This window comes from Vombatus ursinus, unplaced genomic scaffold (genome assembly GCF_900497805.2).
Source record: "Vombatus ursinus unplaced genomic scaffold, bare-nosed wombat genome assembly UNPS02014770.1, whole genome shotgun sequence".
NCBI lineage: Eukaryota > Metazoa > Chordata > Mammalia > Diprotodontia > Vombatidae > Vombatus > Vombatus ursinus.
Window position 1 is genome coordinate 40,116,213 of NW_020954548.1, and position 207,080 is coordinate 40,323,292.

General features: G+C 38.9%; 3 protein-coding genes across 5 annotated transcripts in view; 1 reads left to right on the forward strand and 2 right to left on the reverse strand.

Moving 5' to 3' along the window:
* The first annotated feature begins 5,269 nt into the window (after positions 1 to 5,269).
* Positions 5,270 to 165,237, forward strand: LOC114043686 (axin-1). 2 transcript variants are annotated; one of them, XM_027862772.1, is made up of 10 exons: positions 5,270 to 6,238; positions 110,301 to 110,441; positions 127,359 to 127,455; positions 133,056 to 133,193; positions 143,939 to 144,486; positions 146,586 to 146,762; positions 152,709 to 152,954; positions 157,656 to 157,763; positions 161,192 to 161,359; positions 164,779 to 165,237. In XM_027862772.1, the coding sequence occupies exons 1-10, from the start codon at positions 5,361 to 5,363 to the stop codon at positions 164,903 to 164,905; spliced, it is 2,628 nt and encodes an 875-aa protein (XP_027718573.1). In that variant the 5' UTR covers positions 5,270 to 5,360; the 3' UTR covers positions 164,906 to 165,237. The 2 variants fall into 2 exon arrangements, with proteins under 2 accessions (XP_027718573.1, XP_027718574.1); XM_027862773.1 differs by lacking the exon at positions 157,656 to 157,763.
* A 4,283-nt stretch (positions 165,238 to 169,520) lies between these two features.
* On the reverse strand, positions 169,521 to 178,422 carry LOC114043909 (protein disulfide-isomerase A2-like). Its single transcript, XM_027863154.1, has 11 exons — positions 178,182 to 178,422; positions 176,285 to 176,491; positions 174,025 to 174,158; positions 173,629 to 173,766; positions 173,353 to 173,469; positions 172,582 to 172,707; positions 172,285 to 172,479; positions 171,752 to 171,872; positions 171,367 to 171,548; positions 170,533 to 170,634; positions 169,521 to 169,654 (listed from the first exon to the last, which is right to left on the reverse strand). Exons 1-11 carry the CDS (start codon positions 178,420 to 178,422, stop codon positions 169,610 to 169,612), a joined length of 1,608 nt encoding a protein of 535 aa, XP_027718955.1. The 3' UTR covers positions 169,521 to 169,609.
* A 471-nt stretch (positions 178,423 to 178,893) lies between these two features.
* LOC114043905 (rho GDP-dissociation inhibitor 3-like) overlaps positions 178,894 to 207,080 on the reverse strand; it is a 30,450-nt gene continuing 2,263 nt past the window's right edge. The window contains exons 1-6 of one of the 2 annotated variants that reach the window (XM_027863150.1): positions 199,069 to 199,150; positions 187,322 to 187,501; positions 180,992 to 181,075; positions 180,655 to 180,731; positions 180,253 to 180,316; positions 178,894 to 179,943 (exon numbers count right to left, since the gene is read on the reverse strand). In XM_027863150.1, coding sequence (XP_027718951.1) covers positions 179,744 to 179,943; positions 180,253 to 180,316; positions 180,655 to 180,731; positions 180,992 to 181,075; positions 187,322 to 187,501; positions 199,069 to 199,141 — 678 coding nt within the window. In that variant the 5' untranslated portion in view covers positions 199,142 to 199,150 and the 3' untranslated portion in view covers positions 178,894 to 179,743. Of the gene's footprint in view, positions 179,944 to 180,252; positions 180,317 to 180,654; positions 180,732 to 180,991; positions 181,076 to 187,321; positions 187,502 to 199,068; positions 199,151 to 207,080 lie in introns of those variants that run through there. The other variant, XM_027863149.1, reaches the window with a different exon arrangement.

Here is a 207,080-nt window from a genome sequence, read left to right on the forward strand (position 1 = left end):
GGGGGGCTGGGGGTGCCTGAGAGGAGGAGAGGGGAGGGGACCCCTGGGATGCTTGAGAGAAGGGAAGGGGACCCCCTGGGGTGCCTGAGAAGAGGGGAGGGGAGCTGGGGGTGCCTGACATGAGGAGAAGGGAAGGGGACCCCCGGGGGTGCCAGAGAGGAGGAGAGGGAGAGGATCTGGGGTGCCAGAGAGGGGAGCTGGGGGTGCCTGAGGGAAGAGGGGAGGGGAGTTGGGGGTGCCTGAGAGAAGGAGGAAGGAAGGGGACCCCCCTGGGGGTGCCAGAGAGATGGAGAGGGAAGTGGATCTGGGGGTGCCTGAGAGGAGAGGGGAGGGGAGCTGGGAGTGCCTGAGAGAAGAAGAGGGGAAGGGAGGGGAGCTGGGGGTACCTGAGTGGACAGGGAAAGGGGACCCCTTGGGGTGCTTGAGAGGAGGAGAGGGAAGGGAGAGCTGGGGGTGCCTGAGAGGAGGGGAAGGGAGCTGGAGGTGTCAGAGGAGAAGGAAAGGGGGACTTGGGGGTGCCTGAGAGGAGAGGGAAGGGGGAACCTGGAAGTGCCTGAGAGGAGGAGAGGAAAGTGTCTGAACAGTATCTGGAGATGCCTGAGAACAGAGTGATGAGGAGACCTGGGGATGCTTGAGGAGTGAGGATAGAAAATGGTATTTGGGAGGAGTGTCAGGGGATGCTTAGGTAGACGAGGAGCTTAGGGTAGACTTGCTTATGAGTTTATGAGATCAGGATCTCGTGAAAATGTAGGTGAGTGTAAGAAGACTGAATGATGGATCTGGAGGTTAGTATGAGAATGTAGGGTAGAAAGGGAAAGGCTTTGGGGGCCTCAGGAAGAGAATGTGGCAGAGGTCAAAGCAGTTCATGAAGTATAGCTAGTTTATATATGTAAAATAGGATAGAGGAATTTATATGTGGAGGGCTATTTGAGCAGAAGGCTCTTAATTCACCCACCGCCAACCTTGTCCTTTGACACCCCCCCAAAAAAGTTTCCAGAGTGATGAAAATCTCAAGTTGTGAAGAAGGGAGAGAGATGGTTGAATGTATCTGCATTTAAATGTAGAGAAATGTGAAGAAAAGATGGTCCAAATAAGGAGACCTGAGAATAGAGTAGGGCGGGTATCAAATTAGAGTCAGTCTCATAGGTGGACTACTGGGTGGTCGGGTTGAAGAATACTACCATGTTGGAGATTGGTTAAATCGATTGTTAGAATCCCAGATTTAGACTTAAAGGAGGGGTATTAAGAGACTAAGGCATAGAAATACCCCCAAACAGAAAGACTATTGTTTTTCTGTACAACTTGTGCTACTAGATGTGGTTTGACCTCAGAATTCAGGGGTAGCGCCTTGCTTTTATAACCTTCCAAGATGATAGGTAACAAACCTATCTTTGTGGCCAAAGACTAAGCCTCACCTAGTGGTGATTTTTTTTTTTCTTTAGAAGTCACCCCCTCTTCCCCCCAAGGAAGCTTTAGGCAGTCTCAAAACCAGTGATGCAGAGAGTTGGTAAAACTTTAACTTCTGAAGACAAAAGAGTAAATACATCAATACTTTGGTGGTTTCATTTAGCCCAACTCTAAAATATTTTTACAAAGGGTTTTTATTGTGGAGATTAGCTTTTTTTTTTTTTTTTTTTTTGGCTGCACAATAAGGTTCTATGCTTCTCCCTGCAGGAAGTGTCTCAAGTTTACTTGGATCCCCAGCCTTCTACAGGAGTTCACATATAGTCTGGTTGGGTGGGAAACTGTACCTGACCTGAAACAATGTGTAAGAATAGCTCAGTTTCAATTCTAAGAAATTCAGCTGGGGGAAAAGGTTAGGATGTCACTTAAAAGACCATATTCCTGTTTGATTTTCAGTAGCTTTTGAATTGTCCTCCCTTGGTCTGGTTTGAAATAATGTTCTTGAGCTTTTTCTGTTGGGGGGAGAATCAAGTTAGTGATCACATCACTTTTTAAAGAGTCCAGACACATGGTGCTCAGGAAGGGAGCTTATGCAATCTTTAAATTATAAAGGCATATCAGACTTTTAAAAGCACATTCCTTTCAAGGAAGAACTTTGTTGTTGGAGGTTACAGGCTCTGGGCCAGGTTGCATATCTGTGGTCACTTTATTCTAGCGTGAATTAATTTCACTGCATTTATTTATTTATTTGTTGAGTGAGTGAGTGAGTGAGTGAGTGATGGGACTTTGTATTGGTTCACTTCTGTGTCGGAGACTGAGAATCAAAGAGTAGAGTATGTTTTACCAGTCTGCATGATTTGGCGGGAGGTGTTTCCCTTTTAGTGCTTGTAGAGATAGCAGGGGTCTCCTGTCATGTGTTAATTGACAACCTTTGTAGGTGGAAAGAATCTGAAATATTTCATTTGTGTGGGAAAAGATAAGTTTAACATGATCATAGAGCAGAAAAAGAAGGGGAAGGTGATCTAGTCCGACTCCCTCTTTTGACAGATGAGGAAACTGAAGCCCCAGGAGTTAAGTGCTTTGCCCAAGGTCACACAACTCAGGAGCGGTAACACCACCTATACAGCTTAAGTCTTCTGATTCCTAGTCTAGAGTTCATTCCATTATCCCATGCTTGTTTTGGTGTATTTGATAAACACATTTGATTAGTGCATTGATGTTTTAACAGCTTCAGCTTTGTAATGAAACATTTGATGCTAAATCATTAATACAAAGGAATATCCAAAGTTAAGCATTTCAGAAATTTCACTTAAAACAAATTAGTTGACAAATATTTGGTGAATATCAACTTTGTGCAAGACCCTGCTATATTGTAAATTAATAAGATTCATTGAGGACCTGTTAAATTCAGTGTATTGTGGGGCATAAATAGTAAACAGAAATATAAAACAAGATATGCACAAATTAAATTGCAATACGAGCTTTAGAAAACAACATAGAAAAGCAATATGTATAGTAGAAAAAACATTGGATTAGAAGTTGGGAAGCTTGGGTTCTAAGCTCTTTTGCTACCTGTTTGTGTCATGTTGGGCAAGTCATTTCATTTTTTTTGGTCCTCAGTTTCCTGATTTGTAAAGTGGAGATAATAATCCTGTCACTACCTACCTCACAGGGTTGTTGTGAGGATCAAATAAGATAATAGATATAAAACCTATAACCATAAAATGCTATTTTAAATTAGCTATCAGCAGTAATGTATTGAAAAAGGTGTTGTGAGGCAGCATACAATCATCAAACATTTTAGGAAGTAATTTAGCAATTACACTTTCAAAATTATTTTTGTTCAGGCATTTCTTGAGGATTGCAGCATGTCTAATATATTCCAATTCCGGGGTGGCTAATTGCCTTGATCTTCTTTCATAATATGGCATTGTGGACAACAATACATTACATATTGATAACCCAGTGAAATCTTTTGCACACAGGTGCTCAGTAAATGTGAACTGGTTGAAAAAATTAATTTTCAATTGAAGTGGTCTCAGAGCAGCTGGATACCAAAACATAGAGAGATTTGACCTTAAGAAATTGGCTGTCCCTGCTGAGATAGAGATTATAACACAGCCAATCATTTTTTAGAAATCATTAGCAACAGAAATGCCATTTGGGTCATATAATTGTGACCTAACTCACATTTATCAGTGGCACTCACTCCTAGCCATCTGTAAGCGCCCTGTTCTCTATCTCAGGCAAACAAAATGATACCCTCATAAATATAGATTCCCATGGAGAGCCATGCAAATGGATGAAAGAAGCAGAAGAAGAGACAGCACAGTATTGTGGAAAGAGCGCTGGACTTGGTTGTAGTCTTCGCTCTTTCTAGCTTTTTGACTTTAGACAAATTTCTTTATTTCTCGAATGTCAGTTTTTTTCTTCTGTCAAATGAGAATTAATAATACTTGTAATTCCTACCTCACAGGGTTGTTGTGAGGAAAATGATTTATAAACTGTAAACTGTTATAATTTTGTACTTGTTACCTAATTTTCTTTGGGCCAACCCTGATTTTTAAAGGTTCTGGCCATGGTTCATTTGCAAAGCTGCTTGAGATCTGCTTTGTAAAGCGATGATCTCTCTTTCAGCACTTGACCCACTTTAAATGTTTAAAATATGAGGTCAAACCACATGGGAATTTTACAAGTCATCAACCCAGTATTTGGCTTAACACCAGAGTAGGTGGCACTGGTGGACTGGGACTTAACTAGATGTCTCATGTGTGGATCAGGGAAGTAAGTACTTAAATCTTTAAAGAGTTTGTTAGCCACCTGCAAATAGCTCCAACTGGGAGACTACCTGAGAGGGAGTCTTTCCTAGCATCTTGGTCTATTACAGTTAATCAGATATTTAATAACACCTTGTTGTAAATCTAGTATATGATAATTGAGTTATCAAAATCCAGAGTGGGGTTATGAGAGACACTTCCTTAGCTAGCAGCCATAGCCTGATTTCACTGTAATGATATTTTTACCCTGTTTGAATTCTTCAGATTGCTTAGGGCCCTCAGTTGCTGACAATATACTTTTCTGGTAAGAAATATATTAAAAAGTGACTACTTTCTTTTCTGTGTTTCCTGCCACTAGCAGTTTTGGGTAGATCCCAAGTTATCACACATTTTTTTTTTTATTCTGTTGTTTTGAGCTTAGTGAAACTTATTGTAATTTAGAAGCTTCGTAAGTAATTCCAAGCAAAATTTATGTGATATATAGAGAATACATGGTATGTATTTGAGGGTATTACTGGCAAAGAATATTAAGCTTTGTCTCTTAAAAAAGAAAGTAAATATTCTATGGATTAAAAAAGTTTATATAAAAAAGCCAAGTGCTATGTTAAAAACCATGTTTAGTGGAGTTGGAATGGTGAAGATGAGTTTTGATGGGGTTAGGGGCATATTTTTGTAGTTGAGGGTTTCTTCCTTTTGATAAAAGTATTCCTCCAATCTTAAAACTGGCAGGCATGACTCTACCTTAGACCAAATTTCATGGCGTGTGTGTGTGTGTGTGTGTGTGTGTGTGTGTGTGTGTGTGTGTGTCTGTGTAAAATTTAATTGCAAGAATAATTTTATAATTAAGTTACCAAATTAGTTTATATATTGAGTTAAAGAAAGCATTGTATGTTCATTGTTCCAAATAGTGGAACAAAAATGGACAAACTAAAAAATAAATATTTTGCTGAAAACCTGAGAAATACTTTATTTTCAGTCCATGTGGTGGGAGGGCAGGGTACTGTAGTCTTGCCTTGTAAAAAACCTAAATAGCTGTATTTCTACAGGACTACTTTTCCTAATCCTTGTCCTCTTAATGGTTTCAACAGGACAGATTGATTCACTTTGGAACTATAAGTACTGGTGTACTGAGATTAGGGTGCTGCAATCATTATCCCTTGACGAACACAGAGCCCCAAAATGAATGTCCAAGAACAGGGTTTCCCCTTGGACCTTGGGGGGAGCTTCACTGAAGATGCTCCCAGGCCCCCAGTTCCTGGTGAGGAAGGTGAACTGGTTTCCACAGATCCCAGGCCAGTCAGCCACAGCTTTTATTTTGGGAAAGGCGATGGGATTAAAAGTGAAACTTCCATGGCCACCCCGAGGCGATCAGATCTGGATTTGGGGTATGAGCCTGAAGGAAGTGCCTCACCTACACCCCCATATTTGAAATGGGCTGAATCATTGCATTCTTTGCTGGATGATCAAGATGGAATAAATCTATTTAGGACTTTCTTGAAGCAAGAAGACTCTGCAGATTTGCTAGACTTCTGGTTTGCCTGCAGTGGCTTTAGGAAATTGGAGCCCTGTGACTCCAATGAAGAAAAGAGGCTTAAGTTGGCAAAAGCTATTTACAGAAAATATATTCTTGATAATAATGGGATCGTTTCTCGTCAAACTAAACCAGCTACAAAGAGCTTCATAAAAGATTGCATCATGAAACAGCACATTGATCCTGCCATGTTTGACCAGGCCCAAACTGAGGTCCAATCCATGATGGAGGATAACACCTACCCCTTGTTCCTTAAATCAGATATTTATTTGGAATACACGAGGACGGGTTTGGAAAGCCCTAAAATCTTTAGTGATCAGAGCCCTGGGTCAGGGACAGGGAAAGGTATACCTGGATATTTGCCCACTTTGAATGAGGATGAGGAATGGAAGTGTGACCAAGACACAGAAGAAGATAATGGCAGAGATTCAGCTCCATCTAGCAGGCTAACTCAGAAGTTACTCATGGAAACAGCACCCCAACGGGCCTCATCAAATAGGAGATACAATGAAAGCAGAGAATTCAGGTAAGTTGTAAATGTGATTTTCATGTTTTGTGCTGATTTCTGAATTCTAGGGAACAACTTGGGGAAAACCTCTTTTAGTTGATTGGGAACTGTTGGTGAATTTCAGCTCAAACTGAATTGTAGTACATTTATTTTTTGTAGTACATTTATTTTTTTTATCCTGATACTGAATGTTGTTTTCACTTCCTCAAATCTTATTGAAATGTTAAATATCTTGTTTGTAATTAAGAATTGAGTTAAAAAGTATGACTTACTGATGACAAAGAATTTTCATGTTGATAGTCATTTTAGTTACACATCAACACTGACATTAATAAATCAGTACTCATTTGTGTAGAAGATGGTAAGTTTCTGTGGTAAAAATAGCCTTTCTAACTTAGGGCAATTGGGAATGGATATTCCAGTGTGTATATATACTTAAGATTTTACATTGTTAATTCTGGTGTTGATTTTGGAATCTGAATTTACTTACTTTACTTTTTGGTACATTAAGATTCCCTTTCTTAGGAAAAGAATAGTTCTGAGGTTTCTGTGCGATGAGTTGATGATACATAAATATGGTACATTCAGTAAAAAACCATAACAGCTCTTTGGAGAACTTTCTGTCACAAAGAGCATTTCTATGGCTTCTGTTGCAGGGTTTGGAGGCAGAGAATTCATTTCTTTACCATCAAGATGTCTAAATATTGCTAAGTACTGTTGACAGTCTAAGATTAACAATGTTTAATCTTTGGTTAAGCTATCTTTTGTTTTTAAAACCATGATCTAAAAATCTCCCCTGGCAACTTGTGCCAGTAGATAAAACTGAATGTCTGATCATCAGGTTGGTGTAACTTTGGAAAAGCATTTCATTTCTGATGTTGTCCTTTTACTTAATCTCTGGAGTGGAAAGTTATTTTTGTTTGTGGAAAATAGTCTACTGAAGATATCGGAGTACTTTCATTTTCCTACTTATTTTCCTATAGATTATGAGGAAAGATTGTTGTTGTTTATGAAACTTTGAAAACTGGGAATTCATATGATACCCTGCTGGTTTAATCAAGAGTATGAAAAACAAATTCCCAAGTCCTTGGACTTTCTTGTGGAGTTAATAAAAAACCTTGATCAGTTCTTGAAGTATAGTTTGACAGGGAAATTGACTCCTTGTTAATATACATAGGATTAGTTATATCTAAGTGTTTAAACACACTTTTATTCAAAAGATACTTGTAAGATCAGTTGAAGTATAGTTTTGGTCCTTCCCTAATAGCAAAAGCCTATTTATTTAGCAAAATGCAGCAACTCTTTTAGGTTCAGAATATCTAGGAAAATAGCCCTCCTGGTTGAATTTGTCATGCTTTAAATTTTTTGCTAATTTGAAAAGCTTGAAAACTTTCAGAATTGATCAGAAAACTTTCAGATAAAGTGTGATTAAACATGCAGCACTCAATTCAGGAGAAACATTTGGTCATTCCCTGGCTTTTAGTTGTTTTGCTGTGTTTTGTGATCCATGGTCCATCATATTTGGTACGTTTTAAAATTCTTAGTCATGAATTAATTTTGCTTCTCTCTTCGAGTTAGGTGTAAACTAGCTGTGACAGGTAGTTTTGTTGTCAAGTTAGTAATACCTTTTTCTACTTAGAAACAGAGAAGCTTAGAATTGGAATGAATTTGAGAGATAATCAAGTCCAGAATCTCCGTTTTACTTTTAAAGAAACTAGAACCTAGGGATAGGATGTGACTTGCCCAGGATCACTACCTTGAGAAGGGAGTAACTAAATTGGACTAAAATTTAGGTTCTTTCTTATGAAGAGTCAAATGATGTTTCGAAAGTAATTAACAGTGGATAGAATACCTGCCCAGGAGTCAGGAGGACTTGAGTTCAAATTTGGCCTCAGATGCTTACTAGTTGTGAGACCTGGGCAAGTCCCTTAAGCCCAAAGTAATTAAAATTGAGAAAACATTTGAGTACCTACTCAGTGCATGCTTTCTGTGTTAAGCCTTGGAAAAGAAGGTCCTGAAGATTGTGAAGATGTGTTAAGATACAATCTCTACCCTAAGGTTAGTCTAGTAATAAACTAAGTAACATAACCCAGAAATTAGTTTATGAACTAATTTTTTCCTCCTTTGGTCATAATTTGATAGTAATTTTGTATCTTTGTGGTTTCAAAGAATCTAAAATGTTAAATTTATTTAATAAGCATTCATTGAATAGATTTAATGAAGTCTTTGAGCGAATGTCCTGCAAAAAAATAAATTTCAAAGAAAGTTTAAGCTATAGTGTTCAATTTTATATGAAGGGATGTAACCTTAACAGTTATATGTGATGCCACAAATATATTAATCATTTGGTCAATTAAAAAAAGTTTTGTTGATGCATTTTTTTCATTTCTTTCTTTCTAGTTTTACTCTCCCTCTTTCACCCCTCCATAGAATCCTCAGTTGTAACAAAGAAAAATGGTTGAGTAAAACCACTCAAAACAGCGACTATCTGAGAGTATATGCAGGTATTCTACACCCATTAAATCAAAAAGAGGGTAGATCCTTTTTTTATCTGTTCACTGGAACCAAGATTGGCCATTGAATTTAGTCCTAATTCATGCTTGTTTATAGTTTGCACTCGCACTGCTGTAGTCATCGTTATTATTCTCTTGGCTCTACTTTCTTTGCCCAGTATCAGATCAACAGATATTTTAATTTTATTCTGAATTGCTCGTATTTGTTTTTCCATGTGGCACAATGATATTCTGTTACATTCAGTATACTGAATTTTTTCCCAGCCATTCCCCAGTTGATGGGAATCTTTTTTGTTTTCAGTTTTTTGTTACCACTAAAAGTGCTGCTGTGAATGAATGTATTGGTGTACGTGAGGCATTTCTTTATTTGACCTAAAGGAGGGAAATTCTGTATATCGATTCACAGATTTTAAATTAGTAATAATTAGACTAAATTTTTTACTGATGACAGTAATGATGATGATGATGATGATGATGTTTTTAGAAACTGAGATGGGTCGAAAATGGAACTTTTCTCGGTAATCTTATGTATTTGGACATTTAAAAATGCTGGATTTTAATGATTTAATTAATTAATAAGATTTTAATGATTCCAGCTTGCTGTCTTAGAAGCTGATCTTTTTAACGTATATTCTCTTGGTGATGCTAGTTGTTGGAGAATTATGGAACATCACTTTCTCAACAAAATCAGAATTGCAGGTGACCCTGAGGACAGTGAATAGGTAGACAGACACATGTTGGGTGTAAGGAGGTGTAGCATCCTTATGTGACGATGAATGATAACAAACGGACAAACCTGAGTGACGCTGGTTTTCCCAAAACAGTAAAAGAACCAGAAGGCTTCTTTAGGTACATCTTTAAGGAATATTCACTAAAAGTCATAAGAACTGCATGGCATGAGAAAGCATCAAGAGGTTGTGAACTGCATTGGTGGAGGAAATACCCACCTATAGAAGATCACAAATCCATTGAAGTATTCCTTTCAAAAGAGATGACTCCTCATTATTAAGTATAACAGTGTTGGACCAAATACCACCAATTTCCCTTTTTTTTCTTTTTCTTTTTTTTGCTGCGTGTATTCCTTCCCTTTTTCCAATATTTAAATTCTTTCTAGGCACTGGGAGGTATATAGATAAAAATAAGACATAGTCTTTCCTTGCAAAGATCTCAGTCTAACCATTGACCTTAGACTTACAACTCAAATATACTGTAGTTGTCTGTTTATTTGTTTTCCCCTTTTGAACTTTCCCACTGTGATATCATGGTTAAATCACCTTAACTTCCCTGTGTCTTAACTCTCTTGTTTTAGATGAACAAATTGAATTGTGTTGTGTGATTATTAAGATTCTTTTCAGTTCTAAGATAGTTTGCTTCAATATGCTAAGGATTTTGCAGCATATGAACTTATTAAAATATTGCCCATTATTATGTAGTCTTGAAGATGAAATCCATTTATTAGAAGTGAATGAATTTCTGGAATCATGCCAAGCATTTCAAGTGGACATCTATTGGAAAGTCAAGCATTTTTTTGTATGAGATGATGGTAAAGAGGTGTGTTCAGATTAGTTAAAAATATAACTTTATTGCTTTATGACTTGTACAGTTGTGATATAGGCAAGCTTTCAAAATAAACACTATTATCAGAAAAAAATTTAAAAAGATGAAAGAAGAAAATAATAGTTATTAAATTAAGGATTAATAGGAAAAATAAAAGCATTAGTTCACTGTTACTAGAAAGATGTTTTTGTTTGCTTTAAAAAGAAATATTAAGGTGAATAAACTGCAGAAGACTCAGCCAGTTCCATAATGATAGTGACATATATTAAATGACTGTTTTTAATGGGTTATGTGTTTTCATTCTTTTTTTTAATAAAAGAGCAATGTGGATGAAGCCTTCCCATCTTTGAAGGCCCATCTTCTTGAAGCATTACTTCATTTCTGTCAGTTTTAAACTATAAAACTTATGGTTTGTATTACATTAGCACTATATTTACTGTCTACCATGGATTGGGTCAGGTGTGTTAGTCTTATCTCTCCAACTAGGTTTTTAAATCGTTTTTTGTTTTTTTGTTTTGGGCAATGGGGTTAAGTGACTTGCCCAGGGTCACACAGCTAGTGTTATGTGTCTGAGGCTGGATTTGAACTCAGGTCCTCCTGAATCCAGGGCCAATGCTCTATCCACTGTGCCACCTAGCTGCCCCGTAGGTTTTTAAATCTTTGAAGACAGGAATAATGGTTTATTAGTACGATCCTGTAGATCCTAGCACAGTATTTTAGTACATCATTACTTATTATTTGACTAATTTAACAGTTGTTGGAAAACAGAGCTTATCCTTTGTGTCTATAGCATGAGTAGAACATGGTAAAATGTATTTCCTATTGATTAAGAACTTCAAGGCAAGACAGAGCATCCACCCAAGTCTTATACAGGTTGTAGAAGAAGGTTAAGTCTCCTTTTTCTTGCTGTCATTACAGTTTAATGTGTAAAAAAATGGCCTCCAATAAAGTTTTGCTTGGTGTGGAGATGATCTTAGGTTCTTTTTTTTTTTTTTTTTTTTTTAGTAATTTACTGATGCCTTTTATTTTTATATAAGTCATTCCTACTTATACTTCTCTTCCTCTCAAAGCCTTCCCTTGAAACAAAGAAAAAGTTAAGTAAAACCAATTGGTGTAGTGATTGTCTGGCAGTGTAAGCAGTAATCTAATGCAATATAATTTTCCAAAGCTTCATTCTTTTTATTGCAAAGATACCACATTTAATTTTGATTTATTTATTTGCTTGTTTTATTGATATGTTTTGTTACGAGCATGTCCCAAGAAATACTCAAACCTTCATAACCTCAAAAATATTTAGTCAAATAAGTTTATTTTGTTTGTTTGTTTTAGGCAGTTGGGGTTAGGTGACTTGCCCAGGGTCACACAGCTAGTAAGTGTCAAGTGTTTGGTCTGAGGCCGGATTTGAACTCAGGTCCTCCAGACTTCAGGGCCAGTACTCTATCCACTGTAACACCTAGTTGCCCCTTCAAATAAGTTTAAACTACCTAATAATGTGATTGTTATTGATAGTACCTATCACTTTCTAGTTCTATAGTTGAGAGAATAGCAGAAAGGAAGTGTGTACTTTAATCTTGGTAAAATGTTACCAATTTTTTTTGTTTGACTTGAATTTTGTTGATTTTTTTGTTTTGTCCTTACATTGTAGTAATTTTTATTATTTAGGTTTGCTTTCTTCACATTGCATAACTTCATACAAGTCTTCTTATGTTCCTCATAGTTGTCATTGCATATGGCAGTTTATATTTCATTACATTCCTGTACTACTGTTCATCCATTCCCTGATTGTTGGATAAATTTTGTTTTTAGTTTTTTAAACATTACAATGAATAATTTCATGTTTTTTCTTATTCGTTCATATAAAGCTCTAAAAAACTCTAGTATTTGCCAAGCCTAAACCCGTCATGAAGAAACTGAGGCCCAGGGAGGTCATTACCTTGCCCAAGTTTGCCCACAGCTAATCAGTAGCAGAATTGTAACTCAGGTTCCTGTGCTCATTGCACTATACCATGCTGAGTGCTAATGGAATAGGTTAGCCAAGAACCTGATTATTGGCAGAGTTATTAGGTAAAAGCTTTAGTGTTTAGGGCTGTGGGATTCTGGAGAAGATAATTAAATCTTTGTTTTCAGACATCTTGCTCATTAACTTACATTTGTACTTGCCTCAGGTCTATTCTATGAAGTATGTTCTCATCCAGAAGTTCTTGGATAATACTGATTATGAGGTAGTGTTTCCTGGCCCAGAGTGTTTATAGTAGTGATTACTGTGAAAGCTGAAAACCTATTTCCATTCTACACTTCTTTTCTCACTTCTTCATAACTTTCTCAGATGTTTTCCCTTTGGGTGGAAATTTTTCATATTTGATTTCAACCCAGAAATGAATATTTGTTTGGAAAAAGTCTAAGACAAATCTTTTCCATTACTCTTGCATTAGATGAATGGGAGAAAAGTACTTTTCTGCTTAACCAATTTTTATATATTTTGGGAACTCTTCTGACAAACGGTAAGATTTCAAATCACCCAACTTGTTATCTCCCAGTGAAAGCTATTTGCTAAATTTGGGAAGAAATAATAATCTCAGTTGTAAATGAAATAAAAAAATCCATGTGAATTTTAAAAAATTTTCTACTGACTTAGTGAAAACAAGGAGTGTACTCTACTTTGAGGAAGCATGATTTACTAAATCTGAACCTATCATATTCATATTGGGATGTCATTGCCCATCACAGTGGAAGTGTAGACATCTATTTGACACCTGAATTGATGATCATGAGTACCCGATTTCTTCTATCTTTATTCAAAAATGGCTTTTCGATTACTGAGGTTTCAGCCTCAGTCAACTTTTTTGTGGTCCTGTGGCAACTAGTCAGACACAGCTATATGACCTTCCCCAGCATCTTATATAATAAGCTGCCTCTGGGATGCAGCTGCTCTAACCCAGCAGAGGCTGAGTTAAAGAGGAGTCTTGGCACATACCGTTTTCAAAAATTAGCACTTGTGTGGAAATGAGCTTAGAGGTACAGTCCAACCTTCCCTGTTATTTTATAGATGGGGGAACTGAACTAAGTAGGGGGAAAGAAAGAGAAGAGAATAAGCATTTATATAGTGCCTGGCACATAGTAGGTGCTTAATAAAAGTTTATTGATTGATTTCTTTGATCCTCATGACAAACCTGCAAAATAGGTACTGTTATCCCCATTTTACAGTTGAGGAAACAAGCAGACAGGGTAAATGACTTGACCAGAGTCACACAGCTAGCAAGTGCCTGAGGTTGGATTTGAACTCAGGTCTTCCTGACTCCTGACCCAGCACTCTGTGCACTGTAGAGCCACCAGCTGCCTCACCTAAGGAGGTAAGATGACTTACACAAAATCAATAGATAATGTGATAGCAGAATCTGGATTCAAAATTGAATGTCTTTGACCTAGTCTTGCACTCTTTCCAATGTGCCACGCAAACAGGTATAGTTTCTTTTTTTAAAGGCTTTATGTCATCAACTGAGTGGCACGGAAGATAAAACTGACCTATGCAATGTGCCCCTTCTGTCACAGAGAAGCTTCACGCACAGTTCTTTCCATTGCACACTAAGTGACTCTTCTGCGCTTTTTTTTGCCTTTTTTTGTAGACAGGCATTCTGATGCTTGTGATCTTGTGGATATCATTTGAAGCAAAACGTTTCTGCCTCGATCTTCATTAAACCTAATAATCAATACACATTTATTAAATACTTCCTGTCTTGTGTTGTGCCTTATCTTGTGGAGCATATGATCTCTGCCTTTGACGAGCTTATAGTCTCTTTGAGGAATTAAGGCTAGCACATCAAACAGCCCAAGAACAGTAATAACATCGGCCCACATATAGGACTGTCACAAGTATATAATCTCACTTTTTCAAGCTTGAGAAAATTTAAGCAATACACACATGTAGTCTATTATATGAAGCACTATTCCTTGCCACCCCCTGCCTTAAGTTTTCATTTATTTATTTAGGTCTAATACTGATTTTCATTGATGTTGGTGAGCCAACCTTCTCTACTAATGCAAATCAGCTACTGTTGTGTGACTTCTATTCTTAAGACAGTTACCTTGGCAATGAGAAGTTAAGGAATTTGTCTAGAGTCACACAACTAGTATGTGTCCTAGGCAGGACTTCAACCTAGTTTTCCCTCTTTCTTAGGGTTCTCTCTTTCTCTCTTCCATATTGCCTCTTCTCCCTTAAGGTTTTGCCTTCTGAGGCTGGAGCTTCTGTTGTATCATTGGTTAGTACAATTATTGTTTAGTAACCACTCCTAGCCATTTAACACTTATCTTTAGATATAAAACTTTTCAGTTTGCTTTGAACAAGATTGTCTGTTTCGCTTTTTGTTACTTATGCTTTAGCACAATGCTTGTCTGTAGGAGCTTGATAAATGCTCGTTAACTGACTTTATTCAACAAACATCTAATTAAGTGCCTTCCAGATAAGCCATCTGGAAAGCTGTAGATCAAGTTTCACCTCAGGTAGATACTCACTGTGGAGCCATGGACTCATCATTTAACTTCTCAGTGCCCTTTAACTTAAACTATATAAGTTATAGGCAAGTTATTGATTTGTACCAGTGGAGGGGGCAATTTCCAGACCATTCCCTGTGCTGATGAAATCACCTAATCCCTGGACCTTTCCCTCCCCATTCTCACTCTCCACCAGAGTGAAAAGTACCTTCAAAAAGGCATTGAAAGAGATGGGAATGTAAATAAGATACCATCTCCGGAAGTTTACAGGGTATTAGAAGAGATAAAACATACGGAGTTTAAGTGTGTAAGAGAAAATTGAGTTTACACAAATGGTATATTGGAATATAGACTAGAAAAAGTCCAGTAACCAGTATTCTTGTCCCTACTCTACCACTGTTACCACTGCATACTCTGTGACTTTTGGTGAGTCATTTAAGGCAAGGTTCCTAGTCTTCTTCCTTATATGTAACATGAAAATGATATGCTAGGCTGAATATTGCTTGACCCCCTAAAATGATATTTATTTCAGAGGAAAAAAAGTTTAAATATATATTAAAATATACAAAATATATTAAAATATATTCACTATGCAAAAGACTGTTGTTTATCTTTGCCATTGTCATCATTGTCACTTTGGTTGTTGTATTACTAAAGGTATCCTTGTGCTTTAATCAGATTTTTATACAAGCCAGATTTGGGGGAAAAATTGTGGTTTGTATATAATGGTAATTCTCTATCTTTGTCCTATGGGGTTGTTAGGAAGTTCAGATGAGTGAATGCTTTTTTTTTCCCTTTAATTTTTAAAAAATTCTAAACTTTACAGATGCCAAAAGAGAACATTTCCATATACAAAGTGGAACAGAAGAGGGTTATGTAAGAGAGATTACATAAGAACTCATTATATAAGAACTCTGTAATCTCTAGTACTTATAGCTTGCTTTAAAAAAAGGATGTCTTTTGTTTTTACATTGCCTAAAATTCTCTCTGTGTCCCTCTCCCCAGCAAATTTTTTTAAAAAGAAAATAAAGAGAAAAATCAGAATTGGCCAACATATCCAAAAAACATCTGATAATACATGTAGTGTTCCATACCTGTCTAATCTGCCCCCCTCCTCCCAAAGGAGTGAGAGGACAATGTTTTAACATCTCTTCTTTGGGGTCAAGCTTGTTCTTTGTGTTAAAGCAAACAGAACACCTAAAGATTTTCACCAGTTTTCAAAAGGTTTTAAAACATTCTCCAAGCTTTTCCACTGCATTTCTTCTCCAAGTGACCCAGGTAGAGTTTGGAAGCGTGTTTTGTTATTTAATTTTCCAGGACAACATAGGAATCATTATTGATATAGTGACCACACATAGAGTCTTATGTCTGCATGTACCAAGAGAATGGAAAAAGAAGCAGTATCCTTACTCTGTATTGATGAAAATAAAGCTAATTGGATTGTGAAATTGTTTTCTTTTTAAAAAGATCCAAAGCAAAAAAAAAAAAAGTGATTCCATAATACAAACTCGTGTTATATGAATTCAGAGTAAGAAACTGCTGCCCTGAGTATTAATGAGAGGTATCATGGAGGAGCTGGGTCTTGAAAGGGGCCTTATAAAACAAAATTTTGGTAGTGATCATTCATGTTTATAAACTAAACTTTACAAAAATTTCTTGTAAACAGTGAGCTCCACTAGTACATTAAAATGATTTCATTTACAAAAATCAAGTTTATACATAACTTTTCAGGAATACATTTGAAGGTATATCCCACCTAATGTTAATTGTTTTCACAGAAGCATGAGGCATGAGAATGATGTTAGAGAACAGTTAGTTCTGTAGAAAAATATTATAAAAGGCATAACAAGTTGACTCAATAGAGTTAATATGACTGAGGGCAAAGTTCTAGCTTGACTTGTTACTGATAATCTGATTTACATCTCTGGTATTTGGTCAAAATTATAATGGGTTTTCTAATGTAAAAATGAGCTTTGTTATAATTTTTTTATATCAACATTGGTTGGGGCAATGGTAACCGAGGTATGCCTCAACTATATAAATTAATATTCTTGTACTACAAGTTAGCTGAAATACTGAACTCATAGCTAAAATGTAGAACATTTTTTTCTCTTGTACAGTCTTGTGATTTTCTTATTCAGTCTTTTTGAGAACAGTTTGTTCATTTTTAAAAAGAAAGTTAATCTTTTTCTGTGCCGTGGAAATGTTATGTGATCATAGTGTACCTTAAGTTGAAAAGCAAGGAAAATGAATGGTGGATGGTGGAGAGACAAATGGCACACGTGAACCTAAAGAAAAAAATGGCATTAATCATAGTAAAATTCTGGAAAGAGTCTGTGTGTTAGACTCAGAAATAGTAGTTGGGATCTACTTCTGACACTAGTTGTGTGGTCAGGTTTAAGTCACTTAGCTTCTCTAAGCCTCAATTTCTTCCTTTGTAAAATAGGGATAATAACTTACCTTATGGATTGTTGCAAAGATCAAATGAGATTATGTAGTGTCTTATAAACCTTAAAGTGCTATATTAATGTTGGCTGTTACTGTTGTTATGTTTATTAGACATCAAATACTCCTTCCTAGTTTAAAAAATTTGACAGTGTGTCTAGTTTTCTACAAATAGATAAATAAAACAGTCTGCCCATTAAGAGGAACTAGTGGGACTGAGGTTTTTGAGAGCTTTGCTGTGATAATTTTTGAAGCTACTTCGGCAGGGCTGAGCTGGTCATTCTGTGTGAATTCTAGGTGTGACTGTAAAGTGATGATACTGGTTTTCGTATGTGGTTTATGGAACCAGCTTCGTTGTTTTATGGTCATGTCATGTACTTGGGAACCTCTTCTGCCTCTCTCTCTTCCTTCACTCCCTGTCTCTTCTTTATGAAAGCTTGCAGGTAAGGACTGTAGTGATGGATTCAGTTAGATTTTGAAGAGAGAGTCCCATTTACACGTTGCTTTTGTGATATATAAAAATATGTATGTGCACACACACAGAGTATTAGGCTTGGCTCTGATTATTTAATGGTACGTAAGTTCATATAGATCTTCCCATGAATTCTTTTGTTTCTGATTCTCTCTTGTCCAGGCTTCCCATTGATCTATCTCTATTTTTTAACAAATGCCAGATGGTTTTGTTGACTGGTGCTTTATAATATAGTTTGAGGTCTGGAAGTGATATTTTCCCTTCATCTCTGCTTCTTTTCATCATTTCCCTTGATGTTCTAGATCTTTCATTTTTCCAAATGAATTTTGTTACATTATCAAGTTCTATAAAACTCAGTAAACATTTATTAAGGACTTGCTACGTGTAGACATTGTGCCATTTTTATTGGGTGGTCACTTTGTGCACGATTGATGAAAAGACATGGACAAGAATTAGATAGTATAAGAAGGTGTGGATGGGTTTTAGCCTGTATCTTTATGAGGAATATCTATGTCATTGAGATCACAGATTTGATTTTATCAAAGTATTAAAGTAGGGTTCAGGTTGGAAAGAAGGGGAAGGAACAAATTCTAGATTTAGGGCACAACATGAACAAAGGCCCCAAAAGTATGAGCAAGTATAAGCTTACATTTTAAAACATGTATTTCTATATACATATTTCATTGTCCTCTTGTGTTTTCTTTGTATAATTTTATAAGTCTGTGTCCCAGTCTCCTTAGCTACTAGTGGCCTCTTCTCTGAGATTACTTTTTCTATCTACCCTGTACGTATGCTGTATGTACCTAGTTATTTTCATGTTTGTTTCCTCCATTAGAATGTGAGCTACTGGAGAACAGGGACTGATTTTGCCTTTCTTTTTATCTCTAGCACTTAGCATAGTGCCTGAAACACTGTAAGCACTTAATAAATGCTAATTGATTGACTATTCATGTTCCTTTATATGAAGATTTAGAGATGAAGGATATTAGGGGCCATCTAAGCTATCTCCTCTTTCGTTTTGCAGATTAGGAAGCTCAGGCTTAGAGACAGGGAAGTATCACTGTAGGAATCATTTGTGGGAACATCTACCACGTGAGAGTTTACCAGGGACCCTGTAGGTTCTTTTGATTTACACCTGGAGAATGGTACTGTTATATTTCTTTTAGTGATGATTCCATTAAAGACAGCCCCAAATGTGCATTGCTCCTTCTGCGAGCAGTAATGGGAACTAGTTGTTGGTCTTTTTGGCAAGTCCAGAGTCTTTTGGAGGCACTAGACTCTTGAGTCTTCAGTGTTAAAGTGTTTGGTGCCTCAGTTAAATTCCAAGAAATGCTCTAATCAATCAATAAGCATTTATTAAACACCTTCTATATGCCAGGCACTGTGCTATACAGTAGATAAGTCTTGGGAAGTTGCCTGATATACACAGAAGTTAAGTAACTTGCCCCAGGTCACATAGCTGATAAGTGTCAGAGGGAGGATTTGAATGCAGATTTCTTTTTGGTACTCCTAGCTTAGCATTCTGTCTTTTATATCACACTGCCTCTAAATTAGTAGGCGTAAGATTCTTTAGATAATTTCTCTTGAAGACCTCTTACTATTTCTTGGAGCTACTATATGAATATTATAACTGAAGTCAATCTTAGCTATGTATCTTGTGAAGGGAAAAAGGAATTTCTTAACATGAACATATTGACTTACGGCTCTCTAAACTTATCTGTCGGTAGTGGAGTTTAATGGAGAGCTCTTTTCTATATAGAGTAGTATTCAGACTATTTCTAATGACAGTTGAGTTTTAAGAAGTTTAAGTTACTGTTGACAGCAGTTATGGCCTAGTTGTTGTCCTTTGCATATGGGCTAAGCACATAGTCAGGTTCAGTAGGATTCTGGGAATCATCAATGAGAATCTTTCTTTTTGATAGATATCATCCTTACTTTATCCTATAACACAGAATATAACAAACCCTGCTGGGTGGCAGAGAAAGAAGTGAGGAATCATCCTGTGACGGTGCATAGCCTTGAAGAGCATTGTCGATTTGTGGTCATGCGTCTTCATGGTACTTGGATTTGGATGGGGAAGTGAACACAATTTGTAACTGGAATATTATTATATGCTAGATGCTCCATATAAAGATAAATAAGACATGATTCCTGGCTTCAAGGAATTTATCAAATGGGATAAAATATGAACACATACTATAATACAAAGCAGAATATGATAGGTGAATAGAAGAGGAATAAGAAGTGCAAAGTAATGTATAAAAAACTGAGGAAAGAGGTTACTTACAGCTGTAATAGAGTGCCTCATTGCAGTTAGATCTTGAGAGATGTGTGTTAGATTTCAGCAGGCAGAGTTTGGGTTGGAGGTTGGCCTTATGAATTCCAAGAATGAGGGAAGGAAGGAGCTAATGCAGAGAAGCAGAAGGGTGAGTAGTATAGTTGGGTAGGATCATTAAGGTAGTAGTTAAGAGTTTATGAGGGAAAGTATTATGAAATAAGGCTGGGAAGGTTAGGAAAGATTAGTTAGAGTCAGATTGTGGAAGACTTTGAATGTTGGGCTAAGGCATTTTAACTTTATTTGGAAGGCAGTGGAAAACCATTGAAGGTTTTTCAGAAGTGACATAAACAAAGCTGTGTGTAGAGTCCTTAGCTGTGTTTCAGTGTGAAGGTTGTATTGGAGGTAGAGAGACCAATTAGAAGGTAAAATGCAATATGATCCTGAATTTATTTGAGTGGTGGGAGTAGAAAAGGAGAGAATTAATATGCAAGAGATTTCAGAGGTAGAATTGACAGGACTTGGTTGCTGATTAGATACAGAAAGTGAGAGAGAAGGAAGAATAAAAAATGGAGGAAGAATTTTTAAAAATTTGATTTTGAAACCTAGTGATTAGAAAGATAGTGCTTCCATGAACAGAAATAGGAAAATTAAGAGAAGGGGAATGTTTAGGGAGAGTAATAGTTTTGGGTTTGAACGGACCTCTATTGAAGGAACATCTATATGCTTCCTTATATAGATAGTTGGAGGTAGGGAAATGGGTTTGGAGGCCTATGAATCCTCTACATAAAGGTGAAAGTTTAATAGTGGAAATAAATCATCTTAAAGAGAGACACAGATACAAAAGTGAATTACACCTACTGCTCTTTGATTCAAAGAGCTTTACTTAATAGAAGAAGTAGGGAGGCTTGCTTAGTCTGTCAAAATGATTGAGTCTTGAAAACCTTAAAAACTGTTGTTCAGAGATACAAAAATAAATTTAAGTGTAAAGTTACTCTGTTCTTTTCTTTTCCATTGAATAATATAATTTTCATTTCTCCTTCAGCTGATATTGAAACATTTTTTGGTTTCTAGAGATACAATTTAAATAAATTCATATTCTACTTTTGTGAAAACCTTGTTACTTTTCAATGACAATTTTCTTACTTAAATCTCTGAAGTAAGCAAGTTAGCAAACTACTTCACAGATCTGAAAATTCCAAGTTTGATAATTAGCCCTTTGTGTAGGTATCTGTGTCAGATTTATCTTCCATAAGACAGTTCGGTCCTTTTGTCTTTAACCTTAGTTCTCTTTCCTACATCCTTCTCTGTTCTTTTAAATTACTTTCCTTTTTCCTGTTTTGCCTCATATATTTTCTGCATGATCTCTGGCAGCTCAAAATCTTGTTTATGTAAGCACTTTATAGCCATGCCAGGGACTGTGTTGCTTTGATTGCTCATTTAGGACTCAGCCAATGACAATACAAGCTTTTATTCCCAGTCTTTGCTTTCATCCTATGTTCCAGCATCAACCTGAACAAACCAACCAGAGCAGGGTTCTTAACCTGGTCCCGTGAACTTGTTTCCTTTTTTATGTGTATACTTTGATAACTGTATTTTAATATAATCAGTTTTCTTTGTAATCATATACATTTTGTGCATTTAGAAACATTGTGAGAAGGGGTCCATAGGCCTCACCAGATTGCCAAGGTGGTCCGTGACACAAAAAAAATAATGATCCCTCTACCTAGATGAAGGAGCAGGACTTGTGCTATAAGTCAGCTCTTTTTCAAAGAACTGTAAGTGCAGTTAGTATTTTGAATGTGTCTTTATCCATTATTGCATAAGGTTGGTGGGCTTCAGTCTGGTACTTGGAAATCTTTTTGTCATTTAGTGATTTGAGTTGGCAATATGGAACTTGATGTATATTAGGGCCTTTGTGGTAGGCACAAAGTGTTGTGCTTTTTGGCTGTGTAGCATGGCTTTTGCTTGTTAATAATTGGAGCTTAGATGGTGATTTAGTAACCTTTGGATGACATGTCAATGTTTGATGTATATTGAAGCTGAAGTATGGAATTTCAAAAATGCTTCATGTGTAATTATTTTAAATCTTTATCTAAATTTTAAAGTGTTGATTTATTTAACACTGTAGAGAAAATTTCTAAAAACACTGACATTTAATACCTACAGTGTTTATACACCTGATGAAAAGACTGCTTCAGCAGTTTGGGACTGTTGAGTGTTTAGATCCAAATCATTTCCAAGGTAAGGATTATCTCTTTTCAGGATGGCTGTCAGATTACATTGTGTTGAGCTTAACCTTAACACTGTAGTAAACTAGTTTTTCAAGGCATCATCGTCCTTCCTTGAATCTCATGCATTCTTGTCCTCCCACCATTCATGCCCTACCAGTCCTTAACCCTGGGATGCCTTCACCATCTACCTTCTACCTTTTCTACTTCTTCCAAACTGCTGAATGTTGCTGGAGGAAGTCGTGCAACTGAATGTTTCCAATTTCATGTTGTCCAACTTCACCTGGTCCCTCACCTGTTATATAACAATCTTTATTCATCACTGATTGACTCTGAATCATTTTCCTGCAGCAGCTTTCCTAAAACTTTCCCTCTCCTCAGGTTCCCAGACAGTATGGTATAGTGCTGGACTTAAGAGTCAGGAGGACCTGAGTTCAGCTCTTGCCTCAGACACTAAGTAGCTCTGTGACCCCAGGGAAATCACCCCTTCTTGGTCTAAGTTTGTCTTCAGTACAATGAGGAGGTTGGACTGGGTAGTGTCTAAGTTCCCCTTCCTTCCAACTCTGAACCTATGATTTTGTGACTTTGAATTTTTTTTCAATAGAAGATCTTATCTCATATTTTATCAAGAAAATCTAGACTCTCAATCAGGGTAGCGCAGTATAGTAGAACGAGAGCCAGGCAGCTAAGTTCTAATCCTGTGTGACAGTGAACAAATCCCTGAACCATTCTGGGCCTCAGTATCTCATTTGTACAGTGAAGATGATTTCTAAGGCACCTTCTAGCTCTAAGTTTCATTGTGATCCCATGATCAATCCCTCATCTCTGTTCAATTCCTCAGAACCTGTCCACATCCTCACTGATCCTCTCTTCTTTTGTTCTGTTCTCAGAGGATAAAATGGTCCTTTTCATTGATTTCAAGGCTTTTTTTAAAACTGTTTTCCCCTTAATCACAATCCCTTCTTGTCTTTGGGAGCTTACCTCATCTGTCATTCTATTTCTTTTTGGTGATGTGCTGTTTGTTCCTTCTTCAGTGTTTATCCATGGAGTTATTCCTCCCCTGCTCCCCTACTGCCTAAACTCTTATCCACATACTTACATTAGAAGAAACTGAAAATGGGAACTTAGACTAATAAGTTGTGATTTTTGCAATATAGTCTTTACCATTCTTCTCTCCCCCACCCAAGTCTGGCTTGTATGAAACATGAGTGAGGGTCATAATTGTATTCTGGTTGACTTTTGTCCCTAACCTTCTATGGCAAGTGGCAGAGCCTATGTGTAATTTGTATTTTAATTTCTATTAAAATTGCCATTAAGATCTTGGAGCCCCTCTCCTTAGAGGCCCCTTCCCTACTTTTCTCCCTCAACTATATTGTGTCTTCACAGAAGGCATACTTTTTTCCCCCAGTAAATCAATAAACAAATATTTATTCATTACCTATTATGTTAGGCCCTGAGAATACAAAGACAGAAATGAAACAGTTGCTACTTTTAAGGAGCTTCCATTTTAATCAGGATAGATAACATGTACACGTATAATTGTAGGCCCTGACTAAAGGTTCAGATCAGCTCTCTGGACCATCTTACTGTTACAACACCTACCCTCTTACTGGTAGATCTCGCACTAGCAGTTCTGGCTTCCTAGAGAAGCACTGTAACACTTGACTATAACTCAAGCTGTCAGGGTCCTAGCAATAACCTCTGTGTGTGTGTGTGTGAGTGATACTCCATTTGCCACTGTAGCTCATGAGCCCATATAGATGTGCTTCTCCTATACATAAAATCAATCACAGTGATATCATTAGCTCTTAAACATAAAACATTTACTAAAGGATAAGGCAGAATAAATAGTATTTGTAACTTCGCAGTTACTCGATATAAGAGTAATGAAATAATATTACATTACAGTCCATACATGTATACAAACCTAGCAGAGAGGTACATTAGTGAAGAGAACCTATGTAGTCAGGACCATTCATAACCACATTGTAGGCCTTGATGCCTGTGTTCCTTTTAGGAAAAATCTGTTCCCCACAAAGCTCCTGCTCTGTTAGCTGCTCCTCTACTTGTCCTTATCACTCTCTTGTTGAACCAATTCCCCTTTTCTACTTTGAAAATGATGAAACTGTGACTGGCTCTTTTAACTCATAATTAGGCTTAAAAGGGGGCTGAGAAAATGTTATACTATTTTTTTTTTTTTGACAAGCAGTTCCATTATGCCAAGGAATTTCACAGTTTATTAGATTGGTTCTCTGGGTAATTCAAACAAGTGCATCCAGTTCCTTAGTCAGTTGGATTTTACATTGTCCAATCAGCTATCAGCTTCTTGTTACAACAGAACAGAGCTCCCTGAAGACTCCTTAGGTTGACACTCTGGCTAATATAAACAGCTAGTTTATACTCAACAGAATGCTACATTGTTGAATCATGTTCATAGCAAAGCCCCTGTAAATCTGTCTTTTCACTTTAAACCCTTTAAGAGTGTACAGCACAAACAAAACCAATGCAGCCAAAATTAGAAGGAAAGCAGAAAGCTGGGAAACAATCTTTACAGAAAGTATCTCTGATATAGGCCTCATTTCTCAAATATATAGGGAACTGAGTCAAATTTCTGAGAATACAAGTCATTCCCCAGTTGACAAATGGGGATAATAAACGGGGATAAATGATAAATCAAAGGATGTGAACAGGCAGTTTTCAGATGAAATTAAAACTATTTATAGTCATATGAAGTCTATTGATTAGAGAAATGCAAATTAAAACAACTCTGAGGTATCACCTCACTTATCAGATTGGCTAATATGACAGAAAAGGAAAATGATAAATGTTGGAGAAAATGTGGGAAAATTGGGACACTAAAGCATCAGCGGCAGAGTTGTGAACTGATCCACCCATTGTGAAGAGCAATTTTGAACTGTGCCAAAGGGCCGTCAAACTGTGCATACCCTTTGGTCCAGCAATACCACTATTAGGTCTGTATCCCAAAGAGATCATAAAAAAGGGAAAAAAACCCTATATACAAAAATGTTTATAGCAGTTCTTTTTGTGGTGTCGAAGAAAGAAAATTAAGGAGCTGTCCATCAATTGGGAAATGGCTGAACAAGCTGTGGTATATGAATATAATGGAATACTCTTGTGCTAGAAGAAATGATGAGCAGGTGAACTTCAGAAAAACCTGTAAAGACTTGATGAACTGATGCTGAGTGAAGTGAGCAGAACCAGGAGAACATTGTACACAGTAATGTGTACATTACTGTGATGTGGTTGATTATGTGATTATCAACTATGTGATTATGTGATGATCAACTATGATATGATAGACTTAGCTCTTCTCAGTAATACAGTGATCCAAGATAATTCCAAAAGACTCATGGTGGAAAATGCTGTCTACATCCTGAGAAAGAACTATGGAGTCTGAATGCATATTGAAGCATACTATTTTCATGATTTGTTGTTTTTTTTTTTTTTTTCGTGATTGTTCCCTTTTGTTCTTTTCATTCACAGCATGACTAATGTGGAAATATGTTAACATGATAACCTATATCATGCTGTCTTGGGGTGGGGGAGGGAGAAAAATTTGGAACTCAGTCTTATAAAAAATTAATGTTGAAAACTCTCTTTACATGTAGTTGGAAAAAAATTAAATACTATTTAAAAACAAAACAAAATAAAATAAAGTGCAGCAAAGAGCAACCAGGTACTCATGAGGAGCTTCATCTCTCAAACTGTAGATGGCCTTGAAGTCTGATAGTTGAAATTGCATTAGAGTATAATATCTCCTCCAGTCAACAAGCTCCTAGCCTTACCTTTAGCCAGTCCCTAAGTGATATTTCTCTTCTAATCAGAAACTTTCCATATAAAGCAAATGAAACCTTCCTGTCACCTCTTACTGTTAATGTCTTCTTAAATCCTCTGCTCTTGCCTTCTTAACTGTTCCTGTTATCTCCTCTCCTGCTGGAGGTCTTCACTTTTAGTTCCTAATGGCTCAAATCAGAGCCTCAGTGACTCATGAGAGAAATTCATGAAATCATCTTTCTTTTAATTTTGAAATCCACGAGCTCTGATTTAGTCTTCCCATAGTCTTGAAACACTTATTTGATTTAATACTTAGTGAGTTTTAACCTCTCAAGCTCTTAAATAAGTCATGTGAGGAAGCTGATAGACCACACAATTCCTTGCAGCCTCAATCATTTCTCTGCCTTTAAATAGTCCCTTTCAAGTTTTTTTACTTCCTTTTTCAGTCAACAGGCATTTATTTTCTCTTCCTTCCGCTCTTCTCTGCCCTCTTCCCCCCTGCCCCAGGAAAAAAACAAAATTCTTGTTACAGATATGTATAGTTAAGCAAAACAGATTCCCTCATTGGCAATACCCAAAAATGTATGTCTCATTCTACTTCTTGTGAATGGCACGCTTCATCATCAGTCTTCTGGAATTGTGGTTGGTGACTGCATTGATCAGAGGTCTTAATTCTTTCATTGTTATTTATCTTCACAATTTTCTTACTGAATAAATTATTTGCTTGATTCTGTTTACATTGCTGTGTGTCAGTTCATACAAGTCTTTCTAGGTTTCTATGAAACACTATCCCTTTTATCATGTCTTAGGGCACGATAATATTCCATTATACTAATTTACCTTAATTTGTTCTGCTGTTCCCCAGTTGATGGGAAACACCCATAGTTTTCAGTTCTTTGCCACTACAAAGAAAGCTGCTACACATGGTAATTTTGTGTGCTTATGCTTTTTTCTTTTTTTCTTTACTTTTTTCTTTTTTTAAAGACATTTCATTTTAGAGATACAGTCTGTATTGTGATGTATATAATACTACTTCTAAAGAGCAAATTGTAACTCATGTTTATATAGAACCTGAAGATCTATGAAGCACTTAATTCAAAACAATTCCAGGAAGTGCAAGTGGCATCCCCATTTGACACCCAAGGTAACTGAAATTTAGAAAAGTTGTATCTTGACAGTTACACAGTTAATTGAGATAATATAAGTGAAGTGCTTTGCAAATCTTAAATCATTATATAAATGTTAACTGTTGTTATTAATAATATAAAACAAATTGTTGTTATTGTTAAGTGGAAGAGAGTCTGAACTTAAGACCACTTTGTTTGACATCAAGTGAGTATTCTTTTTCACTGTACCATGCACCCTTTTGACAGTTACAGTGATATGATTTTTATCTTGGCTAGTGTTAATTATATGCTGGAAGAAAATCACTGTGTAGTCTTGTAAACTCTGACATTCATCTCTTGTGTCCTGTCTGTTTGAGGTAGATTTTTTTTCTTGACCTTGAATATAAGCTGGATGAATCCCATTTCCATATAATGACTGTGATTCAGGCTTCTATTAAAGAGATTGAATCTGACTCAGTAAAATTCATCATTTTGAAATCAAGGAGGAAGCATTCCTATATTCTTATGCAATAGAGGCTGGAGTAGAGATAGAAAAAGATGTCATCTGTGTAAATGACTCTAAATTACCTGCAATTTGTTGGGAGTTGCCATTTCTAAATAGTTACTGCAACAGTGAATATTTGAGGAAGCATTTGATTATCTTGAGCTTGTAAAATGTAATTGTCCATTTCTTAATTGGAAACCTTTGTAAAGATTGGTTAATTATTTGAAGCAGGTAGTACTTTGTCTGCTAGTGCTGTCTTTGAGTAAGGGGATTAAAATGGAAGTCTGAACTTTACAAGATGCTTGTGCACAATGATGATAAAAAGAATCATAAAATTCAGCACTGGGAGGACCTTTAAAGATCATTTAGTCCAATCCCCTTATTTCCTAGATGAGGAAACTGAGACCAAGAGGAGTGAAGTGACCTCTACCTAGGGTCACAAGCAGTAAAGCTGAGATTTGAACCTGGGGCCTAGTACCCTTTCTCCTATATGATATACTATCTAGTCCAACCATTTGAAAATTACTTACTGTACATAGCTCATGGCTGATGTGACATCATGTGTACTTATTTTGGGGTATTTCTTAAAATCCTCCCTTATAAAATTCTTCTCCATTGTAGTTCATGGAGACGACTTAGCTTTGGATGAAATCAGGCAGTGGACATATGGAAAGTGTGAGAGTTTTTGGGCAGTGAAGAAAAAAATTACAGTCTTTGGTTTTAAGATTGTCTTTTTCTCTCCCAAAGTTTCCTTCCTGTATTATGGAGGTGTCCCCTGTACAAAGTCCAACAGTGGGTTATAAACCTGGAAAGGTTGATTGGGGGAAGTTTCCGTGGGACCTTGAATACTATTTTAAGAAATATGAACTTTAATAATATAGGGAGTAATTTTTTTAACTAGACTATTGACGTGACAAAGTTGGTGTTTTATGAAGATTGATCTGATAGCAGTGTAGGCCATAAATGAGAAGGATGAGGGACTATAGAGACTGGAGGGCCCAGTTAGGAGTGTGCTGAATAAGGGTTCAGTAAGAAATTTGCTTTTTTTCCAGCTTTTCTGCATCTGTCACATCTTTTGAATTAGATGAAGTAAAAATGAATATTTATAAGCTTTGGTCACTTGACATGTAAAGTGTAGGTATTAAGTATTTGAAATAATGAAAACACAGAAACAGTTTCAGTTATTTTCATCCATGCAGTTACAGGCAGTTCTGTAATTTAACATGAGTCTAAAAGTCACCCAGCTATGCAAAATAGAAATAAAAACCACAGGACTTATGGGGAAAATGGGATTAGGGGAACAACATTCTAACAGGATCCAAGGGGAAGCCACCTGCAGCCATTTGACAAGGGGAACTCCCGCTGTGAGATCTGGGTCACGGGTCACCACCTATAATGCCAGCTATTCTACTGCTTCATGAGAGATGTAGGTGGCATCACCCAATGACCAGGAAACAGAAGACCTTTGGCACAGCCTCTTCTGTGAGGTGTCCCCCAGGGCACACACTATCTAGACCCATTTCCACTGAGGTGGGGCTTTTCCCTGGGCAAGTGACTGGGGGCAGTGAGCGTCAGAGGGTCCCCAGGTCATTGTTACATCTCTTCTGGGGTGGATGGGAGTGTATTGGGCATCCCCTTGTCATTCCTTCCCTTCCATGCCTGTCTCTCCAGGGCCCCCTGTCTCACTACCCAGAGCGTTATACCCTGTCCCCCAGTAGCTCTCACCACATCTAACTTTTTCCCTCTGTCTAAGGGAAAAACATCTCTCCTTCCCACAAGTCCCCTGCATGCTGTCACCTCTACTCTGTGGAGGTCACCTCTCCAACTCCATGCATGCCCTGCAAATCACGTATAAACAACCTTGAAACATGTGGTATGCTCATACTGTTCCCTAATATATCAATCACGTTAAAACAAATTGGTGTTTTCAAAACAAGTGTCAGAGTAACTGGACTTTTTTGCTTATAGTAGATGCTGTGATTTACCTCATTGGACAGTGACATTCATACTTCTCTCACCTACAAACAATAAATATTTAACAGATGAGAGAATGCAGACATGAAGATAAAATGAAATTTAAACAAGTATCAGTCTCTCCTGCTCTTGCCTTGTACCTTCCTTTTTCTTCCTTCCTTTCCCTTCCTTCCTTTCTTCTTCCTTGCTTCCTTTCCCTTCCTTTCTTCTTCCTCCCTTCTCTCTTCCCTTCCTTCCTTCCTTTCTTCTTCAGTCCCTTCCCGCTTCCCTTCTTCCATCCTTCCTTCCTCATCTTTTCTCTCCTAACTAGATAATCTCTGAAGTTCCTTCTACTTCTCCTGAATCTTGAGTTCCTGTTTTAGGCTTGTGTACCTACCAGATTGTGCTTTTTTAAACATGCAGATACTGTTGCTTTAGGTTAATATGTGATTTTGTCTTTAGTAGCATTGAATATCACTCAGGTTTTTGTTGTTGGCTTTTTAAAATTTCAATTTTTTTTGTTCCATTTTAAGTTCCAAACTGACTCCTTCCCTTCCTCCTTCTCTATCCCACACTAGAGAAGTCTACATTTAACACAGATATACACACACATGCTACATACTATGCATACTTCTATTTATCAATTATTTCTCTGGAAGTGGATTACATCTTCCTTTATAGGTCTTTTGTAGTTGATTTGACTATTTATAGCACTCAGAATAACTTAGTTGTTCATATTAATTCTTTGAACAATATTGCTGTCACTGTATACAACGTTTTCTTGGTTCTGCTCATTTCACTCTTCATTATTTCATGCAAGTCTTTGCATGTTTTTTGAAAATCAGCTTGCTCATCATTTATTATAGCACAGTACATGAACATTTTTACACATAGAACAGAACGAGAGGATTATATATGAAACTACAGATTTCTGTTACATGCAGCTTGGGTTTTTAAAAAATATATCATTTTCAGCAATTCTAAACCTATCTTGCTTTTGTCTGCTTTTGAACTTCCTTCTATTCTTTTCTATGCATTTTAAAAAAATGCTCCATTTGATTCTATTTTCTTTCTTTTCTTTTTTTTCCTTTTAGATCACTGTTGGAGCTTTTCTTTTTTTCATATCCTTCCACCCTCAAATATCCCTCCCTTGTAACAAATATACATAGTCAAATGAAATAAATATACAGGTTGGCCATATCTAAAAATGTATAGTCTCATTCTGCACCTCTAAGTCTGTCCGCCTCTCTGGCAAGAAGTGAGCAGCATACTTGCTTCATCATCAGTCTTCTGGAGTCATAATTGGTTTGAAAGTTATTTTTCTTTATAAAATTTAGCCATTGTAGAAATCATTCTCTTGGTTTCTTTCACTACACTCAGCATCAATTTATGTAAGTTTTAGGATTTTCTCAAAATTTCCAATTTGTCATTTCTTATGGCACAATAATATTCCTTTGCATCCATACTATAATTATTTTGCCATGCCATAATTGATGGATACCCCCTTAGTTTCCAGTTATTTGCTCAGTGAGTCAGTCAGTAAGCATTTATTAAGTGCCTACTATGTGCCATTCACTGTACTAAGTGCTGCGAATTAAAAAAAAAAAAGCAAAAGTCCCTACTCCTAAGGACCTCACAATCTAATAGGGGATACAACATGAAAACAACTATGTAAGAACATGATACGTATAGGATAAATTGGAGATGATCAGCAGAGGAAAAAAAAACTAGCATTAAGGGGGATCAGGAAAGGCTTCTTGTTCAATAGTACTCCATTGTACTCATATAATACAGCTTGTTCAGCCATTCCCCAATTGATAGGCATCCCCTCAATTTCTCATATTTTGCCACCATGAAAAGGGCTACTATAAATATTTTTGTACATCTGGGTCCTTTTCCCTTTTTTATGATCTCTTTGGGATTCATACCTAGTAGTAGTATTGCTGGATCAAAGAATATGCACAGTTTGACTGTCCTTTGGGTATAGTTCCAAATTGCTCTCCAGAATGATTGAATCAGTTCACAACTCTACCACCAGTGCATTAGTGTCCTAATTTTCCCACCTCCTTTCCAACATTTATCATTCTCCTTTTCTGTCATATTAGCCAATCTGATAGGTGTGAGGTGGTAGCTCAGAGTTGTTTTAATTTGCATTTCTTTAATCAGAAGTGATTTAGAGCACTTCTTCATATGCCTATAGATAGCTTTGATTTCTTCCTATGAAAACTGCCTGTTCATATCCTTTCACCATTTATCAATTAGGGAATGGATTGTATTCTTAGAAATTTGACTCAGTTCTCTGTATATTTGAGAAATGAGGCTCTTATCAGAGATTCTTGCTGTAAAGATTGATTCCCAGCTTTCTGCTTTCCTTAAATCTTGGTTGCATTGGTTTTGTTTGTGCAAAAGCTTTTTAATTTAATATAATCAAAATTATCTATTTTATATGTCAGAATGCTCTCTAATCTCATTTGGCTGTGAACCTGTAACTCACTTAGCTTCTCCTTTAAGAACTGGATGTTGTACCACTTGGTGCATTATATCTAGTACTGATATTATTTCATTGTTTATGGTAACTTTTAGCAAGATGTAGTTTCCTTCCTTATCTCTTTTAATTAGGTCTATTTTTGCTTTTGCTTTGTCTGAGATCAGGATTGCTACCCTTGTTTTTCTTTTTTTTTTTTTTCACTTCAGCTGAAGAATTACATTCTTCTCTAGCCCTTTACCTTTACTCTGTGTGTGTCTCTCTCCTTCAAGTTGTGTTTCTTGTAAACACCATATTTTTGGGGGCAGCTCGGTAGCACAGTGGATAGAGCTCCAGCCTTGGAGTCAGGAGGACCTGAGTTAAAATCCGGCTTCAGACACTTGACACTTACTACCTGTGTGACCCTGGGCAAGTCACTTGACCCCGATTGCCTCATCAAAAAAAGCAAAAACAAAACAAAACAGAAACATATTTTTGATCCATTCTTCTGTCTGCTTCTGTTTTATGGGACAGTTCACCCCATTCACATTCACAGTTATGATTACTAACTATATATTTCCCTCCATCCTATTTTTCCTTCAGTTTTCCTCTCTCTCCTTTTCCCTCCATGACAGTGTTTTGCTTCTACCACTTCCCTCGGTCTGCCCTCTTTTCTGTCAGTTTGCTCCACCCCCCCCCACCCCCACTTAATCTCCTCCCTTCCTTCTTTCCTTTTAGGTAAGATAGATTTCCATATTCAACTGACTGTTTATGTTATTCCCTCTTTGAGCCAGTGTTGATGAGAGTAAAATTCAAGGGATGCTTATTGCCCACCCTCCCATCTTTCCCTCCACTGTAATAGTTTTTCATGCTTCTTCATGTGAAATAATTTATCCCATTCTTCCTCTCCCTTCCTTGTGGATCCAGTGTATTCTTCTTTCTCATCCCTTAATTATTTTCATGTCATTCCCTCAAATTCACCTTATACCTGTGCTCTGTGTCTTATGTACATTCCTTCTAGTTGTACTATTAGTGGTACAGTTTTTAAGAATTACAGGTATCATCTTCCCATGGAGGGATATAAACAGTTCAGGCCCACTGAGTCCCTTATGTTTTCTTTTCCCTTTTTATCTTTTTAGGCTTCTCTAAAGTCTTGATATTGGAGATCCAATTTTTTGTTCAGTTCTGGTCCTTTCCTTGTAAAAGCTTGAAATACTTCTATTTCATTGAATGACCATTTTTTCCCTTGAAGTATTGTGCTTAATTTCGCTGGGTAGGTGATTCTTGGTTGTAGTCCTAACGCCTTTGCCTTCTGAAATATCATGTGCCATGACCTCTAGCTCTTTAATGTTGCAGCTGCTAAGTCCTGTATAATCCTGATTATGGCTTCTGACGTTTGAATTGTTTCTTTCTGGCCACTTGCAGTATTTTTTCCTTGACCTGATAGTTCTGTAATTTGGCTGTAGTGTTCCTTGGAGTTTTTATTTTGGGATCTTCTTCCTGAGGTGATCAGTGGATTCTTTCTTTCTTTTTTTTTTTGTGAGGCAATTGGGATTAAGTGACTTGGCTACAGCTAATGAGTGTTATGTGTCTGAGGCCGGATTTGAACTCAAGTCTCCTGACTCTGACTCCAGGGCCGGTGCTCTATCCACTGCGCCACCTAGCTGCTCCCAGTGGATTCTTTCAATGCCTATTTTGTCTCCCACTCCCAAGATATCAGGGCAGTTTTCCTTGATAACTTCTTGAAAGATGCCATCCAGGTCCTCTTTTTGAATATGACTTTCAGGCAGTCTGATTCTGACATTGTCTCTCTTGGATCAATTTTCCAGGTCAGCTGTTTTTCCAATTGAAGTATTTTACATTTCCTTCTATTTTTTCATTCTTTTGAATTTGTTTGATTGATTCTTAATATCTCATCGAGTCATTAGCTTCCACTTGCCCAATTCTAACTTTTAAGGAGTTGTTTTCCCCGGTCAGCTTTTGTACTTCCTTTTCCATTTGGCCAATTGTACTTTTTAAGCAGTTGTTTTCTTTTTCCAAGTTATTGGGGCAGCTAGATGATGCAGTGGATAGAGCTCTGGCCCTGGATTCAGGGAGACCTGAGTTCAAAGCTGGCCTCAGACACTTGACACGCACTAGCTGTGTGACCCTGGGCAAGTCACTTCACCCCATTGCCTGGGGAAAAAAACAAACAAACCACTCTATCCAAGTTATTGACTCTTTTTGTTTCATAATTCGCTTGCATCACTCTCTTTTCTTTTTCTTGAAGCTTCTTTTTGAGCTCTTCCATGAGTTCTTTCTGGGCTTGAGACCACCTTCCATTTTTCTTTGGGGTTTTGTTCATATGTGTTTTGACATTGTTGTCCTCCTCTGAGTTTGTATCTTGATCTTTCCTGTCACCAGAATAACTTTCTATGATCAGTTTCTTTTTTTGTTGTTGTTGTTTTTTGTTCATCTTTTCTTTGCCTTTTTCCATTCCTTTAAATTTGAACTCTGTTCCTGGGGTGGAAGGAGCACTGTCTCAAGCTTCTTGTGCCAGGGGCTGCACGCCTTGGCTGTTTACCTGGTGCTGCACTGAATCCTGAGGGGAACCTTTGTGTCTGTACTGCTGGTGGCAGTCTGTTTGTCCAGGGCTATGCTAAAGCACTTGGTGGTTTTTGGAGCTGGAGTCCACTCATTCCCCTGGCTATCCTGAGGCATGTGGGGGCATCCTGGTATTGGCATTTGCCTGCTGCACTGCACTGGGGCTTTGGATCTCCCACTGGTTTGCTGAGGTGGGACTTGATGCTGGCTTGCTGGGACACTTCCTGTTTTGGATTCCATGCCCCTTTTACCTGAGTAAGATAGACCTTTCTTGCTGATCTGCCAAGTTTCTTGGGCTAGAAGATTGTTTCGCCCTGCTCTGTGCTGGTTCTGCTGTTCCAGGATTTGTTTTGGGGCAGTATTTTATGGTTATTTGGAGGTGAATATGAGAGAGTTACGGTGATTTACTGCTTATTCCACCATCTTGGCTCCTGGAAGTCCCTGAAAGGCTTCTTGTAGAAAGGGAAATTTTAACTTGGACTTAAAGGAGACTGGGAGGTGGAGATGAAGAGGGAGATAATTCAAAGGAAGGGAAACAGTGAAAATGCCCTGAGTTTGGAGATGGAGTGTCTTGTGCAAGAAATAGCAAAGAGGCTGGGGCAGAACCCTTGGAGACACCCTGTTTTATGAATATCTTTTGTACATATGAGTCCTTTCCCTCTTCCTTTTGTCTCTTTGGAATATATGCTTAGTAGTACTATCAGTGAGTCAAAGGCTATGTATATTTTTGTGATTTTTTTTTTAAGGGTGTGGTTCCAAATTAAATTTAAGTCTTTATTTGTCCGCTCATTGTTTTGTTCATTGACTCTTAAGACTTAGAAGGCATCTAGACCACTCCCTCATTTAACATATGAGGAAACTGAAGCCCAACAAAGTGGTCTCACAAGTAGCAAAAAGAGGTCTAAAAGGGCCTCAGATTCCTCTAACTCCTGTTCTGTTTTACACAGTTGAGGTTACAAGACTTCATTTTGAACCAATGGGCAACCTTAAATTAAATCTTTCTTTCTCTTTGCTGTGCTTTCTATAAATGTTAGTAAAAGTTAACTGCTGAAACCTATGGCCCTATCTTGGATCTTGATTATCTGGTTGCCGTTGCTGCACCCAGGAGACAAGCCAATATACTGTAGAACACACAGTCACTCTTATCTTATTGTTTAATTTTGGTCATAAAGTGTCTTTGATGTGTTGTGCAATTCAAAGTTCACTCAGAGTGGGTGGGTGGGGTGCTACAGGGTATTATAAAAATAAAGAACATGTCTGGCAGTGGTTTGAAACCACTTGGTCAATCTTCTTTGTGGCAGATAACTTGATTGTGGAACAAAAAAGATCTTGCTTAATACCTAACTGGTAATTTATTTCTCCTTAAGCCTTTCATCTCCTAGCCCACTGAGTTTATCTCTGACTTCTAATCTGATTGTTTAGAGTGTGATCAAAGAAGCTATGAATATGTTTTATTTTCCCACCGTATGAATAGAATGTTGTTTGTTCAGCATATTACATCACCTGTTACTGCTACTCCTGAATTCTATACCAAATGTTTGTGTTATAAATAGAACTCATAATAGATTTGTAAGATGGGGGTTGGGGTTTTGAAATTCATTCCTCTTATGAGGTAAGCTTTACCCTAATCACTGGTCACTGCTCACAAGCATTTGATTGGAATTGTTAAACACTGTGGTGTTTGTTGCTTATAATTAGGGTAGAAGTAAATGTTTGACTTGAGAAAGGAAAAGATTCTGGGATTTCTTTCTAGCCTTCTGAAAATGAGACTTCAACTTCTTGAGCTTTTGGGTATAAAGTGAATCTGGTTTTAGTATAGTTTTGTTAGTCTTAGTACAGTTTTGTTTTAATAACATTAGTAACATCAATAATTTAATATTAATGATTTGATATTAATTTAATAAAATTAAGCTGAAAATGCACAAAGACTTTTGGGACACTATATTGTTTTGTGTTACAAGCAATAGTATCTATGGGGAAGGACACATCAACACATACACATTTGCATAAATAATAACTCAAAGGAGGAATATTAGTTTAAAATTATTTATGTTGTACTTTTGGCTTAGTGATTTGCATTTTATTTTAAGCAGGGCTTCTTAGGGGATCCATGAGGTTGGCTGGGGGGGAAATTATCCCCTTTATTATATATATAATTGATTTGTTTTATAACCCTATGCATTTTATGCATTTAAAAACTTTTTTTTCTGAGAATGAGACTATGGGTTTCACCAGACTGCCAAATGTGTCTGTGGCACAAAGGAAATTAAGAACTCTTGCTTTTAGGAATTGAGGCAGTTGTAAGTAATTTCAGACTAGGAGATTTTAATGGTAGCTATTGTAATGATTTTGTTTCAGTTTTTTTTGTTGTTGTTGTTAGGAATTTTGATACCTTTGTGAACTATACTGTAAGGAATGACTTTTGAAGTAGATTTTTTAATGTAAGTTGTTGGTCTGCATAATTTCATTAGGTAAAGTCTATAAGAGAAGTTTAAAATAAAGCTAATTTTGCAGTTGACTCTTCAGTACTTTTTTTCTGTCAGAAATTTGGAATGTTTTTCTGAAACATGGCTTAGATATTCTTTTGATTTATGTTTTTTTCCTTCCTTTCTCCTTGGAAATGCTTTGGGCTTTTAGGAACAGATGGCTCATCAGTACCCCGGCTTGGGCTATGGGAAAGATTAACCTTTAAAAAGGGTGACTGTTTGGATTTCAGGAAAGTACCAGGTGTTAGTTTGCTTGGGTTTGCCTTTATTGTATGATCACTCGATTTTATCAGACTAATTTATTTTATTATTAGATCATTTCTTAGAATCACAGAGTTTGAGAGTTAGAAGGGACATCTGTGCCATCTACTCCAACCAGTCCAACCCAATCAACACTTCTTAAATGCCTACTATGTGCCAGGCACTGTGTTAAACACTGAGGATACAATTAATAAAAAAAAGGAATCCCCAGTAATAAATAATGTACCTAGCAAGTGGTTGTTCATCTTGAAGTCATCTCCAAGGTGGAGGGAACTAGCCTGTTCCACTTTTGGACAACTCTACTTTTCTCTCTTCGTTTGTAGGTAGTAAGATGAATAAATTTGACATATTATAACATTTCCGGCAAAGCTGTGATATGCTTTGTACAAATTGCTATTTGCAAAGATATGTTCGTGTTTGTATGCCTCATACAGTAATTTGTGAGTTTTGGCCTTCTGGTCTTACAGATGTCTAATAACCTTTAGAAAAACATTTCTTGGATGTATCTAAGATCTTATGGATGTGGGCATTCCTGGTTATAAGTTGCTCTCCATCCACACCTTGTCATCCTGCTTAATTCTTGTCCATGCCTTTACGTGAGTCTTCCATAAAGAATCTGCCCAAAATGCTGGAGACTTAATTTGGTTCTTTTTCATGGATACCAGTGCAGTTCTTGGGCTATCTGTTACGTTCTCAGTTACTTTAGTCAAGTTTCTTTTTTTTTTTCTATAGGTAGAAGACTACTAGAACTCAGCATGTTTACAGTGGAACAGAGAAAGGTTAGAGCTATGAGGTTTGTGATTATACTCGAATACTTGAAAGGTTTTCATAAGTAAGAAAGATTAGAATTCTGTGTTCTAGTAGAAGCAACACGGTAGAACTAGAATCAGTATGTGGTAGAGAGGTAAATTTTGACTCCATATATGGAAAAACTTTGTAATGATCAGAGTTTCCTCCATGGAAATGGGAACATCCTGGTTAGGTAATGCTCATTGAGTCTCAACTTAAACAGATAGAGAATTCTGTACCTCCCATGGCAGTCCATTCCATTGTTGGATGTTGTTGTTCAGTCTTGTGACCCTTGTGACTCTTTGTGACCCCCTTTGGGGTTTTCTTGGTAAAGATTCTGGAATGGTTTGCCATTTCTTTCTCCAGTTCATTTTACAGATGAGGAACTGAGGCAAACAAAACAGAGTTAAGTGACTTATCCAGGGTCACACAGCAAGTATCAGAGGCCAGATTTGAACTCTGAAAGAGAAGTCTTCCTGACTCAAGGCCCAGCACCTAGCCACTGTGCCACCTAGCTGCCCCATTATTGGACAGATTTAGTTTTTAAGAAGCGTATGTATTGAACCAAAATTTGCTTCCCTATGACCTACTTGTTCTAGTGTTGACCTTTAGGCCCAACCAAAGGTCAATTTTTTTTTTAAAGTAAGAAAACCTTTTTAGTACTAGTTTAAATGAGAGGCATCTAGGTGGCTCAGTGTATAAAGTGCTTGGCCTCGGGTCAGGAAGACCTGAGTTCAGATGTGGCCTCAGACACTTGTTAGCTGTGTGACCCTGGGAAAAAGTCACTGAACCTCTGTTTGCCTTAATCCACTGGAGAAGGAAATGGCAAAGCATTCTAGTATCTTTACCAAGAAAACCCCATAGACAGTATGGTCCATGGGTCACAAAGAGTCAGATATGACTGAATGACAAATGAGTCTAAATGAAATGATTTCTGAGATTTGTTCCAACTCTGAAATTCTAGGGGGGAAAATTGTGTGTGTGTGTGTGTGTGTGTGTGTGTGTACACGTGCATGCGTGTTCCATACTTGTGACTTCATGGCTTAGTTTAGGGAGCTTCTAATGAGAAAACTCCCTATTTTGCAATTTATAATCTTAAAAGAATTGTCTGAGCAATGAGGTTTCAGTAGTTTATCTTAGTCACATAGCCAGTATTCATCAGAGGCATCAGAGAACCATAGAAAATGAGCCCCAATCCCTGAAGTCTTCCTAACTCAGAAGCCAGTGCTCTGTCTGCCATATCACATTGCTTCTCTCTGTGACATTTCTTTTTTTTTTTCTTTTTAATTTTTTAAGCTCTATTTTGCTTTTCTAGCTAGATTTACAAGAGCAAATTATCTGCTCGGTGCCAATTTTTTCAAAACTGCCTGCTACCCATTGACAAACCACCATATGATTACCTTCTAAAGTGTTGTGTTTTAAAGATTTTTTAACAGGCTTTGAAATAAAACCCTTAGTACCCATTAGCTCTAGCCATTTACTGTCTTCTCCAGACTGGATTATGAAAGCTTCTCATTGGATTTAAACTGTCAGAAATGAAGATAAGACAGTCTTTTCATTTCATTATTTAATTTAGGTCTTAAAGTGGCTTTGTATTTAATGCTTTTCACAAAGAATTGGCAAGTAATGCTGTCTTACTAGTTACAAACTTTTATTCTTTTAATTGGCTAGTCAAATAACATTATTTTCCTATACATTTGGTTCATTTTTCCTAATTTGCCATGAAATATCAAAATATACATTAAGGTTATGGTAAAGTTGTATCTTCCAAAGAAGACAAATGATTAGGTAGAAATCAAACAACTTTCTATCTAGATTCTTCTCCTGTGGCCACCCACCAAAGTTCTGCCTTTGAGCTTAGTGGGTGGGATGTTTACAATTAGATGGCATTGCAGCTGGTTCACAGAATAGTTTTGTTTAGGTTTACTCTGGTGGCCAAGACTGTGTTCACTAAGCAGTCTATCTCTGCTGTGGGCTTAGGGCTCTTTGCCCTTGTAAATAAAAGAGTATCAAAACCAGCCAACATTCACCTTTTAGCCCTTTACCTTGGCTGCCCATTCTCAGCTTGGCATCTAGACTTAAGATAAGGACATACAGAGTAAAGAATACTGGCTTTAGGATCAGAGTAGCTGGTGTTTAAATCAGGGTACCGCCACTAAGTAGCTATGTGATGTGGAGAAAGTTTTTCATCTCTCTGGGCTCTATTTTCCTCATCTGTACGGTGAAGGGGGTTGGCCTATATGATCTTTAAAATTGTGTTCTAAACCTATGAACCTAGGATCCTTTGACCTGGTAAAAGTTGAAATATAGCCAAGTCTAACAAAACAGGAAAATCACTAAGAAACTTGGGACATGAATAATTTATTCCTTTTTGACTTCTGCTTAGGTAAGGTGTTAAGGATGTGAGAGGAAAATTATTGGATTGATCTAGTAGGTTCTGACAAGAGAAAATATTCAGGGCTAGTTAGCTTGTGGAGATGAAAGGTTTAGTGTTCCAAACCTATATCTGTGGAGTAGGGTAGGAGATCAATTAATGATGAGTAAAAAAACTGCCTTGCTGCAGTGAGGGCCCAGTTGAGATTAGTTCATATAAATTAGCATACCCAGTGAGCTATTGCTCAGCAGTAGAAGACAAAGTATTTAACTAGCATTTATTTTATATTGAGTATGCCTATATTCAGAAACCTCATTTTAATGTCTTTCACATAAAATCTTTTGCTGGAGCTAAAAGCTTACAATAAAAATGTTATTTAGTGTTTTTTAATTCTTAAATGTTATACTTGAAGTCAGGAAGAAATGGGTTTTAATCCTGCTGCCTGTCTTTTTGAAAATAAGGTGTTTATTGATGTGTTTTGTTTTTGTGGTTCTTTTCTGTTGATGTTTTCATTGTTTATGTTGTTTTCTTGGCTCTGCTTATATTACTTCAGTTACTTTAGATCAGTTCATGTGGATCTTTCCATGCTTCTCTGTATTCATTCACATTCGTCATTTCTCATATTATAGTAATTTTTATATGTTCATGTACCACATTTTGTTTATCTGTTCCCCAGTCAGTGGACATCTAATTTGTTCTCATTCTTTGCTATCACAAAAAGTGACATTTAAAACATTTTGATGTATATGAGGACTTTCTTTTTATTAATGACCTCTTTTGAAATATAAGCCTGGTAATGGGATCTGTGGGACTAAGGATATGGACATTTTAGTCTTTATTTGCAACTTCCCAACACCTTTTCAAAATGGTTGTACTGATTCACAGTTCTCCCAGTAATGCACTAGTGTGCCTATTTTCCCCTCAACCCCATCAACATTGAATATTCCTATCTTTTTTATCTTTGCCAGTATGCAGCATATGAAGTAAAACCTGAATTATGTTTTGGATATCAATTATTTTGATTTGCATTTTTTTTTCTTTTTAACATGTGTTTTTAAAACTTTGGGTTACAAATTTTCTCCCTTCCTCCCTCCCCACCCACTCTCATTGAAAAGGCAAGCATCTCAATACAGGTTATAGATGTGCAGTCATGCAAAACACTTCCATAGTAGTCATGTTATGGAAAAGCTAAGTATATTTCCCTTTATCCTATCCTACCCCCATTTATTCTATTCTCTCTTTTGACCCTGTCCCTCCTCAGAAGTGTTTGCTTTTGATTATCCCCTCCCCCAATCTACCCTCCCCTCTCTCAACCCCCTGCTCTCTTGTCCCCTTCCCCCCTTATTTTGCTGTAGGATAAGATAGATTTCCATACCCCGTTGTGTATGTTATTCCCTCCTTAAGCCAAATCCTATGAGACTAAGATTCACTCATTCCCTCTCACCTTCCCCCATTTCCCCTCTACTATAAAAGCCTTTTCTTGTCTGTTTCATGTGAGATGATTTACCCCATTCTACTTCTCCCTTTTTCCTTCTCCCAGTGGAATCCTCTCTCACCCCTTAATTTTATTTTCCAGATATCACGCCTTCATCTTCAACTCACCCTGTGCGTTCTATCTATCTATCTATACACACGTATAATTTTTTTCCCTCCCACTACCCTAATACTGACAAAGGACTCATGAGTTACAAATATCATCTTTCCCTACAGGAATGTAAACAGTTCAACCTTAATAAGTCTCTTATGATTTCTCTTTCCTGTTTACCTCTTCCACGTTTCACTTGAGTCTTATATTTGAAGGTCAAATTTTCTATTCAGCTCTGGTCTTTTCCTCAGGAATGCTTGAAAGTCCCCTATTTCATTGAATGACCATTTTTTACTCTGAAGAATTATACTCAGTTTTGCTGGGTAGGTGATTCTTGGTTGTAGTCCTATCTCCTTTGCCCTCCGGAATATCATACTCCATGACCTCCAGGGGTCCCTGGAATGTAGAAGCTGCTAAATCTTGTGTTATACTGATTGTGTTTCCATAATACTTGAATTGTTTCTTTCTGGCTGCCTGCAATATCTTCTCCTTGACCTGGGAATTCTGGAATTTGGCTATAATATTCCTAGGAGTTTTCCTTTGGGGATCTCTTTCAGGAGGTGATTGGTAGATTCTTTCAATTTCTATTTTGCCCTCTGATTCTAAAATATCAGGGCAGTTTTCCTTGATAATTTCTTGAAAGATGATGTCTAGGCTCTTTTTTTGATTATGGCTTTCAGATAGTCCAATAATTTTTAAGTCCTTTCTCCTGGATCTGTTTTCCAGGTCAGTTGTTTTTCCAATGAGATATTTCACACTCTCTTCTATTTTTTCATTCCTTTGGATTAGTATTTCAGTGCCTTGATTTCTCAAATTATCACTAGCTTCCAGTTGCTCCATTCTAATTTTTAAGGAAGTATTTTCTTCAGTCAGCTTTTGGACTTCCTTTTCCACTTGGCCAGTTTTGCTTTTTAGGGCATTCTTCTCCTCATTGGCTTTTTGGACCTCTTTTGCCATTTGGGTTAGGCTATTTTTTAAGGTGCCATTTTCTTCAGTATTTTTTTGGGTCTCCTTTAGCATCACTCTCAGTTTTTCCTCTACTTCTCTTGCTTGCTTCTCAAAATCCTTTTTGAGCTCTTCCATGGCCTGGGACCAATTCATATTTTTATTGGAGGCTTTGGATGTAGGAGCTTTGGCTTCATTGTCTTCTTCTGGTTGTATGTTTTGATCTTCTTTGTCATCAAAGTAAGATAATATAGTCTGACGTTTTTTGTGCTGCTTGCTCCTGATCTTGGCCAATTATTTGAGTTATAAACTCTTTGTTAAGGTAGGAGTCTCTTTCCAGTGTGGAGAATGTACTGTCCCAAGCTTCAGGGGTTTTGTGCAGCTGTTTTCAGAGATACTTCAAGGGACCTGTAAATTTTCAGTTCTTCCAAGGTGTTATGATCAAGGGCAAGGTATTTACTCCTTTCCTGGCCTGTGCTCTGGTCTATGAGCACTCTTTTCTGTCTTGAAACTGTGAGGAGGGTTTCCTCTCCACAGCCACTACAAGCTCCACCACGCCAGCGCTCCTCCTCACCCCAGAACAGCCATCTAGAATTGTGACCCAGATCCAAGAACGGGCAAAGCAAGAGAATCCTGCACCAGCAGAGTCATCCCTGCAATCCCCCTTTGATCAGCCACTGAATTCCCCCTCAGTCTGTGGGCCAGAAGCTCAGGAGGCAGCTGCTGCCCCCAGGGCTGAGCTTGGGGAATGGGGCTGGAATCCCACCGAGCTTCTCTCAACACCACAGAAACAGATTTTTCCCACTGACCTTCTAAGTTGTCTTTGGCGTTCATGGGTTGAGAAGTCACAGCTGCCTGTGATTTAGTCCTCTGAGGCCTGCTCCAGGTTTGATGCAACCTGTGTGCCCACGCAGAACTGTGTTCCTCTCCCAGCCCGGCATGATATGCCTTTCCGATCAACCATCCAGGTTATCTTGGGCTGGAATTTTGTTTCACTTTGTCTTTTTGTGGGTTCTGCTGCTTTAGAATTTGTTTAGAGTCATTTTTTTCTAGGTATTTGGAGGGGTTTGGGGGAGAACTCAAGCACGTCACTGCTTTTACTCCGTCATCTTGCCTCCACTCCCCCATTTTTTCTTATTATTAGTGATTTAGAATGTTCTTTCATATGGTTGTTGGTAGGTTACCAGTCTTTTGGGAACTCTTTGTTCATAGCCTATGAGCACTTTGGGGAATGGCTTTGGGGGGGTGTATGTGTATGTATGTATGATTTAAATTCTTATTTAAAAATTTCGAAGTTTCACATTTGACCTTGGTGCATTAATTTTACTAATGCAGAAACTTTTCAGTTTCATGTAATAAATGTTATCTGTTTTATCTTATGTAATTGTATCTTTTGTTTGTTTAAGAATAGGTCTCTTATCTATAGTTAATAAGAAGTACATCTCTTATTTTTTTTAATAGTATGATCACATATCCAATTCATTCCTTGTGGAATATACTTTAAGCTATTGGTCTAACTCAAATTTCTGCCATATTGCTTTCTAGTTTTCCCAACAGTTTTTATCAATTGAGTCTTTTCCTAAGTAGTTCATTTTATACTTTACCTACCCTTGGGTTATTGAGTACCTTAGTTTCTGATTCTCCCTTATCTAGTACGTTAATTGATGTCTTGTATCTTTAACCAGTTTCAGATGGTTTTGATGCTTGCTGCCTTATAATATAGTTTGAGGTCTAGAAGAGCTATTCCCCTTTTATGTCTATGTTTTTTATTATTTGTCTTAATAATTCTATATCTTTTATTTTTCTCAATGAATTTTGTCATAATTTTATCAAGTACAGTAAAGTATCCCTTTGATAGCTTGATTGATGTAACATTAAAACTATAAATTATACTGTAAAAAGTTATAAAACTATAGCAATGGTAGCATTATTATTTTTATTATATTGGCATGGCCCCACCATGAACATTAAATTCCTCTAGCTATTTAAGTTGTTCTTTATTTCTTTAAGGAGCATTTTGTAATTCCATCTGTACAAGCATTTTGTGTGCTTTGGTAGATTGATTCTTAGATGCTTTATGCATTTTGTGTTAATTTGGAATGGGATTCCCCTTTTTATCATTGCATTTCAGATTTTGTTATTATGTAGAGATGTTAGTTATTGAGGTTAAAATTTGTATCCTGAAACCAAGCCATTGTCTCCACTAGTATTTTTTACTGATTTTCTAAGTCAGCCATCCTATCATCAACAAATACAAATAGTTTTACCTATCTTTACCAATCTTTATGCCTGTAATATCTTTGCCTTGCCCTGTTTCTATTGCTAGCATTCCTAGAACTATATAAAATAATAGTAAGAGTGTGAGCATCCTTGCTTTACTCTTGTATTTATAGGGAAAGGTTCTACAGTTATCTTTTCTGCATCCCAGTCGTTAGGAACATGGCATCCCTGTGAGCTAGGAAAATCCGCTTAAAATTTTTTGGCCCCTCTTCATACCAGAGAAGTCTGATTTTTTTCTTTTTCTTTTATGGGGTGTTTAGAGTACTTTATGTAAAATGTGAGTTGATATTATACAGTACTATACATGTATTTTATGCATTTCTGAGTTTCTGTACTTTTACTGTGTCATGTTCTGTCCTGTGTGTGTTGTCTGGATTTCTGCAAAACTCCCCCTAAATTCCCATTTAATTTCTTATGTTGATCCATAATGTATCAAAACTGTGATGGAAAAAATTGAGTTGTGGAAGGGACAACTGTAGTATATCTGTATTGCATATGATGCTTGCTTTTGGGTTTTGATATATACTTTTTTATGTTTAAAAAAAATTCTTCTATACCTACACTTTGTAGAGTTTTGTTTTTTTTTTTTTTTTTAGCATAAAGTAATATTTTACTTGTCTAAGGCTTTTCCCATATCTATTGATAATCATGTGGTTTTGAATGTTTTTCTTTTCAATATGATTAATTATGTTGTTTTCCTAATATTAAATCATTCTTTCATCTCTGGTATAAATCATGATGAATGATTTCTTGGATGAATCACTTTAAAAAGACAGGATTTTATTAAAAATTTTTGAATCAATATTCAATAGTGATCTTGGGCTGCTTCCCTGGTTTAGTAGTAATACTCTATTTGTCTCATAAAACGAAAATCTGGTAGATTACTTCCTCAATTTTTGAGAGTAATTTGTGTAGTATTGGTGCTAATTGTTCTTTGAAAATTTGATAGAATTCTGTAAATCCATCAGGACCAGGATTTTTCTCCCATTTGGTATTTCCTTTGCAGGTAGTTCTGTCTCTTTTTATGAAATTAGATTATTTAAGATCTCTATTTGTTCTTCTCCTAGTATAGATATTTACATTTTTGAAATTATTCCTTTTTTGTGTTTGTTCTTGTTTTGTTAACATATAATTATGCATAGTAGGAGCTGATAATTCTTTTTATTTTTTCTGATTTTGTTGCTATTTTGTTAACTTGATTTTCTGTCCTGATCTCTCTGTTATTTTGTGGTTGTCCTTGGTTGTTCTGTTTCTTTACCTTTCTTATATTTCTCATCTTGGGTGTTTGAAGAGCATATAATTTCTTTAGAACTGATTTTTTTTCTAGGATTGCTTCAGGTGCCTTTTTAAAACAATTGAACATTTATCTTTTTTTTTTTTCATTAATGGTTAGGCTTAGGTTTGTAGGTTATGCCATTTTAGGTTACTTCTTAAGTTCCTTTGACAGAACAAATTATTCTATTCTGTAGTTTCTATTGGGTACAAAATAGTCTTTTATTGTTTGAATTTTTTTGTTTGTTTGCAGAATCTGTTGTTTGTCAGATTGTTAAATTTAGCTACTATATGTCTGTGTTTTTAGGATAAGGTTTTTTTTGGAGGCAGTCTGTGGATTCATTTGATTGGGACTTTTTTTTTTAAACATGTTTAGAAGGTCTGGACAGTTTTATTATTTCTTGCATTAGGGATGATGTTCACGTTTTTTTAACTTGTTATATTTCTCTGGGAGATGTATAGTTCTTAAATTGTCTGTACAAATCTTGTCTTTGAGATCAGTTAGTAAATATTTATTAAATGCTTACTACATGTTAGGCACTGCACTAAGATCTGGAGATACAAACAAGAAAAAGATGATGGTGTCTGCCCTTAAACAATTTAAAATCTGATGAGGAAAGACAGTATAGCAAAGGAAGCTGAAAAGTGAGGATGAGGATGAAGAAGGTACCCATGTCTGGCATGGAGATATGTTGGAATCCAGTCCAGGTAGTATAACTGTGGGACATGATGTGTTGGCTGGCCTAGGAGCCTTCTTTAAATAAAGGATTTGGGAGGAGTTCTTTGCTCCTCATTCCAGATCTCCAATCAGGAGGGCAGAGAGTGCTGTGAGTACTTGTTCTTGTTGTTGTTTCCTTTCCTTTTTGAAGAGGACCAGGATAATGTCTTGGCTTGCTTTTGAATTGGATTTAAGTGAGGCGTAGTTGTGCAAAGTGGTCAGCCTCACTCTCTTCCAGAGTTATCAAAGTACAGTGGCAAGACAAAAGTCAAGATAACTGGTGGTGGCCTGAGAGGAAATGGATGATCTTGGGGTCTTCAAAGATAGATAAATAGATGAATGGACAAATTATGACATATGAGAAAGGAAAGGAGGATCTAAGCTGAGCTACAGAAGCTAGAGAGAATGAAGCAATTCATTTGAAATAGCTTATACTAGAGTACTGATAAGGTTGCGAATATAAAATCTGATATAATCTTAAAGGATGATGAGTTTCCTGGTGATGAGGATCCTTGGGGCATGATCATGATGGAATCTAGTCCAGAGTAGAGATGGTGGGAAAAAATCACAATACGTTTGGCTCATATGAAGATCATGTTTTCTTTTATTATTAATTGCTTTTTGTTTCTCTTCTTCCAGATTGTTCTTCACTTTTGTGTATTTGCAATTCTAATCAGTTATTCTCTCTATTTTATTGCTTTGATGAGACTTGCCTCTGCAGATTCAAGTTTTTCTCTTCTGCCAAGTTTTTCTGCTGTGCAGGTCATAAATTCTGCTTTCAGAATTCTTATTTTGTCTTTTCTACCATTTAGGAATATTCTACTATAGTTCCCTATTCTGTTGGTCTCATCAAGTGTTGATTCATTTTCCTTTGTCTTACGGTATTTATTTATAGATGTCGGAACTCTTTTAGCTGATTTGGAGGCCTTCTTCCCTTCTATTAAAATCTTCCCTGTTGGTTTATCTGTTCTTCCTGACAGTTTTGGTAGTTTCTGTATTTTTTCCTTATATTCACTTATTGCTAACTTTCTAACCTCTCCTTTCATCATGGTTTCCGTAGAGACTGGATCTGGAAGCCATCCTGGTTTTCTCCCAGGCAATTTATGTTTCTGGGCAATTCATATTTCTTGGACCTCACTTTCTTCCTCAAGTGACTTCTTGGGGCAGAACTGGCCCCTGATAAATGCTGATTTCTTTCTCTCCTCATGCTTAGTGCAGTGTCATACAGCCTTATACAGGCGTGCCTCTGTTCCTCAGTTCTCTGGCTCAGCTCTGTTACAGTACAGAGTGCTGCCATACTGCTGTCCAACCAACCAAATGTTTATTGAATTAAAATAATATTCTTTGCAAACCTTAAAATGCTATATAAATACCAATTGTGATTATTTCTTTTCTTCTTATTTTTTTTTAAATTTTGGAGCTGAGCTTGAATAACAAATTAATGTCCTACAAAAGATGCTCAGCTAGATACTAGTTGTACTCTGTAGCTCAGTGCCATCACCTGTGGTGCCACTTTATTTTGGAGGACCCAGGACTTGGACTCCTAACACAGGCTTGACGCTGTGCCTTGGATGATGTACTCTCAAGAAGGTTTGGGAAGGGTTGTGTCATTTCTTGCATTTCCTGCCCATGGGAAAACTGAGAGGATCCTAATTGAATTTAAAGCCTCCTGAAGATGCCTGAAGCATTTTAGAACTCCTGACGATTACCTTGATCCAGTTTCTCCTACTTCCTGATGAAAGCTTCAGAACTGGTTCAATTGAGAAATACTTTGAACCAAACATGACTGTATTTTTTATGCCTACTAAGTTAATTTGTTATTTGAGGTTTAGGTTAACCCTCCGTAGTGCTCAGCTGTTTCAGATATATTTTTTTATGAAGATGTGGTGTGATTGCCTATGAAGTTTATAAAAACCTAAGTTATTATAAAATTATTTTTACAAAAGTTTCATTACAGAGTTCTAGCAAACAGCACTTAGTATACATAAAATGTTGATTTAATATTATGTATCTAAAGTAGGGTATAGTGAAAAAATGATCAAAAGGTAGCCAGCTGGAAAGAGGAGAGATAATAGTATCTGGTTCATTATATCTTGAATTATGAATGAATTTGACAGCATTAGTGGCATAGGCCTAGGTCAGAACACTCTCCTCAGATTTTCTCGAAGACTCAACATTAGAACTGGGAAGCGAACCTTAAGAGCATGTTATCCAGCCCCACTTCGTTTTACAGATGATCAAATGCTATCATCCTGTTTTGATTCATAGAAATATTTTGAAAGGTTGTACGGTGATTGTATAATGAAATATATCTTACTAAGATGAATAAGGGAAACAATTTATTAGTAAGATAGAACTTGACTATTGTTTCCCAGTAAAATATTAGAAGGCAAGTAAGAGTCAACTATTGAACTGGTTAGGAAGCCCTGTTACAGGAGTGTTGTTTGCACTCACATTACACTGACATCTTTGGAATTTAGGGACATTGAAAAGAATGGTGAAATATCATTTTAACTGCTTGCAAAATTAGAGCATTTCAGCGTCAGCTGTTTTTTGTTTAAAACTTGGCAAATAATTTTCCAAATCTGGGTTACATTTACTGGCACTCATCAAATAAAAAATTATATAGTTTTAACTAGAATTTTTCATTTTAAACCTAGATATCAACAGGTGTTCAGTAGATATTGATATGTTGTGTCTTTGCATTTTGTATTTTATTCAGCAGATATTTATTAAAATGTTGAACCCCAAAGATTGTGTAACCCTACTGTATGGGGAGTCTGGGAACTTGGATTCTAGTGATTCTGTATTGCAATTCTATATTGTTCTGTATTGTACTATATTGTACTGTTGTTCTATATTGTAATGTTGGGCAAGTCATTTAAGTAAGCCTAGGTCTCAGTGTTTGATCTGTGTAATGAGGAGGTGAGACATGGTGATCTTCTAAGGTCAGTCCTGGTCCAGAATATTTGGAGTCTGGGGAAAGAAAAGTTATGAAGACGTATGAAATTGGAAAGATAAAGTATGCAAAATTAAAGATCCTTTTCCAGAAACATCGTTTTTCCCCTCACTCAGGTTTGAAACTCTGGTCATTTTTGTCTCTTTTCTCTCTCCTGCTATCCCCACTTGCCCCCCCATCTGTTGCCAAGCCCTTTTGATTCTAATGCCGTAATATTATGTCTTTCAACTCCTTTTTATTATGATTGCTTACTACCCTAGGGGATGCCCTCTTTATTTTTCCCTTGAACTACTATAATTGTCTGCTAGCCATATAACATTACCAGAAAGTTACTGGTGCTTAAAAAAAAAAATAGCTGCCGCGCCCCCCCACCCCCCTTTAAATCTCAAGAAGTTGAAAGTATTGCATACTTTCTCAAATGTAATCTAGCCTGCTCTTCTTCCCATTAAATTTTGAACCCAGCTTACTATCCAGTTGGCATTGCCTGTCCACAATACACATACTAATAGTTCAGTTCACTTGGTTATTCATCTACACTTCATGGTCTGAAGAAATAGGTAGTCTTCATTCAACATTTACCAAGTGCCAGATACTGAATTAGGTTCTGAGAATACTAAGGCAAAAATTAAATAGCCTTTATCTTCATTGAATTTAAATTATTCAATAGAGAAGACATATACACATATAAATACATACAAAAGTGTATAAAAATAAATACAATCTTTTTGAGGCAAGTTAGGGGAACACTATTAAGTAGAAGGAATGACTTTATGTAGAATGTGTTACATGAGTAACACATTTGGAGGAAATTAAGGATTCTAAGAGGCAGAGTGGCGGAGAGAGTGAATTCTAAACATGGGGAACAGCCAGTGAAAAATGTAGAGATGAGAGATGGAGTACCTTGTATGAAAAGCAGGGAAAAGATTAATTTGACTGGCCCACAGTTTATATGATGGGAAATAATATAATAAAACTGGAAAGGTATTTTTGAGCCAGGATGTGAAGGACTTTTAATTTCCAAAATGTAATTTGTCCTTCATCCCCGAGGAATTAAGAAGCTAAATATCAATAAACATTCAGTAGGTATTGCTATGTTGTATCTGCATTTTGCATTTCATTCATCAAATATCTGTTAAAATGTTAACCCCAAAAGACTGTGTGACCATGCTGTACTGGGAGTCTGGGAACAAGGATTTGGTGGTTCTGTGTTTTAACATTGGGCAAGTCTAGAGTTTATTGAGCAGAGAAGTAACATGGTCAGATCATATTTTAGGAATATCATTTTGTCAGCTATATGGAGAAGAGATTGGAGGAGTAATATTTGTTATACCAACTAATCTCTTGCTGCTACTGGCAATTGCTAATCCAGACCAGAGGTGATAAAGGTCTGAAAGGATGGTGACTGTGTGAGTGGAAATAAGAAAGCAAATGTGATTGTTGGTAAAAGGGACACAGTTTCACAACTTGTTGTGTATGGGGGTTAGGGAAAGGGATGAATCAAGGATAAGTGAGGTTATGAACCTAGATGACTAGGGAAGATTTTTGAGAATTGTCAGGTTTAGGAGGAAATGATAATGAGGTGTGTTTTGTACATATTGACTTTGAGATGGCAGCAAGACATCCAGGAGATGTGCAGATATTGAGCAGGCAGATGGCAATGAGGGACTGGAGCCCAGAAGAAAAATTAGAACTGTACATATAAGTTTGGGAATCATTTGCTTAGAAATCATATTTGTGCTTACAACTTAGAATGTCAGAGCTGGGATGTTACTAACATTTGTAGGATCATAGATTCAGAACTAGAAGAGACCTTAATGTGTTAGTTAAATGTATTTTAGTCTTCTGGTTCTGAATTTTTTGCTCTGTATTATTTCATAAAAATCTTTCAACATTTCTTTGTATTCCTCATATTTGTCCATCTTAATTGCAATGTAGTATTCATTACATTACTGTACCATGATTTATTTAACCATTTTCCTTTTGATCAACATTTAATGTGCTTGTGGTTGTTTACAAGTATATACAATGCTGGTATGAAAAATCTTAGAAAATACAGCTTTTTTATTTGTTTGTTTTATATTACTATCATGATATTTTCCCAATAATGGATTTATTAGGTCAAAGAATAAGATTTTTTAAAGTTTGGTAACTTTTACCACATACTGCCAGATTGTTTTCCAAAAAGATTCTTTAAGTTTTCATTTTAACAGCAATAAATTATTATATCTATTTCTTTATAAACTCAGCAGCATTAAATTCCATTTCTTCCTTCCTTCCTTCCTTCCTTCCTTTCTTTCTTTCTTTCTTTCTTCCTTTCTTGCAAATTTGACAAGTAGGAAATTGTATCTCAAAACTGTTTTCATTTTCATTTCTTTGATCAATGAGATTGAGCATTTTTCTAAATGATTAAAATTTTGTATTTCTTCTTGTAAAGATTGTTTATGTCTTTTGATTCTTTTATTCATTGTGAACTAGGTTCACTTTTTAACTTTTTGTTAAAAGGTTAAAGGTGTTAAAAGGTTGTGACTTTTTAACAGCTTCTTAAATATTATAGGTGTCAAGTTTTTAATCTGTTATATTATCTATTTTGTAATCTATTTTTCTTGTTTTAATGATATAATTTTTTGTTATGCAGAAATATTTTAATATAGCCAAAGTATGCCTGTTTTTTGTATATAGTAGTTCTATCTATTTGTTCCCTAGATAAGTTCACCTGCCTCTTCCGTTTTCCCCCTATTTTTCCTTTCTTCTTATAAGATCATCAGTGCTTATAGGAAAACTACTTTCTGCTCCCCTGTTTTATTTGACTCTCTATATAACCCCTGATGACATTAGAGTTTTGAAGGGACACTTTTCCTAGTTTTCTATTAGAATGTAAATAGTTCATCTTTGTAAACTCCCTTCTCATTGTTCTCTTGTATTGACTTTTTTTCTCTTTCTCTTGACTTCCATGTTAGTATTTAATAGTTTCTAGTCAGTTCATAAAATGCAGTATTTATAAAAAGCACTTGATGCAGTTCCTGGCACATAGTGAAATTTAAATGCTTTTCTCCTCCCCTCTTTTCCTTTCTTCAATTCAGTTCCAATCTTTTCTCTAGGAATACTTAGAAGGTCTCTGTTATATTGTATATTATTATATTATATTGAAAGTCTATTTTTTCACTTGTAGGATTGTATTCATCTTGCTAATTAAATAGGTCATTCTTGGTTAAAAGCCTCTGACTTTTTGCCTTTTCGAATGTCATTCCATGTTCTTCACTCTTTTGTGCTGGTAGCTACTAAATCTTGTATGATCCCTGACTGTGGTTCTTTGGTATATGAACTTTTTTGTTCCAACTGATTGCAGTATTTTTCCTTGTAGTCTCTATATTTTGACTGTGATATGCTTAAGAGTTTTCATTTTGGGAGTCCTTTCGGGAGAAGATTGGTTGGTTCTGTTTTCACTTTTCCCTCTTATTTCTCATATGTCTGGGTGGTTTTCTCCCATGATTTCTTGAAATAAGATATACAGACTCTTTTTAGTTCACCACCATTTAAATCAGCTCTTTGTCAGTTTTCTAGGTCAGCTTTTTCTTTTTTTAAAAGAGATACCTTATATTTTTTATATTTTCTTCAATTTTCATTCTTTTGGCTTTGTTTTTTTAATATTCTTGTCTTTGTGAAGTTACTAATTTTTGCTTACTCCATTCTAATTTTCAAGGAGTCTGTTACTTAGATAAAATTTTGTACTTCTTGTGCTAAGTTGTTAATTCACTTTCCAAGTTTCTCATCTGTAGCTCTCATTTCTTTTCCAATTCTTTCCTCTTATACTTTCATTTCATTTATAATATAATTTTTACCTCTTTAAAAAAAATTTCTTTTAGTAGTTAATCTTGTGGGTAAGCTGTGTGTTTGTTGGAGACTTTGTATACAGTTGTTTTGGAGTTTTTCTTCTAGGTTTGTGTGTTAGCCATCCTGGGTGTTGTAATGGCTTATTGTCTTTTTTGGTTTATTCATTGGATTGGCATTTTATGTTTGGGCTAAGCTTTATACACTTAGTTAGAATTGTAGTAGCCATGTCTTATTTGGTGTCCTACTTCTGGGGTCAGAGTGACATTGTGGTGGCCCTCTTCTGCTCCAGGAGTCAGGCTCCTAGGTCCCTTTCCTGCTTTGGAATGAAAACAAACCCTCTTTCTGTCCCAGGATCTGGATATGGATTCTCCTCCATGCAACTCAAGGTGATGTGTAAAACTGACTGTTACTGAGGCTAAGTACTATGACAAAACCATAAATTATCTATTGGACAAAACAAACATTAAACAAATCAAAAACATTAAATAAAACTAATCAGGTTTGTGATACTCATGTTTAATTTTACAGAAGTATACCAGGTCTTGATGCCATTTTGCAATTCTAGTAGAATGTTTGTATTGGAAAGATGGGCCTTTTGTTATAATGGGAAGCCTGGGGCTGGTAACAGTTCTTTGCAGTTTCCTAAAAGCAATTCAGTTGTCTTTCTTCTTCCTTTTCTGCACTGCTCCCAGCTTGATGTTCTTCTGTATTGTCTGTCCTAGATACACATACTATTGAACAAGCCCAATATATAAGTATAAAAGATGTCATCAAAGACTTGTATGACACAAAAGTAGTCTGGTAATGTAGCAACAGTAAGAAATGGCAGGTAGATATACAGAGTGCTCCATGGTACCCTCATGATGTGGGGTGAAATTAAGGAAGGTCTTCAGCATGTTGGGAGCACATGAATGAGAGCTACGCAAGATGGACAGGCATGGATGGTTTGTGATTTGTGTTGTTGAAAGGGACTCTCCAAACAATGAGATTATAGAGCCACTTGAGCGTCAAGTATTTGAGTATATTTCTTCTGTGTGTGTGTGTGTGTGTGTGTGTGTGTGTGTGTGTATACACACATACATACATACTTACATGTTTATGTGTATATATGTATATATTTATTCTGTAGAGTTGAGAACTCTTATCTTTTTCTAGAACTCTCCCCTTCCAAATATCCTTTTTACTGAGGAAACTATCTCCCTTCCAGGTTCATAATAGTAATCACTGACTTCCTTCTCTCTCACCTATATCCAACCAGTTGCCAGATCTTATTGATCTAATCTTCAGAACATCTTGCATCCTTCATCCTTGTTTAGGCCATGATCTATCTCTCCTATTTTACATCTATATGTTTATGTGTATATATGTATTCCGTATATACTTTTATTTATATGATTGTGTATATGTACATATTCTGTATATACCTTTGTTATGTGTGTATTTATATATTTATTCTGTATATACTTTTATTTATATATTTTGACTTCCTATCTTTTGTCATTTTGCTTGTTTGCTAGGTGTGAGGTAAAACCTAAAGATCATTTTGATTTGCATTTTTCTTATTAGTAAGTTAGAGCATTCTTTTGCTTGTTAATAATTTGTATTCTGATTTTGAGAGCTGTTTGTTCATGTCCTTTCACATTTATCTATTGGGAAATGACTTTTGGTTTTAACCTGTCACTGTTGTCTACATAGCCTATGTATCAGACTCTTTCAGAGATATTTGATACAAAGATTCTCTCCCCTCCTTTAACTGCTTCCTTTTTTATCCTAGTGCATTCCACTTTTCAATTTTATGTAGTCAAAATTATCCGTTTTAGCTTTTGTACTTACATCTATTAAAGGAATGCAAAGATGGTCAAACAATATTAAAACAATTAACACAATCGCATTAAAACCTTGAACACCCCAAATCACATGATTATAGCAATAGTTGTAGAAAAAGCTTTTGGCAGAAAGCAAGTCATTTATAAATGCTAAAATATAGGCATAAAGGGATATTTTTTTCAGTATGACAAAAATTGTCTATTGCAAACTGATAGCTAGCATTATATATAATGGAGAAGCACTAAAAGTTAAATATAAGAATAAAGTATGACCTCTTTTCCTGTTATTTGACAGTTCTAGAATGCAAGTAATAATAATATGACAAGAGAAGGAAATTAAAGGCACAAAGATAGGCAGAGAGGAGATAGAGTTTTGCTTATTATGTGATGGTTTACTTAGAAAATGCCAGGAAATCAGAAAAAGAAACACAACTAATTGAGACAGTAGCTTTAGTAAAGTTGCAGGCTACAAAATAAACCCACAAAACCCAACAGCATTTCTATGTAACAGTAACAAAACCAGAAGGCATTACCTCTGTTCAGATAACTATACATGTATATCTAGAAGTACCAAAGCATATTCAATACCTGTATAGATACAATTAGAAAATGTTCCTTAAAGAAATAAAGAACAACTTAAATAATTGGAGTAATATGCAGTACTTATGGCTGCCCTGTGCCAATAAAATTAAAAATAATAATGCCATCAAAGTTAATTTGCAAATTTAATGCTATACCAGTTAAACCACCAAACAGTTACTAACCAGAGGTAGACAAATAATAGAATTCCTTTGGAGGAACAAATAATATAGAATATTATGAGGAATAATGAAAAAAGTAAGAATTTAGGAATAGTTCTTCCAGACCTCAAACTATATTATAAAGCTGTGATTATTAAAGCTATTTGGTACTGGCTTTTGAAAAGAAATGTAGATCAATTTAACAGAATAGACAAGGGAAAATCAGAAATAATGGAAATCAATCCAATATTTGATAAACCCCAAAGCAGAAATTGCTTAGTTGAGAATTTCCTATATTACAAGGATTTCTGGGGAAACTGGAAAGCAATTTGACAGAAATTAGGTTTAGACTAACGTATTAGACTATGTACCACATAAATTCAGATATAGATACCTGACCTGAATATGCTCTTTAGAGCATAGCATAAATATTTCAGAAGAGAAGCAGACCCTTTCACACAGATATGGTTAGGGAGTAAATTCTTAACAAAGCAAGGATAAAGGTGATTATAAAAGAAAATAGATAATTCTTTTACATGAGATTATTGTCATTGTCATATGGATACCTCTCTCATGTGAATATTGAAGTGATATCTCCAAATCATTTACAGAAACCACACAAACAACTAACCATTAGAGAATAACTATTATTCACTTTCCTCTCTTCCAGGAAAAAAAGCACATCAGTAACACATTAAAGTGTGTGGGTGTTTGGTTCAGACTGATCTAGATCCAGAATCTTTTTGGCAGAGCTTCTTTAACATGCTGGAAATTGTCCTGAAAGAACTGGACAAATATTTAGCCTGTAGATTCCTAAGAAACCATGCCTTAACTTAAGATGAGAAATATCACATTGTTCAACAAACTGAAACAACCAGATGAAAGTTGTCACTGTCCCAGTTATACTTAGAATCCTCTATCCATTTAAATTATACAGCGTATGTAACAACTCTCTTTTAGAGATAATATGAAATATTTTAAGTATTATTTCATTTCATTCATTCTATTCATTAAGTTTTATTTCATTCCGTTTTAGTGGCTAACAGTTTGCAACTGATCATCCAGGTTTGTTGGTTTTTAGAAATCTTTTGCTTAGTAAGCTTTTCTTCATTCAGTCTCTGGGTTTGTTCCCTTTAGCTCAGCTGCTAGCCTTTGGCACCTTTTTGCCATGCTTTTTAGAAAGGATATAGGACAGGGGAACTACGAAGTGTCTTAAGCTTCAAGTTACTATCTGCACCAAGCAACATGGTGAAGTATGAAGAATGCTGGATTTCTAATCAAAGAACTTTGGTCCAAGCTCAGCTCTGCCACTTTATAACTGTTGGACTTGAGGCAGTCACCTCTGTGGGCTTTGCTTTCTTTCTGAACTTTAATGAGAAGTGATTGAGCTAGGTGACTACTATGTGATCTGTTAGCCTATGAATGCATGTCTCTGGCCTACCAGCCATAGGAAGGAATGCACATAACTCATTTTGTGTGTTGTAGCAAGTAACTGTGCAATAGTCGTGATCATTTTCCTTAGAACATAACTTAGCAGATTTATCATAGTTAGCCACTTGATTAAAAAAAAAAGTTTTGCTAAAAAAGCCCATTGGTTTCATTTACAGAATAGAGTCATAGTAATAGTATCTTGACCAGAACCATTGGCTTTCCTTAAAACCAGCAACTGCAGGGAAATGACCTAAATTCCAGAGTCCCAGTTTTTTAATTGACATACAGCTTTGTTTCTCAATAAAAAAAGTGACTTTAGAGAAAAAAAGACTAGAGAATTCTCATTTTTCTTTCCCAATGTCTAACTTATTTTTCTCAGTGTTTGTCTGAGTGCCTAAGTCTGGTGCTAGGCACCACAAAAATACATAGATCATTTCACCTCCTGTGCATGTTGCCTTAATTATATTCTTAAAGAAGGGAGGGACTCTGTGGGACTCAAAATGTTCCTGTTCATCTTTGAGCTTGTTGAGCTGTAACATGTTTTGACTTCCACACCCTACTTTTGTGCCTTGGAATTGCTGTTTATTAACATCCTTATTTCCTGCGTCATCATCCAAGCAATCTGTACTGGTGACAACAGTCACAAAAAAGGTTTAACAGGTAACATTTTTCTTTGAATTCATTGCTATTCCTGGCATGGTCACTGCCTTTCAGAAAAGGGGGAAAAAAAGAAAAAGAAAAAAGTTTGCCTACCACAATAACTGTAGTTATTTAAACTAAATAAAGAGACATTTCCCTGCATGGTTTTAAACAGAACCATCTAAAATATTCTTTTAATCATAGAATGGTCTTTGAGAGTGGAATATATGACTCAGATCTATTCTTTAATGCAGCATATAGATACTGTTATTTATATTTTCATCTGCTGTAATGTATTCCAGACGAAATGACATTATAGAATTTCTTAAAGCAGACACACATCTGACTGGTGTAGTATGTAAGGGCAGAAACACTTATGGAAAAAAAAATGTAAAATGAACTATCAAAAATAGAAACTTGGAAGCAAGAAAATTTCAAGAGAGCCTGCCATTTCTTGGAGAACAAAAGGCCTGGAGAAATGGTGGAGACAGAAGAGAGATGAGGAAGGAATGTTGGTTTTGACTTGGGTTTAGCATACTCTAGCCTGAGTTCTGAGTTCTTTAAGGGGACTGATGGTTCTTTATTAACTGGATGACTTAACTGAAGATAGTGAGAGGAACTTTACTTTATTTCCACAGTGGCTAAACCAGCAGTTCTCAAAAGTGTGGACCAAAGTTCCCAAGGGGTCCTCAAGGAACTTTTAAGGAGTCTGCAAAGTTAAAGCTATTTTCATAATACTTGCCTATTAAATATTCCCTTTTCCAACCTACATCTCTGTTTAAGAACAGATTTTTATTCACATGCTTAAAATAAAACAACATATTGTAAACAGATTGAATGCAGAAGCAGATATGAGAATCCAGCTGTCTTCTATTAAGCCAGACATTAAAGAGATTCCCAAAAATATGTAATACAATGCCACTCTTCTCACTAATTTTTGTTTTGTTTTGGAAAATAGTTATTCATAAAAATGTTTGTTAACATATAATGAATTTATTGTTATTTTTAAATGAATTGATATATTTTAAATGTATAAGTTTTAATTTCTAATACAGTAAATATAGGTAGAAATAACTCACATAAGCAAAGCTCTTTTGGGTCTTCAGTAATTTTTAAGAGTATAAAAGAGTCTTGAGGCCAAAAATGTGTGAGAGCCTCTGGATTAAATATTTTTTTTTCTGTCTGTCATCCCTCCATAGAACCTAGTAACACTGAAATAATTTGTTTTTCCTTGATCAACCAGTGAAGACATCTGTTGAGCCATTTTTTATACTTTTATTTGATACATTTAAATTGATGAGTAACTTTACATATTTAATTTCTCTTTAAAATAAATTTTTATTAATATCTCTTGTTTTCATATCACCTAGATTTCTCCTTGTATTATATTCCCTTCACCTCCCAGAGAACTATCTCCTTACAACAGTTTTGTTTTTTTTAAATAAAAAGAGGAAAAGGAAAAAAGATATTCAGCATAACCAAAAAATACATTGAAAAATATCTAACATTCAGGTTTCCCATGGATGTCCCACTTCCCTAGAAAGTTGTGGGAGATAACATATCCCTTCTTTGGAACAAAACTTGTTCTTTATAATTTTGCAATATTCGTTTTCAGTTATTTTGCAGTTCTTTCCATTTATATTCTTATAGTCTTACATTATTATATTATTTTTTAGCTCTGCTTACTCCATTTTATATCAGTTCAAATAAATCTTTCTAGGCTTACCTATTTTCATAATTTCTTATAGCATTGTAATATTCCATTACCTTCATGTACTATAATCTGATTAATCATAGCCCAAGTGATAGTTGTTTTTTTCCTGTTCTGTGCTGCCAGTAAAAGTGGTTCTCTCTCTCTCTGTCTCTCTTTCTCTCTCTCTCTCTATATATACATATATATATACACACATATATATAATTAATATTTTATACATACATAATATATATTTTACTATAAATATTACTTAGAAACAAACTCCCTAGTTAATAAGAACTGTTGGGAAGTATATATGTGTAAATGGAGTCTTTCTTTTTTTGTCATCTCCTTGGTGGGTGTGTGGGGGTGTGTGTGCACGCACCTAGCAATGGAATCTCTGAGTCACAGGGTTTGAACATTTTAGCCACTTTATTTGCACAGTTCCAAATTGCTTTCCAAAATAGTTGTACTAATTCACAGTTTCACCAACAGTTCTTATTGAAGAATGGCTCTTGGTCTTGATATAGTTCTGTTAATTGCCTATATATAGCAATCTCTTACAAAAAATATTCAGTGCACATTTTCCCCCAGTCGACCATATCCCTTTTTATCCTCGATGTATGAGTTTTATTTGTGCAAAAAAAATTCAATTTTATATAATCAGAATTAATCAGTTTTATCTTTTGTAATTGCTTCTTTCCCCTTTTTGGTTAAGAATCCATCCCCCTACCATAGCTGTGAGTATACGGTTTGCTTCTGTTACAATTTTTTAGGATATGGTCTTTTAATATTCAGGTGATGTGTCCATTTTTAATCCGTTGTGCAACATGGTGCAAGAGGTTGGTCTAAGACTAATTTCTGCTGAACTCCAGTTTTCCCAGAATTTTTCATCAAAAAATTCATAAGCAATTTATGTTTTGGGATTTATCACACACTGGGTTAATAAGTTCTATTATTTCTGATTCTCTTGTCTAGTCTGTTTTATTGATCAGTTCTTCTCATTTTTAACCAGTGCTAAATGGATTCAATCATTGTTGCTTTATTAAGACAATTTGAATTCTGGCATATTTAAATTATAATGGAAAATGTTGGAAGTCTTAAGTCTGTGTAGGACCGTGGTGGAGAGTGAGGAAAAAAAAATTTTCTTGGTTTGTATGTGGAAGCAGCACAGTTTTTAAAATGGAAAGGATTTTGGTTTTTAAGCCTTGATACTATCACATGCATTGTATAATGGTTGGACCTCGTAATAATTTTTGTGTTAGCATAGGTAATTCCTAGTCAGGAAAATGCCTCCACTGGTGTAGATCTGTACTCTCTGCAAGTCATGATCTTATCAAGTTGCCAGCATGTCCTGGCTGTCAGTGTCTCTTCATCCGCTACTCCATGCTTTATATCATGTATCTTTAATTTTCTGTGGAGGATAGAAGCTATAGTTCCGTAATCGTGGGGAAAATTTAATTCTGTTTATTCTAGGATCTTACCAGACTCTTTTTGAAATAAAATTTTTGTTGTTTTTGCTGACCTGTGGAGTTTATCTACTGGAGAGAGTGCCCTTGAATTCCTTTTCTTCATCTAAGGCTTAATTTAAGTGCTATTTTCCCCATGAAACCTTCCCTGAAATACAAACTCAGTTCTGTTTGACATTTAAAACCCTTCACCATCTGGGTCCAGCTTACCTTTCCAGGCTTGTTACACATTTCTCATTTTCACACACTTTTTATTCCAGTCCAACTGGCTTCTTTGTTCCTTGTGTAGGTCAAACCATCTAATTCTGACTATTTCCATCTAATTTTTGCCCTTTTTTGTATCCCCAGTGCTTAACACACAGTTCCTGACACATAGTAGGTGCTTAAATGTTTTTTCATTGCCTGACACTTGTGTTGCCTATCTTCCTTCCTCTAAAACATACACCCTTTTAGCTTCCCTCAAAGTACATGATGCTTTTCTAGACCTTCCCCCACAACTCCCCTTACTGAAAACAACAACAATAAAAAAAAAAAAAACTACTTTAAATATAGAGGGTGAAAAATCAAATAAATAAATAAATGTAAAGGGTGTTCCAAAAGTCTTAGTACAGTTTTAAGCTCTCAGAACTTTGAGAAGTTAGAGCTTAAAACTGCACTAAGACCGAACACACTGTACATGTACCTTATTTACCTCCCCAATAGAAGGCAAGGTCCTAGAGAGTATGGACTGTTTAATTTTTTGTCTTTTTGTCGCAAGTACTTGGCATGTAAATAGGTGCTAATTGATTAATTGCTTGGTTCGTTCCCTAGACCTTCCACTCTTCTGGAATTCTGTAGAACCTAAGATCATAGGAACATTGTTTTAAAGGTGGAAAGGGACCTTAGAGGTTATGTAGTCCAACTCCCTCATTTTACTCAGGAAGAAACTGAGGCCCAGAGAGGTTTTGAATCACCCTAGGATATATAGGAGATAATTAGCAGACTCAGGATTGCAACCTTAGTTCTCTTGATTCCAAATCCTTTTTATTATTCCATGCTAAGGCATTTGGAGCCTAATCTAACAAGTCCTAATTAAGCAGTTAGCACAGTGCCTTGCACATGGTGGGTTTATGGTTAGTGTTTGTAGAATAACTTGAATGAAAACTTGCATTATAGTTATTTCTGTATAAATCTTATATGCCCCTTAAGTTGAAAACTCTCTAAGTGCAAGGAATTTGTCTTTTTAAGATTATCTCTCTTCTCTTGCACATAAATAATAGGCACTTGCTACATGTTGATTAAATTGAAATTGATTATTTTTGGATTTTATTTAATTTTTTTTCTCTTTTCAAAATATTATTTATTTTTTTAACATTCTTTTCTTTTCAGATTTTGAGTGTCAGATTCTTCCTCTCCTCTTAGGCCTCCTCCACCCACTGAGAAGGCAAATAATATGATATCAGATAAACATGTGAAATCATGCAGAACATTTCCACATTAGCCATAATGCAAAAAAAAAAAAAAAGCGAGAAGATTATACTTCAGTTTACACTCAAAGTTCAGCAGTTCTCTCTCTGGAGTTAAAAAGCATTTTTTTTGTCATGAGTCCTTTGGAAGTATCTTAGATCACTGTATTGATCAGAATAACTAAGCCTTTCAGTGTGGGTCATCATTACAACATTACTATTACTGTGCACAATAATCTCCCAGTTCTCATTGCTGGGCTTTGCATTATTAGTTCATATAGGTGTTTCTATGTTTTTTTTTTTTCCTGAAACCATCCCCTTCATCATTTCTTCTAGCACAACAGTACTCCATCACAGTCATAAACCACAACTTGTTCAGCCAATTCTCCCATTGATGAGCATCTCTTCAATATCTTATTCTTTGTCACCACAAAAAGAGCTGCTAATGAATATTTTTGTACATATAGGTCCTTTTCCTTTTTCTTTTATGTCTTTGGGGTATAAATCTGCTAGTGAGTGGTATTGCAGGATCAAAGGATATGCACAGTTTTATAGCCCTTTGGGCATAGTTCATTCAGATTGTTCTCCAGAATGGTTGCACCAGTTCACTATTCCACCAACAGCTCATTATTGTACCTCTTTTCCCTCATCTCCTCCTTTAGCATTTTTCATTTCTGATAGGTGTGAGGTGGTACCTTGGAGTTGTTTTAATTTGCTTTTCTCTAATCAGTGGTGATTTAGAATATTTTTTAATATTACTGTAGATAGCTTTGATTTCTCTTTCTGAAAATTGCCTGTTTGTGTCCTTTGACCATATATCAGTTGGGGAATGGCTTTCAGTTTTATAAATTTGACTCAGTTCCCTATGTATTTGAGAAGTGAGGCCTTTATCAGAGAAACTTGCTGTAAAATTTTTTGATATTACTTATTGTCTATGGCAGCACTTTTTTTAATAAAAGCACAGAACATATTATTAGAAAAAAATTAATGGGCTATAAATAATGGTGTGCACACCGATTATTAGACTTCAATCTGGACTTAATTTAAATATATTTATAAGACTCTGGCATAGCCATTGGCCCTAGTTGTGCCTAATGTACATTTCAAGACATCTGTAAAAAACTCATTATGGAAATGTTAAGAATGATAGAATGTATGTGACCTTTGCTTCTCTATAACTGGGAATGCTACCTAAGCAATTGGATTCTATGTGAGAAATTGATAATAATGTAATTTTGAAAAAGAAAATGTTAAATTGAATAGTTTTTATATTATGTTCATTGTAAAAACACATGCTACATTTTATATAGCTGATTTCCCTAGCTCCTGAAAACCCCAATATCCAGTTTCCCCTGGATTAGGTATTAATGTTCTTTCATATTTGAAAGTCTCTGGGACAAAATGGCAGAAATTTAACTATTCACTGTTCCCCCATGGAGTCTTGAAGACCATCAAAAACTCATTTTAGGTTTGTATAACAAAGTATATATCCATGGCAATATGTTCAATAATATCCCAGACAAGAAGGGTAGAAAATTCACAGTCTGTGCCCCTCATGGGTTCTCATTGAACTATAATTATACCCACTTAAAGGACAAATTCATTATCACAGAGCTGTGGATATTTAAAGAAACCGAAGGCAGCTATTCAGTCATGTGTAGGTATCAGCTCATACGTGGAAACTCCTACACAAGCTTTTGAACAGCTACACAGGTAGAACATGGGTCTGCTATATGGCAGCTATATGGGTCGTAACCCCCAATTTAAAAAGTGCTGAATGAGTTGTGAGTGAAAAAAGTTTAAGAAGCCCTGGTCTGTGGTACCTTTTAGCAAAATGTAGTTTCCCTGATTCTCTTCTAATTAGGTCTAATTTTGCTTTATCTTTGTCTGAAATCAAGATTGCCACTCTTGGCCTCTTCAATTCAACTGAAGTATAATAGATTTAACCCTAGCCCTTCATTGCAACTCTGTGTGTGTCTTTCAATTTTAAGTGTATCTCTCTCTCTCTTTTTTTTTTAAAAGGCAATTGGGGTTAAGTGACTTGCCCAGGGTCACACAGCTAGTAAGTGTCAAGTGCCTGAGGCTGAATTTGAACTCAGGTCCTCCTGACTCCAAGGCTGGAGCTTTATCCACTGCACCATCTAGCTGCCCCATAAGTACATCTCTTGTATGTAACATATTGTTGGATTCTGTTTCTGATCTGCTTCCATTCTAAAGTTTAGCTTATCCCTTTCACATTTGTAATTATGATCACTCACTATGCATTTCCCTCCATCCCATTTTCCTCTTTCTCTCTTTTTTTTAATCCTGTCCCTTCTCAAAAGTCTGTCTTGCTTTGGACCACCACTTCCCCCAATCTGCCCTCCTTTCTGTCAGTCCTCCAAATCACTCCCCATCTTCTTCCCCTTTTATTGTCTTCCCCTCCTGCTTCACTGGAAGGTAAGGTAAATTTCTATAACCAGCTGACTGTGTGTGTTATTCCTTCTTTGAGCCAGTTCCAGTGAGAGTAAAGTTCTTCCCCTTCACTGTAAAAGCTCTTTGGTGTCTTTTATGTGAGATAATTTATCCTTTCCCTTCACCTCTGTCCCAGTGAAGCCCTCTTTTTCTCCCCCTAATTTTATTTTTTTAGATATCATCCCCTCATAATCAATTCACACCTGTGCCCACCGACTATGTATACTGCTTCTAACTGCCTTAATAATGATAAAATTTGGGAGCCAAGATGGCAGAGTAAGAGGTGAATCTCTCTTACCCTCCCTTATTAACCCCTGAAAGCCCAGAAAATATCACCCCAGGAAAAACCCTGGAACAGCTGAAGCAGAAGAAAGATGGGGTGCAGCAGTCCAGTAGCCCAGGTAGCTTGAGAGATTAACTGGAAAGGCCCCTCTTACCTTGGGGGAAGGGGAGCAGTACAGAACGGGAGGCATCCGGCAAGCTACTGGAACACCCCACCTCAGCATACCAGGAGGAGCTCCTGAAGCCCAGGTGGTGGAGCAGGCAAACACCAACACGTGGACCCCCGAGTGCCTCATTTAGGGTGGAGGAACCAGTGGAAACCAGCTCAGAAAATCACCAGGTGCCTTGGCATTCTACAGCAACCAGCTCTCCCAATGCCTCAGCAAAACTAAGGGAAGCAGCACTCCAAGGGGCCCCAGGCAGATAAACACCCTACAACATCCATCTGAAAGGAGCTAAAGAAAGCAAAAGGAAGGAAAGGCCTGAGTAATCAGGAATCTCCAGGAACCACACTACCCAATCCTATCCCTGGAGTTCCAGTATTGCTGTTTCCAGCCCAACACTAGGTAAGCTGCCAGAATCCTACAGCCTCCAACTGCCAACATTGGAGGGCCCAGCACACAAAGCCATTGACCAGGCCCTAGATTCCCAACACAAGAAGCTTGGGTCAGTGCCCTCTGCTCCCCGGCAGGAGAGCCCAATCTCTTTAAAGGCCAGGAAATAAGCAAACACCATGAGCAAAAAGAAACGTACGATAGATTCTTATTATGGGAAGAGTGAAGATCAAGGCAGAAATTGTGAAGAGGACAACATTGTCAACAAACCCACATCAGGAACCTCAAAAGGGAATATGAACTGGTCTGAAGCCCAAAAAGCCTTCTTAAAAGAACTCAAGAAGGATTTTAAAAGTCAAATGAGAGAGGTAGAAGAAAAAATGGGAAAAGAAATGAGAGGTATACAAGAGAGAGTCAGTAGCTTGGAAAAGGAAGGACAAAAATTAACTGTAGAAGACAAGTCCTTAAAAAATACAATTGGCCAACTGGAAAAAAAAAGTACACTGAAGAAAACAAGTCCCTAAAAAATATTGACTAACTAGAAAAAAAAGTACATTGAAGTGTGAGGGACTGTCTGATGTTGGCAGCTGCCAGTCGGGTACTGTGGCATGGGTAAGGTAAGATCTGGGTATTTTGGAAGTCGAGGCAGGGACTGTGGTAGGCAGAGTCGTGTGTACTGGGATGAGCTGGATTCGGAGAAGCCATGAGGCAATTGGGCAATGCTATGAGATAAGCTGGGTGCAAGGAAGTAGCCGAGCCTGTGCTCCTGAGGCAAGGGGCGGTGCCACGTGGGAGTGGGATGGCAGAGGACTGAGTTCCCTCTGCTTAGTCCCCTCCCTATATGCAACGTCATCCCCAGATGCCTCTTGTGACCTTCCTGACTTTGTGCAGCACTGACCCAGTCCCCTCCTGAGTCTGACTTCCTAGGTCATGTACTCTTGTCTATGCGTCAATCCCAGATGCCTCCTTCCTGTATCCAATCCTGGCCTCCTACGTCACTCTCCCCCACCTTGGTGTGCTAAACTCAGACAGCCCCTTCCGGTATCTGACCCTACAATCATTGGCTAGTAGCGGGCTGGGGAGGAGGGGCTAAGTAGGTACTTAGGAACAAGCGTGGTCAGAACACACGTGCGCTCTCCCCTGGCTCCTGCCTGTTGCTCTGGCCTTGCTGCTTGGGCTTGCTATGATGGTTTGCTGTGTTGGCCTCTGAATAAAACTCTGGTGTTGGTGCCTTCCGATGGCTTGTCTCTGTGTGGTGATCCGGCTGAGTACCGAAGACCCGGGAATGGGTAAGACTCTGGCGGTGCTCTTCTCTTAGGAGAAGTGGGTACTGGCGCACGACTGGCAGAGGGTCAGCGTGCGGCCCGTATATTGAAGAAAACAAGTCCCTAAAAAATACAATTGGACAAATGGGGAAGGAGCAAGAAGTAAACAATTTGTTAAAAATTAAAATTGAGCAAGTAGAAGCCAGTGACTCTATGATAGGGCAAGAGTAAGTCAAAAACAAAAGAATAAAAAAATAGATGAAAATGTGAAATATCTCATTGGTAAAACAACTGACCTGGAAAATCGATCCAAGAGAGACAATTTAAAAATTATTGGTCTACCTGAAAATCATGATGAAAAAAAGAGCCTGGACAGTATCTTTCAGGAAATCATAAAGCAAAACTGCCCTGAGGTCCTAGAACCAGAGGGCAAAATAGCCATAGAAAGAATATACCAATCACCTCCTGAAAGAGATCCCGAATTGAAAACACAAGGAATGTAGTAGCCAAATTCCAAAATTACCAGGTCAAAGAGAAAATACTGCAAGCAACCAGAAAGAAACAATTTAAATATCATGGAATCATAGTCAGGATTACACAGGGCCTTGCAGCTTCTACATTAAAAGACTGTAGGGCTATGAAATATGATATTCCATTAGGCAAAGGAGCTTGGATTACAACCAAGGATCAACTACCCAGCGAAAATGAGCATGATCTTTCAGGGAAGGAGATAGATATTCAATGAAATAAGGGACTTCCAAACCTTCCTGATCAAAAAACCAGAGCTCAGCAGAAAATTTGATCTTCAAGTACAAGACTCAAGAGAGACATTAAAAGATAAATGAAATAGAAGGAAACAACATGTTATTAATAAGGACAAACTCTTTACATCCCTACAAGGGAAGATGACACTTGTAACTCTTAAGAACTGTATTGTTATTACACCATGTTAAAGGGATATATGTAAAGGGGGTGGGTATGAATTAACTTTGATGTAATGATGAAAAAAATCTAATCAAGTGGGTTAAATGGATCCAAGTAAGGGAATTAATCTGATCTAACTAAGAAAATGTACTGAGAGAAAAGGAAAGGAGGAGGCAGACTAGGGTAAATTACTGCTGGGTAGATGATTCTTGGTTGTAATAATAGCTCCTTTGCCCTCCAGAATATCATATTCCAAGCTTTCTGATCCTTTAATGTAGAAGCTGCTAAATCTTGTGTAAACCTGACTGTGGCTCCATGATATTTGAATGCTTTCTTTCTGGCTGCTTGCAGTATTTTCTCTTTGACCTGGAAGTTCTGAAATTTGGCTATCGTTGTTCTGGGAATTTTCATTTTGGGCTCTTTTTCAGAAAGTGATCAGTAGATTCATTCATTTTCTATTTTGCCCTCTGAATCTAAGATATTGGGTCAGTCTTCCTTTAAAATTTTTTGAAATATAATGTCTAGAATCTTTTTTTATCATACTTTTCAGGTAGTCCAAAAATTCTTAAATCATCTCTCCTAGATCTATTTTCCAAGTCAGTTGTTTTTTCCAGCGAGCTATTTCACATTTTTTTCTATTTTTTTTTTCATTATTTTGCTTTTTTTTGTTGTTGTTTCTTGAAGGCTCATGGCATCATGAACTTGTACTTGCCCAAATTTTAATTTTTAAGGAGTTTCTTCTTTTTTTTATTTTTTAAAATTAATTAATTTATTTTTAGTTTTCAACGTTCACTTCCATAAGATTTTGAGTTCCAAATTTTCCCCCATCTCTCCCCTCCCCACACCCCAAGACGGCGTGCATTCTGAATCCCTCTTCTTTGAATCTGCCCTCTCTTATATCACCTCCACCTTCTCTTATCCCTTTCCCTTCTGTTTTCCTGTAGGGCAGGACAGATTTCTATACCCCATTGCTTGTATATCTTATTTCCCAGTTGCATGTAAAAATAATTTTAACATTCATTTTTAAAATTTTAAGTTCCATATTCTCTCTTTCTTCCTCCCAATCCATCCTTATTGAGAAGGCAAGCAATTTGATATAGGTTATACATGTGTAGTCATGCAAAACACTTCCATAATAGTTATGTTATGAAAGATAAATGTAATTCCCTCCATCCTATCCTGCTTACCCATGTATTCTGTTCTCTCCTTTGACCCTGTCCCTCCTCAAAAGTGTTTGCTTCTGATCACCCCCCTCCACCAGTTTGCCCTCCCTTCTATCATCCACCCCTCTCTTATCCCCTTTCCCCCTATTTTTCTTTAGAGTAAGATAGATTTCCATACCCAATTGAGTGTGTATATTATTCCCTCCTTAAGCCAAATCTGATGATAGTAAGATTAATTTATTCTCTCTACCTCCTCCTCTTCTCCTCCACTGTAAAAGCTTTTTCTTTCCTCTTTTATGTGAGATAATTTACCCTATTCTATCTCTTCCTTCCTCCTCCCAGTACAATTCTCTCACCCCTTAATTTTATTTTTTACATATCATCCCTTCATATTCAACTCACCCTATGCCCTCTGTCTACACACACACACACACACACACACACACACACACACACACACACACTCCCTACAACTACCTTAATACTGAGAAAGGTCTCATGAGTTGCAAATACCATCTTTCCATGTAGGAATGTAAACAGTTCAACTCTAGTAAGTCTCTTAGGATTTCTCTTTCTTGTTTACCTTTTCAAGCTTCTCTTGAGTCTTGCATTTGAAAGTCAGATTTTCTATTCAGCTCTGGTCTTTTCATCAAGAATGCCTGAAAGTCCTTTATTTCATTGAATGTCTATTTTTTCCCCTGAAGGGTTATACTCAGTTTTGCTAGGTAGGTGATTCTTGGTTTTAATCCTAGCTCCTTTGACCTTCAGAATGTCATAATCCAAGCCCTCTGATCCCTTAATGTGGAAGCTGCTAAATCTTGTTTTATCCTGATTGTGTTTCCACAATACTTGAATTGTTTCTTTCTGGCTGCTTGCAATATTTTCTCCTTGACCTGGGAACTCTGGAATTTGACTATAATATTCCTAGGAGTTTTCCTTTGGGGATCTCTTTCAGGAGGTGATTGGTGGATTCTTTCCATTTCTATTTTACCCTCTGGTTCTAGGATATCAGGGCATTTTTCTTTGATAATTTCTTGAAAGATGATATCTAGGTTCTTTTTTTGATCATGGCTTTCAAATAGTCCACTACATTTTAAATTATTATTCCTGGATCTGTTTTCTAGATCAGTTGTTTTTCTAATGAGATATTTCACATTGTCTTCTATTTTTTCATTCTTTTGGTTTTGTTTTATAATTTCTTGATTTCTCAAAGAGTCATTAGCTTCCATTTGCTTCCGTTCTAATTTTTAGATTATTTTCTTCAGTGAGCTTTTGGACCTCCTTTTTCATTTGGCCAATTCTGCCTTTTAAGGCATTCTCCTCATTGGCTTTTTGGACCTCTTTTGCCATTTGGGTTAGTCTATTTTTAAGGTGTTATTTTCTTTAGTACTTTTTGGAGTCTCCTTTAGCAAGCTGTTGACTTTTTTTTCATGATTTTCTTGCATCATTCTCATTTCTCTTCCCAGTTTTTCCTCTACTTCTCTTACTTATTTTTCTTTTTTTTATTAACTTATTTTGATTTATTAACCATCACTTCCAGAAGCTTTTGAGTTTTAAATTTTTCTTCTCCTCTCTTCCCCCTTCCCTCCCCAAGACGATGCGTGATCTGATACAGGCTATACATATACATTCCTATTAAACATATTTTCATATTAGTGATGTTTCTTACTTTTTCAAAATCCTTTTTGAGCTCTTCCATGGGCTGAGACCAATTTATATTTTTCTTGGAGGTTTTGGATGTAGGAGCCTTGACTTTGTTGTCTTCTTCTGGTTATATATTTTGATCTTCTTTGTCACCGAAGTAAGATTCTATAGTCTGAGTTTTTTACTTGGCTTTTAAACAAGGACACAGGCATCTTCCCATGTTTGTGTTGGGGAAGGAGAGAGAGGAGGAAAGCAAATAGTGAAAACAACATGATGTTCTTGGTTAAGGAGTTGAAGAGATGTGGAATGGATTTAGAGTAGAGGAAAATTTGCTCATAATGAAGTAGATTTTTGAAGATATTCAAATAGTAATGGATATGGGGTTAATGGCTTAGAGTGAGGACAACAGGAATGAGAAACTTGGGTCTCATATGTGTGTATGTGAAACAGGAATGAAAGAAGGCCACTGTGATGAAAGGCAGAATGGAGGTACATGTTCAAGAAGTAAGGAAGAATGAGGTGATGGGATGCTGTTTCTCATAGAGCAAGGCAGATGGAAAAATTATTGGACCACCAGGTACATGAGAAGAATGAAGAAGACATTTCATTATTCAGATAATCTTCAAATGTACATGTTGGGATCTTGTATTTTCCACAACTTTCAGTTATTTGCTTTGTTATAAAGTTGTTGTTTTTTGTGAAATATTGCTTTTGAAAGCCTGCCAGTTCTCTTTTCATGTCCTCATTGTGTATAGATTGTTCTCATAAGGATTTTAGATAGATAGGAAAGTAGGCATATTTGGGTCAGTAATTATGTGTAGTCAAACAAAACAGATTATTTCCATGTTGACTAGGTCCAAAAAGGGTCTTATTTTGTACTCGTAGTCTTTTCCTTCTCTGTCAGCAGATGACTAACATGTTTCATCATTAGTCCCCTGGGATTGTAGTTGGTCATTAAGATGATCAGAGTTCTTGAGTCTTTCAAAGTTATTTGACTTTACGATTTTGTTCTTTTTTGTATAAATTGTTCTCCTGACTCTGCTCTCTTCCTAGGTTTTTCTGAAACCATCCCCTTCACTGTTCCTTATGGTACAATTGTATTTCATCACATTGTAAGCTATTCTCCATTTGCCACTGCAAAATAAGCTATAAATATTTCTGTGCATCCTCAGTAAGTTTGTTTTACTTAGGAATATTACTTCTTTCTTATTCTCCCCACTTTCTAATTTCCCCTTTCCCTTCTATTTCCTTGTTGAGTGAAATGTATTTCTGTACCCAACTCTGTGTGTGTGTCCATCCCTTTCTCCTTTTTTGTATAAGATTTACACTGTTATATCCCAGTTATGTGATGTAATTTTCACTAACTTTCCCTCCATCCCCCACCACTAGTGTATTTCTTTTTCTCCACTTTTCCATTCTTCTTTTAAGATCATCCAGATACAACAGAACCATTTCCAAGTTTTCTGTCAGTTATACTATGATCCCTGATGAAAATAGAGTTCAGAGGTGACACATGTATCATCTCCCCTTATTAGAATGGAAGCTGTTTATCCATGTTTTATTCCTCATGGTTGGTGCTCATTCATGTTTCCCTTTTTATATTTTTCTGACTCCTGTGTTTGGACTTAAAAGTTTTTACTCAGGTGTTGTCATCAAGAACTCTTGGAAGTCCTATATTTCATTAAGGGTCCATTTTTTTCTCCTTTATGATTATACTCAGTTTTGCTGGGTAAATTATTCTTTTCTTTTCTTTTTGGTAAGGCAATTGGGGTTAAGTGACTTGCCCAGAGTCACACAGCTAGTAAGTGTTATGTTTCTGAGGCTGGATTCGAACTCGGGTCCTCCTGACTCCAGGGCCAGTGTCCTATCCACTTCGCCACCTAGTGGCCTCCAAAGGTAAGTTATTCTTGGTTGTATGCCTATATCCTTTGCCTCTAAGATGTCAAAACTGAGGCCCATTACAGTAATTCTGGACGAGATTAAGATGTACTTGCAAAATGCTTAACAAAATGGGGTAGCCAGGTGGCGCAGTGGAAAGAGCACCAGCCTTGGAGTCATGAGGTCCTGAGTTCAAGTCCGGCCTAAGACACATAACACTTACTAGCTGTGTGACCCTGGGCAAGTCACTTAACCCCATTGCCTAGCTCCCTCCCAAAAAAAAAATACTTAACAAAATAAATAAAAATACAATACAACATCAATAATGTTAATTTGTGGTTTTCTAAGTCACTGTGCAGCTGCATGGATCTATTTGTATTTGAATTTTGTACCCGCTGTTCTAAGTTCTCTGTTTATTTTGTAGTGATGTGTGCTGCTAAATCAATGTGTGATTCTGACTATCTCCTTGGTACTTGAATTCTTTCTTTTTGGCTGTGTATTTTTTTATTTGACTGGAAAACTCTAAATTTTATCTCTAATGTTCCTGAGAGTTTTCATTTTGGAGTCTCTTTCAAGCAAAGAACAGTGGTTTCTTTCTGTTTCTCATTTGCCCTTAAGGTCTGAAAGTTCTTTACATTTTTCTTCTATGTTGTCCAGGCTCCTTTTTTTTGTACATGGATTTAAGATAATCCTTGCATTTTCTCTTTGATTTGTTCTCCAGATCAGTTTTTGCTGTGAGATAACTCAGTTTTCTTCTGTTTGTTTTTTCAATCTTTTGATTTTGTTTTAATATTTCTTACTGTCTTATAGAATCATTGACTTCTGTTGGTACATTCTAGTTTTCAGTTTGCTTTATAATTTTTTCTTTATTAGCTCTCGTTTCTTTTCCAATTTTTTTTATCTAGAGCTCTCATTTCATTGAAAAATATTTCTTAACTCTTTTTTTTTTCTTTTAACTTCAACTCTTCCAAGAAATCTAGTTAAATTGTGCTCAACCTGTGTTTTTCTTTGAGGCTGTGTAGACATTTTGGAGTCATTATTTTCTTCTGAGTTTATATCCTGTGTGTCCCTGTCACTGTAGTTGAATTGTATGGTAGGATTCTTTTTAGTTTGTTTACTCATTCTTCCATCCTACTCCTGATTTCAAAATTCATGTTGGGGCCAAGCTCTCAACAGTTTCTGGAGCAAATGTCTGGTCTGATCCTTCTTCTTTCTTGGTCCAAAGCAAAATCTGATTGCTGCCCCCTTCCTCCTCTGCTATCTTGGCTCTGCTTCTCAACAAGCATTTTTTGAGTGCTTATTTTGTATGATGATCCATGCTAAATACTGGAATACTTACCAATTTGTTGTACTTTGAAAATCAGTTGTTTGGTTTTTTGGTTTTGGGGTTTTTTTTTTTTGCTTTTATTAATTTATTTATTTTTAGTTTTCAACATTCACTTCCATAAGATTTTGAGTTTTAAATTTTCTCTCCCTTTCTCTCCTCCCTCCTCCCCAAGACAGTATGCAATCTGATATAGGCTCTATTTAAACATTCATATTAAGTATATTTTCACATTAGTCATGATGTAAAGAAGAGTTAGGACTAATGGGAGGAAACATTAGAAAGAAGAAACAAAATAAAATAAAGCAGTACAAGAAAACGAGAGCAAATAGTTTGCTTTGATCTGCATTCAGACTCCATACTTCTTTCTTTGGATGTGGATAGCATTTTCCATCATGAGTCTTTTGGAGATGTCTTAGATCCTTGCATTGCTGAGAAGAGCTAAGTCTATCAAAGTCGGCTGTTACTATGTACAATGTTCTCCTGATTCTGCTCATTTCACTCAGCATCAGTTCATATAAGTCTTTCCAGGTTTTTCTGAAGTCTACCTGCTCATCATTTCTTATAGCACAATAGTATTCCATCACATTCATATACCACAAGTTGTTCAGCCATTCCCCAGTTGATGGGCATCCTCTCAGTTTCCAATTTTTTGCCACCACAGAAAGAACTGCTATAAATATTTTTGTTCATGTGGGTTCTTTTCTCGTTTTTATGATCTCTTTGGGATATAGGCCTAGAAGTGGTATTGCTGGGTCAAAGGATATGCATATTTTTATAGTCCTTTGGGCATAGTTCCAAATTGCTCTTCAGAATGGTTGGATCACTTCACAATTCCACCAACAATGCATTAGTGTTCCAATTTTCCCACATCTTCTCCAATATTTATCATGAAAATAAGTTGTCTTGTGCCATCAAAATTTTACCATCTCCAGCGCAGGCCTCTCCTGCATATGGATAGTCCAGGTGCTTTTTACCATCCTTGTTTTTCTTTAGCACAATTTATGCCTGCTAACACATCTTGGGACTGTGATGTTATGATGAAGAGTTGCTATAAAAATCTTGTTATCTGGGCAACTAGGTGGTGCAGTGGATAGAGCACCAGTCCTGGAGTCAGGAGGACTTAAGTTCAAATTCGGTCTCAGACTGGACAATTGACACTTACTGGCTGTGTGACCCTGGGCAAGTCACTTAACCCCATTGCCTAGCCCCCCCCCAAAAAAAATCTTGTTATCTTTCCCATTTTTGTTGCCTTCCTTCCACTTTCAGCCTGAGAGAACTGTAGGTTGGGTATTAGTAACAAGCTCTCAAATTGGATTAAGGATTTTACATATAAAATTGCATTGATAATTGTAAAGAAAGTAAAATTATTTTCCCATTTTAAAGTGTCTCATAAAAGACAGAAGTGTTCATTTAACAAATCGGACTCATGAATTTTTTTTTTTAATTTTTATATCAGATACAGGGTTTAGGTCAAGTGAGAAATGAAATTTCAGGTTTAGAAAACCAAATTTAGGAGTTGCACTTGTTGTTAAGTTGTTTTTCAGTCATGTCTAACTCTTCTTGATCCCATTTGGGGTTTTCTTGGCAAAGATGCTGGAGTGGTTTGCTATTTCCTTCTCCAGCTCATTTTAAAGTTGAAGAAACTAAGGTAAACAGGGTTAAGTGACTTACCCAGGGTCATATAGCTAGTAAGTGTCTGAGGCTGGATTTGGACTCAGGAAAGGCCCAGCACTTTATCCATAGCGCTACCCAGCTTCCCTGCTAGCAGTTGTACTAAATTGTATTAGGTCTTGTTACTGGCAAATTGTAGCAGAATTATCTAAGGATTTCTGCAAATGATTTGGAACTAGAGAAACAGAACCCTCTTCAGAGTTGACCTGAAAATGAGGCCTATTCCAGAATGTTCAAGAGAAAATATTTCCAGGGACCAGATGACCACAAGAGACATCTGGGACTCAGGACAAAAATTTGATGATTAAATGGACATTAGGAATGGGTGACTAGGACACAATGGGACTTGATGTTATTTCATATTGATGGATCATCATTGTATCGCTTTGGCATTTTGTTTCATGGTGTTTGTATTTGCTGAGTATTCACAAAAGTAGTCCACTGTGAGACCTCTAAGCAGTTTAATCTGTAGCCTGACTTAATATGCTTAGACAGTCTATTTAACAAGGTTTGTATATCATCATTACTGTTCTTCAGACCTGTGTGAGCTGTTGTACTGAGCTAGGTGACAGAATGCTTCCCAGTGATCTTTTCTTCGTATGTAATGTTGATGTGAGCACAAGCACATTAAAAATCTTATAAATTTGGCTTATAAGTAAGTGATCTGTGGGAGAAGTGGGTTGATCTCTTCCCTTATGAATCAAAGTGGGGGAACTGAGACAATTAGGGAAATTATGTGAACCAAATTGACTCCATTGTGGAAAACTGACTCCATTTTGAGACCTAAGTGTAATTTTCCTGTAAATTGCACCTGCTTGCTAATGGTGGGAATTGAGTGACATCCTGCTTCACATCTGGAAAAGGCCACCTGCTCACTCTTACCCCCTCCCAACTCTTTTTTTGGCTAGGCAATGGGGTTAAGTGACTTGCCCAGGATCACATAGTTAGTATCAAGTGTCTGAGGCCGGATTTGAACTGAGGTCCTCCTGACTCTAGGTGCTCTATCCAATGCGCCACCTAGCTGCCCTCGCCCCTCCCAACTCTTGAAACTCACTTATCCCTCTCCCAATTCAGAAAGCCCCTAATCTTTCCTCCAATTAGAAATCAGATCACCCGATCTCATATCCTGGTTTATATCCCGTTAATTGTTTTCTTTTATTGCATAAAAAATCTGTCTTCCCCTATATTTGGGGTCCAATGCCAAACTGAAGAGGCCTGCTCCCAATTTGTTATGCAGTTGGCATGCATTGCTTAATAAATCAATATGCTTGGACACTTGAACCTTTGTTTCCTCAGTTATTTCAGATTTCACTCATCACAAGCCTTAAATACATTTGGAAAAACTTTATTTAGTTGGGTCTCTCACTAAGCTTTGTTTTTTTAAAAATCTATTTTAAATTTTTGTTTATTTTCTTTTTTCTCTCTTATTTTTTCCCAATTACATGTACAGTTTTTTTAAACATTCATTCTTAAAATTTTGAGCTGCAAATTCTTTCCATGCCTCCCTCCCTTTCCCCCTCTTTGAGAAGACAAGCAATTTGCTATAGATTATACATGTGCAGTCATGCAAAAATGTATTTTCATATTAGCTATGTCATCAAGGCAAACAGAACCCCCTCCCCCCAAAAAAGGGGGGGGGGAGTAAAAGTTTCAATCTTCATTCAGACTCCATCGATTCTTTCTCCGGAGGTGGGAAGTATTTTTCATCATAAGTCCATCAGAATTGTCTGAGATCATTGTGTTGCTCAGAATAGCTAAGTCATTCACAATTGATCATCATACAGTATTCTGTTCCTGTGTACAGTGTTCTGGTCTGCTCACTTCAGTTTGCATTAGTTCATGTAAGTCTTCCCAGGTTTTTCAGAAGGCATCCTACTCACCATTTTTTCTGGCACCGTAGTATTCCATCACAATCATATACCACAGCTTGTTTAGCCATTCCCCACCTGATGGAATCCCATCAATTTCCAATTCTTGGCCACCACAAAAAGAGCTGCTATAAATATTTTTGTAGGTATAGGTCCTTTTCCTTTTTCTTTGATCTATTTGGCACACACACCTAGTAGTGGTATTGTTGGGTCAAAGGGTATGCACAATTTTATAGCCCTTTGGACATAGTTTCAAATTGCTCTACACAGTAGTTGAATCGGTTTACAACTCCACCATTGATACTTTAATGTCCCACTTTTCCCACATCTTCTGCAACATTTATCATTTTCCTTTTCTGTCATATTAGCCAATCTGATAAGTATGAAGTGGTACCTCAGAGTTGTTTTAATTTGCATTTATCTAATCAATAGTGATTTAGAACTTTTTTTTTCATATAACTATAGATAGCTTTGATTTCTTCTTTTGAAAACTGCCTGTTCATATCCTTTGACTATTTATCAGTTGGGGCATGATTTGTCTTATAAATTTGACTCAATTCTCTATGTATTTGAGAATAAGGCCTTTATCAGAAAAACTGTAAATTTTTTTTTCTGTAGTTTCCTGCTTTCCTTCTAATCTTTGCAGCATTGGTTTTGTTTATGCAAAACCTTTGTAATTTAATGTAATCAAAATTATCCATTTTATGTCCCATAATGCTCTCTATATCTTGGTTTGTCAAAAATTCTTCCCTTAGGGAAGAATTAGGGGAGCAAGGAAAATTTTCCATGCTTTTTTTCCCGTGCTCCTCTAATTTACTTATGATAATCACCCTGTATGTCTAAATTATGTGCCCCTTTTGGCCATATTTTGGTATACAATGTGAAAGGTTGTTCTATACCTAGTTTCTACCAAACTGCTTTCCAGTTTTCCCAGCAGTTTTAGTCGGATAGTGAGTTATTGTCCCAAAAGCTTGAATCTTTGGATTTATCAAACATTTGATTATTATTGTCATTTAGTACTGTGTGTTATGTACTTAATCTATTCCACTGATCCATCACTCTGATTCTTAGCCAGAACAAGATTGTTTTGATGATTACTGCTTTGTAATGTAGTTTGAGATCTGGTGTTATTAGGCCACTTTCCTTGACATTTTAAAAAACTGACTCCCTGGGACAGCTCAGTGGCGCAGTGAATAGAGTTGTGGCCTTGGAGTCAAGAGTTCAAATCCGACCTCACACACTTGACATTTACTAGCTGTGTGACCCTGGGCAAGTCATTTAACCCCATTGCCTAGCAAAAAATAAAAACAAATGTAAAAAAAAAAATTGATTCCCTTGATATTCTGTCTTGACCTTTTGTTCTTCCAGATGAATTTTTTAAATTTTTATTAATTTATTTTGATTTATCAACAATCACTTCCATATGCTTTTGAGTTTAAAATTTTTCTCCCCACCACCTTCCCCATGACGGTGCACAGTCTGATATAGGCTATACATATACATCCAGATGAATTTTTACAATTATTTTTCCTAGCTCTATAAAATAATTTTTTGGTAGTTTGGCACTAAATAAGTAAATTAATTTAGATAGAATTGTCATTTTTATTATATTGGATCAGTCTACCTATGAACAGTTAATGTCTCTCCAGTTAATTAGTTGTGACTATTTGTTTGAAAAGTGTTTTGTAGTTGTGTTCATCTAGTTCCTGGGTTTGTGTTGGCAGGTAGATTTCTAAGTGTTTTTTATTGTCTGCACTTCTTTTAAATGGGATTTCTCTTTTTACTCTTCCTTCTGGACTTTGTTGGTAATATATAAAAATGCTGGTGATTTATGTGGGGTTATTTTATATCCTACAACTTTGCTAAAATTGTTAATTATTTCAACTAATTTTTTAGTTGATTCTGTAAGTGTTTTATCATATCATCTGCAAAGAGTGATACTGTGTTTCCTTATTGCATATTCTTATCCCTTCAATTTTTTTTTCTTCTCTTACTGCTCTAGCTAGCATTTCTAGTACAATAGTAAATTATAGTGGTGATAATGAGCATCCTTGCTTTACCCCGATCTTCTTAGGAAGGCTTCTAGCTTATTCCCATTACAGATAATTCTTTCTGGTGGTTTTAGATAAATACTACTTATCCTTTTGAGGAACGCTTCATTTATTCCTGTGCTTTTAGCGTTTTTAGTAAGAATGAGCTTTGTATTTTATCAAAAGCTTTTTCTTCAACTATTGAGATAATCATATGATTTTTGTTGACTAAGCTTTCTTTAAACTTGTTTTTCTCTCCTCTGACTCTTGCTGCAGGATAGTGTTCATAATCTTCTACCATTCTTCTGTAATACTAGCAAACAAATTTATGTTTTAAACCAGCATTGTCCTTGGTGCTACCATAGGTCTGTACTATACAAGGAGATTATTGGCTGACTGAGGCAATTTCTAGACTCATTTGATATCAATCTTACGGCAGTTGATTTCCATCAGAATATCAATTAAATTTCTGTTTCAAACTGTTTTGTCTTGACATCTTTTTCATTTCCTATTGTTATATCATTACCTAATTTAAGTAGGTCAGTTTAAAGTTAGCATGGTGCTTGGCACATAATAAGCAATGAATAAATTCTTATTGACTTATTTTAATTGCACACCATATTTTTAAAATTTTTTATTAAGAGACTGAACCCAAAGTAATCCTTCTTTTGGTGGCAACCTTCTGGTGACAGACATTTCCAAACTTAGCTGAGTTCTTTCTCAGACCAGTTTTTCCAGCTTCCAACTGCACCAAACCTGCTATAGCTTACATTCCATCAGCATTGCCTTTAAGAACCTAGAGCCCCTTCTAAACTGCAATGGGATGTTGATGTATGACTTGAGTGGAGTTTGATTTGAGTGAACCACGGGAAAGGTATTCTTAGTATCTTAAGTTTTACTGCACAGCCAATACCATCTTAATCAATCTCTGAATATTGACCTTTTTAATTTTCTTATGCAGCATAGGCACACCAGCTCTATCCAGGACATTGATACTTAAATTCATATTTTTTTACGTGGTTTAGCTATTAAATTTGATAGTTCAATAAATTTGATAATTAGAGATGTAAAGTCTAACCATTTTAGAAAAATTATTCTCTCTCTCTCCTGTGTGTATATATCTGTATGTATATCTATCTATCTATATTTTTTTTAACTGCCCAGTAGGCTTTTTTTAGTCTAGGAGGACTCATTCTTTAGGCCCTTCAGGATAGATGAAGTGTTAAAGAAGGGTGTTAGTGTTACGGAAGATACAAGTGAAGATTTAGGAAAAAAAAATCTCATTTCTTCTTAGGTGATTCTTTCCTCTAGCAAAATAAAGTCAGATTCCTTGAAGAAAACTTCTTCGCTAATGTAGAATGTCTTCATTATGACTCAAACATCTGGAAATACTGATCCTTCTTTCTGCATATTTAATATATTAAAGGGGACATCTTTAAAAGTCCAGTATATTTCTTAAAATAGATTTAACTTATTTACTTTCCATTATGTGTAATAGATTCTTCCAATTTGGAAATAAACTCCTTCATTGCCCGAGGGGAGTATTAGAAGGGAAAAGACTAAGTGGAAAATTAAATTATTTTTTTTTCTTTTGCCATGTAAGTAAATAGACTTTCATTTACTTTTTTCCTCCTTCAGTGATCATTCAGTATTAAAGAGTTGATTGGCTTTTAGGAGAAAGCAACATCACAGATTACTTCCCTATATGCCTTGCAAATACTGTAGCTCATATTTAGAGCAGTACTTCTTGAAAGTTTTCTTTCTGTAGCAACTTACATTTCTGTTGTGCTTTAAGATCCCTAATAACAAAGGTAAATAGTACAGGTAGTTATCCTTATTTTAGATGTAAGAAAACTGAAGTTCATAGAGTTTTGTCATTTGCTTAATCACTCAGCAACTAACAGACCCATAATTTGAAAAAAGTCTCCCAAGTCTAGCATTCTGCATTACACCTAGATAATACTTGTCAGCTTAGTTGTATTATTCTCACCGTCCTAGCCATCATTCTATCCATTCAAGCTGTCGTCATTGTCCTACTCATACTACCCATATACCAAAGCCACCTTTGTGTTATGTATCCAGTCCTAAATCTCTGACTCTTTGCTTTTAGAAAAATAATTTGGAGTATATTCTTTTGCTAGTAGATAGTAGGATCATATATTTAGGCCTGGAAGGGACTTCAGGCCAATTAGTCTAAAATCTTCTTTTTACTGATAAGGCATCCAGTACCCAAAAAGTTTAAGTTATTTGCCCAGTTACACATATAGGAAATAGCAGAGCTGTGAGTTGTAACCAGATATTCTAACTCCAGAGATACTCCATGAATTTAGGTTTATAATTTGGCCTCCAGTCCATTGCTTTTTATGTTGTTTCTTTCATTATCCTCATTTTACTATTTTTGTCAGGTTTCTCTACCTCTCTTAAATTTTGCTGTTAAATTTAGAATTGTACACCATCTAACTAAGGGATCTGAAGAATCAGACTTTTATTTTAGAAGTTAAAAAAAATTTAGTGATATTTTATTTTTATGTGACCCACATTTCCCTCTATCTCCCCCTGCCTTTCTAGAGAGCCATCCTTTATAACATAGAATAAAAGAGGAAAAAAAAATTCAACATAACTAACACATGAAAAAAAAATCTGACCTTATATTCAATATTCCACTCAAAGTCCCACACATTTCCAAAGTGGGAGAGAAGGACTTCTCATTTCCTCTTTGGGTCCAGGTTTGGTCATTATGATTTTTAATTATTTTCAATTACCAAGTATTTATTTTTCTCCCACTTCTCCCACAACGAAGAAAGAAAAAGAAAACTCTTAACAGCAAATAGATACACAACTGTGTGTTTGTGTGTTTATGACCAAGTAAGATAATTTCCTGTATTGACAATGTCCAAAAAATGTGCGTCTCTTTCTGCAAATTTAGTCTAGATTTGTTCCTTATCATTTTACAGCACTGAGTTTCAATTTTTTTATTGTTATGCTGTTCTTTCCTTTTTTCATAGAAGCAATCTTTGTGTGAGATGTTCCTGATTCTGCTTGCTGTACTTCGCATCAGTTCATGGAAGACTTACCATCCTTCTTTATATTCATAATTTTTATAATGTATTATAGTATTATTCCTTTACATTCATGTATTAAAATTTGAATCAATAAAAAGAAATGGGAAGGTAAGGGGCCTAGTAATATCAGATCTCAAACTATACTACCAACCTGTAATCATCAAAATTATTGGTACTGGATAAGAAATAAAGAGGTTGATCAGTAAAACTGTTTAGGTACACAATTTATAGAAACAAATGCGCACAGAAACTTAGTGTTTGATAAACCTAAAGATCCTAGCTATTGGGGCAAGGACAGCTTGGAAAACTAGAAAATAGCCTTACAGAAACTGGGCATTAGGGTCTCATACTATACTAAAATAAGTTCAGAAAGGGTACAGGATTTACACAAAGGGTAAAAACATATTTTTCTTTCTTTTTTTTCTTGTCCCACCCCACCTTCCCCTCAGGACAATGTCAGTGTGGAAATGTTTTGCATGACATGTGTAATGGGCATTGTATTTCTTGCCTTATAGGGGTTAGGGAGTGGTGAGGGGAGGAAGAGAATTTGGAACTGAAAATGAAATTGAATAAAAATAAATAGGAAGGAAGGAAAGAAAAAGGAAGAAACTAAAAAGCACCAGTTTTAGAGTAAGAAGACCCCTCCAGTTTTATTCCTGTCTCCACTACCTATCTTGGTGACAAACAGTGTAGGTGTCCAGTGGTTAGGGAATGGTAAAAACAAGTCCTGCCCCCCTACTTCTAACTCCGTCCCCTGAATTAGCGACATTCCTCCCCCCACCCCACCCCCCCAAAAAAAGGAAAAAGAAAAAGAGAAAAATTGCTTCAGTTTGTACTCTGATTCGATCAGTTATCTATCTGAAGGTAGAAAGCAATTGCATCAGCAGCCTTTTGGAATTTTAGTGGATTGTTATGTTGATCAGAGTTACCAGGTCTTTCGCAATTGATTATCTTTACAATATTGCTTTGCTTTGTAAATTGTTCTCCTGCTTGTGTTCACTTCATTTTGAATCAGTTCATGTAAGCCTTCCTAGGTCTTTCTGAAATAATCCCTTTCACTCTTTCTTACAGTACCAAAGTATTCCATCACATTCGTATACCATAATTTGTTCAGCCCGATGGGCGTCTCCTCAGTTTCCAGTTCTTTGCCACCACAAAAAGAGCTTCTTTAAATATTTCTGTACATATGGGTTCTTTTCTTTTTCCTTTGTTCTCTTTTTGGGGTTAAGACATAGTAGTGGTGTTGCTGAGTCTATGCATAGTTTAATAGTATTTAGGTCATAGTTCCAAATTGTTTTCCAGAATGGTTAGATTTTTCACAGCTCCACTGACAGTTCATTAGTGTATCTATTTTTCTCACACCCTCCAGCATGTCATTTTCCTTTTCTGTCATCTTAGCCAATCTGATGGATGTGAAATAGTACCTCAGGTTTTATTTCTTCCTCTGCAGATGTTCATTTATATCACTTGACTATTTATTAATTGGGGAATAGCTCTTATTCTTATAAATTTGGCTCAGTTCCCTCTATGTTTGAGAAATGAGACCTTTATCAGAGAAACTTGCTGCAGTTTTTCTACCCCAGTTTCCTGCTTTTCTTCCAATTTTGGCTGCGTTGGTGCATTTGCATTTGTGCAAAACATTTATAACTTGATATAATCAGACATCCATTTTATCTCCAGTGAACCTCTCTATCTCTAGTTTAATCATGAACTCTTCACTTATCCATAGATCAGGTAATTTCTTTCATGCTCCACTAATTTGCAAATCATATACCCTTTTTGAGCTTGTCCTGGTATACAGTGTGAGTTGCCAATGCCTAGTTTCTGTGAGGCTGTTTTCTAGTTGTCCAAGCAGTTGTTGTCAAACATTGAGTTCTTGCTAGGATCTTTAGGTTTACCAAACACTAGGTTTCTGTGCACATTTATTTCTATAAATTGCATACCTAAACTGTTCCATTGATTGACTTCTCTATTTACTCAGTGTCAAATTGTTTCGATGATTACAACTTTGTAGTATTCTTTGAGATTTGGTACTGCTAGGGCCCCTAACTTTACATTTTTTTCATTGATTCCCTTGATCTGCATGATCTTTTATTCCTCCAAATGAATTTTATTATTTTTTCTAACTCTGTAAAATAATTCTTTGGCAACTTAACTGGCACGTAACTGAATAAGTAAATTGTTAGTATTGTCATTTTTATTGTAATATCTCTCTATTTATATTTGTCTTTATTTATTTGAAGAGTGTTTTGTAATTGTGTTCATATAGTTCCTGTGTGTGCCTTGGCAGGTAGTCTCCCAAGTATTTTACACTGTCTGCAGATATTTTAAATGGAATTTCTCTTTGTATCTCTTCCTGCTGGATTTTGTTGGTAATATATAGAAATGCTCATGGGTTGTATGAGTTTATTTTATATCCTGCAACTTTGCTGAAGTTGTTAATTGTTTCACCTAGATTTTTGGTTGAAAGTAAACCATCATATCATCTTCAAAAAGTGACAGTTTTGTTTCCTCATTGCCCAAACTCATTCCTTTTTTTTTTTCTTGTCTTATTGTTACAGCTAGCACTTCTAGTATAATATTGAATAATAATGGTGATAATGCATAATTGCTTTGCCTCTAATCTTACAGGACAGGGTTCTAGTTTATTCCTGTAAGTTAATTCTTGCTCTTGGTTTTAGATAGATACTACTTATCATTTTAAGAAAAATTCCATTTATTCTGTGCCTTCTAGTGTTTTTAATAGGCATGGATATTTTATTTTGTCATAAGCCTTTCTTGCGTCTCTTAAAATAATCATGATTTTTGTTGTTTTTGTTACTGATATGTTCAGTTATGCTCATAGTTTTCCTAATATTGAACTAGCCCTGCAACTGATGCATTCTGACTACAACTCTTTGAATGTATATACCCATACCCCCCTTTTTGAATTTGTATAAGTCAATCTTTTTACCTCATAGCCTCATTGAAAAAAAGTAAAATAAAATAGTGGGTAATTTAGGAATTGTTGGTCTTAGGTGGAACTAGGTAGATTCTGAATTATAAAACATAATATTAGAGGTGGAAAAGACCTTGGAAATAAGCTACTCCAAATCTCTCTTTGTAGTAACAATTTCCATTCTGGAGCCACAGCCTTATAAATAGGGAACTTTTCTTTGTAGTCTCTGTTTTCTGAGAAGACTGCTATTATAGTTATTCTTTTTTTAATTAAATTTTTTTTTCAATTAACAAAAATCTGTCCTCTCTCCTCACCTCTCCCTCCCTGCATAAAAAAAAAGAACTTTTCTAACAAATATACACAGTAAAGCAAAACAAATTGCCACATCAGCCATGTTCAAAAAATGTCTTACTCTGCATCCTGAGTCCATCACCTCTCGGTCAACAGGTAGATACCATGTTTAGTCATTGGGCCTCTGTGATCATGGTTGGTGATTACATTATAACAGCTATTCCTAAAGCCTTCAGAAACATTTTAAGACCATGTAAAATTCCTCTTCAAACTTTAAAGAATGGTATGGTTAGAATTAGAATTATCTATGTCAAAAAAGGCTGGACTTGTTCTTTTAAGATGTAAATCTATCAGAGTCAGTGTAGGAGTTAAATATCATGGCACTCCTGTAGGAAAAGGATGCTATTATCCATGGGACATTAGGTAACTTATTTACATATCTGAAAAACCTGGATCCTGTTAAGAAGGTTCCTCTCTGTCTGGAAAACAAAGTGCTTGCTTGCCTGGTTTAGTCATTAAATGAATCTGTGGCTTGGTTAAAGCTAACAGTAATCAGGAAAAGCTGTTGAAATTCTGGGCTTAATTTTATAGTTTGGTAGTACTGGTATTTGTAAGCAAAATACCTTTTTTCTGTGGAGTGAAAGTTAACCAGGTAGAGGTCTGCTCTCCAACCCCTCATCTCTGTCCTCCTCCCAGCCTGGTACCTATTTTCACCATACTGGGCGTGAGGCAACTGGCATTTAGAATTAATTCATTTGGGGGAAAACTTACTCTTATCCTCCTTCTTCTTTCCCCCCTTCCTTTTAGTACTCTTTGCTACAAGCTGGCACAAGAAGCCTAGCTTATTTCCCTGTACAAAATCTGACAACAAGAAGTCACTTCCATCCTTATGTTTGATCTGAGTAGAGCTGTCCAATCCCAAATGACACATAAGAGTGGCAGAAGAATTTATCCATTCTATCACACCAGTCTGCTGCTGGGAGAGAGCACAATTCCATCTTGATCTTCTGCCTTTCCTGAGTTGCTTAAGTTCTGAAAGGACTCCATCCTGAGGCCAAAAACCCTATAGACATTGAAAATCTACCTAAAATCTTCCCTTTGTTATTAATAAACTTTTCTCATCCCAGTGATTCTGAACCCCATGAGTCATCATTCAGACCCATTCTCCACCTTGTTTCCCTTCCTATCCCTTATTCCCATTCCCCTCAATCCACTCCTCCCTGCAGTGTCCTACTCCAAAGCTTCCCATTTCTTCCACTGTGGTATCTGGAATTCATGTTATATAGTCAATAAACTTGCTTTCATCTTAATCCTCTCTTTCCTACTCCTTGCATCTTCTGGTTCTCACTAAGACCTGGCTCCTTCCTGATGACATTACTTGCTTATCTTCCCCCTACCCTGCTCTCTCTCCTCCCACTTAGTGGTCAAGGTAGGGGAATCAGAATATTCCTCATCCCCATTGTCTCTTTAAAGTTTTCCCTCTATCAGCTTTGCTCAGTAACCTCTCCTCCCTTGAGGTTCATTCAATCCTTATCTACCACACAGTGGAGGTCAGAAGAAGCAATACAAGAATATAATACATAAACAAAGTCTCTTTGAAGAACTTTAGAATTGATTGTGAAACATGGAAGACACTGGCACAGGACCTTCCAGCCTGGCATGGCCACATCCAAGAAAGTGGTGTGCTCTATTAGCAATTGCAGAAGCTCAAAAGAAATGTGAGATATGCAAATTTAGAAATACTTCCACTCCAAATGTTCATATGGACTATTTGTGCCCTGTCTGTGTTAGAACCTTCCAAATTTATATTGATCTGATCAGACACTGACACATTGTACCTTGACCCCAACATAGTGATCAATCAGAATTCTGGTAGCTAGTTGTTCTCTACTGACCTTCAAGACTTTTTTCTTTCCTAGTTGAATTCAGTACCTGAATTACAATCTTTCTTCCCTACCTTCTGCCCTCAAACTAGGAGACTTCCACAAAATATTGATAACTCCTCAAACAACCTAAATTCCCAGTTCCTCAAATTACACATTTTACATGACTCATTTTACACTCACTCTACCACACCTCAGCCAAACACAAAGATAGTCATACCCTTGATCTTACTTATCACCCACTGTACCACTTCCCTCTTCACAAACTCTGAAATTCCCTTATCTGATCACAGTTTATTGGCATTCCTCCTCTGCCTCTCCCTTCCTACCACAAGCTTTGTCCTTCATTCGGACATTAATCTCTAGTCCCTCCACCCCTCAGTTCTCTCCCAGGCCATCACCTCTGCACTAGCTAAACTCTCCTCCCTTCTTGACTCCTTTGTGAACTAGTTCAACTTTACACTGTCCTGATCTTTTTTACTCCTCATCATCTTGGTGGTCTTTCCCTGCCAAGCCTCAGCCTTGGATCATTCCCATTATCTACTGCCTTTGTTCCTATGCACTTGCTATTTGAGTGGAGTTGGAGAAAATTATGAAGTCATGCTAACTGGGTGGGGTCAACTAAGAGTTTGTGTTGCATAATCTCATCTGGGCCCTCAAGGCAACAAGGCAATTCATCTAAATCTTTCAAGACCTCTGTATAGCCTTTGACACTATCACACCTTGATTCTGTCTTGGTTTTCATGACATCGCTCTATCCTGGTTCTCTTCCTTTTCAGTTTGTTTAGCTGTAACTTCATCCAGATCATGACCTCACAACCAAGGGTGTCCCATTGTGCTGTATTCTGGGCCCTCTTCTCTTCCCCCCCCCCAATATGTTTAACTTAATGGTCTCATTAGCTCATGGGTTCAATTATCCCTATACTAATTATTCTCAAATCTACTTCTCTTGTCCTAACCTCTCTGCTAACCTCTAGACTCATATCTCCAATGTCCTGTCATATATCTTGAACTGTGTGTCCTATAGACCTCTCAAACTCAGCATTGCCAAAACTGAACTGATTATTTTCCTCTCAAACCTTCCCCCGTATCCAAATTTCATGATTGTGGAGGCTACCACCTAGAGTCCCAGGGCTTGAAACCCAGCAATGTCAAACTCAACCCCCTCATTCTCTCTTACCTTCATCCCTTACATTCAGTTTGTTGTCAGCACCTGTCTAGTTTACCCTTATAACTTTATAATTTACCTTTATAACAAATTTACCTTTATTTTCTGGAATACTCTTGCTTTTCTTCCTTTGATACTGCCACCATCCTGGTGCAGGCCTTCAATCACCTCATTTCTTGATTATTGCAATGGCACAAGTCCCTCCCACTCCAGTCTATCTTTCACTCAACTGTTAAAGTGATTTTCCTAAAGCATGTATCTGATTGTGTCACCCCTCACTCAATAAACTTCAGTGCCTACCTGTTCTCTCCAGGATCAAATATGAAGTCTTTTGTTTGGCATTCACAGTCCCTCATTCCCCTCCCCCACCCACCCAGTACCTTTTTCCAATCTTGTTATAGGTTACTTTTACTCTTCAGTCCATTAACACTGGCTTCCTTGCTATTCCTATTACAAAACTACTCCATCTCCTGCCCTTCCCCAACCCTTTAAGTCCACTGAACAAGTCACTAAAGTAACCACTAAAAGTTAATGCCTTTGTGAAGAAAACTCCTGTCAAACATCTGAGATTACATTATCTGCCAACTTTTGTTTGGCACAGATAGGAGTCTAGGTAGCTTAAATGGAATTGGTTTTAGACATACTAAATTTTTAATTGAGTATTGAGTGACCTATCCATACACATGGAAGTAAAGATCTCTAAACTTGAGATAGAGAGATAAAGAAAGTTGTTAAGGAAACAAAATATTAACAGATCTTATGATTTCATGTAAAATGAAGAGAGAAAAGAATACATCTGCTGACCAAAGTAAAGTAGATAGGGATGGCATGCACAGGAGTGTGTATGTATATCTATACATATGTATTTACCTGCATGTATGTGAATATGCGTCTGTATACATACATACACATAAACAGGGAGTAGTTTACTAAGGGAAATTTGTCCAGACAAGACCTAGAGGAAAAAAAGATGTGAGGCAAAAGATGCACGTCAATGTACTTTGTAGCCATCAAGTGCTATGTGAACATGGGCTGTCCTAGCACTGAGGCTTACACATAAGTGCTTAATTCTTGTAAAATTGAACATAATTAAGAAGAGGTGCTAATAAGGGTGCCCCGGTTTTGCCCTCTGCGGCCAACCAGAATAAGTCTAATGCTTTCATACAAAAACCCAACTAGATGAACTCTGAGGTTCTTTACAACTCTGAGTCTGTGAAATAAATTCTATTTGTAAATTATACTTTGCTTTTGTATATCCACCATGATCCCCTATGCTTAGTGCATGTTTCTCGAAGCTGCCCACTATCTATTCAAAAATCACCATATATTTACTCACTCTTTGAAGTATTCTTTCATGTTGTTCCCAACAGTGTTAGAAATAGCTAGCATTTATATAGCACTTTAAGGTTTACACAGCACTTTACATGTTATCTCATTTAATCCTCATAACAGTATTGTAAGTTAGTTGCTATTATTCTCTCCATTTTACAGATAAGGAAACTAAGATGAGAAGAGAAGTTATCATTTCAGCTAGTGTCTGAGACATATCCTCTAAGTCATCAGAACCCTAGTACTCACTGCCTCATGATGCATTCTTCCTAAGACTGATGTGAGAAAATATTTCATTGGGTTTTAAATATATATGAAGATAAGATATCCCTGTGATTTTATTGTTTAATCTGTGAAGCAAAATGATTTTGTATTTGAAGTTAGTATAAAGAATTGGTCAGTAATTGCTGTTTTATATTTTACCAGTCACAAGCCCTCATTCTGTAATTGGTATTGAATTATTTTTGTCTTATTAATCAGTTTGTCTACTTGCTAAGTTAACAACATGTACTAAATATTTTCTTTACCCTAACTTTGTGGGTATTACAAGAATTATCAGACCTCTTTGTAAAATAGGGAAACAGCCTTAGAGAAGAGCACAAGTGAACAAATGAGAAAGCATTTATTAAATGTTTACTTTGTATGTAGCACTGTGCTAATCAATGGAGATAAAAATAGAAAGTCAATACAATCTCTGTTCTCAAGGGGCTCACATTCTAATAGCAGAAGACAACATATAGATTTCAACTGCAAGTGAGACCTAATTGTAGATTGTAGCAATGGCAAAATAGATGGCAATGAATCTTCTTTAATGTCACCCATTGATAAAAAATCATTTATATTTCTAATATTGAACCATTTAAAAATATGAGGGGTAGTAGGGTGAGAACTTTTTTTTTTCTGGTAATTTAGTAGTTGTGCCTTCTGAGGAGGAAGGGCCTGTAGCATTTGCAGAGGAAATTAGTTGAAATATTGAATTTGCAAGGGAGTTACACTCCTGGATATTGGCTGTTGGGCCAGACTGCTAGTAGGGTAGGTGGGGATGAAAGGGAAAAGACTGCTTTTTCCTTGAGATCTTGGGTTTACCTGCCTATCAGTGGCAGTTTGCTGATGGTTAATGTTGGGGTGGCAGTCATGGCTGTGTGTGTCAGGCTAGAAGCAAGATTGTGAACTGAGAGACACAGTTATTCCTGGGCTTTTGGGCCTCCAGGTTGTCTCTACCAAGGTCCACGGTGAGTTAGTAGCAATAGTTTAACCTGCCTGGCCCATGCTGCTTTCAATCTCTCTCTTAGTATGTCTTGTTGCTTCTCCTAGCTTGGCTTCATTGCCCTGTGTGTAGCAGGGTTTTATTCATTCATTCATTCATTCATTCATCTATTTGTTTTGAGGTAGGAGACATGTGAGGAGGGAGATGGTGGGACCGCTTTTCCAAAGGGTTTCCTGCCCCTGGATGATGGCTGTGGGTGCCAGAGTTAGAAGCAAGGATAATGGTCTACAGAATGATGCTATTCCTAGGGTTTACACATTGCCCCATGGCTGGTTAATATTTTAGTTATGACTATTTGACTATTTGAGCTCAGTGGCCACAGCCCAATGGATAAGAGCTGTACCTGTAGTCAGGAAGACTCATCTTTTTTTTTGTTGTTTGTTTGTTTTTGTTTTTGTTTTTGTGAGGCAGTTGGGGTTAAGTGACTTGACCAGAGTCACATAACTAGTGTGACATATAACATAGGTTATGTGTCTAAGGCCACATTTGAACTCAGGTCCTCCTGACTCCAGGGCCGGTGCCCTATCCACTGCACCACCTAGCTGCCCCAGGAAGACTCATCTTCCTGAGCTCTTATATGGCCTCAAACACTAACTGTGTGACCCTGGGCAAGTCATTCAAGTTTCTTCAACTGTAAAATGAGCTGGAGAAGGAAATGGCAAACCGCTCCAATATCTTTGCCAAGAAAGCTCCAAATGGGTAACAAAGAGTCAAACACGACTCAAAAATGACAATAACAACAAATGGTTAGAATCCAAATCTCCAGATCCATTGCTTCATACTTACATATGATCTGAGCTGGATGTGGATGTTGAGATAGAATTTGGATAAGAATTTGGATAATTATAAAGGAGAAGGAGGAAAGTCATTACCTTCTGCATAAAATATCTATTCCTCTAGTTTTATAGATGAGAGTCTGTTTTTCATGTACTCTGTCTTCTGTTACTACCCAAGTAGATGCCTTTATGTCTTTGGTTTTTCTAATGAGGAAAAAAATACTAAAGAGTAGGCTCTACTGATTTGAGGAAGAATGACTCAAAAGCCTGTCTCCGTTTATTTACGCCTTGGTAAGAAATAGCCTAAGATCAAAGCAGAAGAGAAAAGGAGAGCCTCACTGAAGACTTCATAGCAGATGGGATTGGTTAGCATATTAATTAAGCAGACATTGGGATAAAATGACCTCTGTAGTTCCATCCAGCTTTAACATTCAGTTCAGCAAACATTGAATGCCTACTATGTGCAAATCATTGTGCTAGTTACTGGAAGTATAAAGATAAAAACAAAGCAATCCCTGACCTCAAGGGACTTACATTTTACTTTGGAGGTAGAGGGAGGTAAAACAAACAAACAAACAAACAAATATAAATACATGAAAGATAATTTATGGAAGGAGAGAATACTAACAACTTGGGCAGAATGAGGAAAGTCTTCAAGGAATAGGTAGCACTTGAACTTTGAAGGTAGGAGATTCAAAGAGGCAGAGATAGTGAGGGGGTACATTCAAGGCACCTTTGTTCATAGACCTGGGAGATGGAATGCCAAGTTTAAGGAAAAACTGGTAGGCTTTTTAGTTGAAATGGAGAGTGTTTGAGAGGGACTAATATGAAATAAATCTGGAAAGGTAAGTTGGAGCCATATTGTGGAGAATTTAAATGCCTTATTACTGAATTTCTATTTATCTTAGTGGTAACAGAAAGCTACTGAAGATTTTTCAGCAGCAAAGTGACATGTTCATACTTTGGTTTTAAGAATATTAATTTCGGGACAGCTAAGTGGCGCAGTGGGTAGAGCTCTGGCCCTGAAGTTAGGAGGACCTGAGTTCAAATCCAGCCTCAGACCAAACACTTGACACTGACTAGCTGTGTGACCCTGGGCAAGTCACTTAACCCCAATTGCCCCCCCCCCCCCAAAAAAGATTCTTTGGTTCCTCAGTGCCTGTCAAAAAAATCTAACCTCCTGATTGTGACATTCAAGGTGCCTTTGCAGCCTTATCTCATAACATTCCATTTCATGTTCTAGACAACCTAGTCTACTCCTCCTCATCCCCTTTTCTTGTTCTGGTCTCTTATCTCCTTGTCTATGTTTACACTTTCATCCAACCCTAGAATTGAACTTCCCCAACCCCATTCCCAACATCCCCCCACCAGCTTCAGGTCCTTCCTTCTTCAAAAGCTCATAGTCTCTAGGTGTCTCCTACTCCAGAAAGTCTCCTGTTCTTCCTGGTAAAAATGATCCTTACATTTTTCATAGCATTTCACATCTCTTTCTCTTCCTTGAGTCATAGTTATCTGTATATCTGTCTTTCCTCCCATTAGTCCCATAAGTCCTTGAGGGCAGGGTCTCTGTCCTATCTGTAGTATCCACCAATGCCCATCATTGTGTCTTGGGTATGGTAGGTTCTATTTAATATATGTTTGATGAAGTAATTTGAATTGGAAAATGCAACCCACAATATAAAATTTGTACAGGTTCTCAAGGAGCTTAAAATCTAGTACAATAAAGTAGAGGTATCAAACTCCCCAGTGCAGTCCCATCCAGATTAAATGTAATTGGGAAATATTTAACAAAATAAAAATACAATAGACTAGAGATGATGTTAATATGTCGTTTTTAAAGTCAATAAAGTCAAGGTATCCTTATGTAGGGTTTTGTGGTTGTTGGGTTTCGTTTTTCTTTTATTAGTTTAGTATCACCATAATAAAGGGTCATCTTCCCTGCTTTTTTTTTAATTGACTCAAAATACAGACCTTAGACAAAGATTGACAAAGGTTCTGTTAAATTTTGTTGAAATTTTAAAAGACAGGACAAACTTAGTGGAAAATATAGAATCAAAGAATAACATTACCTACTCAAGACTATAAACTCCTTTAGAGAAGGACCTAAATTTTATCAGACTTCACAGAGTCATCACTTTTAGGTACATAAAAAATTTATGTTGGTGAAAAAAAGGTTGACTATGAGTACCTTCAATAACTATATAAAATATACTCTCTAGCCAACTGTACTTTCTCTACCATTATCTACAAACTTTATTAGAATTGGTAATGATCAGTAAATTATTTCTTGGACAATGCTGCTTGAACCTTACAGGTTTACAAGTGTATAAAATGTATATTCCATTGGCTGATCTTAAGATCTAAAGAATATTCCAAATAGTTAATAATAACTATCTCAACTAAGTAGCAGCATAAAGTGGAAGATATACAACTCAAAGATGATAATACTTTCACTAGTATTGTGATTAACTATTATTATTCAAGTGTGTTGTTTAAACTCTGGTTAGACAAAGAATAAATACTTTGGTATTTACACTGCATGACTAATTTAAATTGTAATCATTCACTTCCTATTGGCAAAAGGCCTAATAGCAGGCTTTCATAAAGGCCCAGGATTCATATTAACCATAGCGGGTATACAGTTTCAGATCAGGCTTTAAAAAATTTTGCCTACCCCTTTCAAAACTCACAACCTATTAGAGTTTCCCTTTGGCTACTTTAGAATCATAGAATAACAGAATGTTAGAGTTGGAAGAAACCTTAGGGATCATCTAGTCTAAGAAACAGAGACCAGGGATGTTGAAAACAACATGGCCCATTCAGAGAAAGGTAGAACTGGGATAAGAACCCTGATTTTTGAGTGCTTTGTCCAGTGCTCTTTCAAGTATACCACACAAACTAAAAGGCTATTTCCTGCTCTTCCTCTGCCCCCTAACCTTCCCAAACCACCTGACGTTAGCATACAGCCTCCACATTAGCATGTGTTAAGTTTTGAATCTTTAGTGCAAAGTACATTCAAAAAGGCATTGAAAGAGATGGTGGGGAGTGAGAACGGGGAGGGAAAGGTCCAGGGATTAGGACTGGTGATTTCATCAGCACAGGGAATGGTCTGGAAATTGCCCCCTCCACTGGTACAAATCAATAACTTGTCTATATCTTATGTAGTTTAAGTTAAAGGGCACTGAGAAGTTAAATGATGAGTCCGTGGCTCCACAATCAGTATCTGCCTGAGGTGAAACTTGATCTTGGGCTGGGTCCAGATTAGGAACAGGGACATGCCTAATGGTGATCAAGAGCTGAGCTGTAGCATTGATGCCATGAATCTAGACAGAGGTAGTAGTAGATCCCAGCATCTCTGCTGATGATGTTGGTTGACTTGAACCAGACACTTGGCAGCCTGTTCTGGAATCTTAGCCAGGGATCAGACAAGATAATATATGTCAAGTGTTTTTTTTAATCTTACATTTTTATTGATATATTTGGTTTTTACAATTACCTTCATTTTCATAAGTATCCCTATCCCTCTTCACTCCCCAAAGAGTTATTCTTATAACAAAGAAGAAAAAAGAGGAGAAAAAAAATCATCAAAATTTGCCATGTCAACCAAGTCTGACAGCATTGCATTGTTCCATGCCTGTATTCTTCGACCTCTTCAAAGAAAGGAGGGAAGTACATTTTATTATCTCTTCTTGGGGTCCAAACTTGGTCATTGTAATTACACAACATTCATTTAATTTTTTTTCTTTCTATTTGTATTGTTGCAGTTATTGTGTATATATCACAGCTGTGGCTGAGGGAGAATTCTTAACCAAACAGTGATAACTGCAATCACAAAAAGTAAAGCAGTATTCATTTTGATTATGTGTAACTGAAAAGCTTTTGCACAAACTACATTGGTGCAGCTAAGATAAGAAAGGAAGCTGTTGATTGTGGGGGGAGATTTTTACATTAGATATCTATTAAGAAATATCCAGACTGTATCCAAAGGGCTATAAAACTATGTATACCCTTTGACCCAGTAACACCACTACTAGGTCTGTATCCCAAAGAGATTTTTTTTTAAGGGAAAAAAAAAAGGAAAAGAACCTATATGCTGAAGAATATTTATAGCAGCTCTTTTTGTGGTGGCAAAGAATCGGAGATTGAGGGGGTGCCCATCAATTGGGAAGTGGCTGAACAAGTTGTGGAATATGATTATAATGGAATACTATTGTGCTATAAGAAATGATGAACAGAATGCTTTCAGAAAAATCTGGGAAGACTTACGCGAACTAATGCAAAGTGAAACAAGTAGAACCAGAACATTGTATGCAGTAACAGCAATATTATAAGATGATCAGTTGGGAATGATTTAGCTTTTTCTGAGCAATATAGTGATCCATGACAATGCCAAAGGACTTATGAAAAATACTTTCTCCTCCAGAAAAAATTGATGGAGTCTGAATGCACATTGAGGCATACTTTTAAATTTTTCTTTATTTTTCTTGAGGTTTTTTATCTGTTTTCTTTTGCAATTTGGCTAATATGGAAATATGTTTTGCATTAGTGCACATGTATAATCTACATCAAATTGCTTACCTTCTCAAGGAGGGGGAGAAAGGGGCTTGAAATTTTAAAAAATAATTGTTTTTACATGCAATTGAAAAAATATATTAAAAAAGATACCCAAGAATTATGGGAAACTAAAATATATAAAACCAAGGTCAGTTTCCCAGTGGATAAATAGTCAAATGATACAAAGAATTTTCAAAAAAATAAATTGTGAACTATTAATAACACTATGAAAGACTTATCCAAGTAACTAATAATAAGAGAAAGGCAAATCAGAACAATTAGGAAGTTTTACTTCATACCTACCCAGGTGACAAAGATGGCAAAATTTGGAGAGGGTCAGTGTTGTAGGGCAGTGGGAGGATGGATACATTAATTAATATTCTATTGGTAGAGCTGTGAAGTTGTCCAACCATCTTGGAAAGCAGTTTGGAATTGCAGTTAAAAAAAGTGACCATTACCCATAATTATGTGCACAGTGGTCACACAACTAAGCTGTTCAGTACAGTCCTATGGGGTAGGTCGAACAGATAATATTCCCATTTTATAAATGAGGAAATTGAGGCTTAACAAGCTTCAGTGACTTGCCAAAGGTCATAGAGGTAACTAATGTTGAATCCAGGAGAAAACCTACATTTCGTTATAATCTTGGCTCTAACTTGTTCAGTAGTCAAGCATTTGTTGTCTTTTATGAGCCAGACACCATGCTACTTGCTGAGAATACAAAGAAACAAATGACTGATCCCAGTCCTCAAAGAGCTTACATTCTATATGGGGAGAACATCATTATAACATTTATACATATAAGTGTATACAAAATAAAAAGTAACTTGAAGTACCTGGTAAGATCATGTAAGCTGAGCTTGGAAGGACACTGAGGATTCAAAGTGGAGGTGAGGATGTGTTGAATTCAAGTAAGCTTGGCTGAGAGGGGGTGGGGATGGAGGGACGAACGGACAGCGCAACCTGTGAAAAGGTATGGAGATACGGTGTTGTATATAAGAAAATTTGGGGAGATGAGTCTGCCCATACCATAGAGAATGGAGATAATGTGTAGTAAGTTTAGAAAAGTAAGTTGGAGCCAGGTTGGGTAGGTCTTTAAATGACAGAAAGAGAAGTTTATATTTTACTCTAGAAGTAATACATATCTTTTGGAGTTTATTGATCAGGAATCAGTGACGCAATCAGACTTGTGTTTTGGGATTATTATTTTGGAAGCTGAGTGGAAGATGTGAGCCTGTGAGACCAATTAGGAGGCTCTGCCACTAGACCAGTTGAAAGGTGATGAGGACCTAGTGTGGATTGAGAAGAGAACAAATGTGAGAGACTGTTGATAGATGGTATTACCAAGGCTGCACAGACATCTAAAGCATTAACGGCAGAGTTGTGAACTGATCCAACCACTCTGGAGAGTGATTTGGAATTATGCTCAAAGGACTATAAAACTGTGCATACTCTTTGACCTAGCAATACCACTTCTAGGTCTGTATCCCAAAGAAATCTTAAAAATGGGAAAAGAACCAGCATGTACAAAAATATTTATAGCAGCTCTTTTTGGTGGTGATCAATAATTGGAAGTTGAGGGGATGCCCATCAATTGGGAAATGGCTAAACAAGTTGTATGGGAATATGAACTGGAAAGACTTGTATGGATTGATACTGAGTGAAATGAGCAGAACCAGGAGAACATTGTGCACAGTAACATCAACATTGTGCGATGACTAACTTTGATAGACTTAGCTCTTCTCAGCAATGCAAGGATCTGAGACTACTCCAAAAGACTCATGATGGAAAATGCTATACTCATCCAGAAAAAGAACTATCGAGTCTGAATGCAGATGAAATCATAATACTATTTGCTCTCTTTTTTTTTTTGTTGTTGTTGTTGTTTCTTCTTTCTCATGGTTCCTCTCATTGGTTCTAATTCTTCTTTACAACATGACTAATGTGAAAATATGTTTAATATGAATGTATATGTGTAGCCTGTATCAGATTGCATGCCATCTTAGGGAGGAGAGAAGGGAGGGAGGGGGAAAAATTTAGAACTGAAAATCTTAATGAAGTAACTGTTGAAAACTAAAAATAAATGAAATAGCAATGTATGAAGGGAATTAGGATTAATTAAAATCCTGTTAACATGTGGAAAGAGCCATGGATTTGAAATCAGAGTACATTGTTTTCCAATTCTGCTATTTAATATGCTGATCACCTTGGACAAGTCACTCAACCTCTCGGATTTCTCATCCCTATAATCAGGGGATTGGATTGAAGATCTCTTTCATCCCTAAATCTGTGTTCCAGTTGTCTTCTCCCTCTGTAATTTTTCTGTGTTGGGAAGCTTTGCCCTCCTCACCTCTTAGAACCCTTCATGATTCAGCTCAAGTGCCACCTCCTACCAAAGACCTTTCTTTCGTTCCCTAATTTTTTACTCTCCCCCACTATCCACCCTCAACTCTGTGACTTTTTTATATTTGGTCATCTGTGCATGTTTCCTTTAAGTAGAATGTATCTAAGTTTTTTGACAGTTAAGCCTTTTTTTTTTTAAATCTTTGTATCCCCTGTGCTTCTCATAGTAGGAATTTAATAAATGCTTGTTGAATTGAATTCAATTGCCTACCTTGTACAAAGTGCTGTGCTTGGCTGAGAATGTGAATACAAAAACAAAACAGACTGCTCTTAACCGAGCTTAGGTTCTACCAAACCTGTGAATACAAGGTACTATTAGGAGGAAAAGAGAAAAAGAGACTGATCAAGACAGGACCTCAAATGAAGGGGTTTGATTTGAGTCCAGTTTTTAAAAAGATAAAGATTTTGAAAGTCTGTTTTGTTTTTCTCTTTGTATTGCAGTGCCAAGGACACCACCTTCTACATGGTAAGCAGTTCAATTCAACAAGCATTTATTAAGCTCCTACAAGGTGTCAGGCTTTGTGAAAGTAATTAATGGGATGGAGGGCCCTTCTTCCTTGCTTCTTATAAACATGCCCATGTTTATCTCATCCTTAAAAACTCCTTAATTGGCCCCACTCAAGTTATTTCCATTTCCCTTTGAAAGCCGTAGTAAAAGCTACCTGCATTTTGCCTACAGTTCATCACCTCATTTCTCAGTGTCTTTCAGTTGAGAACCTGATGTCATCAATCAGTTTAAATTATTCCCTTCAAAATTATTAATGATCTCATAATTGCCAGCTCTCAACTTCCTTTTTAACTTCTATGGAACATTTGTTACTGTCGACTAGCCTAGCTTACCTCTCTTCTTTGGGTTTTCTCTATTTTAGTAGTTAGTATCTTTTCTTTTCTTTTTCTTTTTTTTTTAGGCAATTGGGGTTAAGTGACTTGCCCAGGGTCACGTAGCTAGTAAGTGTCAAGTGTTTGGTCTGAGGCCAGATTTGAACTCAGGTATTCCTGACTTCAGGGCCGGTGCTCTATCCAGTGTGCCACCTAGCTGCCCCAGTTGGTATCTTTTCCAGGGAAAATAAAATTCATTGCCATGAATAATTACTCCTTAATCCTGCTACTAAGAAAGAATCTTATTATTAGGTCTTTAACTTGGTGTCATAAGGAGTGTCAGTCGGTAACATTTGCTGAGTAGTAACACACATCAATATACCAGGTACTAGGCAGTTACCAAGGGAGCAGAAGAAATTTGACTTTGTCTAATATGCTTACATCTTAATGGGGGGGGGGGGGGAGAAGCTTAAAACAAAGAAAATATGAGATATAGACATGTACCTTTGTGCTTCCTCACATGAATCACTTTATCATAATACTTGGTTGATAAATCATTAATCTTAAGTCTTCTCAAAACAGATTTATTCCAGAATATTGGACATACTGATGTAACTGCCACACAAAGTACTTCTAATTTCTGGTCTTTAATGGTGATACTTTAGTGAGTACAGTATTATAAATTGATTTTTCCAGATTTAATATTAGTAGGCATTCCTGGAAAATGTTAAGATTATCTCAGTAATTTTGACATTATGTTAAATTTGGGCTTTAGCATTTATGCATGAGCTAAACTGTTCTAAAATAAATGCTTGTTAATTCCTAGTAGCTGGGCTAAATAATAACTGAAAAGATAGTGGACAATTAGAGAAGACTCCATGGAAGAGCCTTCCCTACTTTGAATAGGGAAGTAGTTAAACAGAATTTTAACAGATGACACTTTTTTTAGTGATAATCTTAGCCAAGCATCATTAACAAAACAGATTTTTTTCAAAGTTGATAAGTGTCATATTTAGGAATTATTATGGTGCCATATTCGGCATAGCATGGTAGTGCTTCTTGGGATAACACAGCCCCCAAATATGTCTGTTTTTCCACAAGGCTTTTTTTATTTCCAGAGTACTTCAAATTTTATGAGTCAGTTCTTTTTATTTATCAGCATCTAATACTGTGGAGCTTGGCAACATGAGATAACATAACTACATATTAGCAAAAAGGAAATGTGATAGCACCGTCCATAGGCGTGTAACTTGTATGTCTGAACTGGAGGGGACCTTATTGATGATCTTATCCAGCCCCTTCAGTTAGGAGGTAAGGAAGCTGAGGCATAGAGAGGTAAAAGGAGTTGCCTGAGATCATATATCTCTAGAATGTAGCAAAGCCAGGAGGTGATTTTAGGCCTTCAGAATCCAGTAAAGTTCTCTTGCCATTACACTTTCTTGTCATTTTCTGCACTTTTCATTGTGGCATAGATACCATTCTGCCCCAAAGAATACCTACCCCATAGCATAATCGTTTGGAAACCATGGTATTTGGTCTAGATCCCAGAAGCAATATTAGGGCGAAGTTCTAAAATTTTTATTACATGTTGTCATGTACACATTAGTAATACTATCAACCTTTCTACCTAGGTTGTTATTTATAAGTGAAGATCAATTTAAAGGGTGTTTTTTCCGCCTGTGCACATATTCTATATATGTTGTGCAGATTTCATTCGTGTGTATACTCTTCATTAAATTCATCACCACAAAACTATGTTTGAAGGTAAAGAGAAATTGCTGTTTTGTGCACAGTTTACATTTTCATCCTGAAACATTCAGAAGGTTCTGTTCAGAAACTTGCTGTCATTCAGGGTTACATTTCAGTGGGATTATTTACAAAGCCTAATCTACAAGGAAGGCTTGACATTTGAAGTAAGATTTTCTGAAATGCTAATGGCATTGTATTCTTATGAAAACTCTGCACTCCCATTTTCCATCTTTCCTCCTTTACTTTCCCCCAATTACACTGCAGTATTCAGAATGAAAGTAGCTATGCATCAATAGCCTGTCAGAAAATAGAGACAGCACATAAAGAGACCTTGCATGCAAAATTCTGTCATAGTCAGTGGATGAGCATAACAGCTGTCTTGGAAGGGAAAAGGATGCCTTCACTGATAGAGAGGTAAGATTGAGTATGAGCCATTTTATGTCCAACAACAGATATACTAGAACTTGGTTCGTGATTTACCATTTTATAGGAGAGAACTTCAAATGTAAAGTACTCCTTGAAATTATGTCTGTGAGTGGAATTTGAATAAAAATGAGCTGGCCAGCGCGTTATCTATGTTTAATTTGCAGTTTAGAAGAGGCAGAGTGGTGTACTGAATTTACAGTTTGGAAGACCTAGCATTTAGTTCCATTTCTAAAGTTAAACTTGTCATGTACTCTTAGCAATTCAATTAACAAAAACTCGGTTTTTGCTTCTATAAAGTAGAAATAAAAGGCTATACTACTTGCACAGCCAGCTTGACCAATTTGTGAGGAAAGTACTTTGTAAGTTAGGAAGTACTATAGAAATGTTAGTTATTTTCTGGTCCTTCGTGTAGTACTAAAGCTCTATCTCCTACAAAAGTAGTACAGGGTACTACTCCATAGCAAACATCATTTCACAGATTAAAGCTTTCTTAGAGTTACTAACGTATTTGGAGGAGAACTCTCTAAAATTATATCTAATTGCTTATGTCAATCCTATGATTGCTGGTATTGTTTATAGTTACTATAGTAAATGTACTGTTCCAGGCTATGAGACATTAAGGTCTTTGTCTCTAAACAGTATGTCCATCCATTCAGTTTAAGAAGAATTAAAAGGACTATTGAGAATTTATTTTAACAGACAGCCTTTTATCAGCTATACCTGGTATACTTTTCATTATTCTCTTTCCTCCATCATTTATTCTGTAGTTCCTCACCATTACAAGTGTTGAAGTTTGCACACAGATTAGAATTCTTTACATATTCGATTTTGCTGTAGATTGGAACCTCATTTTCTCACCACTAATCACCTCTGAGGTACATCATTTAGAAATGCAGAAACCATGTAAGGGTAATATACAAATTAAGAATGCAAACAGACAAGAAATGCAAAAATTAAAGGTTTTTGTAGCATCATTAGCTCAGATCCATTTTGTGTGACTTTTGTTACTTGATGGCTCTTCAGTTTAAACTATACTGGTGAGTAAGATGAAATACAAGTGATGCAATATTGAAATGGTTAGCTCTGAAGAAATGAACATTGTATTTTGTTTGATAGAGTTTCTGTTCATTGGATTTAGTTTTGGACAATAATTTCCTCTTCTATTTTGGTTTTAATATATCTTTTTAAATTCAGCTTTCTTTTAGTAGTCTTTTAGCATTTGAACATGACCATCATAGAATTTTAGGGCTAGACTTAATCATTCTACAACCATTTATTAATTGCCTACGTTGCAAAACAATATACTAGATAGTGAGAGTTATAGAGATGATTAACACATGATTCCTGATTTCACAGAGCTCACAGTTTGGCAGAGGGTGAACATGACCTATATACATCATGATAGCTCTCTTTTCAGGTATTTGGAAAGCTGTTATGTGCACAAGAGATTGTTTTGCCCTAGAGAACAGAACAAGGAGGAATATATGGAAGGTAGATTTCAGCTTAATATAAGGAAAAAACTTTATGATAATTAGAGCTATTCAAAAGTAGAATGGGATGGATGCCTTGGAAAGTATCAGACCCCTCTTCACAAGAAGTTTTCAAAGTCTGGTTGAGCACTTCTTGGGATGTTGTAGAGGGATTCTTATTCAGATATTGGGAAGATGGCTTCTGAGGAACCTTCCAATTCTGAGATCTGTGGAGTCTCTACTATGTAATATTATACAACAAACATACAATAAATGAATTTGGATAATTGAATGATTCTCTAAGAAAAGCTTGAGATTGTTGTTTAAGGTCCAAAGAAAGAAGATAATTTTTGACTTGGGAATGGACAAGTACATATAGACTTAAGAGAAGAGATGGTTTTTGAGCTAAGCTTTGAAGGACAGGTTGTGTTTCAAGACAGAGATGGGAGGGGGGTGAGAAGGGGGTAGAGGGCCTTAATGAATTCCAGGAATAAGCTAACCCATGGTGGTAGACTGCAGAAATGGTAACAGTTATGGTACTATATTGATAATTTAGATATTTGACAATTTAACATTGACTTTATTTTTTTTTAGCTCCATAGGTATAAATAGTATATTTTTTTAAAAAAATAAAGCATCATTGTTTTGTAACTAAAGCAGTGTTTTTGAAATTGCCACCCAGTAGTTTTCTAATCAGTATAGTTATCAGTTATTACATAGAATGGGAGCCAGCACCAATTACGTGATCCAGTAGACCAAAATTGTCAGTATTTTCGGAAAAACTATTTTGGGTAAATGTCACTTTAAATTTACATCCTGTTGGATAGACCAGAAACACAGAAATTTCCAGCTGCCAGTATGCCCAAGTGTCCTGTCTCTACATAGATGTCTCACTTGAATTTTGTGGATGCACAGTAATTGCTTCCCAAGCTTATCACTACTATCCAACAGTCCTTTCAAATCAACAATGACACTTCAGTATCATTCCCTATTGTTTTGGCTAGAGATAATCTCTGAGATTACTTACTATGAATTTATTTTAATAAAATTTGTGGTTTCATTAACGTGGATATTGCCTTTTTCAATGCAGACTGTCCCTCCAAGATGTTTCATGAGTTACTGTGGCTTAAAAAATTAGTCAGAAAGATAGATACATAAAGCAGTCATGTTATGTGCTGGGCATTGCATTATGCTAAGAGGGTTTTAAATAAAAAGCAATCAAGACAGTCCTTGCCCTCGAGTTGCTTGCTTTCCAAGGAGCAAAGATACCACCTAAAGGGGAGTTAGAAAAGGGAGGTGTGGATGCTACATGGAGTGGAGATGGTGGGGAGTGGAGATGGTGGGAAGTAGCCCAGAATTCTAGTTCTCAGCATGATGAGTAGAAAGCTCACATCTCAGAGCTGGTCATCCCAGGACAGAATCTAAAGTTCTGGTGGGGTGAGATTGGTTTGATAGCCAGAGTGAAATCAGCATAGTCAGAAGACAGAAGACTAGGAATCCTTTAGCATCTCTGAATTTAGCTGCTCTGTTGCTCATTCCATATAAAAGCTTTTTCCAGCTTGATAGAACCTGCAAAAATTTGAACTTTGCCTTTGAGAATGCACAGCTGCTTCTTTCACCATGAGGCTTGAGAGTAAAGCGGTGTTATAAACAATAGAATAAAAGAATTATGAAGCTCTCATTTAACATTTTTATGATTTGTTATCACAGAAACAGTAATACCATAGTTACTTCAAAATGTTTGTCTCATTACTACCTTCTAATATGCTTTTTGAGAGTGTACATCCAATTCACCATATATGTGTAATTTTAAGATTCTGGTTGGTAACAATCATAGCTTTCATCTTTGTATCCCCAGAACAGTGCCTTCACATACTAAGCCCATAATAAAGTATTTGTTGAATAGAATTTAATGTTCAGAATTAAAGAATACTATGGCTAGGAAGGATCTTAATAGTTATCTTGGCTAGCCTTATCACCTTATAGAAGGGGAAACTGAAATCCCAGAGAGATTCAATGATTTGTCCAAGGTAAGATAGCTAATTAGTGGTGACAGACATAGGACTTTTATTTATTGATGGTGTAGGTACTACTTCTTGCAACAGCAAGTAGTAAAAAACCACAAAAATTATGTATACTATAAACTGAGACTATATATAAATAACTGGAGCCTTTTTTAAAAAATAGATTTTTATTAAAAATTTTTGCCTTTACATTGCCAGAATTTCCCCATGTATTCTTTCTTCTCTCTCCGAGAGAGCTATCCCATAACAAAGAATGAAAAGGAAAAAAATAATTAACGTCAAAAAAGTTTGATATTATATAAAGTGTGCTGTACTTTTACTCTCCTCCTCTGAAAAGAATTGGGTTTAAGCACCTTCTCATATCTCTTCTTTTGGGCTAAGCACGACCGATATGATTCTTTCAGTTTCATTTGCTTTGTTATTTTTCTTTCCATGTACGTAATTGTAATAGTTATGTATATTTTCTTAATTCTTCTTACTTCAGTTTGCATCAATTCATTTGAATCTTCCTGTACTTCTCTGTAATGTCATATTCATTGTTTCTTATAGCACAGTAATATTCCATAATTGGAATATTTTAAAAAGTTTTCTTAACTGCACAGTATTACTTAAATGGCTTCATGTTTATGTCTCAGAGCTTTGTTTATTGTTTTTATCACTGTCACTTTCCAATGTCTTCTGTTCCCCCATACATGCCTCTCTTGTAATAAATTAAATATAATTAAAAACAACAACTATGAATTGTTCCCAAATGAAAATATTTGTCTCGTTCCACATTTATTTCAATTTATTACATATTTCATGTATATATGTATTTTAATTTATCATGGCTTAATAATTATGTCACAATTATATACCATGTATCATATGCCACAGTGTATTCAGCTATTCCCTAGCAATGGGAACCCACTTTCATTCCAGTACTTTGCAATTAAAAATATTTTTGTAAATCATATTAAAAACAAAAACATCAGGGCAGTTAGAGTTAGATAGTTAAATATGGCAGTGGATAGAGCACCAGCCCTGTATTCAGGAAGACCTGAGTTCAAATGTGGCCTCATACACTTGACACTTACTAGTTGTGTGACCATGGGTAAGTCACTTCACCCCATTGCCTCACAAAAAACAAACAAGCAAACCAAAAATAAAAACAAAAACTTCCAGAACTACATTATTATCTCAACAGGTGCAAACAAACTGTTTGACTAAGTATAATACTAATTAATGCTAAATATACTACAAAGTGTAGACAGAGGGAACTTTTTGAATGTAATAAAAAACTATTTAAAACCAAAATCAATCACCATTTGCAGAGGGGATATAATAGAAACTTTCCCAGGATAAAGTAAAGATACCTGTTCTTTCTCCTGTTCTTTGATGTAGTTCTAGAAATGCTAACTTTAGCATTAAGGCAAATAAACGAAATTAAAGGCAAATAATAATAAACACACAAAAATGAGACAAAATTATTCCTATTTGCTGATGACATAATGGTTTACTTAAAAAAAGCAGGAGATAAATGAGAAAATTTATAGTACTAACAAAATTGGAAGCTTCAAAATAAACCCTCAAAAAATATTTTTATAGAATAACAAAGTCCCAAAAGCAGTAATTAAAGGGGAAATCTTAATCAAAATAACTACAAAATGCCTAAAATATTAAAAAAAAAATACCAAACCATACAAAATGTCTGTTGATTCAATTATAGAGTGAACTTTAAAAAAATAAAGAACAACTCAGCTGGAAGAATAATGCCATTATAATAAAAATGGCACATCACCAAAGATAATTTATAATTTTCATACTGTATCAATCAGGCTGTCAAAGGGATACTGAATAGAACTTGACAAAGTAATAAAATTAACTTGGAGTGAAAGATCTGAAATGAAATATCAAGAGAAATAGTGAGAAAAAAGGAGATTAAGGGGTAGCATCAGATCTCAAAGTATATTATAGAGTGACAGTCATAAAAACCATTTGATATGGGTTAAAAAATAGAGAGATTAGTGGAACATAGTAGACAAGGGAGAATTAAAAACGAGACTCAACACCAGATTTGATAAACCTCAAAACACAAATTACATAGGAAAGAACTCCCTGTTTAAAAGAAAACTGGAAAACATTCTGGCGAAAATTAAGCTTAAAACTACATATTGCATAATAAAATTCAAAATGGACATATGACCTTAATATTAAAGATCACACCATTAAAAAAATTGAAAGGAGCAGATCATATGTGCCTTTTACAACTGAAGGTAAGAAATGGATTCTTAACCAAACAAGGGATAGAAGTGATTGATTACAAAAGGTAAAATAAACTAACTTTGATTACATGAAATTGAAAACCTTATATACAAATAAAATCAATGCATCTAGAATAAGAAGGAAAGTGGTTAAATGCGAAAAATGCCTTTGTATTAAATTTCTCTGATGAGAATTTTGTAGCCAAGATATATAAACCATTAATAGATACGTAAAACTAATAGCCTTTCCTCAATAGATAAGTGATGAGAGGATGTGAACAAACAGTTCTCAAAAGAATTTTAAGCTGTTGGGGCAGCTAGGTGGCGCAGTGGATAGAGCACCAGCCTTGGAGTCAGAGGGACCTGAGTTCAAATCTGCCCTCAGACACATAATACTTACTAGTGGTGTGACTCCAGGCAAGTCACTTAACCCCGGATTGCCTCACTCCCCCCCCCCAAAAAAGAATTATAAACTGTTAACACTTATATGAAAGAATGTTCCAGGTCACTAATAATAAGAAAAATGCAAATCAAAACAACCCTGAGGTTTTATTTCACCCTGAAAATTGGCAAAGATAACAAAAGATAGAAACAGTCAATTCTGGAGGAGCTTTGGGAGGGTAGGCATGCTAGTACATTGTTGATAGAGCTGTGAATTGGTACATTTTGGAAAGCAGCTTGCAATTATGTAAATAAAGTGATGAAAATATCCAAATCCTTCGACTCAGAGATTCTGCTACTAGGTTTATACGCTAAGGAAGTCATTAATAAAAAGAAAGTCGTCTTACATACCAAATATTTATAGTACTTCTCTTTGTGAATTAGAAACTATATAGATTCCTATCAACTGGTAAATGGCTAAACTAATTGCAGCACATTAATATAATGGAATATTACTGTATTATAATAAATGATCAATAGGATAAATACAAATAAACATGAAAAGACTTACAAGACATGATACAGAGCCAAGAAAACAATACGCACAATTACTATAGCAATATAAATGGAAAGAACACAAAATATTAAAAGTGAGTATTGCCCAAAGAAAAGATAAAAGAAGATAACCTCATCTCACTCCTTAGCAGAGGTGGTAAGTACCTGAGTACAGAATATTGCATATATTTTTAGACTTTTAATCAATTTGCTGGTTTTTTTCCCTCTTCTTCCTCTTTGTATTAAAAATATTATTTATATATGGGAAATCTGGACAGGGCAGGGTAAAAGGATACTGAGAGAAATTCTGGTGATGTTTAAAAAATATATCAATAAGATTTTTTTTTGTGTATGTGTGTATGTATATGGCACCATTCCCTGTACCTTTGACATCCTTATAGATTTCCCTCTTGGTCACTTGTAAAACTACCAATATTTGTACAAAGTGTTACTCTTTGTTGCTTATTAATTACTGGAAGATTATTGTGGCAGGTATGATTCTTGGAAAGTTCTCAAAGTTAGGATGACTAAATTTCAAATTTTTCTTTTACAGGCATGGTTCATGGAGGGAACCTGTCAACCCTTACTATGTCAATTCTGGTTATGCCCTAGCACCAGCCACCAGTGCTAATGACAGCGAACAGCAGAGTATGTCTAGCGATGCCGACACAATGTCCCTCACTGACAGCAGTGTGTAAGTCGTTTTGATTTCTTTTGGAAATGAGATAATATCAAAATCTCATTAAAGTTACCATATTTTAATAATGATATCATGTGTATATTTGTGAACATATTCTATTTGATTAATGAAGAGTCAGATTTAAATTCTTGTATTATGTATTTCATTGTTACCATTATATGATCCTTTTTAGCTACGCTTTGATCTAGTAAGTACACTTTAGTATATTTCCAACATTTGTTCTTCATTATGAAATTTCAAGGCACTTTCCTAGGTAAATCATTACATTTTATTAGAAACTACTGACATTTCAGAACATAAACCTAAAGGAATTTGTCCCAAGCTACTAAATACAGCAGTACTTATCCACCTAAGGAATTGCTTAAAATCACACTCTCTCCTACTGATCAAACTGCTTTACCAAGTTATCTTGTACCTTAAAGTCCCTTTATTTTGAAGGAAATTTATTTGGTAGTAAAAGTCTTCTCAATGAGCCTCTTAACACTCTTTTTAAAGGAAACACTTTCCTAAATAGTAGCATTCAAAAAAGTTAAAGTCTTTCCTTGAAATTTCCACATTACCAGATTCCCACGACAGATTTCTGCCAAGCACAAGGATTGCATGTAGGCCTAGAAATACCAAGGAAGCTAGGTGGCACCTTGGATTGAGCACTAGACTTGGAGTCAGGAAGACGCAGATTCAAATGGACTGCAGCATTCCCAGCTGTGTGACCATGAGCAAGTTTCTTAAACTCTGTCTGCCTCGATTTCTTCTTCTGTAAAATAAGCATAATACTCCAACTCCCAAGATTGTTGTAAGGATAAAATAAGATCATATTTGTAGGGTGCTTTGCAAATCTTAAAGAACTATATGAATGTGAAATGTGAAAAAATTATTCATATTCAAGAGAAACACTCTGTACCTTTACTTCTCATTTGGGGTTAAAGATAGTTTCGTTTAATGGGCACAGTATTTGGCCATGAGATTTAATGGGAACATGGCTGTTCCATTCAGTAGAACTATACTTTTTACATTGTCTTTTCAAGCATGGTTTCCTCATCCTCAAGGGTGTATGAAATTTTTATGTGTATAATTACCAGTGAATAATAAACATAAATAACTTGGTGACTCTAAGCCTGTTTAAGAATCTTTATTAAGTATACTTGAAAGCATTGGTTTCTTTTTACAATCCCTACTCCTTGCTAAATGCTATAGCTTTTTCCCCCATGGAAGCTGCTTTTTATGGTTCTGTTACATTGATCTTCTTATTTTCAGCAGTAGCTAAAAAAAGATCAAGCCTGTAGAATCAGTTTTGCTAAAGGGCATTCTTTGCTCATTTGACCACATAACTTTTATTATGGTTTGGCTCAAAGAAAGAAAATACTTTCTTAGACATATTAATGGTGGCTTTTTAATGCAGACTAGAAAAATCATCCAGCTGCTTATCTGGGTAAATGCAGGAGCTACCAGTCAATAATATATCCAGCCCCCAGAATCCCAGAGAATTTCCTCTTCTACTTAATAACAAGCACAAATGTAGAACAACATTCTGGGCTTTAATTAGAGTTTAAACTTTTTTAAAAGATGGCTAAATATTTTGTTCTTTTATCCCAAGTTAACATGCCAGTTCCTCAAAATGTCTGGATTTTATTTTATATTATAAAAGGACAGATGCCACATAAATACTGATACTGTGTCAGAATCATAGTCTGCCATGACCAAGTAGGAATAATGCATCAAAATAAGACACCCTTATTGGAAGGGGAAGAGAGGGGAGTTTATTCTAATAAATAATAGACAGATTCATGGGTAGTTTTTAGAATCACTGATTGTTAAGAGCAAGATAATCTAGTCCTATCTATTTGTTTTACAGGTGAGGAAACTGAGCCCCAGAGAAAGGGAAGTGACCTAAGGATCACATTGTTAGCTAATGTCAGAATTGATATTTAAGACTCAGTTCTTCTAACTCCCAATCTAGGGTTCCTTCCACTTTACCACAACTGTGTCAGCTCAATTTTTCTCTTTTTAGGTACTTGGAAATTATTGGAATAGTGACAGCAAAAGTACCTTTTTTCCTCCCTCTTTTATAGTCATATCAGACAAACTAATCTAAGTTTCAGGCATTCTGCTGAAACTAACCAGTTTAATGGTTCTTCGAAAGAGTTAACATTATTAATATTATTAAAAAGTTTCAGCTCTAATTATTTATTGATATTAATAATTGATTACATTTATAGAGGACTGATAGTTTCTACAGGAAGTAGAACTGTGTCAAAATGAGCCTGCCTTCTGACGATGATTTTTAATTCAGGAGACCCATAGGGTCTTCTGGGCAGATGTGCCTTGTTTATTGATAATAAATATATTTATAATGAAGAGTTAGCTGAGCCCATAATTGAACAGGAGGATAAAGAGATTGGGCTGACTTAAACATGATAAATTATTCAGAGCTTTCAAGATTGCAAATTTTTCACTGCCACAAGTCTAGCTTTTTAATATCAATGTTTTGCTGGTGCTATGGCAGTGAATCATAGTAATACTGTAACCTTAGAAGAATTAACCTACAACTTAACTGAAAGAACTTCAAGAAGTGACATTAAATATATTCAAGAAATATAGGTGGTTTAGCCTTCTAACAAGAAAGTGAACAACATATAATCAGTCTGAATGGAATGTTCGTACACCAGAGATACCTTTCTTTCTTCCTTTCCCTTCCGTACACTGGACATATATTTATGGGGAAACATGAACAATAATTCCACTAGATGAAAAGATATGGAAGAATTTTAGCCTGTATTGTTGGAAGGAATACACATATGCATGAAATCATGTGTGAATCCATTAAAATACAGTGAAAGGTTCATATCATTTACAAGTTAGCTTTTTATTCATTGGATCATGCGCTGGAGGACTCTTCTTCAAAAAGTCCTTTTAATCATCTTCTAATTCACCTGTTGTACAAGTCTGACGTACTTAGAGGCAGTGGATAGAACACTGCATTTGGACACTTGGTAGTTGTGTGGCCTTAGAGAAGTCTCTCAAACTCTGTTTACTTCCATTTCTTCAGCTGTAAAATAGAGATAACAATGGCACCTACCTTCCAGGTTTGTTGTGAGGATCCAGTGAGGTATATTTGTAAAATTCTCTGCAACGTTCCTGGCATATTGTAGGCACTATACAAATGCTAGCAATTATCATCATCATCGTTATTACTTTAATACTGCTTGCACAGAGGTGATAGAAAACAAGTTTATTCCATTTCTCAAGAAATTATGTGTTGCAACATGATGAATGTGGAAATATGTTTAACATGATTGTACATGTATAACCTGTATCAGATTGCTTGCTGTCTTGAGGAGGGAGGAGGGAAAGAGGAAAATTTGGAACTCAAAATCTTACAAAAATGAATATTGAAAACTATCTTTACGTGTAACTGGAAAAAAAATAAAATACCACTAAGTACAAAAAAACTACACATTGGATAGTAAGAAGCATCTTTAGTTCCACCTAGAATCTCTTCACTTTCTGGGCCTCTGGGGTTTAATTTTTGATATATTTATAAGAAGTATATGAATGATGGGGAAGCTTATCCGCAAGTGATGGACAAGAGTGACTGTGTACAATAGCACCTTTATCTCTTTCTGCACTGATTAGGAGTTGGTACTAGTAGTTTTCACATTCTTTTGTTGGAGTAGACAGAGATATGCATATTAATGATTCCTTTCTGCCTCTGCATTCAGAAGATAATTTAGTATCAAAGTGAGAACCTGTAAGAAAGAATTTTATTTATTGCAAATACTAAAAGTCATTTAGGCATAACTCCTTCTTTGCCGTCCTTAGCACTTCTTCGTTTCATCTGTGTCAGTGTGATGTAGTAGTAAAAAAGAACACTTGATTTGAAGCCAAGGGACAGGAGTTCAAGTCCTGATTCTAACACTTAATAAGCTGAGTGACCTTGGTCAAGCTGTCTAGGTTTACATTTAAATAATTATTACTTGTGTAATTGACTTCCTCAGGTTGTTAATGAGGATCACATAAACTACCTACCATATTTGACCAAATGTATGACCACACTTGAACCCTCTTGCCTTCTCCCATCCCAATTTGGATCACATAAAACCTAAACACGGACAATAACTGTTATTTTAGTATCATTAGACACAACTTAAACCTCACTGATCTTCCTGTGAACACCATAAGGAATAGCAACAATTTCCTCATTATCCCCTATGCACAGACACACTAGAAATCTCAGCCAAATGCCCTTGCTGGCATTGCAAACTTCAAATGACTGTCTTGCATTTCTACTCCAGTCTCATCAATCTCACTGGAAAGTTTTAATGTGAGAGTGGTTTTTACCCCTCATGAAAACTCCTGGGTTAAGAGACAGAAAGAGATCATTAGAATAATTTTACCACCAGTAGGAGTATGCACTTTGCTTCTTGATTTGAGATCCATTTTCCAGTTATAGATAGAAATAGATGATTGCAGAACTTCTGCTTGCAACTGCAGAGTTGGGTTCCTTGAAGTTCATTTTTAAATGTTACAACAGTTTGTGACATGATAGTGGATCCCCCAGAGTGGTTGTTGTTTTCCAAGCTTGGTAACCAAACTAGCTAAGCCACCTAAGGAATAGAATGAAAGAGGTAGGGTACTGGGAAGCAGGGCCCAAGGTAGAGTTAGCCATCCACATTAACTTCTTTCTCAACTTCCAAAAGTCTGTTTAAATTCTTGGGTTTGAATAGGCTCAGCTTCCAAAATAGAGTAGGAGTGAATGCATACACACATAGCTTAGGAATGCAGTCTATATTCAAAACAATACTATATTATTATTGAGAGGTAGTGTCTTGTAATAAAAAGAATACTAACTTGAATTTCAAAGACTTGGTTTCAAGTCCTAGATGTACTGTTTATCAGTTCTGAAGCCTGTGGACAGATTTTAACACCTGTCATTTAAATCACACACTAAATATTTCATAGAGTTGTGAAGAAAGTGTTTTGTAAGTTGTGAAATATTATAAAAGTATGGTTAGTTATTAGTATTAGCTATTCTCCGGAAGACAGTTCTTAATTTTTTTTTATTGCTTAAAAACTTAGAGATACAAACAAAAGAGAGAAAGCTAAAAGATAGCATCTGAAGAGCACTGTAAAATTGTTCAGTGGAGAGTTTTCAGTCAGCACATTTCCAAGTTTTTCAAATTTCTTGCTATTAAAGATAACTAAGAGAAAGTTACCTGAAAAGTTAGGAGAACTTTGTGTTACACTAGTTTCATTTTTTCTTTCCTGCCACCAGCTTTCTTTTCAGTGCAGTTTAGTGGGGATGAAATTAAAGTGCTTATCTTTGAATTTGCTTCCTCTGGTTGAGTTGGCATTGAGCTTTGAATGAAGGAATGTTCCAAGTTCAGAGGTGGCACTAGGGAATCTAGTTAAAGTCACATCAAAGGGAGCTCAGCAGGGCTGAACATGTGTTTTGAAGCTGGATAGATTACAGGCCATTATCAGTCTTTCACTACTGTGCTCTGAACAAAAGTCTGGTCTTTCCACCCAGACTGAAGGTACAGAGAATTTATTATTTTAAAAAAGAAATAAAGAAAAAAACTTAGCAGCACCCTACCTACCAACAAAAACTGCTTTTCCGGTGAATATGCAATTGGTCCAGATATACAAATTGCCCCCTTTGATTCACTTCCAGCCCATATATATGTTAGCAATAGTACTTTTATTTGGTAACTCTAATAAATGAAATAATTCTTTTGTGAAAATTGTAAAAATTTCATTACATTACATTTCATTGGCCATTGTTGTCATGCATTCAGTAGAGAATTATTGTTGTGATTTTATGTTGCATTAATGTTTTCTTTAAATAAAACTTTTGATAAGAAATAATGTCACTTTGGTAGCCAAAGTTGTCCTTGGTTCAGTCGTTTTTCAGTCATGTCCAACTCTTCATGACCCCGTTTGGGGTTTTCCTAGGCAAAAATACTGGAGTGGGTTGCCATTTCCTTCTTCAGCTCATTTTATAGATGAGGAAGCTGAGGCAAACAGGGGAAAGTGACTTCCCCAGGGTCACACAGCTAGTCATTGTCTGAGGCCATATTAGAGCTCAGATCTTCCTGACTGCAAGCCTGGAAGTCTATCCACTGTGCCACTTTGCTGCCCCTAAATCCTCTGACCCTTCTATTATTCTAATAACACCTTAATAATTAATAACAGCTCAAAGTTTATGTTTTGCAAAGTTCCTTCTTTACAACATGAAGTCAGTAATTCATGTTTTATCCTAATTTTACAGATTAAAAACATGAGGCTCAGAATCATAAGTACTCCTGGAATCAGTCATTTGGCTAGTAAGTGACTGAAGACAACATCCAAGCTCAGGAGCTCTTCACTCCTATTTCTGCCTCTCTCTGTCCCCTTTTTTAACACTTGTTCTTTCTCCCTCTTTGAGTTAGTACGTAGAAGTTTATTTGGCCTACATCCCACCATTTGAAAAAAGTATCCTTCAGACACCATATTAATGATATTATTATTATTATTAAGGGTCTTTTAAAATAAGGCTAATTTTGTTTTACTAGGTAGCTATTTCTGCAGCATTAATTTCTTATTATTAGTGATATTTTTTCCTAGAAGTGCATGTTTGCTCTAACATTTATTGATTTAAAACTAACCATTTGAGATTGTCTGCAGATAGAATTTCCCCTCCCTCCCCTCCCCTCCCCCCTTGGAAAGAAAAATAGCACACTGAGAAAAATATGTTCTGGCAGAATTTCGCTGGAAAGACAAAATGCACCTGAATGACACTCTAGGCATTATGCAATGATGATTTAGTAACTGCCTTAAACAGCATTCCAAATAGGGTGCTCTTTTGTTCTTCACATAGTTTTAGAAATGGTTTTCGGATTTTATTAATTCTGAGGGGGTCTTTTGATGGGCTCATGCAATTTATTTATCCATCTGTTTATTTTTTTTAAGATGTGGTATATATAGTATTGGTAAACCTTTCATTGGCAACGTGAAATCTTTTTACCATATTCTCTAAATGCTGCACCTTGAATGGTGTCATTGCTTAAGGGACAGTTTTTATTTATATTTGTGCAGAAACATATTTTGTTTAAAAAAATTCTACATTCAATGACATATACTTAATTATCTTCCTTATGATTCACAAGAAGAAAAATTTCATTCATAGAAATTTCCGTCAAATAGTTTTCAAAGGAATTTAGATGGGTTTTGGATACAATATCAAAATTCCGTCTTTTGATGTCATTTGGTTTCCTGAATTAATTTTCTATTTAAATTTATGCCTTAGTTTTCAAAATATCTTTAATGTCCCAACCATTTAAATGCCGCAATTTCTACAAATCTTTCCTTTCCTGATTTCTTTTTTTCTTTTGTCTGATAGATTTTTATCAGTATCTTTTTACATTGCCTGGACATAAAAACCCATATACCTCTCCCTCTATGATAACCATCTCTTAGATCAAAGAAGAGAGAAAGAGAGGAGGGTGATGGGGAAGGGGGAAATCAGCAAAATCAATAAATATATTAAAATAATCCAAAATATATGTGATATTCCATACTTGTGGATCCACACCTCTGCAAGGAAGCCGGAGGGGGGATCTTCTTATATCTCTTCTTTGTGGACAACCTTGTTCTTTATAATTTTGCATCATTCACCTTCATTTGTTTTGTGGTTGTTGTACCTTCGATTTACATTGTTGTAGTTATATTATCTATTATTTTCTTGATTCTGCCTACTTCACTTTGCATCAGTTCATGTTAGTTTTTCTATGCTTCTCTTTACTCTTACAAGGAATCAGTAGGAATATTATTTCTTCACTCGATTGTATTTCTTGTAGCACCTGATATTCCATAATGTTTGTGTACCATGATTTGTTTAGCCATTCCCCAGTATGTCTGTCAAGAAGCATTTTTTAAATTGCTTGCTATGTGCTTGCTGTGTCCTTAAAAGTAGGCAATCAAAAGACAAGGAAAAAGACAATCCTTGCCCTTAAGGAGTTTACATTCTAATGGGGTAAAACCATGCACAAAAGGGAGCTAAAAATACAGGAGGTAGGAAGATACAGTTGGTCATGACAGTCAGAAGCAAAGCTGAGAAAGGAATGAAGGATGGCTAGCTTAAGGCCTCCCTCCAAAATGGAGGCCCCAGGAAGAATTTACCAGTGTGAGAAAGGTACCCTAAGGGATTAAAGGATATGCCAAAGTGAAAGGCAACTAAGGCACATAGGCAAAGTCTAGAGAATCCAGTCAGTGGACAGCCATCTGCTTAGGTTCCAGTTCCTTTCTACCACAAAAGTGCTGCTATAAATATTTTGGTACAAATGGAAACTTTTGTTTTGTCAATGACTTCTAGCAACCTCAACTGATTTCTTCTTAACTTATACCCCTCATATTGCTTATTCAAACTTGTATTAACCTCTGTTACTGAACTATGAAGTCCTTAGGGGCTAGAATGGGTCTCTCTTTGTCTCTCCATAGTATACTTTGCACATATAGACATTTAATAAACTTGTGTTAAATTGAAAAAGGTATTGAAGGTGACTCAACACAGAAAATTAATCATTTTTGGGGCAGAGCCAAGATGGCGGAGTAAAAGCAGTGACTTAAAAAAAAATAAAAAAATAAAAAGCAGTGACTTGCATGAGCTTTCCCCCAAACCCTTCCAAATACCTATAAAAAATGGCTCTAAACAAATTCTAAAGCAGCAAAAACCACAAAAAGTCAGAGTGAAACAAATTTCCAGCCAAAGACAGCCTGGATGGTTGATCAGAAAGGTATATCGTGCCGGCCGGGGAGAGGAGTGCAGTTTGACATAGCTGCGTAGGCCTCAGAGGACTGAATCACAGGCAGCTGTGGTGGTTTCCAGACTTCTCAACCCATGAACGCCAAAGACAACTTAGAAGGTCAGTGGGAAAAGTCTGTTTCTGTGGTGCTGAGAGAGGACAGTGGGGTTCCAGCCCCATTCCTGGGGTGGCGGCTGCCTCCTGAGCTTCTGGCCCACAGACTGAGGGGGAATTGAGTGGCTGATCAGAGGGGGATTGCAGGGATCTCTCTGCTGGTGCAGGATTCTCTTGTTTTGCCCGTGCTTGGATCTGGGTCACAGTTCTAGATGGCTGTCCTGGGGTGAGGAGGAGCGCTGGCATGGTGGAGCTTGTAGTGGCTGTGGAGAGGAAACCCTCCTCACAGTTCCAAGACAGAAAAGAGTGCTCATAGACCAGAGCACAGGCCAGGAAAGGAGTAAATACCTTGCCTTTGATCATAGCACCTTGGAAGAACTGAAAATTTACAGGTCCCTTGAAGTATCTCTGAAAACAGCTGCACAAAACCCCTGAAGCTTGGGACAGTACATTCTCCACACTGGAAACAGACTCCTACCTTAACAAAGAGTTTATAACTCAAATAATTGGCCAAGATCAGGAGCAAGCAGCACAAAAAACATCAGACTATATTATCTTACTTTGATGACAAAGAAGATCAAAACATACAACCAGAAGGAAGACAATGAAGCCAAAGCTCCTATATCCAAAGCCTCCAATAAAAATATGAATTGGTCCCAGGCCATGGAAGAGCTCAAAAAGGATTTTGAGAAGCAAGTAAGAGAAGTAGAGGAAAAACTGAGAGTGATGCTAAAGGAGACCCAAAAAAATACTGAAGAAAATGGCACCTTAAAAAATAGCCTAACCCAAATGGCAAAAGAGGTCCAAAAAGCCAATGAGGAGAAGAATGCCCTAAAAAGCAAAACTGGCCAAGTGGAAAAGGAAGTCCAAAAGCTGACTGAAAAAAATACTTCCTTAAAAATTAGAATGGAGAAATTGGAAGCTAGTGACAATTTGAGAAATCAAGGCACTGTAACACTAATCCAAAGGAATGAAAAAATAGAAGAGAATGTGAAATATCTCATTGGAAAAAACAACTGACCTGGAAAATAGATCCAGGAGAGAGAACTTAAAAATTATTGAACTATCTGAAAGCCATGATCAGGAAAAAGAGCCTAGACATCATCTTTCAAGAAATTATCAAGGAAAACTGCCCTGATATTTTAGAACCAGAGGGCAAAATAGAAATTGAAAGAATCCACCAATCACCTCCTGAAAGAGATCCCCAAAGGAGAACTCCTAGGAATGTTGTAGCCAAATTCCAGAACTCCCAGGTCACGGAGAAGATATTGCAAGCAGCCAGAAGGAAACAATTCAAGTATTGTGGAAACACAGTCAGGATAACACAAGATTTAGCAGCTTTTACATTCCAGGGACCCCTGGAGGGCATGGAGTATGATATTCCGGAGGGCAAAGGAGATAGGACTACAACCTAGAATCACCTACCCAGCAAAACTTGAGTATAATTCTTCATGGTAAGAAATGGTCATTCAATGAAATAGGGGACTTTCAAGCATTCCTGAGGAAAAGACCAGAGCTGAACAGAAAATTTGACCTTCAAATACAAGACTCAAGTGAAACATGGAAGATGTAAACAGGAAATTTGACCTTCAAATACAAGACTCAAGTGAAACATGGAAGACGTAAACAGGAAAGAGAAATTATAAGAGACTTATTGAGGTTGAACTGTTTACATTCCTGCAGGGAAAGATGATATTTGTAACTCATGAGTCCTTTGTCAGTATTAGGGTAGTGGGAGGGAAAAAATTATATGTTTGTATAGATAGAGGACACAGGGTGAGTTGAAGATGAAGGGGTGATATCTGGAAAATAAAATTAAGGGATGAGAGAGGATTCTACTGGGAGAAGGAGAAAGGGAGAAGTAGAATGAGCTAAAATATCTCACATGAAACAGATAAGAAGAGGCTTTTACAGTGGAGGGGAAATGGGGAAAGGTGAGAGGGAATGAGTGAATCTTATTCTCATAGGAGGGAATAACATACACAATAAGGTATGGAAATCTATCTTACTCTATAGGAAAATAAGGGGGGAAGGGGACAAGAGAGCAGGGGATTGAGGGAGGGGATAATCAAAAGCAAACACTTCTGAGGAGGGACAGGGTCAAAAGAGAGAGTAGAATAAATGGGGGGGTAGGATAGGATAAAGGGAAATATACTTAGTTTTTCTACAACATGACTACTATGGAAGTGTTCTGCATGACTACACATCTATAACTTGTATCGAGATGCTTGCCTTTTCAATGAGGTTGGCTGGGGAGGGAGGAAAGGAGAAAATTTGTAACCCAAAGTTTTAAAAACACATGTTAAAAATTTTAAAAAATTTTAAAAAAGAAAGAAAATTAATCATTTTTGTAGCCATGAAGTCTGATTAACGTTTATACCTGGCCTTAATTACTCTCAGATACATGTGGTATTCCCTCTAACGATGAAAATCAAAACCCATCCACTGGCCTCCATCCTCTGCACCTCTTGTCTTTGTCCTCCTGGAAGTTTATCACAAGAAATCCATGCAGTGTGACCGGGGATGGGGAGGTAGAGAAGATTTGTCTTCCTTTTTTTTTTTATTGCATATATACATATATGTATGTATATATGTGTGTACACACACACACACACACACACACACACACACAGCACACAGTCTGTCTAGTGGTTATTATTCCTTGCTATCACCTCCTGACCAACCTATATTTTTTGCTCAGGGAGTTCTTTGATGACATCCTTTACTCTACTTCCTTGTAATTCCTTGTTTTTAATGTGTTGCAGGCTTTTCATGCCTAATACATATTTCTAAATGATAATTTTATCATTTAAAAAATTTTGATAGCTTTTGTTTTTACAGACCTGATTTCCCAATATATTCTTCCTCCTTCCCTTTAGAGCACCTTTTATATTAAAAAATAACAAAAGGGAAAAAACCCAGCAAAATAAAACTAACCTACACATCAGCCAAGTCTAACAGTCTTTTTCTTGTTCTACAACAGAAGTGGGCATCTGGCCCACTGCTTTTTTCCTAAGGCCCACAAGCTGTGAATGATTTTTATGTTTGTGAGTTAAGTTTTATTGTATTTAAAAATGTGAAAAACATTCTTAGTTTTCAGATAGTACAAAAATAGGCTGGGGTGCAGGGGAACAGTTTGCCTTCCCCTTTTTTATACTCATAGCCCTCACCTCTGCAAATAACAGAGGTTTATTCTTATATGTCCTTAGGACAGAACTTGATCATTTAAACTTCACAGTATTCAGGATCCTTTTTTTTTATTTTGTTATAGTCATTATGCATATTGTTTGCCTGGTTCTCTTTAACGTTTTGCGTCATATCATCCAAACCTTCTCGTGTCTCAGTATAGTCTTCATTTAGCTTATTTCTTATTCTGTGCTGTTATATCCATGTACCACAATTTGTTTAGCTATTCCTCATTCAGTTAGCACGTACTTTGTTTCCCCTTCTTTGTTACTTCAAAAACCTGATGCTGTAAATATTTCAGTTTATATGAGGCCATTCTTTCTATCTTCAGCGTCCCTGTAACATATGCTTAACAGTACTGTCTCTGGATCAAAGGTATGGACGTTCTAGTTACTTTCTTAGCATAATTCCTAATTGCTTTCCAGACTAATTAATAGTGTTTTGCAAGATTTTGAATTTTATTGCTTTGGACACTATATTGTTCCATGATTTGTAGCCATACAGTATCCCCAGATTATTTGTATTAAAAATTAAGGCCTTCATTTCAAAGACAATGTTGGAGTCATTTTAAAAACTGTATAATTTCCCATAGGTTATTTAGCCCACACTCCCTTTCTGGTGTTGGTTTCTGAGCCCAACTCATTTTCCATTTGCAGATTTGGCCATGGTAAGTATATGCTATTGAATGAGCTCTGTAGTTTCTCCATCCGCTTGTATATCATGGTCTAGAGAAGTATTCTTTTCACTTGTTGTTTCCTACGTGGAGAATTAGACCAAACTGTTTAGCATGATTTTGGAGCTCATTCATTAGGCTGTGTAGTATTTTAAGGTCTTATTTGATTCCACAAGCACAGTGCCATCTGCAAACAAACAGAAACTTTCTGCAAGATATCACCTATAGAGAATCTCCATGACATCTTTGGCAAGCATGTATCCCTTTGATGTTAATGATTTCAAAACAAAGCATTTTGCATAATTTTGAGTAGAGGTTCTTAAGGGTAGACCTCTTTTTGAAGGAGAGACTTGAAGACTTTTAAGGAGAGACTATTAAATCAGTTGTATTCTTCTTTTTTTGACAGTCATGAAGCAAAAAGCATAGTAGGATTTTACTTTATGTCAACTGTGTTATTCTAATGATGTCTACTGTGGAATATCTCTTGGCAAAAAACCAACTTCCCTTCTAATAATCTAATCAAGGCACGCTTTACTACCCATATAGTTTATTCTCAAAATAGTTTTGGGATACATTGTAAAGCATTCTATAAATATTACCTGATTTTATTATTTCTTAAACATATCCATATATTGATCTCTACACATTGAATTTCTGTACATCTATCATATTTTTTTAAATTTTCCTAACAAGGGCTGATACAGGAGGCATTATTGAACTTGCTGTCTATGTATAGTGAGATCACTGACTTGTCAGAGCAAAGATCAAAATTAATACAAAGCTAGAATAGTAAAAGACAAAAGGACAAAAAGAGGGCGTTCATTTTGGAGAATTCTACCCTAACGTATTTAAGCAAGGTTTTTTCTTCAAAAATTGAGAAATGGATAGAGAAAAAGACATAAACAGAAACTACAATAATTTTGCAAAGAAGTTTGACCAATATGCCACTTTTTAAGTCAGAACACCACATCAGACAGCAAACACTTAACTCAGCCAAGCAGAGACATGGCAGCCAGTAGCAACGCTGATTTTGAATACAAATTCATTTGTAAAACTTTATGGAAATAGAAGTGGAAGATTACGAACAGTGTCACTTCATAAAACTGAAGTCAAAGAAATAACCAGCTTAAAGAAAACTTAATAAGAAACCTAAAAAGTGATCCTTCGAATATTTAAGGGCAAAATTGGCACAGGAATGACAAACAGACAACAGGAAAGATCTGAAAAGAAAAAAATTTTATGACAAACTCTTTTCAATATCAAAGACTGTGGAGTCATCAGAGTCCTGAAGGTTTGAACAGAGAACATCACAGTCCCAAATGTGTATAAAGGATGTGGAAGAGGTACTGAAGAAAACAAAGATGGGAAAGGCAGCTCAACCAAATCCAGTATATACAATGAAAATGGAAAGAACAACCACAAAACAATCAAAAGTGAATGATACAAAATTGTAAAGAACAAGTATGGCCCCAAGAAGAGTTTCAAAAAGACAGTCCCACCCCAGACTTTTGCAATTGTAGGAGGTCCATGAATGTGGAATGTTGCATATATTTTTTACACTTTTTCTACGTATTGACCAGTTTTGTTGATTTTGTTTTGTTTTGTTTTGTTTTTTTAGAAAATAGTGTGTCTCAAAAGTTTAGTACAGTTTTAAGGTATTATTAAAGTTGGTACTTTTTTTAAGGTATTAGAGCTTAAAAGTACACTAAAACTTTTGTTACATCCTGTATTTTTTATATGAAAAAGTTCTCCCTGGGAGAGGGAAGAATACTGGGAGAAAACCCCAAAAAGTATAAAATATTCAAAACTACAAAGATATTTAAAAACAAAGTTTGTGCATATTGGTTAGTTTTATCAAACTGCTTTTTTCCCTTTTAAAATTTCTGATGCAGGGAATGACTCACTTGGTGAGGGTGGGAAGAATATTTTCAGAAATGATTGTCAAATAAAGATAAACTATATCAATACAAATAAGGTGGGGTTTAAAATTTTTTTTTAAAAGGAAAGTTCAGTGTTATCAGGAAAAATACCACAAGACTGGAAGTGGGCATATGTCCTAATTTTCAAAAGAGTGAAGTTAAGTCTACAAGCTTTGGAGGTTATCATCACCTATTGAGAATAGAGCAAACTAGACTAATGAACTTGACTTGAATTTCTAGCAAAATTCTGAAGCATATTATTAAAAGACTGATTATGGTGTAGTGGAAAGAGCACTGAACTTGAAACCGCAGGACTGAGGTTCAAATTCTGACTCTTCCTCTTGTTGTGTGCACTTGAACAAGTCACTTAATCTTTCTGGGCCTTGATTTCCTCATGTATATAATGAAATGGTTAGACTAGTTAATCTCTAATCCAACTTTCAGCTATAGAGGATCCCATATTCTAGAAAAGAAAGTGACAATCGCAAAGTGCCAGCATAATTTCATCAGGATCACTGATACCAAACCAACTTCATTTTCTTGTTTTACAGAGCTAATCCACTGATAGGTCAGGGGAATGTGATAGACATACTTTGCTTAGATTTTATCAAAGAGTTTGGAAAAACTCATATTATTCTTATAGACAAGATAGAAAGATGTGGGCTTATATAATAGCAGATTTCGAATTGGCTGAGTGGTTGGACCTGAAAAGTAATTGTTAATGGTTAAATATCAATTTGGAATGAAGTATCTAATGGTATGGCACAAAAATCCTTGCTTGACTGTGTATTATTTGACACCTTTATCAGTGACCTGAATAAAGATGGCATGCTAATCAGATTTTGCAGATGACATAAAACTAGGAGTGATAACTAATTCATTCAGTTGTGTGTGTGTGTGTTTATGTGGGTGGGTGGGTGGGTGGGTGGAGAGAGACAGGCAGAGACAGACACTACAGTATTGGGCCAAATCTACTGAGATAAAAATTTTAAAAATATATTTATTATATCTTTTAACATCACTTTGATTCCCCCATTTTCCTTTCCCCTCCCTAAGAACCACCCTTATAACAGAGAATTATTTAAAAAGAGGAAAAAGAGCAAGGTGGGGTAGAGATGGTTCAAAAAATCAGCTTCCCAATTACAAGATGGGAAAACATAGAGAGATGACAGCTTGATTTTAAAAGATCTTTATGGATTTTGTCAGGCTATAATGCTCAATATGAGTCAACAGTGTGATGTAATCACCAAAAAATTTAATCCTATCTTATACTGCATTAGGAGAGTTAGGGTGTCCAGGTCTGTGATAGTCCTACTGGACCATAGTAAGGCATCAAACCCACATCTGGAATATTTTGTTCAGTTATGAATACCACATTTTAGGAAGGACATTGCTAAGCTGACGGATATCTGAAGGAAGGTGATCGGAATGGTGAAGGAACTTCAAGATCTTGCCACGTAGGTTAAAAAAGCAAAGAATGTTCATAGAGAAACCAAGATTTGGGAGGGACAAGTATTTGAAGGGCTTGTGTGTGTTAAAGGGATTAGATTTGTTCTTCTTTGCCCCAGAAAACAGAACCAGAAACAATAGGTAGAAGTTTCAGAGAAGCAAATTTTAAGTTGACCTAAAGAAAAAAAATTCCTAATGATTACAGCTATCCAAAAGTGGGATGGCCTGCCTAGGTATATAGTGAGTGGGTTACAGAAGTCATCAAGAAAAGGTTGGATAACCACTTGGCAGATATGCTAGAGAGGGGATTCTTGTTTAGGTATAGGTCACAGTAGATGACCTCTGAGGTTCTTCTCAACTCTGAGATTTGTGATTGTGTAAAATTACTTTTACCTTGACAGTGAAATGTAGTATTGTATGCCTTTCACCTTCTTCTGAAATATTGACTGTGTGACCCTAGGCAAGTCATTTAACCTCTTAAGGTTCTCAGCAATTCTCCAAGACTATAAGATGCATAATTCGTGCCAGCCTTCATTAGTAGAGAGAATTTCCTCATCTGGGAGTTCCCTATGTCAATGAAATCACACACCTAGTCCTTTTCACTTTTTTTTTTATGTTCATTTAATCTAGAGGATAAAATGATTTCCCCCTGAATCGTTGCTGGAGAGATTTTAAACATCATATGTCTGTGTTGGTTGGCCATAGATCAGTATCTAGGGATCAGTTCCAGTATATATCATTTGATTTCATTTCTCATTTGAGTTAATGGATTTATGCTTCCTCCCGATAGAGATGGAGTACCACCTTATAGAACCCGAAAGCAACATCGAAGAGAGATGCAGGAAAGCGTCAAAGCCAATGGACGGGTACCACTACCTCACATTCCTGTAAGTAGCAGAACTTTTTGTGAAATGCAGTGTGGTGGGGAAATGTTTTGGATTTGGAGCCAGAGAACCTGGGTTCAAATTCTAGCTATGCCAGTTTTACTCCCTTTATAACCTTAGGCAAGTCTTAATCTCTCTCACTTTGAGTTTCTTTATAAAATGAGGAATTGGACCCTAAGTGATCTCTAAAGACCCTACCAGCTCTTAAACTTATAATCCAATTATGCTATGAAGCTAATTTCCACAGCACTGTCTCAACTCATATTCTCTCCCCACCCCTCCCCAACGATTTTCAAACCATTTAAAATCCATCATGGAGCCAGTTGTTTTCTTTGATACTTCTTACTCCGCACCACTCACCCTTATTCCTAGTAGACTGTGTTGACTTTAGCCACCATATTGATTGACTCTTTCCTTAAATGGAGAGATGTTTCCCTAGGATTCCAGTGAACTCTGCCTATCTCCAATATAAGAAATCACTGTTTCAATTTAAGCTTATGACTTGGCAGTACATCTGTGCTGTTAATCATGTTAAGTTTTCTCATTCCTGAAACCTGGAATGAAAAGTAGTACAGGTGACATTTAGAACTCAGATGAAAATAAGGAAGATTTCTTTTTCTTTGAATAGCTGAACTCTAACATAGTCAATTAAGAACTTCCATTTGCCTCCTTCAGAGAAAAGGCTATTCAGCTTTTCATTTCTTGCCTATTTATATGTAAAGTTTAAGCAGAGTCACTCTTATTTTAAGATTTTCAAAAATTTGTTTTGCCTGCTAAATTAGATTATCTTTCTTGAGATTCAAAAAGCCTTTATTGCTTTTATCATCCAATTGTGTGTAAAGCTCTGGTTATGGAAACTTGCTAGCCCTGGTTGCTCAGCCTTACTTACTCGGTTGCTTTTACTTTGTGGTTGCTGTAGAAAAGGCTGTCTGGGTGCCTTTTTATTTCTCTCAGTACCATTTTTGCTATAATCATTGCTTTGTTAGAGATGAAATTTGAAGGATTGGCCTCTTTTTGTTGCTGAACAGTGGGAGCCACCACGTAAATATTCAGTGACTTCAAAGGCTGTCAGTAGCTTCACCTCTTAGATAAAAATAATAGTAGTTTTCTATTGATCATGGTACTGACAAGCCTTCCCTGAACTATAGGTTACAAACTCTGAAATTGAAACATAAAATATGTATAGCGAGCTCTGTTTTAACTATTTTCCACCCACAAATAATTTATTCTGTTGAGTTGAATTAAGCCAGTCTTACAGTGGATACTTATAAAAGAATTAGTTTCCCTTTGTGTTATATAGTAACTTTGAGGGGGAAAGGATTCAGGGTATCATGAGGAAGAAGTCATGAGGAAGCTTGAATTCACTACTATCATTATTGCCATTAGAATAATATGCTTACAAAGCTGAAACAACTTCTGCACCAGCAAACTGGAAATTTCTCTTAGTCTTTACATATCTATTTCATAAGAATTTCTTAAATTTCTTTCCTTCCTCACTTTAATTTACAGAAAATAACTACATTTTTTATTACATATATCAGAAGTAAATTTGTTCTATCTCCTGAGACTAGAATAATCCCATGTATTTTGACACTTCATGTCAGCCCAACTATGGAGATAGATTTGACTTAAACTGTAGACTTATACCTAGTTAGCAGAAAGTAAATATTTTGCTCATCTTTGTAAAATTAGAGTAGTGAGACCTGCAATTGCTGAAAATGGATCTGCTTTTGAAATAGCTCCAGGAGGCTAACTTGCCTTCATAGCTCTCCTGGGTAGTCAATGGTGAACATTTTCTCCATATTTTTTATGTTAATAAACTTATGCCTAAAAAGGCCTGGAACTGGTGTTTCCTTGTAAATACCTTAAATCTCTTTGTAATACATTAGCTTAGTTAATCATTTTTATACTGTTGCACTACTTCAGACTTTTTTTTAAATTGTCTAAGGAGTTCATCTTATGGATACCAAAGGCTTTTCAGCATAGTGTCTTTTTTCCTTGATGTTTTTGTGTGACCTATGGATACACAGCAGCTCTCCCTTCACATCCCATATGTATGATCACAAGAAAGACCTCTGTTTATATGTTCTGCTCTTTTACTATGAGAGCAGCAGCTGTTTGCTGCACATATGCTAGGTCTAAACAGGGGCAGGGAAGCAAAAGCTGTAAAAATCCAGCTGACAAACAAAGTGGTTAAAGGGTAGTCTCGTGTAAAATGAGGTTGACCTCGTTTTTAAAAAAAAAAAAGTGCTTGCATGCTCTACCTAAAAGCAGCACATGACATGATGAAAAATCTTAGGGAAATAATTAAGGAATTTGGCTAAATTCACCAAAACATGCTGTATTCTAAGTATTAGCAGCTGCATAAAGAAGTTAAAATTTGTTTGACAAGCTTCATAGGAAAATAATTCCAGATTCAAGGGTAGAATCTCTGTAGACTGCAAATGAATATCATACCACAGTGAAATAGGGGAGTCTGGTGAATATTATTTCTTCTCTAAATATCCCTCACCTTCCTGTTCAATCCAATCGTCAAACAAGGAGAAAAGAGAGGTGATGGAGCAGAAAAAGCTTAGGACCTGAAATCAGAAAGCACTTGGCTCCATGCCTTATGTGATGACAAAGAGATGAGGGATTCTACCTCTACCTTAGCTTTTTCATTTATGAGATGGAAATAATTTCTGTCCCATCTGCCTTAGAAGGTTGTTGGAAGATCAAATAAGATAATACATGTCAAAGCACAATACAGTAGAAGTTATTTGTATAGGGGAGATAAAGTATGATCACATATATGCTGCCTTAAAGTATAAGCTTTTTAAAGGCAGAAGTCTGGTCCCAACTATCTTCTTTTGAACATTTAATCAGCATCATAGCATCTGATTCTAAAGAATTATAAATTTCAGGATAACATAGTAGTATTGGGCAAAGAGCAATACATTTGGAATCACAGAATAGCTGTTACTTAACCTTCGTGACCATAGGCAAGTCATTTAACAACTATTGGCATCGTTTTCCTTATCTATAAAAAATGAAAGGGTTAGACTTATTGGTCTCTAACATCCTCTTTAGCTCCAAATCAAATAGGACTGTGAAACAATTACTCATCCCCCTAACCCCCACCCCCAAAAAAAATTTTCAGTAAAAGAGTTGAGTGTGTGTGTGTGTGTGTGTGTGTGTGTGTGTGTGTGTGTGTGTCTGTTATTTTACACCCCTCAGGGGAGGTAAGCCACCTCTGCTAATGAATGTTTTGTACTTCTTTGCTGACTAGAAAGAATTTCAGACATCATCCTGGAGATAATGTTTAAGTATATGCAAAATATAGAAAGAATCAGTACAAAGTAGGTAAGGTAATTTGGGAGGGAAGGCACTAGCATTTGGGATGATCAGGAAAGACTTCACATAGAAGATTATTTTATAGCTACATATTGAAAGATCCTATGAGGTGGAGTAAGGAGGGAGTACGTTCTAGGCCAGGGGGATGAACAATGAAAAGGTGTAGAGAGGGGACTGTTGTGTATGAGGAACAGAGAGGAGTCTAGTTTGGTTGGATTGAAGGGATGGGGTAATGTACAACCTCATAGGTTGAAAAAGATAGGTTGCTAGATTGTGAAGTTCTTTAAAAGCTAAACAGACGAGCTTATATGTGATCTTAGAGTCAGTGGGAAGTCATTGAAGTTTATTTAGTAGGAAGAATGACCTAGTTAGTTCTGTACTTAAGGAAAATCACATTGGGAATTGTTTAGAATGTACTAGAATGGGGACATTTGAGTTGGAGAGATCAATTAGGAGGCTGTTAAAATAATATACAGAGGAAGTGATGAAGGCCTTGAACTAAGGTGTGTCTGTATGAATAGAGGAAAGGGTGAGATGTGAGACACATGAAGGGAATATGATATGGTTGGTTAGCCAGCAAAGGAGACTTAGAAGGTATAATCAAACAGGTAAGAGGAGAACCAAGGAAGAGTAGTGTCATGAAAACTCAAAGAGAGAAAGTATACAGGAAGAGAGGGTGGTAAGCATTTATTACACTATTTGGAATAAATTGAATAGAGGTGTAATTGAGTTATGGCAAGTTAAATAATGCAGTTGTCTTACTCTTCTTTTGAAGCAGACAGGAAATATGGGTCTTCATTTCTATACATTTGTTCTATGGTAGCTCTAATTGAATTTATTAAATTGGAGAGGATGGATTCACACAGGAAGGGAAAATAAAGGTAAAAAGTATCTCTTTCAAAAGCCTGCTTTGTACTAGGCACTGTGCTAAGTGCTTTACAAATATTATCTCATTTGATCCTGTAAGTGAAAAAGTAAATGTTGCTGTTGTTTGGCATCCTGTGCTCAACTTGGTGGTTCTCTAGCAAGCAGATGAACAGAAGGGGAACAAGTAGGACACATAATCCTCACTAGACTCAAGCTGTGTTAGATTTTCCCTATAAGATGGCGTAAGAAATTTAGAATCAAAATTGTCCGACTCAGAAACAGTGGGAGGAGCTTCAAGTCAAGTAACTTTCAGAGCCAGAGATCCAGAACAGCTCCTGTAGGAGAGCCACAGTTCTGCTATCCCCCTGTGAGCTTCTTCTGGTTACAGAATATTATTCTTTTACTGCCTTGGGTCAGATCCTTTTGCTTTTTCCTTGAGAAATACTAGTGAGCAACTTAGAGGTAATTTTCTCCGGAGATAATACAAACTGCATCTCTCTTAAAGAGACAGGAATACAACAAATTGAGCAATGATTAATATCCTAGGCCAGGCTACCAGAAAACTTTTTACGTGATTCAGAAGCAGATTACTCCATTTTTGTCGTAGAGTAGAGGGACCCCAAAGGTCCCTTCTAGCCTAACTGTTGACTTTTTTTTTTTTTTTTGAAGGAGCACCTGTTACAAGTGTACTCAACCTGGTTTATACCCCTAGCAAAGTAATAAGGCAAGAGTCCTTTGCAAAATGCAGCAAAATTGCTGAAAACAGGAATTAGGAGCAAAAACTTTAGCCACTTAGCTGTCTTCTTTGACCTAAAACCAAGACATCTTGCTTTTCCTGTATCACATTCATGCTGCATTGTGTTTCATATTACATGTGAAGTTTTAGTAGAAAATCTTCCTTTTGCTTTGTTCTTTGCCCACTGCAGACCATTCATAACCATAAGGTTTCATTCGTTTATATATCATGTTTACATGCTAATATCCCAGGATACCTTATTTGATAGTGCAGCAGCAGTTAATTCATCCACTGTTCATCTTTATTCACTGTTGTTCTGATGTGACACTAGCATTCTTATTGTTGCCTGTCCTTCAAACCATATCTTTTCTGAAACTGTTAATCTATTTGTCTTCCATAACCAGAGCAATTTGCTATTTTGAACTGAACATGGATTTATTACAGAAAAGAAATTTATGAGTGGCTTTATGAATGGAAGAGGAGAGTTATATAATTTTGAGGTTGAAGGGGCTTCAGAGATCATCTTCTAATTTATTTTACAAATGAGAAAACAAGCAAATTTAGCAAGAGAAAGGAAGAGTGCACCTGACATAGAGAGGTGATCAGTCAGTAAGTGGGGTGGTATATAAAACTTCAACTGTGGTTAATCCATCTTTTTACCTTCTAGCGCACTTACCGAATGCCAAAGGAAATCCGTGTTGAACCACAAAAGTTTGCAGCGGAGCTTATCAATCGCTTGGAGGCTGTCCAGCGGACGCGAGAAGCAGAGGAGAAATTAGAGGAGCGTCTAAAACGTGTCCGAGCAGTAAGTAGACTGGCATATCTCACTGAATGTGTTAGACTAACCAACCAATAAGTTGTAAAACTTTACTGTTCTGCTAATAATCAACTACCATCAGAAGTCCTATGTAGAGCCCACCCTGGGGAACTCTTACACTGTGAGTCCTGAGCACAACATAAGCTCAGGAAGCTGGTTCAGGTTATAGACATTTTTAAGTTGTGTGGAGTACAAAAGATAAACATGTCATTAGGCACATAGGTACAAGATACATAGATAGAGTCTTATTACTGAAATTAGCTTACTGTAACTAAATATGTTATTCTGACTCGTAACGATTCTAACCCAGATCCTCCACCAACCAGTTTAGTCCATTATCCCTGAACACATGGTCAGGTTTGAGAATCTTATACTATTAAGCCTCAATTTCCTTATTTGTAAAATGAAGTTAATAATTCTTCACTACCTACTTTTTCATGGTTGTTGTGAGGTAGAAAATTTTGTAAACTTAAATACTGTGTATCAGAGGATCTTAACTTTGTTTTTGTCACAGAACCCTTTGGTAGTTTGGTGAAGCCTATGGACACCTCCAAATAATGTTTTAAAAATGCATAAAATAAAATAATTAGAATTACAAAGAAAGCAAATTATAAATAAAGTTATCAAACTATTAAAACAAAAACATAAGTTCACAGCCCCCGCCCCAGGGTGAGAACCCATGCTCTGTGGACAGCTAGTTGGCACAGTGTATAGAGTAAAGAGTCATGAAGATCCGAGTTCAAATCCCATGTGACTCTGGGCAAGTTACATAACCTCTCTGTGCCTCAGATTTCTCATCTGTAAAATAGGAATAAAAATAGCACCTACCTCCTAGAATTGTTGTGGGGATCGAATGAGATAATAGGCAAAGTATTCTATAAGCCATAAAGTGCTATATAAATGTTAGATATTATAGGAATGTGTAGATGAGAAACAATAATTGTTTTTTGTTGCCATTGTCTTTTCTTACTGGACATTAGATTCAGCTTTCTGGTTCTAGATAGAAAATACTCTTTTGTAGCCCCCTTACATCATAACACAGTAGTTTTTTATCCTTCCTCTGAATTATTTCACCTATCATCTTGTTATCACATCTCCTTTCTCTAAGCCCTTTTTGTCTGCCCCAAGAAAAGTTTCTTAATAATAGCTAGCATTTATGTAGTATTTTAGGGTTTGCAGAATGCTTTGCATTTGATATCTCATTTGCTCTTCATGATAAGCCTGTGAGGTATGTGTTCTCTTGCTTTTAAAAATCTATCATTTATTTATTTATTTTGAGAATTCATTTTTTAAAAAATATTGAGTTCCCAATTCTCTGTCTTCCTCCATCCCCTCTCCTTACCCTTTGAGAGGGCAAGCAGTATGATATCAGTTGTTATACCTGTGAAGTCATACAAAGCATTTCCACATTAGCCATGTTGCCCAAAAAAATAAAGAAAGAAAGTGAAAAATTGATTCTTCAATTCTCACTCAGTTCATCAGTTCTCTCTCTGGAGGTGAATAGCATTTTTTATCATGACTCCTTCAGAATTCTCTTGGATCACTGTAGTGATCAGAGTAGCTAAGTCTTTCACAGTTTATCATTATAGTATAGCTGTGACTTTGTACAGTGTTCTCCTGGTTCTGCTTACTTCACTTTGCATCAGTTCATGTAACTTCTCAGATTTTTCTGAAACTACCCCCCTTGTCACTTCTTATAGCACAATAATAATCCACCACGATTATATACTACAACTTGTTTAGCCATTCCCCAATTGGTGGGCATTCCCTCAATTTCCAATTTTTTGCCACCGCAAAAAGAGCTGCTATTTTTGTCTATATAGATTCTGTTCCTTTTTCTTTGATCTCTTTGGGATACAGGTTTAGTAGTAGTGTTGCTGGGTCAAAGGGTATGCACAGTTTTATAGCCTTTTGCACATAGTTCCAAATTGTTCTTCAGAATGGTTAGACCAGTTCACAACTCCACCAAGAGTGCATTAGTGTTCCTATTATCCTACATCCCCTCCAGCATTTATCATTTTGCTTTTCTATCATGTTACCCAATCTTATAGGTGTGAGATGGTACCTCAGAGTTGTTTTAATTAGTGTTTCTCTAGTCAATAGTGATTTAGAGGATTTTTTCATGTAAGTATAGATAGCTTTGATTTCTTCTGAAAACTGCTTGTTCATATCTTTTGACCATTTGTCAATTGAGGAATGGCTCTGATTTTTATAGATTTGATTCTGTTCCCTATATATTTGAGAAATAAGGCCTTTATCAAAAAAACTTTATGTAAATTTTTTTTCCCAGTTTCCCTACTTTTGGCTGCATTAATTTTGTTTGTACAAAACCTTTTTAATTCAATATAATCAAAATTATTCATTGTGCTTCCTGTGATCCTCTCTCTCTTCTTTGGTCATAAACTCTTCCTTTATCCATAGATCTGACATTTTCCATGTGACCCTAATTTGCTTATGATGTGTAAGTCTTACCCATTTTGACATTATTTTGGTATACAGTGTGAGATGTTGGTCTGTGCCTAGTTTCTACCAAATTGCTTTCCAGTTTTCCCAGTAATTTTTGTCATATAATGAGTTCTTGCCCCAAAAGTTTGGATCTTTGGGTTTATCAAATACTAGATTACTATGGTCATTTATTACAGTGTATTGTGTACTTAATCTATTCTACAGATTCACTGCTCTGTTTCTTAGCCACTACTAGATTTTGATGATTATTGCTTTATTTTGTGGTTTGAAATCTGGTACTGCTAGGCCACTTTCCTTCTCATTATTTTCACTAATGCCCTTGATATTCTTGACCTTTTGTTCTTCAAATGAATTTTGTTATTTTTTCTAGAGCTATAAAATAATTCTTTGGTAGTTTGATTGGTATGGCACTAAATAAGTAAATTAGTTTAGGTAGCATTGTCATTTTTTATTATTTTAGCTCAGTCTTCCCATGAAAAACTAATATTTCTCCAGTTTTTTAGATCTGCCTTTATTTATGTGAAAAGTGTTTTGTAATTGTGTTCAGATAGTTCCTGGATTTGTCATGGCAGGTAGACTCCCAAGTATTTTATATTATCTGCAGTTATGGAAATTTTCTATCTCTTCCTTCTGTGTTTTGTAAGTTATATATAGAAATACTGATATGTGTGTTTATTTTATATTCTGCAACTTTGCTGAAGTTATTTCAACTAATTTTTCAGTTGATTCTCTGTGGTTTTTTTAGGCCTACCATTGTATCATCTGTAAAGAGAGATAGTTTTTTTTTTCTTGTTGCCTATTTTTATTCCTTCAACATCTTTTTCTTGTCTTATTGCTATAGCTTGCATTTCTAGAACAATATTGAATAATAGTGGTAATGATGGACATCCTTGCTTCACCCTTATCTTATTGGGAAGGCTTCTAGCATATTCCCATTACAGATCATGCTTACTCTTGGTTTTAAGTAGATACTACTTATCATTTTAATAAAGACTCTATTCCAGCGCTTTCTAGTGTTTTTAATAAGAATTGGAATTATATTTTGTCAAAAGCTTTTTCTGCATCTATCGGTGCATGATCATATGATTTTTGTTGGTTTTTTTTATTGATATGGTCAGTTACGCTTATCGTTTTCCTAATAGCGTACCAGCCCTACATTCCTGGTGCATATCCCACCTGGTCATAGTATATGCTCTTTGTGATATATTGCTATAATTTCCTTGCTAGTATTTTATTTAAAATTTTTGCATTAATATTCACTAGAGGAAATTGGTCTGTGGTTTTTGTTCTCTGTTTTTGCTGTCTCTGGTTTAGGTATCAAAACCATATTTGTGTCATAGAAGGAATTTGTTAGGACTCCTTCTAATTGCCCTAATCATGACAGAGTTCTTAAGAATTACTTAAATTATCTTCCCTTATAGGAATATAAGCAGTTTAACCTTATTAAGACCCTTAAGATTTCTTGTTCATGTTTACCTTTTTGTGTTTCTCTTTGAGTCTTGTGTTTGAATGTTGAATTTTCTATTCAGCTCTGGTCTTTTCATCAGGAATGCTTGAAAGCCCTGTATTTCATTAAATGTTCATTTCTCCACTGAACGATTATGATCACTTTTGCTGGATGGCTTATTCTTGGTTATAATCTTAGCTCCTTTGCCTGCTGGAATATCATATTCCAAGCCCTTTACTTCTTTAATGTGGAAGCTGCAAAATTTTGTGTGATCCTGATAATATTTTCCCCTTGACCTGGGAGCTCTAAAATTTGTCTACAGTGTTTCTGGGATTTTTCATTTTGGAATTTTTGTCAGTAGGTAGATTCTTTCTATTTCTATTTTACTTTCTGGTTCTAAGATATCAGGGCAGTGTTCCTTTATAAATTTCTTGAAAGATGATGTCTAGGTTCTTTTTTTGCTCATGATTTTCAGGTAGTCTAGTAATTCTTGAATTGTCTCCTCAATCTGGTTCCAGGTTCATTATTTTTCCAATGAGATATTTCACATTTTCTTCTATTTTTTCATTCTTTTTGACTTTGTTTTATTTCTTGCTGTCTCTTAGAGTCATTAGCTTCTATTTGCCCAATTTTAATTTTTAGGGAATCATTAAGTTAATTTTGGGGTTTCTTTTACCATTTGGGCAACTCTGTTTTTTAGAATGTTATTTTCTTCAGTATTTTTGTGCTTCTTTTACCAAGTCATTAATTCTCTTTTCATAATTTTCTTGCATAGCTGTCATTTCTTTTCTCAGTTTTTCTTCTGCCACTCTTACTTGATTCATTGATTGCAATTTTTTTAGTTCTTCCAAGAATTCTTGGATTTGTATCTAATTTGCGTTTTAAGGCTTTTCTTATAGCTGTTTTCATGTTGATGTTTTTTTGGAATTTGTGTCTTGATCTTGCCTGTCACTGTAGTAGCTTTTTATGATCAAGTTCTTTTCTGTTGTTTGCTTATTTTTCCAGCCTATTTCTTTACTTTGAACTGTATATTAAAGTTGTGCTTTTCTCACTTATGTGGGAGGGTGGGAGGCACTTTCCCAAGCTTTAGGCTTTTTCATGCTGCTGATGGTATAATCCAGGGAGAGATGTGTCTGTGCTCTTCTGGTCTACACTATGGTCTTTACCCAGGAAAGACCCTTGCTCCATTGCAGCCACAGGCACTCCTCTCTGCCCTAGAACTGTGCATGAGCAATGGAGTTGCCAACAGCACCTGGTCCTGTACCCAGTGCCAGCCAAAAGGTCCCCTGTAAAGTCTTTCTGACCAGTTGCCTGATCCCATTACCATATCTAGGTTGAGAGTTCCTGAAGCTGCTGCTGCTGCTGCTGCTGCTGCTGCTGGCTCCACCTCCAAGACTCACCCCGGTATTGCTGCTGTGTTTTCTCTAGACCAGCCTTCACACCTGTGTCACAGACCTCTTCTTCTGGCCTCCTAAGTTGTCTTAGCCTGGAAAAATGTCTTATCCTGACTTTTTCTTGTCTCTGATGCTCCAGAATTCAATTTGAAGCATTATTTTAATATATTTGTAGGGTAATGTTAGGAGAACTTGGCAGATTTGCTGCCTCTATTCTGCCTCTTGATTCTGCCCCATATGTGTACTTATTATCCCTATTTTAGAGATGGGGAAACTGGAGCTGTGAGCAGTTAAATGATTCGCCCAGAATCACGTACGGGTTTTGAACTCAATCTTCCTAACTGTAAGTCTAGCATTTTTTACACTCTGCCACCTAAATACCTTAACAACTGCTTAGTGATTTTGAGCCTTTTCAATAGCTGCCCTCAACCTTGCATCAGTCAGTTAATTGTTTTAACTTCAGTGTCTCTAAAGGGCATTCCTTTTCATTCCTGCCTCTGTTTCAAACATCTAACCCTCACAAGTGAGCTTGTCACATAATTTTCCCTTAATATAAACATTAACGTATCTGAAACACACATTTATGTTACAAGCAGAACTAGCCATGTTTTGCCAAGCTGTTGTTTCACACATTCCTGTGGTATCCTCATGAAATGATGAGCCTAGGATTTGTTAAGGTTATTTTTGGTGAGGATAGTGCGAAATGGTGGTTGGGCAAGTGGTATTATATAGAATTATTCAGTATTACATGGAGTATTCCGTCTCCCTAGTTTTTGATGTGTCTCAGACCATAGGGGATCAGTGAGAAGTGATTGAAGGCATTAGACAGAAGGGTTGCAGTGGATGTACAGAACCTAGAAGCATTTGACTCTTCAGATGTAGTCAGAGTCTTTGAGATAGCATTTAGCCACTAGCATCTGGTCTGCTGCTTTTGTCAAGAAGGGTGTATAAGTACTGAAATTCATGAAGGTTTTGTTTTTATGTCCCAAATTCCTGGGACAGGAAATATAGCTGACTAACAAACCATTTCCTAGTGTCATTGATTGTCTCCTAAATTAAGTACCTGTATCACAAGAACGAAAGTTCCTTAACCCTAGATAGTTTTATTGACATCTTAGTAAAAAAAAAAGAGAGAGAGAGAGAGAAAGGCCTTGAAAATTTTCCCTGAATACCTTTAGGGTTCAGCTTTGTTTTAATGGTATAGCCTGTCAGCTAAAAGTACATAACATCATCTTTTATCTGCTCCTCCCTGTTGTTGTATTTTCCTCTTGTTAATCTCATTTGATGGAGCAGAGGGAGCAAGTGGAATCTCACTGATACCTGTAATTTTAGATATTTCAAAATCTTTCTCCCTATCATGAATTGTCAGCTGATAAAAAGATACTTTGTCCTCATCATTATAGGTATTACATGGGTATCATTTTACCAGTTTTATTTTACTTTTATTCAAAAACTATTCTGCTTCATGCATCTAAAATATTGTTCATTCATTTCAGTCATGTCCAGCTCTTCCTGACCCCATTTGGAGGGGTTTTTTTGGCAAAGATACCGGAGTGGTTTGCCATTTCCTTCTCCAGCTTATTTTACAGATGAGGAAACTGAGGCAAACAGGCTTAACTGACTTGCCCAGGGTCACATAACTAGTCAGTGTCCGAGGCCAGATTGGAACTCTTCCTAATTCCAAGACCAGTGCGCTATCTACTGTGCCGCCTGACTGCCCACAATAGTACTTAGCTGGTGAAGTTGGACTCTTTATGCTGGGAAATTTACTCACAGAGATAGTTAGGGTTGTACATTGTAATAGCAGACTTCTCTTTGTTTTCAGCTGTATACGTATTCCATCTTTTTGGAGTTATTTTACATGTTGTCTTCTAGATTGCAGATACTGTTGCTCCTTTCTGCACTACATATAGAACTTCCTTTATTTTTATCTTGGGCACATGGTTTCCTTGTTTTCTCTTTCATGGTTTTCAGATTTCATCTTGGCATCATTCAAAAGCCATCTATCATTCTGTGTAAACATTTTATGACAAAATTTGCCACTCCCAAATATTTGATGACCTTTCTGCAAAATTCAAAAGAAAGGAGATACCTTAGCTACACTTAATTGATATCCTTTTCTGCTCCATAGAATCCTAGAAACAGAAAGGACCTTGAGTACCGTTTAGTACAGTTCCTATCTGAAGCATGATTTCTCAACAATTTTTGAGGAAAATAAGTTTTTCTTTTATATATTATATATAATCTATGAAACTAAAGCAGGTAGGAATCGTTTCTTATCTTTTTTTAAAATCTTCCATAGTGCCCAGAAGAGCACCTTGCTCATATTCAACATGTTTGTTGAATGAACTGTTCTAAAAAGTGAAATCCAAAATTCTAAATTCTCAGAAGAACTTTGATAATGTGATAATTATGCCCCACCTAGTGGCCAATGTTCAGTTCTCTATGAGAAGTTCTGTCTCCAGTTTTAGTACATTTATCATTAAATAAATGATCAAGAACATATTTTTCACCTTTGGAAAGAAAAAATAGGAACATCATTATGGAATGCAAAATTTGTATTTGACATAGTAGAATCTTAATTTTTGTCCTAAATTAAAGTCGCCTCATGAATTTTTCAAGTCAACAGATTTTCTCAAAACTTAAAATGAACACTACCATATATGCCTGTAGCACTGTGATGAATAACTAAATATGTTTTCTTGAAAATTCTTTGCAAAAGAAGCAAATAATGTGCAAAAGGTACAATAGCCTTTTCTGTGCTTCAGCAAGAAACTGGATGCATCAGATAGAGATGTCTGGAAAAATAGAGAAGCCTTCTCAAATCTCTTAAATTCTTACCTATCTCTTAAATTCTGTGATTCGAAATTCTCGTGAGGAACCATGAAGAAAAACTGTTATGAAAGAAAATTGGGTAAAAAGGACTCAGTCCAAAGATTCTGACTGTGTGTTTGAATATCCATTTATGGGACTACAAAGTTACGTAACTTATCCTTTGACTGAGCCACTTTGTTACTCTTTGGAATTGCTTCTAGTGATCAGGAAAGGATCTTAGCTAAGGGCTACTGTCCTGCCATAGTTTCCTGGGTCCTAAAACCACAGTTGGATGCCTATTGCTCCAAAGTCTAGTAGGTCCTATCAATTTGCAATAAGGTTTCAGTGATAGACTGTTGTTGTTCACGGACTGACCAGAGCTTCATCACCAGTTAGCTACATAGTAATTATTTTGTTAGCCCTAATTACTAGTCTGGAAAACCATCTACTGAGTTTAGGACAGATATGATTTAGTCCAAATTAGTACATCACATTCAAGATTAAAATGAAATGAGACTCTCACTCCTACCATATAAGTTATAGAGGAGTTACTATCTGTATTGGTAGGTGGAGTAGCCACAACATTGAGAGACAGATGATGTGGTGGATAGGGCCCTGGCTTTGGAGTCATACTAGGTTTGAATTTGTCTCAGACATGATACCCAAATGGTTGGCTTTGATTAACTCAAATATCTCTCAGCTCTGAGTTTATGATCAATTTATGAGCAAAAGAATCATAAATCTTTGTACATTTGTAGTAATATGTTTACTTAGTATCATCAGGTTTGGCATGTAAGTATAAATATTTATGAAATTGAAAAAATAGCTGTTGCTCATTTGAGGAGAAATAATATTGCTATGCCTTGTCAGAACCACAGATTCACTATTTTTGTAATTGTATGATGCTCCTTTCCACTATGACCACTAGATGGTGTTTTATTCTCCCCTTACTCCCAGTCCGACTTATGTAATTGATGATCATCAAACATTTATTGACTATCCATAGGGATAAATAGTACTTACTATATTCCTCCAGTTTCCCACCCCACTGGCCTTCATGTCTTTGCTCATATTGATCCGTAGACGATATGTTAGACAGATTTTTCTTTGAGAGTCAATGTGCCATTGTAGGTAAAGTGCTGGACTTGGAGTAAGAAAGACCTGGATTCAAGTCGTCTTTCTGATACCTACTAGCTGTGTGACCACAGAGAGGACCCTTAACCTCTCTGAGCCTCAGTTTTCTTGTTTGTAAAATGTGGATAATAATGCCTGTAGAATACCTTCTCACAGGGTTATTATGTAGCTCAAATGAAATAATATGTTTAACTCAACTTTACAAACTTTAAAGTGCTATATAAATGTCAGCTGTTATTATTCTTCTCTCCCTCTACCATGTCTATTAAAATTTTGTCCATCCTTCAAGACCCTACTTCAAATGATGCCTTCCCTGTTAAGCCTTCTTTTATTCTGCTATTGCCACCAAGATGGGACACTCACAGCACTTCATTACCTCTCTTATGTAGTTGTGTTCTGTTATGTGTTGAAACTATCTTTTTTCTGCTCTACTAGACTTTATCTTATTTTCCTTTGTATATCCCTCAACATATTACATATTTAAAATTTAATCCATGATTACCAGTCTCTGTAAACGTATAGAATAGAAAATAGATATGGTTTCTGACTGTACCATATGAGAATCTACTCGTATTTCAAGAATTTAGAGTTCTGTACTATGCAGTGTGTCCCAGAAGTCTTAGTGCAGTGTTAAGCTTTAATAGTTTAAATGAAGGGATTGACCTTGATAATCTCACAGATACCTTTCAGCTCAGAATTTATGATCGAAATTAAGCTTACACTGCTTAAAATTTCACCAAGAGTTGTGGGACATCCTGAACAATTGTCATCATATTTGTTGAAGGACAGTAATTTATGAAAAAAAATTTTACAGAGTAATATTAGGAAAATTTTAAGTGGTAATTTTTTTAAAAAGGCAAACATATTTGCCGGTATGATTTAGACAGTCTGCAGCCTGCAAAAGTTTCTTTGTTACCAGTAAAGTTACATGTGTGTATATATCTATATAGATATCTATATATCTATATATATTATATATATAGATATATATATCTTTCCTTCCTTCATTCTTCCTTTTCCCTGCTGTTCTTACTAGGCCAAGAGTACTAGTACCTGGGCATATGTGTGCTGTACCACCCTTAATACTTCTCAATCAACGTGAACTCCCTCAGATACTCAACAGCCAAGTAATAAAGGAGAGACATATCCAGAGGTTATTGACTTTCCCTGTGCACCTTGGGCACATGCTAATTTTCTTGGTAGTATGGCACTGTCTTTGAAATGTTTCCTCTTCTCCTTTCCTCATGCTGTTTTACCACCTATGCTGTGACAATTTCAGCAGGCAGCCTCAGCATTAACACATCAGAAAACACTCTGGAAACTTTGTCTGTTTTTTGTAGAAATATCTTCAGAAAAATTAAGCAATCAGTTAAGCAAGCCCTCCCCTTCCTATTTTTCATTTGGTTTGGTGTTCTAATGAAACAAAAATGAACTTGAAATAAATTGCTTAAGTTGCACTATTTTACCCTTCCTAATAGGAAGAAGAAGGTGAGGATGCAAACATCTCTTCTGGTCCTTCAGTAGTTAGTCACAAGCTGCCTTCTGCGCAGACCTTGCACCATTTCCCTCCCCGTTATGCAGAAATGGGCTGCACTGGGATCCGAGATGTCCACGAGGAAAATCCTGAGAGCATCCTTGATGAGCATGTACAGAGGGTCATGAAGACGCCAGGTTGCCAGTCCCCAGGACCTGGCCACCATTCCCCAAAGCCACGCTCCCCAGACAATGGTCATGCAGCTAAGATTCCAGGGACACTGGGTTCAGGACCTCCTGGGCATAGCAAGCACAGTACAAAATCAGGAATGAAACTAGATGCAGCTAATTTATACCATCACAAACATGTCTACCACCATATTCATCACCACAGTGTGATGAAACCAAAAGAGCAGATTGAGGCTGAAGCCACTCAGAGGGTTCAGAACAGCTTTGCTTGGAATTCAGAGTCACATAACTATGCAACCAAATCTCGAAATTATAATGAAAGCATGGGGCTAACTTCAAATCCAGTGGATGGATTGGGCTACAGGTAAGTGTCCCAGAGAATGATTGGACAACGAAAAACTGAGTTTTTGTCTTGAGTTGGCAGGTTTGAAACCATACCCCATTGTGTTAATTAGATTGGCCGTTGTCCTTCATCTCTGTCGCTGTGCCTGCTTTAGGTAGAATCAAGAAGAAAGAGTTTGGAAAGAGGGGCTTGAGACTGTCTTCCTTTGTAGAAGAGTGAGTCACATGGTGTGAAATTGTTATCTGTGGATTTTGAAAGTATTTCTAAATTGAAACTCTGCATTTTAAAAATGATATGTAATCCACAAAGAATAATCACTCTAACAGAGGATCATTATTTTAAAAAAAAAAAACAAAAAGCAAAACCAAGGATTTCACTACCGAGAGGTACTGAGTTCACAGTACCAGGGAAAGTGGATCCGACTCTAGGCCTAAACGAGCCCTGCTGACGAGAATTACACCGTCCTCTGAGAGTGACCTGGAAAATCACAGCCCGAGTGACCTTCACGTTAGACACACTGCTCCCTCTTTCTCAGTCTCAGTTCAGCCATTAAGTGCGAGGGATGGGGCAAAACTCTACAGTGGCATACAGAATGGAACAGAAATTGGAAAAGTGCTCAAAATTTTGAAAACAGGAGAGCCTAGAGCCAGAAAACCAGTGAGGATCCCATCTCTTCATTATCTAGAGAACTGACTGTTACTTCATAGGTCACTTAACATTGATTGGGCAGCCGGTGGCTTTACTTTCATGTTGCTACCCATGTTTCCTCTCCTGCCTGCTCATTCAGACCCAAATGCCTGTTCTGCCAGCAGTGAATCTGTCTACACACTTAGAGAAAATCAACAATGATATTTACAGTTGAGCATTCAGATAAAGTAGTTGTTTTTGTAACTGCTGAGCACATTATAACTTTTACCTCTCCTGAAGTGCTAGATGCCCACCAGGAATAAAAGCTGGGTTCCTGTATTTCTTTTACATACCTTGAAAGGCCACAGTTCCACTGAAGAAGGGTAAGTGTGATTGGCCATGTATCACACTTCATCAAAGCTTTCCCAGGTAGAAAGTCGTTGCTTTCCTGGCACAAGAGTTCTTAACCTTTTTGTTTCATGGGCCCTGTTAGCAGTCTAAAGCCTTTGGACCCCTTCTCAGAATTTTTTTTTGATGCATAAAATAAAAATCCACAGGATTAGAAAAGTAACAACTAATTATTGAGATATAAAATATCAAAAAAAATTTTTTTAATTCCCTCTGGTTGAAAACCTCTGGCCTAAGAAATAAGTATAAAGCAAGAGCATTGGGATAAAGGGTTCCATAGAAATTTGGCTTTTCCCTTCCCACTGTCTCCAGGAAGGTACTGTCATCAAACCCAGTTTAACAGTCATCTTCAACTACAATATAATGAAGCTGTGTCTAAACCTTTCTTTAAGTTGCGCTTCTGGAGAGCTGATATCTCCCATCTCTTTTTTCTCTGAGGATAATGGATCAAACAAACAACAGGTTACATGATCCCTATGATCAGTCATGCAAAAATTGGAAATCAGGTAGCCAAAACATCCCAATTTAACTTAAAAAAAAAACAAAAACAAAAAAAACCAGGGTTTTTTGTTTTTGGGGTTTTTTTTGTTTTTTGGTTTGTTTTTTTTTTTCATCTATCAGAGAAACATTTTTCTGGCTATACTTTTCTCTCAGGCTACTGTTTACTATGTAAATATTTCCTGAGCATTACCAAGTGAGTATGATCTCATGCAGAGATGATGGTAGAAAGCCACTGTTTACATTTTAGTTGAAGAATCTGTATCTCTAGTGATGGTGCCTTAAAGATAAAGATGAAATTAGTTATATGGAAGAGGAATCATATTTGTTCTAACTTACCTGAGAGAACAAAACCAGGAGCAGTGGATAGTCGTTATAGCATCAGATTTTGGCACATTAGGAAAATTTTCTAAAAATAGAAACTGCAAAAAAATGGAATGATTAGTCTCAGGATGCAGTGGCTGCCCCATCCACAGACATCACATGAGGAATTGGTACTTTTCTGCTATCCTAAAGAGGAGATTTCTGCCTTCCAAGTTGTGTGATTCTGTGAGGAAAAATTAACCTCTAAAATTTTGTTCTTTCAGTGGCAAAACCAGTATGCTCTCAAAAAGAATTTCAAAGAAGGCTGATTCAGGGAAAAGTGCTGGTCCCAACTATGAAATGCCTGGGTCTCCAGAAGATGTGGAAAAGAACCAGAAAATCATGCAGTGGATAATAGAAGGAGAAAAGGAAATCAGCAGGCATAAAAAAACTAACCATGGGTAAGTAACTATGGAGTGGAAAGTCTGTGAGAATATTTATTTTAACTAGTTATAAAAGTAATTCTGCCTTTATGGTAGGAAGTTAGAAAAGCGTACCCGAAGAAAGAATGGCAGTGGAGTGGAGATGGCCTCCTGCAGAGGAAGCGGGAAGTAACTGGGCTTCTGCCTTTCTCCAGGCCTCCTCCTACACGGGGGGGTCTGAAGACATGCTTTTCGATTGTTCTCCAATTTGATCACATTATGTGATGTCGTTTTAGAGAAGTTATGACCAGCATCAATGGAAAGAGTATTCACGCAGAGAAAATTACAGGCAGGACCTAGAAAAAAGTATTGAAGTTGTTAACCAGTAAACACCATCTCATTGAAAATAAAAACACTCTCTGTTATTATATTAATTCAGATACATTGTGTCAGGTCAGGCCTTCTACCAGACATAATCACCACATTTAACAAACTCCATGTGACTCAGCTGAGCCTTTAAGGTGAATGGTAAGACATCTACATTATGAAGGGCATTCTTGTTCTTTCACATCCTATGTAATAATAATTCTTCATATTTCAGTAGTGCTGTATTTAGGAATGGGGACTAAACCTGTGATTCATTGGTATACGTAGGTGAAGGTGAAGATGAAGGTGAAAACTATCGATTCACTTTGCCATCTCCTCTGCAGCTTATCAACTCATAGTTGTCTAGGGCGGTGAGAGTTTAAGGACCTTGAACCCTGCTCCTCTTGGCTTCAGGATGCTATGCTTAACTGAGTTTTCTGCTTTATTTGCAGTTTACAAAATTCTTTCCTCGTCACAACTCTATAAGGTTACCAACGATTTATCCAGAATCACACATTTAGTAAGGATAACAGCCAAAGCTGAAACCTAGGTCTTCTGACTCCCAGGCCAGCACCTGGGATTCTTGCTATTGCATCATACATACCACCTCCTGTGGTACCTTTCCTTTGTGGTTGTCATTGACATAAGTCAAAGATTTTTAAGGTACTGTGGTGGGAAGGATAAACTGCACTGAACACTTTTTTTTTTAAGAGTACTAATAATAATTAGCCTTGAGTAAATATCAGCCAAGTGCCTACCAGATTGATGCCATATCCCACCTTTAAATTAGGATTAATTCACATAATGTTGTATCCTCGGTTCAGATCCTCTTTTTCTCTCCATATCAGACAAACCCATGGAGCAGCAAACCTGGAAAGAATATGGAAAATTAATGGTGAAAAAGACCTGTTGTTAGGTCATTTCTGTTTTCCAGCAAGCACTGTGGTACTGCTCTCACATGGTTATTTCTGGGGGTGGTAATGACTTCATCTGAGAATGATCTAAGTATTTTAGGAGTTTACCACCTGATTGTCACTTAAAAGACAAAAGTGAATCAGAGTCTGACAGAAACACCCTGGATACCCTGTTTTAGCATCTGGTCATTTTCACTGCCACTACCCAAAGGGGATTAGGGAATGTTCCCTTTAATTTGCAACCTTGAAACTCACTGCTTAACCTCTGGTCTTCATTTTCCTGGTTTATAAAATATACTTCTTATAATGAGTAAATTTTAAAGTCCCTTCCAGCTTTAACGTTCTTTGGCAGTAGCTGTAGCCTAGTTCCTTTTAACTCTCTTAATCCTCTCCTGTAGTAAGTCATCATGCTGTTGGAGTGCAAAGCTATTCACTCAACTGCAGTGTGATGAAATCTCCAGGTAAAATGTATACAAGTAGGTAAATTACACATACACAGTTTGGTTATTTAGTCCAATGTTGTAACAACACATCTTATTTTTACGATTCCCTTAGGTTGTCCAGCTGATACTTAGCCCCAACCTTTGGGAGTGCTCGATCCTTTATTGCTGGACTTTAGCTCCAACCCTGGTTCCAGCTGTAACCTAAGCCAGTTATCCAGAAGCAGCTGGATGGCTCAGTGGATAGAGCTCTGGCTGCTCCTGGGGTCAGGAAGACCTGCATTCAAATGTGGCCCTAGATGCTTACTGGCTGTACAACTTGGGCAAGTCACACTCTGTTCGCCTTATTCCCCTGGAGAAGGAAATGGCAAACCCTTCTAGTATCTTTGCCAAGAAAACCTCATGGACAGTATGGTCCACGGGGTCACAAAGAGTTGGACATAACTCAACAACAACCACAAGCCAGTTGTCTGCTTCCCCGGAACAGTGCTGAGCCCTTCCTCTTTGTGGCAGGAGACGCGGTGCTAATTTACTAGGGGCTGTGGGAAAGTTAAAGAACACTAGTGATATATTGACTATGTTCTGGTTGCAGGGGGTAGGGTGGGAATGCATCTGATTTATAGTCAGGAGAAGAGCTGAAATGAATACTAGTCTCTGACTCAGAATCGAAGGCAGGAAAAGTAGTATCATTCTCTGACCAATAATTCTCATGGCTCATATCAGCATGGCAACATTTAACCAGTCCCAGTGCCAAACAAAATTGAACTTTGTGCTATCTCTGGCGCATATGTTAGGGGTTTCCACTGCTGGAGCCTCTCATTGATCAGTCATCTCTTTCTTCCACTTTCTCTCGTTCATATTTAAAAGAAATCTTTTCTAAATACGGCTACTTCCTCCCTCCCAATTTGGATCAAATAATCTTTCTAATCCTTCTTGTTTCTATTAACGCTTCCTCTACTGAGGTCCCATTTCCCACTTCATCATGTTGTCTCTTTTGTCCTGCAATAAAACTAGAATGCCCACCTTCACATTCAGCATTGTTAAAAAGCATTCAAACAAGGATATTAATCATGTGGAGGTTATTTTGTATATTGAGTGCCAAGCAGCTAATTCCAAAAGTTCCTAATACGCATTTATCTCTCTCCCATTTATCTCCTTTAGAATCCATTTAGCTTAGCCATATTGTTGGGTAAGGAATTAATTCAATAAATATTAATTAAGTTCCATACCCAAGGCACTGTTCTAGGCATTAGAGAAAAAACAGAAAAGAAAAAAAAAATAACATTGTTCCTGACCTCAAAGAATTTATACCCTAAATGGAGATAAGACATATATAATGATAAATTAAACACTAATTAGAATATGATAAATGTATATGAGTTTTTAAAAGTACTGTGAAACTAAATGGGGAGAAATCCCTGGAATGGTCTAGGGTTGAGAGGGAAGGAATAAGATGTGGAAGCATTTGAGCTGAATCTTAAAGGAAGAATAAGATGTTAGTTTCTCTCCTCACTTTGTTCTCCCCAGTGTCAAACAGATATTCTGAAGCCACCTCCCCATAACTTAGTGTGGTCTCCAAACCTATATGCTCATTCTTCCCTTCTCCTGATCCTCCACCTCCACAACTGGACCTCATTGCTGATTCTATGCCCCATTCATAGATTTATATCCTGCCAGCTCTGGCTTCTCCTCTGTGTGCTCTGGGGGAATGAGGCAACAGATTATCCATAGTTCGCTTGGCCTTGAGGAAGCCAACCATGCTATGACCACTGAGGCCAAAGGTGATAAGGAAAGGGAAAGGGCAGACTAAGCACAGACTCTTCAGAGCCTGGGACTAGAGCAGTAACTTTATTTGGTTTTCTCAGATGTTAGAGGAATAAGCAACTAAGAATAGTCTTCGTTTGTAGCCTCTCTTGGGAAAGGGTCAGCAGAGACTTCTTTTGAAAGGTTTAGTGCCTTTCAGATGTGTCAGAAACCAGAAGGAAACATGCTATCAATAGGATCAGGATCAGGTTATTCTTTAAAATAAGAGCAAGGCCCATAGGAACATGGAACAGAATTATTCTTTTTTATTCATACTGTCTTTTGAATGAAATGCGCTGAATACGTAACCCATAGAGACCAGAGACCCTATGTTCCTTGTCATGGGTTCAGCTAGGTTCACATTTGGATGATGTTGCCTCCCTATATTCCTCCTTTGGTACTTTTGCTCTTCTTACTGTAGTGAATCGCTGTATTGTATATATAAACACACACATCCCTCTGCCCAAGGAAGTGAGAAGTGTCAGTTGTTTTTCTAAAACCCAACTTTACACAGGCTTTGGGACCCTTCCAAGAGAGGTCTCAGCATGGTATGCATACTTGGTTAAATTCAAACTAATACTGTAGATTTCTAAGATATAAATCATATGCACTCACCCCCATCTTCCTTTGATCTTGGAAATTGAATTGATTCTAGTTTTTACCTTAAGTAATTTACAAATAGGGCTAAAGCACACTGGTATAAAAAGGTTACAGTTTCTTCTTGATGGGACATTACAAACATGGTAGTGACTATAGTGTAATTCTTTTTTTTAATCTTAGGTCAGTCATGTCATCTCTCTGAGCTTCAGTTTCTTAATCTCTAAAATGGAAATGATCATATTTGCACTGCCTCCCTTCAGGAATTGTGAGGAAGTGCTTTGCACACTGTAAAAGACTATGTATAAGAACTAGTGATCATTGTCTGAGTTTTACTAAATTATCAGTTATTCAGGAGAATTGTTTAAAAATACATTTGTAAGGTGCTTTAAGAAGCTAATTTTATTATAGAGCGTGTAATCTAAAAGTATCTCTGTTCCACATGGTATATCATGACTTTCCTTTACAGATCTGTCACCTGGCAATTCTAAATGTCTGTCAGACAAGCTTTTCAGTGGAGAAGGTTTTTTGAAGCTGGTCAAATAAAATTTAGGGTTCTCAAGTTTGTGTTTTCTGCCCTACTTCAGGAAATGTCACTAGTTCTCTCTCCCCTGGCTAGATCAGGAAGACCTGAGTTCAAATCCAACCTCAGACACTCTTACTAGCTGTATGACTCTGGGCAAATCACATCACCTGTGCCTGCCTCAGTTTCCTCATCTGTAAAATGGAGATAATAATAGCATTTATAATTGGTGTGAAGATCAGATGAGATATTTGTAAAGCACTTAACATGGTGCCTACGATATAGTAGGACCTTTAAAATTCCCCCTTTATTGTACTGGGAGAAGAGGAAACGGGAAGCAGAATAGGGTAAATTACATCATATGAAGAGGCACAAAGACCTGTTACAGTAGAGGGAAAGAAGGGAGGGAGGCCAGCATTGTTTGAGCCTTAATATCATTGAATTTGGCTCAAATATGGAATAACATACATATTCAATTAGGTAATCCAATCTATCTTACCCTATAGCAAAGTAGGAGGAGAAAGGGGAAAAATTCCCTCCTTTCTTTCCTTCTTGCCTTCCTTCCTGAAATTTTGTACAAAATACTGATATAGTTGTCACCCAAGAATATTCTTTGAATTAACTTGAGAAAATTGCCAACAGATTCTGCTCAGATACATTTTTGGGTTTAAAATTGAATTACAGCATACACTTCAGCATTCCATATGTCTAGTAGAGACAGCCATACCAAGTCACCAGGAATTAAAGCTGATCCATTTTATACTGTAGCCATATATAGCAAAATTATTGTTCTGTGCATCTTTTACCAGCAATTAGCTCTGTTAAGACTACTGTGTGAAGTCTTAATTTTTTTAAAGTAATTACATTTCTGTGTCTAGAATGAGTTTAAAGTAGATACTGAAAATAAAGTAGCTAAATAAATTATTTTAGATAAATTGGTGTTGACAGTGTGTCCTGTTTGGTTTTGGGAGTATGATGTAAGCTTAAGGACCTGCTTGCATGAATGTCTTCCCAATCATGAAAATCTGTGAAGTATTCTGTCACTACACAGAGTTGAGGGAAAAGAGAGTAATGACTCCTGTGTGGCTGGTGACCAAGTTTGTTTGCTCCCTTAAAGATCTGTGTTGTGGAAATGTGTTTTTCATGATTACACATGTATAACCTATGTCAAATTGCTTGCCTTCTCAATTGGGGGGGGGAGGGAGAGAATTTGGAACTCAAAATTTGAAAAAAGAATGTTAATGTTGTTCTTACATGTAATTGGCAAAAAATAAAATGTTAAATTGAAGGAAAAAAAAGATCTATGTTGACTGAGTCTTACCTTTATTTTATTTTAAAACAGGTCTTCAGGGACTAAGAAGCAGCTGGGCCATGATAGTTCCAGACCCCTTTCCATTGAGCGTCCTGGTGCTGTTCATCCGTGGGTGAGCGCTCAGCTCCGAAATGTTGTCCAACCTTCTCATCTTTTCATCCAAGACCCCACAATGCCACCTAACCCAGCCCCAAACCCCCTGACTCAGCTGGAGGAAGCCCGAAGGCGCCTGGAAGAAGAAGAGAAAAGAGCTGGAAAACTCCCTACCAAGCAGAGGTAGGGCCTGGTTTCAATTGATTGGAGTTTCAGAGAAAATTAATGTTTTAAGAATGATGAGGTAAGCGTTGATTATTATGGTATCTCACTTTGTGGAATTCCAAAATAAGTAAATTTGGTGAGCTGTGAGTTTTGAAATACCCTATTCAAGAAAATGACATAAGTATAGAGGCCTTTGGTTTTTACTTTAAATTGATGCCATCTGCTTGTGTTTCAGTCCCTCCTCACCCAATCTAATTACATTAAGTGGTATCTACTTTATCTTGGTGAGTCCTTTAAAAACATTTTCCTGAGATCCACAGCAGAGAGCCTTTGAGCATGACAGCCCAGTTTAGTTAACTACATTTATTGGTACCTCTAGGGATTAAGGCAGGAGGCTGGACCACTCCCACGAATAGTTACCCCAGCCTCCTCAATCAGAAGAGAAGGACAACACAATAAGCTCCATAGCCCTGAGTGCTCTGATAAAGGGCCAAAAGGAGTGGAAGGTGTTTGATTAAACTGCAGGGTGCTGGCTATCCTGAGTCATTCTGAAAGGAAATTAAATAGAATTATTCATCCAGTGCCTAATCAGTGTTCTGGATCACTAACAGTGGCATTGGTCACTTTGAAAAGATGTTTTAAAAGAGAGACTTGTCTTTGTCTTTTAGTGTGAGAGATGACAATGTTTCCCCAGCGTGATTCAGAATAACACAAAAAAGTAGTTTCAGGCAAAGTAGGCTTAAGTACCAAAATGAAGACTTTTCAGTGAGAGCTTTAAAAAGTTTTATTTACAGCTACATTAAGGAAATAAACCTCAAAATTGGATCAACTTTGTGTACTTCATAGGTGTAACATAAACTCTGTAGAATCTCTAATATCAAAATTCTATCTTATAGACATCTAACCCCTAGTTTTCATAAATTAGTATGCAAGACTGCCAGGAAAGTCTAAATTATACTGCAGAATTATGCATCTGTGTTGTGAGAATACTGATGTTGTATGATCAGTAATTCCATTTCTTAACTAAATTGTATTTTAATTTGTATCCTTATTGTAGGGTTAATGTAAATACTACATGTTATGATTTTATTTATTTTTCTTTTAAAAAAATAACCCTTGCTACCATATATGTACATTTGACTAAATCAGTAGATTCAATGCAAATGATATTTCACTTGTTCTATCATGCTGGAGGCATACCACCTCAGTGTTTCTGATAAATAGATTTCTGTAAGCCCTTATAACCATAAAACATTGCACACCAGTTTAATTTAACCATATAAGGTGCAGCCACAAGAATTACCCACCTACTTCTGGCTATATCTTTCATTCCGAGGCTCAAGTGCTGTCTTTGGGACATAGAGGATAGGCAGAGCTTTGCAGCAGTCATCTTATCAGCGACTCCCCAATAACAGATCACAGGATTATAGATTTAGAGTTGGAAGGAACCTAAGATGTCAAGTCCACCCCCCTCATAGAACACATGTCTGCTGGGGACCTAGGATAATATATTAAGAGGGTAAAAGGTAGAAGAAGGATACTCCAGGAACCTACTGTTAATTTCCCTGGCAAAGGAACTTTTCCCTTAAGCCACACTTTCTCTTTAATTTTGATGAAATGGAAATTTAGCACCTTTGACCTTTCCCTACAAGGACAACTTGGTCCCAAGTTGAGATACATGAAGTGTTATTATTTAAGAAGATTCCATTTTCTCACTGACAGTGCTTCCACAGAGAGTGGGTACTATAAAATGTGTTGAGTGTTAGACTGCAGCAATTTAAATTGAATTTGGCTCTTGTGTGATGGAAATCACTTGCCTTCTCAGGATGTCAGCTCCTTCACCTGACAAATAAAGACTTTAGATATCAGGGGTGAGGAACCTGCGGTCTCAAGGCCACATGTGGCCCTCTAGGTCCCCAAATGCAGCCCTTTGACTGAATCCAAACTTCACAGAACACTTCTCCTTAATAAAAGGATTTGTTCTGTAAAATTTGGACTCAGTTAAAAGGCTGCACCCAAGGACCTAGAAGAAGGCCACATGTAGCCTTGAGGCTGCAGGTTCCCACCACTGGATTAGATGATCTCTTAAGGTCCCTTCCAGCTTTTAAAACTCTCTGATTTTTTTTCAGATAAATCTTCCTGCAGGTTAACCATCTTACACCTTGATAGATAGAACTGTAGAACTGGGTTTATTTGTTTCTTTAAGCATTCAGGAAGGAGTAGGATCACAGACTAATTGATATTCTTAAAGTTATTCAGATATATAGATGTGAAAGATAATTGAGTAGAAAAATAGTTGACAACATATTGGCAGCAAGAATTTTTTAGGATTAGGCAATTAAAACTTGTGACAAAATTGTTTCCTTTCTTGATGTAGCTGAAGTGCTTTGTCCAAGTGAAGCAGGGCTTCTTATCTTCAGCTTTGCTGAAGTTTTAGAGAAGAGCAAACCACTCTTCCTTATTTCCCAATTTCCACCTTGTTCTCCCTACTCCTCCTAACTATAAACTGCTGACCACATTCACATATACAAAAGAAAAGTAATAATGACAGCTAAAGTTATAATTTTGCCTTCTCTATATAAATAACCCAGCTCTATTGTCCCACCTAATCAGATATTTTATTATATGCATGCAAAGTGGCAGCTATGTTGTGAATTAGTAGATATTTCTTAACTCCTCTTACTAGCGTTAGGACATAAAAATGATGACAATTATTTAGAACCCCAAAGACCGACTGTTGTTCCATCAACTGTTCTCATATCCCATAGCCTTCTCATTCCTAAGGCTAGCACAAGCTTAAGAGGTCATCAAGTTTTTCCTCTTGTAACCCTTCCCATCTTGTCGGAAGTAGACACATTCTCATCAGCAAGGCCCCTGACACTTAGATGGGTTTATTTCTCTGTCTGTATCCCCTGTTGAAAGATCAGTTCACAAGTCCTTCAAGTTGGAAGACCAGCAGAAGACCGCACCTGGGCAGTCAGTGTTGATGTTCAGGAGCTAGTTTCTTATCTTTACTGAGAGAGCTTACATGAGTCCCTGGTTTCCTATGTTTTTCCTATTTTTAACAGTTTCTTGGCTTATTATTGCAATAGATTTGGGGGTTTTCCCCCAAAAAAATTGTATGTCTTATCTCCACTTTCACTCAGAATCTCCTTAAAGTTAGAGCTGTATCTTAGAATTCTTTTGCAGTGTAGGTTCAGTTGTTCTGCATGAAGTGGTGCTGGAAATTAATAAAGTAAATATTAAAACTCAGTGAAAGCCATTTTCTCCATGCCCCTTTGCATCCTGCCTTCTTGCTCCCAGGTTTCCCCAAAATGAAGTTAAGCTTTTACAGATGACTCTTAAGGAAGAAGAAAAGCTATTGGCTTGAGTTTCTTGATATAGGAGTAATTTTGTTGGTTTGGTTTGGTTTTATAAGCAGCTGCTGATTTTGTAATGAAAGACCCAGGGGTTGAAGAATTGGGAAGGGGAGAGATAGTGAATTTTTTTAAAATTCAGTTTTATTACATCTTCAGTTTGAAATTATCTCCTTCCCAGCCCATTAAAAAGGCAAGAAAAACAAAACTCAAATATGTGTGGTCATGCAAAACAGATTTCCATATTAGCCATATCCTCCCCCTATAGAGAGAGAAAAAGAAGAAAATACGATTCAATCTGTACTATTTTAGTTCATTAGTTCTCTTTCTGGAGGTGGATAACATACAAATTGTTCTCCTGGTTCTACTCACTTCACTTTGCATCAGTTGACACAGATCTTCCCGGGTTTTTCTGAGACCTTCATCCCCATCATTTCTTACAGCACAACAGTATTCCATCACATTTAAATACCATAATTTTGTTCAAACATTTCCCAAGTAATGGGTATCCCCTCAGTTTCCAGTTCTTTGCCACCACAAAAGGAGTTACTATAAATATTTTTGTGCATATGGGTCCTGAGATACGGAATTATTGTCTACAATGACCCATTTTTTACGATTCTTTGCCTTGAAATATTTTCTTAGTTTTTGGCTTCTTCATATTAACAGTGTGTCGTTTATCAATAAAGAAAGTGTATTATACTGAATTGTACAGAATTATGCCCAGAAATATATACATTTCATTGATGTAGAGAAAGGGTATCATTTATAACTAATCTAGGAAGAAAAGCAGATTAATATAAATTGATAATAAGAATTTTGCTCTTTGAGATCTTCCAAAGAAAGGTGATGATGTTATTAATATTAAAGTGAAAATATATGGAAGTGTGTTCTTAAAGGCCTCTTTCCAAGCTTTTCCAGATTTTTAAAAGTGTATGTTGTCTGGAGAAAGAACTGGTGAAAGAACAATTGACTGGTAACCCTATTACACAGAAAGAGTGAGGAATGTTTATTCTCTAGGTGCTAAAGAGTAGCTTGTCTGCAGAATTCTTCCTGGCTTACAGTGCAGAGGCAAAATGGTGCCATTATGGATCAACTGACAAATTCCCATCTTCTTAAGTACAAGCCATTGTCTAAAGCTATCTATTTATTAGGCTTTGGGAAATTCAATTCATTTTTCTTGGGTTATAAGATTCATTGTATTTTCTCCGCTTTACTATCTTCCAAGAAGCTTGTAGACAATGGGTGAAGTGAACAAAGGATTTAAGGTTTTGTTCCTTGAAAGGTTAGCTTTATGACTGGTGTTGGATCATAGAAATGGGGGTAAACCTGCCACATCTAATATATAAAGATTATTCTTTAGGTATGTGCAAGAGGTTATCCAGCGGGGTCGTTCTTCTGTCAGGCCAGCTTGTATGCCAATGCTGAATGTGGTACCAGCTGTCTCCGACATGGACCTCTCCGAGTCTGAGTAGGTGCCACTACGCTTCATGTGTTCTCTATACATCTAGGAACCAAGGCCCCAGGGGCCTGCTGTTGTAGACCACAAAAATCACTAGCTATTGAATAATTTATCCATTTATTCATTCTATCCCTCACCCCACAATTAGGGAGCTCCCACACTACAGAACCAGCTTGACCTTGGAAATGGACAGGGCCTAAGAAGGTAGAGATAGAGCCAGAGCCTGTGCTTTTTTTTATGACATACAGCCTTCTGTCCGCAGTCTTTTAAAGGGAGACATTTTGATATTGGTATAGCTAGGGAAAGCATTCAGGTTTGCAGAGAGTTGTTGGCCCATACATATATTTTGAGTCCATGATCAATTAAACAGTAGAAGGTTGTTGCCATATTTTCCTAAACGGGGCCTTGGAACTATGTGTGTTTTATAGCAACCCAACTTCTATATACCTTTTTTGCTCCACCCCCCTTCCCCTTTTGTTTTTTTGGGGTTTTGTTTGTTTGTTTGTTTGTTTGTTTGTTTTGTTAGGCAGTGGGGTTAAGTGACTTCCCCCAGGGTCACACAGCTAGTAAGTGTTATGTGTCTGAGACCAGATTTGAACTCAGATCCTCCTGACTCCAAGGCCGGAGATCTATCCACTGCGCCACTTAGCTGCCCCACTGCCTTCCCCTTTTTAAAGCGTCCCATCTGAACTTTGGAATTCAGTTCTCCAAGAGTGGCTCATTTATAACCTAGTTGAAAAAAACAGATTTCTTGAAAAAAAAGCTTTGAGTTAATTAAAATTATTAATATAAAAGTATCTGTGGTGAATGTAGTATCAGTCTGCTCGTTGTGAATCTGTATGCTCAAAAAATTCTGATACTCTTAGATGAAATGACAACTATAGAAAATATTCATGTGAATGACTACTTAGTCAAGACCCTAGAAATCAGAAATGACCCCACACTTTCCAATATATCCATACCTTCTGGCCAAAATCCTTTTGAAGTAGGTGGTACAAAAGAATGAGAATGTGGTTTGTAAACAAAATAAAAATCACCATATTCTGAAGCACCTGCTGTGTTAAATATCAGAACCAATGTGTTCCCTGCAAATTGTGTGTGTTAAGGAAGGAATTGGTCCTAAAGCCGCAGCTCCTTGCTTAGACGTCATCTTAAAAGCCTTTGCCAGTTTCTCAGTTGAATTGAAAAGCTTCTCACCCAGTGGCTAAAAGAAACTATCTCTTTTTGAAAGAATTACTGAAGAATTGTTTTCTGTTTCCTTTTCCTGCTATTACCAGAGACAGTAAGAGTAAGTAAGCAAAAGTAGTCCATACCCCAGCTGATAAATAAGTTGTATTCTTTTTCCATTTTGTGGAGCCTTAACACCAAAGGAGTCCCATTTCCAGAAAGGTAGATTAGAGGAAAGAGAGCATGATCTGACCAGGCAAGCTTCCTGTGTGGCCACAAGAATACTGCCTCTGTTTGTAGATCATAATCCCAACTGAAGCTCTGTGAAAAGGCAGTGCCATGAGGACTTAGAGATTGAACTAGAGAACTTCAAAAGCTCCTTCCAACTCCTTAAGATTCTGTAGTGCATATATTGAGTGGGACGTAGATACTGAGTTCTGAATGGGAGCCCTCTTTCTAGATAGCCTCAGATATTAGGTTAGAGTTTCCCTAGCAGGAACTTCGTGATCACATGAACTCCTTGCTCCTAGGCATCCTAGCTGCTCCACTGGGGTGTGGGGGCATCTGGCATCAAAGCCTCTCTATTCTGCTCATGAATTGTGGTGCCAGAGACTAACCGACGTTGCTGGTGGTGTGCCTCAGCCTCACTCATAATCTCCCTGAGTGTATGGTGGACTGCTGTCGCTTCCAGACACTGCCTGAAGAACATTATAAAGGCTTCTGGAGAAACCATGAGCCCCAATTCAGGCAGTTGCAAACTCCATTCTGGGTAGTTGACTCCTACTAAAGTGTTGTTAGAGAACAGGAGTTTTCATTTGAAGCTCAGGGCCGTATAGCTCAAAGTAGGTGTCGTGTCAGAACAGCTTAAAGGGGTTAGCAGAACTGTGGGGCCTCAGATAGTGGTGCCATACTTATTGGGCTCCCTGAAAACCTGCCTGACACCCGCAAGATGCTTTTTATACTACTTGGTTCTGCTTTTCTAGCAGGGAGGAGGAGGAATAGAGGTAATTCATTGAACATTTAAAATCAATGTAACTCATAACTTTTAGGTGCTTTCTGATTAGGTTAGAACCCTGATAGGGCGTGTCCCAGAAGTAGATTCAGTTAAGATAAGCAATATAAGCCACCTGTCTCCTTGAACAATATAATTGTCCGCTTCTCACCAACCCCACTCCCCAAAAAAAGATTTGAAAATGTAATTCTATGGCATCCCAACTGTAGGATCTGATTTAGTGTGGGATTGAGTACAGAAATTCACTACTTACAGCCCTTTAAGAAACCCAAGCTTTGTCATAACATTCAGCTGATAAAAGGACACAGTGACCACAGACACAGGGAAAACCCTCCTGGTTGTTAACCAACCTTGTGCGAAGGATTTCCCCGAGGTCCACCAGTGGCCGTGGGGGTAATGTATCATTGTATGTGCAGGGACCCCGGTTAACAGCAGTAACAGCTGGAATTTACATAGCACTTACAAGTTTGCAAAGCACTTTACATATGTTACTTGATCCTCATGACAACTCTTCTGAGAAGGAAGTGCTATTATCCTCATTTTATAGATGAGGAAACTAAGGCTGAGAGGTATTAATTGACTTGCCCAGGGTCACACAATTAGTGTGATTAGTGACAAATATCTTGAGGGAGAATTTGAACTGAGGTCTTCCTCATTCCAGGTACAGCACACGATCCATATGAGGCCAGTTTCAGGCAGTACATACCACCAACCTATGAACTACACAAATACTGTTTAAGGCAGTTGATGAGAAAAGGAGTGCATGGGAAGAATACCAAATTTCTGCTTTTACAAACCTTAGTATTAGAATTTGTCTTTGATTGGTAACGGAACACTTCTATTTCTGTGGTGCCTCTGGGGTAAAACCTTAGGGCTGGAGATTGCTGTGAATAAACTCTTAATTGATAGAGGAGAGTAAGCAGGTTGGTAGGTCAGCGCTATGGATGTCTGCATGTTAGGGTTTTTTGATTGACTGGAGAATAGGATGCAGACCCTTTAGGCCTATTCCAGCTCTTCTTTAAGTACCAGGGCTTTAGCTGGCCTGCAGCAGTACCAGCAGTACCCACTGTGTGGGTCACAACTGAGCACTAGTCACAGCTTTTAGTGTGTGCATGTGTGTGTACATGCATGTGTACATGTATACACTGTGCACCTGTTCCACAGGATACAAACCTTTTGTGGGTTCATGTTAGGAAATGCTTTATTGTATTGCTCTTCTACAAAAAGTAACCAACTCTGTTTTGTTTTTGAATCCCAGGGCAAAGCTACAAAAGAAACTGGGGAATAGCAGTGCTCCACCATGCGATACCATTGTGGTAGCTTACTACTTCTGTGGAGAGCCAATCCCTTACAGGACCTTGGTCAAGGGGCGTGTGGTCACCCTGGGTCAATTCAAAGAGCTCCTGACCAAGAAAGGAAACTACAGGTAAGAGCAGAAATGTCTGGACTGGTAGTACTCACACAGGAAACTTAGTTACAACCTGGAGGCCTAGAGAAGCACCAGCACGAGCCTCGTTCTTCATTATAATTTCTCCGGGTCTTTGTTCTCAGAGATTTCTTACCTAGGAGTTTTGGGAGAAGTATTTCTCCTTGCCTCCACAATGTGTTTGTCAGTGATGTGCTACCAGCCTACCAAGTTTGTTTGGCATGGCCCAGGTTTCCCTCTCAGCTCTTTTCAGGTTGCCTCATGGATTGTGAAGTAGCTACAAAAGCTTAACCACCAAATGATGGCATTTTCTTTCAGCTTCTCTTTCCCTTTATACCTTTGGAAGAAGAGGCATAACAAATCAGATAGTAAACTCTGAAGATCTGTATTTTTGATGTAAATTTTTAAAGAAATAACCCAGTCACCTTCCATGAGAGGCTGTGGATCAGGTGGGTGACTAAAAGGCCTAGTTACTGCCACTAACTTTTGTAGAAGTTATATTCCGTAATAATGGAAGTAGATTTTCTTCTTTTAGTCTAATCAGTTATCTGTACTTCATACTTTAGAATTCCTATGTATATTTCATTATTTGTACTGGCAACATAAGCCCCTTTTTCATTGTATTAGAGAAACAGAAACAAACTGTGAGAAGAATGCCTAAATTAAAGGACAAGACTTTTTTTTTCTTTTTGGTGAGGCAATCCAGGTTAAGTGACTTGCCCAGGGTCACACAGCTAGTACGTGTCAGGTGTCTGAGGCCGGATTTGAACTCAGGTTCTCCTGACTTCAAGGCTAGAGCTCTCTCAACTGCGCCACCTCACTGCCCCAAAGGGCAATAGATAAAAGCTCTGAAAGGCAGCAGAGAAGGACTTGACTGTTGTCTCTTCTAGGATGGTACCAGGAAAGAGTCAGAGACCTGGATTCAAGTTCTAGTTTACTCCACTGACCAAGTCTGTGACTTTGGGCAAATCATCTACCCTCTGTGATCTCTTAAATTCACTCCATAAAGTGAAACTCAGTGATCCCTTCACTCTGATATTCAGTAATTCTATCCATTATGTCCATGTCCACTTTCACACCAAGCCAGGCTGTGTTCACATAGCATGTTCTCCAGTCCTTGCACGTGAAACTGATGGAAGAGCCCTTTCCTTCCCAGTTGTAAGTGACATGACCTTCCTCTCCATTATGCTCAGCAACAGCTCAGAAAATAGTGGAAACGTAGATCAGAGGAGAGAGGGAAGCAGATGGTCCCCACCCCTCCCTATCCCTACGTCTCATTCAGCTCAACAGTACTCTGGTGGTGGGTTTACCTTTCCCCTCATAGTGCTTCTAGGAAGGCAAGCATGCCCATGGTGCTAAGAGAGAACAGACAATGTGTCATTTGTTCCTCCTCTGCTGTCCCTGTGCGTACTTTCCACACTGTCTGTCCTCATGCTGCACAGGGGCAAAGACAGCAGAGGCCCCAGTAGAGACAGCAACAGAGGCTCGAGTGAAGCAGTTAGCCCTTGTGACAGGAAAAACAAGCACTTAGCACGCGCGCACGCATTCACGCGCACGCACACCCAGAAAGAAGCTAAGTGTGGATCTCCAACCTTGGAGGGAGGAGGAGGTGAAGGGTCATTAACGACCTCCTTTCAAAGCAGGCAGTCCCAGCCCTTGGGTCCCCCAGAAATCCTGTTCCAGGCATCTCATCTTAGATCTTTTTCCAGGGCTTCTGCTAGCGACGCTTCCCTTGTCTTATACCAGCTACTTTAGCAATTTTATCATGGAAACGTGTTAATAAAAAGTCTGGGAAAATCTTACCCTGTGAGCTCATTTTAAGGGTGTGACCTGTTGGAGAAAATCAACAGCTCTACAAGAGACCCAACTACTGCTCTGCTCTCCACATCATTCCCTTCCCCCCTACACATAGAAACACACTGTTCCCCCACTTACAATCTCTCCATTGGCCCCAGCCTAGAGGTTAAGTCTACAGCTGTTGTTCGGGGATTTAGGGTGGAGGATAAGCAGAACTGTGTTGCTTCCTCATTTATAAACATGCTCAAGTTATTTCCAGCCCGTGGGCTTCAACATGCAGCCAGCCCACAGGGTGGAAACCAGCTCTGGAGGGTCTCCCAGTAAAGGTTACAACCAATGATTCATTGTTACCGAAGTGGTTCTTCTTGGGAATTACATTTCAGGAGAGGAGAAGTCCTCTGTCCTGCCAGCCATGTCGGTAAGGCACAGCCCAGCCTAGCCTTCCTGGTTAACTTGTCCCATGTGGGCAATCAGCCAGGAGCAGGGTCCTCTCTGCTCAAACCTACAATAAGGGGTATTTGTATCAGCAAAGTTGGGGGAAGGAGTGGTTATCTCATCCAGCTCCCAGGCTCCTGGCAGAAAACTCATGAAACAGTGCCCAGCTAACATATAACAAGTGCTCATTTACATACTTGTGTAACTGAGTTGAACCATTGGAGACTGAGATAGACATCGATGTGAGTAAAGAAGTTGAGAGTGAAAGCCGAATCAATCAGTGTCCATATGAGTGTTTGTTACTGGCCTAAGGGTATCCCAGGACCCTCAGTTGCCCCCTGATACATAATCATCCCTTATTCCTGTATTCATTCAGAAGATGTTTATTGAGCAGAGCCTGTAGCTGCAGAAACCTGGAAATAGTTACAGAGCAGTGAGTATGAGCTGAGGCAGTATGGACTACAGAGGATTTAAGACAAAGGAGACCTGAGAATGGAGGGTGGTGAGTTAGAAAGGACTTCTTAGAAAAGATGAGTTTTGAACCTGATTTTGAAAGAAATGATAAATGGAGAGGCAAAAAGATTGTAGGTAGGGAGAAGAGGGCTGAATAGAGACAGGAATCCGTGAGAAACTTGTATTCTAGATATGGTGAAAAAACTGGAGCAGAGACTTTACGAGATAGGATTGAAGAGGTTGAGAGCTGGGCATGGGTCCCTTCAGTCATTGTGCAGGCATAGACTTAATGACTATGAATCCTGGGGGCTCCACTCTGTCTCCTTGCTGATGTCTCCCACACCAGTTGTAGCCCGGATTTTTTGGAGTACATGTTAACTCTAGGGAAGAATCATAATTGACCATCAGATACCATATTCCTTAGGAGGCAGCATGATGTAGAGGATAGAGCACTTGTTTTGAAATCTAGGAAGACCTGGGCTTATGTACTGCCTCAAAAACTTACTAGGTTTGTGACCTTGGAGAGGTCACTTAACTGCTCAGCCTCAGTTTCCTCATCTGTAAAACAGGGATAACAGCACCTGCCTCACAGGGATGTTGTAGTATATAAGATACTATATGGAAAGCATCATTGATCAGGGAGATTAAAATAAAGGTCTAATTGTGACTTCTTATATTATTCCAATTCCCCTTCTTGTCAACTCTCCCTTACCCAATTTCCTTCTGTCTTGCAGATACTACTTCAAGAAAGTGAGTGATGAATTTGACTGTGGGGTAGTGTTTGAGGAAGTTCGAGAAGATGATGCCATCTTGCCCATTTTTGAAGAGAAGATCATTGGGAAAGTGGAGAAAGTGGATTAATCCCCTAGACTTCCCATCTCCCACACTCTTCCAGGTTGGGCACCACTGCCGAGGGATTCAGAAACAGAGAGCAGTGCCAGACTAGCAGCATCCTGCTCAGCTCTCTATCCCAAAGGGCATCACACAGGCCCCATAGGGTTGTAACCTCCTGTGGACCCTCCCCAGTCGGCATTGTCCACCAGGGGTTGAGGATTCCCCTTTGAGAACTTGCCTACATGCAAAATATTCTATGTAATGTAGTGTTGTACAGTTGTACTAGAAAGTATATGACCTTGTTTACTAAAGCTCATATTTTTGATATATTGTAATAAAGGAAGATATTTCCAGTGTCACAGTGCTCTTATGTAAATGTCAGACATATAGGTACTTTGGAAATTGCCAAATGTGTACAGATCTAATGATCTGTCCCATCTAAATACCCTTCCCTCTACCTGCAAACCCCCAGCCCCATATCTTCTATCTGGGTGATTTTATTTCATTCTCTCACATTATCTTTGTGTATGCTTCTAGGTGGGGGGGGGGGGGGTCAGTCTTTGAAAACCTATCAGTGCAGATGCTGAGGAGGAAAGAGATCCCACCCATGAGTTAAACCCCCAGAGCAATCAATATCCTTTGAGACCCGTATACCTACACACATTCTTCTTGGGAGTCTAGCCAAGGCAGCCTTGCCTCTTTCTGTGGGAACAAGCCATTGATCACTTACTATTTAATGTTCTCTCTAACATAATTTGACCCAACCCTCCATGGAGGAAACTTGCCCAGATCAAAGAGGTCAGAGCTATAGCAGGATGCTTTGAAGGCTGAATTGCTGTCAAACAGCAGATTTCCTATGGCAGAGGTTTCAAATACGTAGCCCAGGGTCACATGTGGCCCTCAACGCTCTCCCAAGTGTGGCCTGAACCAGATTAAGATGTAATTGAGAAATATTTAACAAAATAAATGGAAAAAATAAAATGTAGATAATATTACATTTTAAAACCAAGTCAGTAGGTGGCCCACAGGAATCCTCGTGTACAGATTGGTGGTCCCTATTTCTATTGATACCACTGCCCTAGAGTATCACTGAGTTGATCTTGGCACTGAGAGAGATCAGGCCTCTCTCCCACCACTCCCACCCCTCTCTGTAACTTAAGGCCTGTCCTCAGAGGGGAACTTGCCCTCACTGCTGCTAACTACATATAATGTCCGCTGTGGTTTTCTAACTGTCCTTCCCTGATCTGTCTGAGCAAACTGTTGGTCCCTAAGCTTCTATCTCAGTCAGATCAGGATGGGACATCGACGGGTCATCTAGCCTGGGCCCACTGGAAAGGCGAGGGATCAGCCTCCTCTCCAGCAACGTCGAGAGTGACCAGGCCTCTCTCCTCACCTGTGGCTCCCCTGCTGCTCTCCCTTCAGCATGGCCCCACTCATGCCCACATCTCACTGACTGGGACCCCAGCCCTAGGTGGGCACAACAATGCCCTGGGAAGGAGGGCAGGGGCCTCCAATACTGTAGATGTCACCGAGTGCCTTGAAACGCAGTCTTGTCATTTGCCTGCCACTGTGTGAACCCCAGCAAATGAGAACTTGTCTTCATCCAGGGAACTAACTGCATTTGACTCTTCAATCTTTTTAAAGTTCTAATTGTTATCCGCTGTCCAGTGAGATGTTTTCTTGTGGCCTGACCATAGCCCTTTTTCATTTCCCTGTTTCTAAAGGGTCTCATTGTAAATATGTACATTTTCTAAGGCCAGCTTAGCTGCCCCAGACCATTTTTCATGCTCTGACTTGTACAATTATCTTTTCAAAGGTACTTGGATAATAATGAAATTAAATAAAATTTTAAAAAACACTCTACTCTGTGGTTTGCATGGAACTGAAACAGGTGGGGATGGGGTTAGGGAACAAGGGCAGGAGAGGTCTATTTCCCTAGAGAGGTTACCTTGTCTCCGCCTTTGCTTCCAGCTACTCCATTGGTAAGATCTCCAGGTTTTATTTGTTTATTTTAGAGCTCTCTCAAGCACTCCACAACCTCCTTCTTATTAGGCTGCCTGACAGCCCTAGCTATGACAGCTGACCTGAGGACATCAGGTGAAGGAACACTTCCTGGTACAGATAGACCTTGGCATTTTTCAGCTCTGCCTCTCACAGATGCTAGAGACTGCAACAACTTGTAAATGTGAATGCTTTGGCAAAGAAACAGTAACCAAAGACTGCTGTAGGCCAGTCTTTCTCAGATGTAGAAGACCAGCATGCTGCCAAACCCACCCACCCACCCACCTACCTACCCCAGAGCTATCAACTCACAGCCCTCCCTACCACCACCACCACCACCACGTGAACCTGGCTACTCTATATCACCATAACTGTCTCCAAATACCACCCATTGGCCTTCCCCACCCCTCAAAGTGGTATCTAGTGGAGGTAGAAGGAAGTGCTAGTCAAAAGAATTGGGGTCCAAGGTCTTCAGAGCTTTTTTATTAAAAGAGGAAGAGTTGAGTCTGGTGTTGGGGCTACTGAAGAGATCATTTACCTGACCTTGCCTCATGAAACAGCAGCAAAAACTAGTCTGTATCTTCTGCTAGAAGTGGAAGATGATTTCAGAACGAAAGACTTATCAAGCCTGGCATATAATGTGCTAGCCTGTGGCACAAAAGGAAGGAAGTGGTGTAAATGGACTCACTGTTTCCCTCCAGTACCGACAGAAATCCGCCATCTTGTCCATCGGGGAGACAATCCTTTAAGAGAAAGGTCATGTCTGATAAAACCTTTGGAGAGACCCAAGTGTCACATTGGATGGTTGTGATTTTTTGGAATGTTGGGGGTAATTTCTATACTCTCTCTTTAGTCAGTGGGAGGGGACTATTGATCACATGGTGGAAATAATCCTACAATAATAAAGGCTATGCCAATGCTGACAAACCCTACCACTGTAGAAAAGCCATTAAGCACAGGCTTAGAGTCACTGTGTTCCTGTCCAGCCCGTTAAATTTGGAGAAGCTCATTATAGGGTCAGTGATCAATTTTTTTGGCCACGGTCATCCCTCTCGACTTGAAGGGATTGCAATCGGTAGAGGGAATCATCAATATATGACAAGGATCTGTGATTTTATCAATCAGAGAGGCAGAGTGGTTTTCAATCTTCCTTTGCCTTTGTGTGCCATCTATGAATTTTAGAGTTTCCTGAGGCTAAGGTTAAGTGACTTGTTCAAAGCCGTACAGCTAATGTCAGAGGTAGGGATAGAAATTACCCACTTAGCCAGGCTACCTTACCAAATAAGTATCCACACTTAAATCTTTGAAGTACTGCATTTGTGGTGCACTAAAAACCTGACATGTCAAACGTTACCTAATTTTCCTCTCTATGGCACTTTATAATCCTCTGGCCAAACTGTCTTGCTTGCTATTTCCACACCGTTTCCCATTTCCATGCCTTCGTACTGGCTGTCCTTCGTGCCTCAAATGCCCTACCTCCTCACCACCCCTTATAATTTAGTGTCCTTCAAAACTCAGTTCGAATGCCACCTCTACATGAAGCCTCTGCTGATTTCCTACACCACCTTCTATGCCCTGTCTCCCAAAACTTCTTGATAGTCGTTTATATATTAATATACAGGTATATACATATGAATATGAACACCAGGGCCAGGGTGTTCTGGGACTGAACCTTTAAGCAGAATTCTGGCCTAGAGGGAATCAGAACTGGCCAAGCTTGCTCCTGGACCTTTAGCTCAGAAATAGTTTTGAAATTAAGAACAACCTAGTCTGAAATTAGCACTTCTAATTTCTTTACCCTGGTATATTATTTCTGAATTGTAAGTTCTCTTTTCCCATGTAAATAAGGCCTAGAAAACATTCAAGCATGTAGAGAGGAGACATAGAAGGGGAAGAAGTGAATGCTACCCTAGGGAATCTGGTTACAAAGAGAATGGAGTAATTTTACGAAGTAGTAAAAAGTTAAATCCACGAAGCCGAAGAAAGCCCCTCATATTGGTTCAAAATGGAGAACCTGGTTCCCACGAATTTGTTACAGTTCAGTGAGGCCTAAGGCCCAAGACTGCATCCTTTACACACAGCTCCTCCCATGAATAAAACAGTAGGAGTGTCTCCTCACAATCCCATCTCATGGGAAAATAACCTTTACAATCCTGCCAGAACTCAGCTGCACAAAGCCGTCCCAACTAAAGCGGAAGGGTCTGTGTAGATCAGAAGGGAATCAGCTAATGTCTAAATTCTCCACCTCAAGGTCTCCAGTTCCCATGGATGAAGGTCTGTCCCTTGACAAGAAGCAGAGAAAAAACAAGCCTGAGGGAACTGGACCAGAGTTGTCCTGACAACACCCGAACCAACCTCCACTGATAGGCCTCTCCTTTCCCTTCTCTCCCCACCTCCCCGCCACACCCCAAGCGTCAGGGATAATCTTGGGCTCAAAACCTTTATTATGGAAGCCCCAATGGCTTCAAATTATCTTGGTATTATCTGTTCTCCACTCGATCAGACTTCTCCCCCATTACTCACATCTCTGCCTGCTTCTCGCCCCTAGAACCCTACCCAAAATACCAAGAGGTGGGGAAGGGATCAGGATAAATGAAGAGATGTTAGGCGCCTGAGAGAATGAGGAGAGGGAAAAGCAGAATGAAGTCAAGGGCCAAAGTGATTTAATTTAAAAGTTCTGAATTCTCCAGGACCTCTGGGATGAGTGGCTGAGGATAGGGAAAGAGCCAACTACAATTCGTCTTTGTGCTCTCTGCTGTCATTGGTTCCAGCCTCCTGGTAAGAAAAAAAGTGTCAGTCAGTCAACCAGCATTTATTAATTTAATAGCACCTACTATGTGTCAGGCACTGTGCTAAATTTTGGTGATTAAATAGGCGAAAAAACAAACAGCAAAAAACCATGCCAGCTGTCCAGGAGCTCACAGTCTAATGAGTGAAACAACATGCAGACAACTATGTACAAAGAAGATATGTGTGACGACCTATAAAATAGATGTAGAATATATAAAAAATAATATGAATATAATGTAGGATAAAATAAGATATATATCACATAAATATATGTGGTAGATATAGAATTTGTATAAAGAAAAATATAGAATAAAATAAAAAGATATATAGTATAAAAATAAAGATACGTATGGTATATATATTGGAGGTAATCTTGAAGGGAAGACTGAAATTAAGGAAGACTGGGAAAGGCTCCTTGCAGAATGTGGGAATTTAGCTGAGACTGGAAGGGACCTTAGAGATCATCTGATCCTTCCCTTCCCAGTTCTATAGATGAGGAAATTCAGCCCCAAAGAAAGGAAGAGACAAGGTCACATAGGTAGTAAATTGCAGAGCTGGGATTTATACCCAAATATGCTGACTCAAAATGCAGTGTTCTTTCCATTAGGGCACAGTCTCCAAGGTCCTGTTCCTAAGGGTTTTATCCTTTTTCTGTCACCCCACCTCCAGAGCACAGAATGTCTAAGGTTAAAGATCATCTAGTTCAACCTTCTTATTTTACAGACTGAGGAAACCAAATAGAGGAAATGACTAAGGTCATTGTTCTTTGCCTGAGTCCCCTGACCCCAAGAGAGCAGACCCCAGGCATCTTGGGGAGAGGAAAGAAGAGGAAAAGGAAGGGGATATTAGGAAGGAGCACCCACCGGGACAGGGATCTCAGGTTCCTCTGGCTCCGGCAGGACACCACCATTGTCTAAGAATTTGGAGAAGGTCTCCAAGTCCCTGGCACTTTTATACTCGATCACCTGCCAGAGAGAATGAGTTGGAGGTATGAGGAGGAAACCTCCCGAGCTGAGCGTAATCCCGCAAACCACTGCCTCTCCACTTAGAGCAGAAGAGCCTGCGTTCTCCCACACATCGTGTGGAGAGACCAGATTCTCTGAGGGACTTGCCCACCAGTTAAGTCTATCCTTTCTGCCTCTGCCACCATCCCAAGACCCCAGCTTGACTGTGCTCCAAGTAAAAGAACCCTAGTTATGGCTCTAGGCACACAGGCAGCTGGACCCACTTTCAACCAGTCCTAATAATATAGTACTTTAAGGATCAAAAGGTGTTTTCCTGGGGCAGATGTTGTTGGGAGGGGGAGGAGGGATTGGAGCACAACCTGTGGAGTTAGGCATATGCATATGTGCAGCTTTCACATGCCATGTGCGCCATTTTACAGATGAGGAAAACTATGCTCAGAAGTGACTTGCCAGGTTCTTACATCAAGCCCGGCTCTCCGGACTCCACGTCTCAGGTGCTTTCCACCATGGCCTTTTGTGAGGGGAGTCGAGAAGGCTACTAAAGGGAGCTGCTAGATTTTCGAGCTCACCGGGACTCTTCTCACTGGGCAGGATGGGACGGTTGATGGAGGAAAAGGCTGGTTTCACTCTAGCCTCCCAAGCCCCAGTTTAATCAACTAAGCATTTATTAAGCACCCATTGTATACCAGGAACCAGCAGTATGCCAACCTCTGGCTCTCCCCAGAGTCTCACCTTACGGCCTGGCCCAGCTGGGAAATATTTAAGGGTGGGGAAGCCCCGGACAGTAAAGGCCTCCAGCTCATTAGCTGTGGAGTCAAGTTCAGCAATGATGATGTCCTCATGGTCCTTGTATTTCTCTGCTAGGTCCTCCCAGGTCTGGGCCATCTCCTTACAGTGTGTACACCATGGGGCATCTGAGGCAGGAAGGTGGACACGTGTAGAGAGTCCTTACCACCCAAGACATTGCCCCCCACAAGTCTGATGCCCTTACCCCCAATGGAGGACCCTACGACCAGGCTCCCAGAGCCCTAGAGGGAAAGCACACTATTGAGGTCTGAAGCTGCTGGGGTCCCTAAGACGCCCTCTACCGGCTTACCTGTCCCTCAGTGATACTCACAGAACTTCACAAACACGTTCTTCGACTCATCAAAGGCTACTTGCTCAAAGTTCTTCCCTACAAGAACCTTGACAGGTTTCTGGTCCCAGTCTGCTGGGATCTCCTGACTCCGGAGATGGGGCTGTTGGGAAGGGACAGGAAAGCAACTGTCTGTATGTACTGGGGAAGGGAAAAGGTATCTGGATTGGCTCTGGCCCCGTCTCTACCCTCCTGAGGACAGAAACAGAGTCACGGGGAATGGGAATCTACTGGACTGCTGTATTTACTCCCCAGGGATTTGTATGGTGGATCTGGGCCGGTAGAAGCTGTGGGCTGGTAGCCCTGGGATTAAGGCTACTCTGACTTCTACCCAGCCTTCCTGATGATAACACTTGAGATGGGGACCTGGTATGCTCCCATTTGTGAAACAGGTACACTAATAGGCTGAGAGCTAGAGCAGAGTACTCGGGGTTCCCTCCCCTACACGTTTTTCTCAAACCCTAGGAGGAGCAAAGAAAAACCTGACGCGATGAGGAGATTTGTGAGGGGCTGACCTTGACTTTGCCACTAAGGATGTCTTGGCAGAAGGTGGTGACAGAGGCAGCCGTGATCTCCCCGGTGGTTGGCAAATACTTCTTGGTGGTCTCAATATTGATAAAGCGCAGAGCTGGGGCATCTGTGGCATTCATGCCAAAGTACTGCAGCACATGGTCATTCTCTCCAGCCACATCTACCACAACAAACAAGACCTGGGGGACAGACCAGGCCAGGCCAGGCCATCAGTCAGTGGGAACAGGGAAAGGCCAGCCCTGTCAGCCCACATCTCCCTCATCCCTTCCTCCCCAACATACTTCTCCCCTGAAAGGACGGGCAGCCTCCTGGAAATCAGCCAGAAGCTCCTTGTGTGGGGTAAGTGTCTGGTTGATGAAGAGCAGAAGGTGATTGAGGATCTTGGCCCTAAAGATCTTGGAGGACGTCTTTGGGAGAGAGGGAAGAATGAGCCGGAGCCAAGGGTCCCCATCAACATCCCTCCCTGACGCCACCTTCACTTGCTCTCTCTCCAATGTTTCCTCTCCTCTGTATCTCTACCTCACCCACAGCACCTCACCCTATAATAAATGTCCCAAGTATATCTCCTTAAGTGTCTCTCACACAATGCTTACTTGTGTGCATTTTATTTCTGACCTCCCTCCCAACCCTCAATATAATTTAAGCTCCTTGTGATCAAGGATTCCTTTGACTTTGTAGCCAAGTTCCCAGCCCAATGCAAAGCATATAATAAATACTTACTAAACGCTTGCTGAATTAATAAACAAAAGAATGGATGGATGGATGGATATACCCCTTTTTTACCCAATTAGTTTGGGTGTGAGGGATTCTGTTGACAAAATCACTTCTTCGGGGCAGCTAAGTGGCTTAGTGAATAGAGCTCTGGCATGGAGTCAGGAGGACCTGAGTTCAAATCCAGCCTCAGACACTTAACACTTACTAGTTGTATGACTCTGGGTAAGTCACTTAACTCCTATCACCTCACCAAAAAAAAAAAAAAATCACTTCTGACCCTCACTGTCCCCCTCAATTCTTATGACCAGAGGAGTTAGGGACACGGCCTGGAGCATTACCTTACTGTTGAATTCTGTGACCAGGTGCATGCTATGTATGATAAGGAAACGGGAGAGATCTGCTTGGTCCAATCCTAGCTCCTCATCCACTGGATAATCTGCACGGCCCTCATCAAACTGGAACAGCCACACCAGGGCCAGAAAGGAACAGGGGAAAGGGAGAAATCAGGACCAGGGTGGCCTGAGGTCAGAGGCTGAGTCTCAGCCTCCAATCTCCCACTGGCATTTGAAGTCCCCTCCCTAACCCATCCTCTCCTCTTGCCTTTCCTTATTTACCTTCTTGAAGAGGACCACCGTGTCCTGGCTCAGGCCATATTTCTGGAAGAGCTCTGGTCGGTCAGTGAAGCCAAAGGTCAGATCAACAGCATCCTCTGCAGTGGCCAAAAATCCAGCCGTATCTTCATCCTGGAGGTCCTGTGTCCATGCTTAGACATGAATCCAGGGACAACACGGCCCTCTTCCCAACACCTCCCATATACCTCAGCTCTTCCATAGTTCACAGACTATAGAATGTCAGAACTGGAAGGAACCATAGATTATACAACATCAGAGTTGGTAGGGCCCTTGGAAATCATCTGGTTGGAATGCCTTCATTTTACAGATGAGAAAATTGAGTCCCCGGGGATGGAGAAGGGGGTGATTATGAGACCCATACTCAATCTCCAAGCTCACCTTGAAGAACCCAATGATAACAATGTCCTGTGAATCAATGAGTTGTGTGGTTTCAGCCTCAGTCTCCAGTTGAGTGGCAGCAGGACCTAAGCGTCGCTTTAGCCAACGAACAATGCCTTCCGCCTCCCGTGGGCCTGCAATGCAACCCCAAATGCCAAATCCCAGAGTTAGAAGAGACCTTAGGGCTATCTAATCCAACCCATTCCCGAATTAGAAGGCCCAGTCCAACATACCTGGTAAGCCATCCTCCCAAATTTGTTTGAAGACCTCAAATGAGGGGAGCCCACCACTTCCCCAAATGGGCCATTCTACTTTGGGGTAGCTCTAATTCTTAGGAAAGTCTTCCCAACATCAAGCCTAAATTTGTTTTTCTACAATTTCCACCCAACTCTCCTCTTTCTGCCCTGCAGACTTCCATATAAGCTCTTCCCTCTTCTCTTGTCATATTCCCTCCCATATATCCTCTTCCACGTAAGCTTCCTCCAAATAATTGAAGATATTTATCGTGTCATTTCCCCCCATCCCTTGCAAGTAGTCTTTTCTTCTCCAGACTAAACATTCCCATTTTTCTGCAACTGACTCTCATATGACTTAATCTCAGAACACTTCCTTCCCCAACCTGATCATTTTCCTCTGGCCTTTCTCCAGGTTTCCAGTATCCTTCCTGAAATGTGCCCAGGACCAAACACAATTCTCCAGATGCAGTCTGCCCAGGGCAGAGGACAGTGGCACCATCACCCCCTTAGTGCTGGATGGTGTACCTCTGTGAATGCCAGCGAATACTGCATTCAGCTTGTCTTTTTTGGCCACCATGTTACACTGTTGTCTCAGATAGAGATTGCAGTCCACCAAAATCTCAGATATTTTTCAAATAAACGTTTATCTGCCCAAATTTCCCTTCTCCCTTACCTTACACTCATGAAGTTGATTTTTTGAACCCAAGCATTAGATTCTACATTTATCCTTATTAGATTTCATCTTTTTTAGATTTGACCCAATGTTCTAGCAAGAACTAACTCTCTCAGCTTTATACCATCTGCAAATTTAGTTAGTATGCCATGTACAGCTTTATTTTTGTGTGTATATTTCGTTGATGCCTTTTGTCTTTATCATCTATACCTTTATCAACATCGTTGGTTAAAAAATTAAATAGGTCCACATATTTCATTTAATATTAATATTTAATTAAATTAAATAGGTCCAAAGAGAGATCTCAGGAGCACTCCACAAGAGACCTCCTTTCAAACTGACCTAGAGCTATCAGTGCTTTTGATGCAGACACTCAATCAGTGCTAAATCCACCTGATTAGGCTATTTTCCAGTCTACACATCTGCCATATCTTCAGGAATAGCAAGGGAAACTTGATCCTATCTCCTCCCCTTTGGGGTCAGGGCCCCAGCTTCCCCTTGGCCCTTGGAATAAAGCCAGGGACAGCAGAATGAGAAGTAACCCCGAGTTCCCTCCCTTCTCCCTCCTCCCCCACTGCCACCTGGGTCTCATTTCTGGGAATGGTTCAAGGCTACCAGGCAAGAATCAACAGGGCCAGAATGAGTCAGGACTTCTGGTTTTTCTGGCTCCCATATGGACTTTTTTGAAAGGATGGTTTGGGACAAGTCTTAGAATGTTAGCACCTTCAGAAGGGCCCTGAGAGGTCGTCTAGTTTAGGAGTTGTTAACCTTTTTCATGTTATAGCCCCCTTGGGCAGTCTGGTGAAGCCCCTGGACCCCTTCTCAAAATAATATTTTTTTTATTTTGGGGGGGAAGGGTGAGGCAATTGGGGTTAAGTGACTTGCCTAGGGTCATATAGCTAGTGGTATGTGTTTGAGGTCAGATTTGAACTCAGGTCCTCCTGACTCCAGTGCCGGTGCTCTATCTACTGTGTCACCTGGCTGCCCCTCAAAATAATATTTTTAAACGTATAAAATAAAGTACTTGAGATTACAAAGAAACCAATTATACTGAAATGCAGTTATCAAAATATTTTTGAAAACAGGTTCACAGCCCCCAGATAGATTCTAGACCAACCCCCTCATTTTATAGGTAAGAAAAAAAGACAGAAGGTGACCAGCCCAAGGCCATGCAATTTCGTGAGGAAGCCAGAGGTAAAACCAGGCCTTCTGACTCTCAGGCTCCTCCTACTACTCCACGCCGCCCGGATCTTGATTAAATTGTTCACTGCTCCCTGTTGACATTCCCATTTGAGAAACTTCTCTTGCCCCCACAAAAGTCCCACCCTGCCACCCTAGGCCCCTTCCCCACCTGTAAACTCCACAGGCTGGGATCTGTCCCCATCTCGAAAGAACTTGAGGGCAGGGTACCCATTCACCCCAAACTCTTCCACCAGCTTCATTTCCGCAGGGCCATCCACTTTGGCCAGCTTCAGCTCTGAGGATTCATTCTTCAACAGGGATGCTGCCTTTGCATACTCAGGGGCCAGAGACCTGCAGTGCCCACACCAGGGAGCATCTGGGTAGTGGGTGGAGAGCTCAGTGAGTAAGGCCCCACTTCCAACTTTCCAGCCTTCCTTCATCCACTATTTTTGTCTTGTCTCTCACAGAAACTTTCTTTGGCACCTTTGTTTTTAGCGGGGTTATTCAGCCCAGCCACCAAGTGCTGCCAGGCAGGTCAACACCTGAATTGTCCATTCCTGGCCAAGAATCCTCTCTTGGGAGCCTGCCTTGGTATCCTCTCATTCTCAGGGGCTGACCACCCTTTGCGAGTTTAACTGAAGTGTCTCACTGTCATCTGACTCATCAGATAGTAGGATGGAGAGTCAGAAGGGATGTCAGTGAAACTCTGGTCCAAAGCCTGCATTTTACAGATGAGAACAACAGACCCAATGAGAGAGTAGTCACTTGTATTAGATCACACAGGCAAGTAAAATAGCTGATTCAGGCTTTGAACCCTGGGCCTTTTGAAGATCCTTGTCCATCTCCTCCACAATGAAGGATCTGAGGAAGAGGGTGGACCTTCACCTGAATGGATCCTTCCTTCTCTTCCAGTCCCTGATGGCTCCCCAAGAGCTTCCTGGGGAGTATCCCAGGTGCTCTGGGATTCCTCAAACACAGTTGTGTTCCCTGGGCACCCTCTCCTATGCCAGGCCCCTTCTGTGGAAAGCATCTCTTGATGACCCACCAGGAGCTGGAAGGATGCTGGGTTTCTGTGTCTTGGAAGACCAAGGCCAGCCATCGGATCATGCAGAGGTATATGTGTGTCCATGCAGCTCATGCTGTATGTGTCCCTGCCTATCTGTGTGTGTGTGTCCATGGGTGTATTTGTATGTCAGAGGCTCTTCCTGCCTGAATGTGCCTCTGGAAGCTCACATCTCTTTGTTATATTGATTCAATGCTTCCCCATTAATTTTCTGTTCTTGGTTTCTGGGTCTCCCAACCTGACCTACAAAGGGATATAAAGGAAATAGCCAGGGAGCCCTGTGAGGGGGCCAGGCTGGACTTTACTCTCCTACCCCTGCCCAAACTCACTGGGTTGGGGGGGAAGGACAGGGTGTCCCTTTGTGTTGGGTGGGGCCTAGTGAAGAGGAGGCAAAAGGTGGCGCTGTTTTCCAGCACTTTAATGGTTAACTCTGCAGTGTGAAAAGGTACAGCTGAGCCCAGGGACTCTGGCCTCCTCTGCTCCCATCTGTTCCCCAGAGCAGAAGTGGGACAGGGCAAGAGCTGGAAAGGGTCACAGAGGTCAAAGAACCATAGAATGAATGTCTGAGCTGGAGGCCACCTTAGACGTCAGAGAGTCCAAGGGGCTCATTTTCCAAGGAGGAAAGAGAAGTCTAGAAGTGGAGGGGGGAGGTGTGTGACTTATTCAAGGTTTCTCAGGAATTCAGTTGCAGGTTGGGGACTTGAATTTAGGGCTTAGAATGTCCAGCATCTCCTAGTTGGATGAGACAAAGGTCTGGTGCAAATCATACCAGAGCAGGAAGTCCCTCTATGTCTCTCCCCAACCCACAGCACTACTGCACAAGACCTCAATCTAATTGTTCTCAGTCTAAAGCCCCACCTTTCTCAAGGCCTGCCGAATGACTCTTTGGACCTGCCTTCTCTCCTTGAGCCTCAACTCCTCATTCCCTCCCCCAAACTCAGAGTGTGTTGGGGTGGGGGGGGGGTCTCCTGGGGGCGGCCATCCCCCCATTCCCTGCACTCACAGAACTCCACCAGCAGGTAGCGGTGCTCTCGGAGAGCCCGATCAAAGTTGTGTTGGGTGAGGACCAATATGTTGTCCTCTTCCAGAAGTTCATCAGAGGGGGGTCCTGGGGTGGTCTCTTCAGGAGCCTTGGCCTCCTCCTCCTCCTGCTCCTCCTCCTCCTCCTCCCCTCCCTCCTCCCCATCCAGGGCCCAGGCCCATGCAGTAAGCAGAAGGAGCAGCAGGAATGAGTGAAGTCTCATTGTTGGGAGCAAATGACGGCTGGTGTCTGTGCCCTGGGAAGGGGGGGTGGGGGAAGATAACAAAGGGGGAGACCAAGGACCTGCTGCCACGTGGCAGCTCCTGGGCCTCTGTACCAGGTGCGGGCTGGAAAGATAAGGCAGGGCCATAGAGGAATTGGTTGGAGCTGGGGCCAGGCTCTGGGATTAAGTGGGGCTGGACAGGGGGGCAGCCAAGAGCTTTGGAACAATCTCTACTAGCTGTACCTTGTCAGCTAGGTTCTAAATAGCCTCTGACCTTAATAAAGAGGGAAGATGACTTAGCGCAGTGGGGAGGAACACTCCCTCCTTCTAGGACCTATCCAGGGTCTCTCGGCCCCAGTCCCGCCTCTCCTATACAGAGAGGCACTGAGACAACCTCTAAGGTCCTTTCCAGCTGGGGAGCTATGTACTGATGGCCCAGAGTCCAGGGTGGGGAAAAGAAACACACCTGAGTCAAGAGACAGAAATCACTGAAGTTTAATGGGAACAGTTGAGAACACAGACAGCAGGGAACTGGGGGCAAGGACAGGAACCCCACAGCCTGGGGGGTGGGGACAGGCAGGAGCACAGCCCCTCCTTCTCAGGCAGCCCAGCCCCAGCCACGCTGGGGCCACCACAGGAATGTGATGGGGTAGGGCAAGGGACACAAGGCAATTCTGATGAGCTTTGGTTACAGACACAAGCCCCTGGCAGGTGGGGAGGGATGGCTGAAGATGCTCCCCACCTGTTCCACCCCACTCTATTCCTGCCTGTCCCTGGAAGCCTCCTCCAGGAAGATGACTGTTGGACCCTGAGTGGGGAGGACCAGGGTAAGGGGATGATGAGAGTCAGGGTTTGTATAACCTGGTACAGACACAAAAGGGTCTTTTGATGGGGTTGAGGGAAAGAATTATGGAACTGCCCCTTCCTACTGAGCTTGGATGGCTAGGAGAGTTATGTAGTAGAGGAAGAGGATCAGGTCAGGTGCTTTGGAATCCCTATTGGGGGAGGGGAATTGTGCTGGGTCCCCAGGAGGGAGACCTCCAAGGAGAAGGAAGGGATTAGGCATGGGTGGGAGCTGGAGGGGGAAGAAGTTGGATGCAGCCCCTTCCCGGGCTAAGGGTGTTGCTGGAGGCCAGAGGAAGGCCCCGAAATGAGGGGGATAAAGGAAGGGGGACCCGCACCTAGTGCTCCAATTATGGGCTCTCAGCCCCACTAGCAAGGTCCCTGCCAGCCTGGCCCCAGGGTGACCCTAGACCCCAATGGAGGCTGAGGCAGGTGCAGGTGGGATAGGGATTAGAGGGGTTAGATAGGGGAGTGGGGGTCAGTCCTTCCAGTCTTTCTTTATGTTGAGGTCCCACTCCCAGGACAGATGGTCTGTTTTGTCATCATCCGTGAAGAAGGACTTGATGTGGTAGGTGCCTCGAACGAGCAGACCCTTGGGGGCTTCCTCCATGGGTGTCAGAAACTCGTACTCCTCTGTCCTTGGCCCATAACTCCCCACCATGTACACGGCCTTGTCCACTGTGGGTAAGATAAGGTCAGGAGCTGTCTATGGAGACTGCCCTGCCTCCCCGCTTCAGACTTGGGGCTCCCAGAAGGCAGGGACCATCCCCCCCATTCAGTACAAGTGCTCCCCAATGGTAGGGGCTCTCTCCTTGGACTGGCAGGATCCTGAGGTTGGGGACCATGCTTTCTCCCCTTTCTCCCTCTAGGGTCCAGTAGAGGGCTCCTCCCCCACGAAATTCTAAGGACAGCAAGGATGGTAGTAATGGATGCCAGAATCCTGAGACCCCCTCCAGCCCCCACTGCAGTGCCTGAGGCCGGCCTCACCTCGTAGCCCTTTGCGGTAGGTGTGATGCAGATACTTCAAGCCACAGACAATCTCCTTGTTGACCTGCAGGTAAGTTAGAGTGTGGTCTAAGTCAAAGAAAAGGGGTCTTTGCCCCATGTGTGTGGGACTGGAAATGGACTAGAGTTAAGATTTCCCCCTAGGACAATAGACAGGAGTACAGCCCAAGCCACTTGGAAAGTCTGAAACCAAAGAGGGTGGATATCTGGGCACTCCCCACACTAGCAACATGCCTGGAAACCAAGGACCCCCAAGGCTGGGCTTAAGGGGAAAGGACTCAGAAAGGATCAATCGCTTCTGGGGTACTGTGGCAGAGTTCGAGGGGGAACACCCATTACAACCCACATCCAGGAGTGAGGCAGGGGATCTGAGTCGGGTCTTACCTTAAAGGAAATCTTCACTTTGTAATCCACACCTTCCTTCAGCACAAACACCTGATTCTTGAGAGATTCCAGGTCCCCTGTGTAGGTGAGAGAAACAGGGTTGGGAGTCAGGCTGCCCTTTGCTGGGCCTTAGGGGACGGATGGGGGTTTCCATGGTGATAGGGGTGAGAGGACCTCACTGCCCAGGGACTAGAGGCGGGATAAGGAGGCAGAGGGTGCTCTGGGGTATTTGTTTCCTAGATTCATTGGAAGCTTCCTGGAAGGCAATTCAGGGGTCTTTTTCACTCCTATTTCTCTCCCTTATAACACCCAACACAAAATGGGAGGAAAAGATCACCTGTCAGGTCCATGGTGATGGGTCCAGGGGCTTGTTCACATACCAGCGTCAGCCGTGTCACCTGCACATTGGGGAGGCTGGGATCTGAGGAACAGAAAGAGCAGGGTAGTTGGGAACAGAGGTTATATGCGAGGGGAGAATATTATAGCCTGCAGTCCCTTAATGACCCCTTTCCTATCACCAGTCTTTTTGCTGTTCCTGAACTATTACTCCAATTCAGAATATGCTTATCCCTCCTCCTCTGGTTGTCCACATCCTTCAGGGCCCAGGTGAGGTCCCCCTATTCCAGGAAACCTCCCAATCCCCATTTGCTCTCCATCTTCTGGACCCCCTCAGCCTCCACTGTTCTGTATTAGAGTTATCTTTTTCTGTGGGTCTCTGGTCGCCCAGACCAGAAGCTCCCTGAAAGACATGGATTTTGTCTCCTACTGTGCCCAACAAAAAAGGAAGGGGTGTCAGTTGTGAACTTGGGATGGGGGGCAGGGAGGGGGAGTCAAGTGGTTCGATTTTTATTTTTTAGGTGAGGAAAAATCCTGTCTGAACAAGCAGTACTTTTAATTTTCCCTGGATAGCAGAAGGGAGCTACTACCTAATTAGCTAAGGGATAGCATCATAATATAAAGGGCAGAGCACCACCCCCAGTCATGCCATCAAGAGGATTCTGGGAATGAAAAAATAGAACAATTGTTTAAATGCAGTAAGTCTAAGTAGGTGAATTCTAAAACTGGCTTTTCAAGGGAGGTTACTGTTCTCACTAGGGACCATGAAGCAGTCAGATGGGCCGAACTTCAGATCATGACAGCTGGGCCTAGAGAAATTAAGCTAGATATGATATCAAGGGAAGTTTGGGACTAGGTAGATTTCTGTTAGTCACATGTCTAATTGCCTTCCTTTCAATTCATTTAAATTCAAATCAACAAGTATTTGTCAAATGTCAAATGTGGGGAGGAGAGATAAAAATGAACCCGTCCCTGCCCTCAAGGAACTTACATTTCACTGGAGTTTATATTCCTTAGATGTATCATTTCAGAATTTATATATTTTCTTTTCTTTGTGAAAATTTTTTGGTCTAGACCAGAGGTCAAACCCTTCAACCTGGCAGCATTACAGACCTTGACTGTATTAAAATGCAATTGGGAAATATTTAACCAAAAAAAATACAAATACAATAGAACACAGATAATGTTAATACAGGGTTTTCTAAGTCAGCATGCACATGGGAATCCTTATGTATGCTTTGCAGATCCCTTTTCTATTTGAATTTGAAATCCCTTGCCTAGACTAGGAATACCTAGAACTCTGTGATCTAGAACTGTCTCCACTAAAGAGAGGCAGAGCTACAACTTAATAGTCTTAGACCAGTTTTCACACAAATAAAGTCAGATCTAAATAATTGGAAAAATATCAGTTGCTCATGGGTAGGCTGAGCTAATATCACAAAAATGACAATTCTACCTAAGTTAATTTACTTATTCATTACCATGCCAATCAAACTACCAAAAATTATTTTATAGAGCTAGAAAAAACAACAAGATTTGGAAAAACAAGAGGTCCAGAATATCAAGGGAACTAATGAAAAGAAATGCTAGGGAAGGTGGCCTCGACATTCCAGATCTTAAATTATATTATAAGGCAGCAATAATCAAAAGTACTTGGTACTGGCTAAGAAATGGAGTGGTGGATAAGTGGAATAGGTTAGGCATGCAAGACACAGTAGTTAATAACTGTAGTACTCTACTGTTTGAAAAACCCGAAGACCCCAGCTTCTGGGATAAGAATGAATTATTTGACAAAAACTGCTGGGAAAAATGGAAAAGAGTATGGCAGAAACTAGGCATAGACCAAACCTTACACCATATCCCAAAATAAAGTCAAAATGGCTACATGATTTAGATATAAAGGCTGATACTATAAGCAAACTGGGAGAGCAAGGAATAGTTTACCTGTCAGATTTATGGAGAAGAAAAGAATTTATGACCAAACAAGACAAATGCAAAATGGATAATTTTGATTACATTAAATTGAAAAGTTTTTGCACAAACAAAGCCAATGCAACCAAGATTAGGAAGGAAGCAGAAAACTGGCACAGAATTTTTACAACTGGTGTCTCTGATAAGGGCTCATTTCTGAAGTATATAGAGAACTAAGTCAATTCTATAAGAATACAAGTCATTCCCCAATTGATAAATGATCAAAGGATATGAACAGGCAGTTCTCAGATGAAGAAATTAAAGCTATCTATAGTCATATGTAAAAATGTTCTAAATCACTATTGATTAGAGACATGCAAATCAAAACAACTCTGAGGCACCACATCATACCTATCAGATTGGCTAACATGAAAAAACAGGAAAATGATAAATGTTGGAGAAGATGTGGGGCAACTGTAACACTAGTGCATTGTTGGTGGAGTTGTGAACTGATCCAAACATTTTGAAGAGCAATTTGGAACTATGCCCACAGGGCTATAAAAATGTGCATACCCTTTACCCCAGCAATAGCACTTCTAGGGCTGTATCCCAGAGAGATCATAAAAATGGGAAATGTACGAAAATATTTAGAGCAGCTCTTTCTGTGGTGGCAAAGAATTGGAAATTCAGGCGATGCCCATCAATTGGGGAACGGCTGAGCAAGTTATGGTATATGAACGTAATGGAACATTATTGTGCTATGAGAAATGATGAGCAGGCAGACTTCAGAAAAACCTGGAAAGACTTGTATGGACTGATGCTGAGTGAAGTGAGCAGAACCAAGAGAACGTTGTACACAGTAACAGTCACACTATGTGATGACTAACTTTGATAGACTTAGCTCTTCTCAGCAATGCAAGGATCTAAGACATCTCCAAAAGTCTCATGATGAAAAATGCTATCCACACCCAGAGAAAAAACTATGGAGTTTGAATGCAGATTGAAGCATACTATTTACTCTTTTTTTCCTTCTGTTTTGTTTTGTTTCCTCTTTCTTGTGGTTCCTCCTATTGGTTCTAATTCTTCTTTACAACATGACTAATGTGAAAATATATTTAATAGGAATGGATATGTTGAGCCTATATCAGATTGCATGCATTCTTGAGAGGGAGGTGGGAATGAAGGAGGAGAAAATTTAAAACTCAAAAGCATGTGGAAGTGATTGTTGAAAACTAAAAATAAATTAATTTTTTAAAAAAGAGTCCTAGGGGGCAGCTAGGTGGCGCAGTGGATAGAGCACCGGCCCTGAAGTCAGGAGGACCTGAGTTCAAATCCGGCCTCAGACCAAACACTTGACACTTACTAGCTGTGTGACGAGTCACTTAACTCCAACTGAGTTAAAAAAAAAAAAAAAAAGAGTCTTAGACCAGGGAACCTTCATTTTTTTTGTATCCTGGATGCCCTGGGCAATCTGGTGAAGCCTAGGGACTCCTTCTCAGAATCATGGTTTTAAATTAAGAAGATAAAATAAATAGAATTACAAAGAAAATCAATTCCATTGAAATAAAGATGTACTTTTTTTTCCCATCTAAGTTTGTGGATTCCCTGAAATCTATCCACCACCCACTCAGAAGGGTCCATGAACCCTAACTTAAGAACTTCTGTCTTAGCTGCCTGAGGTCCTGAAGAAGTAAGGAAGAAAACAAATATTTATTAAGTGCCTACAATGTTCCAGGCACCTTACAAATATTATCTCAGTTGATCTTCACAATAACCCTGACAGGTAGATGCTTTTATTGACCTCATTTTACAATTGAGGAAACTGAGGCATATAGCAGTCAATTTGTCCAGGATCACACACCAAATAAGTGTCTCAGGCTGCATTTAAACTCAGATCTTCTCTACCCTGGGCCCAGCATTCTATTCACTGCTACCTAGCTGCCTCTAGCTGAGGGATTAGGTAACTCGCTTGTGGCACACAGGTAGTATATGTCAGAGTCAGGATCCGAATTCATGCCTTCCTGACTTCAAAGCCAGTCCTCTATCCACTATACCACAATGCTTCTCTTCAACTTGAAGAACTCTTCAACTAGAAAATGAGCCTAGAAAAATGACTACTATGGAGGCAGCTAGGTGGTGAAGTGCATAGAGCACTGGCCCTGAAGTCAGGAGGACCTGAGTTCAAATGTGGCCTCAGACCACTCACTAGCTGTGTGACCCTGGGCAAGTCACTTAATCCCAATTGCCTAAAAAACAAACAAACAAATGACTACTATGGTCTGGAAGGTGCTGAAACAGGAAGAAGGGAAAGGGGGGATGCTTGAAACAGATATCCAAAAAATGACAATTGCAGGGGTGTTGGGAAGGTCATTAAGGTTTGAATGGTATGACTACAACTGGTCTCTGAGAGAGATTCTGGAGAGAGAGAAGGGGACAGGCCTGGGACTGTGGTTCAGTGGTCAGGAAAATTTAGTAAGTGAAAACCCTGGTTCTGAGTACAAAAATCAGAGCAGTATGACAAATATTTAGTAAGACCCTACTGTGTGCAAAGGAACCTGGACTGGTTCCAGGACCCAGGAAACCTACACAAGGCAGTGAGGACTAAGGTCCAGGACTGGACACACTGGGTGGCTCAATCAATGTTTCCTGGCCTAGTGGACTGAATTCATCCTGATGAATCCGTTCTGTCACACTGGTCAGTCAGTCAATCAATAAACCTTAAGTGCCTACTTGATGCCAGGCCCTGTGCTAAGCTCTGAGAATACAAAAAGAGGCAGAAAACAGTTCCTGCCCTCGTGGAGCTCACAATCTAACGTTTATCCGGAGGGGCCTCTTCTCTGTCCTTTTGGTCACATCCTGGCCCCTGGCCCCTAGGGAGATAGTTTCTTCTTCTCCAAGTGCTGTTAAGAAGACAGGCTCTTCATAAAGAACTATGTATGTGTTTGGATGGGGGAGCAGAGCCCTCCACAGAAGTGTCTAAGAAAGCTGGACAGAGCTCAGGAGCTGGGGGCAGAGGCTCTAAGAGTTTGCAGCTTGTGAACCCTGAGACCCCAGAGACCCCCCCCCCAGCCCAACCTGTACCTGAGCAGGAATCCCCTCAGCAACATCTCCACCAAGTGGTCATACAGCCTTTGCCTGAAGCCCTCTAGTGATGGGGAGCTCAATACTTTGCCAAGCACCTGGTTCCATTTTTGTATTGTTTTAATTGTTGGGAATTGTTTTCTTTATATGGAGCTGAAATCTTGCCTTTCTGTTGCTTCTACCTACTGCCCCCAGTTTTGTCTTCCAGGGCCAAGTAGAGCAGATCTGATCTCTCTCTTCTATGTGATTTAATAATAATAATAATAATAATAATAATAATAATAATGACAATAACAGCTAGCAATTATATAGTGCTTTAAGGCTGGCAAAACACTTTACAAATATTTGATCTTCACAACAACCCTGGGGGGTAGGTGTTATTATTATTATCCCCATTTTACTGTGGAGGAAACTAAGACAGACAGAGGTTAAGTGATTTGCCCAAGGTCACTCTGAGGCTGGATTTGAACTCAGGTCTTCCTGAATCCAGGCCCAACACTGTGCCACCTAGTTTCCTCGACCTCCCATAAAACATCTTTTCTCTAGGCTAAATAAAGCCTCATCCTGCCCCCCACGAGTCCCCAAGTTGCCCAAGGTGAATCAAGAGGCCACCAGATTCCAGGATCAGGGTCTCATTCCTGCCTCTGGTTCGAGTCATTTCTGACCTAGGCTTGGCCAGCCTAGGTGCGTTACAGGCGAATAGAGGTGGGTCTGGACCTGGTGCCTATTTCGTTTAGGTATTAATGTACAGTATAGTGAATGAAAAACAAGTGTTGAGTCAGAAGAATTGAGTTTGAATGTGACTCTCCTATTTCCTGTGTAGCCTTGGAGAAATCATTCTCTGTGCTTCAGTTTCCTTATTTATAAAATAAAAGCACTAAGACTAAATGATATTCAAGGTTCTTCCACCTTCTAAATCCTAGGACACTATAGGTATGTTGGGGGTGGGGGAGGGGAGAGGGAAAGCCCTTCTTCATGAACTGGAGAGGGGGGGGAAGAGCTAGGGGTAAGACCAAGAAGTTGTGGTTTTAGTTACTGGGCCTGGAGGGGTTTCCCGATGCCCCATCTCCAAAATCTACCCAGCTACCTGATTTCCCACCTGCTAGCCTGATATTTGGTGCTCTGGACTCCTTTGTCCCCAACCCCTGCACTCTGCCATGCCCTGTGCCCCTGAACCTCTGGTCCCTCAGGCAGGTGTGCCCCCCCAGCCCTGGCGCCCCCCCCCAGCCCCGGCGCCCCCGAGCCTCTGGTCCCTCAGGCAGGTGGGCCCCCCCAGCCCTGGCGCCCCTGAGCCTATGGTCCCTCAGGCCGGTGGGCCCCCCCAGCCCCAGCCTCCTACCCACAGCCTCAGGAATGGGCCCCAACAGGGCCTGCTTGTACTTGGTTAGACTCTCATCGTCTTGGTCCAGCTGCTGGATCTCCTGCAGAGTCTTCTTCTCTGGAGCCTTGTAGTTCAAGTCCACCTCATCCAGGTCTTCCTCATGGGCAGCCCGGATGCCCTCCTTGTCCGCCATGAAATCTGTTTGGGAGAAGAAGAGGAAGACTGCCAGGCAGGGAGGAGAGACCCTGGGAGGACCATCAGATCTTGGCATTCAAGGCCTTCTGCATCCACAGCCCCTCCTACCTACCCAATCAACCCACAAGCATTTATCAAGTACCTACTACGTGCCAGGCACTGTGATGGGTGCAGGGGGACACAACACCAAAACTTGCTCTCAAGGAGTTTATATTCTAGCTCTCGCACATATGTAGGTATATGACAATAACTAGCACTTATGTGGTATTTCAAGGTTTGCAAAATGTTATCTCCTTTGATTCTTAAAATTTTGGGAGACAGATGCTACAATAATTCCTATTTTACAGAAGAGGAAACTGAGGCTGAGAAGTTAAGTAACTTGCCCTTTGTCATAGAGATAAGGAAATGTCTGAGGCAGCATTTGAACTCAGGACTTGTTGTCTCCAATGTCTAACACTCTAAGCACTGCCTCACTGCCTGTCTGCATGTGTGTATATGTATAAATATATATGTGTGTGTTTATATGGGTGTATATATATGTGTACATATATGTATACATACACACAAAATAATACAAGGTGATCTGGGGAGAGGGCACTAGCATCTGAGGGTGAGGGGGGAGCAGAAAGTTTTCTTGTAGAAGATGGCACCTCAAATGAGTGCCAGTGAGAGTCAACGAGGGCCTGAACCAAGGGTGGTGGAGAGAAGGGGGCAGTGGAGAGACAGAGCGATTAAATCTTCCACTGATCTCCAGCCTGATGTCACCTCAACATTCCCTGAGTTGTTTTCGCCTCCCTCGTTCTCCTGCCCTCTACTCTTTACTTCCGTCACACAGTTAACCTCTTTCAGAAAGCCTTCCCAGGTTAACACTGAGTGCCTCTCTTTCTCTAAACCAGGGGTGGGGAACCTGCAGCCTCAAGGCCAATGTGGCCCTCTAGGTCCTCAAGTGTGGCAAAGTGGGTCCCCAAGTCCTCAAAGGGATTTGTTCTGTGAAGTTCGGATTCATTCAAAGGGCCACACTTGAGGACCTAGAGGGCCACACGTGGCCTCGAGGCTGCAGGTTCCCCACCCCTGCAGTCTAAACTCCTATAAAGCCATCTCTTTTTAACCTTTCTGTAAAGTTCTCCTAAGCAGCTAGGGGGCGCAGTGGACAGAGTGCTGGTTTCCCAGTCAGGAAGACTCATCTTCCTGAGTTCAAATCTGACCTCAGACACTTACTGGCTATATGGTCCTGGGCAAGTCACTTAACCCTATTTACCTCAGTTTCCTCATCTGTAAAATGAGCTGGAGAAGGAAATGGCGAACGACTCCAGTATCTCTGCCAAGAAAACCCCAAATGGGGTCACAAAGAGTCGGACACTGAAAACAGCTGAACAACTTCTCCTCCCAAATGAACTGTGAACTCAAGGACCTTGCTGCGATGGAAAGAGCCTGGGCTAGGAAGTCAGAAGGCCTGACTGGGTGATTCTGGACAGCTCATTTCTCTTTGAGCCTGATGATTCTTATCTATAAAATGAGGAGACTGATTAGATCATATCCAAGGTCCCTCCCAGTTCTAACATTCTTTCTTTTAAGGTCCAATGTAATCGAATCTGACAGCATTTATTACCTGTCATCTTGGTGTTGTGGTTGCTGTTTGTCCCTAGTTCTCCTGAAGAGGACCATGACCTCGGGAAGGTGGTGCCCTGACATGCAAGTGAATTGGATTTAAGTGAGGGAGGGCTGTGCAAAGTCATCAGCCTCACTTTCTTTCAGGACGACTAGAGATGGCCCAGGATGCAGTGTAGAACCTTGGCCCTTTCAAGCTAAGGCCTTTAACAGCTCTCAGTTTGACTAAAGCAACCATTTAGTGATTAAGGCTCAGTAAGTAATGAGGTAGAGAATGGCCTCTTTACCTAGTAAAAAAATTTTTAAATAATAAAAATTTGATCTGGGAGGGAAAGACCATCAGGATTTCTGGCCAGAATGTAAAGATAGATCCCTGTGCTAAGTAATGAGGACATGAAGAAAAAAGGAAAAACTGTACCTGCCCTCAAGGAGCTTAAATTCTCCTGGAAGTGGTGGTAGATACAACATGTGAAAAAGTATAAAGGGCAGCTAGGTGGTGCAGAGGATAGAGCTCTGGCCTTGGAGTCAGGAGGACTTGAGTTCAAATCCGGCCTCAGACACTTGATACTTACTAGCTGTGTGACCCTGGGCAAGTCACTTAAACCCAATTGCCTCACAGCAAAAAAAAAAAAAAAAAAAAAAAAAAAAGTGATACACATACACACATGTGTGTGTGTGTGTATATATATATATATATATATATATATATATTTTTTTTTAAGACTGGGTATCCTCATCATACAGGAGCATGAGCTCAATCCCACTACTGATTGGCACAGGAATGTTGGCTTGCTCCATTTCTGACCTGGACTAGTTGGCAACCCGGTGCCCCACTCCCCTTCCTAGGAGCTCCACCATATTGATGAGCTTAGTATGGACTAAAGATCAGCATAAATCACTCTAGCTCAGAACTCCTGAGCTCAAGAGATCCTTCCTGGTAGCCAAGATTACAAGCACCTACCTATCACCATGCCTGGTCATACATGACAATTTGAGGAAGAGGGATTGAAGACCAGCTCCATCATTCTTTGTTCTAAGGTGCCTCCCAGCTGTGACATTTCATGTTGGCTGTGACTGTAGCCATTCATACAGCCAGCATTTACCCAGCTCCTCCTATGTGCCAGGGATCCCAGGAGCACAGGGCTGGGCACATGGTAAGTCCTCAAAGAGAATGATCCTCATCATCCCAGAGATGCAGCTGGCCTAATGGAGGGAGAGGAGACTAGCAAAGGCTAATCTCCCACGATATCGCCTATCAAAATAAATTCCAGGCTTCTAAGTCATTCCCTTCAGAAATTCATAGATTCAGCCCTGAAAGGGACATCAATGGTCATCTCATCCAACGTTCATTTTACGGATGAAGATACAGAGGCTTCAGGAGGTTAAATGACTTGGCAGATGTCCCATTATAAGCATCAGAAGCAGGATTTGAACCCAGGTCCTTTGACTCAAAAACCACTGCAATTGCCATTGTTCCACCCTTTCCAAGGACCAGGAAAGGGAAGACAATGCTTCTCATAGGATCATGATAAATACTTGATATGGTAAGGTCAAGAGCTAAGTGATCCAGAGGTCTGTAAAATGAAGGAAAAGATTCATTCTCAGGCAGCTGAGTGGTGTAGTGGATAGAATGCTGTACTTCCAAAGAGAAAGACCAGAGTTTAAATCCTGCCTCAGATACTAATTGTGTTACCCTGGATAAGTCACTTAATCTCTGTCAACTTCAGTCGCCTCTGAGATTATCTCCAAATTATTCGGAAGGAGCTTAATAAATGCTTGTTGACTTAATTGCAAAGTGGGGATAGTAATAGCACCTATTTCACAGGATTGTTGTGAGGATAAAATGAGATAATATATGGAAAGAGCTTTGCAAAAATTAAAGGGCTATATTAATGCTAGCTATTTTTATTATGAGCCTTAACCTCTGTCCTGAAAAAAGAGCAAGTGATTATTCTGATGTTTTGGGAGGAAGAATTCCCAGTTGTAGGGACCCTCTAGCCACCTTTCCCTCAGCCTCCAGTCTACATATCCCTTCCCCAATAACTCCCACCCTCGGCCTCGTTTGGCATCTGGCCCAGACTCTTGGGTCTCAGAAACAGAGGAAGGGCTTCCTGGGGCAAGAGAGCCCTTATCTCCTCTTTAGTACACACACACACACACACACACACACAGACACACACACACACACACACACACAGACACACACACAGACACACACACAGACACACACACACACACACACACACACACACACCCCCGACTACTTCCTCAACCTCAATCCCTCCCCAGCCTAGGCCCCAAGGAAAGCAGGACAACACAGTAAGAGAACTAGTTCTAAAGTTAGAAGACTTAGGTTCACTTTCCACCCCTGACAATTATTCTCTGTGTGACCTTGGACAAGTCCTATAACCTCCTTAGGCCTAATGTTCCTCATCCCTAAAATAAGGTGATTGTATTAATGTACTGTTAGTGGAGCTGTGAACTGATCCAGTCAATGATGGAAATCAATTTGGAGCTATGCCCAAAAAGTCATTAAACTTTGCATATCCTCTGACCCAATAATGTCACTACCAGACCTCTACCCTCCAAAGAGATCAAACAAAGAGGAAAATATACAAAAACATTGACAGCGGCCCTTTTCTTTATAGTGGCAAAGAAGTGGAACATAAAGGGGTGCCTATTAATTGGGGAATTACTGAACAAATTATGGGATATGAATATAACGGAATACTATTGTGCTGTATGAAAGGATGAAGGGGATAGTTTCAGAAAAACCTGGGAAGACGTATATGAACTGATACAGAGTGAAGTGAGCAGATCCGAGAACAACGTATACAGTAACAACAACATTGTAAAGATAAACAACTTTGAAAGACTTAACTAATAATAAGAATTAAGAATACTGATTAGTGGGGCAGCTAGATGGTGCAGTGGATAGAGCACCAGCCCTCAATTCAGGAGGACCTGAATTCAAATGCGACCTCAGACACATAACACTAGCTGTGTGACCCTGGACAAGTCACTTAACCCCATTGCCTAGCCAAAAAAAAAAAGAATACTGATTAGCATAATGACCACTCACAGTGACGAAAAATGCTATGAACCTCCTGACAGAGGCTCAAGATGCAGAATGAGGTGTACATTTTGGCTTATGGCCAATGCAGGAATTTGTTTTTCTTGACTATAGGTATTTGTTAGAAGTGTTTTGTTATTCTTTTTCCAAACATCCAGGGAATAGTGCCCCTTAGTCATCAGCTTCTTGATGCTATCCATAGTCCAATGACAGAGAAAATAAATCTTAGTTAATTGAAATATATATATACATATATATATATATATATATACACAGAATTTTTTTAAAATGTCCATGTTAGTCATATTGTGAAAGAAAACACAAACAAAAAGAATCAAGAAAAATAAAGAGAGTAAAGAAAAAGTATGCTTCAATCTACATTCAGACTTTTCTAAGTTTTTTCTCTGGAGATGGATAGCATTTTTTCATCCTAAGTCCTTCAGAATTGTCTTGGATCATTGCATTGCTGAGAATTGCTAAGTCATTCACAGTTGATCATCATACAATATTGCTGTTACTGTGTACAATGTTCTCCTGGTTCTACTCATTTCACTTTGCATCAGTTCATGTAAGTCTTTCCAGGTTTTTCTGAAAGCAACCTGCTCATTATTTCTTATAGCACAATAATATGCCATACCAATCATATACCACAACTTGTTCAACCATTCCACAATTGATGGGCATCTCCTCCATTTTCAATTCTTAGCCACCATAAAAAGAGCTGCTATAAATATTTTTTGTACACTTAAGTCCTTTTCTTTTGATCTCTTTGGGATACAGACCTAAGGGCAATATAGCTGGGTCAATGGGTATGCATGGTTTTATAGCCCTTTGAGCATAGTTCCAGGTTGTTCTCCAGAATGGTTAGGCCAGTTCATGACTTCAAAACATATATATATATATATATATTTAAAGTAAGGTGGTTGGCCCAGATGGCTTCTGAGTTTCCTTTCATCTGTAGATCAATAATCCTATGTTTTTCTCAGCCTCCCCATAAGAGGAAGGAGTATGGTAGAAAGACTGGGAGTTGACACCTCAGTTCTAGTCTTGGCTGTGCTGCAAAATCATGTGTGACCTTCAGCAAATGACTTCAAATGGGGCAGTTGGGCTAGATGGCCCTTTCCATTCTAGGATATGTAAAGATGGCATAGAATGAAGGAAGTCTTCATTTTCCCAAATATTCTTTCAATAATCCATTCATTTTATTGAGAACTTTACTAAACACCATTCAATTAGATTGTTAGTTCCCAGTGGGCAAAAACTAAAGAAGAAGCGTGATCTTGTCAGTTCCAGATTAGCCAAGAACTAGTATCAAGGCAAGCAGAAACTCCTCTGTTCCTAGCACTGGGAACAAAGTGAGAAGGGGAAGGACCCTGAAATTCACCTGTCCAAAGCAGAGAAGGACCTAGATGCAGATCTAGGGCCCTCTACAGACCCCAAGCATAACCCCAGCCTCTGTTCATAAGATGCTACTTTCTGGCATGTGACACTATCTAGGGGTTTCCCCAGATGCCAGTGAGATGTGTTTTGGAGGGAGGAAATTGTTGAGGGGAACCCTGTGCCCTTCCTCTTGGGGCTAACCAGGCCCAGACCCAACCACAGCAGAATTTTAGGGAGAGGGGACTAGGGGTGGGAAAGGGGAGACAATCCTAACGGCTGTCACGGTTGTCTTATCACTTTCTCAAATTTAAATTCAGAAACATTTATTATGTTTTTATTACCATGTCAGGCACTGCACTAGACACTGGGAACTGATACAAAGATAAAAACCAAAAACAGTACCTACCCTCAAGGAGCTTAAATTCTACTGGGTGAAAACCACATATACACAGACAATTTGAAATATATGCAAAGTAAATACAAAGTATCAGAGAAGCCGTTGTTGTTGTTTGCCCTTCGTTCTTGAAGAGGACGACGATGACCTCAGGAAGGTAATACTATGACTTGAGAATGAATTGGATTTAAGTGAGGGAGGGCTGTGCAAAATCACCAGCCTCACTTTCACCTCTGGAGCTGTCTGGGTCCAGTGGCAAGATATAGATCTGGATGACTGGAGGTGGCCACCATTAGAGGAGCCGCATTAGTAGGGCTGGGGGAGTGGTAGGGATTGGGGAAAGTCTGGCACTTGCATTGAGCCTTGAAGGATGCTAGGGATTCCTAGAGGCAGAGATGAGGAAGGTGAGCTTTCCAGGCATGGAGACAGCCTGTGCAAGGCATGGAGGTGAAAGATGAATGTCACCCACGGGATGCAGTTAGTAGGTCAGTTTGACTGGAATGTAGGGGAGTGATGCGAAATGTTTGGAAAGAGAGGTTGGAACCAGATTATGAAAAACTATTTTAAATTCATTTAGTCAGCAAGCATTTAGTAGGCATCTACTAGGTGCCAAGCACTGTGCTAAGTGATAAAATATATAAAAAGAAAGGTAAAAGACAGTCCTAGTTCTCAAGAAGGTCCTAGTCTAATGGGGAAGCAACATACAAACAGCTATGTACAAATAAGCTATATACAGGAGAAACAGGAAATCATTAACAGAAGGAAGTCACTAGAATTAAGAGGGACTGGGGAAGGTGAGATTTTTGCTGGGACTTGAAGGAAGCCAGGGAGGCCAGAACACAGAGATGATGAGGAAGAACCAGACATGGCAGACAGTGAAATGCGTCCACTGGGAATGATGACAGGGCAGCCAGTTTCACTGGATCACAAGAGTACACGGCAGGGAGGAAGACATAAGAGGGGAAAGGTAACAAGGGGCCAAGTTGTGAAGGGCTGTGAACTCCCAACAGAGACTTTTGTATTTGATTCTAGAGGTGATAGGGAGCCAGTGGAATTTACTGACTAGGAGGTGACTGATCAGACCTGACTTAAAGAAGATCCATTTGATGGTTGAATGGAGGATGGGGGGAGTGGGGAAAGACTCGAGGTAGACCAACCACAAGCTATTACAGTAGTCCAGGCATGAGGTGAGGAGGGCCCATATCTCCTCCAGATGTGAGAAGGGGCTGTATGCAAATGCCAAATATTATTTATACTACAGGAAACTTGATGCCACAGAAATTTTTTGAACAGGGGAATGATTTGGTCAGAAACAAAGGGCGTTGATCCAGTGTTGTGGCTGCAAACAATTTCAATTTTCTGAATGACATTTCCACCAGAAAAACTAAGGGGTAATGGAATTAGTAAATCATCTTCCACATGAAGCTTTTTTTGATCCACAGAGTTAGCTGCTAACTGCATCCTGCCTCCCCCCTCGGAATTATCTTGTATATAATGACATGTATATGTCGTCTCCTCCAATAAAACCTAAGGGAGGACCGTTTCCTTTTTGTCCCTATATCTTTAGGCCCTAACACACGACTAGGCACACAAGTGCTTAATAAATGCTTGTTGATTGATGGGCTTGGGCTCACTCTACACTATAGAGAACTGAATTGGGAGTCGATCTCCCTACCCTCTCTCCCCAGATCCTAAGGTGGATATCTGGAGCTGCTGATTCTGAAGTCTTGGAGTTTAGGCCAGTCAGATTCCCACACTGCCCCCATCCCCTCCATTATTCCAGACTTCTCTTTTCCCAGAAGAGGACAAATTTTGGGGTCTCACCTCTTCTCTCCCCACCCCAACCAATCCTCTCAGTCACAATGGAGCACCTGCTCTCTCTAGTAGGGGCTGCCCAGATGTGTGGCCTGGGGAAGCCCTGAACTATTTTCCCACAATGTCCTAGTGCAACAGACTGACACGTCCTCTCACAGTGGCTAGTCCTGGCACATGGCCCCCTCTTTACTTCTGTCTCTCAGCAGAAAACCCTTCTACTTTTTCAAGGGTCAGCTCAGAAGCTGTAAATTTTTCCCTGCTCCTCCCAGCTAACGCTGCTCTCTTTCCCTCTCCAAATAGTTATCTTTCCTTTTCATCCATCATCTCTTACATCACAGCAACCCACCTCCACCCCAACTCCCGCTTCTCCTTGGGATAATATAACCTCTTTGAGGGCAAACACTGGCATTGTTTTTGTATCCCCAGCCCCTGGCATGGTACCTTTCACTTGGTAGTGACTTATTAAATGACTATTAAATTGAATTGAGCCCTTTCCCACAGTGCTTTGGGGACTGTCTCTTTCCAGTCTCTGAGCTCACTTCCTGTAGTTCTGGGGCAAAGGACTGATGCGACTGTTCTGTCCTGGACTCTTCTCTTTCTCTGTCTCAGTCTCTCTTTCTGTCTTTGTCTCCTCTTTACGTCTCTGTCTCTCTCTCCCTCCCTCCCTCCCTCTCTTCCTCTCTGTCTGTCACTCTCCTCTCTGTCTGTTTCTTTCTCTCTCTCCCCATTTCCCTCTTTCTGACTCCCTCTCTGTGTCTGTCTGTCTCCGTCTCTCTAACTCATCAACTCCCAGGGGTTCAATTATCATCTCTATGTAGGTGACTCCCAGTCTATACACATACAGCCAAGCCTTAATCTCTCTCCTGAGCTCCAGTCCCAAATCACCAACTGTCTTCTGGGCATCTACACCTGGATATCCCCTTGGTATCTCCAACTAATTATGTTGAAAACTGAACTCAGATTAAATGAGGATAAAACCCCTGGCCTTATTATCTTCCCCCTTAAGACCATCCCTCCTCCAAAGTTCCCTATTTTTGTTGAGGGCCACCCTCAACATTCTTCTGCCAGCCAGGTTCATTACCTTAAGAGTTAGCTTCACTTTAACTTTTCCCTCGCCCTCATACTCAGTCGGTTGCCAAGTCTGGTTAATTCCACCTCCACAACATCTCCTGAATCTGCTTCCTCCTTTCCACTTGGCCTCTAGTCCTAAGAGGCTCTTCTCAGATCCTCGTTAATTCTCATCTAACCTATTGCAAAAGTCTCCAGAATGATCTTCCTGCTTCCAGCCTCCCTCTTCTATCCATCTTCCAAGTGGTGGTCAAATTGATACTACTATAACACAGATCTAACCATGTCACTCCCCTACTCTAGAATCTTCAGTGGCTCCCTATTGCCTCTAGGATAAAATACAAAATACTTGGCTTGACATTTACAACCTCTACTACTGGCTTCCTACTTACCTTTCCAGGGTGATTTTACTCCACCCTTTCCAACTCTTTGTTCCATACAAAGTGGTCCACAAGCTGTTCCCCATACATGTTATTCCATGCTCAGTCTTCCTTTGCACACACCCCACCCCCAAGCCTCCAATTCTTCCCCTTCTTACCTCTACCTCCTAAAATCCTGGCTTCCTTCAAGTCTCCCCTCAAGTACTACTTCCTATACAGGGCTTTCTGGATCCCTCAGTGATTAAGTGTTCTTTCCCTCCTAAAATTACTTTGTATATAACTTTATCTGTGCACATATTGCGATCCCCCCCCTCTCCTTGAAAGCTGGGAATGTTTTATTTTTGTCTTTGTACCCCCAGTGCCTAGCATAAAAGGAGGACATAATACACACGGTTATTGAGTTGCATGGAATTCCCATAGTGCTCCAGGGCCCCTTCTCATAGTGACCTAAGACCAAGGTTCTTCTTCAGTCCTATTCCTCCAATGCTCAAGGACCTTGGGTCGAGGTATCTCCACGATGGTTTAGTTCATCTTCTCTCCCAGCCCCCAGCCCCATCCCGGTGACCACAGAGTTCCAGGGAGACACCTCTGTCTTTGCTTTGCTCTTAGGCACCATGGATAGTGGGCTCTGGGTGGGTCCCTAAGAGGGAGGCTCTCACAGAGTGACAGTCCTGTTTTCCTTCCAAATACACAAATACTAACAGTCTTCCTCCTCCCTCACTAATATAGTAGACTCAAGTTTTCAATGCCGACCCAACCCCAATAGAGATCCCTTCTCTACACAGAAATAAGTACCAATACAGAAATAGAACAGCCCCTTCCCTAAACAGATCCTCCTCTCTCCTAAATGAAATTCCCCCTCCTATCATCACCACCTTGTCCCTCCTCAACCCTCACCCCAGCTCCCATCTCCCTCAAACCCTTCTGTCCTAGACAGGCCCCACTCTTGCCTTCTCCCCCACACTTCCTTTCCAAACCCCCATCTGTGGATAGCCTTGCTTCGCCTGAGCCAGAAGGCTCAGGGAGGAGGGGTTCTCTTTAGCAGTTTCTTGGTCCTTCTCTTACCCAAGGGAATGAATGCAGACAGCTCCCAGGCCAGAGGGGTTGGTGAGAGCCTCACCTGCTGCTCCCAGCTCTCCCATGGGTATTTCAAGAGGGATGGGAAAGAATGAGACCCTCTGCACTCTTCCCTCCATACCCCATCCATTGCCACAAGTCAGCCCCCATTTCAACCCAACCCTGCTTTACAAGAGAGCCTCGCCCTAGGAAGACCAGATCCCAGTGCCTGGAAGGTACTGAAGGCTGGGCTGCTGATGACTCGGGCGGGCACCTCTCCAAAGTTACCATGGGGAGGGGGAGGGCTGGCAGGGCCCCGGAGGTACTAAGCTAGACTGTGTCAGCACCTCGAGAGTCCTCACCTCACCTTTCCTACATTCTTCTTTCATGTCTCCCGGCCTGGGAATCTTCCTAGTCCCCCTCCTCAGGTGCACCCCTTCCATGTTCCCCAGCACAGGTGTTCCCCAGTGTTCATCACCCCTGGCCATGGCATTTGTCCAGATGCCACCTTCCAAGTCCTCTGGCATGGGTGTAGTCTTCCAGTGTTCCCACCCCAAGTCCCCTTGCATGGGTGTCTCCCAGTGTGAGCCCCCTTTCCATGCCCCTGCCATGGGTGTCTCCCAATGTCCTCCGCCTCCAAGCATGGGTGTCTCCCCGTGTCTTCTCCCTCTAAGATTCTTGCATGGGTGTTTCCCCATTTCCTCCCCCTCCAAACCCCTGGCATGTGTGTCTTCCCCAGTGCTCCCAGCCCTTAAAGTCCCCAGCCTTGCCCCAGCCTCGGGCCTCAGGCGCTCACCTCTGGCGCACACCGTCAGCCACAGGAGCTCAAGCACTTGCGCCCCCAGCTCGCACATATCCAAGCCCAGCATGGTGCCGGCTCCCGGGGCCCCCGCCCGCCTGCCGGCCGCTCCCTCTCCGCCGCCGCCGCCTCCTCCTCCTCCTCCTCCTCCTCAGAAGCAGCAGCAGCAGCAGGAGCGGCAGCAGGGGAGGCCCATGGACCGACCCTTGGCTCTGTCTGCCCGGCCGGCGCTGAAGCCTGAGACGCTGAGCTCTGAGCTCACAGCTCTAAGCTCGGAGGAACCGCTGCTGCTGCCGCTGCCGCCTCCGGTCCCCTCCCCGTCCCCCCCGCCCCTCCCCAGCCCCATCCTTCATTATCGGCCAGACTGCAGTGAGCTCATCACAGCGCCCCCCGCATACCAACCACAGTGGGCCTGGCGCAGCCACACACACACACACGCACACACACGCACGCACACACACACACACACACACACACACACACGCGCGCGCGCGCGCGCGCGCGCGCACATACACAGGGCGGGGTGCAGCCCGGGGATTCCCCCTCCCTCCCCAGCCCCAGCCTCCTTTCCAAGCCCTGCAGGCTCAGGGTGGGGGTGGAGGTGGGTGTTCCAAACAATTACAGGGGCGTGGGGCGTGTGTCCGTACTGATGTCCCTAGTGAATCTGTGCCAGATTGTGTTTCTTATGATTCCGGGGTTACCACTGGTGCGTCTGTGGGTGTGTCCTCATGTGTCTATCTGTGGCGGTGTCCTGGTTTGCCTGGGTCAGTGTGTATGCAATGCAGCGTACGTCGGTGACTATCACTAGTGTGTCTGTCAGAGTGTGTGTGTGTATGTGTGTGTGTGTGTGTGTGTGTCAATGTCATCAAGGTGTCTGTCATTCAGGAATGAAAGACCTGGATTCGTGCGTATGTAGGTGGGGGTGGCGAAGGATTGGAGGGGAAGGTGAAGAGCATTGTTGCTCTGGCTCTAGGTAAAGCCCAGGGGTCCCCTCAGTCTCCTGGGTGTCTGCGCCCTTCCCCAGGGCCCCCGTAGAGGCAGCCTTCAGCAGCTGGGGCCCCACACCTGTGTCCCACTCCCCTCTTCCCTGAGCTGTCCCAGGGGCCTGTACCTATTGTCTAGGTGAAGGGCCTACCCAAGGGTTGGCCTTTTTTGCAGAATCTCCCCCACATCCTTCACTGTGCTTGGAGTCTCTTCTCTTTGTGCCCCAAGCCCACTCTCCCAAGGGCGGGGTCCCCTTCAGCGGTGGCCTTCAAAGTCCAGAAACCTTTGAAGTATTTGGGTCAACAAGCCAGGGATGGGGTTCCAGAGCGCCTGGCTCAGAAAGTTAATGCTTTCCTCTTTCCCACTTTAGTCTTAGCTCAACCAGAATAATAACCACTAACTTTTATATAACAACTTAAGGTTTGCGAAGCCCTTGACATAATTACCTTATTTAATTTTCACCACAACCCTGTGAAGTAGGTACTGCTATTATCCCCCCTTTTACAGATGAGAAAACTGAGGCACAATGAAGTTAATCAACTTGCCTAAGGTCGTGCCTGAAATAGTAATCAACCCAGGGCTTTCTGACTTCAAGGCCAGTGCTTTAGCCACTCCATCTGCAAGTATTTATTAAGTACCTACTATGTGCCGGGCACTGTGTTAGGTAGGTTCTGGGGATACATTGCCAAAAATGGAAGAGTTTCTGTCCTTAATGAGCTTACATTGTGTCTACTAGTGGCCTCTTCCTCTTCTAAATGCCTATGGTACTACGTTCTTTCCTTTTTAATCCATCTTTTTCTCTCCTTCAACAAAGCAAATCAACATCCATTTACTAAACATCTGCTTTCTCTTCTCTGCTGCCCTTCCTTTCTTCTACACCTTCTCCCTTCCTTCCTTCTCCTTTCCCTGCTTCCTATTTCCCTCATGTGTTTCCTCACCTTCTTTTCCTCTCTATCAGACTTCCTGTCCTCATACTTCTTTCCCTCATTTCGGTCTCCTCAGGCTCCTCCCCCCATGCTGCACCCTTTCTATTCCTTCCTTCATTCTCTCTCTTCTCCCTTTCCCCATTATACTTTAACTCTATCATTCCTCCCTCCCTTTTCTCACTCCTGCTCCTACCTCTAAGAGGTTGGAGACCTCAGATCCAAGGCCCCCTAAGAAGGTCAACTATGGGTCCCCAAATTCTCATCCCTTGGATGGGAGCCCCCCAAAACTGAGCGAAATGTGGTATGGCACCAAAAAAGCATGAGACATGGTATTCACACCCACCTGAGTTTCAATCCCAGCTCGGCCACTGTGGGACTTGGGTCAAATAACTCCCTCTTTCAGATCTTCAATTTCCACATTAGTAAAAAGTGGGCGAGGAGAGAGCTTGTCCTTTCTAACTGTAACATGCAGTGGAATCAGAATCCCTCACCACCCCTAATCTCCACACATCCCCATAGAGCCGGAGGAGGACTTTATCCGGTGTCAACACTCCCATTCAAAAGATCAAAAAAGCAAGCTCCATCGACTGAAAGGTCCCCTTGATGGCACTGGGCCACCCAAAGCTAAGAACCACTATGCAGCTATTTTCCAGATCTCTATTTCCAGCCTGACCTCTTTCCTAAGATCCAGAACCACATCACAGACTGAATTCCGAACTGCAGGATGGTAGCCCTTCAAACTCAGCAATGCCAAACCCATCATTCTTTCCCCCTCCAACCTTCCCCTCTTCCTGACTTCCCTACCTCTCTTGAAGGCACCATCCACCCTCCTAGTCCCCCAAGACTGGAGTTTCAGAGTCACTTTTCTCCCTCCCCTCTCCCTCACCCTCTGTATCCAGTCAAAGTCCTAGTGTATGTATCTTCCCTCATCTCCACTCAAATGGCCATTCCCCTACCTCAGATCCTCAGTACCTCTGGCCTATCCCATAACAGCTATCTAGTAAAATAGCTTCCTCGTTGGCCAGCTTGTCTACTGTCTATTCCAGGGGTTGGGAACCTGCGGCCTCAAGGCCACACTTGGCTCTTTAGGTCCTCAAGTGAGGCTCTTTGATTGAATCCAAACCTCACAGACAAATCCCCTCGATGAAAAGGCCACACCCAAGCATCTAGAAGGCCACGTGTGGCCTTGAGGCTGCAGGTTCCCCACCCAATTCCTTCTCCATTTTACTATAGGATCCCAGATCTATAGCTGAAGCTGGAAAGGATCCCTGGTCCTTACACATTCCTGTCTCCCTATTACCCTAGTTTAGGATCAAATAGAAAACCCACTGTTTGGCTTTTAAAGCTCTCCATAGTTTCATCCCTTCCTATCCTTCCTCCAGTCTTCTTCCACCTTAATCCCCTCCACATCCTGTAACACTGGCCTTCTGGTCATTCCTCACATAGGGCACTCCATCTTCAGACACTGGGCATTAGCACTGGCTGTGCCCCATGTCTGGAACTCCCTCCACTTCATCTCTGCCTTCCGGCTTCCTTCAAATCTCAACTTAAATCCCACCTTCTGCAGGAAGGCTTTCCTAGTCCTCCTTAATCCTGGTGCCTTCCCTCTGAGATCACCTCTACTTTATCCTGTCTATACCTTGTTTGTATATAGGTGTTTGCCTGTTGTCTCCTCCATTAGACTGTGAGCTGCCTGAGAGCAGAAACTGTCTTTTACCTTTCTTTGTATCCCGATTGCTAAGCACAATGCCTTGGCACATAGCAGACAATAAATCCTTGGTGACTTGACCTCACGTGTGCAAAGTTATTACTAGGATTTTTTGCACCCATGGCAAGTACTACAAACCATGCCCAGAATGCAAACCACTTCATGGTGGGGATGTCAACTTGAGGCTGAGGCTCAGGAAAATAGAGATGGGGCAAGGAGAAGAGAGGCTCTCAACCTAGGCACCAACAAGTAGCTTTCTATTTTAACTAATTATCCCTGCTAACAAGGTATTGTGCTGTTTCTCTTTCAGCAAGGGTTGGCAGACCCCCCCCCACTAAATTCCAGAAGCCTTTGTCAAAGCCTCTAGTGCACACCCTAGTTATTGCTGTACATAAGGGGTGAGGGGAGAGGTAGTCTCCAGTGTGAGCCCCTGAGTCAGGGCAAGGGTAGTTCCAGGCTTTGGGTTTGAGGTCTCCAGGCTTTATAGGCTCTTTTACAGGGCTGCAGCCTTAGAGCTAAAAGGGTTCTGGAATTCAACCCCCTCTTTTTTCAGATGAGGAATGGTGATTAAGTGTCTCTTACGAGCCAATCACAGTGCTAATAGATGGGGATACAAAGAAAGGCAAAAAAAAAAATTGTGATCATCTTTTGTATAACTGGCATTTGGTAGGAAGAAGTCAAGACTTTGGATATAAACTTGGGCTGCCCTTTCCCCTTGTTTGGGCCCTGATTGGCTCAGAGTCAATGTAAATACCAATTGTTTCTGTTTTGGCCACAAACCCTAAGGGTCTTCCCTTCCCAGATTTATTTACTTTTTTTAAACTAGGTAAAGAGGCCATTCTCTGCCTCACTTCTTACCTAGCCTTAATCACTGAATGGGTGCTGCCTCAGTCAAACTGAGACTTGTTAAAGCCCTTAGCTTACAATGGGTCCTGATCTATATCTTGCCACTGGACCCAGACGGCTCCAGAGGAGGTGAGGCTGGTGACTTTGCAGAGCCCTTTCTCACTTAAATCCACACTTTCATCTCATGGCATCACCTCCCTGATGTCATGGTCCTCTTTGAGAAAGGACAGACAACAAGAATGACAACAGCCTTCCAGTTCTACCTCTTGCCTCCTTTCCCCCACTGCCTACCATCCCTTCCATCACTGCCACCATGCTGGGGCCTCTCCTCCTCTCCTTACTTTTGAGAGGTAGTTCAGCATAACGCAAAGATGACTGGCCTTGGAGGTCAGAGACCTGGGTTCTACTTCTGACTGCAATACTGAGTCATTGTATGAATTTAGACAAGGAGCTCCACTGCTAAACCTCAATTTCCTCATCTGTAAAACACGAGCGATAATATTGATATTAGCTATTTCCTATGGTATATTGTGAGGAAAACAAAACTAACTACAAGAACTTGAGTTGGAGGCCTAGACGCTGGGGCCAGGACTGGGGTATGGGTGTGGGAAGCTCAGGGCAGGGCACGGCGCCCTTGGTAGCTGCTTGGGGAAGGTGCTCTAGCCAGGGGAATCCAAGCCCAGGAGGGAGAGTCGTTAGGTCCCGTTTCCTGTATGACACAGCCCCTCCCAATGACTCAGAGGCTTTGGAATGTGTGAGGAGGGGCCAGGCTTGGAAGTGGTGGGGGAGGGAGGTGTCTCATACTTGTAGCCAGTGACCTGAGACCTGGATTGGAAGCCAGAGGCAAGGCAAGGAGAAGTGAGATCTCTCCAGGTCCCTCCCAGCCCCCAAACTTAGGCCATCCAGATCAGCAATTCACCCAATATGGGTTTTTGTGGGGTTGGATATGACGAGGTGAGGAGAAAAATGAGGTGAAGGGAGGTGGAGGAAGAGTGGGGGGGAAGAAGAGGAGAGGAGGGAGATGGGCAGAAGGAGGAGGAAAATGGAGGACGATAATTCAGCCCTACAAAGAGGCCACCAGTCACTAGACAAACCCAACTCTGAGGGGGAGGGTGTAAGACAGAGAATGCATTCAGCATCTTTATGCTCTGTTGCCTGATTTTTCCTCAGGGCTCAGCCTAATTTCTTTAATGCTCCTGTGGGTGGGTAATTCCAGTGGTTCCTGTAATCAGCCACCAAGAGGAGGAGTACCCCCAGAGAACTGTCTCTGAGTTCTTATGCATACTAGATTGCTGAGTTAGGGGTAGGGGTGGGATGGATAATAGGAAAGGGGGAGAAATAGAATAAGTAGGGAAAGGTGGACAACAAAAATCCACAGATATTCTGAAATAGTTATTTCAACTCATAGTTTCTCTGTCCTCCCCACCCAGCTTTTAACCAGAGAGAACTGGTCACAAGAAACCAAGCCCAAATTCTGGTTTTCCTCTGGAAATGGACCCCAAACATAGGAGATGAAGAGTAGGAGGTACAGTAACCATAGGTTCTGCATAACTCAGAATCTGTTTTAAGACCTGGAGGCCTGGAGGCTGCATCATGGAGGTGAGCTGGCCGCCTCAGTCCTTCCTGGTGTCACAGAATGCCTATAAATACCGCACACACTGGGACATGCTAAAGAAGTTTTAATTGTACCTGAATAAATTTAGTCTCTGCACATCAGATAAACTCAAGCACATCTAATTATAACCTAACACCACCCATGGATGATGGAGCCTAGACTGGGGAGGAGATGGGTCTGGGGTTAATATGAGAAAGAAAGACCAGCCATCACTCACCCACCAACTGATTATAATGGAACAACCCACATGGCTATGAGCTTGTTAGTTTAAGGTCTTATGAGATAGGAAAGACAAATGTTTTTATCCCCAGCTTATGGATGAAGAAACTGAGGCTCAGAGACATTAAATAACTCACCCAAGGTCACACAGCTAGTAGACCAAGTGGTAGACCAAGAACCTCAGGGATTTGAATGGAAGGTGTCTGACTCCTAGTGCATACTTTTTCTGCTCTGCCATATTAGATAAGCTGAGTCATTAGAACTCCCTCCCTCTTGCAGATATGTTCAAGCATCTACAATAATAAGGAATGGCATGGCATGCCTGTGTCATCCACCCCCATTTGGAGGGACCTTGGAGTACCTGCAAGTAAGCAGTTCCATGTACATATGTAAGTATACACACATGGGTATACAACTGAGGCATACGGATGCACGTACAGATGCAAGATGCATGGATACACTCAGACATGCACAGATCCACAGTCATGAATGTGCAATTTCGTATGTATATGTGTGTGCATGTGTATGTGTATATGTATGTCTTTCCTGTTTTTTAAATTAGGTGGGCCAGTGGATAGAGCACTGGGCCTGGAGACAGGAAGACCTGAGTTCAAATTTAGCCTCAGATGCTTACTAGTTGTATGACCTTGGGCAGGTACTTTAATCTCTGTTTGCCTCTGTTTACTTAACCGTAAAATGGGGATAATAATAACACCTACTTCTCAGGATTGTTGCACAGATCAAATGAGATAATATTTGTAAAGTGTCAGGCACAATGCCTGACACTCAGGGTTTAAAAAATTCTCATTCCTTTCCCCTCCCCCCCAACCTCTCCTTTAGTTTGAAGCTCCATTGATGAATACCTTCACTACTGTGGGCTTCAGCCTCTTCATGGGGCAAAGTAGAGGAAGGAGGATTAGATGGTCCCAAAGGGTCCTCGGGGTTCTGACATGCTATGGTCCTTTGTAAGCCTTATAATCTACATTCTAAGGTTCCTTGTAATTCTGACATCCTTTGCTCTATGCAGAGCCATCACTAGGAATTTTTTTTTTACCTGGGGCAAAAATAGTTGAGTATCAAGATGGTTGGGAAGTTGCCTACATGGAGGATAATTCAACCATAGGAGTAGTCACTCTAGAAAGGAGAGAGGGGTGCTATGGGGGTTGGGAGAGGAAGATGAGCCCAATAAAGGGGGGCCATGGTACCCTAGGAGTGGGGGTGGCTGCCTGGTGTGGGCCAGCAGAAGACTATGAGCAAGGTGCAGGGACAACAGTCATTGTGGGGAAGAAGAACCTTTTGGTTCTATGTTCTATATCCTAAGGTCACTTTCAGTTCTTAGCATTCTATGTCCTCTTTTTATCTCCAACAACAGAGTAGTCAAAGGGCATCTCAGCCATGACTTAACTGAGAAGACAGGCTGATAGATTGCTCTCAGGGCCACTGGCCTGATCTAAGCAGTAAGGAGGGATTCCTCCAAGAGCAAAGGGATAGCTTTAGATTACGGATACTTGATGTATCGGTTTAAGTACAGAACCAGAAGGCAGAAGATTTCTTCATCTAACTCAGTAACTGATCATAGGCAGGTCAATCCCATTCTTCTCTCACTTTTCTCTCTTTTTCACTCTTCTCTTCTTCTTCTTCTTCTCCTTCTTCTTCTTCTTCTTCTTCTTCTTCTTCTTCTTCTTCTTCTTCTTCTTCTTCTTCTTCTTCT

What these genes read in the sequence shown, in the direction of transcription:
- LOC114043909 (XM_027863154.1), bottom strand. Translation starts at nt 178,422, where the DNA reads ATGAGACTTCACTCATTCCTGCTGCTCCTTCTGCTTACTGCATGGGCC. An exon ending in CCCGTCCTTTCAGGGGAGAA is followed by an intron (nt 172,480 to 172,581) that starts GTATGTTGGGGA and finishes TCTGTCCCCCAG; the next exon opens with GTCTTGTTTGTTGTGGTAGA. An exon ending in CAGCTGGGCCAGGCCGTAAG is followed by an intron (nt 170,635 to 171,366) that starts GTGAGACTCTGG and finishes TCTCTCTGGCAG; the next exon opens with GTGATCGAGTATAAAAGTGC.
- LOC114043686 (XM_027862772.1), top strand. Translation starts at nt 5,361, where the DNA reads ATGAATGTCCAAGAACAGGGTTTCCCCTTGGACCTTGGGGGGAGCTTC. An exon ending in AATGAAAGCAGAGAATTCAG is followed by an intron (nt 6,239 to 110,300) that starts GTAAGTTGTAAA and finishes TTTCTTTTACAG; the next exon opens with GCATGGTTCATGGAGGGAAC. An exon ending in CATAAAAAAACTAACCATGG is followed by an intron (nt 146,763 to 152,708) that starts GTAAGTAACTAT and finishes ATTTTAAAACAG; the next exon opens with GTCTTCAGGGACTAAGAAGC.